At 40.0% G+C, this 243,793-nt stretch overlaps 2 protein-coding genes, 1 long non-coding RNA gene and 1 other non-coding gene across 6 annotated transcripts; 3 read left to right on the top strand and 1 right to left on the bottom strand.

Annotated features, from left to right (window-relative positions):
• Positions 1-2,269: 2,269 nt before the first annotated feature.
• TRNAR-UCU (transfer RNA arginine (anticodon UCU)) lies at positions 2,270-2,342 on the bottom strand. Its single transcript has one exon. It is a non-coding gene; the product is annotated as a tRNA-Arg (tRNA).
• Positions 2,343-24,524: 22,182 nt separating this feature from the next.
• LOC130846811 (myb/SANT-like DNA-binding domain-containing protein 3) lies at positions 24,525-153,394 on the top strand. Of its 3 annotated transcripts, XM_057725272.1 has the most exons (11): positions 24,525-24,630; positions 37,262-37,712; positions 87,709-87,818; positions 96,715-96,844; positions 100,027-100,053; positions 102,222-102,318; positions 124,129-124,277; positions 126,245-126,310; positions 139,719-139,842; positions 149,122-149,280; positions 152,777-152,956. In XM_057725272.1, exons 2-11 carry the CDS (start codon positions 37,295-37,297, stop codon positions 152,859-152,861), a joined length of 1,365 nt encoding a protein of 454 aa, XP_057581255.1. In that variant the 5' UTR covers positions 24,525-24,630; positions 37,262-37,294; the 3' UTR covers positions 152,862-152,956. The 3 variants fall into 3 exon arrangements, with proteins under 3 accessions (XP_057581255.1, XP_057581254.1, XP_057581253.1); XM_057725270.1 differs by lacking the exons at positions 24,525-24,630; positions 37,262-37,712 and adding an exon at positions 64,793-65,364 and having other exon boundaries at positions 152,777-153,394; XM_057725271.1 differs by lacking the exons at positions 87,709-87,818; positions 96,715-96,844; positions 100,027-100,053; ... (4 more) ...; positions 149,122-149,280; positions 152,777-152,956 and adding an exon at positions 44,746-45,897.
• Positions 153,395-154,294: 900 nt separating this feature from the next.
• On the top strand, positions 154,295-163,369 carry CAVIN4 (caveolae associated protein 4). The gene is made up of 2 exons (XM_057723163.1): positions 154,295-154,805; positions 161,153-163,369. Exons 1-2 carry the CDS (start codon positions 154,398-154,400, stop codon positions 161,843-161,845), a joined length of 1,101 nt encoding a protein of 366 aa, XP_057579146.1. The 5' UTR covers positions 154,295-154,397; the 3' UTR covers positions 161,846-163,369.
• Positions 163,370-173,753: 10,384 nt separating this feature from the next.
• On the top strand, positions 173,754-179,705 carry LOC130846722 (uncharacterized). Its single transcript, XR_009051615.1, has 4 exons — positions 173,754-173,935; positions 177,263-177,369; positions 178,783-178,844; positions 179,504-179,705. It is a non-coding gene; the product is annotated as an uncharacterized LOC130846722 (long non-coding RNA).
• The last annotated feature ends 64,088 nt before the right edge of the window (positions 179,706-243,793 follow it).

Here is a 243,793-nt window from a genome sequence, read left to right as displayed (position 1 = left end):
GATGAACGGAGATTACTTCTCTCCTTTTCTTTAAAACTTTCATGGCCAAGCAGAATCTTCAGAGCTTGTTTTTTGGGGACACTGCGTCCACCATCTCCCCAGATTGCCGGCACTCTGATTAAAGACAACTTTCCTTTCCATCAGTGTTTGTGAATTTGAGCTTGTAAGTGGCTAGCAGCGGGGCTCGATTCAACAGCAAGTGTGTAATCCCCCTTCCCCTCCTCCCACCCTCACCCTGACCCTCCACCCAAGTTTTTACTCTCCCATTGTACGCATTTCAGTGCACTAAGTCCCTTCTACACCTACAAATGGGGACAGGGGCTGCAGCCCTCTTGCTTGCTGGGGACTATGGTAGACACTATGCATATTTCTTAAATGATAAATGAAAGGAAATATTTGGAACTGAAGCTTTATGTCATTCCTTCCACATAGAAGCTTGTCCCCACCACTCCACAAGCCCAGAGTCACTCTGTAGTCTCGGCCAGACTCTGCCAACTTCCCAGCGTTCCCCTGAGTTCCCCAGGGTGCTCCCTCAAGCACTAGAGAGCATGGAAGCATTTTACATTGGATTGTGCTCATGGTTACACAGCGATATAAAATTACTAAAGTTTATCGAGCCGTACACTTACAATGGGTGGATTGCATGGTCTGTAAATTATATCTCAATAAAGCCATTAGAAGTTAAAAAGAAGAGAGGATTATGAATAGCTCTGGGAACAAATCTACATATAGTGTCTACCATAGAAATATTGGGGTTTTTTTTTTCCCATAAATGGAATTATATTTTACATATTTTTTGCAAATTGTTCTTTTTTATAATAGGTACCAGAAGAGATCTTGATGCATAAGACACATATTTCATCGATTTTAAACATATAATTTTTCCCATTTTAATGTGAACACATCTTACAACTGACTCTACATGGGTATCAAAACCTGAGAATGGGTGTCAGTGGCTTGGGAGAAAATCCAAGAAACTATAATAGAGGAACACTTTTTAAAGAAATGTTGATCAAAACTACAATGAAGTATCACCTCACATTGGTCAGAATGGCCATCATCAAAAAGTCTACAAATAGTAAATGCTGGAGAGGGTGTGGAGGAAAGGTAACCCTCCTGCACTGTTTGTGGGGATACAAATTGGTGCAGCCACTATGGAAAAGTCTGGAGTTTCCTTAAAAAACTAAAAATAGGGTTACTGTATGATGGAGCAATCCCACTCCTGGGCACATAGCTGAGAAAGACAAAAACTCTAATTTGAAAAGATACATGCATCCCAATGTTCATAGTAGCACTATTTACAATAGACAAGGTATAGAAGCAAACTAAGTGTCCATCAACAGATGAATGGATAAAGAAAATGTGGGATATATATATATACACACATATACACAATGGAATACTACTCAGCCAAAAAAGAATAATGAAATATTGCCATTTGTAGCAACATGGATGGACCTAGAGATGATCATACTAAGTGAAGTAAGTCAGAGAAAGATAAATATTATATATCACTTATATGTGGAACCTTAAAAAAAGATACAATGAGTAGATCCTAGAGTTGGTTATCTATTGTTACATGTAGGTAGTCTGTATCTGTTTATCCCAAACTCTTAATTTAGCCCGTAAATTAAGAGTTTGGGATAAACAGATACAGACTACTACATGTAAAATAGATAACCAACAAGGATCTACTGTGTAGAACAGGGAGCTATATTCAATATCCTATGATAAACCATAATGGAAAAAAATATGAAAAAGAATGTGTATATATATACACAACCTTGTAAGTCAACTATACTTCAATAAAATAAATTTTTTAAGAATGATGGGTCTTACAATTAATATTATAGTAAATTTAATGTAATTATTATTACTTAGTATGGTTACTTTATAGTTTATTTAAACACTGTTTATCAATATTCATGCTCCAGTAACTCCATATGTGCCTTTTGGTGAACATGCGTAAGTGTTACTCTAGAATAGATACATAGGAGTGGAATTTCTAGATTGAAAGGATTGCACATTTAAAATTCTCTTAGGTACTATTCTCTAAAAGGTTATATCAACATAAATGTGCATTAACAATGTACTGAGGTAGCCATTTTGTGACACAATGCATGTTTTTTGATTAATACATTTTTGCTAATCTGGTCCTGAAAAATGATATCACATTGTTTTATTTTTTTAATATTTATTTATTTATTTGGCTGTGCCTGGTCTTAGTTGCCCTGTGAGGGATCTTTTAGTTGCCACATGTGGGATCTAGTTCCCTGACCAGGGATCAAACCTGGGCCCCCTGCATTAGAAGTGCAGAACCTTAGCCACTGGACCACCAGGGAAGTACCCCATTAGTTTAGTTTGTTTGTCTTTTAACTTTGATTTTGATATCATGTAGAAGACAATTTTTACATAGTTAATTGCCATTCTTCTGTATTTGCATAAGGTATTAACCAAGATTATAAACAAATTTCATATATTTGCTTTTAGTACTTGTATAAATTCTTATTGTTAAGTTCTATAATCCATTCAGAATTTATTTTTCTTTATTTATATTCTAAATGGATAGATAGCTGTGTTAATACCATTTATGACTTGTATAGCCTTTCCCACCAGTGCTTAATAGTTCTATTTATGCTTGAACTCTATTTTGTTCCTGTGTTAAAACTGTCGATTTCTTCACAGAAATGTACATTTTAAATTGCATATCTTTAACTTCTGGTAGAGCAAACCCCATCAATTTGTTCTTTGCAAAAGTCTCTGGACTATTCTTGAGCAAGTCTCCTTTCAGACAAACATTAGAATCAGCTAGTCAAATTCCATGAAAAATCCTATTGGAAATTCAATTGGTATATATTGATTCCTCCTCTCCTATCTCTCTATACTCTCTCTGCGTGATTATATCCATTCCCAAGGCTTTAAATACTATCTGAAGGGATTATGATTATGTGTACCAGAATTCTAGGAAAGGCAAGTTTAATAGGGGCATAAATGTGAAAAGTAAGCCTATAAAGTTTCTAGGAGAAAATATAGGAAAATGCCTCTTCATGACCCTGGGGTAGGCAAGTATTTCTTACAGTGCAGTTTGCTAACTGGACAAGAAATAATTGATGACTTGGACTTCATAAAAATTAAAAATTTCTGCATGCTAAATGACACTTTAAAGCAGTGAAACAGCAAGCTACAGACTAGAAGAATATGTTCAAAATAAATACATCAGACAAAGGACAGGTTAGTAGAATATATAAAGAATTTTCACCAATCAGTTATAAAAAGGCAACACAATTTTTTAAATGGGCAAAAGATTTGAATAGAGGCTTTACAAAATAATACATCTGAATGACTACTAAACTTATAAAAATGTGCTCAACAAGGTGAGATCATAATGAGATACCACCCCATATACACCAAAATGGTTAAATTTTGAGTGGTAATTCTAAGTATTGAGTTGGCCAAAAAGTGCTTTCAGTTGTTTTTTTTTTAAGATTTATTTATTATTTTTTAATTTATTTATTTTTGGCTGCATTGGGTCTTCGTTGCTGCGTGCAGGCTTCCTCTAGATGCAGCGAGCAGGCACTAGTCTTTGTTGCGGTGCTCAGACTTCTCATTGTGGTGGCTTCTCTTGTTGCGGAGCACAGGCTCCAGGCATTCGGGCTTCATTAGTTGTGGCACAAGGGCTTAGTTGCTTCGGGGCATGTGGGATCTTCCTGGACCAGGGCTCGAACCTGTGTCCCCTGCATTGGCAGGCAGATTCTTAACCACTGTGCCACCAGGGAAGTCCCATGCCTTCACTTTTTAAGTAAAAATAAAAGACACATTTTTCATTTTCACCAAGAACTTTATTGAACAATGTATTCACCCTTTTGTTCCACTTCCTTCTGCCATTTTTCAGGCAACTTTGTAATTCCATCTTCCCAAAACTTTTTAATCTTTTTGAGCAAAGAACTGTTCCAGCTGCCTTTTACAGTCTTCCAGAGAATTGAAGTTTTTTCCAGTAAGAGAATTTTGTAAAGACTGAAACGTATGAAATCTGAAGGTGCAATGTCTGGTGAATATGGCAGATGAATCAGAACTTCCCAGCCAAGCTGTAACAGTTTTTGCCTGGTCATGAAAGAAACATGTGGTCTTGCCGTTATCCTGATGGAAAATTTTGCATTTTCTGTTAAATAAATCTGGATGCTTTTCATTGGGTGCTGCTTTCAGTTGGTCTAATTGGGAGCAGTACTTGTTGGAATTAATCATTTGGTTTTCCAGAAGGAGCTCATAATAGAGGACTCACTTCCAATCCCACCATATACACAACATCACCTTCTTTGGATGAAGACCAGCCTTTTGTGTGGTTGGTGGTGGTTTATTTCACTTGCGCAATGATCTCTTCCCTTCCACATTTTTTTACAGTATCCACTTTTCATCATCCGTCACAATTTGTCTTAAAAACGGAATGTTTTCATTACGTTTAAGTGGAGAATTGCATGCGGAAATATGGTCAAGAAGGTTTTTTCGCTTAACTTCTATGGAACCCAAACACCAAAGCAATTAACATAACCAAGCTGGAGCAAATGATTTTCAGAGTTTGATTTGGACATTTTGAGTATGTCGGCTATCTCCCACATGGTATAACATTGATTGTTCTCAATTAATGTCTCGATTTGATCACTATCAACTTCAACTGGTCTACTCGACTGTGGAGCTTTGTCCACCAAGAAATCTCTAGCACAAAACTTCGCAAATCACTTTTGACACATTCGATCAGTCATAGCACCTTCTCCATACACTGTAAAAATCTTTTTCTTTTTTTTGCATTTTTGTTGCATTTCTACCTTTCTTGAAATAATAAAGCATAATATGCTGAAAATGTTGCTTTTCTTCTTCCATCTTCAATATTAAAATGGCTACACAAAAATTCACCAATTTTGATGTCTTTTTTTAAATGCACGCTGATATGACAGCTGTCACATACAATCTAACAAAATTGTTTTGAATGAAGTAAAAGACAACTAAGTGCTACTAGAGCCATCTCACGGAAAAAACCAAACGAACCTTTTGGCCAACCCAATATTTGTGAGGATGTGGGGTAATGGGAGAGAGCATAAAATATAAAAACCACTTTGAAAAATTGCTTGGTAGTTTCCTATAATGTGAAGTGTGCAGCATAATAGAGAAATTCCTATGATAAAGCATTTCCCCTTCTAACCATATACCCAAAAGAAATGAGAGAGCATGTCCAGAAAAGGACTTGCACAGGAATGTTCATAGCAGATTTATTCATAATAGCCCAAACTGGAAAGAACGCAACTTTCTATCAACAGAAGAATGGACAAAGAAATTGTGGTATATTCATACAGTAGAATACTACACAGCAATATAAAGGAATGAGCAATTGATATACATAACAGTACACACTGTATGATTCCGTTATAGGAAGTTCAAGAACAGACAAAACCACGCTATGAAGTCAGAATAGTGGTTGCCTTGTGCCATGGCAGGGCGGTCTGGGGAGGGAGGGTGCAGGGCATGGAAAGACAGGAAGGAAACACGAAAGAATTTCCTAAGGCAAAGGACTACTGACTGAAAGAAAATTGCACAATATAAGAGTTATGAGCTAAGTTTCATTTTGGTTCTTACTGAAGACTATAGCCTGGGAGACAGTCTTTCAGTAGCTCTGAGGAACTGCTCTGAAAAGATAGCTGGGAGGCTAGTTTATACATGATTTTTGGCTGTGGAATGCATGCAGTCAAGTATGCATCTTGGTAACAGGTTACTGCCAGTCACCCAGAATAGATATACCAAGTTGATTTTGGTGCTTTTCTATGTATGGGAAGATGCAAGAAGCCTCATTCACTAAAATCCTTCCTGAGATACATCTAACTATCTAAGGGCCTGTTTGTCCAAAGCACAGAGAATCCTGTTATCATTTTAATTCCCTCTGTCTGAAGCATAGAGTGCACTGTCAGTCAACGACTGCAGCTGGTTAATCTTTGCAGAACTGGGTGATAAACAATGCTGTCTGTCTTTCTTTGTTTACAGGACGTTTCTTTATCTTGAACTAGACGATGGTTGCACAAGTATATATGTTTGTCAAAATTCATTAAGTTTTACACTTAAACATGTTCATTTTTCCATATATAAAGTATACTTCACCAAAGCACTGTTAGGATAAAGAGTTGGAGAAAGGTGACAAGGGATGTTTGTGTGATTTCTGAAGGGAAGTGTAAAACACATTAATGGGCTTTAAAAGTTGACAGCATGCATTCCTTTTTAAATTTAATTTTACTCTGAAACTTTTTGATTTTTTTTTAACTGTGTTCCAGCACTAGGACTCATTTCACCCGATAAGTTTCATTTCCAGAACCGAAATAGAACTGAGACAAGGAGAGAGAAGAAAAAATTGTACATGATGTACTATGATAAAGATAGAAATAGACTTAATTACTTAACAAAAAGCCTGTAATAGAATTAACTAAGTTGTGGGTAGTGACAAATACAGGAAAAGAAGTATTTCTCTAGAGGGAATGTGAAGGATACCTTGGAGGAAATCTTTAGAGAGAGAGTGTGAGCTGAGAGCCCTAATTAGCTGTATATGACCTCAGGGAAGTCACTTAATCTCTCTGCGGGTGATTCTATTTTATACATTTTCTTATAAGCTAAATGATAGGATTGAACTAACTGAGCTCAGAGCATCATGTTATTAAAGTTATACAATATAATGATTAATATTCCTGAGTCATCCAGAAAAGGCTAATTTCTATTCTCTGTATTTAGTTTCATAAGGCAGAGAAGGATGTAAAACATGATTTGTAATAATAAGTAATTATTGACATATTGAATGCCTCCTCTGTGCCAGGTAATAGGCACATATGCTAGGCAATATGTTTTCATTGTCTTATTTAACTTTCGCTTTAATTAATTAATGCCTTTTATAACTTGTATTGGATCAAGTAAAAGTGTTTTAAAATAATATATATATATTTCATCATCATAATAATGTAGCGTTATTGCAGACAACTGAGAAAAAAATAGAAAATCATAAAGAAAAAATAACCTTGTCACTCTGAAAGCAATTATTACCATTTTGGAACATATCTGTTGAATGTTTTATACACACTCATTTGTTTTAGTTTGTTTTCTTTGGTTTTATAAAACTGAGATCAAGTTCAATATAACTTTTGTATCCTGTTTCTATTTTTTAAAAAACATGATTTTTCAATAACCAATAGCATTACATTTTGTAAATATAATAGATTAGATAATCCCTTATTGTTGGCCAGAGGAAAAGTTTTGACACCAATAATGTAAATTTTAGTTACATGAAAAATCCCCAGGGGCAATGTCTCTATTAGGGTTCCCGGGGGGGGGGGGGGGGGGGGGGAGGGGGAACAGATGGCACACTTCCAGAGAGTAATTTGAGGAGAGTTTAACACAAGATCTGTTTACAAAAGACTGGGCAGGGATTAAAGAAGCCACAAGTAACCACACAGTATATGATCAAACGGCTGATACCATCCATTGGCCTGAAGTGGCAAGAGGAGTGAGGAGAGACAGTTACAGGAACCCGGAAACCAAGAAAACTTGGTGGAAACCCCTACCTGACAGAAGCTTAATAAGCACTTGGTTGAGGGAGTAGCCAGTCTGCAGGGACACCAAAGAAGGAAGCAAGGGGATAAAAGCCAAGATACTCCACCTGGCTCTGAGCTCCTGTCCATGCGCTCCACTCAGTCTGTCCTCCTCAATCAGAAGCCATGGGACCAGGCAGACTTTGGTGTGGTCCTCATAGGTTGGCCCCCTTGGGTATAATACATGGTAAAGAAAAGTGAAGACTGCATCTGGAAGAGCAAATGGAATTCCAAACACATGAACTTTCTTGATTTAATCATGCTTATTTGCCAAAATTTATCTTTGTAATGACCTGGTCTGGAAATCAGAGAAATTTTCTCTTGAGAAGTGATGTTGAATCTGAGATCTAAAGGATGTGCAGGTGTTTAAAATGTGATGAGTTCAAAGAAGACATTCAAATGGCCAATAGGTATATGAAAAGCTGCTCAACATCACTAACCATCATGGAAATGAAAATCAAAACCATAATGAGATATCACCTCACACATGTTAGGATGGCTATAATCAAAAAGACAAGACATAACAAGTGCTGGGGGGCTTCCTAGGTGGCGCAGTAGTTAAGATCTGCCTGCCAATGCAGGGGCCACGGGTTTGATCCCTGCCGCAGGAAGATACCACATGCCGCAGAGCAACTAAGCCCGTGAGCCACAACTCCAGAGCCCATGAGCCACAACTATTGAGCCCATGTGCTGCAACTACTGAAGCCCACGTGCCTAGAGCCCATGTTCCACAACAAGAGAAGCCACCACAATGAGGAGCCCATGCACCACAATGAAGAGTAGCCCCCACTTGCCACATCTAGAGTAAGCCCTTGCACAGCAACGAAGACCCAAGGCAGTCAATAAATTAATTAATTAATTTTAAAAAACCACAAAACCCCACAAATGTTGGTGTGGATGTGGACATAATGTAAGCTGTTGGTGGGAATTTAAATTGGTATACCCATTATGGAAAACAGTATGGACTTTCCTCAAAATGTTAAAAATAGAAGTACCATATGATCCAGCAATCCCACTCCTTTGGTATATATCTGAAGAAAATAAAATCAGTACCTCAAAAATATACATGTATACCCATGTTCATTGCAGCATCATTCACAATAGCCAAGATATGGAAACAACCTAAGTGTCAATGATGGATGAATAGATAATGTGGTCTATATAGACAATGAAATATTGTTCAGCTATGAAACAGAAGGAAATTTTGTCATTTGTGACAACGTGGATGAAGCTTGAGGTCACTATGCTAAATGAAATAAGCCAGACAAAGACAAATACTGCATGGTATCATTTACATGTGGAATCTTAAAAAAAAAGCCAATTTCACAGAAACAGACAAGGGTGAGGGGGAAATGAGGAGATATAGGTCAAAGAGTACAAACTTTTGGTTATAAGAAGATTAAGTTCTGAGAATCTAATGTGGAGCATGTTGACTATAGTTAATAATATGGTATTATATACTTGAATATTGCTGAGCGAATACATCGTAAGCATTCTTATCAGAAAAACCAGAGTTAATTGTGTGAGGGGTTGGATATATCAATTATCTTAATCTTGGCAATCATTTCAATCATTTGATGCAATGTATTAAATCTTCTTTGTACACTTTAAGTATATAAAACTATATTTGTCAATTATTCCTCAATAATATTGGAAAAAAAATTTAACTAAAAAAATAATGTTATAAGTAAGGAAAAGAACACTCTAAAGCAGAGGGAATAGCATGTGCAAGGTCCCTGAGGTGAAAGAATATTCAAGAAACTGAGAGAAGGCCAGTGGGTAAAACAGAAGGACAAAGGAGAGAACAGAGTCAAAGAGAAGAGAGCAAAGATTTTGGCAGGGTCACACTGTGGATTTCACTAAGGATTTTGGTTTTTATCCTTAAAACAAAGGTAAGCCATTGATAGGTATTAGGCATCCAATGACAGATTGGATTTTGTGTCTCAAGAAAATCACTCTACTCTGGGGAGAATGGATTAGCAGGAAGGGAAAAATGAAAGGGATGTGGCTATACCAGTAACTCAGATGAAAGCTTGAACTAAGGTAGTGAGTGGACATGGTGAGACAGAAAAAAAGTCTAAGAAATTTTAGGGACATGAAACTGACAAGACATATATATGGGATATAGCAGTGTGGAGGTGATGGCAGTGTCAAGGAATGTACTAGATTACTTGCTTGTAAGATTAAATGGAAGAAAAGCTTTTTGGAACTGGGAAATCACAAAATGATTCATAATAATTAATCAAAAAATGAAAAAGGAGGAGGGGGAGAGGTGGAGGAGAAGGAGGAGAAGGGTTGGCTGTTTTTTAGTGAATTAAAGTCTGTATACTCCAGAAATAAAAGAAGATGGTTCAGAAGCTGAACAGTGAGAGCAGAGACCATTTCTAAAATTTAGCATTTGTTAAACAATTATTAAAGGAAGGTGGAAGGCATGCAAAGGAAGACCTGGGAGGGAGGGCAGAGGGATGACATGAAACAGACCTTGAGGAAAGAGGAATTTATGCAAAAATGACACAGGTTGCTCCAGATTCAAGAAATGATTCAACTTCGGAAAAAATTCAATAAAATAGTTAACACAAAGATACAAATAAGCAAGCAGACAAAATTATTACTTTTATATTCAGTATTTATTTTGCTTCTCCCTGGCGATAAGCACAGCCTCCTGCTTCCACCCTTTATTTATCTATCTATTTATCTATTTATTTATTTATTTTATGCCACTCTCCGTTCCCCCTCCCCGTTCTCTCTTTCTTTCAACATTGTGAGCTTCCTAAGGGAGGGCCCACACTTCTCAACTACTCTGAACACTGGGTCTGTCATTACCTAGTTCCTCTGAACCACAGTGCAAATCCTAAGCACCACCATGAGGATGAATCGTCTGCCTTCTACAGACCCATCTCCAGCTAGTTGCTCCTCTTTTGAGGGCCCCCTCTCCTTATCTTATATTATGGTGGAGTGTTCTAACCCTGCTATTGTGTGAGCTTCTAGAAAGCAGGACTGAAAGAACCCTGACATGACGGCGGATGGGGTGAGTACAAGTGTCTGGGAGAACAGAAGAGCATGGAACGACAAGCCTAGAGACAACCTGGAGGCCATTTCCCAGGTAGGTGCAGACCTGAACTCTGACCTGGGCCTGCTTCTCCTCCTACAGCATTAGCAATTCTCCCGTGTGGACGTTGGAGAGTAGGGGTGAGGTTCAAGGAACCCCGCTCCCGCACTCTCTCTAGTATCTATCAAATGGGGGAGCCCCGGGGCGGGGACAGTCTTCGTGCCAAGTGGGTACGCGCACTCAGCAGCCACCAACGCATATTTCTGGGATAAATAGATGGGTAGGTGAAATACTTGTACGATGGAAACTTCTTGTGGCTTCTCCCCGACGAGACGTAGAGCCCGTCTAAGCCCCGCAGTTGATTCCGCCAGTCCGGGGCGCGCGTCCCTCGGCCCTCTACGCGGAGGCCCGGCCCACCGCCGGGCGCGGCCCCGCTCCGCGCGCTCCCTCGGCTCGGCCCCGTACCCTCGGGGACACGCGGAGCGGTAGTCACGTTCCGGGCCGCAGTGCGCTTGCGCAGAAGGTGCTACTGCCTAGCGGAGGGGCGGAGCTTGCGGAGCTCAGGCTGCGGTGATGAGGGAACTACGGAAAGGATTGGAATGGCAGTCAGCTCCGGCTCCGCGGGGCAGTTTAGCGGGTGCTTGCAGGGAACGCCAAGAGGACCTGTTGGGGACTGACCTGAGTTTACACTTTTACTGATTTTGCCTTTTTTTCAGTTAAGCTTGGTGGTCAAGAGCTTGCGCTTTGCAGATCGCAGTCTGTTCTGACACCACGTGCCTCTGTGTGGCCTTAGGCAAGTTACCTGCCCGAGCTTCAGTGTCTACCTGTGTAAAATGGAGCTGATAATAGTTGTGGGCTTCACAGGGCTTTTGTAAAGATGACATTAGACAGTGTATGTAAAGTGCTTACCAGTGCCTGGCACAAAGGAAACGCCCATTAAGTGGTGAGTGCCATTACCATCACCAATGATAACAGCATAAGAATCATCATAATGTGTGTTTTGTGTGTGTGCCAGGATCTTTTGTATGCAACTGTTATGGTGGTAGTCTTTGGGAAGTACCGGAGAACATGAGCGGTAACAGGAAATTAAAGGCTGGAAAATGTTCTGATTTTGGAAAGGAGAAGAAAGTAGATCTTGAAAAATGGACTCTGGTAATCCTGACTTTTACTGAGCACCAATGCAAAACCAGGATGGATCTTATCAAAGGTAGTTTGTGAGGAGAATTCCCTGGCGGTCCAGGGCTCAGGACGCTGCGCTTTCACTGCAGGTTCCATTCCTGGTCGGGGAAATAAGATCCCCAGAAGCCAAGCAGCCAAAAACAAACAAAAAATGGTCATTTGCAGAGCCTTTAGAAAAGGAACTGGTATGCACTATGAAGCAGTATGCATTCTCTAAGAACAATAAAGCAAGCCAGCTTAAGTTTTTGAATGGATAGTAAAGTGATAGTTTAGCGGGAAACCTTTGTCTTTTCTGGACCTAAGTCATTTGAGCAAAAATCTCAGCTTGAGATGCTACCCCATTGTAAGCGCCTTTACCAAAATAATTTTTTTAGCTACACAGGTAATATGTGAATACCTTTAAGTTGTGAAAAATTCTAAAACTAAAAATGAAGGGAAAGGAGAGGGTGTGGAGAAAAGGGAACTCTCTTGCACTGTCCTTGGGAATGTAAATTGATACAGCCACTGTGGAGAACAGTATGGAGGTTCCTTGAAAAACTAAAAATAGAATTACCATATGACCCAGCAATCCCACTACTGGGCATATACCCAGAGAAAACCATAATTCAAAAAGACACATGCACCCCAGTGTTCATTGCAGCACTATTTACAATAGCCAGGTCATGGAAGCAACCTAAATGTTCATCAACAGATGAATGGATAAAGATGTGGTACATATATACAATAGAATATTACTCAGCCATAAAAAGGAACGAAATTGGAACATTTGTAGAGACATGGTTGGACCTAGAGACTGTCATACAAAATGAAGTAAGTCAGAAAGAGAAAAACAAATCGTATAGTAACGCATATATGCAGAACATAGAAAAATGGTACAGATCAACCAGTTTGCAAGGCAGAAATAGAGACAGAGATGTAGAGGACAAACATATGGACACCAAGTGGGGAAAGTGGGGGCGGGGGTTGGGGTGGGGTGAATTGGGAGATTGAGATTGCCGTATATACATTGCTAATAAGAAAAAAAAATCAAATTGTACACTAAATACATACAGTTTATTGTATGTCAGTTATATCTCAAAAGTTCTTCAAAAACAAACAAAAAAATGAAGGGAAAGCCCTTCAACATCCCCTCCCAATTCTATTCCTTACTCCAATCATTAGTTTAGTGTGCATTTTGTTCAGATACTTAAAAACCTAGTCCTACCCTGACTTGCAGCAGTTAGGACTTTATTCTGCCAACTGAATACTGAACAAAAGAAAGCAGTTTATTAGTCTCATTGGAAAGGAAGCCCAGAGAAAGGCAGCGCAGAGCTAGCAGGCTCTTTCAGTCTTGGTTTCATCATCCACAGGTTTGTCCTCATGATCACAAGGTAATTGCTGCTTCTCTAAAGATGAGTCCACATGTTAGCAGGAAAGGAGAAAAGCCATCTTGTGAAGTTTTATATTTTAATTCAAGAAAAGAAGCTTCCTGGAACATCTGCCTACAAATCACTGGCCAGGCTGTATCACATGACCCCTCTATCAACATGGGAGTCTAGGGAAGTAATTTACCTTTCAAGTTACCTAAAGTATAGAATGGCATAGTAAAAATGAATTGTGAATATCTTTTGGGTAACCAAATTTTTAATATCTGCCACAGAAATATAGAGGTTGGTTTTGCTTTTTCCATAAATGAACTCACAGTGTATATATTTTTTGCAACTTGCTAGTTTTCCTTGGCAATATGAATGAATTAGAACTTTCCATGGTGGCCTGTATGAACCTTCCTTGATTCCTTTAGCTGCTGCCTAATACCCTTGTTTCATTCACATGTTATTATCTCTGAAATTGGAATGCATCTTATAGTTGCTGTCAGCTAGGCAGCAGTAGTGATGCAGTTGTCATTGCCTGCTGGATATGCTTCAGAACTTGCAGAATGGATATTAGCAGCTTGGAATATTGATGATCCTGAGTCTTAAATGTGATTCAGAAGGTTCAGACTCCGAGAAGAAGATTTATATACGCTTTAATCAATTTGTTTTACGAATACTTTCATTTTAATGTATGTATGAGGATGATATGGAATTAAAAATCCATGTCTTAAGTCTCATGTGGCTTTTTAAATAAGTATAAATTAAAAATTATAAATGATAAGAAAGCATTGTGTCATAGTTTAATTAGGAACATTTTTCTTTCTTAATGATTCATAAAATAATGTCTACGATTGATGACATCCTGAAGTCAGGATGTTCTACACTATGACTATCCCTTTGTTTAATCATCTTCCTACCAATAGGTGTTAAGTTTTTACTTTTTATTTTCCAATACTGCTTCAGTAAACCCTTTTTCATGCCCTTTTTTCCATATGTGCAAATACTATTTCTCAAGATTCCTAGAATTTCATGTTTAAAAATTCTAATAGCTACTGTCCTCCCCCAAATCCATAACTCCACTCTAATATTGAGAAAAACTGAGAGAGGCTTCCCAGGTGGCACAGTGGTTGAGAATCCACCTGCCAATGCAGAGGAGGGTTCAATCCCTGGGCTGGGAGGATCCCATATGCCGCAGAGCAACAAAGCTCGTGAGCTACAACTGTTGAGCCCATGTGCCACAACTACTGAAGTCCACACGCCTAGAGCCCGAGCTCCACAATAAGAGAAGCTACCTCAGTGAGAAGCCCAAGCACCGCAATGAAGAATAGCCCCCGCTCGCCACAACTAGAGAAAGCTCATGCAGCAACAAGGACCCAATGCAGCCAAAAATAAATATAAATAAATAAATAAACAAATCTTAAAAGAAAAACTAAGGGACATCCTATAAGATATCTGACTGATACTCCTCGAAATTCTCAAGGTCACAGTGAACTAAAGATAGTACAGGGTTCCTATATACGTCCACACCCCCCCCCCCAGCCCCCTTTCTCCTATTGTTAACATCTCACATAAGTATGGAAACATTGTCTCAATTAATGAACAAATACTGATACGTTATTATTAACTAAAGCTCATACTGTATTCAGATTTCTTTAGTTTTTGCCTAATGTCTTTTTTTCTGTTGCAGGGTCCCATACACAACAGCACATTATATTTCATCATCGTGTCCCCTTATGAGCCTCTTGGCTGTAAAAGTTTCTCAGACTTTCCTTGTTTTTCATGTCCTTGTCATTTTAAGGAGTACTAGTTAGGTATTTTGTCCTCCAGTTGGGGGTTATCTGGTGTTTTTCTCATGATTGGACTGGAGTTTTGGGTTTGGGGGAGGAAAACCACAGAGGTAAAGTGCCCTTCTTATCACCTCATTTCAAGACTATCAACATGACATCACTATTTGATGTTAATCTTTCTTCCTTCGTTCCTTCGTTCCTTCGTTCCTTCGTTCCTTCTTTCTTTCTTTCTTTCTTTCTTTCTTTCTTTCTTTCTTTCTTTCTTTCTTTCTTTCTTTCTTTCTTTCTTTCTTTCCTTTCTTTCTTTCTTCTTTCTTTTTGGCTGTATTAGGTCTTTGTTGCTGCACATGGGCTTCCTCTAGTTGCAGAGAGTGGGGGCTACTCTTTGTTGCGGTGCATGGGCTTCTCATTGCAGTGGCATCTTTTTTGCAGAACACAGGTTCTAGGCACACGGGCTTCAGTAGTTGTGGCATGTGTACTCAGTAGTTGTGGCATATGGGCTTAGTTGCTCTGTGGCACATGGGATCTTTTCAGACCAGTAATGGAAACTGTGTCCCCTGCATTGGCAGGCAGGTTCTTAACCACCACGCCACCAAGGAAGTCCTTTGATGTTAATCTTGATCACCCAGCTGAGATAGTGTTTGTCTGGTTTCTCCACCATACTCTTCCTCTTCCTTCTTTACATTCTATACTCTTTGGAAGAGTCACTATGCACAGCCCACACTTAAGGAATGGGGAGTTATGCTGGAATTCTTTGGCATGGCAGATTTATCTATGCTCCCTCATTTACTTATTTATTCAATCACTTATTTCTTTATTTTTGGCTGCATTGGGTCTTCGTTGCTGGGCGCGGGCTTTCTCTAGTTGCAGAGAGCAGGGGCTACTCTTCGTTGGGTGTATGGGCTTCTCATTGCACTGGCTTCTCCTGCTGCAGAGCACAGGCTCCAGGCACTCGGGCTTCAGTAGTTGCGGTGCATGGGCTTTGTTGCTCCATGACATGTGGGATCTTAACAGACCAGGGATCGAACCCATGTCCCCTGCATTGGCAGTCGGTTCTTAACCACTGTGCCACCGGGGAAGTTCCTCAATCATTTATATATGTATGGACTCATGGATATTTATTTTATACCTTGGATTCTAATTCAATAATACTTTATATTATTGCTCAAGTTGTTACAACAAAAAGGCCAATGGTGCTTTTTCAATTGGCTCCTGTGTCTCTCTGATACATCCCCATAACTGTGTGTGAATGTGTTGAGTGTGTGTGTGTGTGTGTGTGTGTGTGTATGTGTGTGTGTAGTTTACCTCTTCTTTATTTTCTGGCACTATAAATTCTCCAGGCTCATCTTGTGTGTTTCCTATCCTGATGGTTATAACCAACCATCTCTCCAAGGAACCTTTGTTCCTTTTATTGGGGAATGGTATTAGAATATAAGATCTGGGCACTATATGTGTAGAAGTCAATTTTTACATAGTTAAATGTATCAATCGTGTCATATACCTTTGCTTTTTGTATCTTATGTAGGAAAGTATTTGCTTTTTTGATAAAATGGTTCTGTATATTATTCTGCATATTAAGTTCTATATTACTTTCATACTCATACAATTTTCTTTTACATGTAGCTTTAAAATTCATCTGGAATTTTTTTTAATATGATGTAGAGTAGAAATGTTATTTCTTTGCAAATGGATAGCTAAGTATCTCAATCCCATTGTGGACTAATCAACACTTTCCTTATGATTTATACATATGATATTCCCGCCTGTCCAAGAATATGTTTGAGCTCTATTTTATTCCTTGGATTTAATTGTCTAGTCCTGTATAGCAACATGCAAATTTAATTTATATAAGTTTATAGAATATTTTGTTATCTGGTAAGGCAAGTCCCATCTCTGATCAAAAAAGTAAAATAAAAATTTATTCACTATTCTTGAACATTTTCTCTTGCAGATGAATTTTAGGATCAACTTGTCAAATTCCATGAAAAATACTTTGGGGATTTTGATTGGTTTGCATTTGGCCCTCCTTTCTTATCTGGCTACAGAGGTGGTTCTCAAACCTCTGGTTTTAAGAATTAACTCTAAGAACTGAGAAGAAATGTGTGATAGCATAGAGCCTATAGAGAGAAACAGAACTTTTTTAACATCAAGATTTTGACTCTGCTATTTCTTGACTCAAGGACATTTTGAATACAAGTTTAAGAACATAAGACTATCAATTGGAATTATACCATCATTCACAAATTTTTGTTGAGAATATATTTTCTGGAGTCAATTCTATTACATTCATTTAATTCCCTGGCCAGTGAACACAGTTAGATGATTTCCAATTTTTTACATTTCTATTTTACTGAAATTATAATTAATAGGATCAAGTCTTTTCTATGAAAAAGGTCTATTTTAAATTTAATTTATTAGCATTTCTGCCATTTTGAGTGCTAGTTTGTGAATGGTGTTTCTAGCAAGTCCTGTTTTCCCAAGTCAGGTTAGCAGATCTGACATTTGCCACATGCAGTTTTAGCCATTATCAATTTTATTTTGTATTAATTATTTCTGCCAGAAATATTTATTATGAATTGGACAAAATGCTGATATTTTATACTTAATTATTAATTTATGAGAATGTTGTGAGCAAATCCTTCCAAATGCTCCAGAGGAATGATATTTCCTTGTTATCTTTCATTGGCCTATTGCTTTTTTAGCTTCGCCCATAGTAATACTAACTACTCATATTTACAGTAGAGTTAGGAGCAAGCTAACTCTTAGTTAGATCAAAATGTCCTTGGTGAGAATACGCCCAGGACTAAAATGTTCACCAGGTTTAAAATTGTGGAGTCAAAATGGCTGGGTAAAATAAAACGAAAGAAAAGTAAGCAAACAAAAAACCCCACACATCATACAATGCTTTGTCATTCCTATGAAATACCATAGTTTATTGAAGCATTCTCTATTGATGGACTTTTAGGTTACTTCCAGTGTCTTTTCCCTCCTCTCCTTGCCCCTCTTTTTTTTTTCTTTTTTTCTTTTTTTAAATTTTTGCCTGGACCACTGGACCACTGGGGAAGTGCTCTTCCTTCCCTCCTGCTCTCCCTTCCTCTCTCCCCTCCTCCCTTCCTTCCTGCTTGCTTGCTTTCTCTTTCTTTCTCTTTCTTTCTTTCTTTCTTTTTCTTTCTTTCTTTTCCTTTCTTTCTTTCTTTCTCTCTCTCTCTCTCTCTTTCTTTCTTTCTTTCTTTCTTTCTTTCCTTCTCTTTCTTTCCCTCCCTTTTTCCCCCTCCTTCTTCTTCTCCCTCTCTCTCCCTTCTTCTCCTCTTCTCTCTATACCTTCTTTTACTTTCCATTATCAAAGCTGCAATCACAGGCAAATGTTTTTCTAGGAGAGGCACCTAGAAGTGGTATTGCTGAGTTAGAATTTGAGAGTGAAAGGAAGAGACTAGTAGCAACTAATATTGAAGGTACAATTAGGGATCTAAACCAACTCTTCATTTTTCAGACACGAAATCTCTTCCCCAAGGTTTCACAGCCTATCAGTGGCAGGGTAGGTCTAGAAATGTAGAACAGTTTCAAGCAGCATTATGAAAAGTAACACAGGCTTGTAGCAGTGTCTTCAGACATTTAAGAAGGGTTAGACCTCCAGCATAAACTGTGAAACAGTCTATGTAGGCTGCTGTTACCTCAAGTTTAGTGTTGAGCCTGAAGTCACTGTAGGTTAGCCAGATTGGCAATTGGGAAGGAAAGCTGGGTATGCACAAGACCGAGGACAAACTAGATCCTTTCAGGGCAAGCTTGGACCGACAAATAACACCAGGACCCTTGAGGAAAAACTGAAACCTGCCTCCTGCTCCAGGTGACATCTTGACTGTGACCTTAGACCCCAAGGCAGAAATGTTTAGCTAAGCTGCTTCCTGACCCACGGAAACTGTGAGATAATACATGTTCACTGGTTTAAGCCTCTCAATTCCTCTAACAAGTTACACAGCAATAAGTAACTAATAAACCTAGGTACCAATAGTATGTTTACCAAAACCACCTCAATAGTATGTTCACCAAAACAACCTCAATGTCAGATTGCTGTGGCACCAGCAGTTCCAGTGGCCAGTAGCTTGCAAATCCAACCACTTTAAAATAGACAAGGTGGGTCTCATGCAAAGGAAGAGTGTAGGCATTTGAAATCCATGAGTTCTGGAATTTTCATGCAGCCTGGATTTCATTCTGGCCCTGATCCCCCATCACTTTCTGACCTGGCAGTCTTCTACGTTGCTCCATCAGCACTAGCTTTTGGTCTCCTAACAGCTCCACCTGTGCGCTCTTGTTCAGCACTCCAAGCTCCTTGTTCCTTCCCTGGACAGCTGGATCCTGTAGGTTGAGACATCTTTGTTTTTCTCAATGCTCATGTCTTACAAAAGATATTTGGATCTATCTAGCCATCTGAAGGATAGTCTGCCCTTCTCCAGTTTAGGGAAGGGGATGTTCAGATAAAAAATCAACTCTATGCACTCCTAGGCAGCATCACTGCCACCCTCTGAAGCTTCCTAAAAACTATCCTCCTACTTGTCTGGTATTTGATTTTATGTTTGAAGAGAAATGTGCAAAGAGATAGATTGTCTAGCAGCCAGAGATTGCCTAACAGGATAGCTGTATCTTGGTGGGGTCACCACAGATCAAGGGCTATCCAGTCTTCTATTATGTGATAATAATATTTACATAGGAACTACTAAAGTGATTTCTATATGTAATTCATTTAATCCTCTCAACAATTCTGTGATGTAGGTATTCAGCTTTAAAAGATCATTCACCATTTTATGACTAAGATTTTCCAGGAAACAATTTCAAAAATCTTGGTCCATTATTGTAATTAGCTATCAAAATGCTACAGAAATTCTGAGATTTCCATATCTGAACTATACCTCAGACTGTCTCTAGCATTAAAGAGTGGTTTGCAAATACTTTTTTTTTTTGCCACACCACATGGCGTGCAGTATATTAGCTCCTAGACCAAGGATCAAACCTGTGCCCCCTGCAGTGGAAGCATGGAATCTTTTTTTTTTTATTTATTTTATTGTGTATTTATTTATTTTTGGCTGTGTTGGGTCTTCGTTGCTGCGAGGGCTTTCTCTAGTTGCAGAGAGTGGGGGCTACACTTCGTTGTGGTGCAAGGACTTCTCACTGTGGTGGCTTCTCTTGCTGTAGAGCACCAGCTCTAGGCTTGCAGGCTTCAGTAGTTGCGGCATATGGACTTTGTTGCTCCGAGTCATGTGGGATCTTCCCAGCCCAGAGCTCGAATCTGTGTCCCCTGCATTGGCAGGCAGATTCCTAACCACTGTGCCACCAGGGAAGCCCCCCAGAAGCATGGAATCTTAACCACTGGACCACCAGGGAAGTCCCTGCAAATACTTTTTATACTATTTATTCTGATATTTGATTCAGAAAGTATGGTCATATTAATAGAATGATTTCAGTGCATCTACGCACCCATGCCAGCTTCTGGTGAATATCCCTACTCCCAATCTCTGCTGTGTGGGGTGGTTAATTTTGTACTAGACGTACCTCCCTTCCATCCCATAATAGCTGACTGAGTTAAAGCAGACTTCTGATCCAAAAGCAATCAATTCATAGGCTGCCAGCGTGTGTCCTACCTTGAAATGGTGAGCTGGGCCAATCATATTTTTTGTGTGTGGGTAAATGTGAATCAAGAGAGGAGCAGGAGGTTTCTACCCTTGGCCAGGGAGCCCATGATGGCCAAGTGCAGGTGAGTAAGCAGAGGGAGCAGGCTGGGAGGTAGGGAAGAAGGAGCATATAGAGAGAGACAAAGGTGTAACAAGACAAAGAGGGAGACAGAGAGACAAAGAAAGCCAGGGGCAGAGACATAGAAAGACACACTGACCTCAAATGCGAGAGATAAAAATTGGTTCCTAGTGGCTCTTAGGTTCCTGTGAGGTTTGCTTAACTTGGGTTGTTCCTATATTTCAATTCACGTAAAATTCAATAAACACCTTTCCTTTCAGTGAGTCTGAATGAATCTCTTCCTTGCCGCTCAGAGAACCTAATGAAAGCTGTCTCTAATGTCCATACTTAATTCGATTTTAGGGATACTGGGTCTGGACAGTCAAAATGGTTGAATAAACTAAACCCCAATGTGTTAATTTACAAAGAGAACTGTACTTTCTCAAAACTGTGGAGTATTCAGTTTGGATGATGAGTGCGTTTTCCTTTCTTTAAGAAAACTTCTGTAGAAACCAACTCCAATATCAAGACTGCTTGGTGAGACTGGATCTGAGCAAAGGGGAGACCATTTTCAAAATTATTCTCAACAAGCTATCAGAGGGAATTCCCTGGCAGTCCAGTGGGTGAGACTGTGAGCTTTCATTGTCAAGGGTGTGGGTTCGATCCCTGGTCGGGGAACTAGGATCCCACAAGCTGCGTGGTGCAGCCAAACCCCACCCCCTCCAAAAAAAAAAAAAAAAACCAAACAAACAAACAAAAAAACAAGCTATGAGAGTGCAATGTGGGACTTTCCTGGTTGCACAGTGGATAAGAATCTGCCTGTCAATCAGGGGTCATGGGTTTGATCCCTGGTCCAGGAAGATCTCACAAGCCATGGAGCAACTACTTAAGCCTGTGAGCCTAGAGCCCTGTCCTCCACAACAAGAGAAGCCACGGTGATGAGAAGAATGCGCACCACAAGGAAGCGTAGTCCCGGATCACCGCAACTAGAGAAAGCCCGCAGGCAGCAACAAGGACCCAACACAGCCATAAATAAATAAAATTAAATTAAATTTAAAAAAAAGAAAAAAAAAAGAGTGCAATGCATCACTCACCTCCATCATGGGAATGGACTTCCTGCTCTTGAGGAGGGGACAAGTCACACAGATGGTTTCTCTCATAAAGCTTCCTGTTTACTAGACTCTGTAGACTCCACCCTTCTATTAACTCTTTCTACAGAGAACTTAGAGCAACTTTATTAGTAATAAAAAATAATAGATAACACTTATTGAGGATTTTCTATGTAACTTGTACTGTACTAAGCCCTTTACAAATACAATACCTTACTGAATCCTCAGACAACCCTGTTAAGTAGGTTTTGTTACATCACTTTACAGATAAGACTCAGGAGGGTTAAGAAGCTTGTCTGAAGGCAAGGAACAAGGAGGGAACTAAGGGAACAAGGAGAGAGGTGTGAAAGCAGTGACCACATTACATATCACAAGATACCTTGTCACATTAGTTTTGGAGATAGTTTAATCTCTTGATATGAGGAAGAGACACATGATTAAATAGGAGTTTTCTGTTTCCTTAGCAGCATTTCTGCATATGGCTCATGACAATCATCATTATTTAAAATATTATTATATTAAACAATAATAACAATACTGACAACATGCAGTAATGATAATGATACTAATCATGTATTAAAGTAAAGACTAGAAGCTTTGTCCACCCTGCCAGGTAGGTATCATGATTCCCACTTTAGAAATGAAGAAGCTGAGATTCTATGTGGTTAACTTAGTTCACAAAGTATAAGCAGTAAAGTCAGGATTCAGACTCCTGTCTGTCTGTTAAATTCATCGTTTTATTTTCCCCTGCTGTACCACCTGTCAATCAAATTTCCAATCTGAATTGACTATTTTTGCACCCCAAAAGCTTTCCCTTGGCTATATCCTCACTTAAGAAGGAAATCTTCATGGATGTCTAACATTGCACCAGGGTGGAAAACTCGAAGTGGAAATGGTGTACTGCCTTGGGTTCCAGTGAGGTGAGTATCATAAAGTTTGTTTACCAACAGCAACTACCTCAGGATGGTCTTAGTTTCCAAGTTCTCTGGACAATTTCTAAGCTACTTGGACACCAGACAAATTATTGTTAAAATAATGAACAAGGAGCAGTATAACTCCAAGTTATAGTAAGGCTCTTCATTTTTATTGGTGCTTCTGACCACTGGAAGTGTTTGGGTGTTTCTTTATAACCAAAAGACCTGGCTCAGCCTCTCAGCCTCTGAGCCAGGTGGGTCTGTGGATCATGGGAGATGGGAGGGTGGCAGTAGTCTCACAAATATTCAAGAAATTTAAAAAATGAAAAATAACGAATGTTGGTGAGGTGGTAGAGAATTTGGAACCCTCATACATTGCTGGTGGGACTGTAAAATCATTCATTTAGCCACTATGGAAAATCTTTTTGGCAGTTCCTCAAAAAGTTAAACATAGAAGTATCCTGTGACCCAGCAAGCCCACTCCTAAGTATATACCCCAAAGAACTGAAAACAGGTATACAGACAGATACATTTGCAGTCATGTTCACAGCAGCACTATTCACCGCAGTCAAAGAGTGGAAATGACACAAATATCCGTCAATGGATACCTGTATAAACACATTGTGATATACATACAATGGAATATTATTTAGCCATAAAAAGGAATGAAGTACTGATACAGGCTACAATCTGGATGAGCCTTGAAAACATCATGCTAAGTGAAAGAAGCCAGACACAAAAGACTACATATTGTATGATTCCCGTGATATGAAATGTCCTGAATAGGTAAATCCAGAGAGACAGAAAGTAAATTAGTGGTTACTCTGGGTTGGGGAGAGATGGGGATAGGGAGCGACTGCTTACTGGATAATGGGTTTCCTTTCGGGGTAACTATGTTTCAGAACTAGATAGAGATGGTGTGGTTGCTTAAAGTTGTGAATGTAATAAATGCCTCTGGATTGTTGACTTTAAATTCAAGTGGTTGTTTTTATGTTATGTGAATTTCACTTCGATTAGAACAACAAGAGAAAGTTCCACAGCCCTCTGCGCCCTTCTGTGCAGGAAACTTCCCAATGGATACAGGCAAGAAGAAACACCTAGCCCCCATCCCTGCGGGGGCACGATAAAATGTGCCTTGTCTCGCATTTGCATCTGTTGTGCATTCATTCATCCGCTCATAAATGCCCACTCACTCAGCGCAGTGTCTGAACCAGGTCCTGGGCGGCAGAGGGGAGTCTCTGCCCTGGGAGTGCACAGCCTAGGGGGAGACACATTCCGCAAATTAAAAAACAAAACAAAACAAAACTCCGTGATGAACCCAGCCGAGGAGGGTTGGCCACTCAAGTAGCAGGGTGTCCCGAAAGAAAAGGGGCCTTGCTCAGACAAGGCGCTTGGACTGAGCTAATTCGTGTCCGTGGCTTTCAAATCCCTTGCGACAAATGCATTCTTTTGTTGTTCATGGAAATGGAACCGTTTTTCAGGCCCTTCAGGAGCTCGTCCGCAAAAGGTGAGAGGAGGGAATTCAAGCAGCACAAGGATGTCAGCCGGGAGTGAGAGGGGTGGATAGGCGAGGGACCCCCCGCGCCCCGCCCCGAACCTCGGGGGAGGCCGGCGACCGCGGCCGGGGGAGGTGGGGGCTGCGCGGGGCCGCGCTCCCGCCTTCCTCGGCGCCTGCGGATCCGCAGGCGGCGGGCGGCCCGCGAGGGGGCGGCGGCTCCCGGGCTTTGTGGCCGCTGCGCGCGCGGCGGGGCCTGACCGGCCGGGGGCGCGCCGCCGCCGCCGCCCGGCGCTCCGGAGCCCGCGGCCCTCCCGGCCGCCCAGCCCGCGAGAGGAGCCGAGGCCGCCCGCGCTCGCATCTCGCCGGCCCCTCCCCCCGATCGCCGCGGCCGCCGCGCCGCCGCTGCAGGTAGGAGGCTGCCCCGCCGGGCGGGCCGCCGCGGGGCGGGGGTGCGGGCGGGGGGCGCGGGCCGGGCGTGCGGGGGCCGCGGGGCCGGTGGGGCGGGCTTCCGGCCCGGGCACAGCGACCGCTGCCCCGCAGGCCCGGCGGCCACCTCCGCGCGCCGCGATGGGACTCGGTGAGTGGGGCCGGCCTGCGGCGCACAAAGCCCCAGGGCGCGGACCTCGGGGAGATCCAGCGGCGCACCCGGGGCCGGGGGACTCCGGACTCCAGGAGCCGAGGAGCCGCTCGGGAGGAATCCACATGACCCGCGGTGCCGGGGTCTCCCCGTCCCAGGGCCCCCACTGTATGCCGGGCACCGTGCTCGCGCTTTTCCATACTTGCCTCCTTTAAGACCCCTTGTGTCCCTTACAAGGGCGTAATGCGAGGGGTCCCGCACTCCGAGGCCGAGCATCACATCGGTGCCCGCCTGACCTTGGGAAAGCGCCTTTACTCCGAGCTCTGGCTGCTGCTTCAGTAAATGGGCGCGAGATGGGGGGGAGGGATGGTGGCGGGGGAGTGCATGGTGTAATGCTTACCCCCAGGTGCTGTTGTGAGAGAGAATGTACGTAAATGATCATAGCTAAATATTGAGCACTTTCTATATACCAGGCCCTAGGTACCAAACAGTTGGCATGAGTTATCTAATTAAATCATCACACTGTGCTGTGATGTAGCTACTGTGAATTGCTGGAGTAATCTTTATTTAGGAGTAGGAAATGGAGAAGAATTTAGTCTTCCTATTCTGATTCAGGAGATTGGGCGATTCTTAGGTATGGTAACGTTTAAGATTACAGATGTTTCTGCAGTGTCAGGAGAGTGGTTATAGGATATATTTGTTACACATTTATCTGGGAGATAGGATAATATCAGGGCCAGGGTTGTGCATTTTAGTAGTATGTCAGATAAGTCAGTTGTGTTACCAAGGAAACTGTTGAATATTAATTAAAAAACATAGCTCCTGAGTTAGGACCGAGGACCGCTATGGGAGTTTGGGGCCAGAGACAGACAAGGGGTGGAATGGGAGGAGAAGGGAGGATTCTGATGCTCTGGAAGAGAATGTGGAGGAAGGGACCAATGTCCACCACCCCAGCAGTTTTCTGGACCAGGATTCCATCCTGCCCTTAGAGATAAGGCATCCTGTTTGGGAGGAGGAAGGGGGAGGGATTCTGGGGCGAGATCAGTGGATTGTCTCTTCTTATTCCCAGGCCACCCCAAAAATATTCAGATGGGTCAAGAGCCAGATGACAGGGCCTCCTAAAATGCCGTGGTCCCTTCTCATGATTCTTGAAATTCTTTTAATATGTATGAGGAGATTGGGATGCTCACCAACCCTTAAGATTGGTAAGATGCTTAAAACATCCATACAAAGACCACACTGATATAACGAAGAAGTGTTTGAATACAGTTCCCTTGGTTAGAGAAGCAGTGGGCCTGAGGAGATTATTTTGGGATTCAGTTTGGAATGGGGAGAACTGGAAGGCTTCAGACCCTGAAGAAGGAAGAGAAAGGCAGGAAGGCACAGGCACTGCACCCAGGGGCAGGGGGTAGGAGAGCTGAGGACCCCACACCACCATCTGCAGAACACCCATCCATCCCACTAGTGCTCAGCTACCCAGAAGGCACCCCTTCCTCTCCCGACTGTGACTGTGTCTTATTTGAGTGTTGTGGAAAGTTGGAGCGGAACTCAGGCTGACTTTTCTCCTGAGCGAGCAGCAAGGGCTTCTTACAGAAGGGTTGTTTTAAAACCAGGCCTTGAAGGAGAGGATGTTTGGGCACATAGGGATGGTGAAGGTAGGGAGCATTGTGGCTGGTAAAGAGAACAGTTGCTTTGGAGAGACAGACAGTGGGAGGTTTGAATCCTAGGCCTGCCATTTCTCCACCATGTAATTTTTTTGGTGAGAATTAGAGAATGTCTTTTGGTCCCTACCAGTGGCTGGTAGGGAGCTCGACAAACACCAGGACCTTTTTCCCTGTCCGTGGTGACATTTGTTTAGCGCTTGTCTGCTGAGCACCAGTCTTATTCTGAGTCATGTGTTTCATGCCATGGATACAGAGATGAGTCAGAAATTATGTGTCTCCCTTAGGAATTTCCCAGCCTAGTGAGGGAGATGGATACAATGAGCAAATTACAGAAAATATGAGAAGTACATGTACAACTGGCGGTGAGCTCACTGACGAGTAACTCATTCATTCTGGATAGAATACTCCGGGCTAATCTACCTCTTCAAGATGAGGTGTTAGCATAGGGGTTTTGAATGCTACACCAACTGCTAACTTCTACCTTTTTCACCTTTGTCTTGTCTTTGCCCTGGTTTTCTCTCTCTTAAAAAAAAGAATCTAGTTGCAGTGTGTACATACTTTGTAAGCTGCCTCAAACTCATTTTAGGAGGAAGCTGTTGTAAATAAAATAAACATAGCCTGGGTGTTGGTTGAGGAAGGCTTCACAAAAATTTCATCAGCATTGGACTTTGAGAGGTAAAGATGGGCCATTGGGGGACCTTGGGTTAAAGAATTCCAGCCAGAGGAAGCCCCATGTCCAGAGGCATGAGAACGCAGCAGGTTCAAGGGCATGAAGGTGAGTTTGGTCTGGCTGGGTTGAAACATATATGGAAAGGGTGGATTGGGGTGGGGTGGAGGGGGCACTGTAATTGGGGCCAGATCTGGAAAGGCCTTGAATGCCTTGTGAGCAGTTTGGACTTTATCTATCAGTTAGGCAGTGGGGGAGATGTCAGAGGTTTAAACACAAGATTGCAGCATCATCACTGTGTTTTAGGAAGATCCCTCTGGTGGCTGTGTGGAAGAGGGGCTGGAAGTTTGGGAGATCATTTTGAGAGACTAGGGCTGACCTCGGACATAGGCAATGAGGATGGGAGTGGAGAGAAGAGATATTGAGATAAAATGTGTAGTAGGTCTTGATGAGTGGTTCCGTGCGATTGAAGAGCACACGGCGGTTTCTGCTTTGAGCCAAGTTAGTGTGGCTGAAATAATCAGAAATGAGGAGGTTTGGGGATAGAGGAGTAATTTGCTTTTGGAGATTTCTGAGGTACCCGTAATGGACAGTGAGATAGAGGTGCCTAGGAGACAATTGGAAATGTGTGTGGTGCTGAGGAGAGAAGATGGGAGTGGAAAGAGATTCTCCTTGACACCCCTACTTTCTTTTGAACAAACACCATGAATCAGGTGTGTGCTCAAGATACAAATAAATATAGTTCCGAGCCTCAGGAGCTCACACTCAGATAGGGGAGCCCCTCAAAGGCGTGGATAGACTGCAGTACAGAGTAATTCTGAGGCTGCAGGAAAAGGTAAATACTTGTGATCCTGGGCCCAGAGATTTGAGAGCTGTTGTTGCTGAAGTGGTGGGCGTAGAGGAGAGAGTCCTCACAGACATGAGGGAGGCTGGAGCGGGAACACCTGCAAAAGGGGACTTTCGGTAGTAAAAGCACTTTCCGTGGAGGGTACTTTAATAATGATTCCAAGGGAATTTCAGGGAGACTGGGACGGGGGTGAGGAGATGGTTTAGGATGGAGCTGTGGGGGAGGGGAAGGAAGGGGTCAGGACCTTTAAGAACCTGCCTCTGGTTCACAGAGGGGACTGTGAGGGAGGGGGGAGCTCTCGCTTTAAACACAAGGCTGGTTCTGCTCACAGTCACACTCAGACACAGATGGTAAAAATAAACACTTCCCAGTTACTTGGCCGCCTGGAGTGGGTGGTGAAGGGGAAGATGAGGGAGAGCACTGGAGGAAGCAAGTTGAGTGCTAGGTTTAGACTGGAAAGACCTCTAAAGGAAAGAAAGAAGATGGTGAGGACACAGGTGAGTAGCCATCCTGAGTAGACAGGTCTGAACACATGAGAGCAGGTACATGGGACGGTGTACACGGGAACAGTAACGTCTGATTATTCTTATCTGCGTCGAATGAAATCACGAAGGCATCATAGTTGTAGCAAGGCTGTTAAAAATTTAGCATGCAGTACAACATTATTTACAAGAAGAAGCCAGGAAGTGATTTTTGTTATGATAAATCCTTTATAAAAGGAGAAATTTACGATAGTAGAACATCTACATATAATTAGTAAAAAATGCAAATGGCAAGCAGGTTAGTTTCAACATATATTCCACAAATATTTATCGAGTGCCTACTATATATCAGGTGCTCTTCAAGGAGCTGTGGCTACAGTAGTGAAAGAGAGATCCCATCACTTGCTTTAGATAATTCACTTGGAAATGCTTAACCTACAGAGTTAAACCTGGCCATGGGCCTTAAATCCCCTAAAGTGCTGAGATCACTTTATTCTGCTGCAACGTTCTCTTTCTCTGGCTAGTAGCTGCACTAGCCTCATAAATAATCAGAAAAATACCATCTATGCATCTTTGGCAGAGAACTGTGGAAATTAGGTTGCAGAAAAACCATTGTAGCAGCAGGGCTGGTATGGACTGCCAGCACTGGATGGGGTTTTAGAGATCACCCATTGTAGGTTTATAATTTAGAGATGAGGAATCAACAGGGAGGAAAGGGGACTTGCCTGATGTCACAGAGTGAGTGTCAGAGTTGAGAGCAGTGCCCTCGAGTTTTCAGTTGGGATAGTGGGGAAGGCTTGAAGGTACCTAGCAAAAGGGCATCTTGATGACAAGAGGGTTCCAGAGAAGAGATGTGGGGGGGAGGGGTTGAAAACAAATAATGAAGCTTTGCTTTTAGGCCCTCCTCTGTTACTGGGACCCCAGGAACCCCCGTAGTTTGCTCTGAGCCTAAGTTTCTGCATCTGTAAAATGAGAGGATTGGACTGAATTCCTTTTTAGTTTTAATATGTTAGGATCTATGTTGTTTCCAAAAAAGGTTGTTTGGGGGATGCTGAGTCAGGAGACAGAGTCAACAGACCAGGATAGGAAATAGGCTCTCATCTCTTTAGAGCAAGCTGATCACGCATAACCTGTGCCCAGGCCTCCCTTCAGGAATTGGGAGCCACATTTCCTGCAGCTCACTCACCTATTCGGTATACTTCCCTTCTTTCAGTCTTTCCAAAGTGGCCCTGCTTTGTTCTAAGGCTAATTCTATTTCCAGTCTGTGCTGATAAGAGTGAAGGTCCTTATTCTAGATCCCTCCCGGTCCCCGGAGTGATGTCCCTGGGCACATCTCTGTCCCTGTGCTCATCTCATGGCCTTGTCACCAGCCCACCCACAGCACGCTGTGCTCTGTTATGTCTTCACTGGGCTGTGCTCTCCTGGATCTTAAGGAATACCCCTCCCTCCGGTGCCTGCACATGAAGTTGCGCCTTTAACCCTCGTGTGTATGTATCCTCTCTGCCTCTTCTTTCTCTTGATCCCCCACCCTGGTGTGAACACACAAAAATCGTGACCATTTCTCACTTTGAAACAGTGCCTGGTGTGCACCTCCTCCTTTCCATCAACATCGCCACCACTCAGAATCCAGGCCCTTTCTTATCAATTATTTATCTGAATGATCTCCTTCAGCTCTCTCTGTTCATATCCTGTACATTCTTAAAGATCGAGCTCAACTGTCCTCTTGTTCACGAAGAGTGCAAATTAACCTCCTCCCTCCTCGGAACACCGGGGGTGCGTTGCCCTCTATTATGGTGCCCGTTTGATCGTGCCTCTCCTTTTGGTTATCAGTTTCTGCGTGCCAGCGCTCCTTCCGGCTACACCGTTCACTTGTCTTTGTATCTCCCACATATTCTAGGACAGTACTGAGCCTTTGGCAGGAGTTCATTACATATTTATTGAATTGTGCATCTGTGAATAAAAGAGCCAATAAGTATTTGAGTATATATTGCATTTAGACCACTGTTCTACTTTTGGAAGCAGTCCAGTATGGGTGAGAAAGGGTGGAAAGAACTACAGTCTACTGAAGATCTAGTCTGTGCCTCTTTACCCCCATCGCAGGACAGCTGTGTAGAGGGAATAAGGCAGAGTAGGGGTATTAACCCTATTTTACAGATGAAACATTAGAGGTTAATTGACTTGCCCAAAGTCACACTAGGTGTGGCTCAGCTAGGTGAGTGCTGAAGTCAGGATTTGAGCCCAGGTTTTCTGCATCCGGTGCCCTGGTTATTTCACTTCACTTTAAGAGCAGTAGTTCGTTAATAACCTAACATCTGTCCGAGGTCTCGGTGTCACAGAGTTTTGGTCATGGTTCCCATCCTGAGTATTGACTTCAGAGAACTCCCTTTCCTACAGAGGGCAGTAGAAGTAAAATCTGGCCAACTCCTTCCAGTCTTTGCTCAAATTTTAGGACTTAGTTTGACCCTTGGTGGACTTAAAATATCATTGGATTTCATTAAAATATCGTTAGTCAGCTTGGCCTACCATAATCAAATACCACAGAATGAGAGGCTTAAACAACAGAAATTTATTTCTCACAGTTCTGGTTGGTAGCCAGTCCAAGATCAAGGTGCCAGCAAGGTAGATTTCACTCTCAGACCTCTTCTCTTGCTTGTAGGTGGTTGCCATCTCTCTGTGTGCTGACATGACCTCTTTGTAAGCCCTGGGGTTGGTGATGTTTGGGGGAGGGGGGGAAGCAAGCTCTCTGTTGTCTTGTCTTATAAGGGCACTAGTCCTCTTGAACCAGGGCCCCACTCTTATGACCTCACTTAATCTTAATTACTTCCTTAAAAGCCTAATCTTCAAATATAGCCACCCTGGGGGTTAGGGTTGCAACAAACGAATTTGGGGCTGGGGCGGATACAAACATTCAGTCCCCCAACAGATGGATTTTTAAGGTGGATATTAAATGTACTTATTACAATCTTCTGGTGATTTAGTCAATGTTATTGTTTTGGGAATTGTGCTGATTATTTCCTCTTTGTTCTTTTATGGTATTGGAATCCTGCTATTTTATTTAGTCCTGCCTTTGGGTCTTTGCTTAGCCCAAGAGGAATTTCCATTGCATTTGGATTTTGCTATTTTATTTGACCAGTTTTACTTTCATGCAGCTTTTGGTGTACTGATTGTTTTATCATGTATGATACTCATTATGTGCATGGTAGGCAGTTTTATGTCTATATCAAAATATATTCATTCATTAAGTTTTGCTGAGGGCCCACTATGTGAGGGTCTCTGGGCTGCTTGTTGTCCTACAACCGTGCAAAAGAGCTGGTAGCACTCTGTCTAGCAGAACAGCAGACAAAAACGATTATCCATACAGCAGGGTTGGGGGGCACGAAAGGGCAGTTTCTAATCAAAGCTGATGAAGCAGAGAAGGCTTGTTATGTTGTCATCTATAACCAATTATGGACATTCCTGAGAAGTTTTAAGCTAGAATGTGCTTTTTAGCCTCAACGTTTCTGTGGATAAGCTTCGCCTGGAGATCTCTTTCTTCCGAAAGTGTTTATTTACTTAGGACTGTCAGTCAGGTGCTCAAGCTGAATGTCAGCATCCAGTTCCCCTGAGGCATGGGCCATTTTAAAGCTCCATATTATTGCTACAGTTACTTTTCAAACATACCTTCTTAGTAGATCAACCAAGAATAATAATTTCCAATTAATGGAAATTATTTCAGAACCCTGGTTAGAGTGAGAGGGGTGCACCTGGTTGGGGGTGGGGAGCAGTGGACCCTAGGTTTGAGACATAGAAGGGGGCAGGCAATGGGAGCGGGGAAGGGAGAGGAGGAGCCAACACTTGGAGATGGAGGGTAGCAGGCACAGCTCCTCCTAGGTTGCTCTACCCTAGGACCTTTCCCTGCTGACAATCTGATTGCTAATTGATATGTAATTTGAGCAGGGACACTGGAGGCTGTCATTAGGTCTGAAAGAAGAAGGCTAAGCAGAGCAGAGAGCAGCCTGGGTATGGAGTCAGACCTGGGTTTGAATTCTGGTTCTGCTACTTACTATTTGTGTGACCACAGGCAAGTTACTGAACCTCACTTTTCTGAGTTGGGAAATAGGAATAATAATTGGTTAGTGCGGATAAGCAGCCTGCTTCAGGAGGCTGTTGGGGACCCATAGCGGACCTTTGGGGTACACTGTCTCATACCAGAATCCCTTTATAGCCCTGCAGGATGCAATCACATGGCAGAGGGAGGCCTGCTGTTCTACAAAATTAAGCAAAGTAAATTGGTAACTCTGGATTTACTTAGCTAGTGATTAAATAGGTTTAGTTAATAGGCTATTAATGGTACCCAGGTGTTGGTAATTCTGAGTATTTGCTTTTGAGAGCAGTTGTATAATTTCTCTGGTAATTTCATAAAGTTTGGGGGTTTTTTGTTTTTGTTTTTAAACAATGCAACAAATGATGCTCTCAGGGGCTATTTTTGGGAGAATTAAATGATATAGTGCATATTAACCAGTTAGTATAGTGTCAAACCCACAGTAAAAGCTCAATAAAAGTTATCTGCTATTGTTAATATTGCTTTTATTAGAGACTCAACTGGCCACACAGGTTTAGATCCATTATGGTTAGACTCCCCACCAGCCCACCACCACCTGGTGGCAGCTAGTGGTACTGCACACATTGTAAGGAAGGATTATTAAATTACTTGAAACTAATTCCATGTTGTTTCAATTCCACTAAATATCACAGGGACTTTGTTCAGGCAGAGCGTGGTTTATTTGCCTGAGAACTGCAATTCATACAGCACTAAACAATGAAGGGACATTTCTTCACCTCCGCAGTTGGCATAGATTTTAAAAATGTTAACAGCAGAAGTCAGTGAAGTAGGAATGTCAGTTGGCACAACATTTCTGGAGGACAGATGGTGATGGAACAAAAGTCTTGGCGTTTTTATCTCTTGTGGCAACCATTCCTCTTCTGGGAATTTATCCTGAAATAATCAAGGATAGAAAAAAAAAGATTTATTTAGAAAGAAAAAGAATATAATGTATAAAATAGCATTACCTTTAATAGAATGAAACAGGGAACAATCCCTTTTTCATTTGTGAATCAGATTCCCAATCCCTATAGCAATGATTCTTAAAAAGAGTGGGGCATGGGGGAAAGTATACATCTTCTGGGGGGATAGGCTTCAGATCAGAAACTGCCCTGGGAGCTGTGTAGCTTAAGGACATTCAGTATACCTATTGATTTCATAATAAAAACTATAGAACATAAAGTTGAACATAGACATCTTGACAGATAGAGATAATGTAGAAGAGATATAGTGTAGGGTGCATGTGTTAATGAATTTCAGTTTGGGAACACTGATTTATAGGGAATAGGAGTATTGATGAAGGTGAAAATTAATTTTGGACCTTTGGGGAAGAAGGAGCCTGGTCATCATAGGAACATTAGAGCAACATGACTGACGCACAGGCCTGTTAATTTAGGGGTGCAGGGACACGTCTCCAAAGATAAATTTCCCCTCCTTTCTCTTTGCCCAAGACCTGAGGGCCAAACCACCTTTGACTTGTCTAAATCTCTCAGTTTCTGATACTGATGTGTCCATGATGAATGTAAGGCAGGGTACCTTGTATCTGGAGACACTGATCACACTAACCTTAACTTTTGGGAGGAGGTGGTACAGAGTGGGAGACCCTGACCAGTTTCTGTTGCCCTCATGTAAAGCCCACATTCCTTGGCCTCTATTTCAAGATTCTCTGATCTGGCCAGGTCCCCTCCAGCCTCAGGTCTAACAGATTTCAGTTATTTACAATTACAGTAACCCCTCCCCAGGCATCGTATGTGAAGAGCTGACTTGTAATAGTGTGGTTTTAAATCAGTGTACCATAAACTTAAAAGCCACAGCCTTCCCTACCCCCCACCCCCACTTTTTATTATGGAACTTTTCAAATGTACACAGAGATCAAGCGAATAATTTAATGAACCTTTGTGTACCCATCAACCTTGTTCAAATGTCCCATTTTTGGCTAACGGGACTCCTTTCAAGTTCGTTTCTAATTCTTTTGATATAGATTGGTCAGTTTTAAATGGATTACATCATCAGTATCTTGATGCTTGCCTGTTATTCTGAAAAATCAGAGGCTTAGAGAATGTAAGGAGGACTGGGCGTGTTGGCCCTTTCCACAAAGGGGACATGCACCGCTTGCTTTATTGCTGCATTCTCTGTTGCTTGACATTCTTGCCATAATGTATCTGAGAGATTAATTTTGTAGGAAGTTTCCTGTGATTAAAAGATGTGGGAAAGTATGTGATCATAAAAACACATATAGGTTCAGTGGAATAAGACATTTATTAAGCATCTGTTGTGTGAAAGATGCTGGTTCAGCACTGGGGAGGATGGCAAAATGACCTAGGGAGTCATGGTTGAGTAATTTGGAGTCACCCAAGGTAAGAGCCCAAGAGATAGTTGTGAAATGATACTAAGAATATCAGGCTATTTGAACTCACAGAAGCAGAGACTAGAACAGTGCTTACTGGGGACTGGAGATGGGGGTGGGGGTGGGGGAAATGGGGCCATGTTGGTCAAAGGGTGCAAACTGCAATTATGTAGGGTGAAAAAGTTTAGAGAGCTAATGTACAGGAGTGATGATGAAAGCTAATAATACTATATTGAATATTGGAAATATGATGAGAGACTAGATTTTAGGTGCTCTCATCACACAATAAAAGGTGTCTATGTGAGGAGATAATATGTTATGTAGCTTGTTTGTAGTCATTATGTATGTATGTTAAATATATACAATTTTTATGAAAAATATAAAAAGTATGTAGACTAATGATGGTAAGGGAGAAAATGGAATGTCATTTCAAATTTTTAAAATCATATAAAATCAATAACTCATTATAATATGTGAACAAAAGCTGTAAAGGAATATGCAAAGGCTGTAAAAGGGTGGCTATGATTTGGTATGTTTAAAAAAATTATTGCCAAGCTGTCAGGACAATCCAGGTTCTTGACTTCTGAAGTCGCCATCTTTGTGAACTTGTACAATCCATTTAACCTTTCTGGCCCTTAGTTCCCTCCACTGAAAAGAGGGGTAAGGAAAATGTGGTATATAGATACACAAAGGAATATTATTCAACCACAAAAAAGAAGGATATCCTGCCATTTGTGACAACATTGATGGACCTTGAGGGTATTACACTAAGTGAAATAAGTCAGAAAAGAGAAAGACAAATACCGTATGATCTCACTTGTATGTGGAATCCAAAAAAAAAAAAAAAGAAAGAAAAAAAGAACTTATAGGTAGAGAGAACAGATTGGTGGTAGCCAGAGATGGGGGGTGGGGGATGGATCTTGGGCAAAATGGGTGAAAGTGGTCAAAAGTTACAAACTTCCAGTTATAAAATAAATAAGTTCTGGGGGTGCAATATACAGCATGGTGACTAATAGTATTATATGGTATGTTTGAAAGTTGCTGAGAGTATAGATCTTAAAAGAAAAAAAATTGTATCTGTGTGGTGATGGATGTTAACTAGACTTATTGTGGTGATCATTTTACTATATATACATATATATGTATGCATATATATATAATCATTATGTTGTATACTTGAAACTAATGTAATGTTATATGTCAACTATATCTCAATTTTAAAAATCCATTAATTGGTAAATGGATATAGGCTGTGCTACACCTATAAAATGAAATATCATTTGGCAATAACAAGGAATGAAGTATTGATACACGATACAATATAGACAGACCTTGTAAACATTTTGCTAAGTGAAAGAAGCAAGTCACAAAAGACCTCATATTAAATTATTCCATTTATGAAATGTCCAGGAAAGAAAGAAAGGAGGGGCATTAGACCCAATCTCTAAAGTGTCCAGGCCCTTACACCTCTGAAATTATATTAATTATTTACATAGAACTGTACACTTTTAAAAGTGGCCCTGTGAGCTTAAGGATCACAGACTCTAAGCCCTCATTTTAAAGATGAAGAAACTGAGGTTCCTTTAAGAGCATGGACCTATCCATGGCCAAAGATATAGTGATGGAAATGTCAGATATTCTGGGGTGATTTATGGATGATTCTGCAATCTTGATAGTATTTACATTATCTGTTATATTATGAAGATGAGTCAAAAATTATCCACACTCTGGTTATATTAAAACTTCTATTGGCCGCACCACCAGAGTGCAGATAATTTTTGACTCACCCTTGTAGATCACACAGTGGCTTCTCTCTTCTTGAGCTGTGACAACAGTTTGAGAGACCTGTTTAGTTCAAAAGCTGCCTAACATTATGACTTTGAGGAATTATCAGTTCCTTTTTTTTTTTGTCTGTGTTGGGTCTTCATTGCTGCACACGGGGCTTTCTCTAGTTGCAGCATGTGGTATCTTCCTGGGGCAGGGATTGAACCTGTGTCCCCTGCATTGGCAGGTGGATACCTAACCACTACACCACCTGGGAAGTCCGTCAGTCCTTCATATTAAGCAGAAATAAATTAACACAGAGTTCCACATAGATGTTCAGCTTTTCTTTTTTTGCTGTTCTTTACCAGATAATCACAAAATGGCCAAGACCTACAAGCAGGGGTCCTACTTGAAAACCTACTTTTAAGTAAAAACCCCCTCCCTGGTAAACTTCTGAATGTTTTCTTGAGAATATCACCATTCAGCATGAATGGAAACGAAAGTACGGTATTTCAGACACAGCAATCAAAGGAGGGATAGGGTCTGAGCGATTCCCTGCCTTTGCTTATTGCTGGAGTTGGTAATGATTGTTTCAAACTTCCTGTTCCAGGATAGCTAACAGCCAGGAGAAACATAGTGGAAAATGCAAAACAACGAAATCATAAAACCTGCCAAATACTTCTCCGAGTTGGAAAAGAGCATCCTGCTGGCTTTAGTAGAGAAGTACAAGTATGTGCTGGAGTGTAAGAAAAGCGACGCGCGAACTATTGCCCTCAAGCAGCGTACCTGGCAGGCGCTCGCCCACGAGTACAACTCGCAGCCCAGCGTGTCGCTGCGGGATTTCAAACAGCTGAAGAAGTGCTGGGAGAACATCAAGGCCCGGACCAAAAAGATTATGGCCCATGAAAGGAGAGAGAAAGTGAAACGCAGCGTCAGCCCCCTTCTGAGCACCCACGTCCTGGGGAAGGAGAAGATCGCCAACATGCTGCCCGAGCAGCTGTACTTCCTGCAGAGCCCTCCCGAGGAGGAGCCCGAGTACCACGCGGATGCCGCCGCCCAAGGTATCGGCGCCTGGCGCCTGCTTGCATGTTCTCCTTGGGTACCTGTTTGACATTGCCATGTTCAAGCCCTTCATTCTGAGGGGATTTAGAAAAAAGAAACTTTCATACCAAACGACTTTTTCAATACAGAATTTCTGGATTAGATAGGACATTCAAGTCGTGTCGTACATAAACACAGAAGCTCTTATGTATCTCCTGTGTCTCTCTTAGAGAGATCTCACTTACCTCTATTATTACTTAAGAAGGAAAAATAAGGGGCTACATTAATATAGTTATTAATGAAGTGCCTTAGTTATTTATCTCAATCTCAAATATATTAAAGAGAGTTTGAGGATTTATATTCATTCACTCAGTAGTTTTTGTTTTTTTGTTTTTGTTTTTTTCAAAAAATAGTTTTTGAGGACCTGTTATGTGCAAAGCACTGCATTAAATTACTCAAAAGGCCATGTTCAGAGAGTGAACTATTTTAAACTTATGCAAAGTATAGAGACTAATATAGCAAACACCCATTTAGCAGTCACCCAGATTAAAAGCCAGTGTTTCTACCCATTATAATATTGTGATCTATAGCTTTGGTTTGTGCACTCCAGGAAACTAGAGAAATTCTGGAAAAAAATCATTTTAGTTTTTATGTACTTCCATTGAAAAGAGAAAAATATGTCATACATTATTCTTAGGGAAGGAAAAGAATGTCATATAATCAAGCCTGTAATGGTAGTGTGTCATGGCTTTAAAAAGTTGGAATTAAGAGGCTATTGAAATGTCTCCAGGCAAGGGGAGGGTGGGGATGCATACAGATAAATTGCCGATAATTCTTGACTCTTTTAAGATAGGAATGGTCAGTTTATACAAAGATTCATTGCAGTTTGCAGAAAATATACCTTAACGCAGAGGAAGATTTCTGGGAAGGCCAGAGGGCTGCTCATAAGGTCCTCCAAGGACCCAGGAAGCAAGCATTTGCCTAGGCAAATCCGATTCTTGGCTTGCAGGATGAGAAATTCACTTATTAATGTCCCCAGAGTAAATTGAGCTCTGAGGGACTGGTTAATTAAAAGTCACAAGAAATTGTCTAAAAACCAAGAATGTCATCGGCGTAGAATGGAAATGATTAGCACTTTTTTTTTTTTTTTTCCTGTCGGCAGCTTATCCTGGGAAACTAAATTATGATCAGTATTTGTTTTCTGATCAGTTGGCCAAGGTTACATCTAGGGAGCTAGTTGGGCAACCAGTGATGGATGTCGAGAAACTCATGTACTGTTTCTCAGGGTAGGAGCCCTGTGTCTGAGTTTTGATTCTCGAGCTCCCCAACCAGGGCAGCTCCCAGAAAACAGCGTTGATATGACACCGCCAGCCCGCTTTCACCCTCCTTGTTGCTGCTTCTGTGGTGGAGGGGGCCCGCTGCTAATTGACAGTGTCCTTGCTTCAGGGATGTTTATAGCTTCAGCCAGTTCCTCTCCATTATGCTGGCCTTGGAGTGATTCCGTGCCCGTAAGGCAGTGAAAGGAATGGTGTAGGGGGGAAGGAGGGAGGTGAATCAGCAGGGCTGCTTTTCAAATTGCTTATATTCCCTGGTAGATGTTGCTGAGGAAGATGCTGGTGTGGACTGTGTGCCGTTCACTTTGCAAATCTGTGATCTGGATGGCTGTGTATTGATTTCATAGGCTTATTCTAACGAAACAGTCTTATTTTCCCATTTTCAAATTCTATGGTAGGATCTACAAAGGCTGTTCCACAGATTTCTTTTCTCTTTCTTCTTAGAGGAAAGGGTGTATTTATTTACCCATAAACACAATTTCCAAATTTACAGCAAGAAGGGGATAAATACGGATTCTCAGTGTCTTTCCTGTAGTGACATTTGCTAGAGACTCACTTGTAAAAGAGATTTATTTTAAATTGGATGTTTGTACATATCCGACACATGAGACTTCTTTTTTTGCTGGTAATTATTAAAGTACAGCCATACATTGTCTGGTTCCTGTTTCCAGGTCAAATCTGGAGGGCGGTGGAGAAGTGTGTTGCTTTGTGAGTTGGCAACTGTGTCCAAAGTAATCTGTAAACTCTAGTAGTTAAGATGCCAGAACACTTTCCATACATTAAAACAACTTTGAGGTTATCCTAGTCATTTTGCATGTCAGTTTACTTTTAAGAAGGAAAAAGAAAGCTGGAATTGTTAATCATCCCTTCTGGGTCTTTCTGGGGAAGAGGTTGGAAACCTGCTATAGGGTTATGGGTCTCATTCCCTTGTGTGTATTTGACACATGAACTCTGTGTGTGTGTGTGTGTGTGTGTGTGTGTGTGTGTGTGTGTGTGTGTGTGTGTTTAGTTAGTATCTCTACTAACTCTATCTCTACTATCTCTCTGTCTCTACTGTGCTGTCCAGTACAGTAGCCACAAACCGCGTGGGGCTGGTAAGCACTTGAAGTGTGAGGACACTGAACTGAGATGTGCTGTAAATGTATACACTATATCTCAAAAATGTAATACCAAAAAAAGAATGTAAAATATCTTACTGATAATGTTTATACTGATTAAATGTTGAAATGATAATACTTTAGATATATTGGATTAAAAATCTATTACTAAATTTAATTTCACCTCTTTTTACTTCTTTAATGTGGCTATGAGAAAAATTTTTAATTACACATGTTATATTTCTATGGGACAGTGCTGTCCTAATACCTTACAGAGTGCCTGTGACAGAATAAGGTGCTCAAAGATTTGTTAGAATTCGTTCGACAGGAAGGAGCCTAGCAGATTCCACTAGAGGCCTCCCTCCAACTGTTTCTTGTGTGAGATGGCTTCCACTATGTCATCTTGATCACTGTCCCCTGCATATTCTTAGCTTTGTCAGTGATTTCTTTGAAATGTACATCTATATTTGAACACAGTAGTCTTAAATTTTAACACTTAAGAATGTATTTGTAAAAAACTGGCATTTTCCCTTAAATATATTTAAACAATTTATATGCTGTAGATTTATGATATGTTATGATTTGGCTTTGACACTTATCTTCCATTATCTTTTGGGAACAGGTTTGCAGAACAAACTAAGAGAGCCAACAAAATTTGCTAGGGGTGGTCAGGAGGGAAGGATGGCCAAATGTCAAAATATACGTAGGAAAACTAAGCTTTCAGGTAGTACTCGAACATCTTGAGAGAACTTACATTTAATTCACATGCTATTGTTTCTCTACTATAAAGCTATGATCCAGTAACGCAGACATAGGTATGCCAAGCTATATTAAATAATACAAACATTTCTTAGTAAATTCCATTATTATCACTGTTTAGTCCAAGCCTGTTCTTTTGGGGTGGGAGCTCCAGTACAGGGGACTGATTTATATTTCCAATCATGGCACACTGGCATCATTGGTCTGGAAAAGCCCTTTTTTGTGTGTATTACTTATACATTTATTCCTTTTTTAATTCCCCATTCACCACTTTCATTCTTTTCTCCTGCACCTTAATCATTCTAATGTGCTTGTATATTCTGTCACATGTTCCTGAAAGCATGCATTGATGTTGTGTGTGCGGATATTTTAAATTTACATAGATGAAAAATTGTGCTACAGATACCATCTCTTTTTCTTTTGCCGCTTTTCACTTAGAATGTTTTGAAGATCTATTCCCATTGCAGTGTAAATCTAATTTGTTTCTTTTAGTCGATACATAATATTCCATAGTATGCATCCCCAACATCTTGTCTGTCCTTGTTCCTGGTCAGTCCTGTTTCCTTTATTCTGCCAAGAAGAGCTGGGTTTTAACCGGTACAATTTCCTTCCCATCCTTTTACTGCCTTAGTAGGTTTTCCTGAGAGATTAAACTTACTCACATTGCCCAAGTGGAAGAATATCCCGTTGACTGTGTTCTCTGCTCCCAGGAAGGCCTTTAGCCCTTCTTATCCATTTTGCACAAGATGGAGTTGTTTTCTACTTCAGGTGGCTTTGTTTTACCTGGGAGAGAGATTACATGGTGTGTGTTTGCAGCAGGTTGCCATTCCCAGGATCGTCTTTTTCAGGTTAAGAGGAGATTCTTCCCATCTGAACACTAGCTTCCATTCATTGGAGCTAATATTTGTGTGAAAGTTAATTAACTACTCCATCGGGCTTCTCTAGTTTTAGATCCCAGCTTCTGCCAGAGTCTTAAGAGGCCTGGCTCTTTAAATTTAAAATGTGTTTGTTAGTACACATTTAAACTAAAAATAATTAGTTTTAAAGTAGAGTCATTTCTCTGCTTCTGGACATAAACATACTGTCTTCATGTTCACAACTCGAGAGAGAAATTTGGAGACCAGAATTGGGAAAATACACCCATATTCTTAATAATAGATGGTTTTGTAGTTGATACAACTTGGAGATTCATTTCAAGATACACAAGTGATTAGCTGAGCAAGTGATGTAGTGAGAGGCCAGGTGTTGTAGTAGTTGAGCTTGGATTTTGGAGTCATGCAGACCTGGATTGGAGTCCTGGTTATTTCAATTAGCCAAATGACTTTAGATATTGTGTTTGGTTTTCTATAATAATACCTCCCTCGGAGGGTTTGTTAAGGATTAAATGAGGCACTGCTGCAAAACACTAGCCTAGTGCCTGGTTGGCTGCTCAGAAATGGTAGCTGCTGTTATCATCAGCATCATCAGAAGGCCTCTAAAGCCAAGAATTATTGAGATAAAAATGAACATTTCAAAATTGGGAGAGATGAGTAGCATTGTCAGAGCATGAACTTTAAAGGCTCAGAGGAGTATCCAGAACTATCCTCTGGAATGAAATCAAAGAGAAAAGAGGCTAAAGTTACCAAAAAACATCTAATGTGTCCAGGCTTCTTTGAAGACAGTTTCAGATCTGAGACGAAAAAGGAACCGGATGAGGTAATCCTCTTTGCATTTGATCTCATCTGAGGGACCCTGTTCTCAGTGCCAAGCCTTTCCCGTTCCTTTGTCCTGTGCCTCAGCTCTCAACTCAGAACACTGTCCTTTCTACATAGTTGTGCAGTGTTGAGAGGGATGTGACCTACTGCAGCCAATTCATCCCGCACACATTTCTTACATGCCCAGCAGTGTGTCGGGCCCTGTTCTGGGTCCTCTAGGAGGATGAATTAGAGGCAGTCTCTATCTTCAAAGTTTTCAGAGACCTGAAGGGGAGGTAGTTAAACCGCCAGTTTTAACAAGTGCTCTGCCAGAGGCAGGCTTAGGAACCAGAGGGAGCATGAAGAAAGGACATCTAATTGAGGCTGTAGCTGCTGGGGTGAAAGATTCTTACGGAGACATTTTCGTTATCTCTGGATGGCACAAAAGTCCTCTTAACCTTTTCTTTCAAAAGTAAGATTTTTACCTTTTCTTTAATCTTAATTAGGGACTAGTTATGGTTGTTACCTAACCCCTTGGAGTGAAATAGGCTAAATAATAGCCATTTTCCTTTTATTAACAGAGTATTACAAGTTAGGTTTCCCTCAGTAGATATGAACATTCCTGGCATCCCATCTTATGGAATAATGGAGTGGATGTAATACTGTAATCAACTCTGTTAATAAATTGATATTATTTTTCTCCAAGGAGGTGATTCTCATTATTGGAAATGTAAAGCTTCCCGAGAAAGCGTTGGAGTCACAAGTAGAAGACTCCTTGGGTTAGTAGAGTTAGTGATTTCCTTATTGAAACTCCTGAATGAATACTCACATCATTGCCCTATAAAAATACTAGTGCAAGCATGGTACCACCAAACATGGCCTCCTTTTGTATCCATAAGCACTTTTCCCCCTTTGTTCAAATCTTCAGCCCATAAATATTTAAATATTTACAAGGCATCCGCTAGGTACCAAGCAAAATAATTGGTGCCCAAGGATAAAAGAAATGAGTAAGGCATGGCCCCAAAATAATACTAGAATGTGTTAAGTGCTGTAACAGAAGAGTATGTAGAGAGAAAGGAGAAGGCTGAGGTTTCACAGAGCAAGTAACATTGATTCTGAATGATGTAGGGGTTAGGGGCGAGGTTGGAAAGGGGAACTGGAAAGAGTGTATGTTTGAGTGAGGGGGACGAATGGTGTGCCCAACTTTAGGCTGAAGGGGCAGTGAGACAGAATTATGGGGGGGGAAAAGCATGGCCTTTAAAGATTGTGATAGGATTGGAGGGTACACAGGGTATTTTGAAGAGTAAGCAAGGAAGATAAAGGATTGTCGGAACCGGAGTCCTTACTGGGTTACTTAGGGTGGGTTAAAAACAGAGCCAAGGATAGGAATCCCAGGGGAACATTTAAGTGTGAGTCCTGAAAGGAGACTTAAGAAAGAGCAATCAGAGAGGAGGCTGTAGAAAACCTAGGAGAGAGCAGTGGTGCAGAAACTAATAGATGAAAGAAATGTCAAGAAGGTTGTCAAGTGCTAGGGAGAAGTTACATCAGAGGGACATTGGAAAGTGTTTTTGGGATCTGAATATTGACCCCCAGGGGCAGTGCAGGAGGCAGCAGCCAGAGGTAGGAGACTGAAGAGAAGTCTGAGGAAGTTCAGCCAGAGTGTGTAGGCTCATCTTTCAAGGAAGAACCTTTGTAAGATGGTTATCCAGGGTAAGGATTTAGACCTGCAGCCAGGGCCCAGAGCAAAGGTGCCCTTATGGAGATTACACTTAAGTGTTCGTGGCTGAGTGAGAATCAGAGTGGGAGATCAGACTGAGGGAGAACTTAATCTGAAAACCCACTGTTGGCCACATACTGTGGTCTTCTGCTCACTGGGAGTCATGCACGTTTCATTTTAGAACGTATATCCACATAACCAGGTCTCCAATTCTTGGTAAGCACAGTCTCTGACCACTGTTCCCCTCGTTCACAGTGAGGAACCCCTTTATCGTTACTTCTTACGGGCAAAATGCTTTTGATTTGTGGGTTTTTAAAAAGCCAGGTGTGGCAGGGGTACCCGTGGACACGCAGACCAGAGCAGATGCTATTTCAGATCATCCTGCCATGGGGGACCCTGTCGTGTGAAATAGGATTGATTTGCTCTCTGCCTGTAAAATCTTTGAACATGTGTTTTCTGCTACTGTTTTTCAGAATCATTTGCTGTTTCAAATAGAGAACTGTGCGATGATGAGAAAGAGTTCATACACTTTCCAGTATGTGAGGGGACCTCTCAACCTGAACCCTCGTGTTCAGCTGTCAGAATAACAGCCAATAAAAACTACAGGAGCAAAACCTCTCAGGAAGGTGCTTTAAAAAAGATGCATGAGGAGGAACACCATCAACAAATGTCCATCTTACAGCTGCAGCTGATACAAATGAATGAGGTGCATGTGGCCAAAATCCAGCAGATAGAGCGAGAGTGTGAGATGGCAGAGGAGGAACACAGGATAAAAATGGAAGTTCTCAATAAAAAGAAGATGTATTGGGAAAGAAAACTACAAACTTTTACCAAGGAATGGCCTGTTTCCTCATTTAACCGGCCCTTTCCCAATTCACCCTAACCCTGTAGGGGTGGCTCCCTTGTAATGAATCTGTGTTGGCAAAGAAAGTCTGGAACATGAACTCGCGGTCCGTAACCTGTAACAGAGCTACAACTAGGAAAATTAGAGTGGTAGTAGTCACTTATTTAAGAATACATTCAGGTAAACAGCTACACCCTCTGTACCCCTTAAGTGGCAAAGAAGCTGTTAGAGTCTTCTGAAAATTATCACTACGAGTACTATCATTCTGAATGTAATGTCTCTTAATTAGAATTCATACAAGAACCATGTGTGAGTGTTGTATTTTTTTTTAATCAAATGCAAGTGTGACTATAAAGGAGTGTGGCTGGGTTTTGTGGGTTTTTAAAAAAATAGACAGCAGACTTTTTCTATCTAAATGAATGCCCTCCCATTGAAAGTGGCTGTCCTGGGAGGACACACGTTTCTCCAGTGGTGATCTGTTGCTCAGAACTTGTTGGAGGTGTTCCAGAAATCACGAGAGCTGCAGCTCACTTTTCAGTTTTTCAGTGTTATCTTTTGAGTGTGGATTTTCTGTTTTTAAACAGCCCAACGTGTGGAAGCTTATTTTCTAATGTGGCTTATAAACTGCCTTTTTTCCCTTTCCCCAAAGAGGAGTTCCAAATAATGTCTTCAACCAGAGTAGTTTTGTTGGAACTAAGGATGTAACTACTTTGAGGGAGAAATGTTCGTTTAGAGTTCTACATTCTGTCGTGTTTGTTTTATTAAAAGACAAGACTTGCAATTTTATAGTCACACTGTGTATGTTTTTTAAAGGTGCTGCCTCCCCCGCTGTGCTCCAGTTTTGGCCTTCCTGCTGTGTTTTCCTCCGCACTTTGTACTACTGAGTGAACGGTTGCCCTTGTTTTTAATCTTTAGCCACCTAAGGAAAGGCCCTTCCCTCGCTGTGCTCCTGGTGCTAGCTCACAGTAATGCTGCATAGTTTGCATTATGCAGTTAGTATTGAGCTCTTTCAGAATCCATTACCAATATATTTGGAAATATGGATTGATACGTGGATATTTTGACAGAGCTGTGATATATCACTTCTCCTGTAGCCTAGTGTGAAGAACAGCCTTGGGAGTTGGGCAGAGCAGTAGATGGAAGAAGCAAAGTGACAGTTAAGTGCCAAGGCAGGTCAGCAGTTTCTGAGAATGAAATTTCAAGGCCATGTGGTGGGGAAGGAGGAGTATGTGTGGCAGAGGCTACATAGGGAGTATAGGACTAGGAGTCACAGCTTGAATTCTGAGCTTGGCTCTGCCTCAAGAGCCAAGGTATATGACCTTGGGTAATTCCATCTTAGTCTTTGGCCGTGGTGTTTCCTGTCTGTAAAATTAGGGAGTTGGTCTAGAGAATGGTCAGAATCTGCTACAACTCCTTGACTATGATGTGGTCTGCACAGTCTTGGATGAGTGCCGCTAACTTCATGATTGTCCGGAGGGTGTGGGTCAGCAAGGAGAGTTTACTGCATTGGCTAAGCTTCCTTCCTTTCATAATTTTGGAATTTGGGTCCCGGGGACTGTAAGTTCAGTAAAGTACACATATACTCATATATGCACTGCATAAAACCTAAATGGATATCAATTTGTTTTATATGCTGATCGTATTTTAAATATCTTAGAGGAACCAGTTATTTAAAGGAACCCTGTGAAGACTAATATTCTTTTGAAAGAAGGATCCTTTTGCAAGGATGTGTGTTCTTAATTTAGTTTTTATCAAGTGGACCACTTATAGAAGCAGCATCTGGAAAAAGTCCCAAGCTTAATTGACTTATGGGAGACAGATTAGGGCAGGGAGTGACAGGCCCTCAACACAAATGATGTGAACTGAGAAAAGTTTGCCTTTGCTTCACCTATTGATCCATCTGGAAATCTCCTTAATGTGTAGATTCTGGCATGGGGCCTGAGCTTGTGCATTTCTTACAAGCTCCCAGGTTATGCCAATTTTGCTTGTCTGGTCACCACAATTCTCTGTAGCAAGGTTTTAGAGGACCCTGAAGTTTTTACTTATTCTAAAAAAAAAAGAAAAAGAAAAAAAAGCCATTGGGTTAGGTACATTTTTGTGTACAGCATTGTCCCGGATATTATTCCTCTCTCAGAATTTACCACCTAATCACACAAATAACAATGTAGAACAACATAAAAAATGCTCACACACATAATAGAACTATAAAAGCATAGAACTAATTCCTAACTGAACAAATAAAGGATAATTAAACCAGCAGGCTAAAGCACCTTGTTCTACTGTTAATGGTATTTATAAGTTTATAATAATTTTCAACCTTGAGTATGCATTAGAAACAGTATTTTATAAAAAATTAGTCCCACTGGGTCCCACTCCTAGGGGATTTTGATTCAGTTTACCTGGGTTGAGACCTGGTCTCTGTTTTTTTGGAAGCTTTACAGGGGATGATGATACACAATTGGGATTAAGAAACACTGGTGGAGAGTTTCACAAATGTATCTCATTTGGTCCTTGGTCCTGTGAGGTCCTGCAGAAATGAAGAAATGATGCTCAGAGAAGAACCAGCTGCATCAGGCTGAAAGCTAGTGAATGGCAAAGCAGAACCTCAGTCCTAGGTCTCTTGACTCGAAAACAAATAGCCCCACCTGCCTGCCCCCATCCCATCCCATCCCTTAAAGCCATATCATGGATTTGCTTTATCCTGAGAGCCAGATCTTATCTGCAAGGTACTTGTAATGCTTCCACTCATGAACAGGTACATCCCAATTCATTCTGCTTTTGAGTAGTTTCTTACTTGAGTTGGAAATGCAATAACCATTTCTTGGTAGTTGCTGTAGAGAATTGACAGATAAATATTAAGCACAGTTCACCATCCCCTGCCCTGCCAAATCTTGGACACAGCCCAGTAGGGGAGGTAAGGCTTGTACACAGCTGTCACCTACTTGATCAGTGCATGTCTTCTAGTGCATTTGTAGCTCAGCAGAGAGTGACGAAGCTTGAAGGAAGGCCTCCTGGAGGAGGTGGCATTTGAGCTAAATCTTTAGAGTTGGTATTTTGGTAGGTGGAGATTCAGAAAGGAGAGGAACTTCACTAAGTCCCGTTGAAGATTCAAGATGATGAGATGCATAATTGGGAGAACATGGGGGAATTTCCAGATTGGGCGGTAACATGATCGAAACTGTGCTCCAGGAGGAAGATTAGAAGATGGAATTGAGTTGAGAGAAGACTGGAGTCCAGGAGATGTAGTTAGGAGGGTTTGGCCCTGGTTAGATTGAAATGATAGGAGGACCTAAAAGAGGCTGTAGTAAAAAAATGAGGGAGACCCACAGGAAGGGTGTTGCAGAAGTGGAATCAGTCAGGCTTGGCAGCAGATTGCTTTTCTTAGAGGGGATGGGTAAAGTTTTAAAGCTAGATGTCTGAAAGAATGATGCTGATTGAAATAAAGGATGCATTTCTGGCTGACGTGTCCTAGGAGAGGCCTAGACACAAACTAGTGCAGTTCCTCCCACCCACTCAGCCTCAGACACCAGCACTTCCTCCCATCTCCTCTTTGGCTGTCACCTCTTTGCTCTGACTTCTGCCTCTTTGGCTGCCTATGCTGCCTTTTCCACCTGTTCATCTGACATTTTAACCCCTCCCTGCTGGTCCTTTTCACCCGACTCATTTGGTGCTGCCTCTGCCATCAGCACCTCCATTGTAGCTGGTGGTGCATCAGTCACTATCTCTTATAATGGCTTCGCACTTGAAAGATCAGAAAAGACTACAGTTGACCCTTAACAACCTGGGGAGGGGCTAGGGGCGCCACCCACCCCAACTGTGGAAAATCCGCCTGTAACGTTACAGTCAGCCCTCTGTATCTGCAGTTCTGCATCTGGGGACTCAACTAACCATGGATGGTGTAGTGCTGTAGCACCCATTTATTGAAAAAAACCTGAGTATAAGTTGACCTGCACAGTTCACACCTTTGTTGTTCAAGTGTCAACCAGATTTCTTTATCTTGAGCTTCAATTCTTTTCTAGTTGGCATCCACAGATTCCAGGGTATTTTTTAAATGTCCCATGTTGTGTAAAGATGCACTGGCTGAGGGGTGCTGTTAATTCCCATGTATGCCTATTACAGCCCCTTTTCAAAAATACCCTACTATGCATAAAAAATTAGGAAATATGTTATGAACTTTTCAGGGAGAATCTTAAAATGCATTGACTTTTTTTTTTTTTTTTTTAAGAAGAAAGCGAACGGAAGTAGAGAGGCATAGTGGGGCAGTGTATTTGAGTTGTCAACAGCTTCTGCAGTGTCAGGTCAATTACATCAGCACTTGGTCTGGACCAGGGGAAAAAATGGTTCTACCTCCTGGGAATGTCAGAAGGGCCTGATAATTATATTTGGCAAAGCCATGAAGAGTGCTTCTGTAATGTCATTGCTAAGAATTACCCTTTTAATAGCATCTCTGGATGTCTGAGCTGTTCAAGTGAAATGACACTTCTTTTCTGCTGTGACTTTCCTTTCTGTTGGGCTGCTTCCCAGCTGGTCCTCTTGTTCTTCCTTGCCCTTTTTTCTTCTGTCTTCCGCCTTCCCAGCCCTGTTTCTCCAACCCCTCCTTCTGTACCCACAACAGTTCCTACTGTCCCCTGTTTTAGAGTTGGAGTCACTTGAGAGTGTGTGTGAGGGAGATACTTGCCAAAAACTAGCTTATCCAACATGTAGTATCAAGGTGAAGCATAGCCTTAGACTAGTCAAAATATCAACCATCTGCTTCCTTGCTGCATGTGCTACTTTTGTGTTGGTGAGACTCAGAAGTTATGGGAAGGTCACCAGTGGTTCATGACGGCAACAAATTCTTTTCCTAACTGTGCCATCTGTTATGCCCTTCAACCCAATTTACTAATCTCTGCCTCAGTTTCTCCATCTGTGAAAGTGGTGTAATACTTATCTACCTCCCTTGACTGTTGTAAAGATTAGTCTATGTTAGTAAAGCACTTTTGAAATAAAGAGTGATGTGAAGCGTTTTATTATGATTGCTGTCATTGGGATGTGGATGCCCCCCCTGTAGAGATGCTGCGCTGTAGGGGAGGCACCCCACAGGTACCATGGTTTAGGAACACCCAGGAGAGCAAACTTCTGTAACAGATACAAGAGTGATTTTTTTGGCGTGTGTGAAAATTTTCAACATCGCATTTCCTTAAACAGCCTTTTGGTTCATTCAGAATAAGATTCGATTATAGAAGAGTGATTTAGGTTAGATTTTTAAAGAACATATCTATGGAGCCTTTATTACCCAGTGTGAAAGTAGGGTCTGCAAGCTGATCATTTACCTAACAGTGCAGTTTATCATCATTAGGTGGAAAACTTCTATTTCTACATTATCCAGATGCCAGATATTGCGTGAAGGTGTTTTTCACTGTTGCTACTGATTAGAGTGGACATGATGGGGATTCTGCTACCTCTGAGTGAGGGGATCGGCAGCTCCAGGTCCACTTGCAAAATATTCTCACAGCACCACCAGTGTGGGGGGAAAAGACTCACCATGTACATTCATCCAAATAGGGGGTTCTCTAGCCTTAAATGTCAGCTTCCTTTCTTAATTCCTGTTAACTGCTAAGAGATTTAATCAGGTTCTGTTCTGAGTTTTCTATTTTATGGATTTGTTAGGGGAAAAAATTCCAAACCCTGTTATTTAAGAAATTGGTTATTTTTAATCAAAAGGACACCTGTTACAGTGGAACTACTGTAAGTAGTAGCAGAAGTTAAGGTTCCCGTTCCTTTTTGTCTCATCATCTGGTTTAGCTTCCAGAGTAACCAAGAAGGAAACGCAGACTGGTGCCCTGCTGGTGAGGTGCATGTAATTCTAGATTTTTATCCTTGAGTCTCAGAGAGTCTTTGAATGGGCGGTATTGCACTTTCTGCAGGAATGGAAGATGGTCATTCTAGTCACTCAGGCTTTGGGAAATCTGGGGGTCTGCTGGGGCACATCTGCTCTCATATGGTCAGGCTGCTTTGGCAGGAGCGGTCCAGGGGGAGCCCTTCTCATGGTGATGGCAGAAGTACAAGAGGGCAAGCCCACCTGTGGAAGCACATTTCAAGTTTCAGTGTCATATCTGCTAATATCTCCTTGTCCAAGGCAAGTCGTGTGGCTGAGCCAAAAGTCAAGCGGAGGGAGGCAGACTCTCTTAAGAAGGTGAGGGGAGATTGTGAAAAATTTGAACGATAATCTCGTCTACCACAGTGTCACAAGTGGGGAGGCAACGAGTGGAATACCAAGGAGCTGAGATTATAAATTGCGGAACAGAGAATCTAGGGGGGATATGCATCCCTGTTCCTTCCTTTCTTTCTTTTTTTGGAGGGGGAGGCTTTAAAATAGTGATAATAATAGAATATATGTCATCAGGATGTTGGATTAAATGAGTAATATATATTTAGTTATATGTATTTAGAACCGAGCATGGCACACAAACACTGTAAGTTTTAGCCATAATTTTTTTCTCTTGAGGTCATACAGCTTCTAAATGGGGCCAGGGGTCTCTGAACCCAAGTGACTTGGCTCTGGAGCTCATGCTTTTAAGAATCAGAATACATAGTCTTCCTATTCAGAGGCTGAGTTCAAATCTTTGCTTTACAAAGAACGTGGCCTCCTGAATATTAGACAATCACCTGTAAAATACTCACTTTCCAAGATTGCTGTAATGATTACATGAGAATATAAATATGAAAGCACCACATAAACTATAAAATCAACCCTCCCCCCAAATCCCTAAACCTTTCTTCTGATATTCTGTGTTATAGGACAGTCCAAGACTCTCTTCTCCCGTCACAAAACTTCATCTTAATCTCTCCCTCCAGCCTCCCCACGCTTTGACAATCCCTGAATACACTCATCTCTCGGTTTCAGAGCCAGGCTCTGTGAAATTACTTCTGTTGATCCCTCTACCTGGAGTGCTCTCGGCCTCTCTACAACCCCTTCCCATCACCTGTGCTGCTGAAGTGTCACCCATCCTTCAAGGTCAAGTGACACAAGGACACACTCCTGTAACCTGGGCTCTGGTCCCAGCTTTGCTGATAACTCATCATTTCTGGATTAATATAATTTTCTTGTCTGTAAAATAAGGGTGTTGGAGGAGAGGATCTCTAAATTCCCTTCCCCTGTTCTAATTAGGCTAATTCTGAAGTTAAACCAATCTTTTCAATTTACTGCATGTAACCCAAGTTTTCAATTTAGCATTTTCCTTAAAAGATAATATGCACATAAATGGAATTCAAATGATGCATCCAGCTGGATCAGCCCCAAGGTTGAAAGTGCCATTTGTGAAAGTTATTGATATTAGCATAATGATTATACTTAAACTGTTTATAAAACAATCTAAATATAGGCAATACAAGAATTTCTATATAATGGGCACAGAAAGGTTGTTGCTTCCCAAAATGTTATTTTTCCAACAAGATGTAATTGGCTGCTGTTTACTTTAGCTCTTTTAAATTGCCCACTTCTATAGATTATAGAATACTTCTATGTTACAAATTGCCGTGTTCTAAGGCAATAATGTGCCCAGAATACGTAGATTTTCATATATGCTTTTAAAACTTTATATCAGTTGATTTCAGTAGATGATATCTGTTGTAAACATCCAGGGATGCCTGAAAACATACTTCAAATGGAAGTTGGCATTTATTGAATATTTTCTATGGATGCTAAGAATGTTCATATATTATTTCATTTTATTCTTAAAATACTCTGTAGGAGTAGGTAATATTATCCATATTTTAAAGATAATGAAATGGAGCTTGCAGAGGTTAATTGTCTTGTTCAAAATCACATACCAAAAGTTTTGGAGATGGTTGTACAATAATGTGGATGTACTTAATGTCACTGAACTTTATGCTTAAAAATGGTTAGAATGGTAAATATTATGGTATTTCACCACAGTACAAAAAAAAAATCACATACCTAGCTTAACTAGATTTAGATCCTGAGTTAGTATGCTTTGATTAGTCTGTTTATGGCTGGTTATGTTTACCAACATCTGTTAGGACTGATGAGCCACATACAAAGTAAAGCAGAGAGAAGAGCTAAGTGAGGTTAAAGGTGTCAGCAGCGGCAAAGGTGGTACCCAATTCTGTCTGACAGCAAGCTGAGAATCAGTGACCAAGGCAAAAAAGAAAGGTCATCCATCAGTCTTGCCATTTAATTTTTCTCAAATGTGAACGAGGATAAGACTCACCTGGGCATCTTGTTTAAAATGCAGATTCCAGGGCTTCCTAGGTGGCGCAGTGGTTGAGAATCCGCCTGCCAATGCAGGGGACACGGGTTCGATCCCTGCTCTGGGAAGATCCCACATGCCGCGGAGCAACTAAGCCCGTGCGCCACAATTAAAAAAAAATAAAAAATAAAATGCAGATTCCAATAGTGTCTGGCATCGGACCAGAGTTTGCATTCCCAACAAGCTTCCAGGTGCTAGTGATGTTGCTGATCCATGGCCCAAACATTGAGCAGCAAGGATTTTAGATCACAGGAACTTCCACAGCAGCTCTCTGTTTCAGATCCCTTGTGTCAGAGAATCTGGGGTGCTTTCTCAAAGCAAGTTCTGGCCTCTACCCAGACCTACTCAAATCAGAATCTCTGAGGGCAAGACTGGGAATCTAAACATTTAACAAGCTTCCACATTGCTTGTCAGGTGTAATAAAGTTCAAGAATCACTGCTAATAGGACATCACCATAGTGTGATAACAAAAATCACTTTACTTCCATTCCCTTTTCCAGTTTATAAAGTCTTTTCATATCCTGTTTCTCCCGTGCTTGTACAGCAGGATGATGAAGGCAATACCATTAGCCCCACTTTGCTGATGAGGAAACGGACATCTCTGGCGGTTAAGTGCCAGACCCAAAGGTCTTCAACTCCCAGAAAGTTTTCTTTTTATTATTTCATGGCTCTCTCTCCCACTTTACCATATCTTCACTTACACTCCTATACAGATTAGGAGTTCTTTTATGTCTAAAAAGCTTTGCAGAACAATTTTCTTGCTATGATGCTTTTAAAGATTTCAATCTAATTTAGCATATTAACAAGAACAGTTTATGCTTATAAGCATAAAGCTATCCAAGGTCATGGCAAAAAAAATGTTTGAAGTAATGAAATAGGTTTCATTGAATTTTTTAAAAATCCTTTTTTTTTCACCCTTCACCTAAATTCACCAATTGATAAGTTTGCTTTTCTCTCTTTGAACCACTTGAAAGTTGCAGACTTGGACACTTCACCTCTAAATTCTTCAGCATGTATATACTAAAAATAAGAACATTTTCCTACATCTACAATCCCATCATCATTCTGGAGAAAATTAATATTAACCCAGTAATATCTTCTATATGTATTCTACATTCAAATTTCTCCAGTTATCTTAAGAATGTCTTTTATTGCTGTCTACTTTCTCAGATCCAATCAAGGTTTATTGCATTTGGTTGTTTTGTGTCTTTAGTCTAATTTAATCTAGAAGAAACCTCTCTCCTTTGTTGTTTTTCATGACATTAAATTTCTTTTAAAGTCCAGGCCTTGTCAACGTGCCCCACATTCTGGATTTATTTGATTACTTTTTCGTGATTAGATTCAGGTTAAACTTCTTTGGCGAGACTGTCTTATAGATAATGTCACATACTTCTCATGACATCGTTTCAGGAGCCACGTGGTTGAAAGCTGCCCCACTATTGGTGAGGCTAAATTTGATCACCTGGCGAAGGGAGCATCTGCTAGATCTCTCCATCATAAAGTTATTTTCCTTCACTCATAGTTAATAAGTTATCTGTGGGGTGATAGTTTAAGACACTGTGAATATCCTGTCCCCAGCACCTTTCACCCCATGGTTTTAGCATCCATCGATGATCATTACTTGAATCAATTATTTCATGGGGATTACAAAATGGTGATGAAATCAGTCTTGACCATTTGCCAGCATTTATACAGAAAGAAGGTATGCCAGATTGGAGAAAATCTGAGTTTAGGTCACCTCAAGTCATGCTGGCTACTCCAAAAGCAGAGTCCACTTTGCCCCAACTTTCATAAGAGGCCATCTCCCTTAGAACTCCCGAGCCGGAGGTGAGTAGTTGGAGGTGTGTGTTTTGCTTTGTTTTGTTTTTCCCAATGCTAATAAATGCCCACCTGAGAGAAAAGGCTCCCGATTCTCTTCTCCTAAGCACCCCTGCTCCAGGGTACCTCTCATGTCTGCCTCTGGTGCTGTGGATGTGTCCTGAGCGCTACTGGGAAAAATCACACGCTTTCTCTCCGCTTATCATCAATGACCACTTCACATTTTTCCCCATCCTTCTCAAATCTGACCCCAAATTGCTGTGTAGTAGGGACTTGGGGCAGTAATCCAATTGAAAGGGAGGAGTCAGGGCACTTGATTTGAAGTGGTATCTGTTGTATATATTGCATGTCATAGCTCAGTTTAAAGAAAAAGTAACTTTTTACATAAGACTGCGAGATTACAACTGCCCACAGGAAAGATGGTGATGAAGATTGGGGTGGAAAGGCTAAGAGGGCGCTGATGGAGATTATAGTGTGGCCAAAGCTGCCTTCTGTGACCTCGGATGCAGCCACTCCCCCCACCCCCCCACTATCCCCACTCCATCCTGCCCCCCTTTCTCTTGGAGAAAGAGACAATGAAGCCAAGATTCCAGATGTTCCCCAGTGTCTCAATACCATATCTACAACCTCCCCATCCCCTCCCCCACCCCTACATCAGCCTCCACTCTGTCTTCTCTCTTGTTGCAAAGAAGAAAGTGTCTTCTCTCAAAAGTCAGTCCCTCCATCTGTGCTTTGAATTCCACGACTCCTTGTCGTCTCAAGAATCTTACCCTACAGATTCTCCTTTTTCCTGTGTTGTATAGTCAACTGCCCTACCCCAGGATCTTTTCCATTATTGTTCAAATATTTTACAGTCTCATCTCAAAAAGTCCCTTCTCCACCAGTCACCTCTAGCTTTGTTTCTCTTCTTCTCTTCACAGCCAAGCTGTCCAAATGTTCTGTCTCTGCTTCCTGCTTCCTACTCATGTCTCAGGATGCTCCAATCTGGATCCTGCTCCTACCGCTTTACCAAATGGCTCTTGCTATGGTAACCAATGACTTCAAGTGACTTTATCCATTGGACGCTATTCAGTACGCATCTTGCTTGACCTTTTAGCATCATTTGACCAGTTGGCCATGTCCTTCTAATTGAAATATTTTTGTTCCTTAGTCACCATGACCCTGTTCCTTCCTGGTTTTCCTCCTAATTTTATGCCAGTTCTTTCACAGTTCCCTCCATTGGAGTTCCTCAGGGATTCAGCCTAAATCCTCTTCTAATTTTGTAGTACAGTTGACCTTTGAACAACACAGGGGGTAGGGGGACCAACCCTCCTCACAGTTGAAAATGCGAATATAACTTTACAGTTGGCCCTCTGTATCTACAGTTCTACGTCTGAGGAGTCAACCAACCTTGCATGGTGTAGTACTGTAGTACCTATTTTTTGAAAGGAAATTGAGTGGACCCTTGCAGTTCAAATCCATATTGTTCTGTATCTGTATCTCATATACTTTTAAGTAATCACACCCACTTCTATGACTTCAGTTTTCTCTCTGATGACTCCCACACTTATATGTCCATTGTAAATCTCTTAACAAGCGCCAGACTTATACATCCAACTGCTACTAGATGTCTTGGTACAGATGCCTCATTGGCCCCTCATTGGCCCAGTGTGCCTACAACTAAGCTCATCATCCTGTCTCCAAACCTCCAGAGAGGTTTTTCTCCAGAGATGGCTATTTTAGTAAATACCCTTGAACCTAGCAATAACCATCGCCTGATACTTTCTCTCCCTCAGCTCCCACATCTAGTCAGTCCCCAAATTCTGCTGATTTTACCTCTTTAATCTGTCTAATTCATTTACTTGTCCTCATCTTCCCTACTTCAAGCCACCATCATCACTCACCTAGACTACTTGTAATAGCTCTCCCATGGTTTTCTTGGGTACATTTTGCCTTTCCAATCCATTCTGCATACTGCAGCCCAAGCTATTTTTCAATAGTGTCATTTGAGATATAATTAACATACCTTACAGTTCATGCATATAACCAAGTAATCTTTTTTTAAATTGAAGTATAGTTGATTTACAATGTTTCATAACCAAGCAATCTTTTAAGAACATAAATCTGAGCAGGTTATTCCCCCTTCATAATCTTAGGATCAAGTCTGAATCCCTGTTCTGGCTTAAAAGGCCATGTGTGCTCTGGTCTCTAACTTCATCCTTTGTGTCATCTGCCTCCTCACTCTCCGGGCTTCAACCACAGCTACCTTTTCTCTGTTTCTTAAACTTGCCATGTTCTTTATCATTCTTACATATTGAACTTTCTTCAGAGAATACTGTTCCCTCTCTACTCCCTTCAAACTCTTCATCAGTCTTCCAGATTTGGCTTAAATATCACTTCTTAGGGGGAGCTTTCCTTGAATACTAGTACCCAACCCCTAGGAGGTAAGGGTCCCTATCTGATGCTTTCACACATCCTTTGCAATACCCTTCATAATTGTAATAATTGTTTAAAGTCTGACTCCCTGTTAGACGACAGGACAGGGACTGTGTCTGTCTGGTTCACCTCTGCATCCTCATCCTAACACGACTGCCTGGCACGTAATGGGCAATCTCTATATATTGTTGGATGAATGCTGGATGAATGGCACTACTGTCACTGCTCTCCATGCTCTGCCCTGATCCCTGCTTTCATTGTTGTTGAAGTCACCACTATCAGAGCTGCCCAAAGTCTCACCACTACTGTTCTGCTTTGAGAGAAACAGCTTTAGAATGTGGTCTTGCTGTTTCACTTTTACAACTCCCTTAATAAGGAACTCAGACCAAGTGCTGAGTCTAACCATGCTGACCCTGATGCTGAATCCCAAGGCCATCAGACTGTAGGGAATAATTTTCAACTGGTTGCCAAAGGAGAAGAGTTATAAAACCACTGACACAATTCAAGTTCACATGTACATGTACTGATGAGTTGCTGTATACAGTAATGTGTACATGGATACACACATGTAAATGTGCATGTACAAACACAGGGTCCAGCTGTCACACTCAGATATGAAGACATACACATTCTCCCAGAGGCAACCTTATATATACTCATTCCCTACATATGCACATAGAGAGTAAAAGGACATATGCTTGGCACTTATGCATATATACAGAGGCAAGCTGATACACTCATTACATATATACACACACAGGCAAATGACATATGCTCAGTACATATGTGTACATACAGAGTCAAACTGACATACTTAAACACACACAATGGTAAAATAGAATTATTTAGCTCCATTTGACTCACTCTTATTCCTCCTTGTACTTAACTCCTTACTTTATCTCTCTTTCATGATTCTTAGCCCAATGGATGCCATTCTCAAGTTCCCAGGCTCTTGCCTGGAACCTTGTGTCCCTTCTCTTTGACCCACCTGGCTAATTGTCACAACTTTCCCTTCCAGGAGCTTGACCGCCTCTGCCAGTTACCAGGCTGCTCTCCTGCAGGTCTCTCTAGCAGCCAGCCAGGTCAGATGAGCTCTTTTGTTTTTCTTTTTCTTTTTTAAATCTTTGGCTGCACCACAAGGCATGTGGCATCTTAGTTCCCTGACCAGGGATCAAACCTGTGCCCCCTGCGTTGGAAGTACAGAGTCTTAACCACTGGACTGCTAGGGAAGTCCCTCAGATGAGCTCTTCTGACTGCCAACTTTAACTCTAAGGTCTGATTCTATTTGAGGCCCAGTCCTATTGCCCGTTAGCTGTTTAACCTTGGACAAATCATTAACTTCTTCGAACCTCAGTTTTCTGATCTACAGAATGAGGATAACAATAGCACCTTTCCCATTAGGTTTTTGGGAGCATTACATTAGATAATACATGTAGAGCTCTTAGCCTAGTATATAAACGCAGTTCATGGCTACTGCCACTCATAACAGCTAACATTTATTTGCTTATTATGCCACTACTACCTCTAGCCAATTATTGATTGAATACTTACAATGTACTAAGCATTGTTCTAAGCACTTTACCTATGCAAATCCATTTTATCTTTACAACAATCCTGTGAATTAAGTTAAAATTTTATTTCCATGTTACAGATTATGAAACTGAGGCCTAGAGAATTGAAGTAACTTGCCCAAGGTCATTAAGCTAGCAAGTGGCAGAGTTAAGATGCAAAACCAGATGGTTTGTTTGCAGAGCTTACACTCTGAATTACTATGCTTTACCTCTTACTACAATCTATGTGTGATTGTATTTGTCAGAGGAGCTATTTCTTTGGTACAACCCTTTATGAGTTAAACCCTTGGAGAGATTTTTGAATTGCAGCTGAAAATTTCCCTTTGCTGAAAGATGGAGAAAATCTTCATTCTGTATTCAGAGCAATACCAAAGAATTGAATGGCAAAAAGACCTGCAGGAAAAACCCAGAGATGCCTTCTCCGTCTCTCTACCCACTCACAGGGACTGTTTGGGTGAGAAGCCTTTCAGATTGACAGAATTATAGTGGTGAAGCCTGTTCTCCTCCAGGCAGAGTGAGGCTACCTCTTTGGATTCCCATAGCACTTTTTGTTCAGATATCTGTAACCCTAGCCTCCTTGGCTTCTGCCCATCTACAGAATTGAGGATCATTAAGGCCACGTGGGTAACAAGAATGGTGCCTTCAACTGGAGTTGTAATGTAACGTAATTACAAGCAATGTAATCACAATAATCCCTGCATGTAATCACAAGAAGCCCCAACAAAAGTCTCCTGATGCACTGACAGAGGGCTCAGGATGGCTTGCGCACACCCCTTGGTGGCTGCAGTATCAGTGGTGCCAATCTTTGCTCCATCTTGTATCAGGTGATGGTGCTTCTCCACCTCACGCTCATTGATGTGGTGGGGCCAGGTAACTCCAACTTCCTAGCTTTGTAGTTTAGGTAGGTTACTTAATCTCATGAGCCTCAGTTTCCTCATCTATAAAATGGAACTAATACCTACCAACAGGGTAGGTGGAAAAAGTAGTGACAACAAATAGGAAGTGCCTGGCAGTACCTGGGATGCAGCAAGTCTTCAGTGAATTGTAGTTACTATTGTTTTGGCTCAACCCAACAATTATTCTCTTCCACCAATATTGTTATTATGTGGTCTCTCAAACTAGACTATAATTTCCATGAGAAATAGAGACTTTGTTTTGTTTACTGCTGTTTCTCAGCATCTAGAACAGTGCATAGTAGGTGCTCAGTAAATATTTGTTGAATGAAGTTTAAAACCAGTTGGTCTTGTTTTCTGTCCTCACTGTGCTGGCTGGCATTCAGACCCTAGAATTTGCAGCCCTTTGCTCTGATGTTCTCTCTGCCTGGAATGCTCCCTCTTCACCTAGTTAACTCCTACTCATCCTCCTGATTTTAGCACAAGTATCATTCTTTCAGGGAAACCTCTGACCTTCCCTTTCATGGCCTCTGTCAACATTGTTGCAGTTTTATTTGTATAACTGTTTTTTTCTGTTGTTGTTTGTTTTGTTTTGTTTTAGCTGCGCTGCTCGGCTTGTGGAATCCCACAAGGGATCGAACCTTGTGGTTCTCCCAAAAGGGACTGGACCCAGGCCCTCAGCAGTGACAGCCCAGAGTCCCAACCACTGGACTGCCAGGGAATTCCCTGTATAACTATTTGATTAATATTTGACTGTAAACTTCATAAGGACAGGGACCAGATCTGTTGTACTCATCACTGTATTTTCAGGGACTAGGAGTAGACCTTCAGTGTAAATTTGCTGAATGAATGAATGACTCTATCCACTCTTTTTGTTGTTGTTGTTGTTGGCCGTGCTGCATGGCTTGCCGGATCTCAGTTCCCCCACCGGGGATTGAACCCAGGCCATGACAGTGAAAGCCCGAAATCCTAAACACTAGGCCACTAGGGAACTCCCCACTTCTTTCACTTCTTACAAAGACCCCTCTCTCTGGGAAGTGGAGTCCAATTTCTCGAGTTGGGTCAGAGGTCAATCCCATGCTTGCACCGGTGCTGCACCAAAAATCATTCCAGTGTTTCTGGACTGAACTCAAGTACTGTGATTCTCTCCTACTAGGGCCAATTTGTCAGTCCCTGAGTTCTCATTACCGCTTATCAGGGCTTCATTATGCAGCTAGACCCTCCAGCAGGAGGTCCAGAAAAGCCAGAATATTGGCTAGGTTGGGAGTGTGAAGTAGGATTTGCCATTTACTCCTTCTCCTCCCACCCTGACTCTATTTTTATTTAGTGTTTATCACACTGAGTTGTAATGATTAGTTTTTAGATGTTCCCCCCACATACACCCATGGTGGGGGGGAGGGGAGGAGGGGGCTTCCCACCACCCCAGCAAGGCAGGACTATCTCTTGCCTCAGAGGCTACTGTGATGCCTAGCGTGCAGTGCGGATGCTCACAAAGATTTCTTGCAGGAATGCAGTGTTTTCCGTGAATGAAACTTTACTGAGGACAAAAACCAACTCATAGGAGACTGCACTATCTCTGGCTTTATTTTATTTATTTTTTTAAACCTGAGCCAATAAATGTCGTTTTGTTCAAGATAATTTGGGTTGTGTTTTCTGTTACTTGGAACTGAAAACATTCTGATAGAGTATAATTAATGGTGTTCAAGTGTAGGATCTCTGATAGATTATTGTTAAAAATGTTCATTCCATAGTCGCTCCTTCTTGGGCTCAGCTATGAGACTTGCTTTAGCCAGTGCGATGTTAGCAGACATGTACAAACAGGGGTGTGAAAAGTGCTTGCACAGTTGGGCATGCCCCTTGTACCACTGCCACCTCCATAAAAAGAGCTTCCCCCAGGTAGCTTCCGCCCTTTCAGCTGGGGCCCCAAAGTGAATACTCCGGGAGAAGATCAGAACTCAACCCGCACACAGGAGCCAAGACCAGCTGAATCCGCAGTTTAGAGCAGGGCCATCCATCCAAGCCTATAGAGAGTCAACCTCCAGACCTATGAGAAATGAATGTTTACTATGGCACGTTGCTGACCTTCTGTGGTTGTTTGTTATGGAGCAATAACTGACTGATAAGGTTAGGCCAGGGGTTTCCAAACTGCCAGTGCACGTGAGTTAGAGAACTTTAAAATAAATAAGGGATACTTAAGCTTCCTCCAGAATATCTGGAGTGGTACTCAGAAATCTATATTCTTTTAAAACTCTCTGGGTGGTGTTTATGTAGTGAGTCCCCCACTCTTTCATTATCTGACATTTTGGGGTCACCAATATTAAAGCATGTGATGGGTGTGCTATTAGATGACCACTAAGATTTTTTAACTTTAAAATTTTTATTGAGGTATAGTTGATTTGCAATATTAGTTTCAAGTGTACAACACAGGGATTCAAAGTTTTTATAGATTATACTCCATTTAAAATTATTATAAAATGATGGCTATATTCCCTGTGCTGTACAACATATCCTTGTGGTTTATTTATTTTATACATGGTAGTTTGTACCTCTTAAGATCTTTTTTCCTCTCTGCGACTGGATGATTGAAGTCAGAGAACTGTTTCTGAAGTATGATCCTTTTCAGTTTGAAAACTTTTGAGAAATCTGTGTTGAATTTTTCTTACCTGATTTGGAGAAAGATACAGAAGTAAATTATCTGTGATTTATGGCCATAGGGTTTTTGCTTTTTATTTAAGGCTTGTCTCCTCTTAGTATTTCTGCCTGGGTTATGGTTAGCAGTCAAATGAAAATTAAAAGCAGAAGGCTGGGGCTGGGAGAGCCGAAACACATGGTAGGAAAAAAAAAATCACTGGGGAGGTCAAGTTTAGTGGAGAAGCTGCTGAAGTGGTGGTCTGAGAAGCAGCCTTCAGCTTTGGCTTTGCAGTTAGGAACCTGAGATCACACCCGATGTAGAAGCCAGTTGAATTTTAGGTGTAATAATTGCCATGCCATTGCCCAGTTTAGAGGTTTGAGGCAATCTTAATAAAATGTGACAAATGTGAATTTATATAAAAAGCATGATGAAAGTATAACTTAAAAGAAAATAGCTTTTTAAAGTTATAACAATAAAAATTTTCATTTAAGAAAATCTGAACAATATAGAAAAGTATAAAGGACAGGAATCTTTTATTCATAAGCCCACCTTGCAGAGATAACCACTGCTAATATATTGCTGTATATTCTTGTGAACTTACACACGCCTATTTTAGAAAAATAGGATTTTCTTACACATACTCATTAGTATCCTTTTTTTCCATGCAAGTAAACACTAACCTAATCTCACTGTTAAAGCTGCATAATACTCCATTGTACAAAGAGGTACCATACTTTAGTTCTCACAGATGGACATTTAGATTATATTTACTATTATAAAAACGCTGTGATGGCTATCCATATAGACCTTTTGTGCACTTCTCCAATTATTTCTTTAGGCAAAATTCCAATACATGGAATTGTTAGATTAAAGGATAAACATTTTAAAGGTTTTTGATTGCCCTCCTCAGACATATAAATTAACAGTGCTAGGTTTTGTCACTTCTTTTAACTCTTCTTAGTCATCAATAGGAAAAAAAATTTGTAGGTTTAATCTGCCTTTTACTAGTAGTGGGTTTAAATATCTTTTCATGTATTCATTGTATTTTATGTGACTAAGATGTTAGCTTCCCATTTTTCTATTATGTCAACTTTTTCTTCCTGATTTATATTAAATATATTGTCTCCTATTTACACTGATGATATTATCCCTAATGTGGCTTTGCTTGTAGTGGCTTTCCACGCATTAAAAAATTTTATGAGTCAAGTTTATCAGTTTTTCAATGAGATTTAAAAATTCGTTTGGAGGATGAGAGTCAGCAATAATAGAATGAAAAAAGTAGAGGAAGTTCAAACAATTCAGTCCCTAATCTTACCGCCCGTGGCGGGCATAATGTGCTAGGAAGAGCACTGGATTGGGAGTCAGATCACCTTACCTCTCTGGGTCCCAACTTCCTCCTCTGTGGATGAGAATGAACATCCCTTGCAGGGCTGTAAAAAAGAACTGGAGGGAATTCACGGAAAGAACTTTGTCCAGGTTTTGCATGTAGCAAATCCTATCTAAATATTAGCTATTATCAGTGGCAGAGGGCAATACAGAATTTTAAAAACTCTTTTAAATTCAGTTGGTGTTTGCGGGAACAGAGTGGGGGTAAGGATCCGAGTAATTTAGCCGTTGACCCCCATCTCTAAGAACTACAAAGCTGGAGTCAGAACTTGAGTTCCAATTCTGGGGTCCTGCCGGTTTCCTCGTAGGTGACCTTGTACAAGTCACCTTCCCTTTTCCGCGGCTCAGTTTCTTCACCTAGAAAACAGCTATATCATAGACCACCCGCCCTTTCCCCAACCCGACTGCTGGGCCCAGGAAACGCTTCAAAAATGCTCACAAAGGTGGGCAAAAACGTCTGTGAAGGGAACGCCTTCGGAGCCCCCTCGGCGCCCGCCAGCCCGCGCCGGCCAGACCACAGGGCGGCCGCGCCCCCGGCCCCCAGCGCTGCCGCCCCGCCGCAGGAACAATAGCTCCCCCGGAGGCGGCGCCGGCCGCGGGCGGGGGCGGGGCCGCCGGCGCGAGCGCTGGGGGTGTGCGCGGGGCGGGGTCGCAGCCACCCCTCCCGCCGGCGGCTCTGTCACGCGCCCCTCGCCGGGCGGGCCGGGGTCTTTGTGACGCGGCGGCGACGACGGCCGCGGACACAAAGGGAAGGCGAGGCGGCGAGCGAGGGGCTGGGCCTGCCCCCACCCCGCGACCCCCGCCCCGCGACCCCCGCCCGCCGGGCGCGCGCCCGCTCGTCCCCGGGCCTCCGTCTCCCCCGCGCGGGCTCGCTCCCTCGCGCGCACCCGCCCCGACCCTCCGACTCCGTCCCGAGCGCTGCGGGCCCGGGCCTGGCGGGCGCTGCGGGCGGGGCGGGGATGCTGAGGGGCCGCTCCCGGGCGCAGCGGCGCGGCTGGTAGGAGACGCCGAGGCGGCGGTGGGACTCCCGGCGCGCGGCTGGATGCCCCGGGCCTGCGCTCCCTTGCGCTTCCCGCCGTCCAGGGGCGCCAGTCATGGGCGCCGCGGCCGCTGAGGCGCCGCTCCGGCTGCCGGCCGCGCCCCCGCTCGCCTTCTGCTGCTACACGTCGGTGCTTCTGCTCTTCGCCTTCTCTCTGCCCGGGAGCCGCGCGTCCAACCAGCCCCCGGGTGGCGGCGGCGGCGACTGTCCCGGCGGCAAAGGCAAGAGCATCAACTGCTCAGGTAGGACTACCGGAGCGCGCCCCTGCGGCCCCTCCCTCCCTCCCTCCCTCCGCCCCCTCTCGGTCCCCGCGACCCGGCTGGGCCGGGCCCCGGCGCGGGGGTCCCGGCAGTGGGGCCGAGGGTGAGCGAGGACGCGGGGCAGGGCGCGAGCGCGCGGTGTGGGCTTGGGGACCGGGCTGGGGCCGGGGAGTGGCTGTGCACGCGTCCGTGTGTGCCGAGTGGCTGGGCGCGGGCGGCCGGGCGCGTTGGGAGGAGGTGAGGCCCGGCGGGCGAGGGGGAGGCAGCCGGCCGGCGCGCTCGGTGTAATCGTGGGTGTACACGCGGGAGCGCGTGTTTGTGTTGTGAAGGCTCAGGGGAGAGAGGGCGGCCTCAGGCAGGGCTTTTCTGTGTGTGTGTGTGTGTGTGTGTGTGTGTGTGTGTGTGTGAGAGTGTGACGGTGAGGGGCACTGGGGTCTCGGAGGGATCGTGTGGGTAAAGGGGGCGGGTGGCCCAGGGGACGCAGATTGGCCATATAGAGTGACTGTGTGTGTGTGTGTGTGTGTGTGTGTGTGTTTTGGATTGAGAGGTGCGCGCTTGGGGCTTGGAGTGACCCCGGGTCTGTGGATATGAGCAGGGGAAGTCGGGCCCGAGGAAGTGACCCTCTGTTTTTGTGTGTTGTGCTGAGTGAAGCCGGGGGCTCAGGGATGTGCCGGGGGTATGCATTGAGGAGGAAGGATGGGGGTCCTGGAGTGAACCTCGTTTGTGTCGATTCAGAGGGAGGTTAGCTAGGGAATCATCCTGTGTAGGATTTGGGTAATACAAGGAGGTAAATTCGGTTTCAGAGAGTGCTTCTGTGTAGCAAGGTGTGACCCAGGTTAAGGTGGTGTGGAAAGAGGAAACCGGTTCCGAAGAGTGATCCTGTGCGTGCGTTTGTCTGTTTTGCGGGAGGGCCTGGAGATTGGCAGCCACGGCAGCAAGGGAGTGACCTCTCCCCTCTCACCAAGTCCGTCTGCCCCCCCCCCCCCCCCGCCCCCGCCAGCTGTTGGAAACAAAGAGCTTGCTGGCCTCTAATGGATGGGACTGAGGAGGAGGGTATCCTGGCAGTAAAGTTCCCTCTTCCTTTCACAACGGGTCCCAGAGGAGCCCTGAGGCAAGGAGAGGCTTCCAGGTCTCATTTAGGGGTGGGTAGGTCTTCCTGGAGCTGGCCTGGCAGATGCTGGTGATCATGTCACAGCCTTGCTAACTTGCCCTTTTATTAATTCTCAGTTCTCCACTTGTCTTCTTTAAACCAAGGATGGGAGAGGAGGCATGGGGGGTGGGAGGAGGAGGGGAAGAGAGGGTGGCGGTCAGGCCACAGGGAATCCGCTGGTCGGCCTGCCGGACAACCTTTGTACCCGAAGGGCTCTTGAAGGGACATTGTTTTTGGGGGAGTGAGGAGGGAGCAAGAGGGCCTCAGCACAGATGCTTATGCTGCCCTAAATGAAGAAAACCTTTGGCCTGCTGTTTAGGTTTGAAGGTCTAAGATCTTTTAATGATTTTCATAATGGCATGTTTTATAATGGAGGGGTTATGAACACAGTAAACAATAGCATGTCCATTGAAAGCTTTTCCATCCATGTAATAACTTATACTTTATTTTTCTAATGTTAAGTGGAATATGGGATAATACTTCAATACATGATCACACTTTAATGGTTAAGAATAAGTCATTTGTATATGAGTGCCTTTTTGTAGCAAATATTGTTTATCAAACTTGTAAGTGATCACACCATGTCAAATATTTTATCAGCTAATGTGCTTGTGGTTATTCTTGCTGAGCTAATTTGTCATTAGCAAAATAAAGTGTGTATTTATGCATGTTTTTGTGTATGCTTTGTAACTCTTTAGTAGATAGTACAAGTTTTAGGAAAGGACATAGAGGGCTGGAAACCCACATGGTGTGGAAAAAGGGACTGATTTGGGGATTATAGCCCTTGCTAAGCAACTGTGCGATTTGGAGCAAGTTACTTAATTTTTCTTAGTTTCCTCTTTTATTGAAAGAGGGATTTGGGTTTAATAATATCTGAGCCTTCTTTCAAGGGTATAATGATATTTTGATATATATAACAATAAATTAGGCTAATCAATAAAATGTTTTCTAATGCTAAGATATACTTGAATTACTCTGGGTCTTAAGCTAGAGTTTTAACTAAATGAGATTTGGAAATAGATTCTTGTCATAACTTTCTAGGATGATGATCTGGGAATAATTCACATGAAAAATAAAATTTTTTAAGTTGATTAATTAGAGAACTACAGTACTCCAGTCTGAACATATGCATGTATTAATGCAGCTTGAGATTGTGCATAGATTTTTTTTTTTTAGTAGCTTTTATTACCCAGGTGTTTTCCACAAAGTTTACTCCTATACATGTTTGAGTTTTAAAATGAAATGCTGGCCTTGACTCTCTGTTTTTCATTTTGGGTTTTGGACCATCATTTCAGCCTACTCTGACCTTTCTGAAGCCTGATTCTGTTTGGCTGTGTGAGTTGGGTCACTCACAGCTTTGTGGCCCTTGTAAATGTGAAGAACAGATTTATGGCTTTATTAAATTAATAGAAGCTGTCTAGATCATGGAAAAGAATGGAACTCTGTGATATTTTACTGTAGACGTCCTTCCAAATTGGTTGCTGTTGATACATTAATCAACCAGATGTTCAGCCAGCTGTGCATCCTCCCTAGTTGCATTTTACAGCTTTTTGAGCTTGTGCTGTTCAACATTTTCCCATTTTGCTCACCAGCCTTATCATTAAAAGATTCTCTCAGATCGTCTTGTTAGAATCAATATGTTTGTATTATCCCTTTTCCATTTTAGTAATCATATCAAAAAGCAAATGTTGTATAGTCTGCCTTAATCAAGAGCCCATGGTGGCTTTTTCTTTTCCTTGTGTTCAAAAACTTATGTACCCATTCTAGAGTTTTTCAGTGGAAATGTGGCAACTTTAACTATGGGTATTTTTTTTGGATGTCCATTTCTCCTTTTTTGAAAATTGAGAATGTATTCTTTCATTTCTGGTCTTCTGGCGCCTTGTCAAAATAGCTTAGATAATCAGCAGTGAGATCTTAAAGTTTTTTCAGTATCATGGAGCGTGATATGTTTGGATCAGAAAACAAATTCTTTTGAACTAGCCCTCTATTCCATTACTGTTCACTTTCCATGCCACTTATCTTAGATGTTAGCTCTGTTTTATCAGGGTTCTACCCTTCCCAGTCTGAAGGTCATGCTCTTTGGTGAAGATTACCAAAGCAAAGAAGAAACTGAAAGGATCTGCATTGTCCCTGTTGTCTCTTGATATTACATCTTCCCTAAGCAGCGGGCCATTTATTTATCTCCTCTTGTTCTAAACAAGCCTTTAAAAAAAAAATTGTCCTTTTGTGTCAGTTCTCCACTCATTCTGGTCTTATCTTATTGTTTTGATTTTATATCTTTTTATTTATACTTATTCTTTTAAAAATCTAACTTATCAGAAAGCTCCGTGTTCATCCGAAGAGAAGAAAGTTTGGAAATACATGATTTATGTGAAGAAAAATGAACCTTGAACACAGGAGACCAGGTGACCATAGACGTGCTCCCCCCCCTTTTTTGTTTGTGATGTGAAGATATTGATAATAGTCCTTTCTGGCTCTAGAGTATTAGAGAAGAATAAATGAGGCTAAACATGTGAGACATTGATGTCTTAGGGAATGGGGTTAAAGAGAAAGAAAAACATTCAGAGACCAACAAGCTGCATTAGTGAGAGACGTAAGGTAGGGAACTTGAAGTAGGTTTTTAAAATATCATGGGAATTAGAAGTAGACCCTCTGGAATGTGGTGGTGGTAAGAATGATATAAATGGATGACATAAACTTCAGATTAAGAGAAGTGCCTTGTTGAGAAATTAAGGAAGCAATCCCATTTACTATCACATCAAAAAGAGTAAAATACCTAGGAATAAATCTACCTAAGGAGGCAAAAGACCTGTATTCCAAAAACTGTAAGACGCTGTTGAAAGAAACTGAAGATGACAGAAACAGATGAGAAGATATACTGTGTTTTTGGATTGGAAGACTCAGTATTGTTAAAATGATCATACTAGCCAAGGCAACCTATAGATTCAGTGCCATGCCTATCAAGTTACCAATGGCATTTTTCACAGAAATAGAACAAAAATTTAAAAAATCTATATGGAAACACAAAAGACTCTGAATAGCCAAAACAATGTTGAGAAAGAATTATGCTGGAGGAATTATGCTCCCTGACTCCAGACTATACTACAAAGCTACAATAATCAAAACAGTATGGTACTAGCACCAAAACAGACATATAGATCGATGGAACAGGATAGAAAGCCAAGAAATAAACCCACGCACTTATGGTCAAATAATCTATGACAAAGGAGGGAAGAATATACAATGGAGAAAAGACAGTCTCTTCAATAAATGGTGCTGGGAAAACTGGACAGCTACGTGTAAAAGAATGAAATTAGGACTTCCTGGGTGGCACAGTGGTTAAGAATCTGCCTGTCAATGCAGAGGACACCCGTTGGAGCCCTGCTCTGGGAAGATTCTACATGCCGTGGAGCAGCTAAGCCCGTGCGCCACAACTATTGAGCCTGTGCTCTAGAGCCTGTGAACCACAACTATTGAACCCATGTGCCACAACTATTGAAGCTCATGTACCTAGAACCTGTGCTCCACAATAAGAGAAGCCACTACAATGAAGATCCCGTGCACCACAACGAAGAGTAGCCCCCGCTAGTATCAACTAGAGGACACCCATGTGCAGCAACCAAGACCCAATGCAGCCAATAAATAAAATTAAGTAAATAAGTAAATAAATACGTTTATAAATAAATAAATTTATTTTAAAAAAAGGAATGAAATTAGAGGGAATTCCCTGGTGGTCCAGTGGTTAGGACTCGGCGCTTTCACTGCTGGGGCCCAAGTTTGATCCCTGGTCAGAGAACTAAGATCCTGCAAGCTTCAAGATGTAGCAATCAATCAGTCAATAAAAGAATGAAATTAGAACATTCTCTAACTCCATATGCAAAAGTAAACTAAAAATGAATTAAAGATCTAAGTGTAAGACCAGATACTATAAAACTCATAGAGAAAAACATAGGCAGAACACTCTTTGATATAATTGCAGCAGTATTTTTTTGGATATGTCTCCTAGAATGATGGAAATGAAAATAAACAAATGGGACTTAAGGGAAGTGCTTTGTTAGTGGCAATTCAGGATTTGGGGGAGTAAAAAGTGAATTTTTCCTAATTAGTATAAAATCTTGATCGGGACACTTCTAGATCCCTGGTATGTACTACGTGGGTGTTTATTAACTTATTTAGTGAACCTCGGTTGAATACCTGCTTAGTATAATCTAATATACTAGATATTAAGGGAAGTATATGAGAGGTCAGCCCTGCCCTCAAAGGTCTTATGTTCCAACAGAAGTGGCTAATTAGCCTGTTATAAATATACACAGGAAATTTCTATTTAGTACATCTGGGCTTTCTCCCTCTTCCTCCCACCCCCCTCAATAGTAAGCATTTATTGAACACTGACAGCATTTAAATTTTTTAAATGCGTACAGTTAAGTGATTTTTAGTATAGTCACAAAGTTGTATAGCCATCACCACTATGTAATTCCAGAACATTTCACCCCAAAGAGAAATCCCATACCTATTAACAGTGATTCCATGTTCCTCTTTCCCCTCAGCCTTTAGCAACTATTTATCTTCTCTCTGACGTTATGGATCTGCCCATTTTGGATGTTGCACATAAAGGGAATCATACAGTATGTGGCTTCTCGTGACTGGCTTCTTTCACTTAGCATGACGTTTTCAGGGGTCATCCATGTTGTAGCATGTATCAGAACTTTATTCCTTTTTATGGTTGAGTAATAGTCCATGGTATGAATGTATATGGCACATTTTGGTTTTACGTCAGTTTTTGGACATTTGGGTTGTTTACACTTTTTGGCTGTTATGAATAATGCTGCTGTGAACATTCAGGTGCAAGTTTTTGTGTGGACATATGTTTTCATTTATCTTGTTTAACTCTGCTTAATATTCTGAGGAACTGGCAAACTGTTTCCCAAAGCAGCTGCAACCATTTTAGATTTCCACCAGCAATGTATGAGGATTTCCATTTCTCCACGTCCTCTCCAACGCTTGTTATTGTCTTTTTGATTATGGTTGTCCTAGTTGGAGTCCTGGTTGAAGTTGTGGATCAGTGTGATTTCGATTTTCATTTCCCTAATGACTAATGATGTTGAGCACATTTTTATATGGGTAATGGCCACTTATATATCTTTTTTTAAAAATTTATTTTTTATTTATTTTTATTGGCTGTGTTGGGTCTTTGTTGCTGTGTGTGAGCTTTCTCTAGTTGTGGGAGCAGGGGCTACTTTCTTTTGCGGTGCGTGGGCTTCTCATTGTGGTGGCTTCTCTTGTTGTGGAGCATGGGCTCTAGGTGCGTGAACTTCAGTAGTTGTGGCACGTGGGCTCAACAGTTGTGGCTCTCGAGCTCTAGAGTGCAGGCTCAGTAGTTGTGGTACACAGGCTTAGTTGCTCCTAGGCATGTGGAATCTTCCCGGGCCAGGGCTCGAACCCATGTCCCCTGCTTTGGCAGACGGATTCTTAACCACTGCACCACCAGGGAAGTCCCACTTATATATCTTGTTTGGAGGAATGTCTATTCAGATCCTTTGCTGAGGTTGATTTTAAAATTCTGTATTAAACATTCCCTTAGTAAACCATACTGTCCAAATGCCACAGCACAGAGATGCTCCAGCGGTAGGTTAGCTCTCATTTGTCTGTGTATCATTTGATTTCTCTGCTTACCAAGTATCAGTTGTGTTTCTTCTCAAATTTATTTATACCAGTGGTACTTGTGAGTATAAATTAATAAATATTTCTCAAATAGATGAAATGTGAATGCAAAAGGAATTGTTTTTATGGATTGCTTTGGAAAGACTTGATAAAGGCATGAAGCTGAAAGAATTGCATTTCAGTGAATTAGAGTTGTGGTTAAGATAACTGAAACAGATTGGGGAAACCTTATAAATCTCTGAAAGGATTCTGCTCCTAGAAAACTTTGCAGATATTTTTAACTCCCATTCTACTGTAACAGAGAGGAGAATGGACATTGTAGATAATGGATTATGAGTGTGATTTATCCAAGGAAGTGGGGAGGACCCATACTCAAGGAAAAGGTCTTGATGCTACATGGGAAAATGAATGTGCATTTATATGTTTGAAGGTAAAAATGGTTATAATATGTATGTGTCATTTAAAAAGTGATTCCTTGCTCTACCTGACTTTTATGATTAATTGATCAGTGAGGTTTCAACTGTACAATGGCCCTAAGGAAGATACAGTGTTGAGGGAATGGATAATTCCTATTTCTAGGAATCAAAAACACTTTCCCTGAATAAGTGGCATTCGAGCTGGGCTTTACAGGCAGTGTAGAATATCGGCCTGAAACACCAGCTACACTCTTGCCTAAGGCTTTTGCTCTTGATGTTCCTTTTGCCTGGAACCTTTGTGTCCCAGTTATTTATCCCCTCAGCTCCTTCACATCTTTAATATCACTTTCAAAATGATGCCTTACAATTGTAACCTTTTCCACCTTCCACCCCTTCTGCCCCTCTCCCACCCTAATCTTCATTTGTTTTTTTCCTGCTCCAAAGCACCTTTTCCTGTGTGACCTGTTATACATGTTACTTATTCTCTGACTCCTCTGTGTAGATCCATGTGGGCAGGGATTTCTGTGTGTTTTGTTCACTGCTGTATCATCTGTGCCTAGAACTGTGTCTGGCACAAAATTAGATGCCCATCCCATGTTTCTTTGCGGAATTAATGACTGAATGAATGTGGAAACTGAGGAGAGTCAGAAAGAGTATTCTCTGGGCCAGGGGAATGATGTTAGAAAAGGTACAGAGATGGGCAGTGAGGGGAATATTTGGAGATACTGGGATGTAGGGATTGAAGCAGGAGATAAGTCTCACAACTGCCTCCATGTTAGAGGAAGGCCTTGAAGGCTGAGCTGAAGGTTTGACACTTGCTCTGAAGACAAAGGGAAACTTAAAGGATTTGGGTGACATTGTGGTTTTAGAAAACAAAGTTTGGAATTGGTGAAGATGAAAGGGAGAAGGGAAGAGACTGGGAATTGGTGAAGATGAAAGGGAGAAGGGAAGAGAATGGTAAAAGATAACAGTAATGGAAATGGGGAGAACTCAGAGGACTTGTTTGGCCTGCACAGTATTTTTAAAAATTGCATTGGTTGTTAACCATTAAAATCTTTGAGGTGTCACTTAAAAATTTAGGTTTTGGTCTGCCCTTCTAAACTTGGAGGTATTGGTAACATTAGGCTCTTTCCACATGGCAAAAATCCTCCAAAGTTGTCTAGTGAGGTATCAGCTCTTCACTTTGTTATTTCCTACCCAGCCATCCTTTCATTGACCTTTTTCCCCCTTAGCTTCTGGATCACCTGTCATAGGAGGCGGGATGAATTGTGATGCTCTTGATTTGGGATGGAGAGCCTGTTTGGAGGAGGGTCATATTGGTGTGTGTTCCTCCCTCATTCCTATTACTCATATCACCAAATTGGATGCAAATCCTTATTTCTACAGTTTCCAGCCCTTAGCATCTGAACACCTCTCCTGCCTGTACTCCTTGCAACTTCTGCTGCACTCTGTTCTTTTTCTTCTCAACCCTTTCCTTGAATCTACCTCCTGCCTCTTCTTGTTTGAAAGCTACCCTGCTATCTCTGACTCTATACCATTTTCCTTGAAATGCTCTCTAATGGTATATATATATATATTTTTTTTTTTTTCTTTTTTCTTTTGTTAAGAATCACTGGTTTTTTAAATTTATTTTTTTGGCTGCATTGGGTCTTCGTTGCTGCGCACGGGCTTCCTCTAGTTGTGGCGAGCAGGGGTTCCTCTTTGTTGTGGTGCGTAGGCTTCTCATTGTAGTGGCTTCTCTTGTTGCGGAGCACAGGCTCTAGAAGTGTGGGCTTCAGTAGTTGTGGTGCATGGGCTTAGTTGCTCTGCAGCATGTGGAATCTTCCCCGACTGGGAATTGAACCTGTGTCCCCTGTATTGGCAGGTGGATTCTTAACCACTTGTACCACCAGGGAAGTCCCCTCTGATGATATTTAAAAAAAACTTTTATTGGGGTATAATTGATTTTCTAATGATATTTTTATATCTATTTTTCCTTTATTAAATTTATATCTTAGTTTTAGTACTTCTTTTTTCAGCCTTCCTTTTCTTTCCTGTCTGAAGTCTTTAGGTAGAAACAGATCATTGTTTCTTTTTCCTTAAGACCACAGGCATTTATGATAAAATTCCTCTCATCGTTGTTGTAAAACTTATGAATTTAGATACTTCAGATTGTCTTGTGGTTTTGCATTGCTGTCTAAGAATGTGTCATAGAATTTCTAGACTTTCATATTAGAACTAGCTGTCTCTCTCCATTTTAGTATGAGAACGCATTTTGTGAAAGATACTTACACCTCAGAAACGAAAGTGTTATTTCCTTGGCTTTTTGGTCCCCTATTAATTTTACTTAAATTAAAATATATTTTTTTAATTTCAAACTTAGAGATAACTTGCAAGTAGTATACTCACATTTCTCAATTAAAGGTTTCACCACATTTGCTGTATCATAGTCTCTATATCTAAATGTATCTGCATCTGCCTTACATCTATATCTATATCGATCTATCTAAATCTTTCATTTCTGAACCTGACTCTGCCAAGTTGGCCTCTGCCAAGGGAGATGGTTTAATTTATGCTTTATGTCAGTTCTGTTCTTTTCATTCTTTGTGTTATCATCTATTGTTAATGAAACATTGAAGCCTTCAATTATGATACAGGTTTATTTTTCACAGTTTTTCTTGTATTTTTGTTATTCTATTTGGGACGTATACATTGAATAGTTTTTGTTTCATTTTTTGTTGTGCTTTAAATTTTTGTATAAGGCAGGTTTAAAGAATCTCCTGAAGTTGCAATATTGCCCATTCTTTTTTGGATTTGTGTGTGTTTTTTAGTTTTAAGTGTTGAGATTTGTTTCCCAATGTATATGCAGATCGTTGTGCTTTCATAGATATTCAACCCATCTACATTAAGTGAAGTAATTGTGATATTTGTGCTACCCTCCATTATCGTGATTATCTTTTAAGATGTAAAATCCAGTTGTTTTTAGTATAGCCACAAGGTTGTGCAACCATCCCCACAATCCATTTTGGAACATTTTTGTCCTCCCCCAAAGAAACCTCATATTCTTTAGCAGTGACTCCCCAAACCCCACTCCCACAGCCCTAGGCAGTCACTAATCTATCTTTTGCTATATATTTGCCAATTTTGGACATTGCGTATAAGTGAAATCATATAATATGTGGCTTTTGTGATTGGCTTCTTTCACTTAGCATAATGTTTTCAAGGTTCATCCATGTCATAGCATGCATCAGAATTTCATTCCTTTTTATGACCAAATAATAGTTCATTGTATGGATAATACCACATTTTGCTTATCCATTCATCACCTGATGGACATTTGGTTTGTTTCTACTTTTTAGCTGTTATGAATAATGCTGCTGTGAACATTCATGTGCACGTTTTTGTGTGGACATATGTTTTCAGTTTTCTTGGGTGTATACCTAGGAGTGGAATTGGTGGGTCACGTGGTAAGTCTATGTTTAACATTTTGAGGAACTGCCAAGCTGTTTTCCAAAGTGGCTGCACTATTTTACATTCTGACCTGCAATGTCTGAGGATTCTAATTTCTCCATGTTCAGGCCAATACTTGTTATTTTCTTTTTTATTATAACCAACCATCTTCATATCTGTTATCCCTCCTTTTCCCTAAATATGTGGTTTCTTTAATGGCATGTAAATTTTCAATTTTTTAAAAGCTGAATTGGGAGATAATTTACCTCCTCCTTCCCTCTCCCCGCTTTTTTACATTGTTAGAAACATTGTTTTAACAGAGCTGTTTTCATTATTCCTACTATTAGTTCCATTGTTAGCTTCTCATGGAAGAAATGAAGCATTTAGGAGTTGGCATACTTCTCTTCTCATGCACTTTGAAATTCTATGTTTGAATCTTAAAACTCCCTCAGTATTTGCTTTTAGTTGATTAGATGATTTACTGTTAATCTTTTGTTACTATTTGAATCTATTTCTTTTTTACAAGTGTCGTGTATTTTTCATGGCTCAGTAGTTTCATCATTTTTTGAAAAGTCATTTCAGGTTCTAAAGTTCTTAACATATTCTTCTGCCTTCAGAAACTTTAGCAGGTATTATATTTTCAGCCACAGCTCCAGTCTCCTCATTTTTGTGCAAATATTCTGAGACTTTCTTTTTCATGGTTAGAAAAGAAAAGAAAAGAAAAGGGGAAAAAAAACCCCACTTTTTTCTTTGTTATAAAAGCAGTATTTGTTTGATATTAGAAATTTGAGGAATATGGAATAATGTAAAGAAGAAATCTGTGATGATTGCCATTCTCCTCTACAGTATCTTTTTTTAAAAAATTAATTAATTAATTAATTATTTTTGGCTGCATTGGGTCTTCATTGCTGCACATGGACTTTCTCCCGGGCTTCTCATTTCGGGGGTTTCTCTTGTTGTGGAGCACGGGCTCTAGGCAAGCGGGCTTCAGTAGTTGTGGCTCTCAGGCTTAGTTGCTCTGTGGCATGTGGGATCTTCCAGGGCCAGGGTTTGAACCCATGTCCCCTGCATTGGATTCTTAACCACTGCGCCACCAGGGAATTCTTCCTCTACAGTATCTTAAGATGTTTGTGCTGAAACTATTTCAATTTATAATAGAAAAAGTTTGAACTTTTCCCTTGATATTAGTGTTTGCTTTGACATATTCTGTTTAACCTGGAACCACTATTGTTCCCAGGTCAGATCTTTTGAAATTTTTAAGTACAGGTTATTTTGTCTTGTCAGCTTTCATATAGTATTGTTTTACAAGTGAATCTAGACTGCAGATATTTCTATTTCAATTCTGTTGTTTATAGCCTTGTATATTTAGATTCTCTATTGTTCACAAGTCAGCTCAGTATTTGTTTAGTGTCTTGTGTGCATTTTTTCATAGTTTTTTTCTCTTTAAAGTGGTTTGAGATATTTTTTAGGTGGTGGATTATGTTTACTATTGTTTCCTTCTTCAAGTTCAGACCATAAGTGCTTCCTAATTGCCATTTAATTAAACTTAGTTTTTTAAAAAATTATTTCCTATTTTATTAATGTTTCCTGGTGTTTAAGGTTGTGGATGTGTCAAAGTTTTGGTTTTGGTGGTTTCACCCAAAGGGGAGAAGTAGCCTTTATAGTTTCCAGTGGTCTTTTGTAAAGATGTTGTTTAATCTTTGCGATCCTGTGAGGGATTATTATACCCATTTTTGCTCTAGGAAACTGGGATTTCTCAGAGAGATTTAGTGTTTGGCCAAAATCATATAGTTACTTAATCAAATAATCAAAACTCTGAATCTGGAACTGTTTTTAATGCACCAGAGTTTGTGAAGTCCTTTTAAAATTCTCTTTTAAAATACTTAATATCAGGTTCTTCAGTGCCAACTTGCAGCTTGTTTTGTAGATTTTTGTCTTTGTGGGTGACTTCTGGGTTTTGGCTACCTCCCATTCCATTTGGTATTGCAGACACTAAGGAAGAGTGGTTTGAAATAGAACCAGAGATGGGAATTCCCTGGTGGTCCAGTAGTTAGGACTTGGTGCTTTCACTGCTGTGGGCCCAGATTTGATCCCTTGTTGGGGAACTAAGATTCCTCAAGCCGCGTGGTGTGGCCTAAAAAAGTAAAAAGAAAAAAAATAGAACCAGAGGGTGTTTTCTTGTGCTTAGATTTATTTATTGATATTTTAAATTTTTTGATGGAGGAAATATACTGAATATACGTGAAGAATTTTAAAATACGTATGTCAACATGTATATGTTGCAAAATATAAATTGCATTATAACTATATAGTTTTATAACCCGCTTTTTTTCACTTCATAATGGATCTTGGTTTTTCCATATCAGTGTATGTATTTCTGCCACATACTTTCATGACTGCATAGTATTTCATAAATAATGTATTAGTTCCCAACATATGGACACTTAGGTTGTTTTCTACTTTACCGTTATATATATAAAAAAAGCTGACGTTACCAATCTTGTACATACATTTTTGTATGTTTTGTCTTCTTAGGAATAAAATTGTGGGGTTAAGGCATAGAGACAATTAAAATTTCTATATATACTGCCACATTATCCTGTGAGAGGTTCTGCCAATTTATAGTCTTATAGCTGGTTTGAGTGCTCATTTTTTACACTTTCTGCAGAGCTGGTATTAATAAAAAAAATAATAGTGAACACTTAAATAGCACTTAGAGTGTGTCATGCACTGCTCTGAGTGCTTTCCCTATTTTTATTTAATCCTTCATCAACATTATGAGATGGGTACTGTTATTGTCCCCATTTTACAGGGGAGGGAATGGAGGCACAGAGTGGTAAATTACTAAGGATATGGATCTAGGAGGTCTGATTCTAGGGTCTGGCTCTTAAACACCAAATTATAATGCCTGTTCATTTTTTTTTTTTTCCAAAATTTAGGTAACGATTATTTTCTCTGATTCCTAAAGTTTTTTTATTTTCTATTGAGATATAATTCACATAATGTAAAAGTCACCGTTTTTAAAGTATATAATTCTGTTTTTTAATATATTCAGCATATTATGCAACCATCACTGCTATCTATGATCTGATTACAAAGCATTTCCATCTCCCCCAAAAGAATTTCCATAACTGTTAACGGTCCCAATACTCTTCTGTCCCTGTCCTCTGGCAACCATATAGAGACTTCAGTTTATGGGTCTGTGAGAGGGAAGCACACAGATTTGCCAAAGAAGTCATAAATAGGAGTAAGGGAGAGAGTGTCGAAGTTCAAGAGCTTTGATAGGGCTAGAAAGACCCTGGGTACCATTAATACCCAGCTCGAGGTCTAGGTATTTCTTTCTGATCCTGCAATAGATTGTCCTCTCCATCACCTTGCCTGAAGCATCCCGACATAGAGGCATTTAGAACTGAAGTAGGCAGCAGGGAATGATTGTAGGTGTTGGGGTGGAGGATTAACATGATCAAAGTGGAGTTTAACAAAGGCTCGTTTGGCAGCAATACACAGAATGCGATGAAAAACATTGGAGTCAGATAATTGTGTGACACGTGAATTTCTTCCATTAAATATAGCTTAGAGAACTTTTAGTCATCTCTGCTGTGGATGCTGTTTAGTATTAATGTAAACTGCTTTTGGTTTTGTATCATGAAATATTGAGTACAGTTTGTCTTCCTCATATCTTTATATCAGAAGATAACTAATGTAATATGGTTAATTTAGTAAACCAGTTGAAGAGAATTTAATTCCTAATTCATCTCATTTGCTGAGACTGCAGTCAACATTTACTAGGTAAATCTGTTTTTCTGATTTTCAGTGATCTGTGTCATTAAAGGTATCTCTCAGATTGGTCTGGGGAAAGAAAGGAAGTGAATCTTTGTTGCATATGTATTTGCTCTAGGCACTGTTGCTTTTTAATACATTATCTCATCTAATCATTACAATATCTAGGGAAGGTGGTATTACTCTAAACGTGAAGCACCAGCACGTGAACCTGGCCCGTATGGACCCCCAAACTCATGCTTTGTCCATTGTATGGCAAACTGCCTCCGGGGTTGTTTGAAATCACGTTGAGTCTTAAGCCCCATTAAATGTAACTGGAATAGGAACTTGAAAAGAGAAAAAATCATCCATGTTCAGCTGGTATAAACACAGTCCCTGTTACCATTTTTTATTTTTTCCTGGTTGGATTTTCCTATATGTGCTGTTTATGCATTATCTTGGTGTATGTATATAGCATTGCCTTTTGCCTTTTCACTTGACATTCATCAGCATATTTCCACACTGCTATATAGTATACACAGCCTTTTAAACAACTGTGTAATATTCCGTGGCTGTGTCATACCATTTCCTGGTGTGGGATATTTTAAATGTTTATTCTTAATATTTCCACTGTTTTGAGAGTAGAGGTCATGGAACTGCCTTGTAGGCAGTTGGATACAGGGTCATGAACAAACTGGGCTTCTTTTGGGAGTGAAAGCATCCAGTGACTCCATCCTGTCAGACTGGAGTGGTATGAAGGTTTTCCCAAATGCTATTAACATTTAGACAATGAGAATAAACCCACTGAAATTTCCTTAAGGACAAAGTACAAAGTTTGAATGTGTCCTGAGGGGGCGTCAATAAGGAATCAACTAGAGGTGAATTGAATATTTCCACATGTTGATAAGTACTTAAAGAATACTTACCATTAAGTGGATTTAAGTATTAACTTATAGGATTTTGCCCAGCAATGCTCTGAAGACTGGTAATAGCACTGGCAAAAGCAAATGAGATGGCTTTAATAAGGTCGGGAAAAACCAACCCTGAGGATTTGAGTGGTGGGAGTGGATGAGAATGCTGAGAGAGAAGACGTAAGATGAGATGAGATATCACAATGGAATGGCTGAGGGCAGGATATTTTTATATATGGTAGGAACCTTCTTGTCTCAGTGCCTTAAGATTCTGGTAGTTGGTTAGTCAAGAAAGTTTTTTAATTGGGAAGTTGCAAGATGATTCATAAATGCATGTAGCATTTTAACTTAAAAATATTTATTATTTAAGAACTTTTATTGAAATATAATTCACATACAATAAACTGCATGCATTTAAAGTGCACAATTTGATATTTTTTTCTTATTAGTAACGTATATACGGCAATCCCAATCGCCCAAATCATCCCACCCCCCAAAAAATATATATTTATTAAACAATATTTTGAAAGAGGGCCCACCCAGCATTTTTCTTTGAGACTAGCTGGTGTTTCCCCTTTCTTGAATAAACCACATTCATAATGCATTGAGTACACATTCCAGTTTTAATGTCTTTAAAAAGGAACTTAAAGATTTGTGGATACAAAAATTTAGATTTTTATCTTGCCTACACCTAAGGCAACAGCTATTTTTAAAAAGCAACTCTACATAAGTCTTTCTGTAGCATTCAGTTTTGCTTTCATAGAAACAATTTATTTTCACTCTTATGAAGAACTGAAACTACATAATTACAGTAAAAAATACAGTTGGCACACACAGGCTGGATAACATACATAACTGACTATTGAAGCACAAGAGTGGCTCTCCTGCTTGTAGCTAAAGTACTCATGAATGTTCTAGAGGGTGACCTAGTAGCCTTGAGGATTCATTGAGCCATGGGCATTGGTTGGTATATTTTACAGAGAAAAGCACACTTCGGTTAATCTGGAGAGTTAATTAAATTGGGGATAATTTCTAAGAGTGACACGGACTGAGCAGTAGGAGAAGGGAAAAGGAGTGACTAAAAGAGAAGTGGTCAGAGAGTTGGGGGGATACTCAAGATTATTAGGTTGGAAGGGGAGGCCAGATGTGTCAACCGCTGTTGAAGGTCAAGAAAAGAGTTGGAAGACTAAGAAAAAAAGGTATGGGTCTTTAGAATAGAGGGCATGTTGACCTTTGATAGAGTTTTGCTATGAAGGGGGAAGAAGTCTTGCTAGAGATTAAGACATTATTAAAGGAGGGGCACCCACACTTAGCCAGGACTTCACATAAACTTGGAGGCAATATATTTAGGTCCTTCTGTTGAAATGAAAAATAGCTGTAGTAATGTGCAGAGATCTTGCAGATTGATGCTTATTTGACTCATCTTCTTTATAATTGATTGTGCTAGAGAATTAAATGTAAAGCCTTTCATTTTATCTTTTATAATGGATCTCGCCTGGGGGGGGTGATTTTATTCCCTAGGGGAGGTTTTGTAATGTTGAGACATTTTTGGTTGTTACAGCTGGTCCTACTGGCACGTAGTGGGTGGAGGTCAGGGATGTTGCTGAACATCTCTCAGTGAACAAGATAGCACCCCTGCCCCCAACAAAGAACTATCTAACCCAGAATGTTAGTAGTGGCGAGATTGAGAAGCCCTCAATTCTGTTGTCACATTTTGCAAAGTTAATTCACTTTTGGCTCCCGTAATTACTCGTAGGATCCCCCAACTACTTTCTGTTTAATTGGAATGGTGGTAGCAAAGTCGCATCATTCTAGAGTGCTAATGAGTCTCATTTTGAACTGCAGCCTGAACCTAGTTAGTGTTGCCAAAAGTTGGGGATTCTGGCAGTTCAGGTTCATGGTAAGTAGGGTTCCTTCCCTTACTGTGTATTGTCCCCCAGCTTTGAAACGTTAATGAAAATCGAGACAAGTTTTACATTTAGAGAATTATATGATGGGCACATTTGTAACCAGAGCAAAATGTTTCTGTTTTGAGCCACTCTGCTGAGTGATTCTTTGTGTAAAATATGTCTATTTGGAGAACTGATTTTTGAGGGCCTTAGAAACAGCTCATCCTTTTTGCTGAATTTCCATTTTGGGCTCAGGAAGGCAGGTGTGTAATCATCACCATCATTGACAGGTAGTAGAGTGCCCTCTTGATGCCTGGTACTGAGCAGAATACTTGAAAAGAAATAACATTCAGAAGAAGATCCCAATATAGAATTCATTCTGTACTGAGTTTGAGCTAAGGCAGTAGATCTCAAATTTGAGGAGTCAGAGCACCAGAAAGGCATGATGCTCTTGATAAATTAATTTTATCATTTAAGCTGTGATGTAGCACCAGATTATTTAAGACTTTTCTTAGAAATGTTTATCTTAAATTTACATGCAATCATTATGTCAGGATTGTCTTTAACTTACATGTATCAGTGACCTGATCAATAGTTCTTAAATTATAAGGACTTAACTTATGTGTTCATTTTCCATAACAGTAAGTCTGGAGGGATGAAATCTGGGGTGGGTGTGGTGATTCCATAATCCTTGCCACACTCTTGCTCTGTCTTTCTGGTCCACCGTCTGCAGCTTATAGCTTTCACCTTCATGCATGTAAAATGGTTCCCACAACCTTAAGCAAGAGGTGTACTTTCCAAACAGAACAAAGAATGGAAGAAGGAAAGAGAAATGAACAGAGCTTGTATGTGAACTGTGGTACACAGCAAGGGAGTCTGGGAAATAGATTACTTGGCTGAGTACCTTTTTTCCCAGAACAAAGCTGGGGTCCCTTACAAAGTAATAAGGGGAGAATAGATCCAAAGTAGGCAATTAGCCGTGACTGCCAAAGTGACAAAACAATTTAAAGTGTATGTTTGTGAACTTGTGACATTCATGATCTTGTGTTCTCATAAGACACTATTGGAATTTTTCTATTAGTATTCTTTACTTATTTGTTGAACATTGGTTTTGTTGATAGCTAGCAAGGAAGTAATATCAGATAGTGAGGGTTTGAGAAATATATATGAAAAACTCACTTAAAATGAGAAAATTCTCTTCATTGAAGTTTTTCCCTTTCAAATAAGAAATTGAAATTCTTACTTGATTTTAATGAACCTACACTCTAGTCTAGGACACCAGTTTTCCTAAGGAACATGGTTTGGGAACCACTGATAATTAATATTTATGGATGCTGTTAAATTATTTGTCTCTACTTTCACTTATATTGTTTCATAGATAACAACATTCTTTTCTCTCTCTTTTAATATTACTCACATGTTGTGGGCAATTAAAACATGCTTTATTTTAAAATGCCATTTCTAAATTTTGTATCCTATCTATATTAGTTTTATAATCAGAAAAAGTCTTACTGATTTTTCAAGATCAGTGCAAGTCTTGCCATCTTTGACACTACACCCTATACTTCAAATCTATTTCTATCTCCTACTTCTTGAAACTCCTACAGCAAACCATACAACACAGTTTCCCCCTTATTATAGACTATATTTACATTGAATTCATCACTGATGTTAGTAAGATCATAAGCTCCCTGTTGTGTTTTTTTCAGTGTGTCACAAATTCTTAGCTTAGTATTAGATACGTAGTAGAGACCTAATTGTTTCCTGATCAACTACCTAATCGCATTTAACACATTAACAGACGTGAAAATAGCATGGATTTGATAGCAAGATAGGTGTAAAATAAAACATGACAGATAACCAGTGTAATCAGACTTTCATGACTTTTACCTGTTAATGTAGGACCTCTAGCTCCCCCAGAATACCTGCCGGCCAAGCTTATTCTTGGAGTTACCCAAGGGTGTTCCATGTAGGCTCACTAATGTATTCTGGCTGCTGCCATACACCATGTGTTGTTCTTCTTGTGATGTTTGCTGCCCCTGAAGTTGTGCATTAGTACCTTCCCCTAGATATCAGAGGTGTACCTTGGAGCCTGACATTACCATCTCCTCTGCCTTGTGCTGCCCTGTCCAGGTGTGCTGGGCTGGGGCTGTTGAGGTGTTCCAGCCCCTTTTCTCCCCCTCTATTATATCTTGTCATGTGAGTATCAAAGTGGAGCTCTTTGTATCTTGTTGCTTTAGAGTTTTCTAAAGTCATTCTTTAGTTCCTCATTGTTAGCCTATTGGTCTCTGTCATGATGACCCTTTGGGGCAGTCCAAGATGAGACACCATCCTGTGCTTGGGATCACTCCTCCTGTCCAACCAAGGCTTTGTTTATCCAGCTGAGCTTTTCTGCCTCACTTTAGTAAGGATGATTATTCTCTCAACATGTTCCTTCATCTCTCATGCAAACAGATGCCTGAACAACTCTCAGACATGTGAGAATCTTAGTGGCAGGGAGGGTTTAGGCTCTAGATTGCAATTCCATTGTGCTTTTAAAATACAACAGGTAAAACATAACACCTCAAAAGAATCTCAAATCAAGATAGCAAGTCAACTCAGAGCATGATCTTGACCCATGAACAAAATAAAAATTTTATTTATTCTTGTTTTATATATCTGATTATATTGGAACCCAGTGTGAACTTTAAGGCCACAAAGAAGAGAAATAAGAAAAATACCCTAAATTTTATTTCTCAACTTGTGCAATTCTTTTTATTTCTGTGCTCCCTAAAATTGATTAAGCCTGTGGTTGAGCAAAGATGTTATGCATTCTTATCTTCTTTCCCAGAGCAGTTCTTTATTAATATTTAGTTACCTTCCTTGTTTTTTGTTTTTGTTTTTAATTTTATTTATTTATTGGCTGCGTTGGGTCTTTGTTGCTGCATGCGGGCTTTCTCCAGTTGCGGGCTGCTCTTCATTGAGATGCGTGGGTTTCTCATCGCAGTGGCTTCCCTTGTGGAGCACAGGCTGCAGTAGTTATGGCACACGGGCTCCGGAGCACAGGCTTCAGTAGTTACAGTACACGGGCTGTAGAGCACAGGCTCAGTAGTTGTGGTGAACGGCCTTAGTTGCTCCTCAGCATGTGGGCTCTTCCCGGACCAGGGATAGAACCCGTGTCCCCTGCATTGGCAGGCGGACTCTTAACCACTGCACCACCAGGGAAGTCCCTCTTCCTTGGGTTTTTTTTTTTTTGGCTTACGGGCTTAGTTGCTCCGTGGCATGTGGGATCTTCCTGGAGCAGAGATTGAACTCATGTCCTCTACGTTGGCAGGCGGATTCCCAACCACTGCGCCACCTAGGAAGCCCTTCCTTGGGTTTTAAGATGAACATTAGACAGTAACTGGAACCTGGACCTTGTTCCCAGTGGGAATGTAGGCAGATAGGAAAAGAGCAAAAACTCCACGCTTAGGATTGAGCCTCAGGACCTAATGCAAGTGGTTAAGGGGGGAAGGGAAGAATGAGCAAAAATTGGGAGATGAGGGAGACCTAGAACATAAAGCTTCCAGAGCTAAGGTGAGAGGAATTTGAAAGATGGTTGCCTGTGCCTTGAATAGTATGTGGAACATTGAGAGCGACAAAACAGTTGCATTCATTTCCTGTAGTTTTTGTTTCTACTCATCTTTTTTTTTTTTTAAATTTTACACATATGCTTGAACTTTAGAGCAATCCAATTTGGTGCACCTGAGATCCATTTAAGGAAAAGAAAAAAAAATTTTTGTAACCTATAGTTACGTAGACGTATGCTTAGTTACGTAGACGTATGCTTAGTTACTTTAGTGCAGTGCTTAGTTCAGAGTGGTTACTCATATAAGTACTGTGACTATCAACTCCTTGGGTATTTAGGTACTTGACTGCTAGCTCCTCAGAGGGTCAGTTGGGAGTAGGAGACCTGAGATACACTGCAGAGCATTGAGGACATATGGAGCAGAGAGAGGCAATGATGGTCAACCAGGATAGATGTCACTAGATAGCGAAGTAGAACCTCCTTGACTCAGTCCACTGAGTGAGTCCTGATGTGAAATCTAGAAGTAGGAAACAACCAGGGATGAGGGATTGCTGGAGAAATGCTCGCTGAGATCTGTTTGCTAAGACCTCATCTCCATCTGCTGCTACAGGAGATCTTGTGCTCTTCCCAGAGCCTTTCAGCAATTGAGCCACAGGGTCAGAAGTTTACTTAGACTTCTCTGCTCCCAGACTTAGGAGTTCACCTCTACACTGGGATGAATTTTTAAACAACCATTTGTTTATTGTTTGTGTAAGTACATTTGTTGTTATAGCTCCCGATTGGGAAGATATGAAAATTGTCTTTGTTGTGGTTTTCACGCAATTTCATGTGATTGGCAGCTTTACTTAGCTCTAACCTGGAAGCAGTTTATGAGGTTTCCTAGAGAGATTATTTTGATAGTTCCAGAATAAGACAGTTTTGGAACAGGCACAGAATGACCACAGAATACTAGTATTATTGATAGGCTTTGCTTCCTGTGGTAGTAAAATTAAATTAATCATTAAAAAATTTTAAGTCTAGAGAGATTTTGAATCTTTCTTTGCATGTAAGTGCTCCATATATACTTATTGTATGAAATTCAAGCTTACTTTGTAGTGCTTTTGTAGTTGAAACTGTTTATTTGTTCTAGAGTGAATAAGGATCATCCAGAACTTACTTTGGGTACCAAAAGAATCAAGGCTCTTTTTAGGTTTTCTTATTTGTTATCCTTAAAAGTAACTTAATCGCTAGAAAAATAATCCAGAATATTAAGACAGTAGTAAGAAGACTGTCTTAAGCTCTTGGCGGGCAAAATAGAAAGACTCTATAGATTTATCTTTGGGAATTATGTGAAATCCTGAAATTTTGAGTTTTATTTTTCTTTGCTTTATATGCTTTTAGGCATATTATTATGCAGCACTCTCTTTGGAGAATCTTGAACATTCTGTGTCCCATAGAACTTGCTTTTTGTAGTTGTGTCATTATTATACTTGTGAATGAGGTGTAAGGATTTTTTTTTATTTATATATGTACATTTGGATAAAAAAAGACAAACATAAATGAAATAATTTTTCCTCTTTTACAGAATTAAATGTGAGGGAATCTGATATAAGAGTTTGTGATGAATCATCATGTAAATATGGAGGTGTCTGTAAAGAAGATGGAGATGGTTTGAAATGTGCATGTCAATTTCAGGTAAGGAAATCAAACCTCTTTTCTTTACATTTGTCATATTTTGTAATTCCACATTTTTCAGATTTAAAAGCTTGTTATTAAAACACCTTTAACCCTACAAGAAATTAGGCTTCATAGCCCACTGATTCTTTTTTGTCAGATGAAGCACTATTTGTACCTTCCATGCTGCTTTTCTTGAATTATGAGGGCAGACTGGCTCTAATAGAATGTGAAAATGCCTTGAAAAAAATATTAAAGTTCTATTCAAATGTAAGGTATAATTGTCAGTGAAAAGAAATAAGGTTCAGATTGCAGTAGAGTCACTTATTTAAAATGTTGGCCTTTTTCCCCATTTCCTTCTCTTTCTAGTCTCTTTCTCTTCCTTTCTTATTTGCTGCTGTCTCATCTTTTTAGGCCAAGGAACATGACTGATTTGGTGTCTCAGGGTTGATTGGGGTTAAAGATGGACTAGAAAGGGGAACCTCAAACAAAGAGAGTGAATATTTTTGATGTTTTGGTTGTGATTTTGTTGTCTAAAAAAACAAAAAGAATGGAAGTGAAATGTGTTACATTCTTCTTCTTCTTCTTTTTTTTTTTGGCTGCACCACGCAGCTTATGGGATCTTAGTTCCCTGACCAGGAATTGAACCTGCGCCCTCAACAGTGAAAGTGCGGAGTCCTAACCACTGGACTGCCAGGGAATTCTGTCAGTTCTTTTTTATTTTCTGTGATTAAGTTATAATCTGGCTTCAGAATATTGTTTACAAGATGGTCCCTTATTCAGAATTTGAGATGAGACAAAGAAAGAACTAGAATTTTTTTAACTCATAATCTTATTTTAATTGTACCCACCATTTTGGATTTTAAAGGGAGGAAGGGGAATACAGATCAGGAATAAAAGCATAGGATAGTCAGTATTTCTAGTAACCCTATAACTTCAGGCATGTTTCTGTATGATCCATCTAAAAAGAGAAGGCATATTTCCCCACCCTTTCTTATGCTATTGTAATGAAAATCAAAATCAGAAACAGAGCTTGAATATGAAGCCTCTTTGAAAACTATTAACTGTCATCTTTATTTTCGTTAAAAGAAGTAGAGAGTTTATGTAAAGGAGGAAGCGTTGGGGAGTGTGCTGTTGACCAGCCAAAAAGTTTGTTCTTGGTGAAAAGGGACTTTACAATCCACTATTTATTCACAATAGCCACCTTTGAAGTGGCTTAGTTAACCTTGTGCTCACCCCTCCATGGTTCCTCATGTAACAGTAGTCAGGCCGGTTTAACTACTATATATTTATATAAAATAGATAATCAGCACAGACTTAACTGTACAGTCCAGGGAACTCTACTCAATATTCTGTAATAACCTACCTGGGAAAAGAATCTGAAAAAGAATGGATATATGTATATGTATAACGGAGTCGCTTTGCTGTATACCTGAAACTAACACAACATTGTAAACCAAGTATACTCTAATATAAAATAAAAATTAGATTAAAAAAATAGGTGGTGGTGTGTCTGACTGCCCTTCTGCTCCCTAAACCTTCTTAAAAAGGATAGTAACTAAAGTGGGCTTCTTTCTTTAAAAGGTGTTGGTGTACATGGTGTATACCAAGCTCTCATGAACTTTTACTTCTTCCTGTTCTTCATGTTAGATAATTTTTGTTGACCTATCTCAAAATTCACTAATCCTTTCTTCTGCCATCTTCATTCTGCCCATGTAGTGAGTTTTTAATTTCAGATATTTTATTTTTAGAATTTATAGGTTCTATTTATCTGAGATTTCCTGTTTTTTCATTCATTACAAGCATATTGTCCTTGAGCATAGATGTTGCTGCTTTAAAAGTCTTTGCCAGTTTCAACATCTGGGACATCTTAGGGATCATCTCTGTTGATTGCCTTTTCATTTGAGAATGGATTGTGTTTTCTTGGTTTTTATTTTGTTTGCTTTTTTTTTTTTTTTTTTTTTTTTGCTGTGTTGGGTCTTTGTGCTGCATGTGGGCTTTCTCTAGTTGTGGCAAGCAGGGGCTACTCTTCATTGCGGTGCATGGGCTTCTCATTGTGGTGGCTTCTCTTTTGCGGAGCGTGGGCTCTAGAGCTCTGGCTCAGTAGCTGTGGTGCACAGGCTTAGTCACTCCTTGGCACATGGGATCTTCCCAGACCAGGGATCAAACCTGTGTCCCCTGCACTGGCAGGCAGATGCTTTACCACTGTGCCACCCGGGAAGTTCCTTCATATTTGTTTTGAATGTATCCTACACATTGTGAATGATATGTTTTTGAGTGTTTGAATTATGTTCCTCTGAGTATTGTCATGTTTGAAAGTTAAATTGGCTGAACTTAAACTGCAGACTCTGTTTCCTGTTGTGGGTAGCAACACAAATATCATTTCTTTTAGCCTTAGCTGGGCTACTTGGAGTGTGCCCCAAGAGTGCTTGGTTCAGAAGTCAGCTGCAGAATCTGGGACTCCTTGTTCCCTCCCTCCTTTCTGGGATTTTCCTCTCTCACTTTTCAGTGGCTCTGATTCTTCATGCCACAAAGATTGCAGGTTTTTTGTTGGCATTTTAGCCATTCTGTTTGGGAAAAACTGGGGCTATTCCCTTCTTCCAACTGTCTTATATTTCCTTAGGTTAAATTCCTTGACGTGGAATTGTTGGGCCAATGAATGCTCATGTACAGGTTAACATTCTCACCAAGGGTGATGTATTAGGCTGCTTGTTTCCTTTCAACCTCCTGGTAGTGGATTTTGTCAAGCCTTTAAAATTATATACATCTGGAAGGCAAAAAAACCTTTTATTTGCATTTATTTGATTACTAGAGAAATTGGAAATGTGCCATAAACTTATTGACCATTTTTTGTGAGTTAATATTTCATATTCTTTGTCCATTTTTAGGAGTATTTTCTTTTTCTCTTGTATTGATTTGTGAAGACATATATGTGTACACTATATATAATATACTATTTGTGTTCTTATAATATTGCTTACTGTGCTGAGCATTTTATATCCATTAACTATTCTAAATATATACATATACATATATAAAAGTTTACGTAACTCATAAACTCTCATGAGAACCTATGATATAGGTGCCATTTTGATACATTTTTTCAGAGTGATATATGCCCATAGTAAACAACTTGAACATTATATATTTAATGTAATGAAAAAATGTCTTTCTTCCACTCCAGACTACCAGTTGCTCTTCTCAGAGGCAACATCTGTTAATTCTTATATTTCCTTCTAGAAGTATTGTGTGTTATACAGACACATAGGTGTTTTAATTTCTCTTTTAAGTACTAAATCACTTAATAGTATTTACCTTAGAGATGGTTACTTTTTAGTTTACATAGATTACAAAAAGAGAGTTTTGTGTTTTAAAGGTTATCCTGTGTCATTTTAATTTTCATTTTGTTTATTTTATTTTATTTTTTCAGCTCTTTATTGGAGTATAATTGCTTATATTTTTGATATAAAGAAGTTTTACGTTTTCATTTCATGTTTATCTTTGTCTTTATGATTCTGGTTTTAATTCTTTGAAAGTATTTCCCTGCAACTCTAAGATTATAAAGCTGTTTTGACCTTTTTAACATATTTGAACAGCTAGAGAATCTTCTCATGATCTGTCTGTAATCCCTTGTATCTTACCTTATGGCAAAGTAAGAAAGGAAAATAAAAGTTAGGAGTTTAGATAAGTAGACATTTATCCAGTGCTTACTTTGTGCTAGGTGCTAGGCTAGATGCTGGGGATATAAAGATGTTTAAAGACAAGTTGCTTGCCTTGTAGGAGCAAACTGCCTAAGGGCTTACAGTATGATTTGATCCTGCTGCTGAGCAAACCTTCCTTTGACTCCTCTGCCTTCTTATAAGCTTAAAAATCTGTTCAAGTTAGACTTAGGTTCTTGCCAGTTTAAGAACAATGACCTTGTATGCCCATTAAACACTTTTATGCTGGATGCTTTAGCAGTATCTTTCAATTCATTTAAAAACCTTGCTTATGATTCTTCATGCTTTCAGTGTTAATATAAGCTTTCTGAGACATAATTTAAACACATTTTAACAGATGATAACAGGATTTTAAATTCTAAAGTTTTGTTTAGCCTGTTAATATGAGCTATTATATCTTGCCACATATATAAACAAAGCTACTTTTATTAATTTTAAACACAGAAAAATGATCAGTGTTGCATCTTTTCATTAGAACTTGGGTAGTGTACAACGAGGAGTGCCTGTTGCTTTTTCCCTGTTTTCTTTCTTCCTCTTTGTTCTTCTGACTGGGGTTCTCGGGCCTTTGTCTTTTTTCCTGAATTTCTTAGTGTCTGCTCTTGCTAGGTACTGTGTCCTCTTATTAGACCTTTGTATTAGTCAGAGTTATCCAGAGAAACAGAACCAACAGGATATATAGATATGGAGAGAGGAGAGAAAGAAATTATAAGGAATTGACTCACTCAATTATGGATGTTGAGACATCCTACAATCTGCAGTCTGCAAGCTGGAGGCTCAGGGAGGCTGGTGGTGTGGCTCCAATCTGAGTCTGAAGGCCTGAGAATCGGGATCTGATGTGTAAGTCCCCGTCTGAGTCTAAAGTCCTGAGAACAGAACACCAGGGTCCCAGCTCACCAGTCAGGCCGAGAGCTGATTTTCCCTACATTCACCTCTTTGTTCTATTCTGGCCCTCAGTGGATTGGATGATGCCATCCATGTTGGAGAGGGCATTTATTCAAGCCACTGATTTAAATGCTGGTGTCATCCAGAAACACTCTCACAGATACATTCAGAAAAAATATTTAATTTAGGCACCCTGGGGCCCAGTCAGGTTGACACATACAATTAACCATCACAACCTTGTTAATATTATTTATTCACCACAGCTCCTGACACACGGTAGGTATACAATAAATGCTTGCATGGATGTGGCTGCAGAGTTGTACACTGCTCCACCTTTGTAAACTACTTCAAATCACTCTTCCAGCTAAAGAGGAGGTATAGGGGAGAGTTCTTCCCCCCAGCAAGAGCGGCAGTGTAGAGGAGGCAGACCTTATTTAGACTCAGTGCCTAAGTCAGAAGCTGCGTGTTGTTAAAATTGACCAAATCCCTTAATTTTTCTATAGCATAATGAGAGGCTCCTAAAAGAGACCCCTGGAAACAGACTGGAACTACACAGGTCTGCTTTTCCCATCTCATGCTCACTCCTCTGTATGTGCTTGTTAGGTTGCATTTCAGGGACATTGCCTGCACTGTTGTAAGCCCCCAGCTCACTACCATCAAATGACATTTAGTGAGATCCTGCTGAATAACTGGAGTGTGTAGTGGTTCGAGTACATCACTTGTCAGGAATCGCGGGCTTTCCATTTAACTGTGACCCTGGGTAACGACGTAAGACTCAGAAGGGAAAATAGCAATAGCAGAACCAGTTAATGTTTGTTGAGAATGTACTTTGGCCAGATATAAATACTAAAGATGGATTTCTCTTATTTAATCCTCATAACAATTTTATTAGATAGATACTGTTATACTTACCATTTTACAGATAAGGAAAATGGCACTGGTGCTAGCCCATAGTCACATGGATGGGCGACCCAGGATTTGAGCTCAGTGTTTGACTTCAGAGCCCCAGCTCTAAGTACTAAGTCATGTGCTTTGCAGGATTGTTGTATTTAAGTTAGTTTAGGACATTTAAAGTTGTAGCCAGTGTTTATTAGATGGAAACTCTTTAATAAATGTTAGCTATTACCGTATAGATACTCATTATTATCAGACTTAATAACCCTTTTTTATAATCAATAATTTGTATTCCATTTCTTTTCTATTCTTAAATGAAATTCGTAGATAATGTAACCTACATAAACATATAATTAAAGAAATCAATGTAATGTACACTTGCAATGTAAAGGAGAAATAAAAGTAATTTGTAGTAAAATAAGTATTTCAAAATGTAAATGCTTGGGCATGATTACAGTAGAAGACAATAGAGTAGTCAGGTGCTTATATCTACTTATAATGAATATTTGGATTTTTAAAAAGATCATCAGCAGCAATTTCATGCCAGTAGTATTTGAAAACAAAACAGTAGAGGTATGGTGGATGCTAGAATAAAAACTATTAGGAGAAGCTAGGTCAATCTTATTTGTGTATGGTCTTACCATAGTTCCTACATGAACGGCTAGAGATAAGTCCAGAAATTGTATGGTGTGTATGTTGTGTGGAACTGTCCTTTCCTTTGCAGTACATTGAACACCCTTGGAATCCATCTGCTAAATGACAGTAATGTCCTTTTGTCATTGTGACAATCAAAAATGTCTCCATAGGGGCACCTACCCCTAGGGGGCGATATTAGCACCTTTGAGAGCACTACCTTGGAAAGTTATTAAGCATTTGTTGAGTGAAGAGTTGGCTTGACACAGGGAGATTAACTTGATGCTTAGTGATGACCTAGAGGGGTGGGATAGGGAGGAGGGGAGGGAGGCTCAAGAGGGAGGGGATATGGGGATATATGTGTAAATACAGCCGATTCACTTTGTTGTACAGTGGAAACTGCACAACATTGTAAAACAATTATACTCCAATAAAAAAAAGAGTCGGCTTGAGAAGTCCATAGAGTTAGTATTTGACATCTTGGAGCTTATGGTCTTTTTTGCTAATTATACATTGTATAATTACAGAGTAACATTGATTCCTGCAGACATTATACAAGTTATTGTGTACATTTTAAGGGAAGAGAATAAAAGAATGTGATCCTTGAAGAAATGGAGGGATATAGGAAGGCATCCTAGAGTAAAATTTTAATTTTAACTAAAGTTGATATAGGAGTCTGCTGATATTATATAGTAGATCAACTTGGTTATAAAATATTTTATTAGAATTGTTTTTACCAGTGCTTGACCTGGTGTAGCATGCCATATTTATGATTCATAAAGTAAGCTGACCACTTTTTAAAAAGTAAATAAATGATAAAAGTATGCCTTGTTCATTGCAGAAAAATTGAGAAATACAGAAAACCATAAACATGGAAATAAAAAACCATGGTGACAAGTAATGTGAAAAATTTATTGGTATTTTCTTCCAGGATTTAAAATACTCTATGAATATTTATTTTTTCTAAATAATTGATGTATATGTGTATATATATATATATGTAATTTATTTTCTTGCTGTATTTTTATTTTATATTATCATATTATTTAAGAAATTTGCATTCAGTTTTGTGGACTAGATAATACATTTTAAAATGGCACGAAATTCTCAGAAGTTATATATATGGTATTATCATCTGCTTTTCACCTAACATTATCTTTTTCTGTCCACAGTATTCTTATAAAGGGTAATGCTCAATGACTCCTTGAACAGATACAGCATAGTGTAAATAAACATTGCCTTGTTGGATATTTAGGTTGTTTCTGCTTTTTTGGTATGAATACATTTCTATTTGAAATGACTGTAATAAATTGTCATCTACAATCGTTTCCTTCAGATAAATCCCTAAATGTGTAATTCTAGAGCAAAAGCCATATTTCTTTTTTTTAGAACTCTTGAAATGTATTGTTAAATTATGTTCTCAGAAGATTGAGCAAATTTACATTAGCACAACAGGTATATTGGTAGGCCCACCAAATTGAATTTTTTGTTTGTCTAATAGCCAGTTTTATAAACTAAAAATAGCATCTCATTTTCATGTACAACTCTGATTGTTAGTGAAGGTCAGCATTTTTTAAAAAATAAATTTATTTATTTTATTTATTTTATTGGCTGTGTTCTGTCTTTTTTGCTGTGCACGGGCTTTCTTTTAGTTGCAGTGAGTGGGGGCTACTCTTCGTTGTGGTACGCAGGCTCCCCATTGCCGTGGCTTCTCTTTTTGCAGAGCACGGGCTCTAGGCGCGTGGGCTTCAGTAGTTGCAGCACATGGGCTCAATAGTTGTGGCTCATGGGCTCTAAAGCGCAGGCTCAATAGTTGTGACGCACGGGCTTAGTTGCTCTGCGGCATGTGGGATCTTCCTGGAGCAGGGCTCAAACCTGTGTCCCCTGCATTGGCAGGTGGATTCTTAACTACTGTGCCACCTAGGAAGCCCCAGCATTTTTTTTTTTAATTTTTTTTTTTTCAGCATTTTTAATATATTAATTGACCATTAGTTATTTTTCTGTACATTTGTCTTTGTCCATTTTGTATTAATTTGTACTCTCTTTTACTAATGATAAAGTCATGTTATACTATTTTTCCCAGATTTTAAAACTTTAGTTCTTTATATTTTTGAAGTATAGAAGTGTTAAAGGTTTTTAAACATACCAATTCAGTGTCATTTCTCAAACATGAATCATCTTTTTTCTTTTCATCTGCTGCTAATCCTTCAGGACCCAGTTCACATTTCACTTTCTCTGAGGGTGCTTTTCTTGAATACTTCAATTTACAGTAATAGGTATTAGATATTACACTTAACATTTGTACTTTTGATTTAGTACATGATCATATATATATATATATTTCCTGCTAATATGGCTTGCTAACAAGAGTTTAAGGTCTCTGAGAACAGAGCTCATGTTTTTTCTGTGGCATTTATCTTAGGACTTTGTGTGCTAGAGGTATTGAATAAGTGAATTTTGATAATAAAAAAGTGACATTAGTGCCCATGAGAAGCATTGGTGAGAATTTTTCCTCTTATATTATCTCCCTGGATCACAAGCAAATGACGGTAGATAGGATAGGGATTTTCATTCTCATTTTTTATGGATAGTTGATAGTTATTTTCATTACGAATGTAAAAAAAGCTATGAGAAAGTAGCATAATTCTTCTTTTTAAAAATCAAATAAAAGAACAAATTCTTCTGTAGTAGAAGTATGTCATAATACTGTGGTATTGCATTCATGAATATGAAATGAACTATTAATATTCATGCCTAGTTCTGAGAATTTGTTTTTGTTTCTTTTGCAGTGCCATACAAATTACATTCCTGTCTGTGGATCAAATGGGGACACGTACCAAAATGAATGCTTTCTCAGAAGGGCTGCTTGTAAGCACCAGAAAGAGATAACAGTAGTAGCAAGAGGACCATGCTACTCTGGTGTGTGAGATATTCTTCTGAAGAAATGTTAGAAATGTTTCCCCCATACTTTCTAAAAGGAAGTTTTCAGTCAGAGGCTTATTCCCAAAACGGGTGTATGGATTGACGATGATTTGCCCCCATTTCAGGTTGCTTTTTAGCCCCAGGTTGTCTTGTACGGACTATGCTACTTCTCAGGATGTTTTTAATGCTTAATGCCCTTTTTTCGGTCGGGACATTGCATATCGTTTGCTTTACAGTTTGAATATTAGACAGGTTAAGATTTGGGGTGGGAAATGCTGTGGGATCCATTTTGTTGATTTTTATCATAGGGGTGGGGAAGGAGTAGGGAATATCTGTGGAAAGTCATTAGTCCAGGCTCTTCTCTTTTTATATCTTCTCATTTCTGTCTGCCAGCCCTCATCACCCACCTCCTCCTCTTTTCCTTCCTGAGTTGGTAATGGTTAATTTTGGAAGGCATTAATATTAGTATCTTACTTGCATTTGTAGTTGCGCGCAGGGATGCAAAGTGAGGTATTGTAATAGAATTACTGTATGAAGGTTAGCAGTGAAGGTGGAGACTATTCTTATATGATTTCTCCGTTTCCTTTCTTTCCCTGTATATTGCAGTGCCTGTGTTCAGAGTTTTTATTGGGGCTTCATTACATAAGCATGATTGATTGATTGTCCATGGGGTTGATCTCAGACTCCAGGTACACTAATACCACGTGACTCGAAGCCCCCAGTCTGAACTGTGTGGTTGGTGTTTCTGGTGTGGCCAGCCCCCACCCTAAGAGTATTGAGTGTGGCCGGTCCCACCCTAAGATCTGATGTGGTCAACACTCTTCCTAAACATCGATTGCCTTTCTGCAAGCTGTGGGCGAAGGCCAGAACTCTCTTTGGGCAAGGCCAACTTTTTTTCTATACAGTAAATAATTAGGTGTTCTTAGGCCAACAGACTATCATTTGGTATGGTTCTTGTATACTTCTCTAAGTACATTATATATATATTTTTTTTTTATTTTATTTTTTAAGTACATTATATTTTGCAGACTTGATTTAGAAACTAAGAAGAAATATGGAGTTCTTTACAATCCCAAATTAATTATGCATCATTTATAAGGAGTTTAAGACATCAATTGCTTTGATAAGCAATGAATGTTAAGCATTGGGAGGCAGACTGTTTGGCTGGAGAGAGCACTGTGCTAGGGTTAAAAGACCTGATTTTAAAGTAACTCCAGCTCTTGTTTACTGTATGACCTTGCAGGAGTCACTTAGCTGCTCTGAGCACCAGTTACTACCTAAATTATTTATGGATATCATCTCCCAGGGGTTAAGTGAGAATTGAATGAGCTAAGCTATAAGATCTTGTTATCTTCGCGGTGGGGCCGTTTTGTTCATGTCATTTGGTCTGATGTTGGTCCTGTTCCCTGTGCTAGGAATAACATTCTCCTTTGCTTATTTGAGAACTCTTTTTTTATGCTTTAAGACTGAGCTTAAGCCTTTTCTACTCTGAAATCTTTCTTCTCTGGCATAACCTGGTAGAGTTTGTTCACTCTTTGTGCATATCTCTGTGTAAATATCATACTGTATGTCATTTATCTGACACATCTGCCCTCAGCTGGATCCCGATTCTCAACAGGAAAGTACTGTGTCCTACCTAGGGTGGTATATCATAATCCCAGGGTTGGGGCAGGGGAAGGCATGTGTCCAGTGAAAATGTGATCAACAAGAAGAACTCAACCTCATTATCAGAGTAGTCATAGTATATTTAATTTATTTCAGAATTTTAAATGACCCTTAAGGAAGGTGTGAGATATTATATTCATTAAATTGGACATTGATTGGAAAAAAGGTTGGGAGTGAGTATCTCATGCACTGGAAGTGTCTTATTTATCAGTTTATATCTACCTTTTATTGTGTTGTCTAACACGTAATATCCACCCAGGCAATGTATATGGAATAGAAAGGGAAAAGAGAGTTTTCCTAAGAAAAGTTTGGTAATAAAAATAATTTTAAGTTGAGTTCCCTTTTTCCTTGTCTTTTTTTCTGCTCTTTCACTCTTTCTTTTCCTCTTTACTTTCTCAGAGAAGATATAATTTTTTTATGGTTGCTCAAAGTGAATACAGTGTAAGACCTTGTATAAAATCTCACGAAGAGTTGCAATGGATGGAAGAGTTGCAATGGATGCTACATAAAACAAGCATTGTTTCCAGTTCCTCCTGTTTCTACCATGCTTGGGACTTTGATTATAGTCTGCAGGAGATTGAAGGGTGGCCGGGGTGGCCGGGGGTGGGGGGTGGGTGGCGGGAAGGGAGTGAAGTTGTTGAGGGGTTGAAGGTTCTCCCACTCTGGAGAACTATTTGAAGAACTGGAATGGATTCTCTAGGAACTCTTCCTTCATAGAAAGTGCTGGGTAAAGTGTCAAGTTCATCACTTGCCACCTCTCTTCCACACTGATGATACTATGCCATTGCCCTCTTTTCAACATGCTCTGTGCCGTATGTTAGTTCTTTTAGGATTATAAAATGCGTATTTTAAGTTAATTACATTTTACGCTGGCTTCTTGTTGGTAACTTTGAGGGAGGCTCTTTAATTTGGCTAATAACAAGTTTCTCAGCTACACCTTGGTGAGATTCCTTCTGGTGAGGTTTCCTAGAGGAAGTTAATTTCATCAGTTAAATGAAAACCTCAACCTTGAGGTTCTTTCCTTCTAAGTCTTAGGGCTTTTCATACTTTTTGGCTTTTGGCCTTTATCCACAGATTTAATTAAGATTTTTGGAGCAAGATGCAAAGCTCTTTTCCTCCCTTTCTAATAAAAGCAGTTTATTCATTATTCCTTTCTAGCTTTAACACAATTAAAAATTTCTTCTACCTTTTAAGTGAGTTAATTAAAATTATTTCTATTTAGCCATTTACTTTATAATATTTATTGGTTTTTACTCTGTACAAGGCACCTGGGTATTTCCTGAATGGGCTACAAAGATGTATAAGGTATAGATTATGTGTCCAAGGAATTTATATTTGGAGAAAGGTAAAACATAAGTATATAAGAATAAACTGTTAGATATAAAAAAAAAATTAGGAAAGGGGCTACGTGAGAATGGATATCACAGTTGGATTTTTGATAAGAAATTTCACTGTTTGGTAAGATGAGATTTCCCGGAAAAGTGTTCATATTCATTCTTTATTTTTCTTCTCAGATAATGGCTCTGGATCTGGAGAGGGAGGTAAGTTTCAAGCACCCCTTAAAAGGCATTTTTTTCTTTCATTTTTAAAAAATAGCTTTATTGAGATAAAATTCACATACCATGCAGTTTGCCCATTGAAGGTATATAATTCAGTGGCTTTTAGTATATTCACAGAATTGTACATTCATCACCACAGCCAACTTTAGAACATTTTCATCACCACAGAAGGAAACCCTGTACCCCTCAGCCGTCACCCCCAGCCCCCCTCTGTCCCCCTTAGCCCTTATCATGCTTTTTTCCCTGCATTTGTTTTTCATTATAGGTTTGTTGTCAGACAAAGGGGAAATGTTGTTCCTTTTAAATTGAAGTTACACCAAAGTGCCCTCTCCTTAGGGTCATCCCCAGATGACTTTAGCTTGGACCCAGGGTATTTGTAACACTCTCCCATCCCTTGCTTACAAATTTTTGCTCATAAGGAATATTCAAGGTACAATATTTAAACCCTGTTTGAAAACTAACGTTTGGTAATTCAGTTTGCTCTGAATTATTAGAATTGGGAATGACTAATCTATTTAATGGTCTAATGAGGCTGTAATTCCTAATGCGTATCCACTGTATGCACAATAATGTTTGAGGTACTTTAGGGTTGCACTAAAACAAAAAACATACTATGGTAAAATTCACACTTAAGCAAATGAAAACTAAGTTGTGATCCTTTCAGCACTATCTGAAACCTTACTCCACCCTTCTACCCTTCATAGAATCCTAACAGTTTAGAATTGGAAGGGACTTTGAAGGTCACCTAGAGAGTGTAACAGCTGTTCTGAGGAAGACGTTTAGGGATGACAGTTTGACCTTAAAAAAAAAAAAGATTTAAACTGCCCAACAATAGAATTTAATTTAAATGGATGTGTTCAAGCAGAAACTTCATGATCCTGTGTGAAGCCTGAGATCATATATTCTAGATCTTAGAGCTGGAAAGGACTTTAAAGGATCATGTGGTCTAGCCCCTGTGGTCAGATATTCAGTTAGCAAACTGTCATTGTTACTATATTAAAGAAGTGGAAGTTGATCTCCAGATTTGCCTATATGGTATAAATGCTGAATGTCTTCCCCTGAGGATGTTGGTGGTTGGCAATTTTTTTTTAGGGAGTATGAGTTAGAAAGGCTAAATGGTTTGCTCAGATTAATATATAAACTTTAGTGAGCTCATGGTGGCTGCTATGATTTTTAGATCCCATGATGTTTCTGAGGTCTTAGAAATACTTAGAATTATGCTCCCTGGAATTGTTTGGGAGTATTCATGAGAATTTGGGGATGATTTCTATTCAAAGTGTAGGCATACACCCAAAATGGCAAGTTTGGAAACAGTACCAAACAGGCACTTAGGTTTGTGTGCTTTCCTTATAACACCATCTCTGCTGATTGACACCCCCTCAATATGGTGTTCTTTCCCAGACCAGACTGGGAAATCCCTTGAGTAAACCCTAATGCCTAAATTGGTCCCGGAACTGATCTCCCTGCCCAGTTTGAGATTATCAGGATGGGCTCTGTTATAGTTGAGACCCACACATGTAGGGCTCCATAAATGTGGATATGAGCTGATCTAGAGCCTGGTGGTATGCACTCTTTGTTTGTGCTGGATCATAGGAGACCCATACACTTCTGCATTCTGGGTATTATTGGCTGTGCTAGGTGATAAAGTAGAAAAGGGCAAGTCCTTTGTAAATAAACTCCTTTCCTTTTTAAAATTTGGAGATAATTTTTAAGGCAGGTGTGAAACTGATGTGAGGAAAAGGTAGTGGTTAGACTCTGCTGTATTGAGTCACTTATTTGCTAACCAGGATTGCACAGGCTATTTAAGTAGGGTAATCACTGGGCTAAATTTATCGCTTTTTTTTTTCCTCTCTCATTTAATGTTATGGTAATTCTTTTAAAGAATGAACAAAACCTAGCATATTATTCCATTGTACATAGGTGAAGGGATTATTTTTCTAGCCCCAATACTTGCTTTTTTCACAAAATATATTGTAGTCTGTATTGACAACATTTTTGGACTCAAGCATTGATAGATTTTTGGAACTGATTGTTTTTAAGAGCTCTGGTACATTTTCCCCAGAAATAGGATAACAGCTGCTGAAAACATGAAGCATATCTGGAAAGGATCCCAACTTTTGGTTGAAAGTTTAATTTTTCTTTTTAAACAGAAGAGGAAGGGTCAGGGGCAGAAGTTCACAGAAAACACTCCAAGTGTGGACCTTGCAAATACAAAGCTGAGTGTGATGAAGATGCAGAAAATGTTGGGTGAGTTGATTGAGGGAAAGGGATAAACTCGCTTGGAGGTTAATCGTCAGCAATATTATATTATAGAAAAGTATTGTTTAACCTGCTTCTGTGTATTTTGTGTGTGCCTTCTGTATTTTTTTGTTTGATGCTAGTCTGTTGGCTTTTAAGTTGATATAATACTATAGCTATTTAAGTCAGTTTAGGTGTTTTAGGATGGAAATCCATTTATAATTGTTTTCTTTTTACCACTGCCTTTTTTTTCACTGATAGTTTTATATATGTTATACCAAGTGCTAATTTTATGCATCAGAATTACTCTTATTTGGAATTGTCTTACTTTTATATTTTCAACTAGTATCAATGATAGTTTTCCTTAACTTGCATTTGTAAACACAAACTTTTCATGTATTTCAGTGTATTAAGAAAAGTCCAAAACTTTCAAAATTTGATAAAGTAGGTAAATACTATATAATTCTAGAAATCTCAGCTACACAGACTGACATTTTGTTTTCCTTTCTCACTCATGTTCAGCCTTCGCTAGGGTGGGTTTTGTGGCTGGACAGCATTGTCTGTCCAGTGTCCTGTGCACTCCCCGTGAGAAGGGTGTTGTTTGGTGGGGTGGTAGCAATGTGGACCTCATCAACACAGACATGTTTGTTTCTTCCTTTCACCAGATTCCAGTTTGTTTATTCCCAGTATCAGCCTTCTTTCATTTCCCTGTGGTGCTTGCTTTTTGCATAGTTGATTTTAAAAGCTTTAATGCTGTCTTTAGGACCTTATATAGCACAAATGGGTCTTCTTTACTTCCTCAATTTCCCCTTAGTGCATATTTGAAAACACTTATTTTATAGAGATTTGCACTTTCTTTCTTACTCATGTGTATTTTCACTGTGAATTCCCAGACTCATGTTTTATTCAGCCCTTAAATGCATATTTGAGGCTTTTACTGATCAATGGTAGTATGGTTTAATTAGCATTTACGCCCAAAGTGAGTTTTACAAATGAGGATCACCATGTTTTCAGTATTTTGGTACAGAATCAGCTATTTGTCTGGCACTTGGTAAAATTAAATGTCATAATTTACTTGATATATATTTCAAAGGAGGTGAGAATTGACAAAAGACAAGTTCAATAAAAAGTGATTTCAGCAAAACCTGAGTTTGCTCTGTTTCTGCACATTGGTCATTTGGATTGACATGTCCATCTGTTTCAATCAGAGTGGATTGATTTTGAGGAACATGTTTTCCAAAGTAGATTTTGGTCTGTAGAACATGAGAGAAGTGATAGCATTGTGGACTTGCAGAGAGAACAGGTAATAAATATTATGTTTTCTTCTTCTCTCTTTGTACTAATGATATGACATGATGAAACACCAGTGTGTGTGTGTGTGTGTGTGTGTGTGTGTGTGTGTGTGTGTGTGTATTTTTGTAGCTGTTGGGTTGGCTAAAAAGTTCTTTTGGGTTTTTCCATACCATCTTAAAAAAAAACCCCAAATGAAATTTTTGGCCAACCCAGTATTTGGTTCTTTTCAGTGTTTTTCCTCAGGACTGTTCTATAATAGTATTCAGAGTCTGAATGGCTTTCAGTGATTGATTGGCTTGGTCTGTTGATCTTTTAATATTCCTTTGACAGTACCTCTCTTCAGTCCTGTTTTAAACATTTCTCTGCTACCATTTTTCATCCCTTTATTGAAAGAGAAGAGATCTTTTGCTTGGAAGTAGAACAGATTCCATTCATGTAGTCTCAGAGCTGGCCCCAAGTATGACATCTATAAAATACGCATCATGCTATGTACACCTCCTCTTTTTTTTTTTTTTTTAATCCTTATTGGAGTATAATTGCTTTACAGTATTGTGTCAGTTTCTGCTGTAAAACAAAGTGAATTATATACAATAGCCGGGACATGGAAGCAACCTAAATGTCCATTGACAGATGAATGGATAAAGAAGATGTGGCACGTATATACAATGGAATATTACTCAGCCATAAAAAGGAATGAAATTGAGCTATTTGTAGTGAGGTGGATGGACCTAGAGTCTGTCATACAGAGTGAAGTAAGCCAGGAAGAAAAAAACAAATACTACATACCTCCTCTTGATACAAAGTGTAGCCTGTGCCCTATCAGAGCAATTCTTTTGTATATACTAAATTCATTTTGTGTGTGTCTATTTGAGAACTTATAAATGCTGTTCTTGCAGGTACAGGCTGTAAGCATACGAAAGTGGGCATATACCAGGGAAGGGCTTACCAATAGTAAGGAGCACACAGGCTGAGGAGCCTCCTGAGGAGCATGTGGATAGATTGGGACAGGCATCCAAGACCAGGCCAGGAAACTGATGCAATGATAGGAGAACATTAAGGAAGCAATTTGTATCTTTACCTAGAAAATAAGTATGTATATACATAGTAATGATAGATATTAAGTAAAACGAAATTCTGTAAAATAATTCTTAACCTTTACTAAAAATAATGTACTCTAATATTTTCTATACTGATTATGACCTACAGTTTTAAAAATATTGCTCTATAATGTAACTACAATAGATATTTTATTTTATGTTGCATTTTTAGGTATGGGTATTCATTTTTCATTTAAAAAATATTTTATCTTTTCTCATTTTGAAATGTCTTTCCTGTCAAAAGAAATGCTATATATAACCTATGTGGTTTCCAAAGGGCAGCTAATCTTTTTTTTTTCCTTTTGTAGTTGGTTAATTTATTATTATTATTTTTTAATTTCTTTTTTTTATTGAAGTATGGTTGATTTACAATCTTATGTTAGTTTCAGGTGTACAGCAAAGTGATTCAGGTATACTTATATCTATCTATTCTTTTTCAGATGCTAAAATCTCTTGCTTTAAAACTCCTTTTTTTTCTTGCTAATAGGAAAAAACCTGGTTAATTTTCTGCTATTAAGAGAAGTGCTAGTTTTTTATTTAGCCATTTAAATGGAAATTTATTTTAATATATTGTCTTCTTAGAGTTTACAAAACATATTCTAACATATTCTTAGAGTCATGTGTTGTGTGTTACAGTTTTCAAAGATTGTTACATAAATTATTTTTTCAGCTCTTTATGGAAGTCTGGTAGGGCAAGAAAATATAATCCTGATTTTACAGGTGGAACTGAGCTCAGAAGAGGCTGAATGTCTTGTGATTAAGCAGCAGAACCAGAGCATAGGTCTCATGAACAAGGGATTTATCCATTGTGTTGTGCACACGTGTGTAATACCATGATGTTCTCAGAGGCCACTGATGTTCTTAGTGGTAGTTGTTTCACCTCTACTTAAAGGCGCCATTCTGCTTTGTGTTTTGGGTTCTAGGTCTGTTTTATAAAAATGATTTTTCTTCTTCCATGTCAAGCTCTTTGCTGTTGCTTCTGGGTACTGTCAATATGCCTTGCACGTGATTCTGACTGTAGATGACGCCAGCTTATTCATTGCTTCTCTGCTTCCCTGAAATAGGAAATAATATGCTTGTAGGAACTATAATGTAGGAATAAGTTCTAAATGTAAAATCAGAGTAAATAGGTTCTTAGCGAAGTATATGAACTTCATATATTGCATGAATTTTGTCTCTCTTGTCTGCTCAGTGGCTATTTTATTTATAATTTTTTTTTGCTTGTGAGAGGCTTTTTTCCTCTTTCTTCCTGAAGCACACTGTGTTTCTCTAATGGCATCATGGGCTTTGCATGAGTTTGTGATAGCTGTTTTCATTGATGCTCACCTTTTGAATTTATACCTAGAGCTAGGTAGTTGAGATTCTAAGAAATTTGACTCCTCTGTGGTTGAGGGTTCAGTATTCCATCAAAACCATTGTGAAATACAGTGGTTAGACTTTCTATTTAGTCTTAAAACTTGGAAACAGTACCTGCTTTACAGAAAATTTTATTTCTTGAACTATATGTTCTTAGCAACCACACCCCCCTGTATCTAAATGGTCTTTCTAATCTGTCCAAGGCTGAGGTTATTGCTGCAAGATAGCCCTCAGCTGTTTGTCTGGACAGTGGGGCCATATAGTCATAGTAGTCCTTTAGCCAAGTAGACCTTTTATATACCTGACCTAAATCCCTGCCATCAACGATCTGAGCAGCCTGTAGAATCATCTGGCGTAATATCAATACAGGCAAGTTATAAAAATCCTCCAGTTATTCCTTTGAACTTTGTTTGCCATGTACTTCATGGAACTTGTCCCTGCTTTTCTGCCTTTTTGATGTCAATTACTTTGGAGATGATTTCCCTTCTCCCCTGAGTGATATAAGCTCTCAGAGTTGCTCAAAGAAAGAATCATGTAGGTGTACAGTATGACAGACGATGTGGAGAAGCAGTTAATTCACCTGTTGGACATCTTTGTCGTTTATGGTACCATTTTCTGTTTGGATACAGTTGTTGGCCACTATCACAGTCTGATGAATCTCTCCCTCAGAAAGTGGAATGAAATCTTTTTTGTTGTTGTTGCTTAAACAGAGAGTAATGCTATACATCTGTGTTTTCGATTATGTCCTGCTTTCTGGAAGTTGCATATACTTTTTGAAAAAGAACAACCAAAGAAATACTTTGCTACCATTATTTACTCTTCATTTCTGATTTCTTCCTAATCAGAGATGACAATAATTTTCATCATTTAGCATTGCCTGACTCTGGATATTTAGAATACTAGACATTTAAAACTATTTAGGTTTAATAAATTTCTACAAAGGCCCCTTAGATTATAATGGAAAAATAATTTGTATGTTGTCCATTTTGCTCTGATAACAGGAAATAAACACTATTAAACATTATTTTATACCAAGTATAACCCAGATGTTAATAATGATAGGATCCTTTGTCCAGAAATGTCTTCCTGTATTTCTGTACAGCTGCCAGTAATGGTTTCTTTTGAGAGGTTAGATTTTAAAATGCAGAACACAGTATCCCCATGGCCTCCTGCAGTTTTCTGAATGCTCTGTTGCTCTTTGATAATTTGCCTCTGTTATTCTCATTGCCTGAAGTCCCACCCCTGTATATCTACTTGTTTAATTCCTACTCTTCCTTCCAGCTTGGATGAAGCATGACTTCACCACCTCTTCCTAGCAGCCTCCCTTGCTGTTTTTGTAGTCCCTGTGAGTTAGGTGACTAACTCTGTGTTCCTCCTTGGTCTTGAGAAGAACCACCTCCACCACAGCACTTAGACTGTTGGGATCACTAACACGTTGTGAGCTCCCTGAGTTCGGGGACTTTGTCTTGTTGGTTTTTATGTTGGAGGAACTTGCCACAAGGTTGGATATCTTAGGCTCCCTCTGTAGGTCTTGTTGAATGCGTGACAGTTCACACAGGGCTCTCCTGTTAAATTAGAGCCTCACAGAGGGTCATTGTGAGGATTTAACATGTGTGAGAAAGAAAGTATTGTGAGGAACTTGTAGCAGGTGAATTTGTTGCAGGCTTCATTAGGTGTTTGTGAAATATGAATAACTTTACATGAATTAGTTTAAGCCAGTGTTCTCCTAACTGCCAGATAAAACTTAACTGTATGAGGAAGGAATGACATTTTCTATGTACAGTAGGGAGAAAGGAAGAGACAGGATAGATAGTTTTCAATAATAATACCTTTCAGATGTACATAGTGTTTGATGATTTCAAATGGTATTTTACAAAAGCTTATTTGATTCTGTCACCAGTGTTTGAGGTATTATCCCTATTATTAAAGACTCAGAGTTGTGATTTGCCAAACTCCTAGAGCTAAATCAGAGAAGTCATTGAATTTATTCATCTTATGTGTGTATGTATGTATGTATGCATTTGTTACTTTGAAAATCACAGTGTTAGAAATTCAAAAGCTTTAAAAGGCTTTACAGTAGAAGGTCTGTTTCCCACCCCTGTTCCTCAGCTACCCAATTGTCTTCACTAGAGGCAGTCACTGTGATCTGTTTCTTAATCTCCCAGAGGTATTTTTTGCATGTACAAGTAAGTATGTACACGTATTCTCTTCCTTTCCTTTTTTTAAACTAATGGCAGCACACTATACATACTGCTCTACACTTTATTTAAATCCTTTTTGATAAAATGTACATTTTGCACACAGATGTGTTTCAAACATACACATGCAATTTAGAGAATACTACACCTGTGTACCTAACACCTAGGGAACAAAATAGAATATTGCCAAATTCACAGTACCAAGTGTTGACCTAGCTGGCACTGCTAGATGAAGGGTTACAGAAGAAGACACACTGAACAGTCTCTGTGTCAGAGTCTGGCTTTTGGCTTCCTGGTTTACAGGATTCCTTTCTGGGGAAGTCAGTGGCCAAGACCCCAAGTGAATCATGGGGAATGTCACAGGGCTCATAGTTGAGACATCTGGCAGGATTCTCTCGTGTCCCCAGGTATGGATAATTGGCAGAAATGTGATCAGAGAGTGGACTGCTCTGTGTTTTCTACTTCCAGTCTCACTGTAGCTGACCTCCAGCTCTCTGGAGTATGTCAGTTAAATGAGCGTGCCCATTTGGTTCAGACAGTTGACATGAAGGGGAGAGCAGGAACTTCATCAAGGCAAGTACAGATAATCTGAGCCAGGCTTACCTGGGCTTTCTGTCCTCTGGCTAAAAACAGGGCAGTGGGCAGCTTGGTAATGGCAGCCAGCAATATGACTATCCACAGAGTAAAACCAATATTTCAGTGTAGACTGGTTGCCCTCTTAATATAGCTGTCATCTTGGGATCTTCCTTCAGTGTTGTGTCTTTTCCAACAACAATCAATTTTCCAGGTCTCCTTCACCAACTGGGTGCCCTACAATTAATTTCTTTTATGCTCTTCTTAGAGTCAGCACAGACCCCACAGGTTGAGTGCTTGGACCCACAAATTGCCCACGCTTTAGACACTAGCTGCAAATGAGGTCCCCTGCACTTCTGCCCAGGATGCTACTAATCTGGACCTCCCTTAAGGTTCTATAATTTGCTAAAATGATTTAGAATTAAGGAGAGGGCTGAGTCATCTCATTAGCATACAAAAGACTCTTTTGGGACTTCCCTGGTGGCGCAGTGGTTTAGAATCTGCCTGCCAATGCAGGGGACATGGGTTTGATCCTTGGTCCAGGAAGATCCCACATGCCTTGAAGCAACTAAGCCCGTGCGCCACAACTACTGAGCTTGTGCTCTAGAGCTGCGAGCCAGAACTGCTGAGCCTGTGTGCTGCAACTACTGAAGCCCATGTGCCTAGAGCCTGTGCTGCACAACAAGGGAAGCCACCATAATGAGACGCTCACACACCACAAAGATGAGTAGCCCCTGCTTGCCACAACTAGAGAAAGCCCCCATGCAGCAATGAAGACCCAAAGCAGTCAATAAATAAATAAATTAAAAATTTGTAAAAACAAAAACAAAACAAAACAAACAAAAGACTCTCTTGTCACTCAAAGTTCCAGGGGTTTTAGGAGCTCTGCCAGGAACAGGGGACAAACACCAAATATGTTTTTTGTTGTACCTCAGGCATCATCCTAGAAATTCCTTTACCTCTCTCCTACATAAGATATTCTGTGTCTTGTATTTTATTTTTATTTATCTTTAATTAATTAATTAATTAATTAATTAATTGGTTGCGTTGGGTCTTTGTTGCAACACACAGGCTTTCTCTAGTTGCGGCGAGTTGGGGCTACTCCTTGTTGTAGTGCATGGGCTCCTCATTGTGGCGGCTTCTCTTGTTGTGGAGCACGAGCTCTAGGTGCTCAGGCTTCAGTAGTTGTGGTACATGGGCTCAGTAATTGTGGCTTGCGGGCTCTAGAGTACAGGCTGAGTAGTTGTGGCACACGGGCCTAGTTGCTCCTCAGCATGTGGGATCCTCCTGGAGCAGGGATTGAACCCATGTCCCCTGTATTGGCAGGCAAATTCCTAACCACTGTGCCACCTAGAAAGTCCTTTTCTTGTATATTTTACCTTTAACTTTTTGATTTTACTCTCCCATTGTAGTATATCTTTTATTTTATTTTATTTTATTTTATTTTAACTTTTTATTTTTTTATTTTTTACAATAAACTGCATATATTTAGAGTGTACAATTTGGTATCCCAGTCTCCCAATTCATTCCCCCCCCAACCCTCCCCACTTTTCCCACTTGGTGTCCATATGTTTGTTCTCTACATCTGTGTCTCTATTTCTGCCTTGCAAACCGGTTGATTTGTACCATTTTTCTATAGTCCACATATATGTGTTAGTATACAATATTTGTTTTTCTCTTTCTGACTCACTTCACTCTGTATGACAGTCTCTAGGTCCATCCATGTCTCTAGAAATGTCCCAGTTTCATTCCTTTTTTACAGCTGAGTAATATTCCATTGTATGTATGTACCACATCTTCTTTATCCATTCATCTGTTGATGGACATTTAGGTTGCTTCCATGTCCTGGCTATTGTAAATAGTGCTGCAATGAACATTGGAGTGCATGTGTCTTTTTGAATTATGGTGTTCTCTGGGTATATGCCCAGTAGTGGGATTGCTGGGTCAAATGGTAATTCTATTTTTAGTTTTGCAAGGAACCTCCATACTGTTTTCCATAGTGGCTGTATCAATTTACATTCCCACCAGCAATGCAAGAGCATTCCTTTGTCTCCACACCCTCTCCAGCATTTACTGTTTGTCGATTTTCTGATGATGCCCATTCTAACCTGTGTGAGGTGATACCTCATTGTAGTTTTGATTGCATTTCTCTAATAATTAGTGATGTTGAGCAGCTTTTCATGTGCCTCTTGGCCATCCATATGTCTTCTTTGGAGAAATGCCTGTTTAGGTCTTCTGGCCATTTTTTTATTGGGTTGTTTATTTTTTTGATATTGAGCTGGATGAACTGTTTATATATTTTGGAGATTAATCCTTTGTCTGTTGATTCATTTGCAAATATTTTTTCCCATTCTGAGGGGTGTCTTTTCATCTTGCTTATAGTTTCCTTTGCTGTGCAGAAGCTTTGAAGTTTCATTAGGTCCCACTTATTTATTTTTGTTTTTATTTCCATTCTTCTACGGGGTGGATTAAAAAAGATCTTGCTGTTATTTACATCAAAGAGTGTTCTTTCTATGTTTTCCTCCAGGAGTTTTATAGTGTCTGGCCTTACATTTAGGTCTTTTATCCATTTTGAGTTTACTTTTGTGTATGGTCTTAGGAAGTGTTCTAATTTCATTCTTTTCCATGTAGCTGTCCAGTTTTCCCAGCACCACTTATTGAAGAGGCTGCCTTTTCTCCATTGTATGTCCTTGCCTCCTTTGTCATAGATTAGTTGACCATAGTTTATCTCTGGGCTTTCTGTCCTGTTCCACTGATCTATATTTCTGTTTTTGTGCCAGTACCATACTGTCTTGATCACTGTAGCCTTATAGTATAGCCTGAAGTCAGGAAGCCTGATTCCACCAACTCCGTCTTTCCTTCTCAAGATTGCTTTGGCTATTCGGGGTCTTTTGCGTTTCCATACAAATCGTAAAATTTCTTGTTCTAGTTCTGTGAAAAATGCCATTGGTAATTTGATCAGGATTGCATTGAATCTGTAAATTGCTTTGGGTAGTATAGTCATTTTCACAATGTTGATTCTTCCAATCCAAGAACATGGTATGTCCCTCCATCTGTTTGTGTCTTCTTTGATTTCTTTCATTAGTGTCTTATAGTTTTCTGAGTACAGGTCTTTAACCTCCTTGGTTAGGTTTATTCCTAGGTATTTGATTCTTTTTGCTGCAGTGGTGAATGGGATTGTTTCCTTAATTTCTCTTTCTGATCTTTCATTGTTGGTGTATAGAAATGCAAGAGATTTCTGTGTGTTAATTTTGTATCCTGCAACTTTACCAAATTCATTGATTAGCTCGAGTAGTTTTCTAGTGGCATCTTTAGGATTTTCTGTGTATAGTATCATGTCATCTGTGAACAGTGACAGTTTTACTTCTTCTTTTCCAATTTGGATTCCTTTAATTTCTTTTTCTTCTCTGATTGCTGTGGCAAGGACTTCAAAAACTATGTTGAATAGTGTGGAGAGAGTGGACATCCTTGTCTTGTTCCTGATCTTAGAGGGAATGCTTGCAGTTTTTCACCATTGAGAATGATGTTTGCTGTGGGTTTCTCATCTATGGCCTTTATTATGTTGAGGTAGTTTCCCTCTATGCCCACCTTCTGGAGAGTTTTTATCATAAATGGGTGTTGAATTTTGTCGAAAGCTTTTTCTGCATCTATTGAGATGATCATGTGGTTTTTAATCCTTTAGTTTGCTAATGTGGTGTATCACATTGATTGATTTGCATATATTGAAGAATCCTTGCATTCCAGGGATAAACCCCCCTTGATCATGGTGTATGATCCTTTTAATGTGTTGTTGGATTCTGTTGGCTAGTATTCTGTTGAGGATTTTTGCATCTAAATTCATCAGTGATATTGGTCTGTAGTTTTCTTTTTTTGTAGTATCTTTGTCTGGTTTTGGTATCAGGGTGATGATGGCTTCATAAAATGAGTTTGGGAGTGTTCCTTCCTCTGCAATGTTTTGGAAGAGTTTGAGAAGGATGGGTGTTAGCTCTTCTCTAAATGTTTGATAAAATTCACCTGTGAATCCATCTGGTCCTGGACTTTTGTTTGTTGGGAGATTTTTAATCACAGTTTCCATTTCATTACTTGTGATTGGTCTGTTCATATTTTCTATTTCTTCCTGATTCAGTCTTGGAAGGTTATACTTTTCTAAGAGTCTGTCCATTTCATCCAGGTTATCCATTTTATTGGCATATAGTTGCTTGTAGTAATCTCTTATGGTGCTTTTTATTTCTGCGGTGTCCATTGTAACTTCTGTTTCATTTCTAATTTTATTGATTTGAGTCCTCTCCCTCTTCTTCTTGATGAGTCTTGCTAGAGGTTTATAGATTTTATTTATCTTCTCAAAGAACCAGCTTTTAGTTTTATTGATTTTTGCTATTGTTTTCTTTGTCTCTATTTCATTTATTTCTGCTCTGATCTTTATGATTTCTCTGTCTACTCACTTTGGGTTTTGTTTGCTCTTCTTTCTCTAGTTTCTTTAGGTGTAAGTTTAGATTTTTGGGGGGGATTTTTCTTGTTTCTTGAAGTAGGATTGTATTGCTATAAACTTCCCTCTTAGAACTGCCTTTGCTGCATCCCATAGGTTTTGGATCGTTGTGTTTTCATTGTCATTTGTCTCTAGGTATTTTTTGATTTCCTCTTTGATTTCTTCAGTGATCTGTTGGTTATTTAGTAGCATATTGTTTAGCCTCCATGTGTTTGTGTTTTTTTTCAGTTTTTTTCCTGTAATTGATTTCTAATCTCATAGCGTTGTGGTCAGAAAAGATGCTTGATACAATTTCAATTTTCTTGAATTTACCAAGGCTTGATTTATGACCCAAAATGTGATCTATCCTGGAGAATGTCCCATGTGCACTTGAGAAGAATGTGTAATCTGCTGTTTTTGGATGTAATGTCCTATAGATATCTATTAAATCCAGCTGATTTATTGTGTCATTTAAAGCTTGTGTTTCCTTATTAATTTTCTGTGTGGATGATCTGTCCATTGGTGTAAGTGGGGTGTTAAAGTCCCCCACTATGATTGTGTTACTGTCAATTTCCTCTTTCATAGTTTTAGCATTTGTCTTATTTATTGAGGTGCTCCTGTATTGGGTGCATATATATTTATAATTATCTCTTCTTATTGGATTGATCCCTCAATCTTTATGTAGTGTCCTTTCTTGTCTCTTGTAACATTTTTTATTTTAAAGTCTATTTTATCTGATACGAGGATCACTACTCCAGCTTTCTTTTGATTTCCATTTGCATGGAATATCTTTTTCCATCCCCTGACTTTCAGTCTGTATGTGTCCCTAGGTCTGAAGCGGGTCTCTTGTAGATGGCATATATATGGGTCTTGTTTTTGTATCCATTCAGCCAGTCTGTGTCTTTTGGTTGGTGCATTTAGTCCATTTACATTCAAGGTGATTATCGATATGTATGTTCCTATTATTTTCTCAATTGTTTTGTTTTTGTTTTTGTAGGTCCTTTTCTTCTCTTTCCCACTTAGAGAAGTTCCTTTAGCATTTGTTGTAAGGCTGGTTTGGTGGTGCTGAATTCTCTTAGCTGTTGCTTGTCTGTAAAGCTTTTGATTTCACCCTCGAATCTGAATGAGATCCTTGCTGGGTAGAGTATTCTTGGTTGTAGGTTCTTCTCAGTCATCACTTTAAATATATCGTGCCACTCCCTTCTGGCTTGCAGAGTTTCTGCTGAGAAGTCAGCTGTTAACCTGATGGGAGTTCCCTTGTATGTTATCTGTCGTTTTTCCCTTGTTGCTTTTAATAACTTTTCTCTGTCTTTAATTTTTGTCAGTTTGACTACTATATGTCTTGGCGTGTTTCTCCTTGGGTTTATCCTGCCTGGGACTCTCTGCGCTTCCTGCACTTGGGTTGCTATTTCCTTTCCCATGTTAGGGAAGTTTTCAACTATAATCTCTTCCAGTATTTTCTCGGGTCCTTTCTCTCTCTCTTCTCCTTCCGGGACCTCTATAATGCAAATGTTGGTGTGTTTAACATTGTCCCAGAGGTCTCTTAGGCTGTCTTCAGTTCTTTTCATTCTTTTTTCTTTATTCTTTTCCGCATCAGTGATTACCACCATTTTGTCTTCCAGGTCACTTATTCGCCCTTCTGCCTCAGTTAATCTGCTATTGGTTACTTCTAGTGTATTTTTGATTTCATTTATTGTGTTGCATATCTCTGTTTGTTTGCTCTTTAATTCTTCTAGGTCTTTGGTAAACTTTTCTTGCAACTTTTCAATCTTTGCTTGCAATCTTTTTTCAAAGTCCTGGATCGTCTTCATCATCATTATTCTGAATTCTTTTTCTGTATGGGTGCCTATCTCTTCATTTAGTTGTTTTTCTGGTATTTTATCTTGTCCCTTCATCTGGTACAAAGTCTTTTGCCTTTTCATTTTCTCTATCTTTCTGTGGCTGTGATTTTCAGTTCCACAAGATGAAATTGTGCTGATACTGCTTGATTCTGCTGTCTGCCCTCTTGTGGAGGAAGCTGTCTAGGAGGCTCGTGGGTGCTTCCTGATGGGAGGGACTGATGGTGGGTTGGGTTGGGTGGGTGGAGCTCAGTAAAACTTTAATCTGATTTGGTGGGTGGAACTCAGTGACACTTTAATCTGCTAGTCTGCCAATGAGTGGGGCTGTGTTCCCACTCTGGTGGTCATTTGGCCTGAGGCGACCCAGCCCTGGAGCTTACAGGCTCTTTGGTGGAGCTAATGGTGGACTCTGGAAAGGCTCACGCCAATGAGCACTTATCAGAACCCCTGCTGCCAGTGCCCCTGTCTCCTCGGTGAGCCACAGCTGTCCCCCACCTCTGCAGGCAACCCTCCAACACCAGCAGGTAGGTCTGGTTCAGTCTCCTATGGGGTCACTGCTCCTTTCCCCTGGGTCCTGGTGAGCACAGTTTTTTGTGTGCCCTCCAAGAGTGGAGTCTCCATTTCCCCCAGTCCTGTGGAGGTCCTGCAATCAAATCCCACTGGCTTTCAAAGTCTGATTCTCTGGGGATTCCCCCTTCTGTTGCTGGACTGCCAGGTTAGGAAGCCTGACGTGGGGCTCAGAACCCTCAGGACTTCTGCAGTATAACTGTTCTCCAGCTTGTGAGTCACCCACCCAGCATTTATGGTATTTGATTTTAACGCGATTGTGCCCTTCCTACCGTCTCATTGCAGCTTCTCCTTTGTCTCTGGATGTGGGGTGGTTTTTTTTGGTGAGTTCCAGTGTCTTTCTGTGGATGGTTGTTCAGCAGTTAGTTGTAACTCTGGTGCTCTTGCAAGAGGGAGTGAGCACACGTCCTCCTACTCTGCCATGTTGATTCTTCCTCCTGTAGTATATCTTTTAGTAGCCTTTGAGAAAGGGTACAGGGTGAGATCTTATATTTATGGTGTTTTTATCCTACACCTAATACTTATAACTTGGTGAGTGCATGATTCTAGGTGGGAGATAATTTTCCCTCAGAATTGTGAAAGCATTGCTCTGTTGTCTTCTAGCTTCCAGTTGAAGTCTGAAGCCACTCTGGTTCCTGGTCCTTTGTATATGATTTGTTTTTCTCTCTCTTGAAGCATGTAGAATCTCCTTTTAGTCCCCAGTATAATGCAATTTCACAGTTCCTAGAATCTTACTGACTTCTGATTTGAGGAATTTTCTTCAGTTAGTTCTGTGATGACTTCCTTTCCTTTCTTTTCTATTTCCGGTACTTCTGTTATTTGGATTCTGGACATTCTGGACTAGTCCTTTAATTTTCTTTTTCTCTATTGTCTATTTAAAATTTTTTTGCTTTTTTTTTTTGAATTTGTCATTTCTCCTGTCCTTTTAATTTCTAAGAGCTCACTTTTGTTCTCATGCTCCTTTTTTATAGCATCCTGTTTTTATTTTATGATTGCAATATCTTTTTGTGCCTGTGCATTATTAGTTGGTATTCTATCTTGTATAAGGGTGAGCTTTTCTTTTATTCATTTTTATTCAGTGAGTTTTAATCTGTTACTTTGTTTTGAGGGGTTATATGGCCTTATAAAATGAATTAGTATTCTTTCTATGCTCTGGATGATTTTGTATAAGAATAGAATTATCTATTTATTGAATGACTGGAATGAATGTGTTCATGAATTCTTTAAAAAAAAAAAAAAAAACACCTGGATCTGATGCTGTCTTTGAGGGATATTTTTTTAAACTGATTTAATTTCTGTAATGATTTTAGTACCGTTCAGCTTCTATTTCTTTTTTGGTCATATTTAATTGTTAATATTTTTTAAAGGTTATTCATTTCACCTAAGTTTTCAAATTTGCTGGCATAAAGTTGTTTACAATAAACTTTTATTATCTTTTAAACCATAATCTGTAGTCTTTTTAAAAATACTGTTTTTCTTTCATCCTGTTTTTGTCGATTTGAAAGTCTTTTCAAGGGACCAATTTTTGGCTTTATTGCTCTTCTCTGTTGTAACTTTGTTTTCTATTTCTCTTTAGATGTATCTATAAATCTATATCTATATCCATGTCATCTGTGTTTTTCCCTTCTTGTTTTGTTTTCACTGGATTTATTCCATTGCTTTTTTTGTAATTTCTTAAATTGGTGCTTAGTGATTTAACTTTTGGCTGTTCGTTTAAGATTTGAGATAAAACTTGAAAAAGGTGAGGGATCAAACTGAGTGGATGTTTGAGGGAAAGTGTTCCAGGAAGAGGAGAAGCCCTGAGGCAGGAGTGTCCCTAGTGTGTTTGAGAGAAAAGCAAGGCCAATTTAGTGAAAAGATTTTTTGTGATATAAATGTGGAAAATAACTGCTTATCTCCTTTCATCTGTCACTTTCCCTGCTGAGATGTCTGTTTTATGTGACAGCTGTGATGAGTGGAGAGAACACCATCTCAGTCACTCATTAGGTTTGTGATCTTAGGCTTTTTAACTTCTTTCATATTCAACTTGCCCATTCATAATTTGTTGTCATGATTAAAGAGGCAAATGTGACTATTGCCCTGCAGTAGGTGCAGAATAAGTGGCTGTTAAGTGTTTTGAATTTGGCATGTTTGCTGAAGCGATTTCTTTCTATTTTAGTGCACACTCCTGTGTTTGGGCATCCTGCCCTCTGCTGCCGTCTCCAGTCTGCAAACACTTGGAACCACTGTGATTGGTAGTGTCAGCAGCCTTTAGGGTCTAATACTGTCCTCCTGTGTTCATTGTTTCACTGAGCTGGATATTCCTTGAGATGGTGATGTCATTTTCTTTCCTCACGTGCTAGTGAAAACAGTAGCGATGGTTGTTCTCACAGTCCTTGGTCTTACATGCAGTGGTACCATCCCACTGAGGAGTAGACTTTTCCTACATGTGATCAAGGTGGTTCCTGTTGAGCTGCAGTGCCCTTTGCTGAGTCACTGTCTCCTTACCAGATTGGTATGGTATCTTGCCTCTGTTGCTGAGCCTTTTCCTGAAACTGTTCTATAATACTTTCTTCCATTGGCCACTGTTTCTATTTTATTGCCCTCCCAGTTTTGCCCACTTTTATCCCTTAAACCTGGAGTTGGCAAAGTTTTTCTATAAAGGACCAGATATAAGTATTTTATGTTTTGGGGACCACATGTGGTCTCTGTCACATATTCTCCCTTTAAAAATGGAAAAAAGCCATTTTTGACTTGTTAGTAAATACTCTTAGGAATTTAAAGTTTTTTTCTGTTGCCTTAAACTTTAATTGTGAAACAGAGTATATATTGAAAAGTTTATGAAAACTCACACATTTAGTTTAATATACAAAAATGAAACAAATGGTGACTCCTACCTCCCAAGCCAGGAAATAGAGGGCGTTGTCAATACTTCAGAGCTGCTTCCCTGTGACCCTCCCCAATTGCATCTTTCTTTGATCCACCTACTCTACTGTAATTTTGTGGAAATCATTCCTTTGCTTTCTTTATAGTTTTATCACATGATAACCCTCCTAATCATATATTATTTGGCTTTTGTTTGATTTTGAATTTTGTATAAGTGGAATCATAGTATTTGTATCTTTTGCTTAGCATTATGTTTTTGAGATTTATTCATGTTAATGCTCAGAGCTGCTTAGTTGAATTCAGTTGCTTGACTGTTCCACATCCTTTTACAGTCCATTTTAATGTTGATGGACATTTGGATTGTTTCCAGTCTTCTGTTTTCACGAATAATGCTCTGGGAACATTCTTGTGCATGTCTTCTGGTGCATATGCATAAGAGGTTTTCAAGGGCCTTACTCAGTAGTGGAATTGCTGGGCACATGCAAGTCTAGCTTTTCCTGGTAATGCCTGTTTTCCAAAGTGGTTGTACAAGTAAGTTCTCCCTCTGGCAGAGGATAAGAATTCCCTTTGCTCCCCATCCTGGTCAACACTTGGTATTGTCCTCTTAATTTTTGCTCTTTAGTGAACATGATGGTATCTCGTGGTTTAAATTTACAGTTTCTTGATTATTGAACAGATTGAACACCTGTTTATGTATATTGCTCTTATATGCTTCCAAGTTCTGTGTCTTATTTTCAAGTTAATTTTTGTATGTATTCTGGGTACTGATTATTTGCTGGTTATATGGGCTGTAGTTTTGTTTTTTGTTTATAGATTGTCTTTTTTATTCTTTTTGTGAGGTGTTCTTTATTTCAAAGTTAAGTTCGTTGGTCTCTTACTTTTTTTTTATTAATTTATTAATTTTTGGGGGGGTACGCCAAGTTCAGTCATCTGTTTTTATACACATATTCCCATATTCTCTCCCTCCCTCGACTCCCCCTCCCCCCGAGTCCCCCCCAGCCTCTCCGTCCCAGTCCTCTAAGGCATCTTCCATCCTCGAGTTGAACTCCCTTTGTTATATAACAACTTCCCACTGGCTATCTATTTTACAGTTGGTAGTATATATATGTCTGTGCTACTCTCTTGCTCCGTATCGGCTTCCCCTTCACCCCCCGCCCCCCCCAAACCTCGAGTTCTCCAGTCCATTCTCTGCATCTGCATCCTTGTTCTTGTCTTGTCACTGAGTTCATCAGTACCATTTTTAAATTCTGTATATGTGAGTTAGCATACGATATTTGTCTTTCTCTTTCTGGCTTACTTCACTCTGTATGACAGACTCTAGGTCTATCCACCTCATGACATATAGCTCCATCTCATCCCTTTTTATAGCTGAGGAATATTCCATTGTATATATATGCCACATCTTCTTTATCCATTCATTTGTTGATGGGCATTTAGGTTGCTTCCATGTCCTGGCTATTGTAAATAGTGCTGCAGTAAACATTGTGGTACATGTTTCTTTTGGGATTATGGTTTTCTTTGGGTATATGCCCAGGAGTGGGATTACTGGATCATATGGTAGTTCTATTTGTAGTTTTTTAAGGAACCTCCAAATTGTTTTCCATAGTAGCTGTACCAACTTACATTCCCACCAACAGTGCAGGAGAGTTCCCTTTTCTCCACACCCTCTCCAACATTTGTTGTTTCCAGATTTTGTGATGATGGCCATTCTGATCGGTGTGAGGTGATCCCTCATTGTGGCTTTGATTTGCATTTCTCTGATGATTAGTGATGTTGAGCATCTTTTCATGTGTTTGTTGGCCATCTGTATGTCTTCTTTGGAGATGGTCTCTTACTTTTGATCTTCTAAGTCTTTTGTAGTTTTGCCTTTGACATTTAGGTCTTTAATTCACCAGGAATTAAGGAAATCTTGAAACATGTAGAAAAGGAGAAAAAAATAAAGTGGACCCCTCTCCATAATACATATCACTCAGTTTCAGGTAGTGGAAAAAATCCAATTTTGTTTTATCTCTTCCTCCCTCCACCTTTTTTTGGGGAAGTATTTTAAAGAAAACCCCAACATTATGTCCTTTCATCTGTAGATATTTCAGTTTTACTGATATTTTATCTGCTTGATATATGAGTTAGAGAGATGCATGTTTACATCTACTATGGTAGATTTGGCTATTTCTCATCGTGGGTTTATCAGGTTTTGCTTTATAGATTTTGAGTCTATTTAAAAATATTTAGAATTATTATATCTTCCTGGTGAATAAAATTTTTTGTTATGAGGAATCTTCTTTGTCATAAATCCTTTTTGCCTTGAAGCATCTTATGTCTGATATATTTAGGTGTATAGCCATACTAGGTTTCTTCCATTTCAGGTATGGTATATCTCTCACTATTCTTTTATTTTGGTACAATACACATAATAAAAATAACCATCTTAACTGTTTTTAAGTGTACTGTTTGATGGTATTAAATACATTCATAATGTTGTGCTATCATCACCACCATCCATCTCCAAAACTCTTTTAATCTTGTAAAACTGAAACTATATCTGTTAAACAGTAACTCCCCATTCTCCCCTCCCCCCTACTCCTGGCAACTACCCATATCATTACAGTTGAATATGTACCTTATGGGCAGCATATAGCTGGTTTTTGTATTTTTATCCAGCCTTACTGTCTTTGTTTTTTCACTAGAGAGTTTACTTCACTTAAATATATTATAGGGAATTCCCTGGTGGTCCAGTGGTTAGAACTTGGTGCTTTCACTGCTATGGGCCTGGGTTCAGTCACTGGTGGGGGAACTAAGATCCCACAAGCTGCGTGGTGTGGCCAAAATAAATAAATAGGTAAATAAAAGGCAAGAATTTAAAAACATATATACATACATATATAAATAAATACAATAAATACTGATGTACTTTGATTTTTTCAATTTTACTTTGTACTTTTGTCTTGCTTTCTCTTCATTTCTTTCTCCTTTCTTGCATGCTTTTGGATTTTTTTCTGTTAGTTTCAGTGTTACGCATATTCCTTTTGGTGGTAACCTTAGCAATTTTAACGTGCTTATTCAACTTACCACAGTCTAAAGTTCATCGGTATCTTGAAACACTGTTAGTTCAGTCCCTCCCAATTTGTATGCTATCATTATTAATGTTTTAATTTACTGTTAAAAAATTTAGCAGCACAGAGCATTGTTGTCATCATTTTATATTGTCAGTATTTTGTTAATATTACCTATATATTTACACATTTGTTCTTCATTTATGTTTGCATCTCGAATCTTCCTTGTAGGATCATTTTTCTGGTGCCTTTATAATTTCCTTTATTGACAGTCAGCAGGTGACAAACTCTAAATTTTTACTTCTTCCAAATTACTTTTATTTTACACTTATTCATGAAAGTTCTTTTTATATAGAATTCTATTTTATCTCAGCACATTGCAGGTATTATTTCACTGTCTTTTGGCTATAAATAAACAATTTGGCTTCAGTATTGCTTTTGAAGACACCTGTTTCTCATCTTGCTTCTTTGAAGGTAATCTTCCTCTTCTTTCTGGCTGCTTTTAGAATATTATTTTGTTGCTGTTGTTATAAAAATTCCACTGTGATATTTCACTGTCTGGATTCCTTTTTATTAATCCTGTTTAGAATTTATTAGGCTTCTTGGATATTTAGATTAGTATCTTTCTTTAGTTTTAGAAAGTTTGAGAAATTCCTGAGAATATTGCCCCCACCTTATTCTTTTAACTCATCTGGACCTTCAGATTTTTATTAGATCTTGTGACTCTGTCTTCCATGTCTCTTAACTTTTTTTTTTTTTCCATATGTTCTGTCCCTTTGACTCTGCTGTGGTCTGGGTAGTTTCCTCTGACCTGTCTCCAGTTCATGGATTCACCTTTAGTTTATCTAATCTCCTGTTAAATCTGCCCAATGAATTTTTATTTCTAATAATACATTCTTTATTTATTAGAAGTTCTCTTTGGTTCTTTTCCACATCAGCTTGCTCTGCCCATGGTATTTCATTTCCTTGTCTCTTGTGGGTTATGGGAATGAGTGACCCTCTGTGTGATCTACTTGTTTTTCTCAGAACTGTATCTTGGAAAATGTTTGAGGTCTAGGATAATAAGTTGGGTTTCTCCAGAGAGGATTGCATTTACTTTCGTCAGTTGCCTGGGGCCCCTTCCATCTTTGACTCTTAAAATGAATTCTGGCCTTAAGGTTTTTCAGAGTACCCAAGTAGTATTTTAAGTTGTAATTACTCATATAAGGGCTACCTTGTAGTTTTGAATTCTCAGGGAGATTTTTTCCCCTCTCTTCATTGCTGTGGTTAAATTTTTTCCTTTAAACAGTTCCCTTGGAATATGACAACTCATTTCTAGTCTATCCTTATGCTTTTTTCTAGGGTCTTTAGACTCTCCACCTTAGGTAGGTCAGTATTCTTTGTCTTTTGTTCTCAGAGGCCTGCAAAGCCAAAAAAGTTGATTGAATTTACCTAGTTTGGTAAATGCCTTCAAGGTGAAAATCAGCTTTAGCAAACTTAATTGACCTTTCTCTATTCCTATCTTCATTAACTTTTGTCTTAATATTCCTTGCTTTCTTGACAACTTACGAATGCATTTGAAGATATTTTGAGAAATATTTTTGTCCAGTATTTTTTGTTGTTTTCATTAGGAGGATTAGTACAGGTTCTGAGTTTACCATGTTGCTGGAAGCAGGAGCGTCTCTGTGTTTATTTTCATATTCCCAGTTAGATTTTACTGTCCTTGAGAGGAGTGACCATGCCTTGGACTTTCTTGCCCTTCTCTATGATTCAGTCTCAGTGTTCAGCGGACGTTCAGTTTTACAGGTGGATGTGCAGCTAGGAAATAGTTTTGAGGGGCTTCTATTTTACATGTTTTATATCTATTTTTTAATCTTCCCAATTATTTGGTAAGGATATGTATATTATTATTACCTGTTTTTTACAGATCAGTAAACTAAGACTTAGGAGGAGTATATGGACACAAATCTGGTTATTAGTTGGGCTAGGATTTAGATTTATGACTTTTGACTCGTAATTCTGTGTCCTTTCTGCTATACCATGTTGCTTTTTAACTAATATTGTTGACATTTCTTGATTGTTGTCTATAGATATGAAACTTTTAGAGAAACCACTGGATTAATAATATCTGGATGAAATTCCCTCTAAATTCTCACCTGAAAGAAATTGTTGGCTGAGCATTCACTTTGCTTAAACTTTTATCAGTGACTTAAAACACTGTATTGACTTATGTTACAGAAAGCAGAAAAAAAATAATTGCTTACAAACTACTATGTATAAGATAAATAAGCTACAAGGATATATTGTACAGCACAGGGAATATAGCCGATATTATGTAATAACTTTATATGGAGAATTTCTATAAAAATATTGAATCACTATGTTGTACACCTGAAACTAATATAATATTGTAAATCAACTATACTTCAATTAAAAAGTTAAAAGAAAAAAGAAAAAAGAATTGCTCATTTTTGCTGTTGCAGCATTGTGAAATACTTTTGTTGTAAAATATAGGTAATTCTTGTTTTTTTCCAACAGGTGTGTGTGTAATATAGATTGCAGTGGGTACAGTTTTAATCCTGTGTGTGCTTCTGATGGGAGTTCTTATAACAATCCCTGTTTTGTCCGAGAAGCATCTTGTATAAAACAAGAACAAATTGATATAAGGCATCTTGGTCATTGCACAGGTAAAATTCATTCTACTTATCTAAAGACCTGTCTTTAATATCACATATCTTCAGTCTTATTTTTGCATTTTGGTAGTGTTCCAAATTTGTAGAATGAGAAATCTTTGATGCTTTATTTTTTTTTAATTACTATATATTTTAGAATTTCTTTGTTTTGTTACTAACTTAGCTCCTTTTCCCACATGTTTTCGTTACTTCAAAACACAAACAATGCTTCCTGGTTGTTTATTTAGTTACTAAGGTAGTCCTAACATGGATTTGTAGGTATATTTATGGTTCTTAAAAGTTGTCTTAAATTTGTAATGATTATAGTTGTTTAAGTATTAGCTTATTTTAATTTTAGTAAAACTATAAGTATTGCCATATTTAAAAAAAAAAATTTTTTTTTTGGCTGTGCTGTGTGGTATGTGGGATCTTAGTTCCCTGACCAGGGATCGAACCCATGCCTCTTGCAGTGGAAGTACAGAGTCTTAACCACTGGACTGCCAGGGAAGTCCCAACCATATTTTTTTCTCATCTTTTTTTCTAGAGCATAATAGTTTACTTTGTTTTCACATTTTCTCTGTAGTTTTTGCCTCTACATATTATATACTGCTAGAGATTTTGGCGTGAAGTTATAGAATTCTGGTAAGGAAAAATTATTACCTTCAGTTTAAAATTCTTTTTCTCTTCTTGCTTTTCCTTGTAGTTTAGAAGCCATGATACAAACTAAGAATGAATTTTGGTTTCTATTCCTGCTAGAAATATCCAGTCACCAAAGGCAGAGGTTTTCAACCTTTTTCCTCAGTAATAGGCACATGGGTTGAAATAATGTATCATTTGCTGCTAACAAACGAGTGCCAGACACATTCTCATGGCCTAGGATTGTGCAATTTCCCTGCTTGCTGAGTCTAATCACCCTCCCTCTAAGCCCCTCCCTTTTTTGGGATTTATTAAAAGGATATGTTTTTATCTGAGCTAAGGGGAGAAAGTTGCAAGCCAAAGTTTGCTACTTTATACTGATAACAAGCTATTTGTAAAATACAGAGCAACTGATGGTGAAATCTGTGGTCTAAGCTACTGAAGAATGCCCAAAAAAGCTCATCAGAGGATTTCCAGGTGGGGGTCAGGTGTGCACATAGTATAGGAGACCACTGATAGGGACCCCTTGCAGGTGGAAGGAGTAGTATGGTTTGCTTTTCTTTAATGGGGTGGCATTTAGAGCATAGGTTAAAGAGTAGCTTAGAGAGAGAATATCTTTTCTGAGGAATTGGTGCATGGTTGAATGGTACTACCTGGAATTTCAAATTTAGAATAATTGGTCAAGCTTGAGGATTTTGTTAATTGAAATGTATGCCGACTTAGAGTCCTTTGGAGTAGTTGGTGTTTAATTTTTGTCTTGGCTCCCATTTACACCTGACTGTACCTTCCCTTTCCCCCCACTAGTACCGGGAAGCTGAAGCTTGTGCTTCCCAACAGGTGTTTATGGTTCATGTACAGTCTTACTGTCCTAATACAGTTCACCAGTCAGCAGCCATTTTTATAGTAAATTTTGTCTGATAACACACTTGAGGTTCCACATTTATCTTAATCTTGTATTTTTCCAGGGAAATAGTGGTGGGAGAAGGTAAATCTTGAGGCCATTGGCCCTTGGAGAAAGGGCAAATCCTTTCTCTTCAGGGTATGTGTTATTTCAGTTTGTGCAGGGAAGACTTTTTTTTTTCCCCCAGGGAAGACTTTTTAAGGAGATATTTGAGCTGAAGTCTGAATGAAGTTAAACTGTTCATCATGCAGAGTGTGTTTATATCTGGGATGCGTTGAGGCCTGAGATAGAGGTGGCACAGTAGATCAAGGGAGTCGTGGAAAATGTGAACAGGATAAGTGGGCAGAGAGTTGGAAGGACCTAGAGCAGTTAGAATATTTAGGAGTTTCATGGTGTGACTTAAATATCATATGTATCTTAATTTGAAAACTGTTTTCTCTCATAGACACAGATGACACTAGTTTGTTGGGAAAGAAAGATGATGGACTACAGTATCGACCAGATGTGAAAGGTACTGAATCACAGTTTCCCAAATTTTGGCCAGCTACTGAAACATGGTCACTAGCTGTCCTTAGTAGTTCTGTTTTCATTATAATGACCTTTCCAACTTTGCTCTCTAGCATTATACAAGGGTGAGTCAAAAATTATCCACACTCTGGCTGTAGAATTTATTTTAATTAATTTTTAGAAAAGACAAATACAGTATTTTCAACATAATCTCCTTGCTTTTCAATATACTTTGTCCATCTGTCAACAAGCTTTCATATTCCCTCATTAAAAAAGGTTTTAGGCTGAGCTGCAAGCCATGAATGCACCACTGTCTTCACTTCTTCATCAGAAGTGAATCTTCATCCTTGTAGGGCTGCTTTCAGGGGACCAAACAGGTGAAAGTCTGATGGAGCAAGATCAGGACTGTAGGGAGGATGCTTTAACACCTCAAGATGAAGTTTTTGCAGAGTGTTGACAGTGTGGGCAGAAGTGTGCACACCTGCGCACCCTCAGACCACAAAAAATGAATCACTGCACGCTGGTCTTCTTTCGTGCAAATCACAGGTGGGGCATCCATTTTTGCTTGCACTGCAGTTACAAGTGAACTGATGTAACACGTTCACACCTGCACAGCAGTGACTGAGGAGACAGTAGTCTTGAACAGAAAGTGCTGGTAAGACAGTGTGGCCAACAGAAGTTTTAATATAACCTGGAGTGTGGATAATTTTTGACTCACCCTTGTACATTATGCAGCTGACTGTTAGTTATAATACTAACTGAAATAGCCAAGGTGCTTCTCAGTTTACAGAGTGCTCTCACATATGCTTTTTTTAAACTGAAATTTTTATTGAGATAATTGTAGATTCACATGCAGTTGTAAAAAATTATACAGAGGTCTCTCATATTTGCTTTTAAAATCCTCTTTACCTTTCTAGAATCTACTGTTAACACTCTCTGTGCATGGGTCTTTGAACTTTGTTCCCTTTGCCTGGAACTCTTCTTTGCCTAATATTCTTTCCAGTCTCACCTTAAAGTCATTTCCTTTTGGGAACTATCCCTTGATTGTTAAATCTAGATTAGCTGTCTCTCTTACATGCTCCCCTAACCAAGTCCTTAACCTACTCTGAGTGTGATTGTCTGTTCTCCTCATGTGTGTCCCCCTCTAGGATGTGAATTCTGTGAGGACAGGAGACTGTATCTATCATGTTCACTTTGGGATCCCTAACACTTAGCAAAATGTCTGGCACTTACATAGATGCTCCACGCTTGTCAAAAAAACAGATGCAGCTCAGAAATGCTGTAGGAAGTTTTAGTCTTATATGTCATAAAGGTCAGAGCAGAGGTTGGATTCTAGGTCCCTTGACTGCACGTCCAGTGCCATTTCATGTCTCATTTTCATATTCATTATTTCATTTGATTCTTACAACTATTCTGAGGGGTAAGGACCGGTCAGAACATTGAGGCTCAGTGAAGTTATATCTAGTGAACTGAAGCAAGTCTTGATCTTGGGATCTTAGATCAGGATTTCCACATGTGCATCTTCTACCCATTTGTTTTGTTATACTAATGGACAGTATTTTTAAGATGTGTGATCTACCTTTTATGCCTAATTTCTAAAAAAATACATAAAATGAGAGTAACAGGCCCTATCATAGAGCATCATAAAAGTTAAATGAGATAATGCTTGTCAAGGGCTTTGAATAGTATCTGACATACTCATAAGTGTGTAAGAAATCGTTGCTGTTATTATCATTGAATAATTTGTTATTTCTGTCACTTGAATCATATTAAACCTGAATCAGTTATATCCCATGAGCCCCTTACATATCAATTTCCTATGTTGATACTAAGTGCTGTATTTAAAACAGGAAATCTCTGTATTCCCATGGGAGACAGTGCTAGTTTTATTCTTTATACTGATAGTACATGACCAGAATAGGAAGGCACTTTTTCAGTAGATAGAAGCTCCTACTTAAGGCAGTTTGGGAATTGTGTATACCCAAAATACTTGTCTGCCTTTGATAAAATTACAGGGATAATTTTAGTGCCCAAGCCATTTTTGAGATACTGAACATTCTTTACACATAAGAATCTGTCTATAATGCAAATGAAATTATCATAATCAGTAGATATAATTTATTTAGTGCCTACTTTATACTGGTCATTTTGCTAGAAACTGTTGGTGGATAGAAAGATATCTCATACATGACATCTATCTTTAAAGAGCTTGTGATACAATAAGAAATGAATGTAACCTAATTCTGACAGAACAGAAATTGGTTATTGTCATAAATGTAGTGCGATTAAAAAGTACAGTGGGAACTCAGAAGAGATTACCATTTGGTGGGGGATGGTGAAGATCTGAAAAACTCATGAAAGGTGGAATTTGAGCTGAACCTTGAAGGATGGTTAGGATTGAAACAGAGGTCAAAAGGGTGTTTAAGGAGGATAGAAGAGCGTGAGCAGAGGTGTGGATACAAACATTGTGATAGAATATATTGGAGAATGATGAGGAATCCTTTTTTGGCTGGAGAGTAGGGACGTAAGAGACAGAAGTGGAAGGCAAGACTGCAAAGGTAGCTTGGGGCCAGATTGTGTACAGCCTTTTTTTGTTTTTTGGCTGAGTCCTAACCATCAGACTGCCAGGGAATTCCCATGTGTACAGTCTTGAATGCTGTGTTATCCTAGGGTATTTAAACTTCATTTGTGGGCAGTGGGGGAATCGTTATATATTTGAAAAAGGCAAGGCCACAAAGTTAACTAGTTGAATGCATTATACCTGGCAGGAATTGTGGTTATTTTGTATTTTGGACTAGAGGCAGGGAGATTAATTAAGTAGACTCAAAAGGAATAGATTCCTGCTTAGATATGGGGGATAAAGAGTTCAAGTTCAGATGACTTAGATGATGGATTCTATTTATAGAACTGAGACTGTTGGGTGGGGAAGATGTTTGGGGGTAAGGTAAGGGAGGAGTTGATGGTGGAGGTGGTTAATTTTATTTTGGAGTTTGAGTTGCTTGTGGAACTCACCCAGGTAACTTTGCTTATTAACATAAATTTGTGAGTCAGTCCTTGGATACTGAGTTGATAAGTCGTAAGAATGAGTAAGAGAGATTATAGAGCAGCTGCATTGTCTAATAGGGTAGCCACTGGCCACATGTGGCTATTTAAGTTTAAATTGATTAAAATGAAATAAAATTAAAGGTTTTGTTTCTCAGTTATGCTAGCCATATTTCAAATGTTCGGTAGCCCCATGTGACCCGTGGCTACTATATTAGACAGCACAGAAATAGAATGTATCAAGAGTTGCAGAAAGTTCTGTTGGATAGCACTGTTCTTTAGAAAGGAGAGGAGGCTAGGGACTTCCCTGGTGGTCCAGGGGGTAAGACTCCATGCTCCCAGTGCAGGAGGCCCAGGTTCCATCCCTGGTTGAAAAACTAGATCCTGCATGCATGCCGCAACTAAGAGTCTGCATGCTGCAACTAAGAAGTCCACATGCCACAATGAAGATCCCGAGTGCTGCAACTAAGACCTGGTGCAGCCAAAAATATAAATGAATGAATGAATGAAAGGAGAGGAGGCTAGGATGAAGTAGAAAGAGTATCCAGAGGGAAAAAATTGAAGAAGAGTATAGTGGCACAGAAGTCAAATAGGAAGTCTGGCTAGTAGTTTAAAATGCTGCATAAAGGAATTAGAGGACAAGCATTGGATTTGAAGACGAGGGGATCATTGGTAATCTTGGTCCACAGAGTTTCTATGGAGTTGTGAAGTTGAAATCCAGATTGTGAAAGAGCTAACACATGTTCTGGTAGTAACGAATAGGGGTCAGAGGTAACTATTTTGTATGTTTACCCCATTTGTTTTGTTGTTGTTGTTGTTGTTCTCACAAGCATTTATAGAAGGCCCTTAGTAAATACGCATGTCTGTAACACACAGCCAAGACTAGGTAAGCAGAATCTACAAAGTGAAAAGCAGGAACACAGCATCAGCAAGAAAAACTGAAAGATAGTGCTCAGTAAGAAGTGTTGCAAAGCTGGGCTTTTGGAGAAGAGTGCTCCCGAAATGGAGCATTTGAATGCCAGCATGGTGGCTGAATTAGTGCATTTCTTGGGCCGTTGGAAAACCTGTGGTAAATATTGAAATTGCAGTGTTAGAAGCGTTGTTGTAAACGTCAGAGTCATAAATGCTGTGATGGCCGAGCACGAGATGTGTGGGAGCTGGGTATGTGACATTTTAAAAACTCGATTGTAGAAAATTTCAAACACGAACGAACAGGGTAGTGTAATGAACCATCATGTATCCAACCACCGTCAACAGTTAACAGCATTCTGTCGTTCTTGTTTTGTCTGTATACCTCTACCCAGTGGATTATCATTATTCTTATTTTATAGGTGTTTATTTTGAGGTATAATTTACATACACTGAAATGCACAAATGTTAGCTATCAGGTTTTTTTTTTGTTTTTTTTTTTTTTAGCTATCAGTTTTGAAAAATGAATATACCCCATCTGCACTACACCTTATGACAGTCTGTACCATTTCCATCTACCTAGAAAGTTCCTTTGTGGCAAATGACATTTTAATGTAGCCATTTTATCCAAAGATATTTTCATACAGCCTAAAATCTACCCACAACACCTTTTTATTCCCAACATATTCTTGCGTCACCTCACGCCAGCCCTCACCCCACCTTTGACTTCATCCTCTCAATAGTCTCTTTTCCTGCTGATCAGGGATACCAGGCACACTGAGACAATCAGTATTGTTGGTACCATTACTTGGTGATTGATGTTTATATATTTTAATACAGCTCGTTTGATATGCTCTTTTAAAAACGGTCTTGATAAATTTGCCTCATCGAAAGGTAAGCCTGAGCCAGTCGCTGAGATCACTGAAGAAAGGGGAGAGTGTGTGTTGTGGAGCGTGGTGGAGAGTCACGATGAGCATGGTTAGAAGGCTGTGTAGGTGGATGGCACAGGCCCCCTAAGGAGGGAAGGTCGTTGGGAGATGAGAATGGGATGCTGATCTGGAGGTGACAGGTGGTGAGCACAGTAGGGGAAGGTGGAAGGAAAGGGCATGTTAGGAGTAATGCGATTTTGGTATATCAGGGAGATGAAAGGAGTACTTCCTAAGGGAACAGCTGAGGAGATGGATGAGTTTGTGTGCATTAGAAAAGGTGTTTCACTGAAAGAGCGGAAAGACTAGGGAAGGAAAGAGCAAGGATAAGAGTGGGATTTAGACATGAAAGAGTAGGGGGATGTTGGAGGGTAGGTAGAAGTTTCTACCTGGTAGATCATTCTCGCATGGGGTCAGAGGAGACTCGGTTAGGGAAGGATGTGTTAGTGATGGAGCTTGGGGGGCAGGGTAGTATAGGGGAAGCAAGAAGGAGTATGTTGGATTTCTTAACTCTAGGGGTTTGTGGAAATGATGAGCCCTAGAGTTACCGATGCAGTATTGATGTTGTTGTTACCGCCTCAGCAGCACCTTCTAGGTGCATGTCTTGGTTGTTAGTAGCAACTCCTGATGCTTTATTTGGTTGGAACATGGGTGGACCAGGACAATCGCCAGTGGAATATGGCTTTGCAGATAAGCCATCTGGAGCTGGGCTTTCTTACAGTACTGTCACTTAGAACCATACTCTCCTTTGTATTTGAAAACATTGCCGCTGGTGGCAGATTTGTTTCCGAATGCCTCTGTGGGTGGGAGGAGCCAGTGGGTGATCAAGCACACTTTCTGTGCACGCACGCGCGCGCGCGCGCGCACACACACACACACACACACACACACATTGTTCAGAGACTAGCAGTTGCAGCTGTTGTTCATGGAGCCTGTAACCACTTGCTGGAGGGCATTGTTTGCACAGGACTGTGCCCAGTTCTTGCTGTGCACGGCTACATCTCTGCCATGGTTTCTGAAACTGTGCTTTATTACATGTTTAATGCCTTTTATTTAATTAATTAATTAATTTATTTATTTATTTATTTATTTTGTCTCCTATCCATGTCCATGCTGTTGTTGTCACCTAGTATTTTTGTTCTACCTTGTTTTTAAACCCAAAACATTTATTGTTTTTTTTTAAGCTCTTTATTGGAATATAATTGCTTTACACTCTTGTACCATTTAATGCGTTTTAATCTTTCCCTTTTGAAGTTACCTAATTTACTTGGCCTGGAGAGCAGGTGCTTGGACATTCCACTTTTGTCCATTCCCTACCCATCTCCCAGCATAGCTTGAGGAAGTAATAGTGTGACAGATGGTAAGAGCTTGTGCTCTGAAGTCAGACTTGGTCCATACTTAAAGGCTGTGTGGCCTGAGTTCTCTGAGCCTCAGTGATCACATCTATAAAATGGGGGCAGTAATATGCACTGCCTAGGATTACTTTGAATATTAAATGCTGTGTCACTGAGTTCCTTGTTGATGTTATTATGGTGATTGTAAATATTTGTGTGTTCTAATTTTATTATTAGTAGCCTGGCTGTGTTAGAAGTTCTTGCTGTGGTGAGTCTGCCTGTCTGTAGCATGTTTAATGTGGTTCATGAGTGACAGTAGACTGTTGTCAACAATTCTTAATCAGTGCCACCCTACTGTGTGTCAGGTGCTTTCACATATTTAATCCTCCTCACATCCATGTTAGCGTCATTTTGCAGATGAAGAAGCTGATACTGTGAGAGTTTGTGGCTCATGTAGAATGGCAGAGCAATGACCAGAAATCAGACTTTCTGATCCTAAGCCCTGGTGCTCTTTCTCTTGTATCACAACTATTCCAGAATTTTGTTCTCTTGCCTGCTTTAATTTTCTTCAGAATATTTAATCTGGCCTCAGCTATCACCTGGGCAAATACCTGTTGTCTAGTTTTAATCTTTCTCTATGAACTAGTTTCATATATTCAGCTAACCAGTGGGTCTTTGCACTTAGGCTTTGTTTGTACTGCCATTGCCTGAACCTCCAGTAACTACCATCTTGCCTGCAACATGATAGGTGCTTAATAAATACCTTTCCAAGGACTGGAGGTCTAAATTTGAACTCAGTTTACTACATTCTCTCTCCCGTCATTAGACTCACATTAAAGTCATTTCTTTTGCAATTTTTTTTAATGTGGTGAAATATATTATAACAACATGTACCATCTTAACCATTTTTAAGTGTAAAGTTCAGTGGTATTAAATAAATTCATGATGTTGTGCCACCATCACCACCATCCATCTCTAGAAGTCTTTTCATCTTGTGAAACTGAAACTATATCCATTAAACAACGATTCTTCATCCCCCACCCCACCCCAGCCCTTGTAACCACCATTATGCTTTTTGTTTCTATGATTTTGACTACTCTGTGTACCTCATATAAGTAGAAATCATACAGTGTTTGTCTTTTTTTTTTTTTTGGGGGGGGTACACCAAGTTCAGTCATCTGTTTTTATACACATATCCCCATATTCCCTCCCTTCCTTGACTCCCCGCCTCGAGTCCCCCCCACAGTGTTTGTCTTTTTGTCACTGGCTTATTTCAGTTAACGTAATGTCCTCAAGGTTCATCCATGTTATAGCATATGTCAGAATTTCCTTCCTTTTTGAGGCCTGAATACTGTTCCGTTGTATGTATGTACCACATTTTGTTTACCCATTCATCCATTGACGGACACTTTGGTTGCTTCCTGTTTTAGCTATTGTGAATAATGCTACCATGAATATGGGTATATGGCTATCTCTCTGAGACCCTTCATTCAGTCCCTTTGGGTAATATCCAGAAGTGGAATTGTTGCATCATATGATACTTCTACTTTTAATTTTTTGAGGAAGCACCATGCTGTTTTCCCTAGTGGCTGTACTGTTATATATTCTCACCAATAGTGTCCAAGGGTTACAGTTTCTCCACATCCTTGCCAATACTTATTATTTTCTGGTTTTGGGGTAGTAGTCATCCTAATGGGTATAAGGTGCTATCTTGTAGTTTTGACTGTGTTTCCCTAACGATTAGTGATGTTAAGCATCTTTTCACGTGCCTATTGACTAGTTGCTTATCCTCTTTGAAGTAAAGTTGTTTTGCACAATTCTGTATTAAGAGCATCTTCAATAAAGAGGATAGTCCTGTTGTACTAAACACTTAAATGTTAGTGGGTTGGTTGTTGCAAACTATGTAAAGGGTGGAACTGGGGAAGTTTTACCTTAAGAAAAAAATTGGTAGGCAGTGGGTTAGGTGGTGAACAGACATAAGGAAATCCACACAAGGTTAACGAAAGAGAGATTTCACTTAACTTAAGGAAAATCTGATAATATTGGAATTAACTATATTATGTTGAGTTCCTTATCTCTGGAAGTGTTGAAGTAGAAATGGGATCTCGGGGTTTTAACTAAAGAAATTCCTTCATCAGATCCAGTGGCCTCCAAGGACCCTTTCAGATCTAAGTTTCTGAGCTCATTTACTTTCCAAAGCATCTTCCAGCTGTATTTATTTTTTTTCTGTGTCTCTAATATCTATTCCTACTGCTGAGCTCAAGCTTTTCAGTGCCACTAGTTTGGATTATGTAGTAACCTACTAATTGGTCACCCAGTCTTCCCTTTATCTTCCAATTAATCTTTTGTTTTTTTTTTTTACATAATCTCCTTGCTTTTCTTTCTTTTTAAGAAAAAAATTTATTTATTGGCTGCATTGGGTCTTTGTTGCTGCACACGGGCTTTCTCTAGTTGCAGCGAGTGGGGGCTACTCTTCATTGTGGTGCACGGGCTCCTCATTGCTGTGGCTTCTCTTGTTGTGGAGCACAGGGTCTAGGTGCCCGGGCTTCAGTAGTTGTGGCACACGGGCTCAGTAGTTGTGGTACACAGGCTTTAGTGGCGCATGGGCTTAGTTGCTCCGCGGCATGTGGGATCTTCCTGGAGCAGGGATTGAACCTGTGTCCCCTGCATTGGCAGGCAGATTCTTAACCACTGTGCCACCTAGGAATTCCCTTCCAATGAGTCTTTAACAGCTTTTTGAGATATAACTTACATACCATTACGTTCACCTATTTAAAGAGTACAGTTAGTGCAATTCAGTGTTTTTTTTAAGTGTGTTTACAGAGTTGTACCAGCATCACATCATAATCTAATTTTAGATCATTTTTCATTACCCTCAAAAGAAACCTCACAGTCATTAGCCACTTCTCATTCCCCCCTAACCACCAGCCCTAGGCAACCACTCTGAGTTAACCTTTTATATAAAACATGGCTTTTATTGTATTGCTCTCCAGCTAGGAGGAGTTCAGGGTTCTCCTTGTCCATATGATGAAGAAAACATTTCTTACCTGAGGTTCAGATTTTTCCATTCTCTGATTTCAGCTTATTTTTCCAGTTTTGACTTAAACGCTTCCCCAGTCTGAATGTACTGCGCTTGCCACGTCCATTTACCTCTTGTTCTTGGGAGTGAGAACAGGTGCATTATACCTGTCCTTTGGTTTCCACCATTCCTCTACCTAAATCTGTCTGTGCTTTGAGACCTAACTTGAGTCCTACCTTTTCTATGAATCCTTCCCTGGGTTATTTTGCCTAAAGTGAGTTCTCATTTGAATGTGAACTTCCATAGCACCTATTATGAAACCTTCTTTTGGTATTTTATTGTACACTGTCACGTGGGACCCCTTCTCTTGTGTTGTTCAGCTTTTCGTGTATGTATATTGATTCCCTGAATGGATTATAAGCTTCTTAAGGGCAGGGACTGTGACCACTTTTTCTTTATACCTTCTGTAATTTCGCTGAGCATATGGACGTGCACAGAAATAGTATGTGAGTATAACAGAATGACTAGTGTTGGCATTGAGCAGGATGCTGAATTTGGACTCTGTGACAGACACAGATTTCAGAGTGTTAGTAGATGTGTCCATGTTTTATATGGTTTTGCTTTGTCTAGAGCTTGATACCACGTTCCTTCATCACTCAGTAAATGCTATTGGTGTCATACTTTGTCTATTAATTTCTTAAAACCCATTCTTAATTTAGTTAACTTTTTCTTATTGCTATCATGCATCTGAATTCTCTGATCGCTTTCAGCTCTGCATTATTCTTCAGATTTCCTGCTATTTCTTATGGTAGTTTAGTATATTACCACAGCCTCTATAGACCAGTATGGTCTTTTTGTTATACACTCTGTAGGACTTTATTAATATAGGTTGGTGCATAACCTCAGTCTCTGTAGTCCCATTATTATATACTTCATGGCATATCACTCCATGAGAATATCACTTTATGAGCAGTTGCAGGGTGATAAGCGCTGTGGGAGACAGTTGCCTTCCTCAGGTCCACTTATAATGGCTTGACTGCAAAGGTAGAGTAGTACTTTTGGTTTGAAACCATAGCAAGAAAAGTACTTCATTCTAGGTGTCAGGAGTTATACAGAAACGAATTGTACAAGCATCTAGATTCTCAGGGAGCTCACAGTCTCATGGTAGAGACTGATTTAAAAAACCTAAATAGTTATGACTGTATCGTGAGTATTGTAGTACAAAAGTGGGTGCTCAGGGTTATAGCAGCCCAGAGGAGGGCTTGATTTCTTTTGCCTCAGCAGAATTATAGTTTGGGAGCTGGAGGAGACCCTATAAGCCCTTTGAGTGAGGGCAGGATATGTCTTAACTGTTTTTCTATCCCTGGCACCTAGCAGAGTCCCTGGCATATGGAAGGTGATGAGTAAGTGATAAATGAGTAAATCATCTATTCTGTGCTGTCCAGTATGGTAGCTACTAGCCATGTGTGTCTATTGAGTGTTTGAAATGTGGCAAGTTGGAATTGAGATGCGCTGTGAGTGTGGAGTACTCATCAGACTTTGAAGACCTATTTGAGAAAAAAGAATGTAAACTATCATAATTTTTTATGCTGATTATATGTTGAAATGCTATTTATTTGATATAGTCCATTAAATAAAATATATCATTAAAATTAGTTTATTTCTTTTTACTTTTGAAAAATATGACTACTAGAAAATAAATTATGTGCATGTCGTATTATACTTCTCATAGACTTTGCTGATCTCATTCAGCTCTCTTAGAAGGAATGATTTGACTAAGGTTACAGAATAGCAGAGATACCCTTAAAATTGAGACTACACGTTGGATTTCTCCTAGTTTAGTTATCTTTCTAGGCATAAATTAATGTAAGATAAATACATAAAATTTGAGGTAAAGTGACATAAGTTTGGTCTTGTTAGGGATGACATGATACTCTGCTGTAGTTATCCTTTTTTAAATATTTATTTATTTATTTTTTAGTTTTGGCTGTGTCAGGTCTTCATTGCGGCATGCAGGCTTCTTTCTAGTTGTGGTGTGCAGGTTTTCTCTTCTCTAGTTGTGGTGCACGGGCTCCAGGGTGAGTGGGCTCCAGAGTGCATGGGCTCTGTAGTTGTGGCGTGGGCTTACTTACTCCCTGGCATATGGGATCTTAGTTTCCCCACGAAGGATTGAACCCGCGTCCCCTGCACTGTAGTATGGATTCTCTACAACTGGACCACCAAGGAAGTCCCTGCTGTAGTTGTCTTATCTTTGAGCTTAGTAATCATTTTTAAAAATTTCCTTTTATATGTAAATTTTGATCTCCAGAAAAATCTGCATACTGAGTTTTCAATTTTTTCACACTTGATATCTCTGTTCTCGGTTCTCCCTTGCTTTTCCTCTCCCCATACTTGTGTATATAGATATAGACACATAGCCCCCTATTTCATTCCTTCTTAATTTGTTTCCGTTAACATTCTTCAGGTTATATTAACACTATTTGTATTTGGGGGAGATAAGCCTGTGCTCTTGCATGATGTGCTACATAGAGAGCTGATTGGTGTAGTGGTCTTGTACATGCATTAATTATCTCACAGAATCCTCTCAAAACCATATGACGTATAGTCCAGTTGTGGTCCTGACTTAACAATTGTGAAATCTCAGGCTTACAGAGGGTGGTATGCTCAAGGTCACACAGCTAATAATGCACAGAACCTGTAAGCTGGAACTGTACGAAATGGCAGGAAGCCTGGGGATTTTTCCATTTTTCCTGGACAGACCTGTAAACATTGGGCAACTCTGGGTCCATAGAGCTGAGGACTAATGTATTAAGTATATGCCAGGAAAAGAAATTTAAAAAAAATCCATTCCAGATTGTGTGAGTATGTGAATGAGTATGTGTGTATTATAAGTATATGAGAGAAGAGAAATGAATGGATGAATGAGTGTCATTGATTTTGAAGACTGGGTCCCCATGTCTTCATCTTTCCGGCCCTTTTCTATCTTTCCTTCCTCTCTTCCCATTTCTGATAGTAGAATTACTCACCACCCTTCTATTTTCTTCAGTTCAACACAGTTCAGTTCAAATCAGTATCCTAAATCCAAACAGATGTTCATTAACATGTTTACAATGGTTCTCTTTGGTTAGAGGGATTTTGGGTGATGTTAAATTTATTTTTTGTTTGTTCTCTGTATTATTTGAATTTTTTACAGTAACATATACTAAGAAAAACTATATAAAAAGAACAAAAAAACTGTTTTCATTTGGGAAAAATCAATGTTTAATAGTTTTCATTCCAAAATAAATCTTTTACCCTAAAATTTCAGAATCCCTTACTTGTTTTCTGCTATGCTAGTGTTCTTTGGCCTCAGTTTCATAGCCTTAAGGTGAATGGTTAGAGTAGGTCAGTTCTCCAACAGCCAATGCTTTATACGCCATCTCTGTGTCACAGAGGTGAGATTTCTTCTAGAAGTGACATTTATTTTATTTTATTTTATTTTTAGTTCCAGTGAGTATTTTTTTTTTTAATTTTTTTTATTTTTTTATTTTTTTGGGGGTACACCAGGTTCAATCAACTGTTTTTATACACATATCCCCGTATTCCCTCCCTTCCTTGACGCCCCCCCTCGAGTCCCCCCCACCCTCCCTGCCCCAGTCCTCTAAGGCATCTTCCATCCTCGAGTTGAACTTCCTTTGTTATACAACAACTTCCCACTGACTATTTTACACTTGGTAGTATATATATGTCTGTGCTACTCTCTCACTTCTTCTCAGTTTCCCCTTCACCCCCCGCCCCCTCCCATACCTCGAGTTCTCCAGTCCATTCTCTGTATCTGCTTCCTTGTTCTTGTCACTGAGTTCATCAGTACCATTTTTAGATTCTGTATATGTGAGTAACATTTATTTTTATAGCAAAGATGTTGAGGGTTTTTTGTTCTTTTGGCACTTTGTTTTCAAACAGCAGTAGCTCACAGTGGTCACATCCTGAAAATATTTTTAAATGCTTTGAATCTAAACAGTCTACCTGCTGTGTTTGTGGCATAATGAGACCTTGGTTCTTATCCAGCCTCCTATCTGATAAATTTCCTTTCCAAATTACCCAGCAAGGGGTGAATTTATTTGTTGTCTTAGAACCTTTGAAAAGTCCATATTTTTCAATTTGCTTTTGACTATTTATTGACCTGGTTTATGTTCTTTTAAGATGCTAGTGATCAAAGGGAAGATGTTTATATTGGAAACCACATGCCTTGCCCTGAAAACCTCAATGGTTACTGCATCCATGGAAAATGTGAATTCATTTATTCTACTCAGAAGGCTTCTTGTAGGTAAGTCAGAATATCTCTAGATCAGAGGTGAGACATTTTTTCCATCATTGGTCAGTGCTCTAATAGAAGGCAATGAAATGTGGACCAAAAATATCACTAAAAAGTAGTATTTCTTTGCAGTTGAGTTAAAAAGATAAATTAGCAGCATCATTTGGAAAAAACTGGCAAGTAATATACAAAAACAAAAACAGATGTATTAGGGTTTTAAGATTATGGACTTAATATTTAAAATAGTATGCAAATGTGTCTTTTAATATAAAATTATGCCATATACCAACACTGTTTTGGTTTTTAGGCAGTCTATCATGGGGTGGTTGAGGGACTAAAAAATGTGTTAAGAACTGAGAACGTGTAACTCAAATAAGATATACAGTAAAATAGATTTCTAAAAATAAGGGGAATGGGATATAGAACCAGGTGTGACATGAGGGTTGGAAACAGAAAGGGTATGAACTTTCAACTGTGTGATTCCAGAAAGATTATGTAACTTGTTCAAACTCAGTAGCAAGTTAGAGTAGAGCAGAGACAAAACTAGATCTCTGATTTCTCAACACTGAACCTAGTGATCTTAGTGCCTTTTGCTATTCAGTGCCTGTCTGTACTGATAACGTTTCTTGCCGCTGCTTCTGGGAGCTTGTCCACCACCTCAGGTTGGTTTAGTTGGCTAGGTAATGATTCCAGACCAGGGGAGGTTGCTCTCATTCTACTCACTCCTGCCCCCTGCAGTCTGGCCAGTGAATCTTACTCTCAAGAAGTAGAAGAAAACTGTGAAATCAGGTCTCCTGTTTCCTCTGTTCCTTTAGTTCCATTCTCCTAATTCTTCCCCTTCCCCTCTGCTCTCCTGTTGCTTAAAAAGTAAAACAAAACAAAACACTATAAAATGTTTTAATGGTTATTAAGAATTCTTTAAGCCTCTTCTTGATTGAAAGATTTCCTTATCTTTGAAGGGGCTAAAACCAGCCTCACCCCACCCCACTTGTTTTCCTGAACATTAAAAAAAATACAGCCACACAAGGGAGGTCAGACCAGTTTTAAAATAAAATCATGCAATGGATTCCTCATACTTGTCTCACAGTGACATACATACCTTGATAGACGTTCAGATCGTGTTGTCCTCTGAGGATAGGGTGTCTTTTAAGATACCTAACAGTGAGGGATGAGAGAGGATGATGTCCCAATAATGAAGTGATACCAGGTCACTTTGTAGTATTTTACTCATTGATAGTAAGAAGACTGAATGGTATAGTAGTTAAAGGCTTTGGAATCAGATATACCAGATTGGCCAGTTTTTGGCTATGCCCTTTGGAAGTTCCTTAAAATTTCTATGCCTCATTTTCCTTATTTGTACAAATAATAATAATAATAATGGTACTTGTTTCCTAGTGTTGTTAAAATTAAATGAGATAATATATGCAAAGTGCTTAGCACAGTGCCTGTTACACAATGTGTTTAATAAATAGCAGTTAATGTTATTAGATTATATGCACAATTAGGTTAGGGACTCTGTTCTGCTAACCACTGTCTCCCCAGTGCCTAGCATAGGGCCTCTTCCAGTAGCTACTCAGTAAATATTTCTTGAATGACATGTGATGATGGCCAACTTTTCCCTCTTCTTCAGACCAAGGGTGTTTCTTAAATGCTAAAGAACCTCTTTTCTGCATTCTTATAAGTCCAAAAAGCAGTTGATCTTTTTCTTTTGTCTAAGCATTTACAGTATCTACAAGAACCAGGCCATAGCATCACATGCATCTCTACTGGTAGGTGTGTGTGTTTGAGTAGCAGTAAACAGGTGAGGATGAACACCCTTCAGCCACAGTCCTATTATTAGGTTAAAATCTTTTAGCATTATACCACCATTAGTTTGTTTATTTATTGCCTACATTGTACCAAATCGTACCTGGCACTGGGGTCTCAAATTCAAATATGACATGGAACCAGCCTTCAAAAAAAACATACAGTCTGGGGACTTCCCTCGTGGCCCAGTGGTGAAGACTTCTCCTTCCTAATGCAGGGGGTGTGGGTTCGATCCCTAGTTGGGAGCTAAGATCCCACATGCCTTGTGGCCAAAAAACCAAAAACATAAACCAGAAGCAATATTGTAACAAATTCAATAAAGACTTTAAAATTGTCCACCAAAAAAAAAAAGAAAAGAAAAACCAAAACCAGAAAAAAAGCCATACAGTCTGGTGGCAGCGACTGACAAATAATAAACAATTAAAATATAATATGAAAAATGCTGTCATACATAGATATACATGAGATGATTTGGGACTTCAAAAAAAGCACTTCAACCTGAAGGGGGCATGGGGGACATTGCAGGAGGAGGGGCAGGTCTTACAGGGACATTTGTGCTATCCCAGGAGATTGTCCTTTATTTTAAAGGCAGTGAGAAGCCATTTAAGGATTTAAATAAGAAAGATGTGGTCAGATCTGAAAGTCACCCTGGTGGCTTGGTGGAAAATGGATCAGAAGACTGAACGTTAGGAGAACGTTAGGAGACTAAAGAGTGAGAGCCTGAACCAAGTAAAGAAGTTGTAGTGGGAATGAGATGAGGAGATGAGTTGCAGAGAGAAAATACGTGGTTGAATCTGTAGGTTTTGGTGACCAGTTGAGTATGAGGTTGGGAATGTGGGAGTTGGTGGAGGGTCGTGGGAAGGAAGGGTCAAGAGAGTCTCCTGGATTTCTGGCTGATGCAAAATTGAATAGGGAAAGGGAATGGGGGAGGACATGATGTACTGAGCTTAGTAATGCTTGGTCTCAGGTGCCTGTGGGGTATCCACTTACCTAGTAGGCTGCTGGGTATCTGTGGTTTTGGAATTCGTGAGACAGATGCATGTTGAAGACATGTTTGGAAATCATTCCATCTCTAGCCTATCCCTTCTAATTCCTATGGCAGTCCTTCCCCTCACTGGGCCTCCAATTGATTGATCTCTCACCCTGCGTGTTTTCATCGCCTCCTTATTCAGCTTAAATTCCACGATCAATCCTTGTTGTCCCTCTTCTGCTTCATGATATGACAGATGATGACAAAACTATAATCCTGATTCATTCCAGCTTCCCGCCTGCTGTACACCTACACCCACCAGGCTGACTGGTCTCACCGATCTTTATACTCATGGGGCCCTGCAGGCTGCCGGCAGTCCCTCTGTAACTGCAGTCCCTTCATCCTCCTCTCCTAGATGAGATGACTGCTTTATTCCATCACCCCTCTCTTCAGACTGGCAGCACCTCTTCTCTTATCCTCACTCTAGGCTGATGATCTTGTTTGCAAGTTCGCTGAGAAGACTGAAGCAATACAAAGAGAACGTCCATAGACTTTTTACTGTTGCTGCCAGCAATGTCCCCCTTCTTCTTGTCATATATTCTTCTATATATATATATTTAATATATTTATAAATATATTTTTGTTGTTTATCTTGAAATGAAAGGTATTTCTCATTCTCATGTCTACCAGCTACTGTCCTATTTCTGTCCTTTCCTTTGTAGAACTCAAAACAGTTGTCTATAGTCTGTCCCCAGTTTCTCACTTTCCGTCTCTCATGAATCCACCCCAGTGGGCTTTTGGCCCCCAGCACTTCGCCGAGACTGTTCTTGTTGCTAAATTTATTAGTCAGTTCTCAGTCTTAAGTTACTTTTGAACGATCCGTGGCGTTTGACCTCCTGTGTGATAGGCATTCTTCACTTGGCTTCAGGGGTTACACTCTCTTGGTTTTCTCCTCCCTCACTGGCCATTCCTTTCAGCCTCTTTTGCTTCCTGGGCTCTCGATGTTGGTGTGCCCCTGGGGTCCAGTGCTGGTCCTTTCCTTTAGTGATTCCACCCAGCCCCAGGCCTTTCTGTGGACATGTGCTGATGACCCCAGACCACTCTCCTCAGCGTGTGACTCACAGATCCCGCTCCCTCATTGCCATTTTCACATGGGTGTCTGACACCTCAAGCTCAGCAGGAACTAAGCTCATCTCCTGAGCTGCCTCCCCTCCCCTAAACCTGTTCCACCTATAACTTCTCCATCTCAGTTGACACCAACTCCATCTTTTCATTGGTGTAGACGAAACACCTCTGATACGTCTTTGACTTCTCTCTCTGTCATACTCCATGTTTAGTCAGTCCAGGAGTCCTGTTTGCTCTGTTTCAGAACATACCCAGAATTTGATCCCTTCTTGTCATAGTCAGTGCGACTCCTAGTCCAGGCACCATTTTTTCCCTCCGGCATTGTGCAGTAGCCTTCCTGACTGTATCCTAGATAGTCCATATTCAGCACAGCAGCCAGAGCGAGACTTAAAGTAAGTTGGTTCTTGTCCATCCTCTGTGAATGCCCTTCCAGCGACTCCTCCGTTTCCTGAGTGAGGAGCCCTTCACAGGTGGGCCCCTTCGCCTCTGTGTCTTGGTCCCCTGCTTCTCCTCGGCTGGCCCACTCCAGCCATACTTGCTCTTCCTTGGACACACTTGTGCACGTGTGCTCCTACCTCAGGGCCTTTGCACTGACCCTTCCTTTGCCTGTTATGCCCTCCTCCCACTTGTCCACATGGCCGACTCCCTGACCCCCTTCACGTCTTTACTTGTCTCTTACTGAAGCCTACCTGGACCACCTTACTTAAAGTTGCGGTCCTCCCTTCCTGGCCCATACCTGGCACTCATTCTATCCCTTAGTTCTCTCTCTTTGTGTGGTACATATCACCTTCTAAATAACCATTTAATTTGCTTATTGTGTTTCTTGACCCTCCCTCCCTGACGAGGGTAAACAGGCCGGAGATCTTTGTTCACTGATGTATCCCCAATGCCCACTGCAGTACTTGGCACATGTCAGGAGCTCAATCAGCGTGTTAAGTGGATGAGTGAATGAGTCAGCCCATGAGGCCATGGGAGTGAATGAGATTACTGTGGAGGGTGTGGGAATGAAAGAACAGGCCGTAGAGGACCAAATGCCTGGGTCTGCCTTTAATCAGCAACAGAAGAAGTAGTGCTAACCTAGAAATTAATACTCTGGGTATTTGGAGAGTATAACCCTAAAGTCAGGTGCAGAAAATAATGTCCAGGGAGGAGTGCCTGAATGATATATGGCCAATACATTCTTTTTGATATTCTGATTTTTAATCTTTGGGTTAAGCTAAACTGTCAGAGAGCTGCATATCTAGGACATTGTTATAGCTCCCTATGGAACTATTTTTATTTCACTGAGCTTTGACTTTTGGCTGTTAGCCTACCATGAAAGACATTATTTTAAATAATCCTATGAGACTTCATTATTGAATTTATTGCAGCTGTATTGTTGAGGAAGATGTTCTCTGTATGAGAAAGTACTCTCCCCCTTTTTTTTTTGGGGGGGGGGTGGCGGGGCTTGGGGATCTTAGTTCCTGACCAGAGATTGAACCCGAGCCCTTAGCAGTGAAAGGTCCGAGTCCTAACTGCTGGATTGCCAGAGAATTCCCAGAAAGTACCCTCTTTAAGTGAGGACTAATGAGATGCAGTTCCCTTAAATTTATTAAAAATAGTAACTGTGATTCTTTATTTTTTTTAATTGAAGTATAGTTGATATACAATATTATATTATTAATTTCAAGTATACAGCATAGTGATTCAGTATTTTTGTAGATTATACTCCATTAAAAGTTATGACAAAATAATGGCTGTATTTCCCTGTGCTGTACAATATATCCTTGTTGCTTTTCTATTTTAAACATAGTAGTTTATATCTCTTAATCCCATACCCTTATCTTGCGCCTCCTCCCTTCCTCCTCCCCACTGGTAACCACTAGTTTGTTTTGTATATCTGTGAGTCTGTTTCTTTTTTGCTATATACATTCGTTTTATTTTTTAGATTCCACAAATAAGTGGAATCATACAGTATTTGTCTGACTTATTTTACTAAGCATAATATTCTCTTGGTCCATCCATGTTGCTGCAGATGGCAGAATTCATTCTTTTTTATGGCTGAGGAATGTTCCATTGTTTGTGTATATATAACCCCCGCCGCATCTTCTTTATCCATTTGTCTGTTGATGGACACTTGGGTTGCTTCAGTATCTTGGCTATTGTAAATAGTGCTTTTATGAACATTGAGATGTATGTGTCTTTTCAAGTTAGTGTTTTTGTTTTTTTCTGGATTATATGCCCAGGAGTGGAATTTGTGGATCAGAAGATACATCTATTTTAGTTTTTTGAGGAATCTCTGTACTGTTTTCCATAGTGGTTGTACCAATTTACATTCTCACCAACAGTGTAGGAGGGCTCCCTTTTCTCTGCATCCTTGCCAACATTTGTTATTTGTGGACTTTTTGATGAGTACCATTCTGACAGATGTGAGGTGATATCTCATTGGGTTTTTTTGATTTACATTTTGCTAATAAATAGTGACGTTGAACGTCTTTTCATGTGCCTATTAGCCATCTGTATGTCTTCTTTGGGAAAATGTCTATTCAGATCTTCTGCCTATTTTTTGATTAGGTTATTTTTTGATATTGAGTTGTATGAGCTGTTTATATATCTTGGATATTAACTCCTTATCAGTCATATCATTTGCAAATATTTTCTGCAATTCGGTAGGTTGTCTTTTCGTTTTGTCTGTGGTTTCCTTTGTTGCACAAAAGCTTTTAAGTTTAATTAGGTCCCATTTGTTTAGTCTTGCTGTTATTTCTTTTGCCTTGGGAGCTAGATCCAAAAAGTTATCACTATGATTTATGTCAGAGTGTTCTGCCTATGTTCTCTTCTAGGTGTTTCATGGTTTTCAGGTCTTACATTTAGGTTTAATCCATTTTGAGTTTATTTTTGTATATAGTGTGAAGAAATGTTCTAACCTCATTCTTTTATATGTAGTTGTCCAGCTACTGTGATTCTTTTGAACAACTGGCTTAATTTCATTTAGTGGATATTGTGTTTTGTATCAGTGATTTTATCTCTTTACCTTTTCCATTTCCTTTTCCTTCCCCCCCCATTCCCTCCCCTCCATTCCCTTCCCCTCCCTGCCCCTCCTCTCCTCTCCCCTTCTTTCCTTCATCCAGTGGTTTTTAGTATATTCACAGAGTTGTGCAGTCACCACAGTCAATTTTACATTTCATCACCCCAAGAGAAAACTCTATATCCTTTAGCTATTACTCCCAAATCTCCCCATCCTCCTCAGCCTCAGACAACCACTAATCTACTTTGTAGATTTACCTAGTCTGGACTTTTCGTTTAAGTGGATTATATTCATATAATATGTGGTCTTCTGTGTCTGTCTTCTTTCACTTAGCATACTGTTTGGAAGGTTTATCCATGTTGTGGCATGTATCAGTATTTTGTTCCTTTTTGTGGCTGAATAGTATTTCATTGGATGGATAATACCACATTTTTTAATCCAGTTACCAGTTGATGAATAGTTGGATTGTCTCCACTTTTTTGGCTAATGTGAATAATGCTGACTTGAATAATTGCAGGTTTTTGTGTGGACATAAAACGTTTTAATTTCACTTGGGTAATTGCCTAGGAGTGGAATTGATGGGCTAATTGCTAACTCTGTTTAACTTTTTGAGGAACTGCCAGACTGTTATCAAAAGTGGCTGCATCATTTTGTTTTCCCTACAGTATCCTTGCTAACAGTTGTTATTATCTGGCTTTTTGATTGCTATTGGGTATACTAGATATGTCATCTTAATGTGGGTTTGATTTGCATTTCCGTGATGACTAATAATGTTAGTGCTTATTTGTCATTTATCTATCTTGTTTGGAGAAATGTCTATTCAGATCTTTTGCCTATTTTGTATTTTTTTTTGTCTTTTTGTTAATGAGTTGTAATAGTTTTTTTTTTAATATATTCTAGATACAAGTCTCTTATCAGAGATATAATTTGCAGAAATTTTCTCCTGTGAGTTATTTTTTCACTTTCTTGATAGTGTCCTTATATACAAAAGATTTCATTTTGATTTAGCCCAATTTAACTTTTTTGTTGTTGTTGTTGCTTGTCCTTTTGATGTCATATGAAGAAATCCTTGCCTCATCTAAAGTCATGAAAATTTACTTTCCTTCCCCACACCCCCCAGGAGTTTTATAGTTTTAGCTCTTACATTTAGGTCTGTGATACATTTGAGTTAATTTTTGTATATGTTGTGAGGAAGAGCTTCAGCTCCATTCTTTTGTGTGTGAATGTCCCGTTGTCCCAGCACCATTTGTTGAAGAGACTGTTCTTTTCCCATTAAATTGTCTTAGCACCCTTGTCAAAAATCAGTTGACCATAGATGTATGGGTGTATTTCTGGGCTTTCAGTTATGCTTTGTGATCTGTATATCTACTGTACTACTATTTTTGTCTACTAGAAAGTTTAGAACCTAGTGTGCAACCTTCTAGCAGGTGGCTATGAACCAAGGGTAGGATTGGTGAACTCACATCACCCCTGGCTTCCCCACTTTCCCTGCTTCCAGGTTTTTTTCTTGCTATGTGTGTTTTATTAAAATTTATTTTTTTGTAATGAAGTGTGGGACATTAATAACTACTCTGTCTTTACACATCAGATGTTGAATTAATTGGGTCTAACTGAAGGCTGGCTAATTTACACATTTCGCTTCTGTCAATTAAAAAATGTGAATTTTTCTATTAAGTATCTGAAATGTTTCCCCTTGTCAAATTATTATCATCAGCTGATGTTGTTGCCTTTTTATTTACTCTTAATTGGAGTTCAGATAATTTTGAAGATTCGCACCTACTTGACTGCTTGGCTCTGTTTCTGTTATTAATAACTTATTTTCATACCCCTCCCCCCCCACCCCCCCGCATTTTAAATGATTATATTATGTGCACTGAAAAGTGTCTTGAATATAATTTGGTGTTACGCTCGGAGAACTGTAAATGTTTATACCTATTTATTCAATAATCCCACTTCCAAGTATCTAGCCTAAGGGGTAACAGTAAATACAGAAAAGTACACATTCATCATAGTCTCTACCACGCCTAATTCATAATTCTGAAAAATGGAAAATAACTGACATGTCTGAGAGCAAGGAATAGATAAGTTAGCTGGATTATAGCCACTGAATGGGATATTGTGAATCCATTTTTAAAGGGCAGTAATAGAGACTGTCTAGCAGCTTTAAAATTGATGTGGTATAATGGTAAGTGGAAGAAGCACTTTTGTAGAATAGTCATATCAAAAAGAGTATAAGGAAATACAATAATGGCAGTGATTTTTCAGATGGTGGGAGAGTGCCTGATTTGCTGTTTCTGTTTATCATTCTTTTGTATGTTTTAATTTTAAAACCTGGAATTATTGAAACTTATAATTCTCATAGGAATCCTGTTTTTTCCCTTTTCAGATGTGAATCTGGTTACACTGGACAGCACTGTGAAAAGACAGACTTTAGCATTCTCTATGTAGTGCCAAGTAGGCAAAAGCTCACTCATGTTCTTATTGCAGCAATTATTGGAGCTGTACAGATTGCCATTATAGTAGCAATTGTCATGTGCATAACAAGGTAGGTAATGGCCTAGGAAACACCAGCTTTCAATTACAAGTGGGTGGCTGTTAAATTAAAGAAGAACCTTGAAGCACTCAAGATGATAGGGACTTTACCTCCACCAGTCCAGTAGGAAGAAACCCTAGGATCAGTTCTCTGAGGTTTCCTTGTACGTCTGACCTCTCTCCATCTTGCTGCTTTAGAATTTGGTCAGGAACTCATTCCCAGGGTTACAGGTAGACCTGGGCTGCAAGCAGAGGAAGTGTAAGGATATTAAGTGGTATAAAGGAATTTTGAGACCTTAGAACTGTGCGTCTGCTTTAAGCACTGCATTCAGGGACAGTGATGGTAGCAGAATGGTCTGCACTTGCACAAAAGAGCCATGCAGAAACTTTTTAAGTCCTGCAGAGCTGACTGGATCTTGTGCTCTAAAAATATACTTTATCCATAGGAAATATAGTAAGAAGGGAAGAAGTCAGAGGCTAAAGGAAACTGCTTTTTTATATGTTGTCTTAACATGACTTCATTTTTCTAGAATACAGTCATAAATAATAAACTTTAAAATTCTCTATCATAAAACCATCAGAGTTTATCATAACTAAACCCTAAACTAAAGGACATATTTGGAGTGCAGTTGGCGTAAAAATAGGTGTTTTCCCGGCCTAGTAGAAATATCTAAGTCAGAACTGAACTGGACCTGGGAGAAGTCAAAGCAAATTAAGTTCATCTTGTCTTTATGCTTCCCAGTCTCATGCCTTTTCTTCTTGCTTGCCTCGTCCTACCTCCTTTAAGGCTTGGTTCAGAGTCCTATAAACACCATCTTTATACTTTTCTGCATTATTCTGGGCAGAGGGTTGGAATATATCAAATGCAGATATTGGCAGGCCATACTGGATTTATGGCTCTTCTACCCAAAGTCTGGATAGAAGCCAGACCTTCAGTGATCTCAGCCATCTGGAGCTAAAATGATAAATCTAGAAATGATTAAAAAAATGTTCTCTGAGTAACAGATATTTTTCATAAAATTTAAGCACTAAAGCCAGTGGACTTTATTCTATAGAACAGATGATCTGCCCTTAGGCAAGACTACTGAGTATAAAATTGGGTAGTAGATTAAAGTAGGGACATAATGTTTTAAGAAATAATGACAGCAGAAAGAGAAGATAGAAAAAAAAAAATACCACCATGTAACAGCAGGGCTGCCTGTGGCTATTTAACATAGGCTCAGAGGTTAAGTAATGTGCCTGTGGTTATCCAGCTAGTAAGTGGAGGTGTCTGGATTTGGATTCCTTGCTGCCTGAATCCTAAACCATTCCTCTTCCACTGAACCATCAAGAGGAAGGTCCATGTTGTGTCACCTGGGGAAATAAATTTGTCAAGTATGACCATCACATGGGAGCAAGGTTCAAACTTGATTTTGTAGCAGTTGAGGGTTTTTGAACAGGGGAGGGACTTGGTATGAACAGTTTTTCCAGAACATTAACCTGAGGGTCATCCGAGAAATTCATTGAAGGAGAGAAAATGTGAGGTTGGGGAGACCATTTAGGACATTATTAGAGTAAAGCAGGACTGGAGTAATAGATGATGTGGAGGGTTAACGAAAGAAATAAGGTAATAAGGTAAGATAAGGGAAGATTTTGAGGCCCAATGATAGTACCATTTTTAAGATCAAAGGATGAGTTAGCAGGAAGTTACTTTGCGTTCAACCCCTTCATTCTAGAAAAGTGAGGACACTGGAGCCCTGGGATGGGAAGTACTTACCCAAGATCACAGAGATAGTTAAGCCCTTTTACAAAACCTATCCAGCCTTTTGTCCAGCTATCTGCTTCGATTCTTACTGTGCTATGATCCTCAACTACTATATTAAAATTACCTGGCAGGTAGTATTCAAGTTAGTATCCTCCAATTTATACCCAAATCCATTTGCTGCCTTCACAGACATGTCAGCATCACTATATATGTATTTTTAACTGTGTTACAGTGTCTTCATTGCCCTCCGTCTCCATATCTGAAGGTCATCTCATTGAATTTATCATAGATCTCTCCCTGCGGCCTTTTTGTTGTGGCTTTTTCTCCTCTAGCATGTCTTGCTCGCTTGGATTTAGAGTATTATAATTATGCACTTGGACTTATCTGCATTGCATTTTTAAGGAGTGCCTCTCCCACATAGTTCATTATGGGACAGCTGTTCACTTATCCTGTGGTGGCTGTTACATGTGAGGAATCTTCCTTTAAGAGGATGTTCCCACTGACCCATTTATCAAGACTGCGTGAGTGAAATTTTCTTCTTTTATGCTTGTAATCTTCTTTCATGTTGAACATCACCTTAGCCAAACCTCTTTATTGTATAGTCAAAAAAACCGTGGTCCCAGGAAGTTGGAACATGTCCAGTGTCAAGCTGAGTTCATGACAGTTGAAGAGGGTTGCTTGCCCTTTCAACCAGTGTCCCCATTTATGAAATGGAGATGATTCCAGCACTGTCTACCTCCAGGTGTTTTTATGAGGATGAGTAAGATAAAATTTGTGAAAAACAGTATGTAAAAAGGAAGTGTTACCATCAAGGCTTTTAAGTCAAGACAAAGTAGTGCTCTTTGAAATTGAATAAAAACCTGAAACTTCACAGTAGAAGTACTCATGGTCTCAAGACTTTCCATTAGATTATGAAGTCGTTGCTGGCAGAGTTTTTAGAGGTTAGTCCAACTCTTACTATTTTGCTTATAGGAAAAGGAGGTTGCACAGCTACTGTCTAGCAGAGCCCAAACTCAGAATTACTGGAACTCATCTCAGTCCCTTTTATTCCACATTGTGTAGCATAGATAGCACTTTGTGCATGGTAAGAACTGATATGTTTGCATTCTGTGGGCGGGCACAAGAGTGGTGACGGCACGGTGAGCTTTATACCACTGTGGAGGAACATGTGTGGAACCTGAGAGCAGAGTTGAGGAATGTCCCTTCTCTCCCGCAGGGCAGTTTCTGTTCTGCGTTCTGTGGTTTGCCCCAGCAGGGTGTGGAATGACTTCTGAGTTCCTATCTAAAATCACTAGGCATTTCCTGTGTGTTCTAATCTGAGGTTAATAAGCACATTTCTTCCTGATTTCTCCTTCATCTAAGCTGTCCTTGTCATTTATGGGGTGTCCTCACGCTCGGGGAAAGTACGTAAGCCAGGAGCCTTTCTACTGTCATAAGTTTATATGTCAGCAGTCACTGTGTCTTGGGAGCTGCCAGGCCAAAAGAAGGGTGAGGCTTCCTCTCGGGGATGCACATGCAGCAGGGGAGACTCCGGGAGCGAGTTTCATTTGTGTTCATACCTGCATCGTGTATCTAACCCTTTCACCTCCCAGCCTTGTAGGGAAGATGGCAGTCTGACTTGTTGCTGTGTCATCAAATAGCATCTCTTTCCCTTTCATGTGATCATATGCAATGTGGCTTTATGTGTGAAGTGTGTATTACTCTGGAAACATTTGAAATATCCTAAACAAAATGACATTTTTCTTTTTTTTTTTTTTCTTAACAGAAAATGCCCTAAAAACAATAGAGGACGACGACAGAAGCAAAACCTAGGTCATTTTACTTCAGATACATCATCCAGAATGGTTTAAACTGGTGACTTTTATATGTACACTGACCATGTGATGTACATTTATTATGTCTTTTTTTAAAGAATGGAAATATTTATTTCAGAGGCCTTATTTTTGGACATTTTTAGTGTAGTACTGTTGGCTCGTATTTAGAATATTCAGCTACAACAGTTTTGGACTGTGTAGAGTCTTTGTTTTATGTTTTTAAATACAGAAATTGATTTCACAAATTTGTACCACATGGTAATTCTGAGACTTGTTCTTTACCCATGGAATGTAATATTTTTGCAAAGATGGACCACTTCACAAATGGTTATAAAGTCATACCCACTTCCTCCACAATGACCACAGCAAATGACCAAGCATGAACTAAAGGTAAAGATGTTTACAGATTACTTTTCTTACAAAAAAAATCTAGAAGACACTGTGTTTAGACATTTCAATGTTTTTGAGATTTATTAACTGATTTTTTTAGACACTGCCTATCGCATGAACTGTAAAGCTGTGTGTGTTAGATGTAAAATATTTATAAGATGTATGGACTGGAATTTGATCATGTCTTTCTTTGAAGAAATAATTCTGAATTAATTTTTAAAAGTATATGGTAGCAATGATGGAACAGATCACTGAAAAGTAGATTTAGATATTGTGAAAATAGTCTAACAAACAGATTGGAATAAAGCCTACTCTCTCATTTAAACTACTTTGATACACATTCATTTTTAAAGGAAATATTTGTTTTAACATAAATAAACCAATTGTATCAGTGTTTGTGAATAAAATGCAAAAATGATTGTTAATGATTGGTGCTCTTCGAGTGAGCTTAAAAATCATCTAAGATCCCTATCCAAATTTGTCCTGTAGTAATAGCTGTACTAATAGATTGGTGTTTAAAGATCTGAAGTGTGAATAGAATGTATTCAGCTGTTTAACATGTAGTTTAGGTGTTTAGAAGTATGCATGTAGAATTTAAGAATATGTTCAAAATATTAATTTTAATATTTGGTTTGGAAAAGCATGTTATAATATAATGTTTTCACTATATGGCCTCTGTTTTTGTGTGTTTATTTACTGCATTTCTTTGATATTGATACATCAGTACATTTAATATATGAAATTAATAGAAAAAAGCAGATTTCAGTTTGAAATTCCCATTTGCCTTTACCAATACTGCTTGAAATTGTCTAAAGGCAAAAGCTTCACGCAGTGCTTGGAGTTTGCTTTTTTGGTTATTTGACTTCTAGGCTTAATATTAGTAACATGGTGGCTTTAGGGAACTGTTTTTATTTTTTAAGGTTTCCTCTTCTACCCACACAATCTTATTTGAGTCCCTTAGTCAGTCAGTAAGCATGTTTGGAACAGCACCCAGTGCTTTGCTAGGGTTCATATTGCAGAACAGTCACGTACGGGTATTTGTAGTTACAAATACTTGACCAGTCTCCAGGGGTGGGGTTTCCAGCCCTTTAAACAACGCTGTTGCCTGTTATCAAGCTAACTTTTTGCTCTTAGTGCCAGAATTGATTGTGGTAAGACATCTTTCACTGAGAAATAAATAAAATGGAACATAATGGGTCTGCTTCAAATGCTGATAAAATCCACCAGAATCGCCTGTCGAGTGTGACAGAAGATGAAGACCAAGATGCAGCTCTTACCATTGTGACTGTGCTGGACAAAGTAGCTGCCATCGTGGACAGCGTGCAGGCCAGCCAGAAGAGGATAGAGGAGAGACACAGGGGTATGGAAAATGCCATCAAGTCCGTCCAGATTGACCTGCTGAAGTTTTCACAGTCACACAGCAACACAGGCTATGTCATTAACAAGCTGTTTGAGAAGACCCGAAAGGTCAGCGCTCACATTAAAGATGTGAAGGCCCGAGTGGAGAAGCAACAAACTCACGTTAAAAAAGTCGAAGCCAAGCAAGAGGAAATAATGAAGAAGAACAAATTCCGTGTGGTGATATTTCAGGTAAGCTTGCACCTGTGTTTAGCTTGATTACTGCAATCTCTTGCATCCTTTAATGGCCAGCAGGTCCTATCAGGCCTGTCACATGGTAACTGTTATGTATATGCGTGCGATGGAGTTCTGTATCATCAGAGATCTCAGGATAAAACCATTTCTGTGTTAACTGGTGTACTCTCATGTCAGTGTTTTGAGCTTCTCAACCATTCCATGTAATATGAACCGTGGATCATAGCTGAGTCTATTTCTTGCCTTGGAAACTTAATACTGGTAAGCTGTTTTTGTCATGTTAGCCACGTTAGCATGATGCCCTCTCATAGCCTTTGAGAAGGTTAGAACTAGAAGATATCAGATAAGAAACCTCCAGTTTAAAACACCTCTTTGTTGTGGCAAAAAAGAAACTGAAGACCTGTAGCCCCACAGTGTGGTTCTTTGCCTTATTATGGAGAGCTTGGAAAGCCCTAACCAGTACAACGTAAACTTTCTAGAATATAATTTGTCTATTGGAATTTTTACACATAATAATGTGTCACAATAATAAGAAAAACAGTTTATTTCTTAATGAACACTCAGACAGTTGTTTCTTATGGGTATATAAATGTAGGAGTCATGTAAGTAATTCCATATATTTGATTACCAAGTCTTTACTTAGCTGATTTTTTTGTTTTTGTCTGCACCACATGGCTTGTGGGATCTTAATTCCCCTACTGGGGATCGAACCCGTGCCCCCTGCATTGGAAGCACAGAGTCCTAACCACTGGACTGCCTGGGAAGTCCCTGCTTAGCTGATTTTGTGTGATAGGTTTTGTGTGGCATTGTGTATTGAGCTAATAAGTTCCTATCTTACTCTGCACTTGACATTCATTAGGAACACATCCATGGCAAATGCCTAATATCTATAAGATATTTAAAGACTCTTAAAAATTAAAAGGAAAAAAGTCGAACTTTCATGGTAGAAAAATTGGGAAGTCATTACCAGTCAGTTCACAAAAGACAAATGAGCAAAATTCCACTTTCACTTATGTAAATATTTGCAGTTACTGAAACGTATTCTCAGAGTTTAAGTATAAGAAATAACAAGGACTTAATATTAATATCTGCTGGTAGAATATTAATTGGTACATTTCTGGAGGGCGGTTTTGGTAGTACGTGTTAAAAATTCACAAAATCTTTTGGCCCCAAAATTTCATGTCAAAGAATTTGTTGTAAGTGTGAAATCAGAAGTGTGTGTGGGGATGTTCACAGGTGCATATATGCAGTGATATCACAATGTATTTTTAAAATGGATGTATGCGCATATGCATAGGGAAAAAGCCCGGAAGAATAAAAACAAATTGAAATAGGAACACAGTTGGCAGGTATTTGTAAGATACCAGGGATGTGGGCCATAATGCCTCAGGGCATTCTCTACACTTTAGTCAGTTCCCCGTAGCCCAGTGTTGGCTGATAAGGTTACACTCAGATGGCAGAGTGGTATTTTGGATCTGTTTTTAAGGGCCTGTTGGTTATTTAGGAGGAGGAATGGGAAGAGAGAGAGGGTTGCTTATTTCAAAGGTAGACAGGTTAGACTATGCCATCTGAAGATCTTTACCATTTCCCTCTTCTCCCTGGACCCTGGAAGTCCTCCAGACTTAAATTTTGGGGGGAAAAAATCATTCATCTTACTCTTAGAAGCCAGTTGCAGCATATGTAATGGGGATTCAGATTTAATACTTGAGAATGTAGTATCCATTCTTGAATTCACTTTTCCAAGGGCATTAACAGTAATGGGTATAACTCACCCTCCACTTGCATGGAGTGTGCCAGGAAGCATTCTTGGTATCCAGCATTTCTCTTGAGAACCTTTGTGTGAAGAGTAGACCAGGTAACCATGAAGATTTACAAAGCCTAAATAAGGCAGAGGGGTTTCCAAAAAGTTCTAATTCGCTCTTGTTTGTCTATTAACATAATTCTTTTTTAAAAAGTTGTGTCTGTATTCACCTGTTTATTCCCTGCAACTTGCTATTTTTTTCTTTTCTTTGAGCCCCTACAGTTACTTGAATAAATAGAAGATGGCATGAAAAAGCAAGTGAGACGCACTAGTGGGAGGCATAATGCTATGAAGAGTCTGTGAAATTAAGTTGTTCAGAGTAGGCAGCACTTTGTCAATGAGCAGGGACTAGCTCTTGTGATGAGAGCCTGTAAAGAGAAGATGAAGGCAAATACCAGTGGATCCGGTGATTCATTAGATGTTAGAACACGGTGTACAGCATCCACATGGTTTTCCTTAGCAGTTAAAAGTCATATTTTATGTGTGTGTGTGTGTATTATTTTCTTTTTTTTGGCCATGCTGTGAGGCCTACAGGATCTCAGTTCCCCCCCGGGTTCAGGGATTGAACCTGGGCCACAGCAGTGAAAGCACTGAATCCTAACCACTAGACCACCAGGGAACTCCCAAAATTCTTATAATTCATTCTCATAGTTAATATGTATAAGTGGCTATATTGAGATTGTGCCTTCTATTAAAATGAACTTGAAGCTGAGTAATTCAGCTGTAGTATACTTTCATTTTCATTTGGGTTTTTCCTCAAAAATATTTCCCTGGATATATCTTTTGGTGGCAGTCTTTATTGCTATTTTATCTCCCACAGCTGTGTACAGCAGAGCTCACACCTAATCCTGGACATCGGCATTGAAAAAAATGATCTGCTCTTTATCATACAATTATGATTTCTCTTTAAACATGCTTCCACCTTGGTGACCTTTTCACCATGAAAGGAAGCCAGGAAGCTTACCATATCTTCTAACAATTTTGCTTACTAACCATATGCCTGGGCTTCCCAAGGGAGGTATTTGGCTGTTCCCTAATGATAAGTCCCAGATGTCTAAGTACTCAAGATTCTGCTAGCTGTGTTGCTTTGATAATCAAGGCCACTGTACTCTGACTCTTAGTACTCATCTTGTTACAAAAAAAGTCATCTTTTTACCTGGAATTTTACATGAAAAGATGTATATAATTGTATTTGGAAATCAACTGTAATTCAACCCTATAATCTTCAATTACTATTACAGTGTATTCACCACTAACTTATTCTGACTCATAGGAGTTGCAACAAATGGATTCACAATAACAGGTACTTCCTCTGACTCTACCTCTGTTTTGTTTTGTTTTTAAGCCTGATTTTGTAGACTTTGTTGTGCCGTTGAAGAAGGGTTTGTGATTCCTGAGTTAAGCCATATCTGATTTCTTCACAGCAGGATTGTGAGGGTTTTTCCTACCGAACAGTAGTTATTGTTTGCCTCTTTTTCTGATTATACCTACTCAGTCCATACCCACCCACTCAGTGCGGCTGAAGCTACTCCCTGTAGCAGGTGTCAGGAAAGGAGAGGAATAATGTTGGGCTTCTGATTCATCAGAGAGCTGTGAGATCCCCACCCTTTCTTTCTTTCCTTTTCTTTTTTTAAATAGCTTCTAGACTCTCCAATCCTGTAGCCAAAGAATTTAATTTTAGATAAATATCCAAAAAATTAAGTTCTGGGGAAACCTTCTTAACTATCAGGCTGATAGGTTTTGGAATATGTGTTAAATGTATTGCTTACATGGTAAATTGTTTGGTTGAACAAATTTAATCTGGATCTCAAGTAGGAGCACAGTTTCTTATAGAAATTCTAACTTATGGGTTCAGTTAAAAATCTCATGATCTTTAAAGTTTTTCCTGTTTAGTTTTAGAAATAACCCCTAAATAGTGAGTTAGGGTCCTTTTGTAGCTGTGTTTCTGGGCTGATTCTCAAGGTTACCACTGTCTGCCATGTTCCCAAATCCAATTCTCATCCTTATCCTTTGACACATTTGATATAATTGGTCCCTCCCTCTCTTCTTGAAACTTCTTTCCCTTTGGCCCCTGGGGGTGCCCCTCTCTCGGATTTCCTCCTGCCTCACTGGCTGATGTTTCTCCTTTTTGGTTCTTTCTCATCTCTTCCTTCTTATCTGTCAACACCAAAATTCAGAAATTTCTAAAAATAAAGTATTTACTTAACCTGAACTTATCTGATGGCAAAACCCAACCTCGAGCAGCATGAGGCTGTTTGTACTCTTTATCCCACCTTGGAGTGAATATTTCGTATTTTTTTGCCACAAAAATATTTCTTCTCAAGATCTCACTGGGAATGTTATGTAATATATTATTTTCCCAAATCTGAAATGTTCTGATTTTTGAAAGGTACCTTGGCTCCAGGGAGTTTTGAATAATGGAGTATAGACCCATTCACTCAATCTCTTGGTGATCTCTTTCATTTGGTCTCATGATTTTTTTGTTTCATCTTTCCGTTAATGATTCCAAAAATTATATCTCTCGTCCAGCTCTCTCTGCAGAATTCCAGACTTATATACTCAGCTGCCTACTCAACATCTCTGCTTGGATGTACAGTGGGCATCTCAAAATCAGCATGTTCAGATCCCATCCTTCCCCTCCAGTCTCTACCTCCTGCTATCTTCCCCATCTCAGTTAATGGCGAATCTGTCCTTCAGCTGCTCAGGCCCTGGACTTGAGAATCATGCCTGATACTCTCCACATCTCAGTCTAGCAGCAGCAGATCCTGTTGGCTCCTACCTTCAAAGTGGATCTGGATTCAGACCATTTCTCACCACCACCTCTGATCTCTCACCTGATTGAGCTCAGTGGTCTCTAACTGCTCTCCCTGCTTCTCACCTTGCCCTTGACAGCCTCGTTTCAGCAGGGTGACCCTTTTACAACATGCATCAAATCATGTCACTATCCTCAGAACTTTTTAGAAAGCTTCCTGTCACACTCGGAATGAGAGTCATGGTCCTTAGGATCGAATACAGAGCCCTACATGTCCCGCTACCTCTCTTACCCTCTCTGCTCCTCTTGCCCCTTGATCATTCTGCTTCAGCCACACTGCCCTCCTTGCTCTTTCTCCTTTCCTCCCAAATATATGCATTACCTTCAGGTCTAGGCTTGGATGTTGCCTTATTAGTGGGACATTTCCAAGCATCCTCCTCAGTCACTGTGTATCCCTCTTCCCTGCTTTGTTTTTTGCCTTAGCCCTTATCACCATCCAACATACTATATAAATAACTTGTTTATTTCTCTCTTCAAGAATACAAGTTCTTTTACTCTGTTTCATTCCCAGGAGGTTCTCAGTTCCTAGAATATTGACCAGTGCATAGTAGGTGTTTAGTAACAATTTGTTGAATAAAGGAGTATCCTTCTTATTTGTTCCAACACTCACTTGTTATGTAGACCTACTATGTACAAGGCACTCTGAGAAGTGCAGGGCATAAAAGGTAAATAAGATAAATCTCTGCTTTCATGGTACCTATTAGTGAAGGCCTCAGGGAGATATATATAAATGAGTAGGGTTCCAGTTCAATTCAGATTGTGATAAATGTTGTAAGCAGAAGTATGTACATGTCATTTTGGTATGAATTGGAGACAGAATTGGTCTCTTGGAGAGGCTGGGGATATTTGAATCAACTCAAAGAAAGATTTTGTTCACAAAGCTGAAAAGAGTATTTAAGGTAGCAAAACCCATGTATACCAAGGCACGGAGGAATGAAAACAGTATATGTTGTAGGAATTCAGAGTGGTTGTGTTGCTGGACTGGAGGAGTGGGAAAGTTGGTTCAGCTCAAATTGAAGAGCTTCTAATTATACTAAAGAATTGAACTCTATCCTTTGAGTATTGATGAGCTCCCAAACGTTTTAAAGTAGAGAAAGAATGTCATCAGGGCTATGTTTTAGAGACATTTCTCAGGAAATACTTAGGTGGTATTTTGGAGGTACAGGTATTGCACGAGGTCAGGCCTGAGATTACAGGGCCTGAATTAAGAGGTCGGCAGAGGCAAGGAGGGAGGAGGAGGGAACAGAGGAGTTGTTAGTTATCGACAGTGTTATCAAGAGCGCTTGGTGACCAGTTGGATGTGGGATGAGGAGAGGGAATATTTGGGATGACGATTCTGAGGGTTCTCTCTGGGTGGCACCGGGGGATATTGGTGCCGAGAGGTCCAGGAAAGGATGATGGCTGGGCCTTGATTTTTGGATGTGTTAAGTTAGAGGTGCCTGCGTTACATCTCGGTAGAGAGGTGTGTCTGCCATTTAGAAATAGGTCTTCATCTTAGGGGAAGGGGAGAAGGGAAAGTAAAAGATTTGTGAGTCTGCTTGCCATTGGATTTGAAGGCAGAGCAGTGGATTAGGTTGCTCAGGGTCCGCTTAGAAGATGAAGAAAAACCCTGAGAAATGGCAGCATTTAAGGAGTGGGCGGAGGATGAACAACCCGTGGAAGAGATTTAAAAGGTGTGGTCAGAAGGTCAGAGAACCCATTGCTAACACGCTTGCTTTCTCTCTCCTTCAGGAGGAGATTCAGTGTCCGACATCCCTGTCTGTCATGAAAGACAGAAGCTTGACTGAGGGTCCAGAGGAGGAGGACGATATCTTCGATCCCCCAGTTGATCTGTCTTCGGATGAAGAATATGTTGAAGAGAGCAGATCTGCCAGGCTTAGAAAGTCAGGCAAGGAGCGCATTGATAATATCAAAAAAGCTTTTTCCAAAGAAAACATGCAGAAGACACGGCAGAATTTTGACAAGAAAGTGAACAGAATTAGGACTAGAATAGTGACCCCAGAGAGGAGAGAGCGGCTAAGGCAGTCGGGGGAGAGGTTAAGGCAGTCGGGGGAGAGGTTAAGGCAGTCAGGGGAGAGGCTGAAGCAGTCAGGGGAGAGGTTTAAGAAATCGATTTCTAACGCAGCTCCCTCAAGGGAAGCTTTCAAGATGGGTAGCCTTCGGAAAACTAAAGACCGAGCTGTGGCCGAAGGTCCGGAAGAGGTCAGGGAGATGGGGGTGGACGTCATTGCCAGGAGCGCGTCTCTGGGCCCCATCAGTGAGCTGTACACTGAGGTGCACAGTGGAACAGACCCCGAGGCCAGCACCACGCATCCTCTCCGAGAAGGCAGGGAAATCTCCACCCCCGAGCCTTTAAAAGTTACTTTTAAACCCCAGGTGAAAGTAGACGATGATGAATCTCTTTTGCTAGATTTAAAGCAGTAATTATAAAAGGGGAATTAAGCATATTATAATTGTAAGTTTCTTTAATCACACAATTTTAGTTTAATTAGTATAGTCATTTACATGTACATGCCATTTAGGAATACATAAATGGTAGGGCTGTTTCATTTCTTAGGTTTAAAATCTTAAAAATAATACAGTTATTAATATACATTTCCTTGTAACTTCCTGGGGAATTCTTTTTTTTCCCCCCTCCCCCCAGGGCTTATATGATTCTATCAGCTTTCTCTTTTAGGTCACTCTCAGGCAGCTGTGGATTTTTAAGTACCTTTCTCTTGCCCATCAGAAAAATAGTTTTCTAGTGAGGGCCAATTAGGTGTTTGGTAGTCCACAACAAATGAAGGGCAGATTTGTGGCCATCATTTATCTGCACGTGAACTCTCGATTTTGGTCTAGATTAATGTTATGGCCCAGCTCAAAGGGGAATAACTCACATGTGGATTTTATGTATATGTTCAAATCAATAGAATACTAACAGAGTAGCAGTCACACCCCTTTTTGCGTAAGGACATTGATGTGCTGTACTTGAGCATTTGGTTCTGGCATCACAGCTTTGCTTGTACAGGGAGCCACTTGGCAAGTCGTCTGCTAACGGTCTGGCCAGTAAAATGAGAGGGTTCGCCTGTCCTGCCCATCTCGGAGGACTGTTGTGAAGATTAAGGAAGTGTTATACGTTCTGGGGGAACAAGAACCATTTCCAGAGAAAACAAACCCCACTGGTCCTTCAAAAAGAGAATTGAAGTAATTATATCTTTTGAAAAATCCGTGAGCTCCAAGCAGTGAGGACCTAGGTCGAACAGACACTAAAGTTGGTCTTCAGAAGCTTTATCACAGAATCAAGAATGAAAAATAAATGTTTGCGTGACATCTTTCTCGTCAAAGACTAAAACCAGACCTTGGGTTTGAGTTGGGTCTTAAAACGTTTTTCTGATTTTCTTCTGATCCAGATCTCTGGTGGACTAGAGCAGCATTGTTTTGAGCAGTGTGAAGCCTGCAACTGTGGCTGTGTCTTCAAGAGGCCTTTCTAAAGTCAGCCCTTGTTTAGTGCTTGGAAATGACCTCAGGTGTTTCTGATTTCCAGAGTGAACCCCTCAGGGCCCGTCTGTCTGAAACTGTTCATAGGAGTTCAGCATAGCTGCTGTGGGAGGAGGCAGGATTCCACCTATTTGTTAGCTATAGATCTAGCTGATCCAGAAGTAGGAAAGAGAGAAATGGTCATACTGGTTCTGCACTTGTAAATATTTAAATCTTCTGGTTTGTAAAAGGGAATAAATGATGGAATTGTGGAATTCGAAGAGTTTGAACAGTAGTCAGCTTTCAGATCAGTTTTGGATGCTCATGTAGTAATTAAAAATTGTACACACACACACACACACACACACACACAAATCAGCTTTAATATATTTAACTCAGTTACCCAGCTATTTGGTTTGGGAGTTTGGTTCAACATCATTTCCTCTTCACTCTGCATGAATACATAAGATCATGACTTGTTAATCTCATTATCTTTTTATATTGAAAACTGAAGTGTGTACAGCTTTGAACAATACTTTAAAAGGAATAATTTTGGCACTTCCCTGGTGGTGCAGTGGTTAAGAATCCGCTGGCCAACACAGGGGACGTGGGTTCGATTCCTGTTCTGGGTAGATCCCACATGCCGAGGAGCAACTAAGCCAGTGTGCCACAACTACAGAGCCTGTGCTCTACAGCCCGTGAGCCACAACTATTGAGCCCATGTGCCACAACTACTGAAGCCCTAGAGCCCATACTCCGGAACAAGAGAAGCTACCGCAATGAGAAGCCCGCACACTGCAACGAAGACCCAACGCAGCCAATAAATAAATAAGTTTATAAAAGGAATAATTTAAAAAATGTTAGTTTAGAAAGAGCTTGGATGCCTAATCACATATTTCCTTAAAGCCATAATAAATTTGAATTAAAAAGACATTATTACAAAGTTTGATGTCAGTGTCATATTTGTAAATATTTTTTACTAACAATGAATACAAACAGTATGGCATGAATTTGATATAGTAACCCTGCTTATAATAGATACGTTTCTAGGTTAAGCAGAATGTAAAGAAGTTACACTTTTTTTTTCCTGGCCCTATGAAGAGTAAATATCAATTGAGCTAAAATATTTTTCTGCAGATATCACTGACAAGGAATTTTTATAAAGTCCGTTTGCTTCCTGACCCATTATATAACCAGACTTGACATGTTATGGGACATTTCCCACATAGATACTTTTGAATTTTGATGTAGATGGCGTAAAAACCTGGTCAGTTCTTCATCATGATAGACTTTGAACAATTTCGTATTCCCAGAGGTTCATTGTAACTTACACTGCTTTCTTGGTACAAGGGTTTTCCCCTCTGTGTCGCTTCTGTCTCTCAACATTTCCCCCATGTTTAGGGCATTCCTCAATTCCACATTCATAATTTTTTTCTCCTTTCAACCTGTTCTTTTGACATAAAGAATGTCTAACTTAGTGCTATGACCCAGAGGCAATAACCTAGTCCCATACAGGCATACCTCAGAGATATTGCAAGTTCGTTTCCAGACCACTGCAGTAAAGCAATACTGCAATTAAAATAAATAAATAAATAAATAAATAAATAAATAAATAAATAAATAAATAATTACAAGCTAGGTGTATAACTAAAAAAAAAGAATGTTTATTATAGGCTGCAGAATCATACATCTTCATTTAATGCAAGGAATAGTATAGTCAACATTCTCTATTTTTAAAGTTTCAGACAACACAGAACAGATTTTCTGCTCATTTTACTCTTCTGTGTTTTTGAAATTATATGTTAGATTTTAAACAGTTTATTGAAATAAAACCATTAGCAGGATTTATCCCCTCTATGAGGCAGAACAATGCAACATCCATAGACACCCAGCGCATGGAGCCCACTCTCAGAGAGATGGGAGGAGGGAAGTGCAGCTCTGTCTCCTGCATGTGATGGATCCAGAGGCTTTCTCTCAGGGTCCATGGTGGCCTGGTTCTGGCTCATAGGTTAGAGAAACAGGCCCAATGTGAAATAGTGCTAAGAGGAGCATGAAAATTCAGCTTGCTGAGAGCATATTTGTGGTGTGTGTGAACTCCCTTGAACAAGTTTTCATAAATTAAAAATACAAACCAAACTGCAGTATTTCATTTTGACTTTATTCTTTGCCTTCCAAGTATGTATAAGGGTTTGGTTCAGAACAGTCTGAAGTTCATTATGATTCTATCAGCTCGAGAGCATGGGTCATGTTACGTAAAATATTGCACAGAATCACTGTTAACTGCAGTCCCCTTACATGAAATTACTGGGACTGTTTTTCTTCTGAGACATGTTTTCTATAGATTTTTAAGGAACCCTACTAAAAATATTATAGGTTTACAATCCCCCCAAAATTGTGCTGGCATATCTGAATCAAGCCTGGGGGAAATGACCACTGTGGTCTCATCCTCAGTTCTGTTGGAAGTTGGTGCATGCTATTATCTGGTCTGTAGTGAATGAAAGTGAAGAGGCTTTAGTGCTGAATTTTGTGTCTCATTCTTGTGAGCACTTCTGAGTTATGTGATTTCTAAGGATTTGCAGCTGTCCTTAGTAAGTCAGAATCCTTCAGTGTATTTTATGGGTGGATAGGAGATGTAGGATAACTAGCTCTTCACTGTGAGTCTCTTAGGACATCCAAGGATCCCTGAGAGGATAGAATGGAGTGGCAGAATATCCTCAGGCTTTGAATTTGCTTTGTGCATCTTCCTAAAATCAGCTGTGCTTGTCAAGGGCTCTCTCAGACTGCTTTGCCCCTTGGTGCCTTGGCTTATGCCGTTGGTCTCCCTTTTGGTCTGGGAGATGATTTTCAAGTTCAGTGATAATGTCCATGTCCTCCTTTTAGCTTTCCTTGGTTACCTCCTACCCCTTAGGAAGGGTGTGATTAACTACTCCATATATTCAATATACGTAGCACCTTTGATCTGCCAGATTCTATGCGAGGCACTGAGGATTCAAAGATGAATAGAACATAGTCCTTGTCCCTTCCACTCCCCCCCCGCCGTCCCCTTTTCTCTCCTCCCCTTTTCCAATCCTTATCTCAGGCTCACTGTTTCTAGGTAACTGTCAAGGAAAAATTCAGCAGCGTGACTAGTGCTGTGTATAAAATGATGGAACTGTAGACATGGAAGATGCCGATATAGAATTTTGATTATACGTCGTCATACAACTTATCGGTGTATTTTAGTTTATTTGTGCGACTGTCTTGTAGACTAGACTGTGCTGCTCAGGGGTAGGAGCTCTATTCTACTCATCTTTGGGTCCCCTGCACATGGGAGCTTCCCAAGTGCTAGGCATCATTAGGTATCATGAGATGAAAAATATAGGCTCTGCACCTAAGGAGCTTTTCTCCTGGTGGAGAAGATAGACATGTAACCCAACATTATCGAGCAATGTGTCTGGAGCCTCAGATCTAAGAAAGGACGATGGGAGCATAGAGGAAAAGCATTTAGCAAGCTGGGGAGGGGGGTGTCAGGGACAGCTAGGGAAAATGGTGTTTCACTTGGCCTTTGAAGACCAGTCAAAGAGTCAGCTAAACAACAGGATTCAAGGCAAGATGTAGCTGGAGAGGCTATATGAAGATGTTTTGGGTTTTAGGTCAAAAGCCATAGGGAGCCATTGAGATTTTAAGCTGTGGAGTACCATGATTGACGTTTGTGGAAGGATGCTCTGTTAACACACCAGGGGCAGAAAGATCAGTTACTGGGGCACTTGCATTTTTCCAGATGAGAGAGTAGCACCTGACCTCAAACATTAACAGAGCTCTGAACAGGATAAACTTAGATGTGGGTTGTGATGGGGAGCAAATGATAGCCAGGTTTCTGACTTGGGTGAGTGGGCCTGCCGTTCACTGAGATGGGAAATGTGGTACCCGTGCAGGGCCTCTAAGACAGCACTCTCCTGTTGCCCCGCTTACTCTCTGCTCTGACAGCCTTTGTTGCTCATCCCTTGCATAGCCTGAGAGGAGCTACGCGTACACTCTAAAAGCTCCCACATTAGAGGTCTGCCTAGTCTAGCCATTGTGGCTCTCACTCATGCTTGAAGAAACCCTCATTTGGAGTGATCCTTTCCTGGTTCTAGAAAGTGCCTTGCCCTTTCCACCAGGACTCAGAAGTCCTTGGCAAGCAGCATTGCCTTTTAGATCCAAGGCCATTGTGAGAGCTTCTCTCCCATGGGTATCTTTGCTCAAGGCCAGGTTTTTGTCTGCTTATTGTGTGGTCCAAAGAAAAGCTACCCTTGATTCTTGGAATGGATGTTTTTGGTTTGTTTCTCTTTCTAATCTCGGTTGTCGTTTGGCATCCGAGGGTTCTAGCCAAAGCTGTGCTTGGTATTGCAGCTGACACTACAGTAACCTGTAGTTTTTTTTTTTTTTTAAAGCTGCTGTAAGCTGGTACCTTGGCCAGGGCTAGTTGTGCAGGTTCATGTAGCTACTCGGCTGCCGTGGTTGCAGTAAGAGCCTCAATCTCATCAGGGGTGCTTTGGTTTCAAATCTCATCCCTTGGTATCTGTTGCATTAGATCTGAGTCATGGCATCACAAATGTATTAGAGGTTCAAGATGGGCTTTGATGCAACCCATTTTTCTTCTCTTCCAAGGTTCTGGCTGATGGAAGAGTTCATATAAGGATCACCAGCAAAATGGAGACCAAGGTGTCATCTTATTACTGGGCTGGGCAAATGTTCAATACATCCCCCAAATGTAGAGCATCTGATAAATTGTGTTGGAGAAGGTGGGTTAGACCTAAGATGGGAGAGAGACCCTGCTGTGTGCCTGGGGACCTGCATATCCTGGTGTGGCAGTAGAGAGAGCAAGTTCTGTGGAGCAGAAGCAGGGTCCATTTTATCAGCTAGCAATGAAGCCCACAGGCCCGCCTCACACTCAGCCAGGGGAGCAGGGGATGGAGGGACCTCCCCACCCCCCGCCCTGCCTGCCCTGAGGATCCTGGCTCAGGTGGGCAGGTCATAAGGAGACAGGAGGCAGAGAGACTGGAGCTCCTGGCCCAGAAAACCCACCCCATCAGAATGAAGGGTCCAAGTTGAAGCCATGGGCTAGTTTGTGCTGTTGAGGCCTCACGCGCAGAGTTAAAGCTAGCCCAGGGAAGGCAGCCGCTCCCACGGAGGCCTGTTTTGGACATACTGAGTGGAGGTGCTGATCTTCAGCGAGGATCATGAGGAGGGCAGACGGGTAGGATATTACAGTTCCTAGCCTAGAGAGGGCGGGAGAGACGCACGTTAGACGAAGCACAGGTAAGTGAAATTGTGGGTTTTTGTGAGAAAATTCTGGCAGTTTAACTTTGAAAAAAACAGCGGATAAAGATCTTTCAAGAAAGGAATGGGTAAAGAAGTTGGCTAACTCGTAGATTCAGCTATTCTTCTGAACAATCCTTTGTGGTCTTCTTATTTCAAGAAGAACTTTCTCCTTATCAGTCTGACTATTATTATCTTTGTAAGGGCAAGAATTCTCTGTCAACACTGTCTGGTTTCCAAACCTCCCTGATAGAATTCACTTTAAGATAAGAGAAACACTAAATGTTGTTCTAGGCTTAAATTTAGAACTACAGTGAGAACCACAGTCTGGAGGGTTCGGTTCAGTTTCTTGCTGTTAGTCCATTAAGGTGTTACTTAATGGCTAAAGTTTGCCTGCAGTATAATATTGCAGAGCAGCCAAGTTATCCTTAATAAATCTCATGGGCTGATATTCACAACTTATCAGTCTCATTAGGCCTTTTATCTGAATAAGCTTTAAATATGTTCTTTTAGGGTAAAATAAAATCCACTGAAATGAGTTTTTCACTTTAATTGTATTAGTACCTTTAAAGTGACCACATTTATTTGGAAAGTTTCTGTAAGGAGAAGAAATAAATTAGCAGAATTACACATGGGATGTGCTTGGCTCTAGTTCAAAGCAGTGGAGAAGATTTCAGAGGGAAACATTCATATGCTTGTCCACTGTTAAGGAATAGGACTAAATTTTCTTCAAGAGGAGAGAAAATACCCAATTGAACCATAGGTTGTAGATGCATGAGGATACTGTGCCCCAATATTCTGTAATTGAAACTCATATGTCTTTCTCACATAAATCACCAGCATTACAGGCAAACCTGTGTTGGAGAGTAAAATCACTTAAGATTTACTATTCTCCCATATTCTTAAATAATCATCTTCCAGTGATGATCTGCTTAAACATCTCTCCTTTTTTCTTCCTCTCCAGAATGACAGCATCTGTGAGGGTAGAGGGGCCGGAAAGAGACTAAATAATTGGTTAGGGACCAAAGGAGCCCGAATCTACTCCTATGGCTAGATGGAGGCCACATATCCATATGGTAGATTATTTTCTTGACTTTCTCTCAAAATTTTGGGCAGAAAAGGCCACAATTATTACATCCATCTCCCCCCTGCCCCCCGCCGGTGCACATGATATAGGAATGTGGAGAGTGGACATGGAAATCATGAAACTTAGTCATGAGTCTTCTGGGCAGAAAACCAACTCTCTCAGCTGCAAATTGAAGATCAAAGCCATGAACACCTTGAAATAGTGCACGTTGAGGAATAAGGGTAAGTGGGTGGTCTTCATCGTCACTGAGGACAAAGCAAAGTAAATGGTTTTCAAAGCCAGGGGATTCCCACAAAGAAAGGCCCCTACTGTACAGAAAAATCTTCAGAGGGTTTAAGAATTGAACAGTCTTCTGTTTGGAGGTAGGGTAGTAAACGAAGTACTTAAGAGATGAATGCATGTATCATGTTCTTGTTGTTCCATAGTTTCTTACAGTGTGCAGCCATGATTGTCATATACATATTGTTCTTTTTGTAAAGCCTCTTAAAATATTGTGCGTGCCTTCTCAGTGGAATTTTATGAGTTAAGAGCAAGAGACCATATTTCTCATCAGTAAGATAATGTCTTATTATCTTGTACCTCCCATAATTCAGTGCTTTCTTTATATTAGGTATTTACTAAGTAGTTATTGAATGAAAACATGATTCTTTGAAGTATGACATCTTTTCTGAATATCTTTGAATTAAGATCATTTATTTATTTGGTATTTATTGAGCACCTCCTATAAGCCTGGTACTTTTCTAGGCCCTGGGAAAAAAAGCAGTGAACAAGACAAAAGTTGCTGCTTTCAAAGAGAGCTAAACTAACATTCCAAAGAGAGACTAACAATAAGTAAATATAATATGTCAGGCCGTGAAAAGTGTTGTGAAAAAAAGTCAGGGCAAGGGGGGTGGGGCATTATGGGTAGGGTGGTGCCAGATGGGTGCTGTGTCAAAGGGGGTCCAGGAGGGCCTCTCTGAGAAGGTGGCCACAGCCAGTGTCCTGAATCTAATGCAAGAATTTCTGGGAAAAGAGTTTCAGGTGTGTTCAGAGGACAGTGTGGCTGAAGTGGGCAAGGATGGAAGAGTGAGACCAGTGGGGCGTTATATAGGCTGTGATGGGGAGTGTGATTTTTATTCTGAATGAGATGGGGGCATATGAGAGTTTGTTGAGCTGAGTGATATGATGTAATTTACTGATCTATTTACACTTGTTGAAAAGTCAAACCATTGTGTTCATCAAAAAGCTAACTAGAGTTCCTGTCTTAGTTCACACTGCAAAGGAAAATCATCCAAACTCCAAGCACTTTCCGTTCCATGCTCTCTCCTTAATTGTTTAGTCCTTTGCCACATCCCAGGAACCCCACTGCAGCTCAAGGCTGACATCTAGTGGGTATTTTCACAATTGTTTATAAACCTGCAAACTGGAACATACCAACTCTTGATTCGAAATAGAGGGCAAACTTTAACATAGAAAATCACAAACAGGATGATAAAACAACCACAATGATATAAGGAGAAAATTAAAGTAGATTTGCCTTCTTGTTTTTCTTTGGCTCATATTCTGGTAAGTTTGCATTCCTCTAGCAAGTATTTGTTAAAACCGGTAGGTTTAGCTGCCAGAAGATTGTGGCAGCAAAATCACGGGTTGGTAAAGGGAAAAGTCAGGACTGGGTGGAATCACTAGGAGAAAGTGCTCTGGTTCTAGGAGTGGCCCTTAAAAGGTATCCTGTGGTTTGCTGTGTGGTATCTAAGGGGATGTGTGTTCCAAACCTGACCTGGAGTCAGGTTGACACTGATTTACAGAGGAAGTTCTGGGTAGTGGGTAAATACCCAAAGTCAGGTGCTGTTAGGTGTTTCCCAAAGCTTTAATGGGGTATTTAGTGCAGCAGTCAAGAGCTTTAGTTTTATAATTGGACATCTGGCTTCATGTTTTACTCTGCCATTTACATACTGACTGTGAGAATATGGGCAAGTTGCACTCTCTGTTTCTCAGTTTTTAAATTGTACCCACTTTGTAAAGGTGTTTTATTAAGTCAGGTAATTTATACAAAGCACTTAACACACTGGTGTTTAGTAAGCAGTCAGTAGCAGCTAGGTGTTATTTTTCAGAGGAACCACAAGTAGCCATTAGAGGTAGAGAAGCAGGCTATTGTAGTAATAATAGTACCTGCATTAAGAAAAAAAATTTTTTTTTGTCCCCCAGCCTTAAGATTAGCAGAATTTAGATTTTTACTGTTTTGTATATCTATATGATCCATTTTATCTGCATTGAGGGTGTAGTTGAATATTCTGCCTAACTAAGGTATATTATTTGTACCACATAAAATTGTTCAGTGGCTTTCACTACTTTTAGGGGAAAAGATCCAAATATATAGCTCTGAGGGACCTGGCTCCTGTCTGCCTCTTCATATCTTCTCTTACTACTCTTCCCCCCCCAGTTTCTGCATTCCAGACATGCTGAGACCCTGCTGGCCTTTCGGGTCTTCCAACACCTTGGTCCACTTGTCTCAGGACCTCTGCATAGGCAGTTTCCTTAGCCGGTCTACATCTCTCCTACTCTACCCACCCCAACAACCAAGCACACACCTAGTAATACCCACTCATCTTTCAGATTCCGGCTGAAATGACACTTCTTCAGGGAAGCGTTTCCCTGCCTCCACCCCACTCCCGGGCTGGGCAAGCCTCCCTTGTTATAAGATCTCATAGCGTTCCACACTTAATTTTTCTTCAGCTCACTTAGAGTTTTAAAGTGTATATTTGGAAGATTATTCACTTCCCAACTAGACTGTAAGCATCTTGAAAGCTGGCATGGTGTCTGCTTGACCCATCACTCTGTCCGTGCCAAAGGACATTTAAACTCTCAGATATTTTTTGAACAGTAAAGAGAGTAATGTGAAGGAGGTGGGATCTGGTTTGAAAATTAAAGTGCAGAAATAGGTAAAACACTTGGTGACTAACTCAAGTGTGCAGAGTGTAGTGGGTACTGTGATGTGATGCTCAGGTTCCATATTTAAGACTAGGCATTCATTCCTCCAGGTGCTGGGAGTTTTGATGGCTAATGGCACTCAGCCTAGTCCCTCCACAGGAATTACCCTCAGCAAAGAGAGCCACCTCACCTAAGTTCACACCCCCTCCTGAGAGCAGCCTACCACATCCAGTGACAGGTTAATTTGGGGGTATGTGTCCCACCCCTTGCCTAAGTGTGGGACAATTTTGAAGGGCCATTCCAGGTCCAGAGCTTGCCATAGGATTAGCTGAGGCCAATGTGAACTCTTCAACTCCCTCCCCTCATCCTCCCTCCCTCAGCCCTCACAGGTACTGTTTCTGGGGGCACCCCTGTAGCCCCAAACCACTTGCACAGAAGTCTCAGAGTCTGTTCCCTAGGGAATGCGACCCACAACGGGGCGTGGAGGAGAGGGAGTAGTCTAAGGAGTCTAAGCCTCAGTACCTGGCTTGAGGCAACACATGATGTCATCCACGGAGACGAACACAAGATGTGGAGTTGAAGCAGGTTTTCTGGAATAGATAAGTTTTGGACGTGCTAAGTCTGAAGTTCCTTTGGGACAGCCAAGAGTCCGAAGCTCAGAAGAAAGGTCTGGGCTAAAGCTACGGACTTGGAAGTCATCCGCACTGCAAAACAATGACATGAAAGAGCTCAGCCATGGAAGTGTGAAAAGTGAAAGATACAGAGGACTAGTGTGACCTGGGAACCAGCAGAGGGAGGCAGGGCAAGAAAGACAAACCCGTGGTAAAGAGTGATCAGAGAGGTAGGAACACCTCTCAGGAGTGTGAGCCTTACGGAGAGCAGAGGGAGCGCGAGAGGGGTTTACAGCGAATACAGGCAGATGTGCCAGGCGCTGTAGAGGATGCAGCACGGAAATGTCCGTTGGATTTAATGACACGGCCACTGAAGACCTTGCTTGGCACAGTTTTAGTGGAATGGATAGAGGCCAGATTCCAGTGGAGTAGATGGGCTTAGAGGGACGAAGAAGAGAGGGACGTGGTAACTTTTTGGTTTTCAGCAGACAGGAAGAGCGACAACCGAGAGGTGGAAACAGCAGCGCCGAGCCAAGACAACAGGATATTTGTGTGTAAATGATGGGGAGACGGATGAAGGAGAAGGTCCCTTTAGAGAAGTATAAAGCGAAGGCCACAGGAGGGACACCCGGTTAGAAGTTCTTGGGAAGGTGAAAGATGATTGAGCGCTCAAGAGGAATCTTGGCGGAGGTGCAACCAAACTACTGTTGACGCCGGAAGGAAAACGAGTAGACATGGAGGCAGTTACAACAGCTACCACTTTTTCTTTTTTTCTCTTTAAGCATCAGGAACTCTTAGGACTTTCTTTAACCGTCGCAAACACGTGACGCGAAGGGGGCGGGGCCTCGGCTCTGATAGGTTCCCTCCCCGGGGCCCCGCCCAGCCCCCCAGGCAGGCGGGTGAGCGCACGCTTCCGGCAGAGCGGGACGTAGGGGGCGTGCTCTCCGGGACGGGGCGGTTCCAGAAGCGGCCTCTCACGGTCGGGGGACGCGTTCCGCTGGGAGGCGGGAGGAGTGAAAGCTGCGTTTCTCGAAGGAGGCGTCTGGGGGCCGGGAAGATGGACACGGAAGCGCACCGCTTGGGTGATCCGTGCGTGCGACCGGCGCGACGGCGACGGGTCTGCTCCAGGGCGCAGGCGCCGAGACCTGCTGGGTGCGGCGTTTCTCTCGCCTGGTGCGTTGGAACCCCAGCCCTGCGCCTGACTGGCGCCCCACGGGACTCCGCAGTTTGATTTCTAGGAAGTGTGTTAAATTGGCAGCAATCTAACTGTCTAACAAATAGGGAATTTATTAAAATATAGTTATGTACATATGGTGGACTGTTTTGCAGCCCCACTCACCCATGCATGCCAGAAATCTAGATTTTGTGTGTGTGTGTGTGTGTTTCAGTGTCTTTGCAGTCAAAGTACCAATATTCTCTCGTTGAATTGTTGGTTGTGGTTGGTGGCCAAACTGTTAATAAAGAGCTCTGCGGGTGAGACACGTGCAGTTTCTTTCCCTGGGTCGAATTAGATGATGAACAAGTTATAATAAGGGCAATGAGTGAGTTTTCTCTGCGCCAAATGGGTCCGTGGTAGGGAGCTGGTGTGGAGGTCGCTTGGAAAATAGCTCTCCTTGAGGGCCTTGCTCAGAGGTGAGCACATTGCGGGGCTGGGATGGGGTGTAGTCAGGGGTTTGCTGGAGGACAGGCGTCGCGGCAGGAACCTCTGAAAGACCGCAAGAAAAAGAATCAGCCACCTGTGGGAGGCACCACTTTTCTCCAGATTTCCCAGGTGGCAGGCAGACAGCCTGAAGTGTAAGCTCTTTGAGTGGTCTTGCAGAGGTCCCCTTGCTAAGCTTGAAGTTAGAAAGGCAGGCCTCTCACACCTACCACCTCTGGGTGGAGGATCAGCAAGGCTCTCTGAAGAAATCCTTTCAATCTCCTTCCAGATTTTACTGTTTCCCCTTTATATCTTCTTTATGGGCAGGATGATGGATTCAAGAAGTTTTTAGCCAAGTCCTTCCTTGCAAATCCACCAGGATGATCTGTGTCATGACTGATTCATGCCTCCAAGCATTTTGATATATTGATTCATGCCTCCAAAATAGGAAGAGTTGATGCTGCAGCATTATCAAAATTGACCTGCAAGAAGCAAGCAGAACTTTCGTGGAATAAAAGAGCTTGCTCAACTCCATCTCAGGAATCAAGGCTACCTCTAGATTCAGACTTGTCCAAATTCTGGTTCCTCTGAACAAACAGAGCTCTAGTCTACGCAGTTCTTTCTTAGCACTTTTCCTATGGGCTGGAATCAAAGGGGTGCCAGCAGAGGGAATCTGTTCTTTCCCCACTGACTGTCTCAGGCATATCCTATAACTTCTTTAGCCACTCTCAGATCAGAAGTCCTCCAGTCCCTTTCAGACTCAAGGGTAATATTCTTTGAGTAATTAAAATTCCAGTCCAGCGTCATTATGATCTAACAACTTTCTCTTATCCATTTGAAAGCCTCTCTCCACTTTCCTTTCAGGCCTGGTTAAAAAAATATCAAACCACATAGAAGGGTTTATTTAAAAAATCACTGCCCCACTCCTCTCCCCATCCTCAGTCCCATTGCCCAGAGGGAGCCTCTATATACTGTTGCTTATTTTTGTGTCTGGTAAATTTTAGTTGTTGACAAATTTACTTCAACCTTGGCTTCTCAGTTGGTACTCAAGTTCTACTACTCGGCAATGTTAATGTTTTGGAAAAGTGAGGGGGTGACTCCTTACAGACAAGCTGTGGCACTTACCCCCCTCACCTGGACCTTGCCCCCCTGATGATCTTGAGACAGTGGGTAAATTGAAGATGTGTATGAAGGACCAGAAAGCCAGGCTTGCTGGCTATTAAAAAAAAAAAAAAGGCCATTCATTTAAAAGCTTTTTAAAAATGGGAGTGATAGTTTGTCACAAATCATGTTCACTTTTCTCTAGTAACTTTTGAGACCCAAAAGGCCTGCTCTTGCAAGCCCAGCTGTGGTAGCATTTGCACGGATTGGGTGCAGCTTTGATTACATCTGATGTGTTTGTTAAGCCTGGCAAGTCTGTCTCTTGGAAGCAATGCTACTCCTGTGCCTTTTGTATATAAAAAATTGCCTCAGTACTGCTGGTGCTGCCAGTCTCTTGTCCTGGGACCCCTGCCAGTTGACCCTCCTTGCTCTCTTAGCCATGCCTTATGAGGCAGCTTTCTGTAAGTCCAGTGAGTACAGGGGCACACACTGTGCTATTTGCTGTCTTTCCTGTAGCCCATAAGCAACTTGCAAGGGTATTTTGTCCAGCACCTTATTGGTTATCACAACGTTCTCTTCTCTCTCCTGGACTACTTAAGTACCTCCTAACTGGTCTCTTTGCTCCTCTTCTAGAAGGCTCACTACATGGAGGCCACTGCATGCTGGTTATCAATGTATAGCCTCTCAGCTTAAAATCCACTGTGCGTTGCCTGCTCTGCTGGGTCCTTTAAATATTTTTCCTTTGCCGACTGGCACGATGCTAAACTTTGTCAGTAGAGGGCACTAGAGAGACACTGGAGGAGGAGGGAGGTTTTTTCCCCTTGTGGGGATGTCCTGCACTCTGCAGGTTCCTGCTGTGTGCAGGGCTTCTCTAGAGCCAGGATCCTGAGCCCAGCTCCTGTAGTGCACAGCGGCCAGGGGCACCCAGCAGCCAGAAACATCTCGTGGTGCCCTCTTTGGGTGGCTTCATAGCGAAGTGCCTCCAGAGAGTTCCTGCCCTTTGGATGGCTTCCCCTGGCACCCAAGAGGGTGATGGTGACCGGTTTCCTGCTCAGCATCTCTGCCATCCAGGGAGCCACAGAGGTTCCCTTTCCAACAAGGTCTGGGGCTCAGCTCTGGGAGCGGGAGGCCCTCCCTTGGGGAGTGGCTGCTCCTTGTAGCTGCTACACCTGTATTTTTTTAGAATTCTCTTTGTGTCTTACAGGCCAGTCTCTCATTACTCTGACCACCTGTTAATAATTCCTGATGTTAAACTTTCCCTCTTCAAATTACTGTGTAGTTTCTGTCTCCTGATTGGACCCTGACTGATACACAGTGTAATCTTTGTGAAATGTAAATCTGGTTTTGTCTCGCCTCCTTGTTTAAAACCATTTTATGGTTTCACTCTGCTTACAGGATAAAGAAAACCCCCTCATTTTCATAGTTTCTGAGGCCCTGCATAAACTGGCCCCTCTGTACCTCCCTGACCTTACCTCAGACCAGAGTGCCCCTTGCTTCTCTACTACTGCCGAGTTTTTACAGACACTGTTTCCTTTCTCTGAAATCTTTTTCCCTCCCTTTTTCACCTGGTAAATCCCTACTCACTTTCTGTTTAATCCTCTCAACCTCAGGGACGCTTCTCCACCTTTTCTGCCTTGGTTGAATCCCTTTTATTTACTTTCAGAGCACCTGTGTAAGGCTCCTTCAGACCATTTTTCATGGTTGTAATTTTACCTATGTTTGTGTAATTGAAAAATTAACATCTGTCTCCTGTCTTATAGATTGTAAGCTCCTTGAGGACAAGGGACTGTGGCTTTTTTGGCTCCCTGTATAGCCGCATATCTAGCATGTGTTATAGAGTGGCTGTTACCAAGCAGGTATGTCACAGGTATGTCACGTTGTTGCCCTTGTCTTTTTTGTTTTTAATTGAAGTATAGTTGATTTACAATGTTGGGTCAATTTCTAGTGTACAGCACAGCGGTGATTCAGTTTTGTGTGTGTGTGTGTGTGTGTATTCTTTTTCAGATTTTTTTTTTACAGAAACCAAGCTAAAGGGAACTGTATTTGGTATCTTGTTGCCCTTGTCTTGGTCCAAGGATTTCCCTTTGGAAATACTCCAATTTGCCACGAGATGGCAGGCTAAGACATTCTGGTACTTGATTTCTTTTGAGAAAAGTGGTGTTTCAGGTTAAAAGACCTTTCTCTGAGCCAGAAGAGGATCCCTTTGAAGTGAGATTGAGTCACATATTACAGAAGATGTCTCTGAAAATGTCCTCTGTATCTTCACTTCTTCACTGACCGGGAAGAACCATCTGGGATACTAACAAGCAAGACAAAGGAGAGATTCTCTTCTGTTTGCCTTGGGAGACTCAAGGACCCTGAGCTCTTGATTCAGGTCCCTGGGAAAGTAGGGACCTGGCACTGGGGGTGGACGGGCGATAGGAGAATTTATGCCCCTCTCCTCAGGCTTTGTTTTGCATTAACTGTGAATTCTAGAGGAAGGGTCTAGAGCAAGGGGTCAGCAGACTGTGTCCCTAGGGCCAAGTCTGACTCTCTGCCTGTTTTGGTAAATAAATTTAATTGGAACCCAGCCATACCAATTTGTTGATATATTGTCTGTATTTTGTACAACTCTGAATACTCTGATAGAGACCGTGGGGTCTGCAAAGCCAAAAATATTTACTATCTGATCCTTTAAGACAAAACTGGGGGACATTGGTCTAGAGGCATGTAAACTCTTTAGAAGCCTTGATATCTGGTTAGCATTTAGCTGACATTTCATAAATAGTAGTAATTTGACCTTTTGGGGGAAAGATTTGTCTTTCTTTCCAAGGAGTAAACATTCTGGGTGGAAATGATATGGATTCCTTGAGGTTACTTATAGTTGTACCCATAGAAGTCAGAAATATATTTATTAACTCATTTCAAGAGTTACGTATTTAAGTGTGCTACATCTTTTCTTTTTTAAGTGGAGATATGGGCATACATGATGTAATGCTTAGCATGCTTTCCAATAGCAGTATTAATAAGTCACTGTTATGCTAATTACATGTACTTCATTTTTCATGGTACCAACCAAAGGTCTTGTAGCTATTTACCTTTCATTCAAGAAATATTCTTGGCATAGTTGGTGTGGCTTATTTATCAATTTGTAAGTGCTCAGACAATGCTGTCAGAATCACATTAATTCATTTTGCAAGTTTTAAACAGTAAAACACATTTGTGACAAATTCAGAGCTATATTTATTTGATTTAAATTTAAGGAATTTCAGTGTTAAACTTCACTTCTTTGCCCTTCTAGAGTTCTTAATATTGATTTATGCTTCAGTGTGCTGATTTCTTCAAGCACTTTTAATAATGAAGGTATGTGTGTTCTATATTTTTTATGTGTCTGTACCTTTGCATGTGTGAGAATATCCTTGTGTTGTTTAAAAAAAGTGGGCATAAACATTTTGACAATGGGTTTTTTTTTTTGAAAAACAAAACAAAACAGAAACAAACTGTAATTATAGTGTTGAAGATACTTCAAAAAAAGTGGAATCATGATTCTCATACAAATATAAAACAGAATGTGTATCAGATTTTATTTAACTCAGTTAATAAGAGATCCAGTAAGATATTACAATTGGTTCAAAGGGAAATTCACAGAACCACACATTATATAGGCGAATAAAGAATGCTGGAATGAATCTACAAAGAGATTCATAAAAAGGCCTATTCATGAGGCAATGATTGTATTCAGCTAGACACAATTAATTTGCACTTTTAAGGACAAAGATAATTTAAATATTCCCCCATTTTCTGTGAGTTGTAGAATAGCTCAGTGACAGTGAAAGGTTGATATAACTTGGTATGGTGTGCCATATGGGATACTCAGTAATCTCTTTGGTACATTTCAATGTCTTTGCCAATTTTTCCCTATAATGATAACAATTAGTACTATTTAGTATGACTGGTATAGTTATAAATACATTATATACCCTACCTCAATAAATGTTCACAAAATTAACTTTATTTTACAGGTGAGAAAACTGAAGCATTGAAGTTTTAATTTGCTTGTGGTAAAATGGAAGACACAGAAGTGAAAAAAATAACATGCATACTATTCCAGCTATGTAAAATTATACGTATGTATATATATATATGCACAAAAATATTAAAACAAAGAAATTTGACCTTTATCACTGGCTGATGAGATGTCTATGCTTTGTGTTAAGAGAAAAAGGGGAGGTATAGAGTAATGTATATAGAATTATTTTATTTCTGTAAAAAACTAACCTGGAGCAAGAGGAACGCTTGCTAACTGCTGGTGGAAAAGCAAAATGGTACGTGTACAACCACTTTGAAAAAGTTTGGCAGTTTCTTACAAAACTAAATAACAGCATGCATTATTTTTGCCATGTGAATATCATTAAATAAAGAAAAATATGAAAACAAGTACAATTCCGTGGCTTTCTTTAGCAAGCTTTTTTTTTTTTTTTTTTTTTTTTTTTTGGTGTGGAGCATTTTTAAAGTCTTTATTGAATTTGTTACAGTATTGCTTCTGTTTTATATTTTGGTGTTTTGACCCTGAGGCATGTGGGATCTTAACTCCCTTGCCAGGGATGGAATCCGCACCCCCTGCATTGGAAGGCGAAGTCTCAACCACTGGGCCGCCGGGGAAGTCCCTAGTAAGCTTTTTGGATTATGAAATATCTTTAATCTATTTTTAAGGCTTTACTAAATTTTTGTTGCGATCTCTATAGATGTGATTGGAGACTAATTTCTGTTAAATTTTTGTAATAGTTTTAGTTATAGTTTCTACAATTTCTATATTTTACAGTTTTACCCAAGCAATGATGACAAGGTGATCAGTTTCAGCTTCTTCTGGAGATGTTCCCGAGTCTTCATTTCAGATGGATTTTTGTGACATGTGCTCATTGTTGACCTTCATGACCACCATTTCAGAGGTTGGGAGGAGGAGAATCCAGATTGGAATGAGTGGGTCATGATGAATAGAAATGTTACTGTATGTAACTCTCTGGAGAACTCTCTGTGAAGGTGAGAAAAGAGAATGTGCTAGATGGAGCTGGAGTGGAGACAGAAGATGACTCTTTTTTTCGGTAAGATGGCAGAATAAGACTTGGAAATGTTCAAATGCTGATCTAAAGGAGTAAGCAGAGGAGAGAGAGATGGGAAGTGAAGCTGGGGTGAGGGTCGGCTAGGAGGCCCTAAGATGGTTGGGGATGGGATCCAGACACAGGTGGGAGCGATTTTGTGTGTGTGTGTGTGTGATCACTTTTAAGACAGGAGGGAACCCTCCTAATTATAACAGGATGGAAAGAAAGTTGGAGTTCTCTGTGTGGCTGAAGGTGAGATGATCTGCAGGGAGTGAGGAGGTTAAGGGGAGAGTGAAGGTTTGAAGAGAGTGGGACAGTGTTTCAGCAGGGATAGCTCAGCACGGGGGAGAAAGCTGTCCAGAGAAACCTCATGGGGTTTTTCTCAGATTTGCTTGGAAGCTCAGGTCCATGCATGGGGAAGGTGGATGGTTGAATGTATCCAGAACTAGTTTACTCAGGGAAATGTGAGGAATTGGAAGATATATGGAAACAATATTTCTTGGATCATGAATTGCATAGGGCGAGCAGGAAGCTGGGTGTGGGCTGAGGGGCTGGGAGGAGGGGAAGGGGCCAATGGACTGGAGGGTCTGATGAAGTCAGAAGACTAGGACCTTATGGTTGAAATTAGTGACCACTGTCTCAGGAGATGACAAGGCCCACTGTGTGACCATAGGGGAGATCAAGGAAGGAGAGGATTTGAAGAATGTAACTCATAGGGCTTTTCTGTTTTGACAGTACTGCATACATTTTCCATAATTTATTTATATCCTCCTAAAAAACCCCTATGTGCTTCCCCACATATTGTTAAACAAGTTACATTTAAAAATTCTGTAGTTCAGAAATATCCTCAGAGGGAATGACACTAAAGAAGAAATAAAAATGTTATCTTTATCCAGTGGCCATGTTCAGTTCTCTTTTGGGTTGTGAACAGAGGGAAAGTGCTATGAAGATGAAATTGACTAGAGTGGCACTGGAATAGTGAGAAAGACTTATTGCCCACAAAGAAGGAAAAGAAATGTCCCTGGACTGTGGTCACTGGCTGTCACACTAGGAGCTTTGCAGCCACCTGCATAATGAGTGGTTCCCTAATCTTTTATTTCTCACAGCAGCTCTGCCCTCCTAACATGTTATTTTCATGGTTCAGTGCTGGTTCAAAGAAAAATGGAGATGTAACAGGTATTGTGGATGCCTTTCATTTACCTTTTGGTGTTCCTTCCCTCTTGTTACCTGCTTGGGAGATGGTCTGTGATCAAGTTCCATAACTCCACTGCATCAGGGGTGGGCAGGAAGTCCAGGCAACCTTAGAGCATCCTGTATGTGTGCTGTGCAGTTGGCTACCCACTGTGGTTCTGGACCATTGTCTCCTGAGAAGTGAGGCTGCATAACACCCCCTCTTAACTGTGAGCACAGTCTCTTCTCTTAGTTTACCGAATCCCAGTCAAGGCAAGAGTTAATATTTAATAAAAATGTTCTGAAGATTTTGAGATAGCAAAACCACAAAGTATCTCCCTGTCACTCCTCAGCCCACTGCAGTTTGGCTCATGTCTCCTTTGCCTCAATTTTCAAGAACATGCCAACATTAAGGGGAAAGTATAATGAATCCCTATGTTCCATCACCCAGCCTCAGCAACTATTAATCTTTTGCTAGTTGCATTTCATTCATCTTATCCCTTTTCTGGAGTATTTTAAAGCAAATCCTAGACATGATGTCATTTTACCCATAAATGCTTCAGCACACATCTCTAATTGATAAGGACTTCTAAGTATGTGCATATTTACCTACCACCATGGCATTATCACACCTAACAAAATGTCCCCTTATCATCCAATACACAGTCCTTATTCAAATTTTCCTGCTTGTCTTTAAAATGTCTATTTACAATCCTTGGTCAAATGAGGACCAGACAAGCTCACATGGGTAGGAGATTCCTTCTCCTCTTTTTCCTTCTTCTCCTGTTCCAGCTTCTCCTCCTCTTTTCCCTCTCTTTCCTCACTTCCTCCTTTGAAATACAACTTTTACCATTTTTACCATTTATTTAAAAGTCTGCATACAAGAAAAAGGGAGGGGAGCGGCCACAGCCCAAAATGCTAGATATCTTAAGTCCTGAGTTTTCTGGGTTATGTTTAATTCATGATTCCTGCCCCTTCCATCCTTTCCAGAAATTGTTTAGGGATCCACTGAGGAGGGAAGTCTTTATACCGATAAGAATACTTACAGTATACATTCAAAAAGCGACTTAAGCAGACTGTGAAAATGGGAGAATAATGACAAATAGGATGAAGTATACATTTGAATGGTATATAAATATACCTGCTGAAAAATGTCATAGTAAAAAAGATTAAGTATGCATCAAAGGAAATCCAGACATATATTGAAAAGAAAAGAAGTCACAGTATTCCCATGGTCTATCATTTCTAGAATAAGAGATTTAAAACTCTTTAGATTGTGGCCATGCTGATTGTCTCATCATTTTTTTCCTGTGTGTAAGGCCCACTCTGCACACTGATAGTTGTATATTTGTTAGGCTATAACTATACTGGAAGGGACAGTTCAGGGAGGATATGATGGTTTAACTGTTCTCCCACATTGATTTTGACCATCTCCTCCTGCCATCCTTGCTCTGCAGCCAAAGTGATCTATATAAGGTAAATAATCACCTCTTGTTAGTGGTATCTCATTGCACTCAGAATAAAGCAAACATTTTTTAGCTTGGCTTCTAAGGCCTTGGATGGTTCACCCCCTGCCTGTCTGTTTAGCTTTATTTTGAACCATTTTTCTTTTCTTTCTTTTGCTTCAGGCACAATGTTCTCTGTTTCTACAGAATGTCACAATCCCTCCTGCTACAGACCTTTGCCCAGGCCATGTTTTCTGACCAGAATATTCTCTCCATCACCTTCCATCTAAGTTGGGTGTCTTTTCTATAAGAGAACCGTATTCTTACTGATCCAAATTTGTGGCCATTGATTCACTAATGTGATTATTTGGTTACAACTGAATTCCCCAGTCAGGTTGTGCATTATACAACATATGTGAATGTGTGAATGGTGGCTTCTTCCAGGAAGTCAGGACAATGTCTTTATTTGTATACCACTTTATATCCAGCATATAGAAGAACTCAATATGCATTCATTGATTGAATAAATAAATGAATACCAGAGGTGTCTCTTATTCAGGCTCATTTCTCCAGCTTAAAAAATTAAAGTTTCTAAAGTTTTTATGACTCATTTATGTGTATCATCTGTTCTTACATCTTCTATAAGTTTGCCTCGAACACTGAATTAGCGAATACTGTGTAATTGCTCCTAAGGGAAGTACAGGCTTAGGTTCCTGAGAGCCTTTGGTCACAACATTTTTGTCAACTGGTCAATGTATAACCTTGTTTTATGTGTATTTCTATTTAAAGACACATTATTTAATACCACTGTTGATTTATTTATATTGAACACATAGCTAGCATCACGATAACTCAAGCCTGAATGAAGCTCATCTAACGCACGTATTTTCTCCATCAGCCACATCAGAGCCATCTTGCACTTAGAAAACTAGATGGCACTTCAGCACTATGCTTGGAGCTTGTGTAAAATCACCAACTAAGAGCATAAAAATGCGAGAAACGTGGCACTAAATAAACCATGAAAAGGACATTTGTTTACAGTAGGTGAGCTGAAACAAGAAGGTAGAATGTTGGCTTGTTCAACTTCAGCTGAGAAATAGGGCATTGGGCAACTCAAAATTTTCCCTGCTTTTCAAATGTCAATGAATAAGTCTCCAAGGATGCCATGAGGATTGATTTTGGGGTTACAAATAAATTTTGGCAAATAGACAAAATTGCAAATATGAAATTCAAGAATAATGAAGATCAACTGTATATATAATAACAAAATATATACTATATAAATGCACTTTACATATATTGATACTTCATAGGTAAATAAGAAATATACAAAATACATAATAACACAATTGTGGTTGTCATACATAGTGTCACACTACTTGGTAATATATTGTATGCATGTCAATAAGCATATTTACAAATAGATTCCAAATTGTTTTCCCAGTCCAACATTAAATGTTTCTTGGGTAATAAGGATTCTATGAGAAATCAGCTTGGGAAATGCTGATATTAAGAAATCCTCTCTGTCTGTGGCATTTGAAAGAAGCCCATGTCTCAGATTCTTATAGTTATGCTTTGATAGGAGTAGGGTCACATGTGCCAAAATAGAGACTAGAGTCAGTTTCTCTTTTACAGTTGTGTATTTTGCCCATCTTTTGTTATTTTGCTTTTCTGAACTCTCATAGCCCATTTTACTGTATCTCATTGGATGGGGCCTAATTTGATCTTTTTTGACAAACATTGATCAACAAGATTAAGCAAAATTAGGGTTGCCTGTTTTTCTTACATATTGCACAGATTTTACATGAAGCTTTCACCCAAAAAGTTATAATGTAAAAGTTTAGTAAATATTGATACCTTGGTTCAGTCAGCGCCTCCCTGGTAGTTCATTAAATCTTGTATTCCTATAGGCCTTGTTCTGGACTTCCTCATGCCCTATCTCTCTAGGTAACTAACAAGAAGCTTAATTTAACAAGAAGTCATTGCTGTCCTCACTTGGAATAATTTCAAAGTCTCTCATCAGATGGCTCTTTTGGAAATGTCAACAATTTCTAAACTGTCAATGCTACAATATAAACAATACTACATACACTGTTAATCATGGAAGTAATTTCTGGTTTCAGTAAAACAGACCCCAGGGAAGTTTGCTGTGGTGACATATTTTTCACTTGAGATTGTTAAAGACTCAACTGCAGCTGGTGTCTGTCCACAGCCTGGCATTGAATTGTCTCATTTTCTGAGACCTAAGCATTATAGATTACATCTGGTATGTTAAAACATTATTTGATAATGGGTGTGATATCATTTCAACTACATACAACTTCTGCCAGTGAATATGTATAATTTTTGCATTTACAATTTATGTTTTATCCCTGCACCTGAATTTTTTTTTTCCTTTGAATTGGAAAAAAGCCCAACCACTCTAGCTGGGACTATCCTCATGGTATCGTTTTTATGTACTTTGTTTAATATCCTATAATAAAGAATCAAAACCTAACATAATGTGAATGGTAATTGTGCTGGCCTGATTTTGTTTTTTATTATATATTTATGTATTAAATCCAGATAGTATGAAAAACAAATTGCAGATGCAAAAATTGAGAAGATAATGATAATGAGAAAACTCCATGTAAAAACCATAGGATTGACCGAAACTACATCAGAGACAAATTCATAGCCTTAACACTTTCATCGTTAAATGAGAACAAAAGTAAATAAACCTAAGCCCTTGACCACCAGGACTTTGTGATTTGCATTTTCCTCCCTCTCTTCTGCTCTGGTGAAAGATGGGAAAAGGCAGTTTATGAAAGGACAATTACAGATGCCAATAGATATAAATGTTCATATTTAATAGTAAATAAAATGCAAAATAAATATAATACTGATCTGCCACTTTGTCCTGCCAAAGTGGCAAAACTCTAAAAGGATAACATCCAGGTGGACAAGGGTGTAGGGAAATGAGCATTTTTACACTGTTTTTGGAAGTATAAGCTGATTCAGGTTTTCTGGACAATGGGACATGCATCATGAATCTCTTTTGTTTCATCAACTTCACTTCCAGGATTTTATCCTAAAGAAATTAGGGATATGTAGAAAGATAGATAAATAAGGATTTTCTTGTAGCATTTATAAGAGGGGAAAACAGGCTACTATGCAGTCATTAAACATACTCATTGCTGTCCTTATCAACATTTCCTAGATCCACAGGATTGTACTAAGTAAATGAAATATCACATTGCTGAGGTCAGTATTTTAAACAAATTGTGGCATAAAAAGGTTATAATAATTTATTAAAGGTCACATGGTTAATAATTAATAAAGCTTAAACCCCAGTTTTAACTAACTGCTATAATTAATATCCTCTATAACTGAACAAGTGACATAAGGAAATGTTTGTATAATATATTGCTATATAAAAAAAAAGCAGGTTATAGTCAATTTCTCTAATGGATATAGGACCATGTAGTTATGTTTGCTAAGTTATGTTTTTCTAGGAATTATTTATCATTTCAAACTTATCAGCATAAAGTTAGTAATATCCACTTATATGTTAAAGTCAGACACTGTAGTTGATACCCTTTTTAACTCCTCTTTTTTGCCATTTTTCTTGGTCTTGGTGGGGGTTTGTTAATTTTATTAGGCCTTTCAAGGAACCAAATTTTTGCTTTGTTGATTCTCGCATATGGATGATTTTTATTTAATTATTTTCTGATCTTATCTCTATTTTTCCTTCTCTTCAGTTTTCTTTGGATTTAATTTGACATCCTTTTCTCTTTCTATCTTCTTGAGATGAATGCTGAGATAATTGAATTTTAGCCTTTCTCATTTAAAAAATATGCACATTTAAGACCATAAATGTCCTTTTAAGTGTGGCTCTAGTTCTTCATCTGCAAAGATGCATATGTAGTTTTTTTAAAATTATTGTCATTCACTTCAAATATTTCTCATATTCATTATCTTCTTTAACCCATGAACTATTTAGAAGGGTGCTGGTTAATTTCCAAACACATGGGGAGTTTTTAGTTATCTTTCTGGTATTAAGTATTACTTAATTCCACGGTAGTTAGTTAGGACATAACCTATATAATTTAAATCTTTTGAAATTTGTTTGACTTTGGCTTGGATTTTGGACAATTTGGTAAATGTTCTGTGGTATTTGGACAGAATGTATATTTGGCACTAGGGGTACACTGTTCTATATCTATCCATTAGGGTTGTTTGTTAATTTTGTTCAAATCTAAATCCTTACTGAAGGTATATTTGCTTTTTCTGTCAGATACTGAGAAGGATGTGTTAAAGTCTCTAAACATGATGTGAATTTTTCTATTTCTTTTTACTTCTGCCAGTTTTTTGTTTTATATATGTTTTAAGGTAATGTTCTTAGATTCATACAAACTTAGACCTATTGTATTTTCCCTTTAGATCCACTCTTTTATCATCATAAAATGTCCCTCTTTATATCTGTCTAGTAATGCTTCCTACCTTAAAGTCTACTTTGTCTTATAGTAGTCAAGGCATACCAGCTTTCTATTGGTTAGTGTTTGCATGGCATGTATAATTTTTCTATCCTTTTATTCTCAACCTCATTTTCTTTGGGATTAAATTAATCAGATTAAATCAGATTATTTTTAATCTGATAACCTGACAAGCTTTTCTTTTAATTATGTATTTGATCTATTCCTGTTCAATGTATTAGTGATATATTTAGGCTTAAACTTATCTTAATACTTATTTGTCCTACTATTTGATGTTTTTTTCTCCTTTCTTGACTTCTTTTTTTAAATAATTATATAAACTGTATTATTCAGTATACATATTTTTTTCACATGCTTCTTTTAACAATAGATTTATATGTTTCAACCTTACTAAATACTACGTAGTATTCCAAAGTACAAATATGTCAGTTTAGCAATTACCTTCTTAAAAAGTTTTTTTTTGTTTTATTTCTTCAATAAAAATCCTCTTTCACATCTTGTAAAAGTGTGTTAATACTTTTCTAAGAAAGAAGACTCAAAGAATTACTGGATCATGTGTCATTTGTATTTGTGTTTTTTTTTTTTTGGCCGTGCCACACAGTTTTCAGTTTCTTAGTTCCCCAACTAGAGATTGAACCTGGGGCCCCAGCAGTGAAAGCCCCGCATCCTAACCACTGGACAACTAGGGAACTCCCTGTACTTTGTATTTTGATAACAATTGCAAATTGCCATTTAGTTTCCCTGTGCCAGTTCCCCTCCATCCCAGCAGTGTATAGGAGCTTTAATTTCCCAACAAACTCACCAAGACTTGATTTAATCAAATATTTGAATGTCTGCATTCTGATATATGAAAAATGGTTTGTTTAATCTCATTTGTCTGATTGCTAGTAACAGAAAATCTTATTCAATGTAGTATTACAATTTTTTCCTTTTTTTGTCTTCTTTTTGATTAATCAAATACTTATTGAAGTATTACGTGTCATTACTTTTAGTAGTTCTGAACAATGCAAAAATGGTAGACTAGCCCCTTCCTGCCTTATGTGCTATGGATGACAAAGATATTAGTGATATATTTTAAACTCCATATGACATTGTTACTATTATCTTGTAGTCAATTTTATTAATACTTCGAGTAACTGGCATATTTACTCTTTTCATTGTTCTACATTCTATTCTGTATGTTGGTGCTTCTTTCTGGGATTATTTTCCTTTCTCTCGAATTGTATTTCCATGAGTGTATTTGTGCTGATCACGAATCTTCTCAGTTTTTGTATTAACTGTATTTTGCCTTAAACTTTGAAGGATATTTTGGTGGATATAGAATTCTGTGTTGGAAGGTATTTTCTTTTAGCATTTTGAAGGTATCATTCCATTATCTTCTTGCTTTTTTTTCTTTTCCTATTGAGAAATCATCTGATGGTTTGTGTTGTTCTTTTGAAGATAATACATCTCTTTTCCTCTGGGTGACTTTCAGGTCTTCTCTTTGTCTTTGTTTTTCAGCAGTTTGACCATAATGAGCTTGGGTTGGTTTTGTTTATGTTATTCTTCTTGGAGTTTGTAGTATTCTTGGTGTTTTGGTCATTTTTGGAAAACTTTTTGGCAGTACTATGTCTTCAAATATTGTTTATGCTTTATTCTCCTCTCTTATTCTTGGATCTTTCAACATATCCCATGTGTCTTTTATGTTCATTTCTGTATTTTGTCCTTTTGATCCTCCACGCTTCAGCTTATATGCTTTCTTCTGATGTTTTAGCTTGCTAATTGTCTCTTCACTTGTGTGTAATTTCTTAATTAGTCCATCTCTTGTCAATTCACATTGTTTTGTTTTTCAGTTCCAGACTTTCATTTTGATTTATTTTCTGCTTTCCAGTTCTTTGCTGAAATTCTCCATAGGATATTAAAATTAGTATATGTAGTATATGTAGTATATGTAGCAGCATTTATTTATAATTGTTTAAAAATATTATTATAACAATAATAAAAGATATATAAACCAAAACATCACACATAATACCCTCACTAAACTTACCTTTTTTATTTTCCACTCTGTGCCTTTATTTCACAGACAGATAAAACAGTGTACATGGTATGTGAGTGTTCATAGCATTGAATTTTAATGATATACTTTGTTAAAAAATAACCTCTATTTTTTCTAACATCACATTTCTAATTCTGGTCTAACATCTTACTATTCTTTGCCTAGAATTATAAAGATTGGTAATTTATAGATTTCTTGTTCTGTCCATTAGGTATATAGTTAAGATGTCAGATAAAATGGTTAAAAGATTAACATCACCAGAAGATGTATATGTTATCTTTCTACAGATACTTTTCTTTTCAAATCAAAGGAGGTATAGGAGAATTTGCTTCAGAATATTACATTTGACTTTGCTGGCCTTTAAAAGCTTTCTTTCAACCTGCCTAGATTAATTTCCACTCTTCTTTATTTAAAACCCATTTATCAAACTCCAAATGTATTTCCCGTCCCAGAACAATGCCTGTGTGTCATTAATAGTGATGGTATTGATCTTTAATAATGATAGACTCTGATGACTTGAAATCTTTTGATGATATCTCTATTATCACATATAAACTTTTTAAAAAGCCAAATTATTAGTAGATTCACATTAATATTGGTACATTTATAGGTACCTTAAGTGAAATTCATGACAGTGTAAGAGGAAGCTAAATTGTAATTGAAGATTGCCCTTAAAAATGGAAGAATTCCAAGATTTTCGGTAGTTAGATAATATTAAGTAGGCAAAAATAGGAAGTAAAAACGGGCTTGTTCTCTGAAATAAAAAGTTTTAAGCATTAGTGAAAGACAGTCTCCTCTGAAAATAGTACTAATAATTCTTGGTTCATTTAAAACATCAGTCGTATTATGAGAAACGTAGGGATTAATTTAGGCCAGATATCTATCCCCTTGAAAACGTGGTGACTGTAAGTTATGTAGTGAATCTTATTTTTATGAAAGGCTCCAGTAAGGAACTCATATAGAGTGCCAGCTTTGGAAATTTACTTAGAGGTGATAGAACCTTAGCATCTCATTTTAGATGAGACTCAAGGGGTTGTTTCAGACATCAAGTTGGTGGGCAATTTCATGAAAACTCCTAGAATACTTGGAGTCTGGCCTAGAGCGTATGTTCTATAAATATTAGCTTCTTTTCCTTTTCTCCTAGGACACAGAAACCTAGTTTTCCCACTTGGATTGTTATGATTTGTTTGTTGCATTAATCATCTAACTTGTGATAAGAAGCACCCCCCAAATCTCAGTGGCAAATGACAAAGATTTTTTCTTTGTCTCATTGCATGTCCTCTGTGGATGGGCTGAATATCTCACCCTCTTGCTATAGGTTGCCTGTGGTTGCAGCTGGGGCTCAGGCTCTGTTCCATATGGTTCTTTTCCATGCGTCTTCATTTTGGAATCCAGGCTAATGGAGCATCCTATCGAGGATATGCTGTTCTTCAGTTAGAGGTGAGAAAGCAAGAGCAGCCCTCTTCAAGAAGCTTCTGCTTGGAGCAAGCACACTGTCATTTCTACTGACATTGATTGCCCAGTAAATTCCACGGCCAAGTCTGATGATATGTAGCAAGATGTGCTCCTTGTGCAGGAGTCAAACAACAAAGACGTGTAATTGCCTTGCAGAGTAGGGAGCAAATAGTTGTCAACATTAATGTGAACTACCACACAATTGACCAATATTTTAACATGGTACCTTTATTGGGTCTACTATTCTTTCTCAATTCCAGCTTGGCAGAAGTGCAAGATATTGGTTCTTGCTACATTTTCTGTAGCTGAGCTGCATTCTAATTTTTTTTTCACATTAGTCTCACAATGCAGATCACTTTTTGGTTTCTTAGGAAGAATATTTTCAAAGCTGCAACAGAATTTGGGGATCAATTGATTTTTCTTTGAATCAAGCTGTTCTTACTAAACTTGAGGATGTTCATTTTATTATAAAAAATGCTTGATGGAAGGGGGGCATTGTGTGCAGAGACTGTTGTCACTTATCTTCTGAAAGAAGATTGCAAGGCCTTCAACTTAATCCTTAGAGAAAGTTTATAACTTTAGGTGATTAAGTATTGCTGGTGGTATTCATATAAAGATGAAAAGCCTTGAGAAGAAAGGGTGTTTCCATGAAGTCTTTTAAAAGTGTTTTAAATCTCAATTTAACCATCAATAGGGTCTTAACCATCTCTTAAAAGCCTTCTTCAAAATTTATTTTTAAGAAGAGGAAGGCTCTGTGTAAAGGCCTGGGGAAGAGAAGGGAATGAGCTATTTAGAGTTTATTGTATTCTCTCACACTTCAACAATGCACTTGGACTTCACAACAATCTAATGGATGGACAGGTGAAGACAGGAGTGACAAGAGAGAGAAGGGAGAAAGGTTACCTTCCTCCTGCCAGAGTATTGGATGATTTCTTCAGATTCTCACCATTGCAATCCATCCATCTATCAGGTATCTATCGAGGGTGAGAACATTCACTTGTAAATTCTTTCCTGAGAGGGGAAGGACTAGAACCTCAAAAGATGTAAGAGGGACTATAAGCAGAAGTCTTCTTTCCAAGAGTCCCCCAGCCACCCAGTTCTCTTTCAGGGAGGCAATCTGTGTTTGTTTCTAGAGTATTTTAGACATTTACAGGTAAATACATTTAACTAGATATTTCCACCTTTTGTGTACAATATATATCTGTTCTACACTTAGCTTTCACTTAATATATTTTGGAGATCATTTCACATAAATATGCAATGAGTCCCCTCCCCATACCCTTACGTCCCTTTTTTTTTTTTTAAGGCAGCTTAGGTCTTAACTTTGTAAAGATATACCATAAGCTGCTAAATGGGAATGTATTTCTTCTTTATGGAAATATACGTTGTCTTCTCTGTCCCCAGAATGGTGCCACCCAGAGAACACTCACTAGGGGATCTCAGGAGTCATCAGTTTGTAATGTTACTGTGGATAACTCCTGCTTGTTTCCCCAGAGTGATAAACAGCGAGACCCTCCAGAATGCTCCTTGGGCTTTTTTTGCGAGATCACAACCAAGGGAAGGAGAAGGACCCAGGAAAAAGCACAAGGGGAGAGGTTCCCTGAGGAGTGCTCCAGGGGATAGTAGCTCTGAAATGGAAAGGAGAGCAAGTGAGGCCCTGACGTGGGGGTGAAATGGGCTTGTAGAGGTGGAGAGCGCAGAGTGGTGATAGGATCCGCCGCTGAGGCTAGAGATCCTTGTGGTTCACTAGTACATTCCCCTTTACTGCATACGTTATCATTATGATTCGTCCTTCAGAAGAGCCATTCTGGTGGAAACAGAATGTACTGTGATTTTGAATGTAAATGGGAAATGTGCATCTGTTCAGAGTGCTGTTAAAAGGAGAATCACATCAAATTACAGGGTATGAAATGGTAAGTCATTTGAGGGAATCACCTGTTAAGTGTCAGCCATGACCCAATGATAACGTTTTTCTTCATATGTAAAGGCAATGCCACTCTTCTGCCATCGGTAAGGCTATTTCCTCCCCCATCTTGCTCTATCCCCCTTGCCACCAGCTGGGGGAGGGGCCAGGTGGAAGTCATGAAACCCAATGACCCTGAACAGCCTTCCTAAGGACTGACCCCTGGCCATGGCTTCATTAGTGCCTTGTCTGCTGTTCTCCTGCAATTAATCAGCCTCAGGCAGTAATCCAATAGTTTAATAATTACATAATGCTTATTTCAATAATACTTAAGAGAACAGGTTATTATGGAAGAATGTATACAACTTTTTTCTCTTAATTGTTCTATGTAGAACTTTTATAGGTGGCAAAGAGTAATATAAACAGTTAAAATGAAATTTTCAAGGTTGAATAACATTCAGTTCAGATGAAAGAATTTTACTATATCCCATTTAGCCTGAGCTTTTGAACATACCTTTTCTTTAGAAGAGGTTGCATCTGCTCGTAAGTGGGCACAAGCATCCTTAATGTTTGTGGGCTCTGATCATCTATCTACTTAACCACTTAAAAGTACCACTCAGGAGCTCAGTCCCCAGACTTCCCTTAGCTTCTCATGCTTTCAGTTCAGCAGAACTTCTTTTGAACTTGTCTTCTCTGTAAAATCCAGAAGATGTAAATTTTACAGAGCTGTGTCCTCCAGACCTATGCAGTGGCATTTTCAAATACCACTGCATGGTGCCGCAACTAAGACCTGACGCAGCCAAAAATAAACAAACAAATAAATAAAAAGATTAAAAAGAAAACAACAAATACCACTGCACACTGTGAAAATCCCAATTTCATCATCCTGATGAAGATTGTGTACTAGATGGCGGGCTTCAGCTTATCAGCAAAATTTGTGTAACCATGCTGGCTTCTGAGCTTTCCTGCCTTCCCCTACTGAAACCATACAACTTAGATGGGACTTGAACCCAGCCAAAACCCAGATTGGGACTTGAACCCACTGTCTTTTTTTTTTTTTTTTTTTTAATTTATTTATTTTTTGGGGGGGTACACCAGGTTCAATCATCCATTTTTATACACATATCCCCATCTTCCCTCCCTTCCTTGACGCCCCCCCCAAGCCCCCCCCACCCTCCCCGCCCCAGTCCTCAAAGGCATCTTCCATCCTCGAGTTGGACTCCCTTTGTTATACAACAACTTCCCACTGACTATTTTACAGTTGGTAGTATATATATGTCTGTGTTACTCTCTCGCTTCGTCTCAGTTTCCCCTTCACCCCCCGCCCCCTCCCATACCTCGAGTTCTCCAGTCCATTCCCTGTATCTGCATCCTTGTTCTGGTCACTGAGTCCAACAGTACCATTTTTAGATTCCGTATATGTGAGTTAGCATACAATATTTGTCCTTCTCTTTCTGACTTACTTCACTCTGTATGACAGACTGTAGTTCTATCCACCTCATTACATATAGCTCCATCTCATCCCTTTTTATAGCAATCCACAAATGGGCAGAAGACCTAAATAGACATTTCTCCAAAGAAGACATACAGATGGCCAACAAACACATGAAAAGATGCTCCACATCACTAATCATCAGAGAAATGCAAGTCAAAGCCACAATGAGGTATCACCTCACACCAGTCAGAATGGCCATCATCACAAAGTCTGGAAACAACAAATGTTGGAGAGGGTGTGGAGAAAAAGGAACTCTCCTGCACTGTTGGTGGGACTGTAAATTGGTACAGCCACTATGGAAAACAATTTGGAGGTTCCTTAAAAAACTACAAATAGAACTACCATATGATCCAGTAATCCCACTCCTGGGCATATACCCAAAGAAAACCATAATCCCAAAAGAAACTTGTACCATAATGTTTATTGCAGCATTATTTACAATAGCCAGGACATGGAAGCAACCTAAATGCCCATCAACAAATGAATGGATACAGAAGATATGGCATATATATACAATGGAATATTACCACTGTCTTTTAATTGAGATCGCACACCTGGCCTCGGGACTTGCTGAAGTTCAGGTCTACTATGTCTCAGTACAGAAGGGATTTAGCAAGAGGCAGAGTGACAGGTAAGAAGTAGATTTGTTGAGAGACATGCACATTTCATAGGCAGAATGTGGTCTGTCTCAAAAGGTGAGAGTATCCCTGGGGGAAACACACTCCACAGACAGAGTACGGGACATCTCAGAAAGCGAGAGGTCCTGAAATATAGGGTGGTTAGTTTCTATGGGCTGGGAAATTTCATAGGTTAATGAGTGGGAGGATTATTCCAGCTATTTTGGGAAAGGCATGGGGATTTCCAGGAATTGGGGCATTGCCCACATTTTGGTCTTTTTTGGTCAGCCTCGGAACTGTCATGGCGTCTGTGGGCGTGTCATCTACCTTATGCTAATGTATCACAATGAGCGCGTAATGAGGCTCAAGGTCTGCTGGGAGGCAAATCTTTTGCCATCTTGGACCTAGCAGGTTCTAACCAGTTTTTGTCGTATCCTCAATGGCTATGTCATTCTTTTAAAGGCTGTGCCCTGCCCCCTTCCCTCCTGTTTCACTACCACAGACTCTCCCACTTTACTTTCTCCCTCGACTCCCTGCAGCTGGGCTCCTGAAAGCCCAGGACTGTTCCAGCTCCCAAGCCTGTTCCAATGGCGGTACGGATCCAGCTGCCTCAGCCTATTTTGTGAAACTTGGAATTAAGCCTCCCTTCCCACCAGACCTTGGATGTGTCCTCCCCAAGGTGGGTTTCTGCAGCAGGGTGTCTCTTCTCAGCCTGTATTTTATGTCCAAGTGAATGAGCAACCCCAGGATCTCAGTCGAGTCTTTCTCCTTGTTGGCCTTGTGTTGTTACTTTTGCTTCATACCTGAGTCTGAGCGCTTTGAAATTTATTGATCCTAGTGGATAAGAGTTTCGGTGCTGGAGTCAGGATGACATGATTTTAAATTCTGGCTCTACAGTTTACTAGCAGAGTGACCATGAGAGAGTTACCAATCTCTCTGCAGGCGTCAGTGCTTCTCATCTGTAAAATGGCGATAATAATAGTGCCTTCGTTTGGGAGATGTTGAAGGTTAAGTGAAGGAATGTGTGTCAAATGCTTGGTACCCAGTGACTGTTCAGTGTGTTAGTTTTTTTCATTCTGACTAGGATGTTGGCTATTGTCTCCGGCCAGCACTGGTAGTTGACTCTAAAGCTCCTTACAGATAGCGCTTGTGAGAGGGCCACCTGGCATATTAGTTCCTGTTTGTTAAGTGAGTAAATCATAGGAATGCTCTTGTTATTTATTTTGCTTGGAAATTAGAGACTCAAGTAAATGTGAGCTTGTAATCTAAAAGTAGAAAACACACATGGAAACAATTCACCTGGAGTAAGAGTCACCGGAAACAATAATTAGCAGAATTAGAACTTCAAGAATTTGAACGATATGGTTATTGGGTACAAAATTAAAAATAAGTTAAGATGCTCTTTTTAAAAAAAGGATGGAATAGAGAATGTGAGAAAGAAACAAGAGGTGATCATAATATAGTCATTTTCTACATCCTCCTTCCCCCCCACACCCCCTTGCTTAAGATTTCCTAAGAATCATTTTTCCTCCTAAGAGAGCACATGACCAAGAGAGGGTCAGCTTTATCACTTCAGCATCATATACACAAGAGAAAGGAGAGAGAAAGCACACTCATATGCTGACCCTTTTATGCCCTGGTGGCTCCACCCACTAGCAGATGTGGTCTGATCTGTGTCCTGGAATATGACTTAGAATTTCCTCTCTTTGGAGAATGGGGTGAGGGTGGGGTTCAGAGCAGGGGAGTGAGGAGGGTACGGGAGGTAAGAGAGATGCCTAAAAACCTACGTTGTCTCATGAAAGACCACAATAGCAGAGAATGTCTTTAGGGAAAAAAAAGTGATTTCATTGAATTGTTTGATTTTAATGAATTTACTCTTGCTGTTTCTATTGTAATCATGTTGATTAAAAAACAATTTCAAAGTGCATTTCAGTAATGAAGACACTGACCTGTTTATGTTATGATTAAACATTAAATTATCTATAATCCTCACTTGCAGAAGTCCTCAGGAGTGCTCAGCTTGAGAAATGATAGTATCGAATGTTTGCCAGCTTGTGGCCATACAAGAAAACTCCATGTGTGAACATTATACAGTATTGACTGCCGTGTGCTCCTTCCAACCTGGGGCTTCTGCTCGTCCTCTCTTATGTTGTTGACTTGGTTTTTGATCCCTCAGAAGAGAAAAGGCACTGCTCTGTTGACATGGGCATTTCTATTTTGCATGGAGGTTTAGGAAATCTCCCTCATCCCTTAGGAATCCATAAGTATGTCAGCTTCTTCCTGCCGAGGTCTTTCTGCCACTTCAGGTGACTGTCTTAGACAAGATCTAAGAAGACCTGTGCTAGCTCCTGTGTATGGTCCCCTTCTGGTCCACAGGAAATAGTCACATATCCTTTGTTCCGCAGACTCTGGGAACATAAACTGCCCCAAGCAGCCACCTCACATTTGCTTTTCTCTCAAAGCCTCTAGCCAACTTGTTCTCACCCTTTATGTTTTTCATGTGGGAGTCAGTTTAATTATATTACTATCTCTAGAGGCCAAATATCAAACTCTTCAAGTGCTCTCCTTAAAGCCCCTCTATTTTAATTTGCAGGGATGGGGGAAATACTCCTTACTTTACTATCTTGGGAGAAGGGTCTCTTGGTACACCAACAGCTTTCTCCAAAATCTCCTAACCTCTGACTTTTGATCCTTTTATATCCTGATATAGCTGAGGGGGTAGGAGACATGTAACTTTTTTTTTAAATTAAACTTTTAAATTCGACACAGTTATAAATTCACATGCAGTTGTAAGAAATAGTCCAGAGAGATCCCATGTACCCTTTACCCCGTTTCCCCCAACATCTTCCAAAACTGTAGTATCACAACCAGGATCCTGACATCAGTACAGTCAAGATGCAGTAAAGTTCCATCCTTACAAGGTCCTTTGGCTGGAGAGCAAAGGCTCTTGGGGAGCTTTTTAATCTGTGTCCATTAGTGTTTCTGGGTTGCTGGCTTCTTCAGCCCCTACTCTGGGATTTATGAGGCAAAAAGAAAAGCCAGGAAACTCAGCACCTGGTCTGTCATCTTCTCTCCAACTTTCAGTCTTCTTTCATTTGTTTCATATGTAATGTCCAGGGTGTTTATTTGTATTTAGTGGGAAGGATAGGGAAAAATATGTCAACTTCATCCTCCCAAAAGTGGAAATCTGTGTAACTTTTCTTTTCTTTTTTGTCTGCACCATGCAGCATTTGGGGTCTTAATTTCCCCAACCCGTGCTCCCTGCAGTGGAAGCTTGGAGTCTTAAACCACTGAACCGCCAGGGAAGTCCCTATGTAGCTGTTTTTTGATCACCTCTTTTGCAAGTTCTCATCATAGCTTTGCACTTCACTTGGAATGTGACGTTCTCTCGCTGCCTCAGCCATAATTTACTATTAGCATTTAGTCATATACACGTGAAGAAGAAAGGGTTACAAAATGCATTCTCAGCAACTGTGATTATGCAAAGTACCCGGGTTTCATTGTTTTACTAATAACACGTAAACATCTTCCTAGGTGATTCTTTCTTCTGGCTTCAGGGAGATCATTCTGGAAAGGTAGGTCTCTGGAAAATTATGAAAGAAGTGATCAAATTCCATTGTTGAAAAATGAATATTGTTATTATGCATTTGCTTTCCCTTGTTATAACTAACTGGAGAGCTATTTATTACTTCCAATAACGTGGCAGCCAGAGTATAGTATAGATAGTGGTAGGCTGGAATCAGCTTGTACTGCCTTGGGAGAGGTAATTGTTCTCAGGAATTCTGCAATAAACGTAGCTGTTATTAAAAATTAAATTGCATAAAATTTCAATAAATTGCATTAAAAAAGTGACAAATACTCAATATTTACCACTTTCTAGTTATTATACATTTTACTATTGTCTATGTTCTTGAGATTATTTACACCTATTGTATGTGTGGTGGCAATACTGTGTAATGGCTTCTACTATAGATCACTCTCCAATTCTGTGTTTAGTGATGTCACTTGGTAGCTTGAAATCAGTCATGGTGGGAATATTTACACCATACAAATTGGAAAATATTACAAATCAGGCTTTTCCCCTGGAGAGCCTGTTGTTAAACATTTTCCAGAATATCACTGAGGATAAGCCTTTTTCCCAGATTCTCTCTATCCCTGAAGATAATTGTTCTTATTCTCCAGTAAGAACATTCTCCTATCTCAGGAGCTTTGAATTTCCAGACCTAAATTACTTGCATTTTACATAAAGCAATAACAAGATAAGAGCAAGTATTTCTTCACCCTTCACAATCCACAGTGGGAAACAGATATGTTTCCTATTATTCTGCCTTTTGAGAAGCCTTGACGATGGAGCTGATGCTATGTTCAGATTAACTACGTGAGCAGAAGAGGTGGGGGAAGGGGGAAGACAAATGGCTTGTTTTCTCAGTGCAGCTGCCCCAGCTATTGTCTTTAATTACACTCCTGCTGGACTGATAAGGGAACTGGCTTCTGACAGCTGTGAGGAGCTGCCACATCACGAAGCCCCCATATTTCTTTTCGGGTATAAGTGATGTCTTGGCTATGTTTTAACCATGTTTACAGCCTTAATTTTCTTAAAGCTACATGGTCCCCATTTGGAAGTTTGTCTGTTGTGTTTAGTGAGGCAGGAGATTTTAGCAGTTAAAACATAAATGCATTTTTCAAGCTTTTCAACATATTCCTTATTCATATGCCTTTTTACTAGGCATTTAAACAATAGGCTAATATCTGCTTGAAGGCATGACTGATAGCTATCTTGGTGCCTTTTCAGTTTGGCCAGAATTCACCCAGGCTGTTCTGAATGTCCCTATACGGTGAACCCAAAGCAAAGATATATGATGTAGAGACGATGTGACATTTAATTTTTTGGGGGGAGGCAGGAAGAAAAAAAGGTAGCAGAACTACATTTCAGTCTTTTACCTGGTTGTCCTCACCTCCTTTGTGGTAAATGGCCAAATGCCAAAGGAAAAAGCATTGTAGAGAAGACACAGGTATTACTCTGAGACCCAAGTGCCAAGGGAGTATGATCTGGAGAAAAGATACAACTGGTGCTCTTGTTGTGAGCTGCAGGGTGGAAATTCTGAAGCAATGAAAGTACCTGGTGATTTCATTTATTAAAGTGTTTTCAATTTAGAATCTACTAAATGTGATTAAAAAGCTTCCTATTATAGTATTCTACAAAATTGACCGTAAAGTAATTGAACATTTTATGTAGGGTCTTAAATGGTGTTTCGTTGGAAATGTCATTGCCTCTGTGTTTCTGTCCAATGAGGGCGTCATTTTAACTTTCCACTTCAAGGAGAGATATACTCTTCATGACAAAGGGCCTTTGAAATATGCTAATTCAGTTGCTGGAACTCAGCTACACGGTAGGGAACACCCAGGCCAAGAGAGCCAGCTGCAGGGTACTCAGAATGGAGGGCCAGGGAGTTCCAGCACCAAACACAGCAAAACCCAGCAAGGGAAGCCAAGCCAGATGTGATTTAGGATATGGTAAAATCAGTCCTTCAAATAACTACTTAGCCAGAGACTCAAATCTTAATAAGAGCCTTGAAGTAAACATAAGACATGCAGACATCCCAGTGCAGGACAGTCAGGTAGGGTGGGAGCCACATATACAAAGCCATTCAGAAGAGAGTCCAGAGAGAGCCATCTGAGAAAGTCTGGCCAGTTTCTGGCCCTGCTAGTTAACTCAGGCTAGTGTGGTGGTGAAGTGTGTGGGCTCAGAAGTCAGAGCACCAGGTTTATAGCCTGGACCTGCCACATAATAACCATGTAACCTTGCGTTTCTGCAATTCAGTTACTTTATCTGTAAAATATAAATAATGATAGCACACCTCACGTAAAGCTCTTAGCAAAGTTTCTGGAGCCCAGTAATTTCTCTGTAAAGGTAGCTGCATAAATGCCAATGCAATTATATTAATATTAGTTCCATAGTGATATGAGACATATCAGAATCCACTTAGCATTTTTATAGCTTTTAGTATAATAGTATAGTTAGTGAACTGTATCTTGTTCTCATTACATACTAAGGGTTTAGGAACGCCCCGCAAATCCTTTTGTACTCTTCATAGTGTTTCTAAGCAGCGAATCATTAGGGTGCTTTTCCTACATTGATACCTGGTTCAGGTGGACCCTACTCGACTATTGGACTGACCAGGGTGAAAACTAGAGTCATATAAGCAGCCCCCTTACAGAATGCAGGCATATCTAAGTTTATTTTTCTCTGAATTTGCAGCCAGTTAGCTTCATTTATATCTTCACATGCCCCTGATATGCGGTGAGGCAACATGGGGCTGCATGTAGCAGAGCAGGCGCCCCCACTTTCACTCCTTCACTAACCATTCATGGGCTCACGGATCAATTGATGGACTCATTCATTCATTAATTCAGCGATGGTGACTGACTGCCTCAGATGCGTCAGTCATGGCCCCAATCTCATAATCCTTATTTTCAAGGACTTCACATCCAGTAGTGGAGACAGAGAAAGTAAACAGGAAAATCAAATATGGTGCTACTTTTGATTTTATATATACTTGTTAAGAATAACAAAAATAACAATTTATATTTTATTATACTTCCTAAGAACAACAATAGTAAAGAAATTTTATAAAAGCAACTAGATGAGAGCGGCTCAATTGTAATGGCAGGTCTTGGGGAAAAGTTTCACTCATACTACAAATGTTAATTTAATACCTACTATGTGCCAGACAGTTGTTAAAGATCGGGCACATAGCCGTGAAAAAGACAAGGTCCCTGCTGTCATAATTTTTACATTATCCGGGGGGGAAACAGAATACATGGTAAAAGAAAAAATATCAGATAGGAATATACACTATGCAAATAATTGAAATAGGGAGCTGATTTGGGGGAATGGTTGGATGGCTATTTTATATAGGGTGGTCAGGAAAGACTTGTTGAGGAGGTGACATTTGAGATGAGACTTAAAGGTTGAGAAAGAAAATTAGGGGGAAAGCATTTTAGTTAGAGAGAAAAGCCAATAGAAATGTCCTGATGCAAAATGGAGATTGGCATGTTCAAAAGAAGGCAGCACGGCTGACACACGGCAAGCCAGGTGTGGGACAAGGATGGAGAGCTAGGACGAGGCAAGGAAGTCTCTAAAAGCCACTGAAGGAGCTTGACTCTTATTCTTTTTTATTTTATTATTTGTTTATTTATATATTTTTGGCTGTGTTGGGTCTTCGTTGCTGCTCATGGGCTTTCTCTAGAGTTGAGTGGGGGCTACTCTTCATTGTGATGCATGGGCTTCTAATTGGGGTGGCTTCTCTTGCTGTGGAGAACGGGCTCTAGGGGCGCAGGCTTCAGTAATTGCAGCACATGGGCTAAGTAGTTGTGGTACGTGGACCCTAGAGCGTGCGGGCTTCAGTATTTGCGGCGCATGGGCTCAGTAGTTGTGGCGCACAGGCTTAGTTTCTCCACAGCATGTGGGATCTTCCCGGACCAGGGATTGAACCCAAGTCTCCTGCATTGGCGGGCGAATTCTTAACCACTGAGCCACCAGGGAAGTCCCTCGACTCTCATTCTAAGTACAACGAGATGTCACTGATGGACTTTAAGCAGGGGAGTGACATGGACTAATTTACATTATAACATGCACTTCTGGTTGTTGTGTGGAGAGCAAATGCAATATTCTATGTGAGAGATGGTGGTGGCTTGGATCGCAGAAGCAGCAGTGGAAGGGGAGATTTAAATGCATTTGGCTAAATGCCCAACAACAGATGAATGGATAAAGAAGATGTGGCACATATATACAATGGAATATTACTCAGCCATAAAAAGGAATGAAATGGGGCTATATGTAATGAGGTGGATAGACCTAGAGACTGTCATACAGAGTGAAGTAAGCCAGAAAGAGAAAAACAAATACCGTATGCTAACTCATATATACGGAATCTAAAAAAATGTTACTGATGAACCCAGTGACAGGGCAAGAATAAGGATGCAGATGCAGAGAACAGACTGGAGGACACGGGGTTGGGGGGGTGAAGGGGAAGCTGGGAGAGTGAGAGAGTAGCACAGACATATATATACTACCAACTGTAAAACAGAGAGCTAGCAGGAAGTTGCTGTGTAACGAAGGGGGATCAACTCCATGATGGGTGATGCCTTAGAGGGCCAGGACAGGGAGGGTGGGAGGGAGTCACAGGAGGGAAGGGATATGGGGATATATGTATAAATATAGCTGATTCACTTTGGTGTACTTCAAAAGCTGGTACAAGAGTGTAAAGCAATTATATTCCAATAAAGAACTTAAAAAAGAAAGAAAAATAAGTAAATGCATTTGGGTGTGTTTTTAAGATAGAGTTGATAGGGACTTCCTAGATGGCGCAGTGGTTAAGAATCTGCCTGCCAATGCAGGGGACACAGGTTCGAGCCCTGCTCTGGGAAGATTCCACATGCCACAAAACAACAAAGCCTGTGTACCACAACTACTGAGGCTGTGCTCTAGAGCCTGTGAGCCACAAATATTGAGCCCATGTGCCACAACTGTTGAAGCCCACGCACCTAGAGCCCGTGCTCCGCAACAGGAGAAGGCACCACAATGAGGAGACTGGGCACCACAATGAAGAGTAGCCCCCGCTCTCAGCAACTAGAGAAAGCCCGTGTGCAACAACAAAGACCCAATGCAGCCAATAAATAAATAAAATAAATAAATATATTAAAAAAAAAGGATAGAGTTGATAGGATTTGCTTATAGGCTGGATGTGTGGAGTGAGGAGAAGAAGAATGAATGCAAGGTAAGTTCTTAGGTTTTTGGCATGAACAACTGATGATGGTGCAGTTGACTGGTCTGAAGAAGCCTGGGAAAGGAGCAATGTGGGTTTTTTGGGTGGTGGGGCAGATGCTGGTGTGTGGGATGAAGTGGGGGAAATTAGGGAGTCCCAAATGCCAGGTGTGGGGTTTGAGATATCTTAGACATACAAGATGGAATGTGCCTTCTTCACTTGTGGGGCTGGCATAGCAACTGGCGCATTCTAGGTTGGGTCAAAAATGATAGTTGAATGAAAGAATGAAAGAATAAAATAGATGGTATCCTGCTCTGTCACATCCTCACTATCGTCACATGCTGCCTCATCACACACAGGTAGCACAGAAAGATACAGACTAACTCAATAGGTAACACATTATGGCAAAAACAGGCTTAGATAAGTCTGCATTTTGTAAAGAGGCTACTTGTTTCTTCCCCCCACAAGTAGTAATTTGGATACACGAATCTAGAATCCTGGGGAGAGGTCAGGTTTGCTGAGAAAGATTTGGTAGTCTTGGAATATAGATGGTTTTTAAAGCCACAGGATGCCTTGGGGTTCCTTTAGAAGAACATATAGGTAAAGGAATGGGGCCTGGATTAGTGTCTTATTGCCGCTATAACAAATTACTACAAACTTAGTAGCTTAAAGCAACACAAATTTATTATTTTATGGTTCCGGAGGTCAGAAGTCAAAACTGGGCCTCACTGGGCCCAAATCAAGGTTTTGGTTGAACTCTCTCTGGAGACTCTAGGAGAGAATCCATTTTTCTCACCTTTTCTAGCTTCTGAAGGCAACCTGCTTGCATTGGCTTGTGGTGCATTCCAACGTCTGTTTCCATTGTCACAACTTTTTCTTTATTATTTCTTTATTTAATTAATTTTATTGAAGTACAGTTGATTTTTGATGTTGTGTTAATTTCTGCTGTATAGCAAAGTGACTCAGTTATACATATACATTCTTTTTCATATTCTTTTCCATTATGGTTTATTATAGGATATTGAATATAGTTCCTTGTGCTATACAGTAGGACCTTGTTTATCCAACCTATATATAATAGTTTAAATCTACTAGTCCCAAACTCCCAATCCTTCCTTCCCCCATTCCTCCCCTGCCTCCTTGGCAACCCAAGTCTGTTCTCTATGTCTGTGAGGCTGTTTCTGTTTTGTAGCTATGTTAATTTTTGTGGTATTTTAGATTCCACATGCAAGTGATACCATATGGTATTTATATTTCTCTTTCTGACTTACTTTGCTAGTATGATAACCTCTAGGTCCATCCAAGTTGCTGCAAATGGCATTATTTCATTCTTTTCAATGGCTGAGCAACATTCCATTGTATATGTATACCACACCTTCTTTATCCATTCATCTGTCAATGGACATTTAGATTGCTTCCATGTCTTGGCTATTGTAAGTGGTGTTGCTATGAACATTGGGGTACAGGTATCTTTTTGAATTATAGTTTTTTCTGGGTATGTGCCCAGGAGTGGGATTGTTGGATCATATGGCAACTCTATTTTTAGTTTTTTGAGAAACCTCCATACTGTTTTCTAGAGTGGCTGCACCAATTTACATTCCCACCAACAGTGTAAGAGGATTCCCTTTTCTCCATACCCTCTCCAGCATTTATTATTTGTAGACTTTTTAATGATGGCCATTCTGACTGGTGTGAGGTGGTACCACATTGTAGTTTTGATTTGCATTTCTCTAATAATGAGCAATGATTAGCATCTTTTCATGTGCTTATTTGTCATTTGTACATTGTCACAACTTTTTCTGTCTCCTGCTTCCCTTTTTCCTTTTAAGGATTCTTGTGATTTTATTGGGCCCACCTGGATAATCCAGGATAATTTCCCATCTCAAGGTCCTTAATCATACCTGCAAAGTCCCTTTTGTCATGTAAGGTAAAATATTCACATGTTCTAGGGATTAGGAATACGAACAACTTTACAGACATTATTTTGCTATCACAGGGGCCAAGACTGGTCCCTGGAGTGCTCCTAGGAGGCTGAACAGAGAAGATCCAGAAAAGGAGAAGAAGAGGAAGGTCCAGTGGGAAAGGAAGAAAACCAGGAAAACGTGTCACAGAAGCCAAAGATAGACAGTTTTACCAAAGAGGGAGTATAATTGTATTAGTTAGCTTTGAGTTTGGCTGTAAATAATGGAAAACCCTATTATAGTGATTTAACCAAAGAATGGCTTTATTTTGGTCCTATAACAATGTCTAGAAGAGGCCAACCATGGCTGGAGTACTAGCACACGGTGCCTCTGTCGTCCTTCTCTGCTGTGTTCAGTGTGTGGCTTCACATTTCCAAGATGGTGGCTGCATCTCCAAGCTTGGAGTTTGCCTTTCAGTCAGAAGAATGGGAAAGGGTAAAAACAAAAGGTCTAAAGGTAAAAGGTCAGCTTATTGTGGTTTGTTTTTGAAAGACTTCCTCAGAAACACCTTCCAGTCACTTCTGCCTGCATCTCATTGGCCACGTTACATGGCTATCTGTAGTGGAGTCAGTTGGCCAGAAAGAGGGAAGAATGAGTATCAGATAGACAGTTAGCAGTGTCTGCTGCTGTAATATTTGTTAATCACAGAATTTTTGTGAAGAAAAAGGCATGAGGAGGTCTTTAATTCACAATCACTTCTTCCAAGGGGGTTGGGGCTTTAAAAATTGACTTACTCTTTTTTTTTTTTTTTGGCCATGGTGGGGTGGCAGGCTGGGATCTTAGTTCCCTGACCAAGGATGACCACGCTCCTTGCAGTGAAACGGCAGTGTCTTAACCAGTGGACCACCAGGGAAGTCCCCAGACTTAACTCTTTTTTTTAAAATACGTAGTTGGTTTTATTTATTTATTTTTAGAATGGTGAGATTATATTATGTATTGTTTACAATTTGCCTTTTTTATGTAATCTAAAAGACTTTTCTACATAAGTGCATATAGATCTATCTTAATTTAACTCCTTTTGAAAGGACTTTGATGATTGGTATTCTATAACCTTCACAGAAGTTTCACGCCTTCTGTGTATGAAAAGGCTCATACACTCATGAACCTTTTTCCTTCAGTCTCAGAATTTCCTCTCAGAGGTGATTTAATCCCATTTCTTTTTGTTCACTCTTCTGGAGAGATGGAGTAATACCAGTCAGCATCAATCGTCTGGACCCGAAATAGTTTGAACTAGCAATCCTCCAGTGAGTTAGTGGAAAGAGGCATTGGGAGATGAAATACAGGTGTAATTCTGTTAGAGCTTACTGAGGAAATTAGTGAAATACAGAGTGAGGACAAGCGCACTCTGTTTTTATTAGGAAAGAACTGGTTGAGTGAGTTTTCATGAAGATTGGAGGGGGAGTGTTATATATGGTCTTTGTTGTTGAGAATGGAAATTTGAATACATGAAAATGGAAATGTAATAAGTACTTTAAAAGACTGCAGAGAGATGATTGCAAGGCAAGAGAAAATTGTTGGCTGTGCTGAAGTGTCACCCCCAGGAGGAGGGAGAGAAGAGAACATGGTGCTTCAGTGAAGGCACTTCTGTCCCTGAATTAGCTCAAGTTGCCATGTGTCAGTCCCTTTTGACAGTTGGTGTTTTTCTGGGTTGGTGGGTTTTATCTCCTGTGCGTGCTCGTTGGCAGGATGAAGGCAAGCATTGAGCGACCATTACAAAAGAGAAACATTTTAAAATGTCATCTTTTGGTGAATTTTCCTAGCATGCCTTAAAAGGTGGAAACAAATGTCCTTTAAAATTTGTTTTTTTCCCTTCACATGCTATTCTTGGCCAATCTATCAGGGTAGAGAATTACTACCCCCCCTCCCCTCACCACTCAGTGATCCAAGCTTCAGTTTTGGAACTTTTAAAAACTGTTATCAAATGATTCCACGATCCCAGAAATTTCTTCTCTTCATTATGTGTTACTCTACCTCATTCCCCGATACACACATGCACACACGCTGCTGAGTGCTGGTTACATTAATCTCAAATCAAAACCCCCATGTTACTTACACACACACACACACACACACACACACACACACACACACACACGAGTTCCCTGTCAGGGTAGAGTTGAATGAATCTCTGCCAAGTAAATGGCTCTCTTGTTAATGGGACTTGCTCACAGTAGATCCTAATTAGAAGGCCAATGAATAATTGATTCTTTGATTTTTGATCGATTTGATAGCAGAAACTAAAATGCCTAAGTATTTGAAAATATAAAAAGGCTTTAATCTTTAATATTCAACAGACTGATTTTCATCATTGATTGTAACTTCATGGCCCAGAGAAGGTGGTATTTGAGTTGGTGTTGAAGCATTTTGATAAGAGGAAAGGGAAAAAGAGCATTTCAAGCTAAGCGCACAGTGTGAGAACGGGTAGGAAGGCAAGACATGGCACTGCATACACAGCAAGTGGCAATAATCTGGTGAGGCTAGTGCATGTAGTTTGGGTAATATTGTGATGGGACATGAAGCTGGAGATGTACTTCAGGACCATGTTTTTGGAAGCCCTTGAATGCCAGACTGTAGGGTTGAGTTTTATTCATTAGGCAAGAAGATTTTGGAAGGGGAAAACACCCTGATCTATGCATTAGGAAGGTAACATAAAATAATAAAAGTAATTTTAGGGTACAGAATTCTCATATGTATACAGAATTCTGAAGTTCACATAGCTTTTCCACCTAATGTGATCCTGTAGAATGAAGCACATGGGAATTCATGTTATACGATGTGTTTGAAATCAATGGAACGATTCCCACTGTTTGAAGGGTTCTATATATAAAGGGTATAGATTTGTTCTGTATTGTCTCCATAGGAAAGGCACAAACCTAAGATTAATTCAACTTTTCCAAAAAGTCTTTAAAAGTTAATATGATGGAAAATGCAATTAAATGTAACCTAGAAAACACCAGAAGTTATTTCTCCAAAACATCAATTCTTAAAATTTGTTGCATTAGTTTACATTCTTTTTGGTACACATATTCACCTGTCCATCCATTCACTCACTTATACAACAAATATTTATAGATATTATGGTAGATTATATGATATAAGATGGATAAGACAAACATGATTCCTGTTCTTATGGGGCTTATGGTTTATTCTTTTTACAAAGTTATCACCACATGATCACATCCTGTCTTTTAAAATTAACATTTTAAATTATCATTACATCATATGCACTTGCTATACCATTACAGATGCATCATTTGTATAATATATTACCTTGTGGCTACCACGCATTTTTTCCTATTGCTAGTCATTTAGATGGCTTTCAGTGTTTTTGCTATTATAAACAACTTTGCAATAAACAATGTACCTTATTTTTTCCTACATTTTAGATTATTTCCTTAGAAAATATTCCTATAAGAATTGTAGAGCCAGAGGGCGTAAACATTGATAAGGCTTTTGATAGTGGTCATTGCTTAACAAAAAGTGCGTATATTTATTATCTATTCAGCAGTATAAGAATAAGTCCATTTTATAGCATCCTTGCCACATTGGTCATTACTCTTCATTAGAAAAGACATTTAGATGACTCCCATTGTCAGAAAATTCAAGGGCATATCTCATGCTGCTGTGAACTTCTTGTGACTGAAGGTGTGCAAGTTCAGACTATATAGTCCTGTGATTATCAGTCTAGAATCACTCTAAAGTCCCAATTATTCCTATGGTATTTTGATTCCCTTCTACAGCAGTGGTCCAAAGAGATCACAATGAAAATGTGCTATTTTTATTGATGATAGAGAGATGGTCATTTGATACAGAAACATGGAATATGTGTGCAAAAAAGAAACTTTAAATGATCTCAGTAGGCTATAATTAGAAACAGTAAGGAGGCTTGTAAGAGCTGATAAAGAGAAGCACCACAAAGAGGAACTGAAGAACTTACAAAAGCAGAAAGGACAGAGACCGAATGCACAGCAGTTCCAAGAGACAGAACAGGTCACTGGGGCTTCTGATACAGATACGCCACAAGTATTAATTGCTTTGTTAGAAGAGGAACAGCCTAAAAATATGGGAAAGAGGCTGGGCCCTAGAGGTTCTAATGGCAGTGGAAACCGTTGCCATGACAACGGCAAGGAAAAGTCAACCAAAGGAATTACTAATACACATGAGTGTAAATGTGTCTGACGTTGAATAATGTGAACCGATTCCTTGGCAGATTCCAACACTGTTTTTGAACCTGAAAAAAAAGTGTTTCAGCATTTATCACATGCAGGTTTAATTTTATGGATTTCATGGTAAATAGTAACTTTTTCACAGGAGGTGGGCTTTGATTTTAACGTAACTTTTATTATGAGAATATCATAGGAGCATTAAAGGGTATTTAAAAAAAAAAGAAGAAAAATTGCTTATCATCCTCCCTGTCAATACAACAGCTTGCCTTTTCCTTCTCTACATCCAACTGAATTTTTACATTCTGCAGTCTTAGTGTTCTGACAGTTTCGCATTCTGCGTTTATTATTTAACCTCATGTCTAAAGCATTTTCCATATTTTAAAATCATCTTTGTAGTCAACAATTAAAATTTCTGTGCAATAATTTATCAATTGCATTGTATTATTTACTCAACCATTCACCTGTTTGAAGGAATTAATGTATTATTCACAAGTTGTGTTATAGGTAATGCAGAGGGAATAGGTAGAGTTCAGATTAATATTACTAAAACACTGGCTCTCAACATTACACAGAGTTGAGTTTGTGTTTGGGCCATGGTGAATTACAATACACAAATATCTGCTAGCTGGTGGGTGGGAGGGGTCAGTAATTCTTGATTATCAGGTAGTGGCAACAATTAATAGGATAAGGAAGAATGCTTTTCTCATTTTGTCACATATTGCTTTATAATACACATCTGCTCCCATACCCTGGGTTCTGCAGCAATCCCCTAGTGTTTTTCTGAAAGACCATTTCTTACCCTAAATGAATCTGTCAATAATAATTATTATGGTAAAAGTGAAAAACCCAGCTAACAAGATTTAAACATTTCCTCGTAGTCGGCAGTGAAGAAAAGTAGCTCTGTATCACAGGATGACAATTGTCTCTTGCATTCATAGTAAATCAGCTGTCTTTTTCATCCTGTGTTGAAAGGGATTCTGCTTGGCTTCATATATTGTACCATTTATCTTGTTTTGTGTACGTAATGGTGCTACTGGCTTGGAATGACTGTGCCAGTGTTTCAGGTTGTTAATAGAGTGACTTGCTTCTGTGAAGATGCCTTCTGGATGTATTCTATTGTCAACCTGCATGGTTAGCAAATCAGAGGGTAGCCCCATAAGTCAGTATGTAGAGGTACTGCTTGAACTTGGGAAATTCAGTGCAAGCTTCATGACCCAATGATGGATTAATGGCAGATTGAAAGTGGAAACAATTGTTATCCAAACTGCTGATTTGATGACCATTCAATTACTGAAGAGTTGTGCTAATTCAAATAGATTAAAGGATGTTGGTTTCGTGTAATTGCATTAAAAATACATGGTGAATAGTTATAAATCAGCATTTTGTATTCCAGTAAGTTATCTGGCTGGAAGGAAGAATAGAAGGATTTGAGGAGGTAAAGGAATACAGGAGAAGGGGTTGGGAGAATGGGATAAACACAGGAAAGCTAATAAAGAAACAGGATGAGGTGAGTGATCCCAATTACCAGACTTTCTCACTGAGGAAATTTTTTGGATACTTAGTTATTAGCAAACCACCTGAGCAAACCACCTGGTCAGAGGACTGTCCTGGCTTTCTTCTATGTTCAGAGTTGCCAGGGGCAGCTTTTGAGAGTCAGACTAAATTTGTGCCACTTAACTTAAAACACTTTGAAGTGAATAAATTCTAGGTTTCTTTTTCTCAAGTCAGAAGGGCCATTAAAGAAGAGTTTATTTTCTTGTGATGAGTATATTCCTAATGTCTCTGCCAGGAAGGTAAAATCCCAAGGAAAGGGGCATTCCACTTGTCATTGGAAGAAGAACAAAAAGTATGGAAAGGGGGGCTTCCCTGGTGGTGCAGTGGTTGGGAGTCCGCCTGCCAATGCAGGACACATGGGTTAGAGCCCTGGTCCGGGAGGATCCCACATGCTGCGGAGCAACTAAGCCTGTGTGCCACAACTACTAAGCCTGTGCTCTAGAGCCAGAAAGCCACAACTAATGAGCCCATGTGCCGCAACTACTGAAGCCTGCCTGCCTAGAGCTTGTGCTCCACAACAAGAGAGGCCACTGCAATGAGAAGGCCACGCACTGCAGTGAGGAGTGGCCTCTGCTCTCCGCAACTAGAGAAAGCCTGAGCAGCAGCAACAAAGACCCAACGCAGCCAAATAAATGAATACATAAATAAATAAATTTATAAAAACAAAACAAAAACATAGTCTGATGAGAGGGAATTAAAAATATAGCATGGAAAGGGATCTCAGAAATCTCAGAGGAAAGGATTGGAGAAAGAAGGGGTTAGTGCAGTGACTTTCAAACTTCAGCCCCAGCTCACTGTAACAAACACATTTTACGTGGTAACCTAGTGTGGATGTGCATAGGCACACACCACCAGACAAACTTTTTATAAAATGATGCTTATACTTGCCGTGCAACACTGACATCGTTTCATTAAACGCACCACCACCACCAGTCTACTGATAAGACAACATACCTTAATTCATCTAATTTAGTCCTCACATTAACCCTAAGCAGGTACTATTGTTACTGTTTTCTAGATGAGGAAACTGGGCTTCGAGAGCTGAAATCCCTGGCTGTGTTCACATGACAGTTAAGTGGAGGAGCTGACACATGGGCGTGTATCTGAGTGATCAGAGCTGAGCCATTCTCCACTGTGCTACATGGCCTTTCTCCAGGAAACACTGAAAATGGGTCCTGACTTCCTTAGCAAGTAAAGAAAGGAGAGAAAGATGATCAGTTGAAAGAACTGTAACATCTCAAGAACTGCTCAGAAACCCAGGCTTTCAATTTGGCAGCAGCAGAGCCCTGCGATTCAAAGCATGGGCTCCCTGGGACAGACAGCGCAGTCTGACTACTGCAGTCCCACACTGACCAGCTGCTGCAGCTGGGCAAATTAAACCTCTCTGAGTATCACTTTCCTCATTTATAAAGTGCTAATGTTAATAGCAGCCTCCTTGTAGATTTGCTCTAAAGATGAAAAGAGGATCCATAGAGGTATGTAGCATGGTATTGAGAATAGATTTGGCATTCCATAAATGTAGTTGTTACCATGGGCATAGAGAAGGTACGTGAGTGTGTTAGAAACCCCTTCATTCAGTGTCAGGCTCCTTCAGCTATAATTCTGTAACTTTTTTATGTTTGTTTGTTTACGGCAATCCAAATCCTACCGAGAAGCCAAATGTGTTATTTGAGCCAATTAGGGCTAGATGGAAATTTGGAATAAACATTTGCTAATCACGCAAAGATCCCTAAGCAGTTACTGAGATGATGGGGACAGGATTGCCTCTAGGTCATTATTTTCATTATAGCTCCTATAATTCTGACTAAGAACAATCATGAGTTCTCTTGTCGATAGCCCTATTTATATGAATTAGTGGCTTCAGTTCAGTTTCCATTACCTAGGTCTCTCAATCACCAAATTATAGATTCCAAAATTTGAAACTTACATTCTAAAATGAATGGAGTAAACTTAGGAAGCTTGGGAGAAACTTAGACTCTCCACCGTGACAAACTGCTACGAGAATTTGTTTATAAGATATGCTGTTAGAACGGCAGAGGGGTGATGTTCTTAGATTTAGACTGTGCCATAAATATCTTGTCAAGCTAGGCACCTGTGCCAAGCATGAGAGGAACCTGGACAGAATGCAGCAGTGAGAACAGTATCTTTCTCTCCTGTTGAAGCACCCCCAGTTTTGTCAGCTAGTGACAATCCAGTCTACAAGGTATGGGATCATCATCAAAAACTGATAAATAATACTGTCATTGTTCAAAAGGAAAATCAGGCTATTGGAATAACTCTACGCATTGAAGTTTCATTTTGTGAGCTAGATCTTATCAGATAATATTCCCACCTGTGCCTCCATCTTGGGTAAGTTGCATAAAACTTGGCCAAAGCTCTGCTCATGATCTCAAATTCTTGGAACAAATTATTTGGGACTTGGGTAACTTCAGTGAGGACCTCCAATGGGCCTACTCTTTGGAATGAATTGGAGGGGGACAAGCACAAAGACTGAATCCACATAAGCGGTTTGAATCTTGTTATGCTCTCATGACGTCCAGAACATGTTCTGTCCCATACAGATGCTTTTCCTCCAAATACTGTGGGAAAACATTCAGATGTCTTTCTGAAGCCTTGAGAATGTAACAGAAAATATGGCTAAAAGTAGTTAAAGTACGTGGGCTGAGCAGCTGGGGGCAGGACGTCCTGCTTGTGCAGCGGAGGAGCGCGGGGTGCGGGTTTAGGAATGCCGGGTTGGCACAAGTTAGAACGCTGTTTGCACAGGCACTGATTGTTCTTCTGCTGTTCTTGCAAGGACCACTGCCCCCAGTCATGTGAGGCCCTTTGTACAAGGAGAAAATTGGTTACTTCAAAGAAAACATTAATTGTGGGACGTAACTGGGAACGTGGGAACCTTATGCGATCTTACTTCCTGAATGCCGAGAGCTCCATAAAAGCAATGTGGGATGAATCAGTGGGGCTCTCGATCCTAGAGCTCTTGAGTCCCCCAGTCCCATCTTTCTCTTAAGTCTGTGTTTGTGTTTCTTTATGCTGTGTGGCACCCGTCAGTTGCCCCGAGTTGCTGAGCTGGTCTCGGTAAAATACATACTGTGTGGCATTGATAGGCTCTTAAAATATCAAGAATTGATATTGGTGATGATAATGGTTACTTTTTTTTGAGTGCTTACCATATGCCAAACTCATAAAAAAATCTCGTTTCCTATTCGCTTCAGTGCTGTAAGGTGGGTCCTATTACTATCTCCATTTTACAAATGAGAAAACCAAGGCACAGAGAAGTTACTCATTACCTGTGGTCATACCACCAGCACTGTCTCATGTTGACAAGCTATCAACAATGCTTTACCTCCTATTTCTCATCCTTGATTGCTCCTTAATACACCTTCTGAAAAATAACAATACATTGCAGTGGTTCCTGTCACCCAAAAGGTCTTCCAAAATATATTTCATCTTTGCTTTTCTACTGTTACCTGGATATCACTAACAATTGTTTGTGGATGAAAGCCATAGCCTGAATAAGCCATTGGCGCCAGGCCTTCTGTTCTACCAGCTGCAGTATTTGTTGGCATGATCTTCTGCCTCTGCAAGAGCATCTCGGATTCTAGAACCCAGAAGCCTCTGAGTCCTACAACAATAGGTAGGCTTATGTGCACAGTAATGCCTCAGTGACTTCTGTGTCCACCAGGATCATACCTGGAGGGGCTTCCATCACCTTTAAGACTCAGACAAGGAACTCTGCCTCTGTGAAACGTTCCCTGACCTCTCCACGTCTTCCCCAGCTGAGACAGCAGCGTGTACTTCCACAGGCATGTTCAGGGCAGCTATCTGGTATACCTGGATCCTAGGGCACTTGGTGGGGGTATCAACAGAAGGCGAGGAAACAATGATTAAGATGAGTCTCACATGCTGTTCTAGGAAATTAGGATTTTATCCAGAGGGCAAGAGGGAACCACCGACAGGTTTTAATCAGGGGAAGTGACAGAAGCATATTTGCATTTAGGAAGGTCATTAAGGGAAGATACAGTAACAGGGAAGGAGGCAAGATGGGAGGCAGGGAGATAAACTAGGATGCTATTGCAATAAAGTAGTAGTTCTCAGACTGGAAGGCATCAGAACATCCAAGAGAGCTACCCCAGAGCGTTGGATAGAGTGTGTCTGGGTGGGGCCTGAGAATTTGCATTTCCAAACAGATCTCGGGTGATGCTGATATTACTGGTCTGGGATTCCCACTTTGAGAACCATGTAGTAGTAGTTCATGAGAACTACTGTCATAGATAAATAATGATGATCTGAATCAAGGCCATGACAGGTTAGGGGTGAGGGGACGCATTTAGGAAATATTTAAGAGGTAGGACTTGACTGTGTTGGTGATGAGGTGGAGGGAGGTGGAGAAGAGGGGGGTTTTGAGCTGGGTGACTGGTTGTGCAAAGGCACCACCAGTACACTGGGGCCTCAGGAGAAGCAGAATCCTCACAAGTGCAATCCTCTCAGGGTTAACGCTCTTTGCTTTATCTCACATTGAGGGTTTCCTTTTAAGGATGACTCCACTTTTCCACTTCAGAGACTTCTACATTTCTAAGTATTATGGAAGTATTTTATGAGGGCCTTTCAGTAAATCGAGTGGCTTCTGTGGATGGTTTTATGCTACAAAGTAGGAATGTGTAAGGGAGAGGAATTCCAGGATCGATGAACTGGGCTGTCAGAGGGGATGTGTTTGGGGCTACATCACGTTCTTTTCTCCTCATCCCCTGCAGTGCTGTGATTACAGCGGCAGTAGGAAATACCAACAAACAGATTCTCCTGATCAGCAATGATGATAAATATTATCACTCAGCAACTAGGAAAGTTGTTCACCATTTTAAAAAATTACTAACAATAATTTATTGTTCAAATATGCGTAACGGAAATAGTGTTTGAAAGGGGAATTGTAAGTGGGAATCAAAGTCAGCAGCAGTAGGTTTCCCTATGTTTGCAACCAAGCTGGAAGGAAAGAAAACCCTGTTCATCTTGGCATTGACAGAAGAACATAAATACACTGCCTGGTACACTCTCAGGCAAGGGATTGGTCAGCAGACATAGGAGCTCTTTTCACCCAGTCATTTCCACCGGAGGCACCACCGTGACCGCAAATGAGAAAGGATATGCTCGTGGAAAGATGCTTGCCGGCCAAGCTGGTCGTAATTCATGCTCCAGTGACGCTATGCCTGGAGCAAGGGGAATGAAACATTTATGAAAATGGCTGTTCCCAGCCGCACATCATGTTTGTCAAAGGGAAGAAGGCAAAAAGCAGGAATCATCTCCCAAGAAAAACCGTGCTGGTTTTGATTTGCTTGTACCTTTAGGCCTTGACTTCATGTCTGAGGTTTTGAATGTGAACACACTGAGTGGTTCATATCCTTGACGTTACTGTTTCACCGCACCTCAGAACATCCTCCTGAATTACCCGTGAGGGTGGAGGGGAGTGCCCTTGATCTCCAGAGGGTGGAGGTGTAACCTGAAGCATCCACAGCCGAAGTGAGAAATTTCTTTGCAACATCATTTATCACTCTAAAAAAAAAAAAAAAAAAGCATGCACATTTTCCAGTCTATCCTATGATATCCTCACATTTCTCACATTTGTTGTAACAGTAACAATCATCTTACTCTCCCATTGGAAGCATAAAATTGGAGACACTCTCCCCAGGAGACACTAAGGCAATTGAATATTCTGCAGTTCTTTCTGCCACTCATGAAGCAATTAGAGGTGTTTTCTGAGACTTATGGTGATTTTATCCATATCACTATAAGGAGTAGAATCCAACGTTGGTCAGGAAATAGCGAGGTCTCTTTTGAATGAGAACAGTGGTTTAATCAGCATTGGCCCTGTGCTCACACAGGTGCTGACCTTTTTTTCTTCAGATAATTTTAACAATGCTCTGGTAGTATCTGAGAATGTGCGGAAAGAGCCGGGTTGGCAAATGAAGTGCTGTCGTGAATGAGCCTTGTGCCCTCAGAAAGCCACTCCAGCTCAGTCTCCTCCCCCATAAAGTGAGAAGCTTAAACTCAGTGACCCCTGAAATCAACCGCAGCTCCCGAATCCCTGCTTTCAGAATTGGGAGCGATGCGAACTCTCCCCAGGCACTGACCGTACAAATACTTGGGGAAAACAGTTATGGGAGAAAAAGGAGGTTCAAGAGTCTGAATTTGGGCTACATTTTCTTCTGTCTTGAACGATGTCGCACAAATATAGGGCTTGAATAATATTTATTTTTCAAACACTTTTTAAAGTATAGTTGATTTACAATGTTGTATTAGTTTCTGGTGTACAGTAAAGTGATTCAGTTACACACACACACACATTTTTTTTCAGATTCTTTTCCATTATAGGTTATTACAAGATACTGAATACAGTTCTGTGTGCTATATGGTAGGACCTTGTTATTTATCTGTTATATACAGTAGTGTGTATCTGTTCATCCCAAGCTCCTAATTTATCCCTCCCCACCCCTTTCCCCTTTGGTAACTATAAATTTGTTTTCTATGTCTGTGAGTCTGTTTCTGTTTTTCAAAAAAATATTTTTAAAACAAATATTTAGTTAGTGCCAGGTACTCTTCAAAGTTCTTTACAAGTACTGCCTTATTGAATTCTCATGTTCTCACTATGAGGTAGGGGTTATTATTAGCCCCATTTGACAGATGAGAAAACTGAAGCTTGGAGAGGTTAATTAACTTGTCCACAGTTACAACTGGTAAGGTCAGGGCCAGGTTTTGAAGCCAGGCGGCCTGACTCCAAGTCCATGCTCCTAACAGCCACACTGTGCTCTCTCTCCACGTAATAATAGAGATCATATAGTCTTCCCTGCAGCCAGGTTGTGCTGCAAATTGTACCATGGCATTTATACTCATGGCATAAAGACAAATCAGATTTGGGCCCTACCCTCTGAGAGCACACAATTCAGTGGGGGAGAGAGGCACATCAACAGCCGAGTACAGCAGGAGTGCTTTCAGAGGCAGCAGTGAAGATTTGCAGGAGGTGGAAGAGGGAGTGATTCTGTCCGGTTAGGGGAAGATGGTGGGCAAGGTGAAGGATGCAAGAAAGGCTTTGAAGGATCTGGGGACTAAGAATTCTAGGATGCTGATGAAGGTACCAGGGAGAGAAGGGAGCAGGGACGGCTCCAGATGGGAATTCCAGCCAGAGGGAACCGAGTGCTCAGAGTGTAGGAAGTAGAGTAAGTAAGTGAGTGGATCCAAAGCTCAGGGATTTCCACCCAAGCTGGGCAGTGCCTGCAAGTGGGAGATAACACTTTTGTATTACTTAAACGTTCTACATTAAGCATGTATTTCTTTTATAAAGCCAAAAATAAAGCTATGTTATTTTAAGGCACAGTGGTTCACTTTTTAAAACATCAAACATCAAACATCCCCAGTTCTTTTAGAGAAATCAAAGCTCTATTATATACTTGGCTTTCTTAAAATATGAGCTTTGAAATCAAATCCAAGCCTTGCCACTCGTTGCATGTGTATGGCTCTGCCTTTTCTGGGCTTCAGTGTACTTTCCTATAAATTAGGGATGGCCATAACTACTCTCCTGGCCTGGTGGAAAAAAATAAATGAGTCAATGAATGTAAAATAACTACCACAGCTTAACACAGAGGAGGTCAATAAATATTATTTCCCATTCCCTCACCTTTGTAAAATAGCTTCCCCAAGTATGTTGGGGCAGATCTTGGGTCATTTACTTAAGTGGTTGAAGAATGCTGAGAGCACAGCCTCATGGCCACAGATGGACTTGTCCTTGTGGCTGCTCCACTTCTGCAGTATCAGCAGGTACATGAGATGCAGGTATCTTAGGTAGACTCTAATTAGCTTTCACAGCTTGGTATATCTCCGGGAGAAATCCTGACATACAGCCAAGAGCGCTTCTTCCAATATGTGGGGGGCTCTCCTGAACCCCACCCAAAGCAGATGTAGGAGAAACATAAGGGTGCAGTAGCACCATTTTACCTGCTCTATTAGATGCCTTTGCTCACCTCTCACTCTCTCCCCAACAGCAACCCAGGAATGTCCTAGGGTTCTGCGCTTATCGACTCAACTTCTGTTGTCTTTTCACAAGACTGCATTGCAAAAAGATGCATTTGATTTCCTATTTGTAATTATCCACCTATTTTCTTTACCGTTATTTTCCAGTTTGCTCTTAGGAAAGACTGATTCGGTCCAGGCCATCCTCAGGGGGACTGCTCTATAGCCTCCTCCTGCAATTCTCCTTTTCCACGTAAGCTGTTGTCCACCCTGAAGCCTGAGTGATCTTTTAAGAAAGCCTCACCCTGCTTGAAGCACTCCAGTGGCTGCCCGCGCTCTAGAAGGAAAGCTGAACACTCTACCCTGCCTTACAAAGCTCTTCCCAAGTTCCTTTATCATTTGAGAAGTTGGGGCAGGACAGTGGTTGATATTTTGTACCCTGTACAATAATAAAATACAAAAGTTGTTTTGCTCCCAGAGTAAAGATGGTTTTATGAAGTGACACCTTTCTCTTGAAGAGTCTGTTGTTACGTTGGACAAGCAGAAAGAAGCTCTAGACATAGAAAGAAAAACACATACACACATTTCTTTGACATAAAATTACTTGCAAGGTCCTGTCAGAATGACCTTATAGAAGATCAGCATTTCGAATTTATCACCAAAGTGCGGGTTGTGTAGTGAGATGTACATTTATGAAGCCAGATGCATACTGCTGTATAGATTGCCCAAAGAACTGCCAAGAACAAAAAACTGCTTTGCTCTTTAGCTAATACATTGTGAGGTGTGATCTTTGAACAGTGAAGCATTCATTGAGTTCTCACATTACGTGACACAGGGAAATTGATGCTATAGGGCAGTGGAAGGGAATATGTCTGGAAGACAGAACAGGTGCTTTCCTGAAGGCATTTATAATACAGGAGAGATAAAATACAGGTGCACCGTAAGCAGTTTGAGAACAACTACAAAGAAGGGAGACTAGAAATTTCACGGTAACTGGCATAGACCTAGTGTGTATGTGTTGAGGGGTGAAGAGAGGCGGGGAGGGATGGCTGGCTGCTCACAAGGATTCTCACAAGAGGTGAATTTTGAGCTGGGACTTAAATGATTTGGATTGTTGTAAATGCTTGTTTAGGAGGTCATCTGAGAAGGTGGTAATGGCTTGAGCAAAGATAGTGAGAAGGATACTCGGGAGATTTGTACAGGAGAAAGCTCAGAAAGACAGAAGCTGGGGCGGTGGGGGGGGGGCCTGTCGGCAAATAAAGTTGTGCTTTCCTACTGTTCAATATCTAAATAAGGATGAACATTATGGAAACAAATATGGAGGTACAAGAAATATGCTGGTTCTTAAAAACAAGCAAATTGCTTTGGGCTTTGAATATTTTGCAATATGATTCCTGGAAAAGAGATTCTGAGTTGCTTTGCTGAATCATTCATTCCTCCAGCATCTGTTGGGTACGATGTTCCAGGCCCCAGGTTAGGTGCTCCATCCTAAAATATCACATAAATACAAACCTGTTTTTGGAACAAAAAACGGTGCAAAAGACAAACGAATACTCACTCACCCTCCCGTTGGTAGTAATGCATTCGTTTCCAGAATAACATGGTGCCTGTGTGAAGAAGGAAGAAAGATATTTTTAGAGAGCTTCCCTCCTCTTTTGGAATATGGGGCCAACACCTGCCAAATCTGGCACAACACGATCATGGCTCCCCAGCAGACATGCACACGAGCAACTGACTCAGCCGTGCAGGGCGATTTCAAAACCGACGGCAATTTCTGGGCATAGGTTTCAGCTCCAAGAACCTGTGGTAACCCTGTGCTACTTCCTTCAATATTTTTAGTAACTTGTAGTTCCAAGTACAAAACTGTTAATAGCAAGAGCATATAAGAAAAAAAGAGAAAGTTAAATAAATAAAATCAGATATGGAAGATGAGAATTACAACTGATGCCACAGAAATAGAAAGGATCATAAGAGACCATGATAAATAATTATAAAACAGATTGGATAACCTAGAAGAAATGGACACATTTCTAGTTTCACACAATGTAACAATATCTAATGAGTAGAGATGCAAATATCAACAAAATATTGGCAAATCACATTCAATAGCACGTTAAAAGGATAGAATACCATGAATAAGTGGGATTTTCCCCTGTGCGGCAATGATTATTTAACATAAGTAATTAATCACTGTGATACAGCACATCAACAGAATGAATGATAAAAATCACATGGTCATATCAATAAACAATGCAGAAAATCTATTTGACAAAATTCAACATTCTTTCATGATAAAAACTCAACAAACTAGGAGTAGAAAGAAATTACCTCAACATGATAAAGGCCCTATAATAAATGCCCACAGCTAATATCATACTCATTCAGAAAAAAACTTTCATTCTTTTAGTTCAGATCAGAAAGAAAGCAAGGATGCTCATTCTTGCCACTTCTATTTAACATAGTCCTTGCAGTCCTAGCCAGAATAACTAGGAATAAATAAAGGGGGAAAAGAGCATCTAATCAGAAAGGAAGAAGTGAAACTGTCCCTGTTTGTAGATGATGTAATCTTATATGTAGAAATCTCTAAAGGACACACACACACACACACACACACACACACACAACTATTAGAACTAATAAATAAATTCAGTAAAGTTGTAGGATACAAAATCAACATGCAAAAATCTGCTACGTCTCTATACACTAATAATAAACTATTTGGAAGGAAAATTAGGAAAATAATCCCAATTACAATAGCAACAAAGAATAAAATACTTAGGAATAAAATTGACTAAGAAGATGAAAGATTTGTACACTGAAAACTACAAAAAATTACTGAAAGATATTGAAGAAGAAACAGACAGAAATAACCCATGTTCATGGATTGAAATAACTAATAATCAATGTCCTTAAGATAAACCTTAAGGACATTATGTTGAGTGAAACCAGCCATTTATAGAAGGACAACTACTGCATGATTCCACTTACATGAGGTATCTAAAATAGTCAAACTCATAGAATCTTGAGAGTTGAATGGTAGTTTCCAGGGGGTAATTGGGAGTTGCTACTCAACAGTCAGAAAGTGTCAGTTATGCGAGATGAATAAATTCTAGTGATCTGCTGTATAAATTGTCCCTAGGGTGAAGGATGCTGTATTTTAAACTTAAGATTTTAAGAGTAAGTGTCATGTTAAGCATTCTTATTACAATAAAATAAAATCTCAAAAAAGAAAAAAAAAAGCATAAAGGACAGATTTTATGACCTCTGGAAACTAAACAGTGCACTTCCGTTATCGAAGAATCGAGTCAAAAAAATTTTTTTAGAAAATATTCTTTTTCAGGCTACACTTAATTAAGCTGTAATATTTCACCAGATGACTTGGAAGAAGTAAAATGCATTTTTTTGGTCCATTGTATTTAGCTTATGAACGAATGACCCTCATCATTTACGAGTGTGAGCTGTTGCTTTATAACCCAGATCACATTCTGCTCTCTCAGCATTCCTTTTTATTGAAATTGATATTTTCTCTGAGAAAAAGGGCTAGGAAACATATTCACATGTGAAAATGAATACTGAACATGGTTACTAGTTATTTTATTTTTCCTCAAATTCCTTAATTCAAGCAGAAACTAATGAAAAGCCTATATAAATGAAGATGATCATACCAGCAACTATGAAAAGAACGGAGAGATGCTAGGTCTTCTCCGTCACCTTGAATGACAGGCTCTCGGTGATCTTTCCTGCGGGTTAGAGGAAGTGTGTGGTCTTATGACAGCACTCATCCTTCCAATTAACCTCGAAGTAACACATGGGGTGTTTTTTAAATTGTGGCTGTTTGTAGCAATTTATCCCCATTTGACCTCTGTGAGTTCCTGGGTTAACGAGTCTATAACCTGTGTGGAAGAGGCTCAGGTGGAGGAGAGGGCCAGGCAGGTCAGTGTGCACCACATACTTCACTGGCTTTCATAGACCCCCTAATTGGGCCTAATGATAGGAAACAGCAATGTTTGAAACAGCATTAGGTTAGCAGTCTCTGACTTAGCCTTTCCCAACTTTGCGTGCAAACGCCTATGAGGGCTCAAAAAAAAAAAAATCCTAAAATTGAATTATCCCACCTAAAAAGATGAAAGGAAAAAAGCTTGTTAACTGAGGGTGGATTAAGAAATACCTCCTCATCGTCCCTTACTGGCACGCTCATGCCTTACCTTATGAAACAGAACCTATTTGGGAAAAGGGTAAAAAAAAAAAAAGAAAAATATGGTGATTCCTTCTACTCACCATCTTCCTTGTCTTAGGGACCCAGCATTTGATCCTCTTTTCTTCATAATCGATGATATTTTAGATGGCAAAAGTGTAAAATTCCACTTCCTTATCTTTTTATGTTCATTTACACAAAGGGTTACTAGAAAACAACAGAGTTGGAAGAAGGTGGTGGGTGCTGGCAGGGGCACATAAAAAGAAATCCACACTTGAACATAGACCAACAAAGTTTTTGAATGAAAGGAAAATAAATTTTTATGTGTTTAGCCTCCCCCCCCCAAAAAAAGAAAGAAAAAAGAAAAAAAAATCCACTGATCGTAGTTTTTTACACACACACACACACACACACACACACATATGATGGAACACTATGCAGCCATTAAAAAGAATGAAATTTTGCCATTTGCAACAATATAGATGGACCTATAGGGTATTATGCTTAATGGAATGTGTCAGAAAGAGAAAGACAGATACTGTATGTTATCACTTTTATGTAGAATCTAAATAATGAAATCAAGGAATGAATACAGCAACAACAAAAAACTCTCAATTAGATGACTAAGGCTCTCAGATCACATACAAAAATATAATCTAATTACTTGTGTCTTTCTAAACAGACATACCCAATTAAAAATGGCTTATTAAAGTTGAAAGAAGAAAAGTGGGCAAAAATATACTTTGTAAATAAAAAGTTTGCAATATTATCAATTTAAATATTTGATGAAAATATGTTAATTTTATTGATAAAGAGTATTTTTAAAATAAAGGTTTTTTTTTTAAAAGATTTATTTTATTATTTATTTATTTATTTTGGCTGCATTGGATCTTTGTTGCTGTGCATGGGCTTTCTCTAGTTGTGGTGAGCAGGGGTTACTCTTTGCTGCAGTGCATGGGTTTCTCATTGCTGTGGCTTCTCTTGTTGCGGAGCACAGGTTCTAGGTGAGTGGGCTTCAGTAGTTGTGGCACTTGGGCTCAGTAGTTGTGGCTTGCAGGCTCTAGAGCACAGGCTCAGTAGTTGTGGCACATGGGCTTAGTTGCTCTGCGGCATGTGGGATCTTCCTGACCCAGGGATTGAACCCATGCCCCTGCATTGGCAGGCGGATTCTTAACCACTGCGCCACCAGGGAAGCCCTACAATAAAGTTTTAACCATCACAATATTTTATGTGCTGGATAGAAATGATTAAAGCAACAGTGAAATTTGATTTTCCTCATTGGATTGGCAAAGATTTAAAAGACCAAATGTAAAATAGATAGCTAGTGGGAAGCTTCTGCATAGCACAGGAAGATCAACTCGATGATGGGTGATGACTTAGAGGGCTGGAATAGGGAGGGTGGGAGGGAGTGGATATGAGATATATGTATAAATACAGCTGATTCACTTTGTTGTACAGCAGAAACTGACACAAGAGTGTAAAGCAATTATATGCCAATAAAGACCTTAAAAAAAAAAAGACACTTAATACTTAGTGTTAATACCCAGTGACACGACTGTGAATAGACAGGAACTCTCAATATCTATGTGAGAGTAGAACTTGGAATCAACTTTCACAAGATTGTCTGGAAATATCTATAAAAAGCCTGAGCAGTATGTATACACGTTGACCCGTAAATTCCACATCTAACAAGTCCCTTCAAAGCAAGTAATTGGGGATTTAGCAGAGATGAATATAAAGGATATATATTGCAAAATTATATACGGTAGCAAAAAATGGGTAGCCATCTCACTCTCTGACATAGGGGAGTGGTTAAATAAAGTGTAGAACATCTATATAATGAAATATAATGCGGTCATTTACAACGATGATACAGAATGCATGCTGTAGACAAACAGTGGGCAGTAGAACCAGGACTTAATTCCTTAGAAACTGGACCTAGAGAAATGTAGGGTTTTTTTTTTTCATGGAAAGAAATGCAGAATATATTATTAAATGAAAGTAAATTTCATACAGTATAAAATATGTAGTTCAGTGGTGTGTATGTGTGTGTATGCACATAGAAAAGAAGAATGGAAAGACACATACCAACAAGCAGGTTCCCTCTGGATAGGGAGAATAGGGTGGCTTTCACTTTCTTCTATAAGATTTTTATATTGTAATATTTTTAACATACTGAGAATGCTTTACTTTAATAATCTATAAAACACTATAAAACTATTTCCTTTAAGGAAGCCCTTTCTGAAGGTCATGAAAGGGAGACTTGGATGAGAAGTTAGATCAAATGATATCAATTATTTTCCAAATACTGAGGAAAACTTTGCAAAAGAGTGATAATTTTAGGAGAGTGTTTCCCAATAAAATATTAAAATGTGTTAAAAATCAAAATATGGAAAAAAAAAGGAGTGCTAATAAGAGACATATCCATGGACTAGAAGGAAGACTGCTGAAACAGATTCATGTGATAAAGGTCACATTTAAAATCAGTGGGACAGGGAGGGTGGGAGGGAGTTGCGGGAGGGAGGGGATATGGAGATATATGTATAAATACAGCTGATTCACTTTGGTGTACCTCAAAAACTGGCACAAGAGTGTAAAGCAATTATGTTCCAATAAAGAGCTTTAAAAAAAAAAGACATCGTGAAGAAAATGAAAAGAAAAGCCTGAGATGGGAAAGTGTATTCACAATACATGTATCTTTATGTAATGTATATGTATTTGTGCATATACAAAATGGTTGTATCTAGAACACATAAAGAACTTCTACGACTCAACAATAAAAGACAAGCAACCCAATTTAAATGGTATTAAGGACATGAAAAGAGGTTCAACATCATTAGTTATCTGGAAAATGCAAGTTTAAATCACAGTGAGAAACCATTTCAAACCAAGTGATGTGGCTAAAATTACAAAGACTACACCAAATGCTGGCGAGGATGTGAGGCAACAGGAACTTTCATATGTTGCTTGTGGGTGTAGAAAATGGTATAGCCATCCTGGAGAAAGTTTTGGCAGTTTCTTAAAAAGGCTGAATCTTTACCTATCCTGAGATGTGTCACTTCTACTTCTAGGTATTTCCCTGGGGAGAAATGAAAACATCTATCCTATTTGTCCAAAAAAAAAGATGTGCATGTGAATGTTCATGGATGCTTTATTAATAAGATCTGCAAATTGGAAACAACCCAAATGTCCCTCAACAGGAGAACGGGTAAACAAACTCATATATTTATACAATAAAATACAGCTTAGCAATAACATGGAAAAATCTCAGAAACATTGTATTGAGTGAAAGAAAAGAAACACAAAAGAGTTCTCATTGTATGAGTCCATTAATAGCGATACTGAGCAGGGCCCTGTGGGGCTCCTGGGCACAAAGACTTTCTGTGCCCCCTATTTCTTTGATTATAGGAAACAGCCTTCATTCAGCCTCCATGACCTTTCCTGAGTTCCAATGGGCAGATTCAAGCAGTTGTTAATTAGTGAAGGGAGAGGATGCGCGAGACCTGGGGGAAACAGTCAAGAGCAGCCTTGGGGCAAGGTCCTGTTTCCCCATCAACAATACACACAACAATATCTTTGAGCCATTTTGCAGATGTTGAAACCCCCTCCAGGTGGGAGAAGTTAATGACTAACGCTGGTGTGCTGCCCACAAGCATGTAGACCCCAAACCAGTTGGACTTGAAGGTTAATGATGCTGGCTTCTACTTACCTCACCACCAACCCATCAGAAGAATTCAAGACTGTTACTGCCTTGATCCTTATTGCATACCCCTGGCCACCAGCCCCAACTATAAGACCTCTCCCTGTTCCCCAGGGAGGGGGGCACAGTTCTTGAGGTGCTAGCCACTGCATTCCTCCTTTGCCTGGCAAAGTAATAAAGCTGTTCCTTTCTACTCCTCCAAAGCTCTGTCTCAGTATTTCTATTAGGCATCGGTTTTTTCAGCAACAGGAAGTTCAATGATGGGCAAAGCTAACATGCAGTAGAAATCAGGACGGTGATTGTCAGTGAGGTCCGCTAATTGGTGACGAAGAGCCACATGAACTCTTTGGAGTAGATGGAAATGTTCTATATCTCAGTGGGTTTTTGCTTATGTGGATGTGTACCATTTGTCAAAGCTCATAGAACTGTACCCTTAAGATCTGTGTTTTTCTCTGTATATGAATTTTTACCTCAATAAAAAAATAGGTTTCTGATATAGTAGAGGTTTCTGTGTAGAAATATGAAATAATGAAATTTAGAAGCATATTTTCATAATCTTGGGTGGGGTAAACTTCCTAAGCAAGACAAGAAACCCAGTTGCAATTAAGACACTTATATATTAAACTTCGAAAAACTTAAAAATGCTTATCTTTAAACACAACATAAATGCAAGCAAAAGATACAAGATGAAAGGGAAACAAATATTTCAACCTCTATGATGGGCAAAATTTAACAACCCTAATGCACAATGACTTCCTATAAATGGATAAGAATAAGGCAAATGACCTAATAGAAAAAAAGGGCAAAGTATATGCACAGAAAATTCACATAAAGAAGAATACAAATAGGGCTTCCCTGGTGGGGCAGTGGTTAAGAATCTGCCTGCCAATGCAGGGGACATGGGTTTGAGCCCTGGTCCGGGAAGATCTCACATGCTGTGGAGCAACTAAGCCTGTGCGCCGCAACTACTGAGGCTGCACTCTAGAGCCCAAGAGCTACAACTACTGAAACCTGTGCGCCTAGAGCCTGTGCTCCGCAACGAGAAGCCACCACACTGAGGAGCCCATGCACTGCAACAAAGAGTAGCTCCTGCTCTCTGCAACTAGAGAAAGCCCACACGCATCAATGAAGACCAAATGCAGCCAATAAATAAATAAATAATAAATAAATAAAGAATGCAAATAGCCAGTAGATACATGAAAAGATGCTGTTTTACTAGCACTCAGGGAAATAAAAAGTAAACCATTAGTTCAGTAAATACAGGAAATTTTGGAAACACTAAGTGTTGGTGAAAATGGAAAATGGGTAGTTATACATTGCTGGCTGGAATGTGAATTGCTCACACTTTTGGGGAAAGTGTCTGGCAATATCAGTCAAGACAATATATCGTATCATTTGATCTTGTACTCCTTTTTGATAATCTCCACTATGGAGAAAAGCATAAGTACTTAAGGATACATGAATAAGGATGTTTATTTAAGGTTGTTTGTAGTGGTAAATAAACAAGCTGGGAACAATCTGAATGAACGTTAATAGGAGACTGGTAGAATAAATTATAATAATCTTTACTACAAACTTATATCAAAATTAAAGAGAGTGAATCAGATTTACATATATTGACCTACAGGGATTCCAATGATGTATTATTGTGTGAAAAAAGCAAGCTGGAGACTAATGTAGAACGTATTATCCCATTCCAGACTAACAACAACAACAACAAAGAAATGCAAATACAAATATGCACCTTATTGGAACGTAAACATGTAATGCTTCTGTTTTCTACAATAGTTGTTACTTTCATATCTTTCTCAATTTCCTCCCTGCTGAGTAACAGAAATGCTTAGTAATAATATTCAGTCAAATTCCATAACTTTTCAGTTTTTAAAGTCTCATTTTGGTTCTCAAGACTCAATCAAAGATACGTATGAGCTGTGCATTTTAACCTCAATTTCAACAATCTGATAAGATGCTCCTCCTCTCTTCCAGAAGAGCAAGAGGGAAGAATGGTTGATGGAAATTTCTCAAGAGTGTGGATGTGTTGGTGAAAGTTCCTATTTTATGAATTCCCACAGGACTTCAAGGGAAGAAAGAGATCGGCTCACCCTACACTGATTCTCATCTCTTGTTGAAAAAGATAGAATTACTAGATTGCTGCTAGTGATCATTCCACTTGCTTTTTTTTTTTTTTTTTTTTTTTACTATATCAGTGTAGTTAGTTCCTGGCTAAATTGAGATTTATAGTAGTAAAAGATAAATTTCTTGTTGGAAAAATACTCCCCATGGGTGCATGATATGAAAAAGACTACTTGGTAAAGAACAACTAGTGAAGTAAGTTAATAAAATGTCTACCTTTTTAAACCCATATAGAAATTATGACTCCTAGCTTCCAAAGTCTGTCTCTCCAGTAATAGGGGAACATTTGTCCCCTGTGGTCTCCCAAAGAATCAGAATTGATCTTATTATAAATTTATTGGTCTTTCTCAGGGCATTTGGACTATTTTCAAGTGAGTTAGGCCTGTTATACAGATGCAGGAAGTCGATTACATACGCTTACTTCTTTTCCATCTAATCTACTTTCCTCTGGTTCATGTGAGTGTCACTATTCCTTCCCTTACTGCATGGAGCAACTGTTGTTATCCACTATCTGTATTTTCAGATCAATGCTGGGATATCTTTGTTGACTTCTCTTGGGCCTCTTCTGTTCTTCCTTAGTCCAGGGATAAAGCCTCCTCTATCCTAGGTCTTTGCTTTTATTCTCTTTGTTCACGGTTAAGATGATTTACTCTCCTCCTCACATGGCTCAATGTCACTATTCAAAGTAGCTGAGAGCTTGGCACAGTAGCTGAAGTCTCCACCTGATACTGGCCCTGGCCATAATTCTGATTTCTGACAGTGATCCACGAAGCTGGCAAGCTACATGGTGCTGAGGATTTGTTGCACATAAACAAAATCACATAGAGGACATCTCTGTGTGAGTAGTTGCCTTTACTTTTGGCCTATTCCTATTAGCACAATACCCACTGCTGCTGCCAAAGAGAAAAATATTTGAAATGTTTATAAAACGTCATGATTTGTAAAATGCAGATTATAAAGAAAAGCCATTTAGAGCTGGAAGGGACAGAAGCCAAGCCCTCTCATTTTATAGTCAAGGGTGGACAAGCTCAAGTGACTTATCTGAGGTCACACAGCTAGAAGAACTAGGAGTCACATCTTGGAACTTGCTGTTGGTGAGCTATTTACCTGTGAAACTGAAAACAGAAACAGTATAGGAAAGCAAATCCTGAGAGCCCATGTTTTCTTCCTGCTCACTGAATACCTCCCCAAACAACCTGAAAATTTTAAATTGTACTTAGTCACACTGTTCCATCAATTTGAGAGCCATAAGAAGAAACCCCTTTGTAAATGCTTAGGTCTTTTGTGTGTTAAGGTGCTCTAGTCTTTCAAAGATATTGTAAATGAGCTCACTAACATTTCTGTCTTCCTAACACCTTGCCCTTGTCATTTAGGGAACAGTTGGTAATTTTGTAACGTGCAGATACCAGGTTGCAGATTAGAATCATTTGGGGGCTAATAAAATATCAATGTGGCCAGGTCCCACCCTTAGGGATTGTGATTTGATTGGACTGGAGGGAGGCCCAGGACTGAGTTTTTTTTTAATTAATATTTTTTTTATATTGGAGTATAGTTGATTTACAATGTTGTGTTAGTTTCAGGAGTCCAGCAAAGTAATTCAGTTATACGTATACATACATCCATTCTTTCTCAGATTCTGCATATAGGTTCTTATAGAATATTGAGTAGAGTTCCTTGTGCTATACAGTAAGTCCTTGTTCATTATCTATTTTATATATAGTAGTGTATATATGTTAATCCCAAACTCCTAATTTATCCCTGCCCTCCAACCTTTCCCCTTTGGTAATCTTAAGTTTGTTTTCAAAGTCTGTGAGTCTGTTTCTGTTCTGTAAATAAGTTCATTTGTGTCATCATTTTAGATTCCACATATAAGTCATATCATGATATTTATCTTTCTTTTTCTGACTTACTTCACTTAATATGATAATCTTTAGGTTCATCCATCTTGCTGCAAATGGCATCATTTAATTCTTTTTTTATAGCTGAGTAATAGTTCATTGTATATATGTACCACATCTTTATCCTGAAATGAGTATTTTTAAAAAGACTCCTAAATGATTCCAATGTACAGTCAGATCTGAAAACTATAACTCTAGAATAGTAGTTCTCAAAGTGTGGTCTCTAGTCCAGCAGCTTTGCCATCACCTGGAGACTTGTTTGAAAGGTATCGGGTTGGCCAAAAAATTCGTTCGGGTTTTTCTGTGCCATCTTATGGAAAAACCTGAATGAAAATATCAATAAATAAATCTAAACACAAGAAAACACCCTCTGGTTCTATTTCTTTTTTTTGTTTTGGTCATGGGGAATGGCATGCAGGATCCTAGTTCCCTGACCAGGGATTGAACCCATGCCCCCTGCAGTGGAAGTGCGGAGTCCTAACCACTGGACGGCTGGGGAATTCCAAAAATTTTATTTTTTAATAGCTTTATTGAGATAAAACCTACATGCCATGAAATTCAACATTCATATATTTTGAGTCCATTTAAGTGTAATGAATTTTTGTATGTTTTCTGAACGGTACAACCATCACCCCAATCGGATTATTGCCTTTGTTCTTAATAGAATTTATTTAGGTGTATGTTTATATAATTTACGTGTTAATAATAGCTGTGTTTAACAACTGCTCACAAAATTGTTGAAAATTTAACATTTGGCTCTCACAAGCGGTTGTTTGGCACAACATGGATTTTCTGTGAAATCTAATTTTAAAATGTTGCTGCAACGTGAAAAAAACAAAAAATGGTGAAAGAAACACACCTGTAACTAAGTTGGCTAACAGGCTGTCATTTTGTGGTGTCTGTAACAGGGGCATGAGCAGTAAGAGTAGGTGTTATGCAAGAGAGACCTCTGGGAGTTGCAGGGAGACTGGGTTCACTGGCCTTCTGCCTGAGTGTGGCACAAGCGGGTTTGTGGGATTCTCTGCTTCCAGGATGCAGAGCCGGGGCAGTTTGGGTTGTTGCTGTACTAGGGCCACTTCGGAAGCCCGTTCTGCGGTGGGGGGTGCAGGGCCTGTGGCAGGGGTCTTCTTTCAGCTTCTCACTGTGAGAGAGACCCTGCGGGAGGCAGCGCAGGAGAGCAGGAAAAGTGGGAGCTGCTGTGTGCAGGCTGAGACACGTTTGTGACAGTGCAATTGGGAATCTTAAAATAGTACCGGAAGACTTTTATGGGGAACAATCTAGAAGCCCTGAAATCTTTGGGGAGGGTGTGTTAAAGTCACGTTAGATCTGGAGGGGACCTTACAAAGGGGCACTTTTGAGAGGAAAAGGGAATGTTATGAATAAAATAGAACAACAGGTGTTAAGTTGGGACTATCCTAGACAAAGGGGTGCGTGTTCACTCTGCTTATAAAGGATCTAATCCAGTAGTTCCTGGAGAGGACGTGCTACAGCCTGTGAGGAAATGTTTCCAAAATAAACATGCAGTGGGGAATGGGGGGAGTGGGGCGGAGCGAGCAGCCGTTGACCAGAATTCTGTGACAGGAAGGGTGTGTGGTTTGCAACAGCTCTCCAGGTGACTGTCTTGTCCCCTCTACCCTGAAACCCACACTGAGGGGCACGGAGGCATTCAGGTGACAAGGCGGCAGAGGAAGGACCAGAACCCAGAGCTAGCACTGAGCTCGGCACAGAGAACGCGATGCTTACGCACGTACCGACCGTCTGCGAGAACTCGCAAGTCTTGGTCTCCAGCTGGGTTGATGGCGGGAGGACCGCAGCTTCCAAGTGCGCGTGCGCAGACTCACGCTCTGCGCGTCCTCGAGGCTATTCCCTCCGCGCGCTGTGACCTTGCCTCCTCGTGACTCGCCTGTGTGAGTTCCTGAGAGGGACCTAACCCCACCCCTCCAGGACCGGGCATCCTTTGTTAGAAATTGCTTTGCTCGCGGAGACGCTGAGCACACACCTTTCTTAAGTGTGTCCCGGTAGCCCCAGGACTGTGAGGTGCCTGCGTGAGAGCGAGGGTGGGGGGAGCAAAGGACCGGGAAACAGCGCCTTCCCGCCACAGCCTGGCGGCCCACGTGGTGCGGGGCGGCCTGTGATACAGCCGCCGTATTTTCTGGGTCTAGTCTGTCAGTAAATAGTACGGCACAGATGTTGCTGAATATTTTATGATGAACTTGCCCCAGGGGTCTCTAAATGTTTTGTAATTTCTGCGTAAAGAAAGCAAGCATCCAGGGCTGTGTGCTCTTAGCAGCAGGTTCAGCATCGTTATCATGCCTCGGGTAGGAGACGTTCCTTCTTCCCCCAATCGCACTTTGAACAGACAGTAGCCATAGCGGTGAAAGCTTCAGTTCAGTGTGAACATTGCGAACACAGGAAAATAACATCTAATCGGAGGGGTGGAGACTAATTTCAGGACAGTTGTAATAATTCTATGGCTTGATTTTGAACAAAATCTTGAAAACTGAGATTGATGTTTCTTGGTTTTTCGGGTTGAAGCCCTTTGGAGTTGACCTATGGAGCGGGAGTGTTTTCCTTATGATGGGGAAGTACAGTTGTTTGTTTAAAAGGGACAAATTCATCTCAGGATTAGGTCAGCTCAGTATAAGGAGGCCCTCTGAATCTTCCCGGTCCTCTGTTCGTAACCCACTTGGGCATCATCTGAAACAGCAGAGGGCGCCCTATTGACAGCAATCTGAGGGATTTCTTGCGTGAGGACCAGGTGATCTGAGGTTGTGTGCCTTTGTCAACGCTTAATTTACTTCTTCACATGCCTTCAGTGAATTCAAGATGGAATCCTGCTCCACAGGTCAAGGTAGGGAGTGTGGGGGTGTGGGAGGGAGACAAGATCTAATTAGAGAGTGGGGAGGAATGATGGTAACAGTGTAGGGAGATGGCAAAGCTCATGGCCTTAGGGGACAGAGCTTCAGATTCTGGCACCACTTCTTACTAGCTGTGTCCTTGAGAAGTTATGTTTCCTCTCTGAAGTTTCCTCATTAATAAAATGGTGATAAATACTAACTTATTTCAAATAAGTCTTTGGCACCAATGCCTGGCTCATAGGAAGTGCTCAATAAATAGAAGCTTTAAAAAGAAGCCAGCAAGCAAACAGACGTTCTCAGGTTCGGGTGGAGGAAAGAGAGGCAGAAAATGCGTGGGGAGCCTTTCCACCTACCATGCTGGAATAACTCATTTTGGAACATAGTACACAGACTAAGATTTTATATATACATGCCTATTAACTGATTGATTAAAAACAATCCTTTGTAGGGTGTGGACAAGTTTTGCTTATTTCGTATTGGCTTTCCATTTATTTGGAAGGTGCTGGTTTTCTTTCACATGTAAATGATTTGACAGTGTGAAATTCTAAAATAGAAGTTTGAAATTGTTCTCTAAAATAATCCTGCAGTTTTTTTTTTAGGCAGAAACTTGATATGCTCAAGAATAAAACCAACTTAAAGAAGAAGAATGACATGAACTGTTTGGAGGTGCTTTCCAAACCTCGTTCCAGATTTGGGGTCTGAAGATGCAAAGGAAATGGCTTTTACCATGTTTCACTTCGAATGGTAGGAACCTTCTTTGACACAGTAGGTAGAATTTCAGAGCCTTAGAGGGTCTCATGCATTGAAAAATACCTTAGCTGCCTCCCTCTCCCCCACCTAATTAAATAATCTCTTAGCAGTGAGGCTAGGTTAGCAGCACTTTTACATGGGTCTCAGGTGATTCTTATATGCAACCAGCATCGTGAGCCCTTGATCTACACCAGCTGATTTTACTGATGGGGAAGGTATTGATACTTGTTCATCTTTCCTGCGGCCTCCAAAGTAGAGAGGCTTAAAATAGAAATCCAATGAGTTAAAAACCTTCAATGACTGCCCCCCCCCCACCCCGCCTTTCTGCCATTTTCCATCAGTTTTCAGGACAAAGTTGAGGGTCTTCAGCTTAGTTCACAACTTTTTTCAATATTTGCCTCTTGCTACACGTTTCTCCTCTATTTTTCTATTCATCTCCTCCCCATATACACTTTGTTTAGTCATGCCCAACTGCTTGCATTTCTAGAATGTGACGTGATGCTTCACAATGCCACACTTTAACACATACTTTTCCTTCCTCCTGCTGGGCTGCCTTCATCTCTTTGCTCATTTCCAAAATGCATTTCAAGCTGAGATTCCCAAATAGAGTGTCAACAAGGGAGGTTTAGCTGTGGCCGCCTGGGTGAAAACACTGTAGATTCTTGTAAAGACTGGGAAAGACTCTTTAGGAGTCTTTGATTTCAAGTTCAGATGCTTTCAGGGCTGGATTGGTATCACAGATGTGTGAAGGAGGACCAGGTATGAGACAAAAAAAAGTGACAGGGCTCTGGCTGCCTGGAGAACATGTACCCCATTTAAAGATGACTAAATTCCACTTTTTGAGAAACACAGAGCAGTCAGGCCAGGGGTTGCCAATTCACAACCCTTGCAATCACCTTGTTTTACAGATGCGACTGAGGCAGAATGTTTCCTCTGGCCTGTTAGAGAGCTACTGTACTGGCTGAGTTCTGAACGCTTCTTTGCTAGGAGAAAGGTAGGGCTTTATTCTGACACAGGAACACCCTGGGCTCATTTGCCTGCCTTAGAGGTCGTTGTTCAGCGTAAGGTATGGAGAGTACCTGGGTCTGCTTTGTCTCTTTTAAAGGGAGCTCTCCTAACTCCCAGTTTCTATACATCTCGAGGGACAACTAAAAAAATAGCTTTGTTTGCTTCTTTGTCAAGAGACTCACAGTTGGAGATAGAGGAAAGTCTTACACATCATGCCATTAACCGGGATGGGACAGGGATAGCAGAAATAATAAGCTGCGAAGTGTGTAGTGTGTAGGATGAAATCATGCCTCTTAATTGACCAAGAGCTGGCACGGGTTTGGAGAGGAGAGGCTGGGGGTTTGGGATGTCCATTGTGTGTCAAGATGACAACCCCTCGCCCCCTACATCTCACAATAGACAGGATATTTCCTTCTTAGTTCCTGGACACTTGCCATCTCTCTGTCTTGCCCTTGTGCTGTAGTGACTCATAGTGGTTTATGAGATGCGGGCAACTTCCTGGGCCAGTTTTGCTGAATGGCCAAGTGTGTCTCCATTCATGCTGTGGTCACAGAAAGGATAACTTCTCTTTGCAAAGCAGGAAAGTCTGTGTTTAAGGGAAGCTTTCCTCAGTTAATACACATTCTCACCTTAAAAGTCTTGGTTGAAGAAAGATAAATTTTTACAATAAAAGGAAAAATATAAACATAAAATAAAAATAAAACAATAGGAACTGAGGAATAGTAAATTATTTATCACTTAATAAAAGAGAAGGGACAAGTCACAGATTTATTTTCAATAGCAAGATATCCAATAATTTTTTAAAAAGTTTTATTTATTTTGGCTGCGTTGGGTCTTCATTGCTGCTCGTTGACTTTCTCTAGTTGTGGTGAGTGGGGGCTACTCTTCATTGCAGTGTGCAGGCTTCTCTTGTGGAGCTCGGGCTCTAGAGCACAGGCTCAGTAGTTGTGGCCCACAGGCTTAGTTGCTCTGAGGCATATGGCATCTTCCCGGACCGTGACTCAAACCCATGTCTTCTGTATGGGCAGGTGGATTCATAACCAGTGCGCCACCAGGGAAGTCCCTCCAATAATTTTTTAAAATGTTACAACTTTTAAGAAACAATGTTATTTCATTTGTATTTGTATATTATTTACACTCTTCTCACTTTTCATTTTAAATACAAAGCAGATCTTGAGATACACAAAAACCTAAGCCATCTTTAAAGATGAGAAAGTTCATACTTATAAAGGCCTCTCTCTGTTCTGATTTTATGGTTTTCATAATTATAACTAATCAGATATGTTATATGCATGGTTACAAGTTTCAGACTTGTATCCATAACTTGATAAATTTGTACTTAGACATTATAGTTATGCAGTCTAGTCCCTGTGTTGCAATGTCCTGACGTATCTGACACCATGGCAATGACATTTTCTGGATTTACTGCTGGAGATACCTGTCCTCACGGTTCTGTTCTTAGAAAATTCTAAATATTCAAAAAGAGCTAAGAATGGGAGGCATCACATTTATTCTTTAAAAGATTTTAAATAAGAAATGAATGCATTAAACAATCTGCAAGGAAAGCTGTCTCCTTTGGTGGTTTCCATGTTTGTAAAATTCCCTAAAAGTGCAGTTTTTCTTTGGTAATTTAATTTCTGCTGCAGATGTCCATCCAATTTATTTGTGATTTATCATAGATTTTAATTTATAGTGAAAGTGCTGGGCCAGATTTGCAGAGATAATTTTTTTCCTAACCTCATTCTAGTTTTAATGAATAATTCATTTCCTCCATTATTATTAATTTATCTTTGAATGTTAATGCTTTTGGACAATGGCTAGCTTCACAAAGTTCTTCTCCAGCTGTTATGTTGCAAACCTAACACACCTGGAACCTTCTCTTGCCAAAGTATGTTTATCTTAATTGAAAAAATTTTCTAGCCTTAAGACTTTGAGTCTCTCTACGTTAAGAATGGAGTTATAGAATCGAAGGTTGGAAAAGAATCTTAGAGGCAACTAAAGCATGTAATTTATTTGATTTGTAAGTGTTACCTGTGTTATGTGGGAAGACATTCTGGAACCTTTTTGAAGCATTGAAAATGTTGAAGTATGTGGACCGAGCGATGGGATTCAGAATGTCCTGCTTGAGCAGTGGAGGAGCTGAGGGTGCGGGGCGTGGAGACTAATATCACCCTGTTTGGCCCTGGAGGATGACTGGTTAGCCAGAGACGGGTAAGATTCCTCAAGGGAGGAACAACCTAAGACAGGCACAGTCGCAGAGGGGCCAACACGGGTGGGGCACAGACCCCCAATATCTGAGAGAGGTCTCCTACCCCCAGGGCTGTTTTGCTCTCCACCCCCAGCTCAAATCCACACCTGCTCAACTCAGACCCAGGAAGTAAACAAAGATAATTGCCTCAATCATGTGAGGCCTTTGATTGTTTATGAGTGTAACATGAGAATGTTAGCCCACGAACTCAATAAAAGCAGCCTGGGATGAGTCAGCGGGGCTCTTGATCCGAGAGGTCTTGAGCCCCCCGGTCCCACTTTTCTCTTCAGTCTGTGTCTGTGTCTTCTTCAAGCTTGCGGCACCCGTCACTCGCCTCGAGTCGCCGAGCTGGTCTCGGCAGTGTTATACCTGGAAGGTGATCATCTGAGCTCACTGTGATCTTCTTCAGGGGTAAGGAACTTACTCCTGGTTGCAGACACCACCATTCAGGCTTAATGTTCCCAAAGCAGAACTTGTGAGTCCTTGAGCAAGTTGCTTACCTTATATGACTCACAGTATTCTCATGTGTGTAGTGAAAATGTAATGCTTGCCCGGCCTACTTTAGAAAAAGACTGCATAGCCTGCTGATTGAGACAAATGAGCTCTGTGGCCAGATGGACCGGTATTTAAGTCTCAGCTCTGCTGCTTAGTACAGCGTGATTCTGGGAAAGTGACTTAATGTTTCTTAGCCTCAGTTTCTTCATCTAGACAATGGGGAAAATATTAATACCAACCTATGGGGTTGTTAAGAAGATGGAATTCCATCATGTATTTTCTTTCTTTTAATAACTTCAATAACCTAATGTATGTATTTTTCCTTTCTTATTTTTTTTTAAACTTTTTATTTTATATTGGAGTATAGTTGATTAACAATATCGTGATCATGATAGTTTCAGGTGTACAGCACCTGTGTATTTTCTGTGCTTAGTGTAATGCTGGGTATATTGTAAGTTTTCTCAATTAATTGTGGCACCTTTATGCATCTATAGGTATATACTTGTGAAGATCAAATAAAATATAAATAAAAGTGGTGTATAAGTGTTAAGGAGCTATTCAGATGTGTTGACATCATTATTTGAGCATTCCAATATTTTTTTCGAGCCTGGGTCTCGAGTTACAAACCTTCCCTACGCTGAATGAAGCAACCCCTGGGCCACAGGAAGGCCAATCCTTATCCACCTTCTGTCTCTGGCCCCAGGTAGCATCCGCCAGCTATTATGCAGTCACTCTATTCCAGGTCCTGTGCTTTGCCTACTTTATTATTAACCCTGTTAACAATCCTCCAAGGTAGGTGTGATGATTCACATTCTATAATATAAAATAAATATAATAACTTGTTTAAGGTTTATCTTAAACAGCTCTTAAGCTGGGGAATTAAAACCAAACCCCAAGTTTATCTTGTTTTAAAGTACATGTACTTTTCACTATACCATGTCTCCAGTGGGGTGTAACAGCACTTGTGAGTCAGACAGATTTATTCCTTGTCCTGGATCTGCCACTCACAAGCCCTGTGTTCTCAGGGAACTTGGTTTACTCCTCAAGCCTAGGTTTCTTCATCTGTAAAAGGGCAGTAGCTACCCCATGGGAATGTTGTAAGTATTAAATTAGAAGGCATATAGTAAGTGACAGTAAATAATAGCTGTTCACCGGTCGCGGTGCCTTCCATCTCCCAAGGGGGTGCTGGAGAGCTGCTCCTCCCTCTGCAGGTCAGCAGGGGGCAGTAGAGACCATAAAGGATGGGACCAAACCAGGGCTATGGCCTTAAACAGGCCCCAGCTGGTGTCCACCTAGCAGTCTACGCATCTCTGAATCAGATCAGGTTAGTGGTCTTCGATTCTGGCCCTTAGAGGGAGAAAGAAGGGAAAAACAAACCCGTTGTTATACACAATAACAGACAAAACCACCACAGCAATCATAATCCCTCGTGTTTGCATAAGACTCAGAATAGATGGTTTTATATTGTACATGAAGCCACTCACAGTTGGCCTGTGTTAGCGGTTTCATTAACCTCATGAAGACAATAATGTCGTTAGGAAAACAGAAGGAGAATACCTCCAACTCCTCCCTTAGACCCAGCTAGCAGAGCACCGCAGTGCGAAGGAGGTCCGCGCTGTGCCTGTGCTCCTGCCCGCAGCTGGCGTGTCGCCTGTGAGGGTACCACTTTGGAGTCATTACGTTGGCCTCATTTGTGATACGGAGGCATCCTTCCCAAAGCAGGCTGCTTTCAAGAAGTGAGTACTGGTAAGTGATAATGGTGATAAATGAACACAGGATGATGAAGTGCATGCAAGACAGATGAGACCGAACAGTGGTAAATGGAGTGGGGGTGGCACATCCCAGTTGCTTTGAAATATTATTGTATTTATTCTTTCTTCCTTTCTTACAGCCACCCTATGAGATCCTTATTATTTTTATTTTTACTCTGCTTTCTCTGGCTTGCTGTCACTTGCTGTCAGGAGCCCCTGCAAAGTCCTCTGTGTTTTTCTGATGGTTCTCAAAGGCGGCAGTGTTGTGTGGTGTCCCACATGTACCATGAACAGTTACTACTGGTTTCCACGTGGCATGTGCAGTTTTATTCCCCTTTCTTCTGCTCTCATAGCCCCATATGCCAGGGTGAGTTACTCCCACTGGCCACGGTTCCCTCTGCTCTGTAACATGGCTCCACTGCTGGTGAGTACTGTGGGTGCTCTCCAGCTCTGGAGGTGTCAGACTGTGGTGTTTATGTTCAAGTGTGTGCATGAAAGTGGTATCTCATTCTTTTTTTTAAAAAAATCACATCCTATTAGACATTGTCAACATGGTACCAAGAGGACCCTGGATTCTTTTTTCTTTTTTTTTAATTAAAAAAAATTTTTATTTACTTATTGGCTGTGTTGGGTCTTTGTTGCTGTGCGTGAGCTTTCTCTAGTGGATGGCGGGGCTACTCTTCATTGCGGTGCGCGGGCTTCTCATTGCTGTGGCTTCTCTTGTTGCAGAGCACAGGCTCTAGGTGCGTGGGCTCAATAGTTCTGGCTCACGGGCTCTAGAGCACAGGCTCAGTAGTTGTGGGACATGGGCTTAATTGCTCTGCTGCATGTGGGATCTTCCCGGATCAGGGATCAAAGCTGTATCCCCTGAACTGGCAGGTGGATTCTTAACCACTGAGCTACCAGGAAAGCCCGGCCCCTGGATTCTTTACAAAAATAGACACCTTTTGGTCCATCCCGCCAATTTCTTACCCTTCAGGACTGAGCTTAGATATCCTGTTTTCCGGGAAGTCTTCCCCAAATCCCAGGTCGCTCTGTGAGCATCCCCCACCTCTCTGATCCCAAAGCACCTTGCTCACTGCTGTCTTAGCACACTATGTCCACCAAAGCCTGGTGGCACAGACGGCATGTAACTCCTTCTTCACTTTTGTATCCCCAGCATCTGGAACAGTGCCTGGTCCATGCTTATGGAGTGAACCTAATCTCTTTGGTTTTGCTCCTGGTGCTGTTCTCACCACCCCTTTAACTTTCTCTAATCAGCTCTCTTGCCCTTCTTTGTCATTACACCTTGAGAGCCCTTTTTCCCTAGGCCTCTGGATTAGTGGTCCGATTTTCAATGGTCCACCAGGCTTTAAACCAATACTTTCTTTTGATGTCACATTAGTTCCCTGGGGCTGCTGTAACAAAGCACAACAAGCTCAGTGACTTAAACAACAGAAATTTATTATCTCACAGTCTGGAGGCTGGAAGTCAAGCATCAAGGTTCAGTAGGGAAGTTCCTGCTGAGAGCTCTGAGGGAGAATGTGTTCCATGCCACTCTTCTAGCTTCCAGCGGCCTCAGGCATTCCGTAGTTTGTATATGGTGTTTTCTCTGTCTTCACATCATCCTCCCTTTCTAAATGGTAGTCTCTGGGCCAAATTTCCCCTTTATAGAAGGACACCAGTCATATTGTATTAGCCCCTTCCTTCCCCCAGTGACCTTGTTTTAACTGGATTATCTGCAACAATTCCATACTTTCCAGTGAGGTCACATTCACAGGTACTGGAGGTTAGGACTTCAGTGTCATTTTGGAGACACAGTTCACCCGTAATGGATGCCTCGCCAGCTAACACCTCAGCGGTAGAAAGCACCATGCAGCTGGCCTAGGTTCGGCCAAAGCTTCCCATAGCACCTTCTCTTTTCCGGGAGGGAGTTCACACAGTGTCTCACCGTTGCTGGCTCACTTTCCTTTTCCACCTTCTCAAGGAGAGCACAGAGCTCAGACTAGGACCTGTTTCTTACTTTTCACTCTTAAAGTGAACTGGGCATTTATTTTGGGAGACAGAAAAAATTGCCCGTGCTCATCAGCATTGGCACCCAGCCATTTAACCTCAGTAATATCCTGGGCTATTCAGGGTTTCTGTCCTTACAGCCCATTTGTGGGAAGGCAGTATATTATTAACTGTGATGTTATAGCAGCCGCTCGGTAATATTTTCCAAGGTTTGATTAGTTTGCTACCTGTGAATGAATTGGGAATCCTCTGAATAATCCCACTGAGGCAGGGTAATCTTAGGAAGTATCTTAATAGCAGTGAATCCGTCAGAAAAAGCTTGTTTGGCACAGTCCACAGGGATCACCTCTAGAGAGAAAACGAAATCAAAAACAGCAGAAAGAACTGGAGTGGGCGAAAGGAGACCAGTGGAGGCTTAAGCCAGTTTCCTTTGTAGATTTGAATCCCTGGTTCAGTCTTGGCTATTGTTCTTAAAGTTGCCTGCCTTGTTTTCCTTTCATTTGGATGTTCAGTTTATGAACCACCTGTGTGTCCTTCCGTTTCCTATTCGTTCTCTCCGTGGCCTTTGCTCCCTGGAATGATGGTCACCAGAAAAGTTACAGCAGAGGTGGGAGCCTCTTCATAGCTGATGCAGACGCACCCAAGTTTGGGGTCCCCTACTGCAAGTTGTGACTTTGTACTAGTGGCTCTCAGTCCTGGCTGCATTCCCACAGATTCTGCTGCAGTTTGTCTGGGTGGCCTGGGTGTCAGTGCTTTCAAATAACTGATCAGGTGATTCCAGTGTGTAGCCAGTGTTGAGAACCACTGACGTACACCTTTGTGGTTTGATTTGAAAGACAAAAGGGCAAAGTTAAGGGCTATTTGGAGGGCCTGAGTGCCTTGAGGGCACGTCTTCCCCTGGACCAGCCCTATCCCCAGCTGGGTACGTTGAGGCAAAACCCCACCCAGCTCCTGATGGTAGCCGTGGTCGTGAGAAGCCAGGCAGTGTCTTGATAGCTGCTCACTGCCCATGGCTTTGAGTCCCTCTGGTAGTTTGACACTGGGTTTTCAGTTCCTGGTGAAATTGCCTTCTACTTCATACCCTTTTGGCTGCGTTGGTAAGTCACGTTACCACTTTAAGCCTTTTTCCTTATCTGGAAAGCA

This window comes from Hippopotamus amphibius, chromosome 2 (genome assembly GCF_030028045.1).
Source record: "Hippopotamus amphibius kiboko isolate mHipAmp2 chromosome 2, mHipAmp2.hap2, whole genome shotgun sequence".
NCBI classification, from domain to species: domain Eukaryota; kingdom Metazoa; phylum Chordata; class Mammalia; order Artiodactyla; family Hippopotamidae; genus Hippopotamus; species Hippopotamus amphibius.
The sequence above is the reverse complement of the archived record's forward strand: the minus strand, read 5'-3'. Positions and strand labels throughout refer to the sequence as shown.

Bases quoted from the DNA above. Each gene is read 5' to 3' on its own strand.
- LOC130846811 (XM_057725272.1), top strand. From the start codon at position 37,295: ATGCAAAACAACGAAATCATAAAACCTGCCAAATACTTCTCCGAGTTG. The intron at 100,054-102,221 runs GTAAGTTTCAAG...CTTTTTAAACAG, and splicing joins CTCTGGATCTGGAGAGGGAG to AAGAGGAAGGGTCAGGGGCA. The intron at 139,843-149,121 runs GTAAGTCAGAAT...TTCCCTTTTCAG, and splicing joins ACTCAGAAGGCTTCTTGTAG to ATGTGAATCTGGTTACACTG.
- CAVIN4 (XM_057723163.1), top strand. From the start codon at position 154,398: ATGGAACATAATGGGTCTGCTTCAAATGCTGATAAAATCCACCAGAAT. The intron at 154,806-161,152 runs GTAAGCTTGCAC...TCTCTCCTTCAG, and splicing joins TCCGTGTGGTGATATTTCAG to GAGGAGATTCAGTGTCCGAC.